The following is a 259,859-nucleotide window of genomic DNA, read 5'->3' as shown; positions in this document are numbered from 1 at the left end:
AGCTTGGAGGACTTCTCCAGCCTCGGGGATTCTAGGATTCTGGATTCTGGGATTCTGGGGTTCTGAGACTGCAGGATTCTGGGATTTTGGGATTTTGGTATTCTGGGATTCTGGGGTTCTGAGATTCCAGGATTCTGAATTTTGGGATTTTGGGATTCTGGGATTCTGGGGTTCTGAGATTGCAGGATTCTGGAATTTTGGGAGTTTGGTATTCTGGGGTTCTGGGATTCTGGGTTCTGAGATTCCAGGATTCTGGAATTTTGGGAGTTTGGGATTCTGGAGTTTTGGGTTCTGGGTTCTGGGATTCCAGGATTCTGGGGTTCTGGGATTCTGGGATTCCAAGATTCTGGGGTTCTGGGATTCTGGGGTTCTGGGATTCCAAGATTCTGGGGTTCTGGGGTTCTAGGGTACTGGGATTCCAGGATTCTGGGATTCCAGGATTCTGGGTTCTGGGATACTGGGATTCTGGGATTCTGAGGTTCTAGGATTCTGGGATTCTGGGGTACTGGGATTCCAGGATTCTGGGATTCTGAGGTTCTAGGATTCTGGGATTCCTGGATTCCAGGATTCCAGGATTCTGGGATTCTGAGGTTCTAGGATTCTGGGATTCCTGATTCTGGGGTTCTGGGATTCTGAGGTTCTAGGATTCTGGATTCTGGGGTACTGGGATTCCAAGATTCTGGGATTCTGAGGTTCTAGGATTCTGGGATTCCTGGATTCCAGGATTCTGGGATTCTGGGATTCTAGGGTACTGGGATTCCAGGATTCTGGGATTCTGGGATTCTGAGGTTCTAGGATTCTGGGATTCCTGGATTCTGGGGTACTGGGATTCCAGGATTCTGGGATTCTGAGGTTCTAGGATTCTGGGATTCCTGGATTCTGGGGTACTGGGATTCCAGATTCTGGGATTCTGGATTCTGAGGTTCTAGGATTCTGGGATTCTGGGATTCTGGGGTACTGGGATTCCAGGATTCTGGGATTCTGAGGTTCTAGGATTCTGGGATTCTGGGATTCTGGGGTACTGGGATTCCAGATTCTGGGATTCTGGGATTCTGAGGTTCTAGGATTCTGGGATTCTGGGATTCTGGGGTACTGGGATTCCAGGTTCCGGGGTTCTGGGGTTCTGGGATTCTGGGATTCTGTCAGCCCATGGCCACGTATCTCCTTTCCCTGCAGCACTGTTAAAGCAAATCTCGTTGCCTTTACTCCTTTTCTTCGTAACACTTCCTTTATTATTAAAAGAAATTTAAAATAATAGGCAGTGAGATGAATGTTTACTTAATTACTGGTCAGGAGTTGGCTCCTGTGGAAATGTTGGCTGCAGGCACTGCTGTACAATGCAGCCCCTTCCAGGAGTGCCAGAAAACCCAGGGGCAGGTGGCAGCCCTTGAACAATGGTTAATTAGACTTTTTAGGCAAATATTTGCTCACGTGTCCAGACAATAATGTCTTGTGGAAATGTGTTTGCACAATGTCCTTGACAAAGGCTCGTCTATGAACCTGCACACAATCACTGCAGCCCTGGAACAGCATTTTAGCACATGAGCTCCTCAGCTCAAGCAACAACAAAACGTCACAGGGTCCAGCCCTGAGCAAAATAATCAGCCCAAATCACCTTCTTATGGGGGAAAAAATATCTCCTGAAGATTATTTACTTTTAACCTATAAAAGCATCCAAAATGTGCTGGGATCTGTGACTCAGTTCCCATAATTTCATGTTCTTCCAGGATAGCCTTGGCCAGGTTGCTCATGAATGGAGTTTCCAGAGCCTCTGCAGGGCACCTGTGCTGTGCTGTGGTACCATAAAGGGATTTTTGGGTGGTCTGTGGGGTTCTACAGAATATGATGCTCATAGGACTAAACAAACAATATTTCAGCCCAACAGTGCCCAGATTTGGAGTGTGGACTGCTCAGGAGTCCAGACTAGAGTTAGATAAAACCATATATATATATTATATTATTTCTCTGGGTTTGGGGGCACACAAAATGAACAGTGACAGCCAGAAGCATTTGGGAATTGTCAGCTTAGCCCTTTGGGTTACAAACAACCCCTCAGAGCTGCTGCTCTCCCTGAATTCCCAAATTTCAGCAGTGTTTTGGCCAAAAGCCTGGCAGCCTCTGCCTTGCACACCACATGTTCCCCTCATCCCAGTGGTGATTCAGGACCCACGAGGTGTGTGAGTCACCTCGGGGATGTGGATTGTTTCTTATTCCCTGACTGACGTGTGGGCACTTTTACAGGGCAGAGCACATCTCTTGTGGCAGACAGAAAACAAACAACCCAACCAAGCAGCAACAAAGGCAGCAGTGCTGAACTTTGGCAGGAATACATGTTTGGGCTAAAACTGATGAAGGTGACAGAATTCCTGTAGGGTTTTTTTTGTTGTTTTTTATTCAGGATATCAATGAAGAAGTATGAACCTGTTCCATAGTTCATTGCATCCATGGCTGGGTTAATTGGTGGGGTTTGTGTTGTTGAAGGAGGTCAGGCAAGGTAAGGAATTGTTGACCTCAAAGCTCAATCCAGGAGTCACAGCAAGCTCAGCTTGCCTTGTTTGTACCTAAAAAATATTCCTGACCCAATTGTTTAGGCTTTGTCCCTCTTGCTGAATGATAAAAATAAAAAAAATCTCAAATTCTTACTGCAGCATTCCTGATAGTGAAATCACATTTACAACCATTTTATTGTGATCATTATCTTATCCCTCTTTCCCTCCCAAGGTTATTATTTTCCTGTATTTTTTCATTGCTTATTTTTCCATAAGCTCAAGCTTCCAAAAGCTCCTTCATGTGCTAAAAGTAACTTTGTTCTTCTGGGAAGGTAAGCTCAGGTTAACATTGTGGGTACTACAGAGACAGACACTTAATGAACAGCAGTTATGATGGATTCAGTTCTTAAAATGCATCAATTTTTATTTTTTTTTTTTCAGTTCTTTGTGAGTTTTAAAGCAATGCCTTGACTGGAGGCACATTTGGGTCTCGTGTGGTGCCCCAGTTTTGACCACTAATTCATATAATTGGAGAGGATCTAAGCAGATAAGTATCAAACACTAGGACTGGTTCAAGTTGCACTCAGAATATTTCTTGGGGTTGTGGGAGAGTGGTGAAAACTGCTGAAGTGGCCCAAAAACTGGAGTCAGGAGGGGTGCAGGCTGGTAGGATTTCATGTGCCTAATTCGTGGTGGCAGGAGGGAAATTCCCCAGGGAGCCCCCCCAAACTCCCCAGGAGTTGTTCTGCTGCTGCTCTCTCTCAAAAGAGGAAAAAAATCATGCTTTGAACAACCACAATTAATGGCTTATCACAGAATCCCAAATCCCTGGGGCTGGAAAATCCCTCCCAGCCCAGGGAGTCCCAGCTGTGCCCATCCCCACCTTGTCACCCCAAGTGCCACCTCCAGGTGACACCTGCAGGGATGGGCACTGCAAACCTCCCTGGGCAGCCCCTGCCAAGGCCTGAGCTCCCTTTTAGTGAAGAAATTCCTGCTGGTGTCCAACCTGAGCCTCCCCTGGTGCTCCTTGTCCTGTCCAGAGCCCGACCTGGCTGCACCCTCCTGGCAGAGAGTTGTAGTGAGCAGTAAGATCTTTCCTGAGCCTCCTTTTCTCCAGGATGAGCCCCTCTCCAGCTCCCCCAGCCACTCCCTACATTATTTACTCCCTAGACCCTTCCCCAGCTCTGCTGCCCTTCTCTGGACCCACCCAGCACCTCAATGTCTTTCCTGAATTCTTTCTTGGATTTCAATCCCCCAGTTCTTGAGGTGGCACAATCACTTCCCTGCTGCTGCTGGCCACACTATCCTCAGTACAGATTTCCAAAAAAAGCAGCCAAAACAGATCCTAAAAAATTCCCTAAAATTTCTGGAGCTAAAATATCTGTTAATTACTGCTCTGCAGAAGATGTGTTTCACACCAGGGCAACAAAACACAGGGCACACATAAAGGAAAAAAACCCCATCCATCCCCCTGGGCCAAAAGCTGCTCTCAGTTACACCCAAAAAACCACATGAAAGGCTCCTGCAAACGAGGTGCCAAGGCATCCCAGCTGCCACCAGCTCAGCACTTGCCAGATGTTGCTGCAGCACCCAGGAATGGACCCAGATGTGGAATTCTGCTCCCTGGCTGGGATGGTGCGAGCTGGAGTCACCTGGTGGCACCTGGAGGTGGCACTCAGAGCTCTGGGCTGGGGACAAGGTGGGGATGGGCACAGCTGGGACTGCCTGGGCTGGGAGGGATTTTCCAGCCTCAGGGATTTGGGGATTCTGTGATAAGCCATTAATTGTGGTTATTCAAAGCAAGATTTTTTTCCTCTTTTGAAGAGATTATTTTCTTTCATCACGTGCCAGCAGCAGAACAACTCCTGGGGAGTTTGGGGGCAGAACAGCTCCTTGGAGGCTGCAGGAAAACAACCCCCATGGCAGAGCCAGACTCAACCCAGGGCCTGTTTTGGCACTGGAGGCTGGCTCCTGTCCTCTGGGGATGATTAATTTTGGTAATTAGCACGGCTTTTTCTGCAGTTTCTGGGCAGGGATGCTGCTGATGGAAGCAGAGGAGCGGAGCTGGGCTGGGACCAGGCTGGCCAAGGCACTGAGCACCTCTCTGAGCCCTGACCTGAGAGCACAGAGCTCCTCCAGAGCCTGGAGCCTCTGCAGAGGACAGACAGACCTGCTCCATCCTGCCAGAGCCAGGACAGGCTGGAATGTGCTTCCAGCAGGATCTGCACTGACCCATCGCTCCATCTAGTGCCAGCTCCTCTCACAGCACCCAAAACATCCAAACTGCTGCTCCTTCCACCCCAGCCCCTTTGGGAAGCAGTTTGTTGCTGTTGCTTGTTGGAGGTTCTTTTTGGGGTTGGTTTGTTTTGTCAGGGGCCTCCTGAGTTTGTAAAAGGCAGCAAAGTGCTGCTAAGGAAGGGTTGTGGGTGAATCCTGCCCTGCTGGAGGGATTTGGATGAATCCTGCCATCCAAAAAGGGTGAATCCAGCCCCACACAAGGGATCCTGCCCTCCAGAATATCTGTGGGTGAATCCAGCCCTCCAAAATGTCCTGGGTGAATCCAGCCCTCCAAAATGTCCTGGGTGAATCCTGTCCCCTGGAAGGGCCATGAGTGAATCCTGGCCCCCAGAAAGGGTAAATCCAGTCCCACAGAAGGGTTATGAGTGAATCCTGCCCTCCAGAATATCTGTGGGTGAATCCATCCCTCCAGAATGTCCTGGGTGAATCCACCTCTTAAGAATGGCCATGGGTGACTTCACAACATCCATGGGTAAATCCTGCCCTCCAAAATGTCCTAGGTGAATCCATCCCTCCAGAAATTCCATGGGTGAATCCAGCCCTTCAAAAAGTCCATGTGTAAATCCAACCCTCCAGAATATCCTGGGTGAATCCAACCCTCCAGAAAGTCCATGGATAAATCCATTTCTCCAGAATATCCTGGGTGAATCCAACCCTCCAGAAAGTCCATGGATAAATCCATCCCTCCAGAATGTCCTGGGTAAATCCAGCTCTCCTGAATGTCCTGAATGAATCCAGCCCTCGGGAATATCCTGGCTAAATCCAGCCCTCCAAAAAGTCCATGTGTAAATCCATCCCTCCAGAATATCCTGGGTGAATCCAACCCTCCAGAAAGTCTTGGGTAAATCCAGCCCTCCAGAAATTCCATGTTTAAATCCAGCCCTCCAGAATATCCTGAGTGAATCCAGCCCTCCAAAAAGTCCATGTGTAAATCCATCCCTCTAAAATGTCCTGGGTGAATCCAACCCTTCAAAATGTCCTGGGTAAATCCCACCCTCCAGAAAATCCTGAGTGAATCCAGCCCTGCAGAAATTCCATGTTTAAATCCATCCCTCCAGAATATCCTGGGTGAATCCAGCCCTGCAGAAATTCCATGTGTAAATCCATCCCTCCTGAATACCCTGGGTGAATCCAGCCCTCCAGAAGGGTACAAGTGATTCCACCCTGGAGCAGTCCCTCCCTCCAAATGTCTGCTACCCCTTTACTGCTTAGTTAGTTGTGCTGCAATGGGGAGTGGCAATTTGGGAATCTCTGAACAGCCCCAAAGACACCAGCAGCAAAAATGGACTGCAAAGCACAAAAGTGCTTGAGTGGGATGTGCAGGTCACTGTTAAAATAGGAGAATGGACTGGGACAGAAAAGTGCTGGACAGATGGTGAAAAATCCCAGCTTTACAGGGATGGGACAACTGAGAGGTATTTTTTAAAAGGTTTTACTCCATTTTCAGTCTCTTTGAAGGGTAAATGATAAGAGATGCAAAACTCTGCACCATTCTATCAGAAGCCAACTTACTTCCTGGTTAAAATACCTTATAAATATTTTTCAGCTATTAGCTTTTGCCACACAATGGTGTTAATACTTCTAACACCAATCACCCATCATTTTACCCCACGTGGTCTTGCCACAATGCATTTTTCACAGTTCTAATTCTCCAAAATATTTGGTCTTTTTGCAAAGCCATCATTTGAAACTTGTTTCTAGTTTCACATCAGGGCTCAGTGGAGTCTTCAGCTGCCTCTCACACTCGTGGTTTTAATCACTCTTTAGTGCTGGTAGCACACAGAGGGGAAAAAAAAGGAACTTTTCTGGCTACATCCTAAATTTTGGTCCCACAAAACACTGGAAACACATGGGAATCAGGCACCATCTTTCAGGAGACAAAAACATTTGCAAAGCCAAAGAGCAAAAAGTGTCCCTGCTGAAGTTGTCATTGGTAATGAGCAGGATTTTAGAGCAGGTGCAGGACTCTGTGGTCCCTGGTGGTGCTGAGCAGCTCAGGCAGGTGAATTACTTGGACAAGGTGCTCCCTTCATTATTAAATGTACTGAGACAGCTCTCAGCATGGAATTCTGCTGTCTTTGGAAATCCTTCCTCTGCACACTTTAACTTCTTTTCATTTATAGAGCTGTGATCTTATAATTTTCTTTAATGAAAACTTCCACCTCTTCAGGTGATAGCTCCATCAGAGATGTTAATGAATACAAAAAGTCCATTATCTTGGAGTGGGGAGTGTTTCTCAGGAATAGAAATGATTGCTTCACTGAAAAATAAAAAGCTCTCTTCAATGGGTTATAGAAATTGCAAGGAAAAATAATCTCACCAGAAGTTGCTTTCATTAGTTTTAATCATGGAAATATTTCTATAATTATCTTTATGTAGAAACATTTGCATTAAAAAATAAAAACAAAACTCAAAATGTGGTCTAAATTACCAGGCAGATTCTCTATTCATAAGCTTATGGGCTATGTTGTTCAAATGAAAAAAAAAAATTAACTTCTGAGTAAAACCCTTAATGCTGTCAATTTTGCTATGGCAGATAATGTCAGCGTGCAGGAAGATTAATTCCAATGTTGTGGATTTTTTTTCATAAATAAAACACAGGATGTAAAGGGAGAGAGCAGGGGAGGAATATTTGCATCCTAGGAAAAGACATCCTCCTGCTGCACTCTGTGAGCAGGTGATAACTCGATTTTCCCTCTCTGTTGTGTCCCATAACTCTGAGTCCAGTCGGGATGTGCCCAGGGGAGGATGCTGAGAGGGTTGTGGAAGTGAGGGATGGACATGCTGGGGGTCCTGGTGGGATTTCCCCAGACACTGGGATATCCAGGGTGCAGCAGCTCGGTTTTGGTGAATCCTAGTGCCATCTTTTGGGAGAAATGGGAATATGCTTGTGTGACACAGAGGAGCTGTGGCTCTGGTGAGCACCACAGGGACCAGCTGAGGGCACAGCAGGAGGGCAGAAAATCCTCAGAAACTCAGGTGGTGCCTGCAGTGACTGCAGCAGCAGCACAGCCCCAGCCCAGGGCACTGACTGTGGCACTTCCAGCCCTTGCTGTCCCTGTGTCCCACTCCCAGGCACCTCTGGGGGCCAGGCTCAGCACCACAGCCTGCTCCAGGCTGGGAAAAGGGCACAGAGCCCTGTCCACAGAGCCCTTCAGACAGACACTGCATGGAGCATCCCAAAATGTCCTGTGCAGCCACCTCCCACCAGCCATAGCACTGTAGGAGCAAAGAGGAGAGGGTCTGAATAAGGGCTGTGCTGAAAAACAGCCCCCAAAACACCTCCTAAAAAGCACTTGGCAAAACCCTGCAGGGTGCTGAGGAGTGAGGAGATGATGGGGGACTTCACCAGGGAGCACTGGGGCTGTGGGAGCCCCACATGTGTGTGGTGTTGTTTTCCAGACCCTTCCCCAGCCCCACTCCCTTCTCTGGACATGCTCCAGCCCCTCAGTCTCCCTTTGGAAGTGAGGAGTCCCAGACTGGGCTGGTGTGACCTCAGCAGTGCCAGCACAGAGGGACAATCCTGCAATCCTCCTCTCCTTGGCCACCCAGGCACACAGCCTTTACAATACCACTCCTCTGCTTTCTAAAATAGATTTTGTTGTTGTTGTTGTTGTTGAAGAGAAAAGCTCTTGGTGCCTTGCACAGGCACAGCTCCATGAGAAACAGGGATTGATCCATCAGGAGCTGACTGATCCATGGACAGGACAAGAGGACAGAGCCTCAGGCTGTACCAGGGGAAGTTTAGGCTGGACATTTGTCTGAGTTCAAGAAGCATTTGGACAATACTCTCTGGAGTGCCCTGTGCACTTGGACTGGATGATCCTGGTGGGTCCCTTCCAACTCAGCCAATTCTATGATTTTTTTTTTCACAGTGGCATTTTCCCCCCAGCCCCACTGCAGCCTTTGCTGGAGGCAGGGTCACCCCAGGGCTGTGCACTCAGCTTCAAGCCCTTCCAAAGGAATGTGACTTTCTTAAATGACAAAGCACCAGGCAGGGATTTCTGGAATGTGTCAGGGACATAAATCCCATCAGTCCATCAGATCTGAGAGTTGCTTTTGGTCTTTTGGAAACTTTATCATCAGTCAGCTCACATTCACTTTGCTACATTTTGCCAGGTATTCTGACTAAATACAGCTGCTTTACTTCTTCCAACTTCTCTCCTTTTACTTTGTGCCAAAACATGGGGGGAAATGCATGGTACAAGCAATGACTCTGTGGAGCAAGTACAGAAATTCTGTCCCTGTGCCCCCTCAGGTGTGACCCCACCTGCAGAGCTGCCCCAGCCCTGCCCCAGCCCAGGGAGGAGCTGGAGCTGCTGCAGAGCCCAGAGGAGCAGCAGGATGAGCAGAGGGATGGAGCAGCTCTGCTGGGAGGAAAGGCTGGCACAGCTGGGATTGTTCACCTGCACAGGAGAAGCTTTGGGCTGAGCTCAGGGTGGCCTTGCAGGGCCTGAAGGAGCTGCAGGAAACATGGAGAGAGACAATTGCCAAGGGCTGGAGGGACAGGACACAGGGAATGGAGGGACAGACACAGGGAATGGAGGGACAGGACACAGGGAATGGAGGGACAGACACAGGGAATGGAGGGACAGGACACAGGGAATGGAGGGACAGACACAGGGAATGGAGGGACAGACACAGGGAATGGCTTCAGAGTAGGGTTTGATGGGATATTGGGAATTAGGAATTGTTCCCTGGGAGGGGCTGGGATGGAATTCCCAGAGCAGCTGTGGCTGCCCCTGGATCCCTGGAATGTTCAGTTCCAGGTTGGACACTGGGGCTGGCAGCCTGGGGCAGTGGGAGGTGTCCCTGCCATGGCTGTGGGGTAGAACAAGATGAACTTTAAGGTCCTTTCCCACCCAAACCATCCCATGACCCCATTCTGAGTAAAGCCCACAGACATTTTTGAGAAATAGATGACTGAGTCACAAACCAAACACCTGAGCTTTTGTCCAAAGCAGAGAAATAAAAACCCAGCAGTAACTGGGAGCACCAACCATGTCTCAGCTCAAGAGCTGTTCCAGTAGTGACAGGGGAACATCAAAAATACTAAAGCAGTGACTGGTTTCCCACCTCAAAGCCTGCTGTGCTAAAACCTTCCTCTGTGATCTGCACTGAGTAGGAAAAGGAGAGAATATCAGATTTGGCACAGAGCAGGAGACACACACAGAGAGTATGAATGAAACTTTCCCGGTTTTTGGTGTACAATTAAAGTAACAAGAGTGAACAAAGCCCTTTGCAGAGTGCTAAGCCAGCATTTTGTACAGCTCATGACAAAACAACAGAGATGTATGGTCTGATGCTTTCATACAGTCTGCAGTGACTGATTATATACTACCCATTTAGCACTGCAATACATTTAATTGTTGAGGTAAGTGGTTAAAGAAATGAAAATGCTGGTTAGCTCATTTTGCACAGCGACTGGAGCTGAATATTACATTCCCAGTGCAAATTACCAGCATTGGCAGGGCTATTTTACAGCTGTTCCATCTGCAGCCTGCATTGTAATGAAGCCGTGACATGAAATGTTTGTGGAAATTGTAATGAAATGTTAGCTGAAAATATATTAAAGTGGTGAGTGTAGAAAGAAAAATGAAGTACAACATTTACCCTCTCCAACATCTCCTCAGCTCAGGCTTCTGCTTCAGCCCAGATGTGCTGACCTGCCTCCTCCTACCCAACTGCACATCACAGCTGCCCTGCAGCCCATCCCCTGGGCTCAGTTTAGGAGCTAAGCCTGACCTTATCTTCCTTTTAATCCTCCTTTTTCTTCTGCTGAACCTCTTAACTTCCCTCGGGCTCACAGTCATCTTTTCTTCCTCTTCCACCTCTCTTTCTGCAGACCTCTAGACATCCTGTCCTGGGTTTCCATACAGGATGTGCCCAGCAATGTGAATTCTGTCCCATCTGCTGCAGCCGGGTGGGGCAGTGCCCCTGATCTCCTGGCACACATTATCTGCTCATGGGCCATCTTTAAACCAGCTGGGCAATCATCTTTATCTTCCCACAGCCCATCCTCCCTCCAGGAGATATCTCCTGTTCATGGCCACTGAGTCCCAGGGCATGACTGATAAAATTCCATCATCCCATGGGAGATGCTCCAGCCAGGGGAGGAGCCAAGCCTTTCCTACCCAGATCAAAACTGACATTTGGGACACCAAGGAACCTTCTTCCCACTGGATTCCAGAGGAAAACCAGACCTTTGCACATCATCCCTGGAGCTTCAGAGGAAACTGCACCTTCTCCAGGAGCACTGCTCCAGCTGAACCACATCTGCCCCTGCAGGAGGATGCAGCCACCATTGAATGGGACTGTGCCAACACCCTGACTGACTGACGGGTGTCAGCTTGGATTCTGACTCTGGCAGGGCTGGGATTGTTCTGTGTAATACTGCATTGCTAGTTTAATTTTCCTAGTAAAGAACTGTTATTCCTAATTCCCATCTCTTTGCCTGAGAGTCCCTTAATTTCAAAATTCTAGTAATAATTTGGAGGGAGGGGATTTACATTCTCCATCTCAAAGAGAAGCTTCTGCCTTTCTTGGCAGACACCTGTCCTTAAACCAGGACACATCCAGCTGCTGTTTCCTCCCCCACATCCCTCAGATCCATCCCACTTTCCATGGTGAGACAGGAGAATGAGCTGCTTGGGTTTCCCTGGCCATTGGAGCTTCCCTGGCCCATGGAATTCCCATTTCCTAAGGGTGAGGGAGCTGAGCTAAGCCAACCTCTTTGGCTGCTGCCCTGGTGTTCTCAGCCCATGTCTGGATGCTCTGGCTGTGTCCCTGTCTGCTGACAGCTCAGAGCTGACCTCGTGTCACCAGCATCAGATCAGGTCCAACAGCACCAAATAACCCCTGCAGGGATGCCTTAAACTCCACCTCCAGAAATTGTTGATGAGGGTGTCAGTGTCACAGCCTTTTGCTCCTCTGACAGCACTTCAGAACTCTTCTCCTCTTCCTCCTTCTTCTCCTTCTTCTCTTCTCCTTCTTCTCCTTCTCCTTCTCCTTCTCCTTCTCCTTCTCCTTCTCCTTCTCCTTCTCCTTCTCCTTCTCCTCTCCTTCTCCTTCTCCTTCTCCTTCTCCTTCTCCTTCTCCTTCTCCTTCTCCTTCTCCTTCTCCTTCTCCTTCTCTTCTCCTTCTCCTCTCCTTCTCCTTCTCCTTCTCCTTCTCCTTCTCCTTCTCCTTCTCCTCCTTCTCCTCCTCTCCATTTTTGCCTCTTTCTCCCATTTTCCTTCATTTTCCAAGCCCTGCTGATAAAAAGTCTTTCATTTCTCTGCATCCTTGGCTGGATGTCCCATCCCCTGTCACCTCCTGGAACAGCCAAAGTAATTTTCACCTTTTTTTTGAGACTCAAACCCTCCTCCAAAGGCTGTGTGCCACTTGCTGTAGTCCTGATTTTCTGTCTTTCCCTTGGGAACCTGTGCTGGGAGGTTTCCAGCTTGCTTACAGCCATGCAGAGGTACTTGGAATTTTTCCATATTTGTAACCAGCAGCCATTCAGACACTCCAGCCCCTTGGGGAGCCAGGCCATGAGCTGTGCCTCTGTGCCAGGATATGATCCCATCACAACATCCAAGGACCTTCCACATATTTCCTGGATTTATCCTCAGCATATGCTGGAAGAAATAAAAAAAAAAATTCCATTCCCTCTCCCCTTTTGAAGAAAGAGTGGAAAATGTTCAGCCTAGTCTTGGTAGAAAATACAGAATTTTCCAGCATTTATTAGCCTTGTGTATTTAAAGATAGGAGCACTTCAAAGCAACATCTGTTAGTCATGATCTGTATTTACCCTCTGCAGCACAATGGGATCCAACTCATGCCTGGGTCATCTGAATTCATTCCCATCCCAGCAAACTGAAATGTGTGGAAGTACCAGACCAATTGCTGGGAACTAGGCAGCATGAGGGCATTTTTAAACCATAAAATAAATGAATATTTTGATTTTTCCCCCACTTCTTTCCCTTTGTATTTTGAATACACTAATGCAGGTGAACATACCCTCCCCAGGTAGAGCAGAAAAGAGATATTATTTCCAAAATTGACCATTTCAGTGGTCAGTGTGGCTGCAGAAACACTGGAGAACTTCACAGGTCCTCCAGCTCTTCTCCATGAGAGTGAGGAAAAGTGATCTTTGAAGCCCTGACTCACCCCTGGCAGTCCTGTGCCCATCTCTCAGGTGCCCAAGGGATCTACGTGGCTGTTTTGTGACATAAACTGAGAATTTTGCAAAAATACATTAATGAATTGAGTAAAAGACATGCCTAAAACTTAAAGATTGCCTTTCACATCCTCTTAGAACTGTTTGGAACCCAGAAGTACCATGGCAATAATTTAATCCAAGTTCTTGTGCCTCTTTTAGAAGCCTGTATCAAATTTGGCATCTGGATATGGAATTTGGGGACATCTGGATATGGGTTTTGGGGTGCTGGCAGTGCTGGGATGTCAGTGGGACTGGATCAGCTTAAGGTTTCTTCCAACCTTGATGATTCTGAAATCCTGTGATTCTCTGCAGAGCAGATTTTAATTTTTTTTTCTTTTAAGAGAAAAATTGCCCTTCAGCACAAAGAAAATTGGAAATGAACAGGCACTCTTTTTGGGGCAGATGAGCTGATGGAACCAGTGCAGCAATTTCACTCCAAGAATTTGGAAAATCCCAGGGGTCTGCTGGTGGAGACAGCTGAGGAAAGGAGGCTTTTCAGCTCATAAGAAGGAAACTCCACAGAAAGAACATGGAAATCCATATTTTAGCTGCTCAAGGTAGGACTTTAATCCAGGTGGGACTAAAAGTGCATCAGTTGACTGGGAAGAACAGACTCCAGTGGGATGGAGGTGCAGTCAAAAAAATCCCAGATGGGAATGGTTTAGCCAGGAGGAGACACCAGGCAATGTGCAGGGGAGACAGGGGGGAAAAAGGGGAAAATAACAAATGAAAAAGAAGAAGGGCACATTAACAATTGTCAGAGAAGAATTGGGATAGGTTTGTGAAGTGGAATGTGTCTAAGCTTGGCAAACACCCAGTCAAAGGGAGTGTGATAACAAACCACAAATATTTGGAAAGCTGTAAACACTGAGGCAGGCAAAGAACTGCAGAGGGTGATGCATGGGGAGTGCAATCACATGGAATTGCAGAACACAGAAATGTGAGGAAAACAAAAATAAAACACCTCCCTTTGACAATGAGACGTGTTGGGCTCTGTGTAGCAGGAATGGGGGAAATACCCTGAACTGAGACCTTCTCAAAGGAGGTTAGGAAACATCAGTAAATGAACAGTAGAAAATAGGTTTGTTATAATGAGATGGATGGACAGAGTTTCCCAAGCAGAATTCCTCACTGCTTCTAGGACTGGGCACAGAAAATTATTCTGCCCCTCAGGTTTTTATGTAATATATATGGACCAATATTCTGGAACCAAACTCCAAAACTTCCTGAGCCTGGTTTTGAGGAGTCCTCAATCTGGTGATTTAAAGGGACATCTTGGGGCAATTCCTGGTCTGAGAACTCTGGGTGTTTTGTTAGTTTTTTTTGAAAATATGTGCCCTTTTAAAAAAGTGCTGGGGAGGGAGCCAACAAGAAAGATGGAGAGAGACCTTTTACAAGAGCTTGGAGCCAGGACAAGAAAAATGGCTTCAAACTGACAGAATAAGGTTTAAGTGGAAGATTGGGCAGGAATTGTTCCCTGGGAGGGGCTGGGATGGAATTCCCAGAGCAGCTGTGGCTGCCCCTGGATCCCTGGCAGTGCCCAAGGCCAGGCTGGACACTGGGGCTGGAGCAGCCTGGGACAGTGGGAGGTGTCCCTGTTGGAACTTTTATTTCTCTTCCAACCCAAACCATTCTGTGATGCTATAAAATTAAATTTTGAAATTATTTTCTGCATTCCAGGTGTCCCCAATATCCTCATTAACCATCTCAAAGTATTCTCATTAACCTTTCCTCAAGCAGAGCTCATGCTGGGTTGTGCTCTGATGTCCTTCCAGCCACCAGTGCCACCAAGGAGAGTCACAGCACCCAGGGGACAGCAGCAGAGCCAGGACACTTTGGGGGATGCAGGCAAGGTCTGCTGTGAAGATATCCAAGTGCTCCCACCACAGCCAGAGAGGGAATGAAGAATTTGTGTTGCACCAGAAGGTAAAATTCAGTCAGGAACTGAACCCTCTGACCCTGTGCCCTTCTGACTAACCAACAGTTTAATCTCACCAGAGACTGTTTTCCTAATGTGACCAAAGCTTGAGAAAAGCACAGAAAAAGATCATGGGATGACAAATATGATATAGATAAAATGGTTTATTTTACCTTCAGTACACATGTAATGAGAAATTTGTTTTAAAATTATATTTTAGCTGGGGCGAGAAGGAAAGTCAAAATCCCTGGTGATCCCTGTGTTTCTGTGGGCAGTTTAAAAGGCTTGTGGAATTTGAGTTTCCAAGTGTGGACTCTTTGGAATCTGGGTAAGGTTTGCAGCTTGGCTGACAACTGCCTGTAAAAAAACTCTAGTTTAAATAAAGGGCTAAAGTTATTAATATTACCCATTTCTGCAAAGGTGGGCACATCAGGGCTGTGCTGTGCAGGTGCTAAATGGCAAAGAGAAGAGCCAAGGTCTTGGGGTCTGTCTGAGCTTCACTGAACATCTCTCTTGGTATGGACAGAGTTCCTCAGCTCTGCCTGGGCTGGGCTCATCCCTGTAGGGTCACAGGGAGACCCCACAAACAATCCCAATGCTGCAGCAGTAGGGTCTCTCCATCCTTCACTCCACTCTTGCAAATCCATGTTTTCCAAGGTTCCTGGGAGGCAGGGAGCAGGTCCTGGAGAAGGTGCAGCTCTACAATGCTGACCAGTGAGCTCCCCATGGGCAGCTGGAGGATTTTACTCTTCACACAAGGGACTCCATCAGGCCACAGCTCTGGCTCCATCCCTGTCCCAGGATCTGGAGCCCAAAGCCAGGATGTTGTTCCCATTGAACAGGACAAGCTGGAAATCCTGCAGGCAGCCCCATGAGCACTGGGGATGCTCTGGAGGCCTCCAGCCATGTCCTTGCCCATCTAGACAAAGACCTTATTTAAATCTGGATTTTTAGTGTTTAATTAAAAGCTGCTTCAAAAGTACACTTACCATTTCGGGTTGGAAGTACACGTGGAGCAGACAGTGAGGATCTGTAGATTTATTTCCACTGAAAGGCAAATTATTATCCTTATATATCCATAACTTTCTAAAATAGTGAATGACCTTTTCAGAGGGAGTTCTTTTTTTTCTTTTTTTTTTTTTTTTTTAGAAGTACAGACTTACAGTGCTTATTTCCTTGCTCAGGTCTCACATATTGCTAACACAATCTTGTGCCACCAAGACACTCCTAACACGAAGCCTAGTGAGTTTGGTCCCATTGCTACCCAAAAAAAATGGATATGCAGAATATTTCCTATAAAACCTGCAACCACACCCATTTTGTCTGGGAAAAAGGACACAGAAGAACAGCAAGAAGGAGGGAAACAGAGGGCTGAGCTGTCTGGGATTCCTGCAGCAAACACTGTGGAGAGCCACTCATAAATGTCAGGGCTCATTTCCAGACCAGTTCTCCAGATGGGAAAGAATGGAATTATGGCAGTAGGCACCAGAGTTTGGGGCCCAGGGTACAGAGTGGGAAGCCTCTGAAGCTAGAAGAGAAAAATAAAAATCCCTGCCCATTGTAAACAGCCAGGATGAGATGCAATGCCAAATGAGCAAGGCTGCCACACATTCCATTCTAAAGTGGGGAATAATGGAAATTGTTCATTACTCTCTTTATTTGCTAATAATGATACAGAATGTATTAAGGGCAAGGGGGCAAAGTAATTCAACACATGAGTCAGGAGGAAGATACATCTCAGGCTGAGATTCTGCAGCATAACTTCATGGCAACAAAAGATAATTTCTGAGTATGAATACTCTTCCTTAAAGGCCTCCCTTAGGCTTCATTTCCAGTCTTGGGCATGGAGCTGTCGATGAATTAATTTGGGATGGTTGCAATCTCTGGGCCAGAGGAGCTCAGCACAGGGATGGCAAGGCTCAGTTAAAGAAGGGCTGGAAGTGTTTCAGCAGAACTGTCTGGAAAAGAAGACACACAGCACCTGTGCACTTTACACTCAGGCTGTTTGCTCCTACATTTTCACAGCCCAAAAAAGCCAGGCCTGTTTTAACCTGGTGAGTAGCAGATCTGGCACGGGTGCGACACACAAAAAATGCAAACACAAATGCAAACCACAGTGTCAATCTGAAATTGCCATGCTAGGCCAAGCTTATTTTATTACATACATTCTGCAATCTAAGGACTAATATGTTCATAATGTAAACATTAAGCATACAGAGTTAAAATTCAAGGCCACAATAGTTTTTTTGGATTGTCCCTTTTTTTTTTTTTTTTTTGGTTTTTTTTGTGTGTGTGTGTCTTTGGTTGGCCGAGATCAACTCGTAGTGTATAAATGCATAAGTTATATAATAATTATATAAAAAGGAAAAAAAAAATAACATTGAACTTGTATACTTCATTCTGACAAACGCACAGCGTTCGCGACTCGTAAGAAAAACTGGCGCCCGCCTAACAAAAATACTCAGGTGATTTCTGATTCTGGCAGTCAGGGGTTGTCTCTTGCTCTAACCAATAGGAAACAAACTCCCTTAGTAATGATGAGGTTCTAACTGGTAACTTTTAAATATCAAAGACAATTCCAGTTTTGCTTTTTTTTTTCCCTCCTAAAAAAAAAAAAAAAAAAAAAAAAAGAGAGAGATGCATATTCTGATTTCTCGCTTCTTCTTGCTTTTCCCTTTTCCCACTTTTTATTACTACTGAATCAAGTCTGTTCCTCCTGAAATACTGGGAATGGTATAATACTGAGCAATATGTTTCACAAGTCCAAACAAGTGTTTCTTCATAGTCCCAAACTACAAAGTTTTCAGTCTTTTCAGTCTCTATTGGTCAAGAAGTTTCTTTCCTCCCCTTCTCACCACCTTCATCCTCCTCTTTCTCCTTCCCTGCTTCCTCTGTCAGGTGCAGGCCTCTGATCTACAATCATACACTTGCCCTCCAGCACATTCTCATTGCCCACATTTGGCTCAGGGTTCCTGTAAAACTGTCAAGGAATCTGGAAGTTTGGGTTGTCTTCACAGTTTGAGTAGCTGATTCGCTCTGATGAATGGATCTGGTTTGATTTTAACTACAACACTGCTGTTCTACTCCAAATCAGCTTCCACAGTAACCAGTCTCTTCTGCTGATATGTTTCTATTTTTTAAATACAGATAGGATTTTTTCCCTTTTTTTTTCCCTTTTACCTCTCTTTTGTAACGATCCATATACTGTATGTTAGGTCACTATAGACTTATCCTTATATTGCTGTAGTATAGTCCCAGTTTTGCACTAGCATGATATCAAACTTTACACACAAGCTTATCAACTTTTTAAGACCACCAGCTTCCGTAGGTTTTCCTTATCATTTCATGCTTCTACCTACAATAGTCTATTGTTGTTTGGTCCACAGAGTCGATGCCCATATACATTACATTTTAGTATCTTAATACTTCTTGGATATTTCCTTGAAATCCCTACTACAAAAAAGTCTTTTTGACACCTATTTTTTAAACGTGGTTTTGGGTTTCTTTTTTTCCCAGCCAAACCTTCACTTGGTCTCTTTAGGCACTTTTAATAGGAGTACTCCAACAGAGTTCATTGCGACTCCTCAGCGACCGAACCCCCAGCGAGAAGCGCCTTTGCTTTCTGCCTGGTGTTTCTTCCCCCACCCCACTTAGTAGTAGGTGCCAAGATGAGAAGGCATGTGAGCAGCTGGCAGCCTGGTGTTGGGGTAGATCCCTCCGGTGGGCGAATTCCAGTAGGGATTGGGGGCGGCGAAGAAGCTGGAGGACGTCACGGGCAAGGCAGGGGGGTGGGGAGCCACAAAGTTCATCTTCTGGGGGTGCGCGTGGTAGGAGCTCATGTAGGGCAGGTCCGACGGGTATTTGTACATGGAGGACTCCGGGGGGTGCGGCTGCAGCGCCTGGGCGATGCCGTGGAAGTCGAACTTGTAGGCGTAGCGCTTGCCGTGCACCTTGGTCATGATGTTCTTGTCGTAGTAGTAGCGCAGGGCGCGGCTCAGCTTGTCGTAGTTCATGTTGGGCTTGCTCTTCCTCTCGCCCCAGCGCCGCGCCACCTCGTCGGGGTCCGTCATCTTGAACTCGCCGTTGGTGCCCTCCCAGGTGATGCAGTTGGAGTTGGAGCTGTCGGACAGCAGCTCCAGCAGGAACTGCCACAGCTGGATCTGCCCGCTGCCTGCGGGGAGAGCAGAGCGGGAATGTCAGCGCAGCTGGCCCTGGAAAAGCCCTTGGGATCTTGTGCCCTGAGACAATGAAACCTTTAATGAGAGATGACCTTCTCCCTGCCAAAACCCTGGAACACTGATCTTAGAAAATTAGGATTTTAGTCACCTTGCCGAAAGTAATTAAAAGTTAGAAATTAGAAGGAAGTAGTTATCTGAAACTTAAATAATTGATTGTCTGTCGTTTCGTGTTTGCTCAGCTGCGCTTACAATGGGAAAAAACTAAACTAGTGAGCAGATCCAAAGGAACATGGACAATGCAACCAGAACCCATTCTCTGAAAAAATTGGACTATCCCCAGAAATCATTTGTATTGTCATTGATAGAAAAGGTCAAGAGTTTAGGGTGAGGAAGACTCACCTTACTTCCTCCTTCTAAGGCTCCTCCCCACGAAAACGACCCCAGACTCAACTGAAGGAGTCAATCAATGCTTAACAGCTTTTCAAGCTAATTACCACAGGAAGGGGAGGATAGGAGGGGCTGTTATTATGAATACATATTTGTTTGAATCCTTTGTCAATAAATAGACTCTGTGATCACCAGTGACTTTGCAGTGTGTATTGGAGGATTACCTCACTGAATAAACACACACTTTCTAACTTTAAATTGTTAGAGAGTCTTTTGTCTGTCACAGTTGAGTATCAGTATTAGACCAATACTCATATTTTGGTAAATCAACCCCTGTTATCATTTAGGATTTCTATTGGTCTTTAACTTTACGAGATGATTGGTCTTTTCTCACCTAGAATCCTAAAGTAATTGGATAGTTCTCAACTTATAATTTTACTGGTTAGAAATTCAATCCTCCTGAAACCTATAAAGACCCCTTGCTATGCTATGTAACCAGATTTTGATGGTAGAACCCTTCGAAGAAACAAAGCTACTTTTGGAACCTCTACAGCAATTCCCCAAGTCTCGTTCCTGGCTGGTTGAGAAGCTGAATTCTGCCTCGGGGGCTCCTGGAGCTATCCAAACCCCACAGCAGCCCAAAGCTAGAACCACCCTAGCCCAGGCAGCTACAAATAATGGCAAGGCATCAACCCTGCTGGCTCTCCCCGAGGACCCCATTAGGAAATGTTGTGATGTTGGCTCCTAATCCTTTCTATTAACCAGTCCCCCCTTCTCCCAGGACTGTCTCACGAAGGGATAATTGCAATGTGTCGTGTTTTCCCTCATGTGAGTGGCAGAATGCCATTCCATGGAGATTTAATTGTTACCTAATGTCATTCAGCGCAGACAATTGATGGGGAAATAATACAGCGCTCATTTAGGAAACTAATCTCTAAAGTTCAGCACAAACAGCTTTCACTTGCGTAACACTCGGCTTGTTCTCACAGCATTATGTTGCAACTAAGTGTTCCCTGCTATGGAATGAGCCCACACAAAATGGAGAAGTTTAGAGTGAGCTGGGCCTGTGCCAAACCATATCATCCCTTTGCAGCATTTGGGGAAATGCAGAACGGAAACTTATTAGCTTGCTGTTGCACTGCATACAACCAGAGGGCAAAACAATTGCAAGAACAGTGAAAAGGTCCATAAAATACATCCTTGTCATCATTCTGCTCCAAATGAGTTAAAATTATTATTTTGCATTAAGACATAAAATGTTGCTGTTGTATTTTTCTCACTCTCTGCCAATTCCACCGCAAAAAGAAAATAGTCTGCTGTAAACTTTGTAAAAGTGAGGTAGGGCAACAAAATGTGTCCATTTTAGACAAGTGAAAGAAGATTTCAAAGGGCCTTGCCACTGACAGTCATGTTAGAAGCTTAGCATTTCTTAACAAAGCAACACTGAAATGATGCAAAATGCAGCTGAAGCAGCTTGCGATGCAATCTGTTTCACAAGCACGGTGTCAGCAGAATTTGCCAACCAGCCTGGATGTGCTAACTCTGAACTGCATCTCTGACCAGGAATCAGTTGAGTTTCTTTCTTTTTTTTTATCCAAGCCAGCTATGTGGGTACAATAAACAAGCTTTTCTTTAGAAAGCTTATAGTAGCAATTACAATATCGAGCTGGAGCAGCATCTGAAACCCATTAGCAGTTTATACTTCAGTGCAACTGAAACCCACATTCATTTAAATTGTATTTATCCAAACTGGCCTTAATGAATTTCTTCTGTTCCATTAACATGCATTAAATAAACAAACAAACAAAAGAATCCATGGTATGAGCAAGGCATGCAAGTTTTAATACACGAAACATAACAAGAGGATTAGGCTTTGAAAATCAATAAACAGTTCAGCACTGGACAAAACACAAATTTTTGAATAAGCAATCCAACATATGTTCTAACATAAACACTTGCCTTCCAAATGTAATATATAGTCCTATGAAAATAAATGGTTGCTGTCAATTTCCTTTTAATGAGAGAATAATTCCACTGATTTATAAACACAGAAAACATGTTAAAGCACAGGAATGATGGTGTGGAGGAATTCCATATCCAAATGTTAAAAAAGCATCCCAATCCAGATCGTGTTAGTGTCATCCACAGTGATGAAGTCAACCAAATGGACACTTGATAAAATTTGGCAAGCCATGATTTATGACCAAATTAAAGGGATGTAGGCCCCCACTTCCAGTCAAGACCAGTGTTGCCTGGAAACCCCCTTCACCTCAGGCCATTTGGAAAATCCTATTCTTAACACTTGCTTAAATACTTTCCTCTGCCACACAAAACTGTTTAGAGAGTCAGCTAATCTAGAACTGTCACTTGGGAGAAAGAAAAGGAAACTGAGCAGCATTTTGGCAGTTGCAGGCCTTGAAAATCCCTAAGATTGTTGTAAAAAGAAAAAAAGAACCACTGTCACTGGGGGCTGGGGAGATCTGTGTGGAACTTGGAATGCTGTGACTGTCCAGGCAAGGGACACAAGTGGCACACACAGTGTCACTCCACTGTGGTGGGCTGTGGTGCTGATCACGGTGCTCTGCAGCCCCATGGACCTGGAGCAGTGGGATCTGCACAATTCCCAATCAGAGCCACCAAATCCCCCAGAACATCCCTTGTCTTTAGCAAAAACATGCTGGTCCAAGGTCCCACTTGATGATCCTTGAGGTGTTTTCCAACCTGTGAGTCTGGAATTGTCTTCCAAGCGACACATCCCTATCCACAATGCATCCCATTGCCTTCCTGAGGTGGGAGGACATTCTCAAAGTGTTTAACCCAGTTATTATCTGCAAACAGATTACACTTTCCTGGTTTTTTGTTTTCTGTTTCCTATGTATTTCTGCTGGGTTACTCATCCCAAAGTTGTGTAGTCATCAAGGCCAGTATGATACTGTGTTGTGGATTAACAGAATCTGGGACACAGCTGATGAAGAGTGGTAAGAGATTTGTGCCCTTCTGGATTTGTACCAGAGGGGGTCTCTTACACCCCTTAACCAAATCCTGACTTTCAGGCAACTGAAATGAACTCCAGCTTCAAAGGCTGGACTCTTTGGAGGTCCTTTCCAACTTTAATAATTCCTCAGTCCCACCCTTGTGTAATTCAGAAATTCTGCAACACACTGGGTACCATCAGCTCCCCCTGAGCCATGCTGAAGAGTGGGAAAATCAGGGACACCCCCTTCCAGGTCTGGTCTTAAAGATGAAGTGGGGACACTCAGCAGTGAAAGAAAGGAAAACCTCCTAAATCAGGAAAATCCCTTCTCACCTGGATTTGCAAGTCGGCTGCTGGTCGGTCCAAGAATCTGATATGGATCTACAAAATTGTGACAGAAAGATTAAAAATCCTGCAAAAGCAATGTCAAATATTTTAGGTGCTATTTCTGAGCCTTGCAAGGGGCAGTGTGCACTGCCTGATGGGGCAGCAGGTCCAACACCCAAGCAATTTTCTCCCTCTGCATGGCAATATTTGCATGTTTTCCTTTCAAACTCGGTGTGCAAGGATACACATTTGCTTTTTGTACTGCATTAATGTGCAGATGGATATATTCAGAATGTAAATTCTGCTGTGAAGCATTCTGGTGGTGGAATCCCCATCCCTGGAGGTGTCACCTGGAGGTGTCACTCAGAGCTCTGGGCTGGGGACAAGGTGGGGATGGGTCACAGGTTGGACTCAGGTTGTTTTTCCAACCTCAGTGATTCTGTGATGGCATCCCATGGATTAACTCTGCAACTGGGGTTTTCAGAAGAGCTTCTGTCCCTTACAATGCCTGTAGCATCTCAGTATTTCCCTCTAGGAATTCCCTCTGGAAATGAAAACTTACTTTGGCCTGAAATCCAGCAGGGAAAAAGGGAGGGCTGTGACAGCAGCCAAAGCAATGGGCTGCAAGCTCTGAGTGACCCTGTGGCTTTTATAGCCAAGAACACAATCAGGTTACATTCCTCACACATTTAAATAATCTGTGAAGCTCACACACAGCCTCTAAAAGGTCCTCAGGACTTACATAAATCATTGGTATATTTCTAGGAAGTTTCTCATGGTTGGAAGGCCAGATTAGATAAAACACTGTTTGGGCAAAAAATCAGTGTAATACTTCCCAGGCAGTCTGTGCATGAGTTAATAAGATCTAGTCATGCACAGTCTTGTTTAGCTGTAACAAAAACCAGAATAATGATTTAAAATCCACGTGATAAAAACTGGCTCAGAGTCTTCTGATCTAAGAATATCCTCTAAATCTCTTTTATTTCCTCCTTCTAACCTTTTGCTGTTAACAAAAGCCATGAGTGAGTCAGGACCTTTGTAGTGCTCTCCAGCTACCTGCCCAAAATACAGCTGAACTTGCAGTCAGGGATTAGGTCCCACCCCATGGATTTGCTGCTCTGAAAACACAAAAGGCACCCATTTTGCTAAACCACTGGTCTACAAACCCCTAAACTTCTGCTTTCTTTTCAGTTTTCCAACAGACTGAGAATCCCTCTAATATTCCTGTGTGTTTTCAGGAGCAAAATTCAAATGGTTTCTGTAGGCTGCAATCCATTCTGTTTTTTTGGTTTTTTTTTTTTTTTTTTTGGCTCATTCACATTTTCCTCACATTTTCCAGCTGCTGGTATCTCAATTGCTGAGGTCTTTTCACATTTCTACCTTCCACCTTTGTACCCAAAAATGTAGATAGATTTTTATTTTTTTTAAATGGCATTTTTATTCTGGAAGGTTGTCACTGCCTTTAAACATTGCGTTCATCCCAAATCCAGCTGCAGACAAACCCTGTTCTATCTGGGGTTTTGGTGGTCTCCAGCTGGAGTGCTCTGAACCACATTCTGCAGTTTGACTGTTCATCTCATCATATTCAACAAACCCAGGCAGAATTCAAACCAAATGACACCCACCTAACTGAGGACGCTGGTCTTCTGTTTTGGGAACTGTTGAGGATGATGGCTGAGTAGCTGAAAATGGAAAAAAAAAACCCCATGTAGTTATTTTTCCAGTTATGGACCTGCTCACCAAATCTATGAGAGATCCCCAGGTGTGGAACTCCTGCTGCCCTCTGCTCCAGGATGGACACAACAGGATTTAAAGCTCATAAAAAGCTTTTTAAGGCTCTGTGGTGATGGACTTGATGAGTTCAAGGAAGGATGTGGCTGCCCAGTGACCCCTCCCCTATTGCCTATACAATTGGCTTTCCAAAAATGCATGGATAAAACCCCTCCAGAGCTCCTGCAATTCCCTTTGGAGTTAACCCACTTTTACCTTTTGACTGAGGGCTGGGGTGGCTGTGACTCGTCCATGCTGATCTCCTGGCTTGCTCATATGGCAAATCTGTGAAGGAGAAACACACTTATTCATGCAGATGTGGCCTAAAGTGGTTATGTCCAGAAAGGGAACATTTGAGGGGACTCAGGGTTTGGAGAATTATTGAAATAGGCAGGGGATTCTTTGTTAAAACCTTGATCATTATTGTCTCTAAAAACAACAATTGTGCTCTGCACTGCTCTGCAGATGCACCTGCTGCTGGCAGAGGTTTGAGCTGCACTGAAATAGAATCTTTAGAGCAAAGAATCTTTAGAGACAGCACAGAGTTCATCATTTCCAAAGGTTCAGGGTACTCCCTCCAGTCCCCTTCCTCAGCCCAGGACACCAAGGACTGGCACACACTGACATCATGAATAATCTGTGCTAGCATCTTGCAGGTAAAGTCCCCCAAGAGCTCATTTTATGCATAAACCCTCCCAAATTCAGCATCTAACAGGATTTCCTTTTAAGAAGACAGGTTTAGTTGATTTATTCCTTTCTGCTTCTTAGGACAAGCTCCTTAAATTTACACATCTAAATTTGCATTTACCTTTCTCTCATTTACTCATTACTTCTATTTTATTTCAGTGCTTTAGCATATTTAAAATAATGAAAAAATGAAACCATAAAAGCTTTCTTCAAAAAGCAAATGTAGGAAATTCAAATGTTTGGTTTACCCTTAGAAATCTTTGGCAGTTTCCTGTGCTTTTCCACGGCTGCCTTTAACACATTAGCTAAAATTACTGCCAAAATCAGAGACTTATTTAACTTCTAGAATCTCAGGAAGGTAGCAGTGCCCACCTGGTGGAACTAAGACTTTCAACACTGCTTGTGCTTTATTTCAGAATTCATGTTTGGAAATGAAATGAGTTAGAAAGCAAATAAACAGTCCCAGACAGGCTCTGTGTCTGCCCATTTCCAAGCACTGGGAAAAACAGCACTGCATGGAAATAAAGTGTAATGCAAAATGCACAACCAAACTGCCATTAATTTATTTAATCTGTTTGGCACTGCCACCTCCCAGAATCCTACACTTCAAAACCTTTGCTTTTGCTGAGATTTGCAACTGATTTTTGTACTTCATTTTCATAATGGATAACCTTGTATCCCTGATTTCTTGAGAACTATTCCACAGCTTCAGAGAAAATAATGTGAATTTTACAGGAGCTCATCTCTGAGCAGAACATGAGTCACTGTGACCTGCACATGTCCTGCCCAGGCTGAGATCAACACTGCTGTTTAGTTAGAGATTTTACCACCTGCCAAAAAGCATCCAGAATTACTCTGGTCATAATCCCAGTGGTTTGTGAGTTCTGTCTGTACAGAGGGGGCTCAGCTGGGGGGTTTGAAGGTATCTGCAGTCCTGCCTTGCCTGGCCAGTTCCCTACTCCATGGCAGGTTCTCCATCTCCTCTCTACATTCCCTTGCCAGGCAGATTCTGGTGACATAAGGAACATATTCTTTCCCTCCAATTTTTCCACTCCCTGCCCAGAAAGATGCTGTCCCAACCACAATTCCACCCACAATCTCTTCTCCTTTCTTTCTCCTTTCTCCTATTTTCTTTTTTCTCTCTTTTTCTTTTCTCTTTTCTTTTCTTTTCTTTTCTTTTCTTTTCTTTTCTTTTCTTTTCTTTTCTTTTCTTTTCTTTTCTTTTCTTTCTTTTCTTTTCTTTTCTTTTCTTTTCTTTTCTTTTCTTTTCTTTTCTTTCTTTTCTTCTTTTCTTTTTTCTTCTTTTCCTTTCCTTCCTTTTTTTTCTTTCTCTCTTTCTCTTTCATACTCTCTTCTTTTTTCTTTTTCTTTCACTCTGTCTTTCTCTCTTTCACTCTCTTTTTCTTTCTTTCAATTTCTCTGTCTCTGTCTCTCTCTCTCTCTTCCTCTCTCTCTCTCTCATCCTCTCTCTCATCCTCTCTTCCTCTTCCTCTCCTCTCCTCTCCTCTCCTCTCCTCTCCTCTCCTCTCCTCTCCTCTCCTCTCCTCTCCTCTCCTCTCCTCTCCTCTCCTCTCCTCTCCTCTCCTCTCCTCTCCTCTCCTCTCCTCTCCTCTCCTCTCCTCTCCTCTCCTCTCCTCTCCTCTCCTCTCCTCTCCTCTCCTCTCCTCTCCTCTCCTCTCCTCTCCTCTCCTCTCCTCTCCTCTCCTCTCCTATTTTTGGATCCCAAACTCATCAGACACCTGTGCCCTGAGAGCACTGGGAGATGCTGTGTGTGCTTGTACTTGTGGCACTTGAAACATACTTGGAACAAATTCACTACTGTGACAAAAATGTTTTGCTTTTTAACTCATCACATCACAAGAGGATCTTTTGACTACACCCTCTCCATGAAGAGAAAAATCACCTTATCAGCTTTTCTGGAAATAGAGCAAAGTTCCAGCTTCATGCTTGGTTCAGCATCAGCCTTGATAAACACATTGTTATCCCAGATAAGCAGATCTGTTCTTGTCCATGAGAAATCAGCACAACATGTCCTGATCTCAGATCCCTGATGGGAATGCTCCTGTTTGGTGAGACAAACCCCAGCCAGGTGTCCCTGAGCCCCTGAGAGCCTCACTGCCACTGCCACCTCATGTTCTGTGTGAAGGTGACTGCAGAAACCCTCCCTTGCACTGCCAGCCCTGCTCATTTCCCATTTTCTATTGTAGTGCCTTAACAATGGCACTGCTTAATTACTCTCTCCAGAACTGCACCCCAGGATTTGGCTGATTCCCACTGAACATTATTTATTCCCCCTCATTTTTGACCTTTTTCAAGTCATCAAGTGGCTGTCCCCAGGGTCTGCTTTTGCTCTCACATGAACTGTGCTTTGTTATGGGAAAACTTCTTTGCAGTCTGGTTGAAATGTGACATTTAACTCAAAGGAAAGCCACAGAATAAGCCAACAAAACAGTTTCCTGTAAGAAAACTGAATTTCTGTGAAAACCCCTTTTTTCTCTGAATAAAAATTCTGACTTTGAAGACTTCCATCAACTTTCAATTGTAAAAGATAAAATAAAACAGTATTTCCAAAATCACTACAGTTCTTTGTAGAAAATGTTTAGCTCTGCACAGAAGAACACAGACACCCTAAAACTAAACTGCAAGTCCACAAGCAATTGTGTGAGTGCAAAAAGATGTTGACACAAAGCATTTTGTTCTCTAAGTGTCATTTGAAATGTGAGTTAGATAAAAATGCTGAAATGAAGGAACTTACTATGTCTGATATGTGGTCTAGGATCTTTTCCTCTAGAGAAAAGTAACATTTTATTTTTCCATCACAGATAGGATGAAACAAATACAGAAATCATAGACCTTGTCTGGGAACAAAAAAATTCTGATTTTCATTTGAGTCCAGTGGAGAGCAGACTCATTCCAGCCTTTTCCTGAAATCCTCCATTGGAATAGCTTTTCCTGCAGGACACCAGGTCCCTCTGCTCTTATGTTACATGTTCACTTCTGCTGGGAATTACTGAGAGTTTGGGGTCTCTGGATTTATGTTTGTGATTGTTTCTACAGTTCTGCTTTGTCTTCTCATCCCTATTTGTGTTGACATTCCCCAGTGTCCCTGAGAGCTCCTGGGTACCCCAGTCTGCTTTAATTCTCCATGAAAATGTTTAATTTATTTGCAATATCCCTTCTTCTTCCACTGACACTAAGCAGGTGCTCTGTGACACTCTTTAATTTGATAATTATATCACGTTTCCTCAACCCCAGACTGTGATTTGAACAATTTCAAACCTCTGTATCTCTCAACATGCTCCAAAGATTTTTCCATACTCCCATGGCTTTCCCAGGGTTTCTAAGCACCTCCAAACTCTGCAAAGAGCTTTTTTTGATAAGGGATGATTGACACAGCTTTCCATGCAGGGGGTGTTTAATGGCACAGCCACATTTCCCATGGGATTCTCCACCATGGTTCTTCATTTGTTCACATTTTTCACTTTGGCCCTGAGCAGAGCAGAGGCTGTCACTGTGCCATAAATAAAGATGACTGTGTTAAGTTGTTCCTTCATGAGTGAAGGGGGCTAATTTGGAATCAGTAAGATATGCAAATAACTTGTGCCTTGTGCTGCATTTATCAACTTGAATTTTCTGTTGTTAATATATTGCCAAGTTGTTTCTCCTTAATGAACTTCCTGGGTACCTGGACAGGAATCCTGTAGAGGAATCTCTGGGTTTAAATAACTGCAAAATCATAAAATCATAGAGTGGTTTGGGTTGGAAGGGACCTTAAATCCCATCCAGCTCCACCCCATGCATGGCAGGGACACCTCCCACTGTCCCAGGCTGCTCCAGCCTCAGTGTCCAACCTGGAACTGAACATTCCAGGGATCCAGGGGCAGCCACAGCTGCTCTGGGAATTCCATCCCAGCCCTTGCCCACCCTCCCAGGGAACAATTCCTGCCCAAAATCCCACTCAGCCCTGCCCTCTGACAGTGGGAGCCATTCCCTGTGTCTGTCCCTCCATTCCCTGTGTCCTGTCCCTCCATCCCTTGGCAATTGTCTCTCTCCATGTTTCCTGCAGCTCCTTCAGGCCACAATTTGATCACCCCAGGCTGAACAATCCCAACTTCACTTAAGATGTCCATTACTGGTGACAGGCTAATTAGCCAGTTCTTCATTTGTTTCTTACGACACACTGATTTAAATTCTATTGTTGTAGGGTGTTTTGGTGACTGCATTATGAAAGCCAAATGTATGTATTGGATCAGCAGTTCCCTTTTTAGCCATTAATATAAACAAACAAATCTAGCAGAGTTTGATTTCTAAGGATCCAAACAAGTTGAATTTGTTGATGTAATAGTGTGGTAGCTGTTTGCTTTCCTCTCTTTTCTAATCATCAATTTCCACATCTACAGACATGCATTAATACATGCATACAAGGCTGTATAAAATAGTATCTGTATATCTCTTCCTGGACTCTACCCTAAAGCACAAATAAAATAACTGCTGTCCAAACCCCCTCTTTTTAATATGCCAATGTATCTTTTCACCAGAGCCCAGCCAATTCCAGTGCATGTCCCTTCAGAGCACTTGCATTTTTGTCTCTGGCTCAGTAATGGATTTTCTTTAAATTCAGCATTTGCTGCAGCTCTTCTTGATGTCTTCATGTCCCTTCTCTGCACTCATTATTGGAAAAGCAAATGTCCAGATTAGGCATTTTTACAGCATTTTTATGGTGAAGGGTGATAAAAAGAAAATCTTTGGCTTCACAGCCACGTCCTCACCTTCTTTAATTATTCCCATTAGCCTTTCACAAATCAGCACATCCACAAAACTTTCACAGGTTTCAAAACTTTGAGCATTAAGAACTTCTTTATGGTTTGATTTTACTTAAGACTCTTAAACTCATCATCAGATTGCTGTGGGTTCTGCTTGCCTCAAACATAAATAAAATGTAGAGAGCAGGAGAAGCACATATCCTGCATTTTCCACAACAGATTTCAAATAAAAGGGAATTTTAGTCTCATTTTACAAACAGAGAGCTGAAGGGCAAGTGACTGTGCTGGGACAGTGCAACAGAACCAGTGAACAGAGCTCAAGTTTCTGATTCCCTGGTGCTTTAAAAAGTTCATACAATTACTTCAAAGACAGAAATTTGTGGAAGAAATGGACTTATTAAACTGCTCTATTTAATTATTTCACTCTACACAATTATATAGACACAAATATATGTGATATAAGCATATAATGTGTGTGCTCAAAATAGAGCTTCATATTTATGAAAAGGGAGTTGCAGGAGAAAAAGAATGAGATATTTCAAGAGATGAAATGAGTAAGATCACAGCACACAAAAAGTGGTGATTGTTCATACCTGGCCTGGTTGCAATTCTTTGTGTTGCTTCTGGATAAACTGATGTGTTTGGAAAAATAAAAGTGGCACCTCCTGAAGAGAAAGAAGAGGACATAACACCTAAAGATTCATTTCCACAGTCCCTAAATCCATCAGTATTTCCCCTCCTGTAGAGTGAATGAATGAAGACTGAATAACTAATTTCTGCTTTTGGACTGTTATATATAAAAGTTCATCCCAATAATCTTTGCATCTACATCAATCCATTCAAATTACTGCATAAAAATCTGTGCAAAATCTGTTTTAAGAAGGAGGCAATCAAGCTCAGGAAATCCCTTCTACCACAACCACCTCCACCTGGGAAGGTGGCTTTGCATCCTCTGAAATAAAACCTCTTTGCCTCCATTAGAGCAGTCCCAGAAAAGTTCACATTTTCAACAGAGGCTTTTGGGTCAGACTCTCAGATATCTCATTAATCTTCCTCAGAGTGAAAAAAACCAAAGTATTGAGCTTGATGTAGGAAATGGACTCTCCCTTTTCTCAGGCACTGAAATTGCTCTGACTACACCAATGGGCTTCTAGTGACCCTCTCCAGGAACATCAAAAAGGTCAATTACTGCTGACTTCAAGAACTTTTTTCTAATTCTTTTGTGGTCCACTGAAAATTGAACAACTAATTTCCCATATGCTGATGATCAGCATGACATTATTCACACTCCCCAACGACAGATAATCTCATTTTGGTGAAATTAATTTCAGAATACCATTGTCAGTGCACACTTAGAGAAAAAGATAACACACAGAACTGCTGAACAACACTTGGATATCTGTAAGTGGAAGCTGCTTGGCAAATTAGAATCTCTAAAGCCAGAGATGGAAAAGACCAAGTCCATCTATTTTTAAAAAGGACTTAAATCTTATTCCAAACCACATCAAAGTAAATGGAAAAAAATTTTGTTGCCTTTGGTGGGGTTTGCAGCAAGCCTGGAGCCCACAGCAGGACTTTGCCACTATGACCAGTGGCAAACCTCTAATCTCAGGGAAAGATCTTCTAATCCAGTGAATTGTGCTGTGAAACTCACTCAGAGTGAAAAACAAAATAAAATATGAAGGAAGAATTGCAATCCAAGTTTTGTTTTCTTTTTCTTTTGCATTATCCTTTGTATTATCTTTTTCCTTTCTCATAGAGAGTTGTTATTTCTGGTCACTGTAGGTAACTAACACCCTCAGGCATGATCATGCAAAATTCCAAACGTCTTTTGTAGGGATAAAAACCACATTATTTGTACAATTCCATGCCATCCTCTGTTGCACAACTGTTAGAGCAAGTTAAAATAGACTCTGAATTATTTTCATAAATATTTTAATTTGCATACTGAAAGACAGATGAGGCATATGTCATCCTCCTGCCTACACTTATCACTTTCCTGGGCCAAATTCACAGAAGGGTGAATATCAACAAAAATAATTTTGAATTCAGATCAGGCTTTGTGGTGATTACAACATCAGACTTAGTGGAATTCCCAGCTCAAGTCCCACAGCAGGTAGAAAATGAGAAGAGCTAACTGCCTAAAGAGCAATTTTATTGGTTTCCACCACATTTAGCTCATGGGAAGGGAGACACCCCCACTCCCCAGAGCCCAAAGCACTTCTGAGCTCCAAGAAGCTTCTAGGGATCCATGGAGTAGATCTGACAGTAAAATGGATAAAAAAATCCTCAGGTAAAAGGCCCCAAACCTGCAGTTTGATGCTGTGTCAGGGACCCCATTCTCCTGCAGGACACAAGGAATTTTTGCACCATTTTTGCACCACCTGGCCCTGGGGGATCTCACCTTTTCTCTGGGTGTCTGTGCAGAAAACACACAGACAGCAGGGAGGGGATTCTCTTGCCTCCCTCCTGATTTACCACTTCCATTTTTTTAGCAAGCAGCCCATGGGAAGGAATCCTGTGCTTTTAGAAGATGACCTACAGCAGTGGGAGCAGTGCCAGCATTACCTGTGTTTCTAGCATGCATTAACCGTGGAGAGTTTTGTAAGGCTTTATCAACATCATCTGAAGTCAAATGTGGAAGAGGAGCTACAAAACAAAACAAAAAGCAACACCAAAATGTAAAAAAAATCGTGAATTATCTCTTTAAACCATATTTTCCCCTCACAGGATTGCCTGAATGTGAATCTACCAACAGCCTGCAGTTTGGAGGGAGGTGTGTGGGCTACAGGGTAAATTAGGGCATTCATTTATCCAATATCATAATTTATTGTTATGAATGCACAAAATTTCTGGCTGGTTATTGGCAGTGTGCGTGTGGAGGAGACTGCACCGCACTGGTGTTGCAATGCTTGGTGGTTTTTTTTCTCTAAAAACCATGTTCATTTTAACTTCTTTCAACTGAGGCAAATTTTCCTCAAGCTTAGGTGAAAGCCCTCAATCCAGGTAATCCCTTTTTTCCCACTGAAATTTTAGCCATGCACTACAACTAATTTGCATTTGGACTTCAGGGACTGTTCTTTTTTTCCCATGAATTTACAGAATTTTTTTTATTCAGTTCAGCTGAATCTTCCTGATCCTACCCAGAGAACAGCAAACTGCTGCCAGTCCTTAGAATCATGCCTGGAATTCACTTTATGAATCAATGTTTGCACTCTCCTTTAGTTAAAATGGAAAGAAATGAGTATGTGACCAGAAAAAACATGAGCACTGAACCCCATGTGATTTTTCCTCCTGCTGAATACTCTGAGCTCCAACTCGATTTTTCTCTGAGATGGATACACAGAAAGAACCCTAATTCTCCTCTTTGATAAACATGAGTGAAATTAATGGGAATCTTTCCCAGCTCAACAGGATTTGGGTTGTTATATCCTTAGGAACGACAACATTACAACAGACATTTGTAAACCCAATTGCTGACAGCAGGACCGGGTGCAGGCACGACTGCAGGCTTACTCTCTCTGAGGTAGTGTAGGTGTGACAGGAGGATGTCTGCATTGTAGCTGGGGGTGAGCCTCTGGAAGTCATCCTTGGTCATTTTGCAGAGCTCCTTGCCGTCGATGTTCTGGAAGAGCAGGATGTCCACGTCCGGCAGCCCGTACTCCTTGACCGCCCACTCCAGCCACTGGCGCACGTGGTCAGTGCTCCACAGCGTGGGGTCTGCAGGGCCACACGGCACAGAGTCAGCCAGGGAAGGGGGGCTGCTGACCACCACACCACTGGAAAATAATCCCCCCTTTGCTGACTGCTGGAGGAATTAATTTGGTGTGCTGAGTGCGAGGGAGAACAAGCTCTGAGTGCTGGAAACGAACCCTGCGCTGCTGAGTGAGCTCCCCCTCCCTTGAAAAAAAAACTATGATGCCTTAAGCTTTAAGGTTTTTTTTAGTTTTATATTAAGGGTTACTAGGATCTTTTCACAGGCTGGTGAAGACAAAACATATTAGGAAAAAGTTTTTTATGGAAGGAGTGATAAAGTACTGGAATTTTCCCTGGGGAGGTGGTGGAGCCACCATCCCTGGATGGGTTTAAAAAAACACTGGATGTGGCACTTGGTGCCATGGTCTAGTTGAGGTGTTAGGGCAGGGGTTGGACTTGATGATCTTGAAGGTCTCTTCCAACCTAGTCATTCAGTGAATTCTGTGAAAACAATTCTATTCCAGCTGGGGACTCAAGGACAATCTCTTCAAACTTCCAGCTCTAAGCATGAGCAACGTGAAAAGAGGAGGGTGAGCAAGCAAGGAGGGTGAAACTCATGATTTGAGGCTGTTAATTGGACAGTTGACTCCTGCATGCAAATGGACTAAAACCTATAAAAATGTTTTTTCCACCTTGGAGCCATCCTGGCACCTGGACTGTGGCACTGGTACTGCCAGGGTGTGACCTTTGAAGGTCTCTCAATAAATATCCATGTTATTCCTCTTAACTCTGTCTAGCCTCTATTCCAGCTCCTCTAGGCATCACTTACACTAAGCAAAGAACCTTTAAAAGCTGTAACTCTCTTCACTACTGAATCTAGCAAAACCCACAAATCAGTAATAACATAACTAAACAAACAAAAACATAAAAATCAAAAATTCAAACAGTAAAAAGTTCCCCTCAAATTACTAAATTAGCCACAATAGTCAAAGCTTTTCAGCTTTTTTCTAAGCCTTTCAATTTAATTATAAATTCTACTTATGTTACCAATATAACTAAAAAAATAAAGACTCAATCTTACAAAACATTAGCAATATGTTAACTATTCCCACTCAGCTCTTCTGCCTCTTTGTTTTCAGGCCTTTTTAGCCACAGATTGACAGAGCTTCTGGCCCACTGACAGCACTGCAAGCTGTAGCTGAACAATTTCCAAAACTCTCTCTTCAATCCTTATCTCTATTCAAGTGAAATTTCCACTCATGCCTGAAAGAATCTTTCTTGGGTGCAGACTAAATAAGCACTCACAGACTTAGGCAGATTTTTCCACAAACTAGGGTAGGTCTCTATTAGAGTATTAAAATATTCTGCATTATTTTCCCCAGACTGCTGTATTGTACATTGCTACACCTGTGTGGGTTTATACTCAATACTTGAAGTATTGGCAAAAGCATCTGGGGAAAAAGAGTCCCAAACAATCCAGATTTCCAGCAAAATGTTTTTAATGAATCCTTAATTTTAATTTAAGCTTTATTTTTTCCCCCCTCTAAACTCTTCATTTTCTATTTCTCTCCCATTCTACTTTTCCTTGTTCTTGAGTAAGGAACCAACAACATGAAGGTGCCTCAGGTCATATCATGAAGAATTTGTACTTTTTGCAGAGAAAATATTAAAGCCAAGAGGAAAAAAATTCTTCAAGACTTTCTTCCTTATCACCTTAATGACTCTGTGATTTTGTGATATCCTCAAGGCTGAGAATGGAGCATGTGGATATCAACTGGCTGTTGTGCATCCTGTGAAAATCTGGGACATGGATGGCAGCCTAAATAGCTTTTTTATGGCTTAACTTCAGTGCCATTCCCTCTATTCTCACTGTTGTTCAGGCTGGTCTGAAAGAGCTGGAGATCTCCTGAATTCCACCAAAAAACACTTAAAATAATGCCTCATCTGGGATGAAATTAAGCAGGAATCTAGAGGGATGAAGTCTGGTGGTAAAATTTAGGTCTGGATGAGATTGCCCACACCTACAGCAGAGAACTCTGGAAACTTCAGCTTGCTCTGAAGAAAACAACCAAACACCAGGAAATCTACCAGAATATTTTCATTATGTCTATAATTTTTAAACACCCCTTAATTACGACAAATAGAAAATTACCACAGCTGAAAATCTGAATTTTACTTCTAACTTTACCACATGACCTGTACACTGCCTATGTAGTAATCAAAACCAGCTGATTTTTACCCAATAATTTCTTCAATTGACCTCAAAACATCAAGGCTGTGACTGTGACCATCTTCTTCCTTGGAAGTCACTCAGATCCACCTCAAAACATACCTCCAAGACTACACTAAAAAAAAAAAATCTTCTGCTGAGCTAACCATGCTAAGGATTACTAAAACACTTTTTTTAAAAAGTGCCAAACACCAGGAAGGGAAATATTTTAGAATAACATTCAAAAGCTGTGTATTTCAGTGTTGGCAGGACACTCTTTATTCAGAGCATCACCCTCCTGTCTCCAGAACAGAATTGACAACATCATTGCAGGGGACACTGCAACAGATGTGCCCACACCTTTCTTGACAAATAACTGAAATAATCACAACTTGCAAAATTGGCCACACTCAGTACTCTTGCATGTCTAAGCAACTGAAAAACTGTAAGAATATTAAGCAACATGGCAGAGGCAGAAATGTTTCAGGCAGGCACCTCTCTGCTGGAGAGGAACCAGCAGCAGAACATTCACTCCTGGCTGCAGGTGTTGAGTTTACCCTGTGGTTCAGTAACACCCACAGATGCTGTGATGCTGTGACTTGGAAATGGGCACACAAAATACCCCAGGTTTGTTTGCAGGACAAGGCAGCCAGAAGTGACAAGAAGGCAGCAGCTTTCTTGTCCCATCAACTGTTGAATCCCACAGCCAAGCCTGCCAAGGCTGACCAAGAATTTCTCAATTGTGCTCTTACATTGCAGTGGAGTTGCCAGTTTGCTTATTAAAATGTTTTATGCTGCCCAGACTCAGGGGATAACTCACATAAAGGCTTTTCATGCCCTGTTTAATCCCACAGAAGCTACTTTTTGGTGTTTTCAAAGATAATCTGCGCTGCAGTGATCCTTTCTCTCTCTCTCTCCCACACATCCTGCACCAAGCTAATCCAAAGGATAAGAAATAGAGGTGCTTCTTCCTTTTGCCCACTTTAGAGTGAAATCCCCCAAAAGGAGCTACAGGAGTCAGATAAGATCTGAGTGCCTGTTATCAGCCTGTTCTGCTGCTGAAATGAGAAGAACAGATTGAGGACATGTCCTCACTGTGATCCTCCTCTGCTCATTCTCTCCATAACCCCTAAAAATTACTGCTCTTTTCCTCCTCATCACCCCCATCACTACTTTTTCCAAACCCTCTTAAATAATCTTAGTGGGCTTGAGGGAAATGCAGTTTTTCAGCCTGTAGTTTTGGGGTGGAGGGTCTAACCTGCTGGCACAATGACTCTCCGCTCGTTGGTCGTCATGTTTGGGGGTGGGACGTGCTTCTCCTCCATGTAGTTGCCATAGTTCATCCCAACACTGTCTGAGCTGCTGACCATCTTCCCTCCTTTTGCCACGCTGCAGTCATCTGGAGAATTCCTAGGCAGACAAGAAAGGTGGGTTTCCATTATTATCTCAGTCCTTATTAATATCACCTGGAATGAAATGGAAAACTGGGAGTTGAACACCTGGAAAACTCAGTACCCCCCATCCTGTGACTCTGCAGATTCCTCCAGTTGTCTAAAAACACCAAGCAGGTTCAATGACCATAGATTTATTTCTGTTATCAAAGGATCAGGCTCTCAGTCTCTCCAGAAATTATAAATACTAATAATTTAATTCCAGACATGGAATGGAGTTTCACTCATGAGCTTGCTCAGCCTGGTGGCTGCAAGGAGCTGCATTTCCCTCTCCAAACATCTCACAGACAACTGAGAAACACAGAAATGCACTTATTGCATATTTTCCTGGGGAAAACTATTCTTAGCTGCTGTTGTCCAAGCAGTCCAAGGCTTGGAGAGCTGCCCACCTCCACTGCCATCTCTGCTCCACACTCAGCTGCACCTCATGTCATGAAATGTGTCCACATTCCTATGGAAGGCTCACAAAAAAAAGGAAACATTTGCCAAAGCCATGATTCAAAATGCCACACGCATGACTGGAAAAACCTTTCAGCTCCTGACTAGCTCAGTCTCCATGGTACTGCAGTCAAGACAGGGAAATCTGCAGAGGATCTGCAACCAGACACCTCTTTAATTTTGGCTTTGCTTTCTGAATAGAGTCTTTAGGTTTAACATCCCACTGGGGGTTCCCTAATGGCATTTTAATTGCATCACAGTTTTCTTTCTGGCAGACAGAGACATATTTGTCCCTTAATTTAATGTCTACAACGTGTTTCATCAGAGGGAGAAAAATTGTTACAAAAATCAAAATAAAGAACTCAGCCATGGGGAATACCTTTAAATGTAAAGAGGTTGTTTGGCAAGGGAAGAAGGGTGTTAGCTGGAGTTTGGTTTCTTTAGCAATACCTCATTACTAGCAAGCTTTCCTTTAGTCCTGCCATTTAACTCCTGAAATTGTGCTGTGCTCTCACTAAACAACAGGCAAGTCACAGATTCATGGAATCACAGAATGGGTTGGCTTGGAAGGGAATTTAAAGATCACTCAGATCCACTCCCTGCCATGTCCAGCCTGGCCTTGGGCACTGCCAGGGATCCAGGGGCAGCCACAGCTGCTCTGGGAATTCCATCCCAGCCCTCCCAACCTTCCCAGGGAACAATTTTTTTCCTAATATCCAGCTAACTCTTCAATTTAAGGCCTTTCTCTCTTTTCCTGTCTCTCCAGGCCCTCTCCAGCTCTCCTGGAGCCCCTTTTAAGCCCTGTGACTCAGTTGTGTTGACTGCTCAGCACTGCCATGGTTCAGGAACTAATCCAGTTATAATTTTCACATGAGTGTTTTAAAAACAGAACCAGCACTGGGAAAGCTGAAAAATTAGTGTACATGTTAAATACTGAAACAAAATATAAAGTATAACATTTTTATTTTTTTTTCTATGCAGTGTTTCTACTAATTTTACCCTTCTGTGTTAAGGTAGATATTAAAGAAAAAAACCAACTGCTGCTGACTTTCAGTTTAAAAATAAAATATATCACAGAGATCATTCAATGGCTGACAACACCATCTTTAGGAGAAGGAAGAGGGCCCTGAATGCTGCCTGGAAAACACTGGCTTCACACACTTTTTCCAGGATGCCTCCAAACACACCACACACCAATTCTGCCCTGGTAAAAACCCTGCACCTGCTCTGCCAGCCCCAGGACTGACAAACAACCAGGAGGGGAAACACAGCCAGCACCTGCCCTGGGTGCTGGTGAATTCAGCCCTTCCTCTCACAGCCAGAGCACTTGGGCAATATTTGCTCAGGTTTAGTTTTGCTCTCCTACCACACACCACTAAATATAACTCTGGGATGCAGCCTACTTCTGTCCAAACAGAGCACAGCAAAACAAAGCTGCTTTTTGTTTCAGACATAAATGCTGAAGGAGAGCTTTTGTGATGATTCCTTGGGAGTGAAATGTTGGCTTTTTCTGCTTGCCTTTCACAAATAAGAATGGCATAAATGCATGTGTGAGCCTGCACTTTAAATTATGGATATTGGGAAAGATCCTCCACCACCTGCCCTTACACCTGTGCAGATGTGGACCCTGACTCCCAAAAGCAATTCTGTTACAAAGAACTATTTGGCCCATTCACTGAATTTTTAGGAAACAGAAAGCTAGCAACATCCTTTAGTTTAACTGGCACAGTTATTTAATTTTTTATTTTTTTTTTTTCCTGGGGAAAGAAACTTGGGATAAAGGGACTCCAAAGTGAAATATCCCATCAGTAGCAGCCTACAGCACTTCTACAAGCAATGGTGCATTAAAAACACTCTTGTAAACACAGAGCAGTAAATGATGTGAAAGATCCAGTAGCACACAGCTTTTGGCAACCTGACAGGGCTTCTGAGATGGTTTTCTGATCTGAATATAAACAGACAGGGGTGGGGAAGAAGATCATAAATAAGTCATAACTTTTCATTAAAATCCAGAAGCAGATGGTCAAGAGCTTTGTCCATTTAGCTCAGTGGGTGGACAAGCAAACCCTCCATCCATCAAATCTCCTAAGACCACGCTTAATTTCAGGCATGGAATCAGCTCCATGGGCTTTAACAGGACTGCTCTGGTACTTGAAATTGAGTGTGTGCCCTAAACCACTGAGCCAGGGCTAAACTCAACTGCCTGGAACAAACTCCTACAGTACAGAAAGCAAAACTGAAAATGCAAACAGACTCCAGAAAATGGTGTTTCTAGTGCCCAGAACAACAAGAGAGTGATTGTCTACAAAGGGGATTTTTTTTTTAGGGCTTTCTGTAAGTCTGCTTTATTTCTGAAGCACCAGGGGAGCAGGCTGGAAAAGCAGCTTTTGGAAAGTGTGCCCAGAATGAAGGGTGCAGCTCTGCAGTGATTCATCCCCAGCTCCAGGTCTGAAATGAAACCAGAGATGTTTTTCTTCACAGCTGCCTGTTATTTTTGCCCTTTGTAAATATACTGTGTTACACCTGGAACTTACAAAAAAAAAAAAAATTAGAAAGATGTAAGACTACACACAATCATGGTACCCAAGAACACTTTGTCCAGTCTTGAGCTGATAAATGTCTGATGAGAAAGTATTTTCTCCTTGGACCTGAAAGCCTCATCTTTATGCAGTGTTACTTAAAATCAAGCTGATTTGATAGTTAAATTTATCCCCCATTCCTACCCAAGCTGATTGGAGTTTTGCCAGCCATGGACTCTGATGAAAGCAGATGTAAGTTCATAAATAAGTGTATGAAACATATTTTTTCCTTTTCACTATGCTACTATTTTCCCCAGGTGACATAAAACACCTGTGTTGTGCTGAAGTGCAAGGTGTCAGAGAAATTCAGATCAGGAATCAGCAAAACCCTACATATGTCATTCCTGGGATATATTTCTGAGTTTCAGAGGGGAATACATGAGAAAAAATGGATTCTCCAAATATCTACATGTCTAAAGTTTATTTAATAAGCACATTTTGGATTACAGAGGCTGCTACAAGGTCAGCTCATACTGAGGGCATTGCAAAGCTTGTTCAGCCTCATCCTCATTCACTGCAGGCTGCAGTGAATTTGGTATCAGTGCTGCTTCCCCAAGGAGTTTGTCACAGAAAAAGTGGCCCATGAAGAAAAAGACTGAGAATTTATTATTTTGAAAAAAGTGGGGACAGACAGATGCTCCCAGGTAAGAAGGAGCCAGTGCTGAGACTCTGAGAACACTTCCAGGGGTGATTTTGGAGCCCTCAGTACTTTTCAGAGAATCACAGAATTCCAAAATGGTTTGGGTTGGAAGGGAACTTGAAGATCACCCAGTGCCACCCCTGCCATGGGGACACCTCCCACTGTCCCAGGCTGCTCCAGCCCCAGTGTCCAACCTGGAACTGAACATTGCAGGGATCCAGGGGCAGCCACAGCTCTCTGGGAATTCCATCCCAGCCCCTCCCCACCCTCATAATAAAGAATTTCTTCTTAATATTTAATCTAATCCTACTCTCTTTCCCTTTCTCTCATTCCCCCTTGTCCTGTCACTCCATCCCTTGGAAATATTCTCTTTCTATCTTTTTTTGTCAGCTCCTTCAGGCCCTGCAAGGCCACCCTGAGCTCAGCCCAAAGCTTCTCCTGTGCAGGTGAACAATCCCAGCTGTGCCAGCCTTTCCTCCCAGCAGAGCTGCTCCATCCCTCTGCTCCATCCTGGTCCCTCCCTGGACGCCCTTCCAAGATTTCTTGTGGAAGCAAAATTTCCCACAGAGAACTCCAGCACAACAGAGGCATGAAAATGGAGGAAAACTCTCACTGGTTGAAATATCCCTGGGGTGCTCCCACAGCCAAAGTGCTCAGTGACCTGGGGAGCTGTACACAAATAAGTAAATAAATGGGTGGGTGAGTAACTGGAAAAGGGTGGGAAGGAGCTGCCAGGTCTGTGGGAGGCAGGGAAATCCTTCAGAAACACATCTCTGGCTAAAGCTGCTTGAAGTGGTGATGAAGCCATGGGTAGTCTTTGCTATAAGGTATCAAAAGTAGTCCTAAGAAAAGAAAGAGAGAAAGAGAGAAAAACAGAGAGAGAGAGAGAAAGAAAGAAAGAAAGAAAGAAAGAAAGAAAGAAAGAAAGAAAGAAAGAAAGAAAGAAAGAAAGAAAGAAAGAAAGGCTCCTTTCAGAAAGCTGCTGGCTTTCTGTCACACAACACAAGGTGCACACAGCAACCATTCACCTCCAATCAAACAATAACTTTGGCTAGCTCAATCTTTTCATGTTCTTTATTTCCTTCCCCTTAGCCTTCCCCAGCTATCCTGCAACCCACAGCTGGTCTGAGCCTCAAGGCCATGGTGGCAAATGCAGGCAGTCAGTGTCTGGCTCACTAGAGGCCAGTCAAGCTATAAATATTCCCAGCCTGGCTCTTTGTGCTCCCAGAGTGGGGAAACAGCTGGTTTAAGTTTGACTGCACGTTGTCATTTCTCCATTAGTGCAAACACTTCAATATTTCTTACGTGTCAGGTTGGAGTGAAGAAAGGGAAAGCAGGGAAGGGGGTCACGAAAAGCCAGAGCTAAGAAATGATGTTCTGTATATACATAATTTACAATTAGATTGCTGCCTGGGACAAGGCTGAGGTTTGACATGCTGATAGCTAGGCCAAAGCCACAACGACTTCCCAGTTGGCCTATAACTTTCAGGACCTATTTTCTCTTGTTTTACTTTTATTATTTTTATAGAAATTCTATTATGATGGTAATGGATTACATTTCTCAAATTGTATTTCATTTCAAGAGCTTGTAAGGCTGTTGTATTTGTGGTTTGGTAAAATATGAAATAGGAGATAGGGCCCTTCCCAAACCACACGTGCCTTCTTTTGTGGGCAGGGATCACATAGAAAATTAGGAAAATAGAGCATGCCAGGCATAAACAGAAGTGACATCTTGTATGGAAACCATAATCCCCCTTGTCTGTGGAATGTCTGCTGATTTTCATGATTAGCATCAAGGGGCTGTGAGGGTGCAAAATGCTTCAGCTCATGATTAGCCACTTTTCCTTACCTTCTGTTTTGTCTTAAAAAGCTATTCCTAAACTTTAAATGCTGAACACCCCCACTGATGGTGCCCTGATCAAAATGAAACACCCACTAATGACAGGGCAGAGGAAAAAACTCAACACCAGCTCTGAGTGCTCTGGACACAGTAAACCCTCTACAGGAAATGAAAAAGCAAAGATGTCAATAGTCCTAAATAATGACAACTACCACAACTCTTGTGGGGCCCTATGTCATTATTTGAAGATTATTTTTATGTTTCACTGCCCACCTGAAAGCCTTTGGTTGCTGTGAATTCAGTGGTCAATCCCAAATGTTGCCATGATAATTATGAATGAGCCCATTACCCCAGACTGGAAAGCTTCTTTTTTTAGCACCAGCCCAGCACCCCCCAAAAAGCTTCCAAAAAAATAAAATAGTTGTAGTATTAGTGAGCTGAGTTTGTTTTTCTGCTTGGCAACATGTTTGCCTCAAGAACAGAGCCAAACCATGCCCCCACACACAGGCAAGTGCTCGTGTTAAGCTGGGGGATTTTCAGAGCAAAGAGGAGCTCCTTGAAGCACTCACACATCCTGGCTTTGCCATTTCTCCAGCTTGGTTGGCAGCCACTCCACCAACCACCCAGTCACTGGGAAAAAGGATTGCCAGTCTGAGATAATCAATGTCTTCTCACCCAAAATTAATAATGCTTTACACAGGCAGCTCCAATAAGGAAAATCATCTTCTTAGGACACATTTCCCAACTCTGCCCTGGGCTGCAGTGGGGCTGACTCTGCTGGTGATGCCTTTTCTTTGGTTTTAGGCATTCTTAGGGATAAGGAGTTTTTATTTTGGTATTTAACAAGGGTTTTTATGGTGTAATAATTTGTTAAGGTGGAATATGTTGAAATGTGCAAATATATCATAGATTGCATATAGAATTTAATGCATTTTGTAAATCAGCACATTGAACAAAGATGTTTTAATGAGAGGCTTAAATGAATAGTGTGACATCTTTCTATTTTAAAGCTGTCTTTTTAGATAGTTTAATTTTAGTTTATAGGATATGTTTTAGAGAGGACTTTGGTTTTTTTCAGACAGTGAAAGGCTTTTTAATGTTTGGGATTTTTCGCTTAGTAGAATATTAGGATTATGTCGAGATACCAGGTTTGAAGAATTACAAGCATGTATGCTAAAGGTATTGAGGATACATAAAAGGTATATAAAAAGAAAAGGCAAAAAGGATCATCATGGCATCACTGGAGACAGAATTCCATGGGCTGTTGGGGGTTTGGGCCAGGCTTGTTTAGTCTGAGCTGAGGTTTCCCAGGAATGCCAGTGGTGTGCCACCAGATGTGGAAGGATGTGGCACCGTGCCCCCACCCTGGGGTTGTGTTCCAGGGCTGGAAAAAGCTGTGCCTTGGGAAAACAGGTGATGTCAGGGTGGTGGATGCACATCAGCCCTGCCCCTCCACGTGCTGGACGCTCACCAGGTGGGGTCAAGGGGATGGGGACAGAATTTTCAGGGACAGGATGAGGATATACAGCTGTAAACTGGACCATGAGAAGCTCCACCTCAACAGGGGGAAGGATTTCTTTGCTTTGTGGGCGGCAGAGCTGTGGAACAGCTGCCCAGGCATTCCAAAGCCACCTGGATGTGTTCCTGTGTCACCTGCTCCAGGTGACCTTGCCTTCAGGATGGGGATGATCTCCAGAGGTGCCTTCCAACCCCAACAATTCCATGATCCAGTGATTCTGTGATTATCTGGAGCTGCTTAAAAGCTCTAATTAGATCCACCAGTGCTGGAGTTTGTGAGTTTGGAGTTTGGGGATCTCTGAATTTTTCAGAGAGAGATCAGAGTGCAGGGATTGAATTAAAGCCTGTGGATGGATTGAAGTATATTAAGCCACTTGCACATAAAGCAGAGGTGTAAGTTTAAGTTTTAATATAAGTAAGTAAGTTTTAGTATGAACTCTAGTGCTTTTAGTAAGTAAAAGGTTTAGATACCAATGTAGAAGCGTGAGTTCTAGTGAAGGTTGAAAAACCTACTGATGTTTTCAGTAGAAGCTCCAGGGCCATGGCTGTAGACAGTGCTTAGACATAACAGAGCTACAGTAAGAATATTGCTGACATTTTGCAGATTAAACAAGGTAGGTGTATGTGTAGTTCTATACATAACCTGGTGTGCTAAGAAACTGGAATTCTAATGGTTAAGGAGTGGTGGTCTGAGTTTGTGTCTTAGCTTGTTGGGAAGATTCTATATTTGTATTGGGGAGAGTTGGGGCTTTTTCTGCTTTTCCTGCCATTGCTTTTCTTTTTGTTTTTGCTCACCATCATCAGTCAACACCCAGAAGAAAACAGGAGCTGCTGCAGCAACATCAGCTTCCAGGGACCTTTAACAAGAGCAGCTTCTAATTCTGTTTGGGACTTTACACCAAAACTTACCCTGGACTTTGATGTCTGTGGCTGTGCCTTTGAGACTGATGTGCTTCAGCAATAAATAACCTTTTGGCAACTATCAGCTGCTTTGCTCGTTTTAGAAGATAACCAGATAAAGTTGGTGCCCTGAGCACTGGAGGTTGTAACCTCACACACCAGTATCACACCATGATGCAGGCTTTAATGATGGGATGGATCTGTTTAATTTAAGGATGGATCTGTTGGAATACAGAGCTCCCCATGGGTGAATTCTCTCTCCCCAGTGCCTGGGCACAGCAGCTGTCACACATTTTGACAGCACAAGCACCTCAAGGGCTCCCCATCCCAGTTTGCTGGCATGTATGGCACAAAGAATCTACTCCTTAGGAGACTTTACATCAAGGGAAAAAGAAAAAAAAAAAACCACCAGCAAAGAAACTCAAGTTCACCCTGGGTTCTGAAAAGTCCTCCTGTGTGTCAGACATTCTGAACCCAGAGAGTACAGAGGCTCTTTGATGAAAATTCAGGCAGTTACATGCAAAGAAAAATGGTATTTCCCAAGAGAGCCAGCACAAAAGATGTATTAAGTGATAATTTCATTCTCAAATGGTTTTCAAGCAACAACTGGTAGCACTTAAATCAACATTTTGCACATGATTAAATCCTAAGGACAACTAATTATTTCTGGCATTTCTTTAAAACTTCTCTATCAGCCAAGCTGATGTTGGAAAGCTTCTGCTGTGCTTTCAGTGCAGTTAACTTTCAAAATACTTCTTCAATGAAATCATCAGGCTGCTCATGGCAAGAGAAATTTATCTGTGGCCTGAATAAGACTCTGTGTTCCACTTCAGCCTGGCTAAAAAGATGGATTACCTACAGTAAATGTCATTACTCCAAGCTACCTTTGTGTAGTCCCACCCATGGGTGAGTATTCCAAGACCACTGGGAAATCCATGGATTTAAATGTTGTTTAAGCAGTACCCAGAGCCTCAGGAGAACATTTCCACAGAATGACTTTCTCTCTAAATGTATGACATGAATTGCCCTCATTGTGGTAGAATTGCTCATGCCTAATTTGATAAAATATAAAAGAACTATAAACAGCAAAATAACATTGTGGCATATATAACCTCCAGATTTATCCTACAGGGTGAATCTTTTGACCTGACCCAGGAGCAATAAATAGCAGGAAGCAGGATTGTTACATTCAGGTGAAAAGATTGACTGTAGGGTACACAAAAGGTCTCATTAGATTTATGTACCTGGAAAGAACAGAATTAATGTACTTAAAGAAACTCAATTTGATACCACCTGTGACAACCTGAATTATATATGCAACTACAGCCAGGTAAATGACAGCTTTAATTTCAACTTTTCTTGCTTTATTTAATTTAAGGTAAGCCCCCAGGCTGTATTTTGTGGTGCTGGGCTGCAGGGTTTATCTTGAAAAATACTGTTATTGTTAAAGAAAAGTGGGTAGCTAATCCCTGTGCAGCACACTGAAAATAACCCTTTAATTTCATTCTAATGGCATTTCTCTGATATTCACAGGAATGCCAGCTCTGAGACTGTTAAGTTTTGGAATTTAATGTGGGGCAATTACATTAAATTACAATTCAATTACATGGGGAAAGTCCTAGCAGAGGGGGCACATTCCTTCTCTGAGTGGGTGCTTAACTGGGGATGTCTGAGGGGTTCAACATGCTCCCAAAATTTTATACCCTCCTCCAAAGGACAGAAAATATAGCATTTTAAGTACTGAAGAAATATTATCATTTAATAATATTGTTTCAGTAAATAGGTTTAAGGACTGCAAAAGAGAAGGTTCTGCAGAAAGGAAAATGCAAACTAACTTACAGAAAAGCAGGATAGCACAATCTGATACACATTTTGTTTTCCCTAAAACTGGCAGGAATACCACATTTCAATTCCCAGAGTGTAATAACACTACATATTACATACACACATGTCTGTGAGTTTTAGAAATGCCAAAACATATTTATTTTTGTTGATTGGCAGTGTTAGTTCTACATTAAAAGTGTAGTATTAAGATCTATTTTTTTCAGGCATGAGTTATAAAATAAAACTCTGATGCAATAAACTATGATTTTTAATGACAATAAATTTTGAAAAATATTTTTGTGTGTGCTATGAACATGCAATATTTTTTATTCTGCTAATATTTTTTTCCTAGCTTGTAAGGATTTTCTTTTTTTTTTTCCTTTTTCATCAAGTCATGCCTTAGGAACTGTAGGAAAGTATGAATTTTCCTTGTCTCCACTTAGGAACTCTGCACTGATCTTTCAACAGGGAAGGCTGTAAAAAGTTTCAAGACTGATTTGGAATCAATACATAATTTGTGATTATACCTGTGCATTTGCTTAGCACAAATAAATAAAATTAAAAAGACACTGAAACAGATTAAAGACACCTGAACTTCTGAATAATCAGCCTTACAAGAAGACTTCCTCTAATTCTTTGTAACTTCAGCTCACCATTTATTTCCAGGTATCTCAAATCTTTGACTACTGACTGGAAATTCTGATTTGACTTCATCCTCACCACAGAACACAGGAGGTGTGATAAGCTGGCAAACCACTTCACCCTGCTTGTGGTGCTCATCACATCAGCACAGCAACTGTGAACAGCAACCACAGAGCCCAGAGCTGAGGTTTTCCTGAACAACTGATCCTGGGAGATGAGATTAAAGCCCAGGTGTTTGTGACACGGAGATGTGAAGCACAGGCTCCACTGTACATCACCAACAATTGTCAGCAACTGACTCTTCTGGACCTTTGCCCTTCAGCAACACCAAAGGAAAACTGTTTTGACAGTCAGGCATTTCAAACAGGAAAGCACTTGTTTGGATAGTTTCCTTGGAAAAAAAATCTCTTTGTGTTTTTTCAGATGTTCCACAAGGTGCTCCAAAGTTTGGGAGAGCCACCAGTCAATATCCAAAAATCCACTGCAATACCTTTGCAGTCTAATTGATGCAAGTCTCCTTTATAGTGACATTCCCCAAAAAAATGTCCTGAAACTACAGTTAATACATGGACACTCTGTGGCCACTGCCTGTTGAGCTGAAGAAAAGAAATTTCTGTTCCTTTCTACTCCCCTGCCTGCCTCCTCATTTATGCTGTTTTTTCAGCATGAATTCTTAAATCCAGCTCCACTTTTTGGCATTATGTTTACAGTAAATGCAAAAGGAAAGATCAATAGTTCACTCCCTCTGCCATTACAAGATTTTATTTCCAGTGTTTCCCACCCTGTCTGGTTATCTTTGGAGCAAAGGCAACTGCCCAAATTGCTGGATTTGAAAACTTCCATGGAGTGCTAGATCACACACACCACACCCTTCAATGGATCAAGGTGCTGCTCCAGGCTACAGCAAATCCCCATTTTATTAACTTTAATATGTGCTCTTTCATCTGGTGTGCAAAGCAAGCTCACATGCAAAAACTATCTGCAGTCAGAGGAAAGGTATTGCACAAGCTCATGAGAAGTCTGTGCTGCAGCAGCACTTCAGAGCCTCTGTAACACCTGAACATGGCTGGCAGGCCAAGGTAGGGCAACCTGGAGCCTTCAGCAGTGGCCAGGTGGGACATCCTGAGGCACCTAAAATAGTGCTAAATACACAGATTTGGACAACTGAGCCACACCCATCACAAAAATCCCTGAGCCACCACCACTCATTACCTTGACCCGTTAACCTGGTTGGGGTTACACTCCATCTTGATGGTGACTCTGGCTGGGGGCTGTGACAACCAGTCCTGCTGGGGGACACGTGGGCTCATCTTGGAGGTCTGGCCATATTCACTGGAGGAGGAGGCTGTCATCTCTGTCTTGGTGAGGTGGGGGGATCCGTAGGCACACTCGAACAGGGACTGGTCCTCGCTCACCACCGACAGCGCTTCCTGCAAAGCACAGACAGTCAGGGCAGCCTGCACACAGCCAGGGCACCACAGCCTTCCCCAGGGAAAAACGGCTTGGCCACCTCACTGGGAGGTGAGCAGCCTGTGCATCAGGGAGAATTCAGGTTGGATGTTAGGAAAGAGGTTTTTTTACAGAAAGAGTGGTAAGTACTGGAATGGTCTGCCCAGGGAGGTGGTGGAGTCAACATCCCTGGATGTGTTTATTAAAAAAAGGACTGGATGTGGCACTTAGTGCCATGGTTTAGTTGAGGTTTTAGGGCATGGGTTGGACTCCATGCTCTTGAAGATCTTTTCCAACCCAGTGATTCTGTTCTGTTCTATTAGTTTTTAGGCACAGCACTGTTGTCACTGAAGGTGAGGACCCATGGGGACAGATGTCAGCAGATGACAGGAGGACAGGGGAACCTTCCCTGGGGAGACCCTCCCAGAGCAGCTGAGCAGATGCACAAACACACACCACCAAACACCTGGGAACAGAGGAGGGGGCAGGGTGTGCAGCCAGGCTCGGGTCTGTGGGGTCTCAGGAGTGATGCACAGGATGAGAGCTGCTGGATGCAACACAGATTGAGAGGAACAACCAAAAGCCAAGCCCTGCTGACCCTCTGGGATCCCTCTTTCCTTCCTCAGGCACCCAGGCCAAATCCTTTCTGGACCAGGAGCCAAGAGATCTGGGCACAGCCTCAAATCCAGGGACGCCATGCCCACCAGGCACCTCCCTCCCTCTCATGGCAGCTCTTGCTGGTGGAAATCCCACTCTGGAGCTGTGGGAAGGGCACAGACAGACAGACACCAGAGGGAGGGACAGTGCCCCTCTGTCCCACTGCCCAAGGTTCCTGCTGGCACCAGTTCTCCTTCCCTGAGCTACTGGAGCTGAGTCTCGTGAGCAAAGCAGTGCCTGGGCCACCCAGGGATGCTGCTGTGGCCACCACATCCATCAGGAGGTGTGGGAAGAGCTGAAGCTCCTGCAGGGGCACATCCCACCTGGGATGAGGCTCCCCAGCCACCAGAGCAGGTCTAGGCTGCCACACTCCTGCACAGGCTCGGGGGACACCTCCAAAAGCAGAATTCTGAGGAAATCCACCTTCCCCAGGGGTGGGCAAGGTGCACAAGGCTGAAAATTCAAGCACTGGCAGGGGCTGCCCAGGGAGGTTTGTGTTGCAATATGTGGAGAGTCGTGTGTAATAACATGAGCATGAGAAGCTAAAGAAGAACTTTATTAAAAAACTGAACTATATTTACAGTGTGGTTCCCAAGTCTCAGGACAGTAATTCATTGGACAACAGGAGAAAACATCTCCTGTCATGTACAACACAAAACTGTCTCTCAGTCAACACCAGGTGTTAATCTTTGTTTAATTCCTTTCTGTTTAGCAGAAAGTTATCATCCTGGGAAAGGCTCAGCCAGAGCTGAGAAGTTCTCTCAGCCTGGGAAAAAGCTTCCCAGCCTGAGAAAAAGAGCTCAGAACCTGAAAAAGACCTGGCAAACTCTGCCTGGGCCTTCAGTGGTGCCCACAGGTTTGGAGTCCATCCCTGGGGGTGTCCAGGGAGAGCCTGGGTGTGGCACTCAGGGACTGTCACTGTCTGTGGGCTCTCCTGAGCCTGAGTTCCCCACAGCAGGACATGGAGCTGGTTTGGAGTTCAGGTTTTCCCAGCCTGATCACTGGAGAAGAGTCAGGAGGCTGTTTTCAGGAGTTTCCAAGGTTATTTGTTGTTTCTTATCTGAGAAATTCTTTCTCTAGCTAACAGCAGTCTGTTCAGCATGGAGATCCAAGGCACACTGACTGCCAGAGGGCAGGTCTTATCTTTTATACTACAAATTACATACCTAATATTTGCAATTACTTTCCAATACATGACAATTTTATTACACTGTCCAACTTTGTCCCAGACCAATCCAGTGGTGCCATCCTGGCACAAACATGGATGACATGAAGAAGAAGAAAGAAAAGACATACCACGCCCAAAATCCTCCATACTAGCTCCAAATCCCCTAATACAAACATTTCTAAAAATTCACTTTTCTACCTTCTAATAACCTAATTTACACTCTACTTATTTTTTTCTGACTTGAAATTCTTCCTGCAATGACAGTAATTTTTCCCAGGGGCTTAAATCCAGCCCCCAGGGGTCCTGGGTACCTGCCCAGGAGGTCTGAAGGCATCCAGGGAAGGCAGAGGAACACCCTGGACACCCACAGGTGACAAGGTGAGGCTGGGAGGGCTTTTCCAACCTCAGTGACTCTGTGAGAGGACACCAGCCCAGTGTGTGACTCCATCCCGTTTAACAGAATGGAGCAGGGGTGCAGCAACACCTCCTCCCTGCCCCTCTGAGCCCAATCCCCAGCTCTGGGCTGGTGAGGGGACAATCCCCAGCTCTGGGCTGGTGAGAGGCTCCTCTGAGCCCAGTCCCCAGCTCTGGGCTGGTGAGAGGTTCCTGTGAGCCCAATCCCCAGCTCTGGGCTGGTGAGGGGTTCCTGTGAGCCCAGTCCCCAGCTCTGGGCTGGTGAGAGGTTCCTGTGAGCCCAATCCCCAGCTCTGGGCTGGTGAGGGGACAATCCCCAGCTCTGGGCTGGTGAGAGGCTCCTGTGAGCCCAATCCCCAGCTCTGGGCTGGTGAGAGGTTCCTGTGAGCCCAATCCCCAGCTCTGGGCTGGTGAGGGGTTCCTGTGAGCCCAATCCCCAGCTCTGGGCTGGTGAGAGGTTCCTGTGAGCCCAATCCCCAGCTCTGGGCTGGTGAGGGGACAATCCCCAGCTCTGGGCTGGTGAGAGGCTCCTCTGAGCCCAGTCCCCAGCTCTGGGCTGGTGAGAGGTTCCTGTGAGCCCAATCCCCAGCTCTGGGCTGGTGAGGGGTTCCTGTGAGCCCAGTCCCCAGCTCTGGGCTGGTGAGAGGTTCCTGTGAGCCCAATCCCCAGCTCTGGGCTGGTGAGAGGCTCCTGTGAGCCCAATCCCCAGCTCTGGGCTGGTGAGGGGTTCCTGTGAGCCCAGTCCCCAGCTCTGGGCTGGTGAGAGGTTCCTGTGAGCCCAATCCCCAGCTCTGGGCTGGTGAGGGGACAATCCCCAGCTCTGGGCTGGTGAGAGGTTCCTGTGAGCCCAGTCCCCAGCTCTGGGCTGGTGAGGGGACAATCCCCAGCTCTGGGCTGGTGAGGGGCTCCTGTGAGCCCAGGGCTGACAGCAGCTGGGGGAGCTGGGCCAGCTGGCCATGGCTGCCAGTGTGGGGGCCAAGGATGAGGGAGAGGGGGATGCTGAGCCAGGCTCGGGGCAGGGAGCTCCAGGAGCAGCCTGGGTGGGCTGTGCTCCTGCCAGATCTGCTGCTGACGGCCAGAAATGCTCCTGTCAGCAGAGAAGGGAGAGAGAAGGGATAGGAGCTCCCCATCCATGGAGGTGGGTGGCTGTCTGCAGGCTCCCACCCTCCCTGGAACAGGCTTTGCCAAGCTGCAGCAGTCACACACTGCTCTAAAAATCACTGTTTGTTCGTTTCCAGACCCATGGTGTGACTCTTCTGTTGGTAAGAGCTGGACTTCATCCTTGTGGGTTTATTTCTATCCTGGATACTCTGTGATTCTACATCCCTCCTTCTTGTTATCCACCTGGTTTGTGAGCCCTTGGGGTGCACTCTGCTAATATTCACAGCTTGCTCTGCAGCTACAAAGGTGGGGACATCACTTCCAGCTTCTTACTGCTTGTGAAAACTGAGATCACCCCTTAATCCCCAGGTTTGGGGAGGGGGATCTCAGGCCCTTCAAGCATCCTGAGACTCATGATTGAATTACTGACACTAACACAGAGTTCAGGCAGTGCTCTGCACCTTTTACTGATGGTTTTTAGATGTCATCTGAAAAGATCACCACTAGGCTGCCACCAGTTCCTTCCTTCTGTGCTCTGCTCCCACCAACCTGCAAACAGCTTCCTCTGCCTCTTTGGTTCTGAGACAAAAAGGATGCCAGAATAACCTCTCCTTTCTGTCCTGCCTCTCATGCCAGAAACCTTTGCTCTTGGTGGTCTGAAGCCTTTCTGAAGAGCCTGTTCTGAGGAAACCTGCAGACAAGGAGGTGTGGGGGGACATGGCCACTGGTCCTTTGGTCCCCAAGGATTCTTCCCTGGCTGCACTGAGAGACAGCAGGGAACCTGATGTGCTGGGGAAATAAAGCAGCAGGGATCCTGTAACAAGAACTAAAGAAAGAAGGTATTACAATGGAAGGACAAGTAGTCCATGAGATTTTTTCATGAACTAACTCCTCAAAATTAAATATATATATGTGCAAAAACACAACCTGGCCAGATGATCACAATGCATCCCATGCCTGACACTACTGAATGCACAGTTCCCTCTTTTCTGCCCCAACCCATGAGATGAAAACCACGTAATAAATTGTTAATTTTGGAAGAGTTAGCTCCAGTAAGTACATTGAAGTACTGATACAGATTGCAAATAAAACATTGTTTAACTCTGTAAACCATTTACCATGGACCTTTTCAAAACAGGCATCAAGTACTAGATAATGGATTTATTTCTCATCCTTCCCCACACAAGAGAAACAAAGCAAATTTTTCTGGTTCCTATTAAAAATGACTCCATCTAATGTAAGTTAATTTATGGATATTTAGGGTAAGTATAAATGTAAAGAACAACAAGAAAAAAAGGTTTGTCTATTTATTGGCATTACTAATGACAACAAACACTGCTTGTACTATGGGTGCTTATGTTCCCTTGAAGAGGGAAAGTGCAAACATTTAAACTTCCTGACAAGCACAGTAAATGCTGGAAATATGAACCCAATTACCTAGGGCTGTGTGAATATCTACAACTACAGATACAAAACAAGACAAACATAAATGAGCCCAAGAGACAGAGTTAAACTTCACGTTTCAGAGCTAAATTCATGGAGAGAGCAGGCTGAGCCTGAGTGTGGCTGTGGTTTCATAGCACTCATCTGCACTCCATCCTGCTGGTTATCAGCTAGAGCTCGCTGACAGCTCTGGGAAGGCTCTGCAGGAATAACTGAGCTCCTGCCAGCTTTGTGTGCTGGGGTCAGGCCCTTTGTGGAGGCTCATTAATGTGCTCTCAGCCTCTGACATCCACCCTCCTGTCCTGGCTGGCCTGTCTGGAAGGACAGAAGGACAGCAGGACACAGATCTGCCCTCCCTGGGTGACAAAAGCTGCACCAGCCATCGAAGCCTCTGCAAGATGTTGAGGAGTCAGCACAACTAAAGAATGTGGCCCATGCTGGAATCAGCCTCATGCCCTCTTCAGCCTCTTCCTCCTCTCAGAGATCTTAAATCTGAGAATCAAAGAATGGTTTGGGTGGAAGGGAACTAAAATATCACCTCATCCTGATGCCTTAAGTTTTAGCTTTCATACTTTTCAGATTCTGTACTGCATTGGTGTAACTCTGAACTCCATACAGAGTGTTAGTAAGTTCTCCTCCCAGCTCAGTCACACAAAACAATCCTTGTCCAGCCCAGAACCAAGGACACGCTGCAGCTTCAGCCCCAAAAAGTGCAAACAGAGAGAATGGAGGAGAGACTCTCAGAGAGTGGGACTGCAGAACCTGGAGCTGAGACTGGACAGTGAATCCCAACGTGGGAATGGACCAAAACTGATAAAAGTGGGAAAACTCAGGACTCTGGGGTTCATCCTGGGTAGAGCCTTGGCCAGGCTCTTGCACTGCCCAAGGTGAATCCTTTGAAGGCTTTTAAATAAGTCCCTGCTTTATTCCTTTAACTCTGTCCAGCCTCTGTTCCAGGGAGCCTCTTTAGGCATCAGTGCCACCCCTGCCATGGGGACACCTCCCACTGTCCCAGGCTGCTCCTGCTCCAATGTCCAACCTGGAACTGAACATTCCAAGGACCCAGGGGCAGCCACAGCTGCTCTGGCAATTCCATCCCAGCCCCTGCCCACCCTTAAAGAACAATTCCTAATTCCCAATATCCCATCAAACCCTACTCTGCAGCCATTCCCTGTGTCCTGTCCCTCCCTGCCTTGTTCCCAGTCCCTCTCCAGCTCTCCTGGAGCCCTCCAGGCCCTGCCAGGGGCTCTGAGCTCTCCTTGGATCCTTCTCCTCCCCAGGTGAGCATCCCCAGCTCTCCCAGCCTGGCTCCAGAGGGGCTCCAGCCCTGGGATCAATATTTCTGGCCCAGGCTTTTGTGAATGCACTGACCTTATGAGACCCAGGGATGCTGAATAACCAGAACTCAACCAACCTGACAGAGCCACTCCTGAAGCTCATCCTGGGGAAAAACATGGGAACAGCACCCAGCAATCCAGGAATGTCTGATAATGGCCTTAACTTGGTGTCCCCAACCTCTGAGCTGTGAAAGGAAGGCTCCAACAGCAAACTGCTGTCCTGGCACAGCTAACAGAAAGCAGTGTGGGTCCTTTCTTCCCTGAATACAGGGACTTTAGAATCTGTTTTGTGTTATAATTGCAAATGCAAGCTCCTGGACCAAATCTAATACAAGAATTGTCAGAACTCACCATCATGAAAAAACAGCATCAGGGTCTGGCCACATACAAATGTAAACAAAGCTATTAATGCTGACACTGTTTGGCAAGGTTTTATTACATATGGATGCCAGTTCTGTTCCTAGTAAATGCTTTTCATTACTCATTTACATGTTAATCTCTTTTTCTCATCCATATTAATGCTGTCTCTGGAAAAGTTTGGCAACATCAAATCATAAGTGGGTTAAAGAAATGTAAACATTAATAATTATTACAAAATAGATGAAGCACAGGCTTCTTTCAGTTTTGCAAAGGTTTGTACTTTTTTGACAATAATTTTAGCAGTGAATGGATCATCTTCCTGGATTTTACATGATGCAACATATTCTCATGACATCTCAGAAATGAAGCCTTTAATTTCTAGTAATTAATGTCTGGAGTAAAGGGATATGAAGAAAAGAACACATGGAGCTTAAAAGAGAAGGTGGGCAGGGTCTTTCATACAAGTCTGTGAAGCAGAGCTGTTTGTATTTGAGGCCAATACTGAACATAAATTTTCTTTATTTCATCTTCCTTTCTCCACATATTTCCTCTCATGACATCACAGCAAAAAATCCCCCCACAAAATCCAAACAAACCCACGTTCCTTCATTATATTCCTTTCATATTATAATTGCTTGTCCTATGCCAAACCTGGCTTCTCCCTTGGACTTTCTGTACTGATGATAAAAGAACAAAACCATTTCTCTATTTGGTTTTGACTTACACTTCACTGATAAGTTTAAAAAAAGAAAAAGAATAACAGACTGACAAATCTGGAGAACAATAGGTACAGCAACGCCTTTAAAGTAGGCATAAAGTCATTAGGACAAAGGTGTTTACTTAATCAAATGCTGGATTACTTGGCCTAGAAACATGAAGTTACAGGAAATGTGATTGAAGTAGTTCCCATCATGAGAAGCACATGCAAGCTGCCCTCTCCTTTAAATGCAATGTCAGGAACTAAGGACAAAGACTTTTTTTTTTTTCTTCTTCTTCTTCTCTAAAGTTTAGTCAAACTTAAGAAATGGCTACACAAGACAATAAGTTGTGTGGTTGTGCAGCAGAATTTGCTTGGGATGGGGGATATTGGGGAATAAACACAGCAGCAGGATTTTAAAGTGCTCTGGAGGCCACTGTTAGAATGGACAATGGTTTTAAATTGTGAATTGGGTTGTTTGTTTTTTAATGGTTTTAAACTGAAGGAGGACAGATTTATATTATATTTTAGGAAGAAATCCTTGGATGTGAGGGTGGTGAGGCCCTGGCACAGGTTGCCCAGATAAATTGTAGCTTCCCCATCCCTGAAGTGTCCAAGGCCAGGTTGGACAAGAACGGCACTCAAGGAGGAGGATGAATGAAAAAACACAAACACAACAAAGCCCCTCATTGTACACTGAGATGCTACAGAAATAAAATGCATTTTTTGATTCTTCAAGCAGCATTTCCAGACTCCCAAAATGACTTGTTACCCTTGGCTCACAACAATACTGGAATGAAGAACTTTTAATTAACTTTGCCATATGCATTGCATTTATACAATCGATTTTTGACATCAGTTTTACAATATTTCTCCTCATGGGTGTAAACACATTTTACTTTTCTAAACTGATTTCATGATAATACATAGGTAGGCACAAGCTTTGACCTCCCCACAGCCACAATCCATTCAGACATGGGCTGTTTCTTATCACTTCTCAGATGTCTACAGTTGGTCAGAAAAAACCTCTCTGTTCTAAAAAGAATTCTGAAATACTACAACTTATTTTCATTCTAAATTAGAGCAAAAGCTGTTACACGAAAACTTTCACCAAAGTGTTTATTATGAGGATTAATTGTAACACACCAGCGTGTGTTCTGCAGATGTTACAACTTTCTAATAAACAGTCACATTTGGAGAGGACCTGCCTTTTCTAAGGGAAGATGGTTCTCATTAAGGCCATGCAATTAGCTGCTTAAGTGTTTCCATGCTTTAGTGCTCTTGGTATCCCTTGTATACCTGCTAACATTTGTAAATTGAATTACAGCTGAAAGAAAGGGCAGGTGAGAGTGTGGAGGAGAGTACACAGGGCACAAGATTTGACCAAGTGACTCTTCCTGCCCTAGGAAGCTGCTCATCTGGAGTGAAAAGCTAATTCCAAACAGGCCAGGAATGTCATTTCCAGGCTGGAACAGAGAGCAGAGGGAGGCTGGACAGCAGAACCTCCCCGAGCAGTGGGAGCTCCTCCAGGCTGAGACTCTGCTCATGTCTGCAAGGCACCACTGCAGCAGGAAACAAGCTGGGGTTGAAATGCTTGAAGAGCCTCAATTTGCTGCCCTGCTCCAAAGCCAAGCCTTTGAGCCTGGGGTTCATTGCATCCAGCAGCAATCGGGTGAAACAAAAGGCAAATGATTGATGTTTCAGCCTTGCTGGTGCTTATTAATCATGATGCTTGTACAAGTCTCTCCTGACCGTTTGCAGGAGGAGGATATTCAATATGGTGTGGGGAACATGCTGGAAAAGGTTACTGCTTAAAATGCAGTCACCTGAGTCAGGAATTGCAACACACATCTGGAATATGTTTTCCTTCTAAATCTCCGAGTCCTGGATTCATTAGATCAGACAAAAACCCACATATTATATTCATGAGGAGAGTTCAGGAACAACAAAAAGCCTTGGCAAGTACAAGATAGGAAAGACAGATGTTGTCCTCACCTCCACCCATGAGAATCTGATTGCCAGCTCAGCCAACATCCCCCAGTCCTTTCAGGGAGCGCTGGGAGGCTCCGTGTTAATCCAAACACAGACCCGGTGCTGCCACTTATCAGCTCTCCTCACCTCTTGCTGAGAAAAATACGAGGATGTTTGGAGCCCCACTTGAAAAAAGGAATAATCAAGCATCCATCAAGCTGATGTTATGAAATTGCAGGCTAGGTTCAATTCTGGGAAAAGGCAGCAGATGTTTGAGGCTGATCCTGCAGCTCTCTTTGCGTAACTGACTTCACCAAGCAGAGCCCTCGTGGCTAAGCCCAAAGGCTCAATATTTTGTGTCTTAATGAACAAATTCTGAAACACTATAAATTCAAATGCAGGCCCTGGTGCCTTATCCCAATTTCTAATAAACTGTCATTCCTGAAATGTCAGCAAACAGCAAGGTAATATTTGCAGCATGAGCCATTCAACTCCACGTCTGCGAGGGCTTCAGAAAATGAAAAATCCCTATTCTGTTATTGCAGATGGTGAAACTTTGGTCAGAATTCCTAAAAAATGTATCTCCCTCATTCCAAGCTGTGTGCTGTGTTGGGGATCACCCTGCATTTCACACATTAAAAATATCACACTGATAGAGGAACTTCCAGAGCAAGCAACAGCACCTGATTTAAAGAGTGGCCATTTCACAATCAATTATTTCACCTGCAGTTTTTATCTGCCAGCAAAGTGCAAATGAATAGTTTAACAGCAAGCCAAGATTTAATAAATGGAACTAGGAAACTCTTTTATAGATGTAACAGAGATGAAAACTTCCACCCTGCACCTGTTTCAACTTTCTCAACACCTGAGTGGGCTCAAGCTGCTTGAAAGTGGACCTCAAAAATCTCCTCCTGCAAGAGGAAAATTACTTAAAGACTGAGACAACAGCAGGTTTTAGCAGCTGTACCATGAGCTGAACGAAGAGGGTGCAGGGTTGGAGCAGCACAGTGATCAGAATACATATGCCTGAATGATTATGTCAACCTTAAATCACCAGGGCTGGAAACAATACAAATATATCCTGCAGATTGTATATTGCATACAATATATTGCATTTTAAATGAAACTGGAGCTTTGTATGCTTATTTTAGCACTTCCATCCATGGAAAGAGCTCGAGAAGTGAAGTTTGAATGACTTTTTTTTCAGTCAATACAATAGACTTTTCTTCCTTTTCATCTTGAAAGTATTGTCAATTATAAACTTTGAAAGGTTCAAGTTTCTTTAGCTCCTTCATGCTTGGCTGTTAACTTCAAAATGCCTAGAAAATTAGGAAAACCTGGATGTACAACCCTTTAATTTCTATCTCAGCTTCTACTTTTCAGTCCCAAGTCTGTATCAATCTGAAGAAGCAATATTCTACTTTGTAAAAAAATATAAACATCTTGAGTGTTTTTTCAGCAACCTTTCCAGCAAAAATTTGTTTCTCAAAGCAGGATGCAGGTTTTTTAAATGTCCCAGAGCCTAAAAGGAAGGGAACTGAGATTGCACATACCTGCTAGGAGCTAACAGATGAAAATTATATTGGGAAAGAACCTTGAGAGAAGGTCTTGAGACCAAAAAGCGCCCAAAACAAGGCACAGATCCCACTCTAGAGCACCAATCCTATCCATTTTGTGTTTCTTCTTAAAATTCTTTGCATCCCCATCAGTTCAGCTGGGGTTTCTTCAAGAATTACTGTGTGTTAATCAATTATTCTCTGTCCAGAATTAAAGCTTTTTCTTGTACACAATAACTACCTTCAATAAAGTCTGGAAACTTCACTGAGAAAATTTTTAGCATAATTTTTTAGCCTTGTTCAAAAGATCTGTCCAGTGTTATGGTAACATTTGCAACTCTTCCCTACCATCTAAGGAAAACTGCAAGATTATACATTACATTTATAATTTGTTCTGCTACATTTAGTATTTGTTGGGTTGGGTTGGGTTGGTTTGGGTTGACCCACCATAGATCTATTTTATATATAATTATACACTCCTATTTTATACATGTAATATATGCATATATATGTGTGTATGTATATATATACTTATATTTATGCATATATATGTATAAATATACATACATATATATGTATATATACATATATATACACATACATATACATGTATATATACACATATATAGAAATACATATACATATATATATATATATACACATATTTATATACACACACTCTTAAGTATATGTACATATGCACATTTTTAGAGAATCCCACCCTCAATTTCTAAGCAAATTTTAAAGTAAAAATAACCCAGGTGTTAAAATACCTTTCCCTAAAGCACAGCATGTACCAAGGACAAACCCATCAGCAGAGCACTAGAAATGTATGGGAAGGAATGAAGAGATCTTTACAGCCACTGCATTGAGGAAACCTGAAAAAAAAGCATCCAAATGAGCTTCCTTTCCAGCAAAGCCTGGTTTTTTAGGAATGCCTGAGAGCATTAGGGAAATAACACTTGGATGGAGGCCATGCACTGAGCTGCCCCTGAGGCATCACTTCCCTGCAGGGTCTGTGCGTGGTGTCTGTGCACGTGCACACACCAGGGTGAGCGTGGCTGTGTCAGGAAAGGGTCACTCATCTTCCTGCTGGAAAAAAAAACCTGCACACACAGGGCAGTCTCAGCTCCAAATGCCCCCCACCCCAAGGAAATCACAGGAAAACAAAGGGGTGTCTGCTGGACCAAATCTCAGGTGGGTCTCTGTGCTCATCTTTCTATGTGTTTAAAACTCTCACTTCATTTTAGAGAGCACTGACCACATTCAACTCTTATGGATCTCCTTGCCTGAAAGCTCCTGCAAATGCTGCCCAAGCCCTCTTTACCTGTATGATTTTTTTTTTAATTTAATTCCAAGTGTATTTTGTCCTGATGTAATTGTTCCTGGGATGGAATTCCCAGAGCAGCTGTGGGTGCCCCTGGATCCCTGGAATGTTCAGTTCCAGGTTGGACATTGGGGCTGGAGCAGCCTGGGACAGTGGGAGGTGTCCCTGCCATGGCAGAGAGTGGAAACAAGAAGATTTTTAAGGTCCCTTCTAACCCAAACCATCCCCTGATTCTCTAATTCTATATATTTTACTCACTTCTCCACATCAGGCAATAGGAATTAAATCACAAATTCATATTTCTTTGTAAAAATTTACTCTGTTAACAGTGCTCTCCATTTTTGCACAGGACTGGAGCAGAAAATCTTTTGTTTACATTATTCTCCCTTCCTTTTCCTCAGACACCTTTTATTCTGGAGTTTCCATGTATACACTGGATATATACATATGTAGTACTGCATGCCTCTCATGGTATTCCTCATTCCAGGAGCATATGGAATATTGCTCAGATGGGTAATCCTTCTAAATTCAGAATGAACTTTCCAAATATGCCCACTGTGTATGTAAAATATGACTTCCTGTCACGATAACCTTTGCAGTGTATAGCCCAGCATACTTTCCTATAATTGTTTATAATGAATATCTTGATTCATACTTCTGAACACATTATTTTAGTTGTCTGCCACAAAACATGACTAATGAAATTAAGACAGGGTTGAATGTCACAGCATTAAGTCATTTCTTTGTGTGCAAAGACTCACACAAGAGAGGGTTTGGTGAAACAGCAATAAAGTGAAGTGCCTGCTTTTCTTTAAGGATATTTAACAGGCTCTGCTGAACTAGTGTGAAATAAAGATATTTGTTTTAGCTCATCAATATTAACTACAATCAGTCCAAGAGACTGGTATTGGTTTTGATTTATTGCATTTAGAGGAGTAGCCAAACCAATGGGTAAGAAGAAAATTTGCTTTGTACCTGTTGAAGACAAAGTGAACATTCTTTGTTTGTCCTCAAATAAATCAAAACAGAAAATCCCAGAAAAGCAACTCTCACATACACACAAAACAAATTGCTTTCTGACAGTATATTAAAAAATCTAATTCTATTTACACCTGTGTTTTTGCTTTTAAACTAAGTTCTTATTACTTTATTTAAGCAATGTCTTTCTAAATAAAATCATCAAAATCACAAAATAGAAACAATTACTTCAGAAAATTTTCAACTGTTTCATTCTTTTCCCTTTTATTAGAGGTCTGCCTCACAAGTTTAACCTTTATCTTCCAGCTCAAACCATTTTATGATGGTAGGAGCTCTCTGCTGGATCTCATGTGCAGTAGAAACAGGTTGTGGTCCATTTTTAATTTGACACATGAAGAAGAGAAGGAAAAAATACAGGTGGCAATAGCTTTGATGTGGTGGCAAGAAAATTCCTGCAGCTTTTCCCTGTGGCAATATTTCTTCCAAACTTGTGATTACCAAAGTGATCAGTCAAAAACCAGACCCTGCAGCTTTGACATTGACTGGTTTTTTGCAACAGCACCAACATCAGCTCCAGAAAAAAAAGAAAAAAAGATCAGCTGCTGCCATTGATGAAAAGTGAACTGAGAATACCAATGGAAATGAAGAGAACTGAGAGATCTGCACTTACCACAGCAATAGAAACCTTTAAGATGGTTTTCCCCACACCCCACTAACAAGTGTTTAATACACACTGCTACAAGAAATGAAGCTGGGTGGATGCAAAGCTTAGGATATGCTAAAAGAAAATATTTTTATTTGCTTTTCGTTGGGTTGTACTGAAAAATGACCCCAAAAATATCTTTCCATACTGTAATCCAGGCCTTCCAGGAGAGGCAGAGAGGTATGCAGGCTGTTTCTCTTTTATTGTTTCCCCAAACAAACCCATTTCCTACAAGCTGTTCCCATATCTTTCGTGCCACGTCCAGCTTCCCAGAAAAACAGCAGGAAAACAAAGTGTGAACTCCAAACAACCCATTTCCCCAGAACAATGTGCCATACTAAGGAGAGAGAGAGATAAAGGGGAGGAGGGCTGGGGGAAGGCAGAGGAGCTGTGATGCTGCCCAGGGACCTAGAGAAAAAAAAAAAAAAAAAGAAAAAAAAAGGAAGGAGGAACTTTTAGAAGTCACAGAGGGGAAGAGTTGTGAGTTGTGTAACTGTAAATATGAAACAGGCAGGTTGCCAACTATTTCAAAGGATTTGAGGTTTCAAAATTGTTGAGGAGGCTTAACTGATTTGTGCTCTGGGCCTGGAGCTTCCAGGAACACCTTTACATGTCTGAGAGCCAGAAACTTCCCCCTCTTTATTTTATAGACTCCTTAAGCTGTACTTGGTCAGCACTTCGAGCTGAATCAGTAAGGAATGTAAACAGACAGCATTCATGCTTCTCTGCAATCTAATAAAATGAAAGTATGGACTAAATAAAGTGAAGTGATAGATGTTGTTCAGTTAGAAGGGAAAACCAGAGGAGCTTGTTCATGGCTGACCTGAGCAATCTCCAGTGCTCCTGCTATTCAGCAGACCCAAAAAACCCATGCACTGAGCTCCCACAGGAATAAAAACCACTCACTGAGGCACGTGTGATACAAGGAAATGATAAATGTAACCATGACATTTTAAAATCCTGTTTCTGAATCTGAAGGAATAAAAGTAAGGAAGGAACAAATCACTTCAGCCTTGCTGTCCATGAGGGTTATTCAAGTAAGAAAAAAAATAACTAATGTAGAATCAACACAGCTAGAATGTTCTTCCCTAAACTGTGGCCTGGGCAGCAGGAAAGGAGGAATTCTGTCCCTGTGCCCTGCTCAGCTGCTGCAGAGAGCCCAGAGGTCACGGAGTTGATCCCAGGGCTGGAGCCCCTCTGGTCTGGAACCAGCCTGGGAGAGCTGGGGTGTGGATCCTGGAGAAGAGAAGCTGCAGGGAGAGCTCAGAGTCCCTGCCAGGACCTGAAGGGGCTCCAGGAGAGCTGGAAGATGAAGTAATGTACTGGTAGAACAAGGGAGAATGGCTTCAGACTGAAAGAGGGTGAAGTTAGGTTAGACTGGGCAGGAATTGTTCCCTGGCAGGGGCTGGGATGGAATTCCCAGAGCAGCTGTGGCTGCCCCTGGATCCCTGGAATGTTCAGTTCCAGGCTGGACACTGGGGCTGGAGCAGCCTGGGACAGTGGGAGGTGTCCCTGCCCATGGCAGGGTTTGGAACTGGATGATCTTTAAGGTCCCTTCCACCCCAAACTATCCTATGAATCCATGAAATCAAGAATCTGACCAGCTTTGAAATCTTTTGGTAGGGAGACACAGCCTCTGTAATAGAAGAGAAAAATGTGGTTCCTTTCTTTTTTTTTTTTTTTCTGCTGATAAAAGATGCAAACCCACAGCTGCTGCAGTGGGTGCAGTGAAAACCCAAACACAAACATTTGTCAGTGAGACCTGGCATGACCATGAAAGGAGCACTCTGCAGAGAGGAGATGTGGGGCAACACTCATGTCACAATGTCACTTCCTACTGTGCACTTTTAACTAAACTGCTGTAATTCTGCAGCAAAAAGGACCCTTCCAGTGCCTCTAAAGTATTCACTAATGAATTTCATGCAAGAAATAAATGGGTTTTGCTGTCTTGGGCACAGAACTAAGGCACAGGATTAGATAGACCTTGTCAGAAAATGTTTATAGCTAATACAGAAGATACACAAACTGAAGGGAAATAGATACAAAGCACAAGCTGAATGCAGAGTGTGAGCAGTGTGACTGTCACAGCTGGGCCAGAGGTTATTCTTTCAATTTGAATGACCAGAAAATAATAAATAATGAAAGGCTACTACACAGGTAAGATATGGAATGAAGATAAAGAGAAAAGCCAGATGAAAGGGGAAGGAAAAGCAAAGTTTCAGGTTGGAAGGGATCTTAAAGATCATCTGATTCCTGCCCAACATCCCATCTAACCCCACTTTCTGTCACTCTGAAGCCATTCCCTCTGTCCTGTCACTCCAGACCTTTGCTGAGTCCCTCTCCATCTTTCTTCTTGGTATCCATGTCTGAGCTGGGCATCTGTTCAAGGCATCAATTCCCCAAAACTGTGAATTTTCATCCAGCCAAACACAGATTGTTGAGGATTTCACACGCCAATTTTACCAAAACAATTAGCAAATTCATTTTGCTCCATCAGAGTTAACAGGAACACTTAACTGGTGTGATCAGGGGAACTCTGACTCTTCAGAATATCTTTTAAGTATATAAAAACTTTCTTATAAGAAACTTCCAGTGAGACTTAAATCTAAAACAGATCTTTAGAAACCAACTCTTTTGTAAGAATATGGAAAACAGATCTAAAGCTTCAGTACAATTTTTTGCTTCCTCATGTTGAGTATTTCATCACTGACCAGGCGTGTTTTAAAGCTGTTTATGACCCTCTGAAGCTTCAGGCTTCAGACACAAATGTGGAGAAAACATTTGCTAGAAACATTTAAAATTCCTGACACATCTTATATTCTACTTTTTCTACAGATAGGTTTTGTATGCTGAGTACATTAAATATTACATTGTTGACATGTACAAAGAATATTTTTAATTAAGTTAAATTAGTCCTTATTTATATCAAAGTCCAGAGCTCCTGGTTCTGTATTTCTAAGAACATTTCTCAGGATATTTTTCTAAATTTTACAGAATTATTGAAGTGACAGTGAAATCATCAATCCTTGCAATGAAAACCACACTGCTCATTTTAAAACTTGGTAGCTTAAAAAAATCTGCATTCCAAATTTATCTTTTCTATTATCATTTTCATTGCCATAAATAGAACTATTTGCAAGTAAGAGCTAAGAGCATCTAATGAATAAATATTTCTCAAAGCACTAGAACAGCTTCAGAATTATCTGAGCTTGGTGACAGCCCATGCAATTTTAGCAGCTGAGCAGAATAATGTCCCATTTCAAGTCAGATGAAAAGCTCTTAAAGGCTATTAATGAAAATTCTGTGGGAAACAGAAAAGCTCTGAAAATCACAATCAAAGTGTCTCAAACGGGAAGGTGAAAACAAACCAGCTGTTTCTGAAAATAGAGTGATTGTTTCACGTCACTGTGAGGATCTGTGCAAGTAACTGAGAATTCTCTCTCCCAGAGTCAGCACCCATCACATGGAATTAAAAAAACCCAAAATGTCCCATCCAGCAGCAACAGGAGTAAACAAGAAGCTGCTGATGATACCTTGGGGACTGTTTCCCCCCTGTTTTCATTATTCAGAGGGAAAGATTTCCCACATGAGCAAACTACTGTCAGAAACATTTCAACAAGACTTGAATTTGCTGAGTTGGGTGAATTGTGTCTCTGCTGGAAAGGAGTGTAAGATGTTGTGGAAGATCACAGAATTATGGAATGGTTTGGGTTGGAAGGGACCTTAAATCCCACCCAGTGCCACCCCTGCCATGGGAACACCTCCCACTGTCCCAGGCTGCTCCAGCCCCAGTGTCCAACCTGGAACTGAACATTCCAGGGATCCAGGGGCAGCCACAGCTGCTCTGGGAATCCATCCCAGCCCCTCCCAGGAACAATTCCTAATTCCCAATATCCCATCCAGCCCTGCCCTCTGGCAGTTTGAAGCCATTCCCTGTGTCCTGTCCCTCCATCCCTTGGGAAAAGTCCTTCTCCAAAAAGACAAACAGTGTAAAACCAGCTCTTGGCCACATTCTCATCCATTTAAACAGGCCTGGAGATTGTAAATGGTCCCTGAACACTGGAGATTACAGGTTTTACTCCCTGCCATGAAAATTCACAGTACAATGGCTTTGTTTTTCTTTTCTGACAGTGTATCTCCAATACAAACCTGACACCTCCAAAAATTGAAAATTCTGTACTCCTTAGGACACTTCATGATTCAAATAATTTCCCCAACAGATTTTGCTTTCCCACCTTTCACTCTTTTGGTTTTTTTAACAGCACTGACTGGCACTGATCATTATTGCTTCAGTTGTTCATGGAGTAGTGGGAAAAATTATTTTAAATCCAATTTTAAATCAAGTTCCTTCTTCTGAGAGTCTAGTTTAGTGTCTTTACCAAAGCTTAGAAATTTCATTTTCAGCATCATCCCAATTCTGTTTAATAAGGATGTCAAAAGAGTTAATCCTGAGGATTTATCAAGCTTCCTTTTTAAAAATGGTGGCTGCCAACTTTCATGATCTTACTGAACCTTAGGTTCCTCTGAACCTAAATTCTAGAGTCAGCTAAAAAGACTGTTGGTTTTCATTTTCAGTAAAGTATTTTTGAATTAGAAGGCAGATAAGACAAGCAGTATATATATATAGATATATATTATTTCCTGAAATTCCATTATTTTTAAGGTCATGTCATTGTGAATTCTGAGTATTTTTACTGACAGAAAATTTAACATTTTTTCTTGTCACCTTAATTTCAGTATCACATGCCACTGCTTTCTACCTCTACCATGAGACTTTCATATAAAACTTTTTGCAACATTTAAACTCAACTTCTTATTCAACTTTCTGAAATTCTTTTCTTGCAGTATTTGTAGGGAAACATTTCTACAAATATATATATAGAAATGCATTTTCTTTATTTGTGATTATATAATCACAAATTTGTGATGCAAAATTTGAATATTTTTAATTTTTAAGAAATATGAGCTGAAGCTTTTGGCAGTTACTACACAGCAAATCCATTTCTCCAAGAGGCTGAACTGCCAGCTTTATCTCTTGACACCTGCAGGATTAAGATTTAACCTGATGACAAGAAAACATCTGAATCCCACCTTACAAACCAGAAACATGACCAGAAAGTTTTAGATCAGGCCTTGGGAAAAAAAAAGCACTTAAACCCAATGTGTTTTGGGTCTGCATCTTGGATTTTAAGGTAGAATTTTTAGAACTAGAGCCTTTTGTCATTGAATGCTGAAGATTTCAAATGTTCACATAATTCAAGAAATTGACCCTTAATTGCTAAATATCACAAGATTCCCAATAAAATTGGTGAGAGCTGGTGGGAATTGCATCCTCCAAGAAGATGGTGAGATGGACAGAGGCTGAATAAAAATTCTACAAAAGAGGAAAACAGTTTTATGAAGACCCAAGCTCAGAAGAGAAACATGTTTGAAATGGAATTTGGGCTGGTCTGGGTCCTAAAGGGTTACATGAAGGATGTGATGAAGGTGTGGAGAAAAAGAAATAAATCTGAAGACAGCAAATAAGGGAAACCCTGTGGCTCTGCACAACTCCCTGACAGGAGGGGCAGGGAGGGGGGTCGGGCTCTGCTCCAGGAACAGGGACAGGAGGAGAGGGAACGGCCTCAGGCTGGGCAGGGCAGGCTCAGGGTGACAGCAGCAGGAATTTCCCCATGGAAAGGGAGCTCAGGGGTTGGAACTGCCCAGGGAGGTTTGCAGTGCCCATCCCTGCAGGTGGCACCTGGAGGTGGCACTCAGAGCTCTGGGCTGGGACAAGGTGGGGATGGGCACAGCTGGGACTTGGCTGATTTGGAGATCCTGTCCAACCTCAGTGATTCAGTCATTCTCTAAGATTTCACATTCATGCAGATTGAAAAGGATCTGGGTACCTTTGCAGAGAGAAAATTCACACAGAATGAGCTGAATTTACATGTACATTTCACAGATTGTGCTTTAGCTCAAAATATTTCCAACATCTATGTAAATGATGATTTTTTTAAAATTTTTTTTAAGATGTTGCAGTTGTCAAATCTGCAACCCACTTGCCCACCAAACAGCTTTGGAATTCATTGCTCATTTTGAATGTCTTGATCTAAAGCTTCCCATTCTAAGTGAGCAAACCAAACCATCACAGAACCATGGAATGGTTTGAGTTGGAAGGAACATTAAAGCTCATCCCATGGCAGGGACACCTCCCACTGTCCCAGGCTGCTCCAGCCCCAGTGTCCAACCTGGAACTGAACATTCCAGGGATCCAGGGGCAGCCACAGCTGCTCTGGGAATTCTGTGCCACAGCCTCACCAACCCCACATTAAAGATTCCATTATTTTGCTAAACAAAGACCTTTCATTGGAAAAAGAAGATGTAATAACCTTCAATTTCCTTTTTCTGGAAAGGTGGTTTGACAAGGAGAGGTTTTCTCACATCAGGTGAGTGGCATAACAACAATTCCTAATTGTGTGTAAGCTTCCCTCTCCAAAAACCTGAATTCTCACTGAATTCTCACTGAGCACAGACAGCAGGAACTCTCAACTCGATCAGCATCTTGAAAAACAAGATCCTCCTTCAAGGCTCTAAGCAGAGATTTAACAACCTCTTAAGGACTCTCTTCTTTTAAAAATAATTCAACCTGGCCCATTTAAAAACTTTCTATAAACTTGCCTCCTTTGGCATAAAGCAGCAGTGATTTAGTTGGCATTGTAAAGATTTACTATGCACTTTTCCTATCTTATTAGAACCAGTAATGGAATTCACTCTCTTGAATTGCTTTGGCTCTGAATGCACAGTGCTGAGAAGAGGATGACATCCAGAGGTTACATTCCTGTCTACCTTTCATTTCAGCTTTGTAACTGGAGCAAGCAAATTTCCTTAAACCCTGTGGATTCTGAATCAAAGGAAAATGCATTTTTAATCTAGCTAGTATGAGAAACCCTAAGAATTCAGCAGTAAGGTGATAAAACTACTTGATGATTAAAAGAAAACTTAAAAAAGAAAATTAAGAAATTGTCAGAAATTTGTAGATTAATTTATTTTTAGCAAAACTTTTTTAAAATGTAATTTATTAGTTTTGTTGCATGCTTATAAAACAAATTAAAAATAAATCACCCAGTGAATGCTGTGCAGCCCACGACCCTCCACAGAGCTGGATTTCTTGGCTGGGACAGCACAGCCCAACTCAAAGTTCACAGAAGCCAATGAAGAGACTCAGCACCATCAACAGGATGGAGCTGATCCCAGGCCAGCACAGGAAACTCAAAGGAAACATCAGAGCTACCCTGTTTGTTGCCTTGAATATTTGTTTAGTGTTTTGGAATTTACTGACTGAAGCTGCGTGGCAGAGACCTGGCAGGCAGAGCCTTCTGCCAAGCTGTGTTATTTTGGTTGTATCAGAACTCCTGAAATAAACCCAAAATCTCCAGTGAGACTCTTGTGTGCGTGCTGCAGCCTCCTGGAACTGAGTCCATGCAAATGCTCAGGATGAGCCTGGGCTGGCAGAGCTGCTGCAGCCCTGGCTGGAAAGGCAATATTGGGCTAAGAACATGATGTGCCTGGTTCTCCTCACACTTCACATCCATCTCATCCCTCTGCAGCCCAGTGGATCCATCTCTGAACGACTCCAGCTTGGAAAAAGAGGAACATTCAACAGGTTTGCTTAGAGCACCAGACAGAACTTGCAAAATTTGAATTTCTTTGAGTGTTCACCATGATTTACTGCCTCTCATTTAGGCCTTGTCCATCAATCAACTGGATAGAAGCATCTTGAGTTCCACATTTCACCAAGGGTGCTTTGTTGGCTAAAACTTTCACCAAAAATACACCTTTGGACCCCAAAAAACAGGTCTAAAGAGATGAGGAGGGACACAAAAAATGAGCCTAGGAGCTTGTGTCCACCAGGAGGGTTAACACAAACACTGCTGATTGTTTCTGTTGTTTATGAATCTCGACCTTCAGAAGAGCTCTGAAATGTGCTGTCTCCCAAAGATGTTCCCCGCCGATATGACACACGCTCTGCATTGTTCCTCTGCTCACAGGCATTAATATCCCAGAGGTAACCCACCCTTCTCTCAACGGCTGCTGACAGGTCCAATGGCTGAGCAAAAATCAGTTGGAGGAAAGGGAAGTCTTGTCGGAAACGAGATTAATCTTGTAACGAGTGTTCAGCCCTGATAACCCATCTGTGCAGAGAACTGCTTTAACTGGAGAGCAATTAACCTTCACCTGACAAGCTCTGTCCAACCGTTATAAACAACATTAAAGGCACAGGATCCCCCTCGCCTTCCCCCCTTCACACAGACTAAACAATCGGATTCTGAATTCCATGAAAACAGCAGAGGTAACGATGCCTCGATGACAAATCGCAGGGAAATTTTTTAAAAGGTGATGCCTGCATGGAAATAATGTGAAAAACGTCTCTGGTCACCACTTTAGTGAGCTGATCTGATTAGCAAAAAGCAACAGTTTTGAGCACTTCCAAGGGAATACCTGACGCATGAGGAAAGCTGCTGTGAGTACGCCAAAGATCAGCAATAATAAAAGTTTATGTGAGCAGATAAGAGCTGACTGCACCACCTCTGAGGAACATTGCTTTCAGGACAAAGTGTGCATTTTCCCTGTGAGCCCAAAGCCAAGGGGCAACTTCCTAAAGCTTCTTCACCTGTGGCCTTGGGAAAGCCACTTGTCATAATCAACCTCCAGCCTGCAGAACCCTCTAATATCTGAGGATTTGGGTGAGCTGCCCACAGGAGCTGTCCCACAGCCAAGGAATCTCCAAGGGATGTGATCACCATGGTCTCTGGAAGGGCCTGTGGATCCAGCCTCAGATTCCCAGCCTGTAAATCCAGCCTCAGATTCCCAATCTGTAAATCCAGCCTCAGATTCCCAACATGTAAATCCAGCCTCAGATTCCCAATCTGTAAATCCAGCCTGATTCCCAGCATGTAAATCCAGCCTCAGATTCCCAATCTGTAAATCCAGCCTCAGATTCCCAGCCTGTAAATCCAGCCTCAGATTCCCAATCTGTAAATCCAGCCTCAGATTCCCAATCTGTAAATCCAGTCTCAGATTCCCAGCCTGTAAATCCAGCCTCAGATTCCCAGCCTGTGAATCCAGCCTCAGATTCCCAATCTGTAAATCCAGCCTCAGATTCCCAACCAGGTTCTCAGATCCCAGATGCAGAGCACGACACAAATTTAGCAATCTGAGGAGGTAACTGAATGTGGGACTGCTCATCCCAGATAAAAAGGTGGGAAATAAATGAAGCCCCAACAGCAAAGAACTTCTCAATTCTGCAGGGAAAGGCCAAAATACCCATCTCAGTCACAGTGGCAGAAACCTGGAATGACTCCAGTGGAATCACTGGCAAAACAACACAGAAATTTTGGGCTGAACTCCTGAATAACTTGGGTGAAAGCCTGGCCCCAGTCAAGCCATACTGTTGACTTCATTTTGGCCAGTTTCACTCCAGGTTTCATAAATCCTCATTCATCCTGTTCATGTGCCTGAAACAAATTACCCTGAAGTTACGATTAGCAATGGAGGTTTTCTGTCTTGGTTCCTTTCCCTTTGCTCTGAGTTTCTCTTTTCCTTAGCAGGGATTCAAACACACAGGTTAGTCATGGTTTTATTTCCCAGCACAGTGAGGCACAATTTCTGTCTCAGTAATTTTGGATGAATATGTGTGAATTGCAAAAAAATGGCCATGGATCTTCAAGATCTCCAGAACATGCTCTGAATTATTTGTTAAAGTCCACCTCAAGTGCTACTGAAATGTGTATTTTACTTGGAGATGTACAGAAATGAGGAAAGGATTCAGGCAACAAGGAGTTGGAGGGAGGATGTTTGTTTTTCATCTGACAGAATGACAGTGGATTTTGAAGCACCCTGATTCCCAATATTACAAAATGCAGAAGCACTTTTCCTACCACTGCAGAGAAAAATGCTGATATTTCATAGTCCAGGATAACAGCATTGAAATTTATTACAGCAACAGATGCACTTTACTGGGGCTTGAGTGTTTAAACAGAATCAGGTAGAGCATTACCTTTATATGAAACAAGAAGGACTTAGATCTTTTCAGTGAATTAGATATTAGCAGATAGGAAGTTCCTATTGAAAGCATTTCCTGTATTGGTAGTCCCTGATTTTGGCAGCTTATCTGGGTAGGAAATGAACGCAGGAAGTATCTGTCTACAAACCCTTTATCATCAAGGTAATTGCTGTGGCAGCATTTTGCTGTTTATCAAGGTAATAAACAGAGTCTAAAAAAAGATGTTTTTCAGCTCTGAAGAATGAGGTTTAAAAAAAAAACTCCTGCAGTTATGCAAACCCTTCCACGTAGAATTAACGTGCTGCTCCTTGCTTTAATGAGGGATTTGTCAAACAAAGCATTTCCAGTCTCCTGGGGTTTTTTTTTCTGCACTTGCGGGGCTGTGTCTTTGCCTGCCACTCTGTCACCCCTGTTAAATCAGGCAGGTAGCTTTAAAGAGCCCTGCCACTTCCCAAAATCAGGGATCCACCCCTTCCTGCAGGTATTTGCATACAGCCAGTCCCTGTCATCTGTTGGCAGCACACACCTTTGACTAAGCAAGTCAGCTCCTGTCCCCGGGTGACAAGGTCACGCCAGCCTGGTGACACCACTTCCCAGCCAGGGCTGGAGACACACTCTGCAAATAAACAGCATTGCAAGGGGAACACATCACATCCTAGGCATTCCTTCCACTCACTGCTCCCAAAACACCATTTCCCTCGTCCACTCTGAGTCCCTGAGCGCAGCCCTTAAAAAAAATCCACTATTACTCATAGTTCTTTTTTAACTTTTAATGTTCGATGACATTCTTATGACAAATAATTGCCAATTCATTCGTTTTACTTTGAAACAAATTTGGTAATGATAATTACCAGAAGAGACAATTGCTGGTTCACACATAGCAGTTATTAAAAACCAACATGAATTTTATTTATTAACCACTAACATCCCTTTCCTGAAAGAAATGTCCAATCTTTCTCTGTGCATAGTAAAAATTGCTAACCCAGTGCCTAAAGATTCATTTCCAGGAGAAAGGTAACACTTACAATCCAAATCTCACCAGATTTCCTAAAACTTCTCCCTCTGTTCATCAATATAAATTATTTACAGGATTGTAGAGTCCTAAGGGAGCAGGAATAAATTGAGGGACACAGCCTCCAACCTCAGGCAGGCTTGGTTACAACATTTAAAACAACCCCTCCAACCACAGACACATCCATTCTTTAAGGAAAGGACTGCTGCCTTTTTCATGTAAGTGCTTCAAAGTTTTCCTATTTTTGATGATGTTTTCAATGCAAAAATTTATCCTGTAATATACAAATATATTTCAAATATATGCATATATATATATATATATGTATATCAAGGACAGCAGGGTGGCTGTATAATTATTTATCCAAAGAAATTAATTTTTCTCAGATGGATCTGATAAAATTCACATTGGAGCAATGAATTAGATACCCTGACAAGGTTTGGCACTGTGTGATATTTTCTACTGTGTCACCCTTATTTTGCTAAAATTCATAATATAAGTAATACAAAATCAAATTTTCTTTTTTTATCTCTTTTTTTTTTCTGATTTTCTTAGCAATTCTCTTGGCTTGATTTAGAAACTTGCATTATGAAGGCTGCTCCTTCCTGAGTAAACAGCATTATATATTTTTTTTTAATTATAAAGTGTCACTTGGAAAATAAATATCTTTTTTTTGGCATTCATATTTTGCAAAACTGCTTCTGTGTTTATCTTTCAGCAAGTCATTCTCCAAGAGCACTTGTTTCTTTGAACATTATTTCTGAAAGGCCTTTTGTAACACGGGGAACTTGCTGAAAAACATTTTGCTAAGGGATAATGTAGTTCTTGTTCAGGAAAAACAAACAAACCAACAAACTCAGACAGTCAAACATATGCATTTTCCAGCTGTTGTTCCTTGCCTGGGGACTTAATTCTAGAAAGCAAAATCCTTATATTTCACTTCGTTTTGGCATATGAAGACACAAACCAAATTGAGTTAAATGGCTTCTGATTAAAAGCAAAAGAAAACAACACAAAAATGCCCCCAAAATAATTTCTGCTCATTTCTGCCTTGAAATTGCACATTCGTATTTGAGTCAGAAATACTGCTTTACATGGAAATAATTATAACTCTGATTCTGCTGCCGGTATTGGGACAAAACCTTCATGGAATTGGTGGGAAGTTTGGATTAAGGAGTGGAGGATCAAGGAAAGTGCTCTAAGGTTCTGCTGCTGTTGTTGCCTCTGGCTCACCAGAGCACTCAGGTGTGGGCTCAGCTTTAAATGTGCAACAGCACCAAAGTCCATGGAAAGAAAGTTAAACACGCCAATGGATCAGCTGCTAACTGAGAGGAAGGAAAAAAAAATTATAATTGTTCTAATGCAAGGAACAAACGTACAAATTACTGTGTCAGCTCTGCTGGACTCAGTGCAGATGCAATCCTCTAAACAAAGCCTTAAACATTTCCATACGCCAAGAACAGATTGATTTCTTAATTGTCTCCAGCTCTCAGAAGCATTTGAGTGACTAGTTGGAGTTTCTAAAAGAAAGTGAGAGAAAAGCAATACTATAGAGACAAGCACAGAATAAGATTTCTCAAAAAAAATTAATCTTGCCCCCTATTTTCTGCCTTAATCAGTGCATCCACACCCTCAAGCCTCAGAAACCACAAAGATTCTCCTCCTGTCCTTTATCAAATACACAGACTTTTTCTCCCTGAAATCACAGACTCCACATGAACATCACTTCAGAAAATAATAATGAAGAGTGGATGTGAGCACATTTAGGTGTAAGTAAAATAAATATCCACAAGTATAACCAATAAACTTGCTGAAGGGTTTTTCTAAGAATAATGGCACTGGCAGGCAAAGAAAGAAACAGAGCAAGGCTTGATCATGGCAAGGAATTAGAATTCTAGCTGTACTTTTCTGTTTTGTGTTCTTTCCTCCACTTTGGGATGGATAATGGGAAAAAACACCAAAATGACCTCCAGGATAACTATTTTTACTTCACCCCAAGGTAACACTTAAATAATTTTTGCTCCATTCTGTTAAAAAAAAAAAAAAAAAAAGCCAAAACACAAACAAAAGACTGATGCCTAATTCAGACATGTTCTAAAATTGTATTTACAGCAGTGTGACTAATAAATATAAATAACTGCATTTATTTGATAATGTTCAGCTTCAGTGCTGTGCCACTGCAGAATTGTCAGACACCACCTGAGCCAGAGGGAAACCTGTCAGCGCTGAAAGCTTCACTCTAAGGAGACTTTTTCCACTTGAAAAACCACATTTTATCCTTCAAAATGCCAAAACCCAGAGAGCTCAGCTGAGTGTGCACCAGGATATGGAATACAAACCCAAAATCTTGGCTGGGGAGGCACCTTCTTCTAAACAGCTTCTTGTGCTGACCTCTCCCCATCCAAGGGAGAGACCCCTGGCCTGGACAAGGATGGTCAATGGGGAAATCAGGATTAATATTATCCATCCATGTCAGAGCCTGGGAAAAAGGAGCTGCTGCCTCATCCTCCTCCTCCTCTTCAGGAGAAACTTCCCACCACCAGTGAAGAAGGAGCAGGGGGCAGCAGAAGGAGGGCACAGGGTGAGGAGAGTGATTCCCAGGGAAAACCACGCTCAGGACACCAAACCCAGCACCCCAAAACTCCCAGCAGGGTTTGCCTTGGAGCCCCCAGTGACTCCCAGTGACACCAGCCCAGAGTCCCATGGTGGGAGGGAAGGGATGAATCAGACACCTGCCTGCAAGGTCCCCTTTGCACAGCTGCAGGTTCTGAGAAGTCTCTGCCCAGTTGTGAACAAATACAGGACCATTCACATCCTAATTCTGAAATTTAGTGACTCCACAGCTTCCCTGAAGAGCTCAGTGGATTCCCAGGTTAAGGCTCTCCACCTTCCTCAAGAGCACTGGGATTGATGGGTTACCCACTGCCAGCAGACAGCACAAGCCATCATATTAAATATTTATATTATTAAATATATATGTGTGCAACAGTTTAGCAAAAGCTAAACAAACACCTGCCTGGCCTTCAAATGGAATTTCTTTATTTCAGAAACCTTTCAGTTAAAAGGCTTCTTTATCCTCTCCCCATAGAAGGGGAATTGAAAAATCTTTGGACAGTCTCAGCCTCATGCCAGAGCACATTTCCTGCACCTCGAGTACAAAGCACCTGTCATTTCTCTCCAGTCATTTCACATTTTGCATTCACATAAATAAAATTTTAATTCTTGCTACAGCATGTAAGGTCTTCCCAGCACGCTGGGCAGCAAAACCCTCAACATTTTGGGTTGCTTGAGACCTCCTGCAAGATTCACACTCCAGATGAGGAGAGAGAATTGGACATTATTCCATTTTGCTGAGTACACTGCATTTATACCTGGCTGTATAAAACAGTTCTCTAAGGGCAAGGTGGAGGTCAAATAATAACAATTAGGTATCATTTAACAATCTTCTTTCCCATTAAAATTCAGTAAATATGAAACATAAAGGAAATAAATAACAGGAGTTACCTAAAATGCAAACAGCATCCGATCTCGTGGGTGCCAATATTTTTGAAAATAAATTTCATATCAATATTCTGATTAAAAGAAGCAAACCCAGCATTAAAACCTCAGTACACAGCCCTTCTTTTAGCCAAAACTTGACTCCCTGAAACTCAAGATTTTCATTAAGTGCCTGTCATGTCCTGTGTGCTCTGAAATGCACAGCAAAACCAAAGGGAATTCAGTTTCAGGAGCTACTTAGCATTTAACAGATGCTGGCCAGCAATGCAGAGCAGAGTCAGATCCATGTCTCTATTGATAGCCCCATGGAAACATCAGTGATCACAAAAACAAAAGGTTCATTAGACTTTTTAATCACGCTGCCCTCGGGCAAGACCGTCAGAATCCCAAAACCGTAACAAAAAGCATCAAATGATCTCTAAAATGTAAAAACTGGAGCAGAATTTACTGAAAAATCCAACTGCAGCACTATTTATCCAACGGCCAGGCTATTCCATAGCCCTCATTAAATCTGAAATAATTAGAAAAGTACAGAAACAGACGATGCCACGAAGAAAACAAATACCTCAGTCCTGAATCTGATAATACCTTGATCCCAAACCTGATAAAACAACACCACAGAGTCCTCCCTGTCCACGCTCTTTATGTAAAATTAGTTTCACTACCACAAAGCTTAATTACTGTTACATTCTGCAATTAATCACAGCTATTGCTCTATTGATAACAGAGAAAAAAACACTAGACAGACAGACAGATATATTCAACTTTCTAAGTGACACAGCCCAAAAAAACTCAGCAAAGCCACTCTTAAAAAAAACCAAAAAAAACCAAAACCAACCAAAACCAACAAACCATGCACCGAGATCAAGTTATGCACCAAGAAGAGATTTTTATTGTCCAAAAAATTAAAACATAAAAAAGAACACACCCAGGAGATCTTCCCACCACCATGAAAATAACATTCAGAAAGGTCCCGAGTTTAAAGTTAAGAGTTCCTAGAAAAGCACATAATTAACACCTGCATGAGAGAGAGAGAAACAAGAGCTGGTGCCTCTCCTTCCCGCTGGCTAAAATTTGTGTCCCCATCCGCAAGAGAAACATTTCAAAGTATCCAAAAGTTTAGCGCCCTTAGGAACCCGTTTTTTCCTTCCAGCGCACACCCTCTCCCCTCCTGGCAGTCCACAAACACATCCAAGTTGTCCGAGGGATACCTACAAGAAATTTCAGAAGCTCTCACAAAAGGGCTTCGCCTATGCAATCCACACCACTGAACAGTTGAATTTAAAAAACCCAATTTTTTTTCCGAGTTTGAAGTTTTTAAGCCTTGCGGATGGTTGGAGTAGGAAAAAGGAAATTTACTAGGCAGTACAAAGGAAATCTTGTTGTCCTCTATTGTGGCAGTGGGGGTGTTGCCCAATTCTAACTTATCTAGGTTGATAAAGGAAACCAAAGAACACGCCAGTGAGAAAAAAATTCCAGCAAAAAAAGGTACCCCCTCCTTACCTTAATAGTGCTTGCCATAATGTGAGCAAGATTATTGATCGCTAATAATTGCTAATAATAATTATTGCTTCGCTCTGACCAGAAAGAAGTTTTGATGAGGTTGTTTAGAGCGGATGAGATTGTGCTAACTCTGGGAAATGAAGTCAGCCAATGGCAGGAAGAGGTTTCTATTGGTCCTGGCCACCGCAGCTCGAAGAAACAGGATATTTGGGAGTGAAGAGATAAGAGCCCTAAAACAATGTTGTTTTTCTTGATGATATGTGACTGAATTTTTTTTTTTTTTAATTTTTTTGTTGTTTTTTTTGTTGGGGTTTTTTGTTGTTCTTTTTTTTTTAAACAAGAAAGTCAATAGGCCGTGGCGGCGCGGGCAGGTGTGACCTGATGTGCAGCAAGTGTGACAGGCCACTCCGAGGCAGGATGCAGATGTCAGATGGAATGGGCCAAATTCTGCAGTGGTTTGATGCAGCCTGTGCACTGGGGAATTGCTGATCCAGGGCCAAAGCCAGGCTGGGTATAAATGGGTGTAACTCCAAATATGTTAATGAGATCTGGCCCTGCTTACACCATGTCTATATTTGTCCATTAACCTCATTCCTGCATTCCTGAGCTATTGACACTTTCCAGCCTATCTGATTTAGCTTTTTTTTTTTTTCCTTAGAGAAGAAGCAGATAGGTTGATTATTTTTGATGTCTCTTTCTTACTGAGGAGGGGAAGTCACAAAACGACATAAAACTTCAAAAGCAGATGCCTGAATGCCATAAACAGTCTTAAATCTTCCATGTTCTTCCCTTAATTCACAGCTCTGTCCATGAATGGAATGAGATGGTTTCACTGGCAGTTCCCTTCCTGGTTAGCATGAGATGGCCATTTTTTATTCAGTGTTATATTTTTATTTGTCCTTTTGGAGCACTTGGCAGTCATGGGGCACCCCAGAATTCCCAGCTGTGCAAACAAAACACTGTCCCTGTCCCAGGCCTTTGTATAAGAGACCTGAACTTTAAAAACAATATATATAAAATAAAAGGCAAAGTGCTTCCACAGTGCCAGCCAGGGTCCACTCAGGAACCAGTGCTGGCACAATCCTTTCACACTTAGAAGCCTCATAGTTCTCTTTATTTTCATAAAAGACTAAACTCAAGAAAGTCTGAGCTTTCAACCTGCAGAGTTTGAAAATACAACCCATAAAAATGGAAGAAAAAAAATAGAACAAATGATAATTTCTTAATTTTTTTAAAAGTTGGTCCTACTCTAACAGGTTTTTAATTTCTCACTGCTCCCTATGACAACACCCAACCACAGAGAGGTTGCCTGGAAGGTAATTCCAGCTGTGGTATGGTCCTGCCCTCTGACCAGGGACTCTGGTGCAATAAAAAGAACAAGAAATAGTGAATGGCTCATTGCAGCATTATTTGGTGGAAGCAGATGACCTCACCCTCTCCCAACACCGCCTTCTCCTGCTCCTTAGGAAAAAAAAAAGAAAGGAAATGGGAGCGTTGTTCTGTAGCTGGTGATGGCTGCTGGCATTCAACACAGTTTTTCCACACAAAGGCAGCAGAAAGTCCCAGTTCACTGACCCAAGAAAGGTGAAATGCATTTTTCCTGAGTCCCTCACTCATTTTTCCTGCAGGTGCTGCTCCATCTCCTCCAAAGCAAGGCAGAGCAAAGGCTCATCCACCCTGCCCTGCTCATGGGAATGGCCCTGCCAGATCCAGGGAATTCTCATTTCCAGGTGTCCCATGGGGACCACAGCCCTGGCAATCCCTGGATGCAACAGTGACAAACAGAGTAACTGAAGTGGGGAAGAACTCAAAGTTCACTGAATCCATTTTTTGGGACACAGGATCAACTCCCTGCACAAGATCAGCTTGGTTTTAGAGCTCACTTTAAGGAGCTCTGCTTTGTTCCACCATAAAGATGATTTCTCATGGCTTCAGAGCAATCTGCAGTCAGCATTGCTATACAATATTTTATATTCTCCATTAGTTGGTCCATATAGAAATGCAGTATTGCTGAATGTGCTCTTGCTGTCTACATCCACCAAATTACAGTGCTCCTGCAGAATAGGTAACTTTCCTATTTTCATTATGAACAGTATGAAAAGAAAGCAATTTATAGTAATTGTATTTCATGGGGATGTTGATTTCCTCCCTTTTCATCTCCAAACAATGAGCAAGACAGCCAAAAGATTAGAACCTTTCTCTTGAAATTTCAAAGCATTGTATAATGTTTCAGTTGGGTGACTTCCACTCCACTTAAGCCCCTGATATTTTGGTTTTTCCTCCAATATATCAAGAGGTTGCAAATATCAGTTCCAGCTCCCCAGTGGAGAGGATCTAACAAATTCATTCATAAGCAGTTTTTAGTAATGATTCTCCTCCATCCCACCTCCATATACACAAACCTCCTCTTGGTTTACACAGGGATTTTGGAAGCATAAGGCACTGCTGAGCTCTATTATTATTATGTAAGTTTTACAGAGCCCACAGCCCAGTAAGGATTTTGCCATTTTAAACTGGCACACATTCTGTGCCAAAGAATCCAGTGAAGTTTATTTGACTTTTAAACTAATACCCACAGGCAGATTTCTGAGTGCTTATGCTGAGGCCCTCCAATTGCAAGCAGAGCCCTGGTATTGTGAGGCAAGGAAAATATTGGGTTATCAAATCACCATCATCCAGTTGCAAAAGAAAAAGAGCACAAACACTTCTACTATTTTTCTCTTTTCTGATTTTTAAGGTTAAATAGAAAGAAAAAAATGTTTTTGTTATGTTAGGCAACTCTGTTATTGTCTGATACAATGCTCTATGAGTTTGAAAAACTTGGTCAACAAAGAGAGTAACATGAAAAAAAACCACACAAGTCATCTAATGCTCCCCTCTAATTTCTTTCTGAAGCTTGTCCCCCTAATTTGTCCTGGCTCCAGCTGGAATATTCTCCTACCTTCAGCCTGCATCTGGGAACTACAGAGCAGCAAAATTCCCCAGCATGTGTTAACTCTGAACATGTGCTTGAGTGTCTTGATCAAAGCAGGGGAGTTGCACATGCTTTAGAGTTACAGCTGTGCTTAAACTCCTTCCTGAACACTCCTAAACTCTGCTGGAAGTGCTTTCTACCTCTAGGACTCAAGAGTTCCCTCTTTAGAGAAGACCTTTCCAAATTGGAGATGCAGGATCTGATCTCTGCTGATCTAAGCCTGATTAAACCAGCAGGGCCCTGGACAGACCTAAAGATTTGGTTTTATCATGCAAAGAAAGTGATCAGACTGAATCCTAAATGAGGAAGATGAAATTCCAAATGAAAATTTTGCTTTGCTTGTTGCATCCTTTCTAGGATGCACTAGAGATATGCTCAGTTTTTGTGCACACACCAAAACACCTCAAATGTGTTTTACATGGCTTCAGGTGAGAAGGACTTGCCCCATGGGCATGGAGGGACAGGACAAAGAGGGATGGCTTCAAACTGAGAGTAGGTTTAGATGGGATTTTGGGCAGGAATTGTTCCCTGGCAGGGTGGGAGGGGCTGGGATGGAATTGCCAGAGCAGCTGTGGCTGCCCCTGGATCCCTGGCAGTGCCCAAGGCCAGGCTGGACATTGGGGCTGGAGCAGCCTGGGACAGTGGGAGGTGTCCCTGCCATGGCAGGGGACTGGAATTAGCAGATCTTTAACATCCCTTCCAACCCAAACCATTCCACAATTCTATGAAATACAAAGGAAATACATTGCAACATTCCCATGTAAATAGATCTGTGATCCTTCTTGGTGCCTGGGAGGAAAAGCAAGAACTCTGCCCTGGGCTGACCAAGAGATTAGAGACACACTCTGCTATGGGGATAAGGTGACCTGCATCCCTTGAACTGTGCAAAAATCTTTGGGTAAATAGCTGGAAAACTGGAGACACATTCATCTTTATGCTTGGAATGGGTGCCTACAGATGTGAGTATTAAAAGACAAGACAATACAGAAAAGAAGAGAGTTTTGTTCCTCTTGCCAACCTTCCAGGTAATAAGGAAGCTCTCCTCTAGGTAGAATCAGGCTACAAATAAAAAAAACTGGAGCATAATAAAAGAATTTGCACTGCATTTTTTGGAAGCAGATTTTAAGAAGTCCAAGCAAATTACTGCTAATTCATGGCACATGAAGATACATTTGCAAAGGTCTTGATCCTCTCAAAAAAAGTCAGCATCTTCCTAAATGCAGCTCCCAACATGAGTTTGGCCATACCAAATTTGGTGTGTGAGGGTCAAGTACACTCTTACCAAGCCATTCAGTTGGACTATCTCCCTTTAATTTCCAATTTTCCATGGGCTCTGATGAAAATATCAGTGAATCTGCTCACCCCCAGCACACAGAAAGGTCTCACAATGAGGGTTTTAACAGTGATGCAAACCAGGAAAGGAATTCCAGGATGTGCCCAAGGGGGCTGCAGGGTCAGCAGCTCAGGGATGGTGGGCTCTGCCCCCCAGACCCCCTGACCCCTCACTCAGCCTGGGAATGTTGTGCCTTTGGGGCTGCTGCAGGGATCTCTTCCATGCCTGAGTGGTTTGATGCAGCCCCAGTCTGAGGGCACAGGACAAACCCCATCCTGGGAAAAACAGGATCCAGCTCTGGGATGGGCTCACACCACTGACCATGGCTGGAAACGTGGAGAAAGGCACAGTGGGGGGAATCAGGCATTCCCCAAAATCCAAACACCAGCAGCCCATAAAGCCACAAAATTAAAACAATTATCACTACCTGATCACACAATTTGCATCCCACAATAAGCATCCTCTCCTCCAGCACTGTTCCAAACCTTCTGTGCCTGTCCATTCCCCCCCCTGCAGCACAGAGGAGGAGCAGGGAATGTCCCCAGCCTCTCCCTGCTCCTGCCCTGTGGTCACTAGATGGTGCTCCCTGCCCCTGGAAAGGAGCATCCTCCACACCAGCAGCCACCAGCTCTTTCCCAAGTCAGCACTGACACCTTTCAGTGAAGAGAATAATTGAAAAAAGGATTTTTTCCTGCTGCCCTGGGCACCCCCCATCACTCTGCACCCTGCACTCAGGGCTGGTTGTTCCTTCCTGCATTCCCACTTTTGCTTCCCTTCAGCTGCTCCAAACCATTTGGACCATCAATCCCTTCAGGATTTTCCCCCATCCCCACCTTCCTTCCTCTCACAATGAATTCACTCTGGCAGAACCGAAAACATGAGAGAGAACCTGATTTGGGGACACCTTTTTTATTTAACATTACTTCATGAAATAACAGCTGTCAAGAATGGATTGTTTTCTTGTGGAAAAAGCTTTACAGAAAAGAAACACTGGAAGTTTTCAAATTGAAAATCAAAGTACTTCATTTACCAACTCTTACCTGTGACCCAGCTACTCAAGATTTTACCAAAACATTTTTGGTGGCAACACCACCGTTTGCCCACCTTTTCTGGAGACCAGCTATACTGGCTACATTAAAAAAAAAAAACAAAAAACCAACAGAGCTGGGAAATGAAACAGAAGTTCTGTTTAGATGACACTGGAGTTATTTTCAACAATCAATGCATGTCCTTCATAAGAGGGAAGTGCTGGCACTCTTTGGGAGATGGGAAATTGAATTCCTCTCTGCTGAAGTGGGATTCACTTCATCAGACTTCAAGGATTTTACATGTAGGTGTCAGAACTACCCTAGTTCTCCAAGATTTCTGCAATTCCCAACATAAGCACCTTTATAATTTTGTTCAATCTCACCTACAACTGCTACTTGAAAAAGATGAGATGAATTTCACCTTTAAAGTATTCCCTCTTTCCTTCCCCTTCTACTACTCCCAATTTTTTTACATTTCTGTTTATATGAGATGAATCTCACCTTAACTTTCCTTCCACTCTCCTTTAATTTCCCACCTCTGAAATATCAACTTTTGTACCACCAAATGCCAAAGGGGCACTGTGTGGATTGATTAATTAATTGATGAATTAAAGTGCACTGAAATTTTCAGCCACTGATATGAAAATATATTTGTTTTATGTTTGATACTAACTTAAAGCTGGTTAAGTGACAATGATAATGCAGGAAACAAAAATTAGAAAAAAAGCCAAACCCAAAGCAAAACACAACACCAAACAAAAATACTTCCAAAAATGCAATTTCTCTGCAAGGAAAAAAGATGCAACCTCGAGGGCAAAGGCCAACATTTCTCCTGACTTTCTTCCAAATGTTTTAGGTAATTTTAAGTGAACTACACAATGGTTTGAAGTGGTTATGGGGCAGTGTCCTTCAAAGTCCTCCCAGCCCTGGATTGATGGGCACTGCACACAGCAAGTATGTCTGGAATATTGGATTTCTACCCTGTATTAGTGAGGCTGCTCCAAGATTTTCATCAAGAATGGAACCTATTAAAGTGTCTCTCACACTCTGCTGTTTGGGACCCCCTCAATATTGTACTCCTTTGTTAGTGGCTGTGAACAAGAAACAGATGTGGAATATCTGTGTTTGAAACTCAGTGACCCTGACAGACCAGGGCTGACCCAGATCATTCCTAAAAACTGAAATCTGCCACTCTTGGAGCACCTTGGGGTCCATGCCCCATCCCCACTCACAGGAACCCTCAGGACTGTGAAACACCTTTATGCTCATTATGAACTCAGGTGTAGTTTCAAATTTAAAAAACTGCAAAAGAAATCTTTTTCCTCAGTATCAATCAGCCTTTTTCCACTTAGCTGCCCTCCACCAAAGGGAAATTTTCTGTTTTGTCATAAGATTCAAGAAACTCATTAGAAATTAAGCATTTGGGAAGTGTCATGTTACATCTTCTAGGAATATTCCCAAGACCAGGCTGTGTGATCCAAAAAGGATAAAATTCACATATTTCTGTAACTGTCTGATATTTCTGTCTCTTTTGAAGACTCACTAATACCATATGAGGTTATAAAAAAAAAAAAGGAAAAAAAATCAGTTAGCTGACACTGTTTAGCTACATGGTTTTATAACAGTAAGAAAATTAAATTTAAAAATATTAATCACATTAGATCTGTAAGGCCTGGTGTCAAATACCAACTATTCCAAACACACATGAAATTCCACATTAAGTCCTACCTGATCTGATTTCTGGATTTTCAAACCTCAGTATGTCTAGAGAAAGACATTTCCAACAGCATATAAAAAATGAGATTATTATCTATAAAGTACAACAGTGAAATCAAAGGACTTGGCAACGATAAACCAAAATATTTTCTCCTGGGGACTATTCATTTACTTTAATGGATAAAAAACTGTGGGCATTTAGAAAAAGAACACTGAATATAGTTAATTGCCAAATTAAATCTAACTCAGAGCTTTTACAGACCTGGGATTTATCATGATCATCACAACCTTTTTACCCATATCTAAAGCACTTTGTAGGTCACAGAGTGTTTTAAGAAATAAATATAGAATAATAGTATCAAGAAATAAATATATAAAAATGAAAATAAAGACAATGTCCTGCTTCCACCAACATGAATGGCAAAAGTGCTTTTGCTTCAATGGGAGTAAAGTTTCAACCCACTGGGAATTCAACACAATGACACAATATCAGAGTTTTCTGCAAACTGGAGATTCTGAGTTTCAGAGAGCTCTAAGTTAATCATGTACAAGGCACAAGAAGTGCTGCCCAACAACAAAACATGAGCAGAAATGGAAACAGGGAGGGAACCAATAATTGATAGGATTTAATGCACGATTTAAGGCTGGGGAAAGAATCCCTAAAGCCTCCTCCTACTGTGAGGGGCTTGCCAGGCATGTGTGAAAAGCTTGCTACAACATGTGTGTTGAATTACCTTGGTGGCCTGTGACTTTCCCAACAACCACTCACAATTAACTGGGATCCAGTAGAACAGGAATGAAATTCTGTATGCAGCATCATTCCATGGAATAATTCCATAGGGCACTTATTCTGACAGGATCTGTGTTTTAAGCCTGGCCCTAGAAAATGCCAAACTCTTCATGGCAATCACCTGCATGGTGTCTCTGCATCTCTATTTTCAACTGAAAGGTGGATTTTTAAATTACCCTGTCTGGATCTGACTTTGAATCACCTGATTTCACTCTCTCCAGAATTACCCCAGAATTTCTCACACTGCAGGATGGTGACTGGTCTACAGAGGAGACTCCTGGTTAAAATACTTGGATCTAAATTCCTACTGCATTTCCCCAGAAAGAGCAGTGGGGATCTGGACAGGATGTCCTTTAGGAAAGCCTGTCCCAGACTGTCCCTCCAGTCAGATCTGAGGATCTTGATGGAGGGGAGATCCTCTTTTCCCCCATGAAGTTGCAAACCAGCATCCCATAAAATTCTATTCTAACAACCAAGACATGAGGAAAAGGTGAATTTAGATTGTTCACCTGCACAGGAGAAGCTTTGGGCTGAGCTCAGGGTGGCCTTGCAGGGCCTGAAGGAGCTGCAGGAAACATGGAGAGAGACAATTGCCAAGGGCTGGAGGGACAGACACAGGGAATGGAGGGACAGACACAGGGAATGGAGGGACAGACACAGGGAATGGAGGGACAGGACACAGGGAATGGAGGGACAGGACACAGGGAATGGAGGGACAGACACAGGGAATGGAGGGACAGGACACAGGGAATGGAAGGACAGACACAGGGAATGGAGGGACAGACACAGGGAATGGAGGGACAGACACAGGGAATGGCTTCAAACAGACATAAATAGATTTTGTTTGGATATTGGAAGAAATTCATCCCTGGAAGGATGGGAAGGAGCTGGGATGGAATTCCCAGAGCAGCTGTGGCTGCCCCTGGATCCCTGGAATGTTCAGTTCCAGGTTGGACACTGGGGCTGGAGCAGCCTGGGACAGTGGGAGGTGTCCCTGCCATGGCAGGGGTGGCACTGGGATGGGATTTATTGTCCCTTCCAACCCAAAGCATTTTGGTTTGTAAGTGGCAAACAGGTTATGATGGGAGGGCCAAAAAAATGTTGTTCATGCCACCATCATTTTATTTTTATGATCTGGCATTTGAAAAAAGGAAAAAGGAAAAGAGAACAGGAAAGAAAAAGTAGAAATATTTTCCTTTAAGTAACCAAGATTTATGTTTTAGTTAACTGGTAATATTTCATAGCATTTCAGCTCCTAGGTTCAACAAAGGACACTGCTGGTACCTGTGATGTGTCATTGGTGACTGTAACTGCTGGATTTCTTACTAATGATCTCATTTAGTGTTTGAAAATAACATCACAGACATGAACTCCAGTTCTGCAAAGACTCACAGCTGACTTATCTTCACCCAACTCTCCATTCTCACTGAGCTCAGTGAAGACTACATAAAATAAAAGGAACAAATTTATGGATGTGGTTTCACAGGTTGGGGGCGTTATTTTTTTTTAAATTTCACTTTTTATGAGATGTTTCATTGTAGCTGTTAGTAAGCCTGGGTATGTTCCTTCACACCTCAAAGGAACAAATGATTGAAGTTTGAGTCAGTCACCTGTGAGATTTATCACTGTCATCAGAACTTCAGGTGATTTAAACAGCAGGTGAAAAAAAATGCAGAAAAATTTCAGAAAACCTGGACTTTCCTGCCTGATGTGGAATATTGACCTTCCACCCTGAGCTGCTGACACTCCTGATAGAGCCAGGACTGCCTCAGGAGTTTCTCAGCAGATCAGCCAATTTTGCCAACTAAACACAAATATTTAGGGTGGCCCAAATTCAGGTGGTTTAACACCTGAACACTAAAACACAGAGCTCCTTCCCCCCCAGGGTTCCAGACTTTCCAGGACCTCTCACCATAATACATCTCTTCCATCACAGCTCAGTGAAACCATATTTACTTATGGGCAATGCAGTTATTTGCTAAAAATGTGGTTTTGGGGACAGCTGAAGACATTTGTTAGCTCAGGACAAACCTGCTGGGTCGTTTTGGCCTGAATAAAAAAAAACAAAACAGGAGGCTTTGAAAACATCAGGCATTCCCTTGAGCTGGTGTTTTTAAGCAGTTTCCACACTTGGTTTTCAGAGGAAACCAAGGAAAGAGGATGATTCTCCAAGTTTTCAAGAAGGGACTCCCCAGTCCTTTGCCCACAGCAGCCCAGGACAGGCTCAGGCTCAGCACTGGGACCATCTCCATCCCTGAATTTCCAACACAGCAGTGCCAGGAGAAGATTCACCACTCAGTACCTCCCTCCAGAGCTCAACCTCCCACCTTGCTCCTCAGCTGTCCTGGGAGAATGAGGGGCAGAAGGAACTGCAAACAGCAGAACTGCAATGTGACACTTCCTCAGACACTTTCCTGAACCAGAACCTTCAACCCCAAACTCACCCCAGCTCTGGGGGTCAGGGAAGCTTTATTTGCCATTAGAATATCACACAGAAATCAAGTCATAAAGGAGTGAGTGCATTTTTCTCCAAGCTGTGCCTGTGCAGGCTTTGCTCAAGCCAAGCATGAGCAGGACCAAAGCATCTGCCAACATCACAAGCAGGATCCAAGCAAGTCCATGGGGACACTGCCAGCCACACAGCTCTCTCCACGAGGAAAGAATTTGGAATGCCTAATTTGACACAGAACCATAGGACTGCAGAGTCAAAAATCAGAGTCAGTGGTTCTCATCAACTGCCAAAAATTGGGGTATTTTTCTGGCTTGAGCTTCTAATAGGAATGCAGAAAAACGCAAAAAAAAGTTACAGCAAGGCTGGTGTTACTCAGCTGTCATTCCAGAAATTGTCCTTTAAAAAAGAAACTGCAGGGGATAACAAATAAGATGAAATGAGTTAGTTCAAGTAAGGTTGGAAAACATTGCTTTCCAAGCTTCCTATACCAAATCACAGAACTTTGTGCACCATGAATATCCACAATCATATGTAGTGATTTATGTTATTAATTTAAAGACTGTACAAAAGAACTGAAAACAACTGGCTCTTCTATTACAAAGATAATTTTTGTGTGTTTGGCTCTTAACAAAAAGTTCGGCTGCTACAGGTGAAGGTTCACTGGAGGGATTTTCTCCCTCATGTTAATTTTGTTATTGAGTGGGGTGCCTTTTTCCTACACTTTAAAAAAACTATTTATTTATTTGTTTGTTTGTTTGTTTATTTATTTATTTATTTTTAAGTTACTAAATATCTTTTTAATTGGAACACCTCCAGATTAAAATTAATCTCATGCATTAAAGTACCTTATGGAGATGAAACACATAAATTCATGCTTTAATCATCATGTTATTTCAGGCTTTAATCACACTGAGATTCCCTGAGCAAGACATGGGAAGAGCCTCCTTCCCCAAATATTTAAAATATCCAGGAAAGGAAATGCAGAGGATACAGCAGGGGGACAAAAATCTTTATGCAGTGGGTAAATCAGGCTGCATGAAACAGATCATTAGGGATGGGGGATGGTTTTTGAGGAGAACTGCTGACCAACCATATCAAAGCAGCAGACCGAAAGTGAAGGAAACTTGTGGTTTCTTTATGACTCGGAGATGAATTCTTTCATCAGATGAACCACTTCTGAGAGCATCCGGAGTGTCTGACACACTCGAGGGACAGCCAGCCCTGTTCTGAGGCACTGCAGGCAGGGCTGACTCAGGAGAACATCCTTATTCAGGAAGGGCATTTAATTTTAGATTTCACCCCAAGCAGATGCTCAGACCCCATTACACTCGGTGAATTTTAAGCTCAAAGTCAAGCACGTGCTTTGGCTACTTCCAGAAGCCAAGGATTGGTAAGTAAATGAAGATAAAAATATGTGGAACTGCAGGAATCAGTGGAAGAAACAAAAATCTCAGATGGGGAGCTAATAAAATGTTAATTATTACACAGAATATTTCCAGAAAACGAGGACCAGGACTAGCAGGTCAAGATCCTGGAGAACCACCCCCTTCCAAGTCCAGAGAATTATGCCATGGATAAAAGAAAAATCCATCTCTGTTTCGTAAGAGCTAGGCTTATAAATTACAACTTTTTTCTGGGAAATGCTCAAATTTAATGCAGGCTTGGACATGGAATCAAAGAATCATTAAGGCTGGGAAAAAAAACCTCCAAGATCAAGTCCAACCTTTGATTGAACACCACCTTGTCAGCTGAACCATAGCACTGAGTCCTCCAAAACCCTGAACTTGTAATCAGGTGCATGTATTCAGAAGAAAAACCCTAAACACTCCAATGGTAAAGTTAGAAATTCAGACAAACATTCAGGTAAGTAAACAAATTCATCAAAAATTGGATATGAAAACAGGAAATAGTAGATTAGAGAATAGCCTGAAGAGGAAGGAGGGCAGGGTTAGATGGGATATTGGGAATTAGGAATTGTTCCCTGGGAGGGGCTGGGATGGAATTGCCAGAGCAGCTGTGGCTGCCCCTGGATCCCTGGAATGTTCATTTCCAGGTTGGACACTGGGGCTGGAGCAGCCTGGGACAGTGGGAGGTGTCCCTGCCATGGCAGGGGTGGCACTGGGTGGGATTTATTGTCCCTTCCAACCCAAACCATTCTGAGATTCTGTGATTTATGGTACATCAAACACCAACAAGAAAAAAAAAAAAAAGAAAAAGAAAAAAAAAAAGAAAAAAAAAACCTCGAACAAAAAAACCCAAAAAAAAAACAACAACAACCCAAAAAAAACGAAAACAACAAACAAAAAACCAAAACAGAAGTGTGCTCCCTAAAAGGGTCACTCCAGATTTCTTTTGCTCTCGAAGACAACTTGTGCTGCAGAGAGCCAATACCCACCCCTGACAGTGTGAGAAAAGAGAAATACCAAGAGAAATACCTCCAAACCATGCCAGGGGTGACTGTGGGATGTCCCAGCCCAAGAGAGAATGAAGTCACTCAGGTGAGCACAAAAGCAAAGTTTACCCTTCACCAGCTTCACACAGCAGCTGTTATTGAGCCTCTGTCTTTTGGTGATATTTGTGATGGCTTTGTAATTTAATCTAATAATAGGCAACCTGATTTTCTACAAGGTGTTGGTCTCCTTGTGAGACATGGGCATCAGCCACTGGGGAAAGATGTTCCACGTTGTTCTCAGCCTCAGTGGCTTCCCAGAGCTTTGCTTCATGGAATAATTACAAAGGGCAAAGATATTTGTCAGGATAAGCTGATGCTATTTTTTATCAAGTGAAATCAGTTCAGAAAAAATTAAGAAATGATCACACTTTTCTTCTGCAAGCAGGAAAATGTCTCTAGTCTGCCAAGGGATCCAATTAGCTGAGGGAAACCAGTTTTGCTAAGTTTTGGAGAAACACAACAGGATTCTCTGGCAAAGAATGGCAACGGGTGGTCAGCAAATTATTCAAGGAAATAATAATGGAAATGACTACAATTTATTTTAAAGGATTTGCTGGTGGGAAAGAATATTTCTGTGCTTGCACAAGGATACAAACATTAGTGAAAAACTTAGGGCAGAGTTAATGGAGGAGAGCTCAGAGTAAATGTTTTGAAGAAAACACTGTTGGAAGAGGCAGCTTTTTGTATTACAATCTCCATTGCATTCAACCTCCAGGAAAGGTCATTGATTTAATCAAAAGCTTTTTTCTTCCCTTTGGTCAGACTCCCAAATGCACATACCATCAAGATCTGGTGCACAGAAATAATTTGAAGCAAATCTTCTAAAAAAGGTTTTGAAGACGCCTGCCAGTAGAACATTGTGCCTCACAGCTATAATATCAGAAAAAGCCATTCAATTTAAATTAATATATTTGGCCAGACAGCTATATTAAAATTCTTGTTGTTTTTTCAGTTATAATGGTAGCCTGTGGTATGACTAGCCCTCCTCAAAAATCTGTGTAGTTATTGCCTTTCTCTTGCCTAGGGTGCATCAGATGTTTTTGATTTGGACAATCTGCATTGCACTACCTCATTAAAACAAACATTTATGCAAAACAAAGGCCGTGTACCACAGGGCAGGGCTGGGGAGGCAGCTTTGAAGGCTGCAGCCTCCCAAGAGCATCTTCCAAAGCAGAGCTTCCTGCTCCACTTGTGCTGAACATTTGTGGGTGATGCCTCGGATGATGGCAGTGCCCCCCAGAACTGGGAGCTCCAGAACAAATTCTGGGAGCAGCTGTGGAGCAGGGAAAAAACATTTTGCTGGGAATGGTGAGGGTTTCTCCTGTCCCCTCTGGAGCTGGAGGTGCTGGACAGCTCCACTTCTCCAAAGCCACTGCCCTGGGACAGCCCTGCCCTGATCCCAAAGGTCTCCCATCCCTGCAGGTGGGAAAAACCCAGGGGAAAAACACCCCCAGAGCTTCTGTGCAGGGTGTGCTCTGTAGGAATTGTGTTCCCTGGGTCGTTTGCAGCAACTGATTTCAGATGAGGTTATTTTTGCCCTTAAAAATGTTGGGTTCCTTCTCACAGGAGGAGAAAATTCCATCACTTAAAAAAAAAAAAAAAAAAAGGGCATTGACTCCCTTACTTAAAAAAAAAAGGACATTGAGGGGTTGGAGTAGGTCCAGAGAAGAGAATGGAGCTGGGGAAGGGTTTGGAATATGTGAGTTATGAGGAATGGCTGATGGAGCTGGGAAGGGGCTCAGGCTGGAGAAAAGGAGGCTCAGGGGGGACCTTGTGGCTCTGCACAACTCCCTGACAGGAGGGGCAGGGAAAGGAGGAGAGGAAATGGCCTCAAATGGCACCAGGGCAGGCTCAGGGTGGAGATTGGGAAAGAAAATGTCCCTGGCAGAGTGGTCAGGATTGGGATGAGCTGCCCAGGGAGGTTTGCAGTCACTGTCTGGGGCAGTGCTCAGGACAGGCTGGATGTGGCCCTTGGGGACAGGCTTGGGGTGATGCTGGTGGCACTGGGGTGGCACTGGGGGATCCTGAGGGGCTCTGCCCACCTCAATAATTCTGTGATTCTCCAAAAAGAGCTTCAGATAAATAGTTTAAATGCAGACATTACAGATGGCTGAAGGCAGGTGAAATGAAAAACCTAACAAAAAACTCCTATGATATATGAATCTGTGTATACATTTTCCTAAAAAAAGCAAACAAAAAACCCCAAAAATAAACAAAACCCTCAAGTGCCAAGGTTAATGCTGTTCATCCAAACCATTTATATGTCAAACTACATCACTACTGATTCAACAAAGTTTACACATGCTGGATTTTGGAAGGTCATAAAGATGTTCCAGAACCTTGGTGATTATGGTGATTTTGTATAATATATTCCTTACATTAATGCTTTATCATTATGTGTCAAAATACAATAATTAATGCAGGCAAATATTTGCATATTTTAAAAAATATTTACTCTTTGGCATTTCTGGCACTTCAAAAGCTCATTTTTAATCACTTATCTCCAAGAGTCAATAACACTGCAAGTAAAAATACAGGAGAATTTTTCTACAAACTCCCTTAAAATGTAGCACAATTAGTGACTGTATTTGTAACTCCATACAGAAAAGGAATTACCAGCCTGTGTGCTACCTCAACCTTCCAAAATAAGTATGGCCAACCCATATATTCTACAGCTGTAAAAAAAGTAAATATTTTGAGTTTTTGATGTGGTACATTTTGAAGTGACTGACATGAAATTATGGCAAGGCTGTGATGCTTTGGAGGCTGAGGATACAAGTGACTTTTCACTGAGTATTTATTTGTGGGAGTTCTGCACAGAATGATTTCAGTGGAAAATGAGCCCTGCTGGATTTGTTTCTGTCCTGTAGCTCGGACAATTTCAATCATCCATCAACAAAATCTACTACAGGAAGTCCTAGAGTTTTGAGTACAGGTTTTTAAATCAACTTAGTGAATTCAGGCTGGGGCTTGCTCAAGCTGTGAATGGATTGATGCAATGTATGACTTACTTCAAAATACAAATACAAAAATCAAAATACAGAATACAAAGTACAAATATCTGTACACATCTGTACAAATATGCAGAAAATAACTCCTTGTTCATGGATAACTATGGAAAAAAAGGTAGTATTTAGAACTTACACATTAAACTTCAACTTATTATTTGTTAAAATATATTCAAACACTTGGCCTTAAGAGTTCATCAGTTTATCTTGTCATCTCCCTCTGGATCACTCTTATCTCTTTTTTTTTTTTTTTTAATTGACTAATTATGCTTAGAAGTGAGTATTTAATTTCCTTTTACAAAGCTAGCAACTTGACTTTTAAAAATACATGCTATTATGTTACTCTGAAGCCTGCCAAAATAAAATACCAAGTAATGATACAGTTCATCACCAACAGAATTATATACAGAGAGCTAAAAAACAGAGGATGAGGGTTAAATCCTGTCTCTGTTAAAGCCAGGAGAGTTTATCACTGTCTTCCTCAGAGCCTGCACTTCATCCCAGCTACTCATAGCACTTTTCATATTTGATAGGGGACAATTTAAAGTGATAAATAACCTTCACTCAGAAAATGAAGTTATTTCTATTAATGCATCTATGTATCAGCTTAAGATCTAGTTTCAGGCAGAAAAAAGCCTAAAAAAATGATGCATTTTCCTCATTTCCTGTTGGTAAACCTTTATTGCAAAGTCCTGAACCAGAGTCACATTCACAATGTCTGTAGCTCTGTCCATCTGCAACATGATGAAAAATTTCACCTTTGAGATCTGGTACCCATTGATGCTGAACCAACCACCATCATCATCATCATCATCATCATCATCATCATCATCATCATCATCATCATCATCATCATGGTGAGGCTTTCAGAATCATCCACTCCCAGCTTTCAAGGTAATTCTCCTACATTTCTTCAAATTTATTCCATTCAGAGAGCAGAACTCTTCAAAGCAGGGAAGTTTAATATCTTACATTGCTTCCCTGGCATTGGGTTCATTAACATCTACCTTTGGAATAGCAATTTCATATCCTCAGTCTCTTTGTAGGATTTATGATTTTTTTTTTTGCTTATTGGAAAACAAAAACAAAACAAAACCCAAAAAACCACCAAAACAAAACAAAACAAAACAAAAACAAAAACAAAAACTTTAAAGATATTTCTTAGAGAGTTTTGCTCTCAAACATAAATATACAAATTGGATAAGAAAATATGTTTATGCTTTGGGGTAAAGCAGCCAACAGTCCATTTGTGGATGGGCTCCTACTGATTTGCTACCTGAAAATCAAAGTCATTAAAATGCAGGCTGACAGCAATGTAAGTTATGTAATTACAGATTCCTTCCTTTCTTTAAAGCACCTCTCCCTTCAAAAAATGTTTCCTCTGCTGTCAAGTGAAATATTTCAGGAAACTCCCTCACAGCTTATCTCTGGAAGAGGGAGGAATATGATGTGTGGGTTCTGCCCACATGTGTGAAACTGATCCTTGTCTCCCACATCCAAGGCAATTTTTAGCCAAAACTGTTTGCTGGCCCAGAGGGAATAATGGTTTCAAGTTAAAGCCACATGCAGAGCAAGACAGAGAGAAGAGATGCTACCCCCTGTCAAGCCTCTCAGATGTCTGGCTCTAAAAATACTTTTCTCGTGTCTGCCATGCCAAAAACAGTAATATTAACAGTGCTGCTATTACAGCCAGCACTTCCAAAACTGCCTTCCCATTAAAGTCTCTCATCCAAAACAATTTAAATGCTCTGTATCTAAACCACATGAAGGTCTGTAACAGTGGGGACAGGAGTTATCTGAGCCTCTCCCAGCCTGGTTTGCTCATCAGGAACCAGTAAAACATCTGAAATCATGGACCCACTGTCCAGTTTCCTGGAAAAATGCTGTCAGCCACACACTGTCTCTCACACAGCTCCACCCAGGCTCTCACAGCCCTCATTTTTATCAGATTTTTTTCAAAAAAGACCAGCTGACACTGTGGGAAGTCCTGCAGTACCAGATCCCAGAGCTCCCATTAAACCTGTCTTGGAGAGCCTCTATTTAAGGCATGTACTTACAAGATCAGGAGAATTTGCACCCTTTGAAGAAAAAACCCATCATTTTGGAGCTGTTGATTCATTTCTTCAGTTTGAGATTTCCCTCTGCAGTGAAGGGCAATGGGTGCCAGGCAATGGGAGCCTTCTGACTCAAACATCCCACAGATTTTAAGAGGGGCATGAGAAGAGAAATTCCTTTCAGAAACTTTCACAAAGGAAAGTTATGAATTTGATTAATCTTAAATGATGTCGGGAAGCTTTGATCTCTAGCACTGGGCAGCCAACAGGGTGTCAAGAGGATGCACCAGTGTCTTAGGTTACAATGTAAAGATGTGCCCAAAAGTCTGTATTCTGTCACCATCTGCTGAAACCAGATGGGGCAGTGATCCTTATCTCTGTGTGGAGATATCTCCTGCTAATGGGCCAGCTGTGAAAAGCCAAATGGGACAATGCTCTTTATCTTTCCCACAGCCCATCCTCCCTCCAGGAGATATCTCCTGTTAATGGCCAGTGAGTCCCAGGGCATGACTGATAAAATTCCATCATCCCACTGGGAGATGCTCCAGCCAGGGGAGGAGCCAAGCCTTTCCTACCCAGATAAAAACTGAGATTTGGAACACCAAAGCAGCCTTTTTCCACTGTTTTTCAGAGGACAAGAGCTACCAGGATCACTCCAGGATTTCTACAGGATCACTGCTTCAACAAGAGCACTTCATCTGGACTGCTACCCCCACCCTGACTAGTAGGTGTCAGGTTGTATTCTGACTCTGTCAGTGTTTTTTTTTTTTTTCTTTTGTGCCATTGCATGTATTTTATTTTTCTCTTTTTTTTTTTTTTCCTATTAAATTGTATTTCTGACTTGGAGTCTCTCACTGGTTTTGCATTCAAAACCATTACAACCAGCTCTCTTAGTGCTGCCAAGCAATGGGAGAAGAGGAATGGGCAGGGGCTGAGCCCAGCAATTCCCCCTGCACAGGAGGCACAACTTCTGCCCTGGGCAGGGACCAGCCCTGAGCAGAGCCCAGAGAAGGGCTGGAGTCTCCTCCCTGGGGATATTCCAGAATATTCCACCTGGACACAGCCCTGTGCCCTGTGCTCCCTGCTGGAGCAGGCACCACTGACCCTCTGTGGACCTTTCCAACCTCTCCCATCCAGTGATTTTGTATTGTTTGCTTCAGAAATTTTTCTGGTGCTTCTTTGTTTTTAACTTCTGCATCTATGTGGCAGCTCTTTCCCTGATCAATTCTTCCTCCTAAAGGATGCATGAAGTGTCCAGGTGTCATCTCCCCACTGCACAGCAGGTGACTGAAGCAGAAACCTCGGGATGGAACAGGCAGCTGGCAGAGATGTGTATCTGTCTGAAGATCAACAGCTGAGGAGAGCAGAGAGGCTGAGCTCCCTTGGTGTGTCCAGCTGGAGCAGAGGACACTGAGGTCAGAGCTCCCTGGGGCTGCAGCTCCTCAGAGGGACAGCTCTGATCTCTGCTCTGGGACAGGGACAGCACCCAGGGAGAGGCTGGAGCTGTGCCAGGAGGGATTTAGGGTGGATTTTAGGGCAAGGTTCTTCCCCTAGAGGGTGCAGGGCACTGCCCAGGCTCTCCAGGGAATGGGCACAGCCTCGAGGCTGCTGGAGCTGCAGGAGCTGCCAGGGATGCCCAGAGTGAGATTTTGGGGAGGCTGGGCAGGGACAGGGGTGGGACAATTCCAACTCAGAATATTCTGTATTCCTATGGAACAGAGACCACATGGGTTGTTACCTCCACCTGGTGCTGGCTGTAAGGATAAACCCAAACCTGTTCTGTTTTCCCCTCATCCTGAAGTGGGAAGGTGAGGAGCCTGCCCAGGCTGCAGTTTATTCATACCTTGTTTATTCATATCTTGTTGATCCACACAGGGGGCCTGGCCTCCCGTGGCCAGTGTCATCACAATTACCAACAATCTGCAGAGTGGTCCCAGTTTTTCAGAAGTGCTGCAGACTTTTCCAGAGGCTGCAGGGACATGGCAACCATTTCCTCTGAGTGCTTGCCACATCTTCCCCCAGCACTGGCTCCACTTCAGTGATGAGTGAAGAGACTCCTATAAAAATTGTCTGAAAGCACTCAGGGATTGCTTCAGGATAAAAGCTGCAGTTCCTCACCATATGGTGCAAGTGGCCAGGAATAAAGTGCCTCCTTGTCAGGAAAAGCTAAAATCTGCCAGAGGCACAGGGATCCTAGCTAGAAATGATACCATCAGCCTTGGTTGGAGGGTTGTGCATTTGGACATATTTTGAAGGACATTTTCTGTCACAGAGGAAAAAATAAAGATAAAATTATTTAATATTTAGGGAAATCCAAGCAGACACGAAGTGTTAAAGCAAAACATTTCACTGAGTTCCTAGAGATAGGATTAAATATTTTTTTTTACTTATACGTAGTTCTACAAGTACTGGTGAAGGGAAAATTAACATAAAGAAGGGAATTATGAAACTCCAAAATATCACAGTCCTATGAGAATCTTTTGCCCTCCTATCTCACACAGAAAATATGTTTTTTTAAAGTAGTAATTTGTAATCCAAATTGCTAATCCCTGTACCTCTGACACCTTTAACTAGGTGCTAAAACCACCCAAGACAGACATTTGAAATGTATTTGATATAACTTTTATTTCATGATCCATGGTTATAAAGTTGGCATGAGAATTTTATTTTAAGTTGAAGGGAACTTTTCAAGGCTGTGAATGCACCTTTCCACTATAGAATCAAGAAGCAGCAATGTATGCAAATCCTTTAGAAAGATTACCTTACCTTAGCTGCCTAAAAATTCAACATCTAGATTAAAATTGTTGCTTAGGCTCATTAGAAATCTATTTTAAAATGGGATTAAATACCCTCAGTATATGCCAGTATTTCCATGAGCTCTGAAGACTGGTTTATCTCTCAGAGTTAGGGGAGCTGGATCTTCATCCTAAAGACATAAAGTGTCATTTCAGGGGTGCCCAGTGACAGGGTGAAGAGCACTGACCATGAACCAAAATTCAAGAAGTTCCGTCTCAGCATGAGGAAGAATTTCTTTCCATGGAGGGGGCAGAACCCTGAGCAGCTGCTCAGGGAGGTGATGGAGTCTCCCTCTGGAGACATTTCAAACCCACCTGGACACGTTCCTGTGTCACCTGCCCCAGGTGACCCTGCCTTGGCAGGGGGTTGGAGTGGATGACCCCCAGAGATCCCTTCCAACCTCAGGTAATTTGGGATTCTGTGACAGCATGGAATTCAGAGCAGGGCTTCATAAGCCTCATCCACAGGACACCAGGAAGCAGAAATAACTGGAGATGGGAAGGCAGAAAACACATCCTAGAAAGCACAGGGCCCCGGGCAGCCACTGCAGCTCCTGATCCCAGGGAACTCAGAGCTCACTGGGATCTCACTGACATCACTGACAAATCCACCTGGCTCCCTCTGCTCCAGCTGATACTGATGGCAACTCTGAATGAAGAATGTGGCTGCTGCCTCTTGCAGCTCCCCAAGTGCTGATGTATCTGAGAGCTGAGGAAGCTCTAAACAGGAATTGGGTCATCCACATCACCAGTTTAAACCCAGCTCAGCAGACAGGTGCTTATTTAGCAGTGGGTTTAGGCCACAAGATGCTGTCCACACCTCGGGTCACAGCCTTGGCACTCTCCTCTGGAAAGGAAAAAGCTTCCTCAAGGGACAGAGACCAAACTATGCTCATCCTGCAGGGAATGGCTGAGGCTGTGCCTGAAGGCACCCATGTGATGGAAATGTTCACACAGATTCCTCCTGCTCCACACTGTTCTCCCAGGCAAAAGGGCTCCCAGTCCACAAGCAAACACAGGAACGGAACCTGAGAGGAAATTTCACTGCCTAATACAACACCTGGCAGAACTGACCCCAAGGCCCCCTCTAAGCATTTTTCCAAGAACACACTTGATGGTATGGCCAGAGACCTTTACTGTCACAGTCACTGGACAAGTGAATATCCTTGACCAGGAGAGACTTATAAAATGGATTTCTAATACATCAGTGACTACCTGCTCTTTTGTGTTTCATTTTTACATTTCATTTCTTTCTTTCTTTCTTTCTGAAATCACTCAGCTGGGGCTGCTCAACCTGAGTGTCCCTGTCTGTCCCTATCTGTCTGTCTGTCTGTCTGTCTGTCCCTGTGCAGGGAGGGCAGAGCAGTCCCAGGCTCTGCTCCAGGCCCCAGCAATGGCCCCAGAGCCAGGGGCAGGGGCTGAGCCCAGCAATTCCCCCTGCACAGGAGGCACAACTTCTGCCCTGGGCAGGGACCAGAGAGGGGCTGGAGTCTCCTCCCTGGGGATATTCCAGAATATTCCACCTGTGCCCTGTGCTCTGGGATGGCCCTGCTGGAGCAGGGAGGTGGCACCAGTGACCCTCTGTGGTCCCTTTACCCATTCTGTGATTCTCTGTGATTCTAATACAAATCAAACCCCAAGCATTTTTACTCCATCACAGCATTTCCAAAAGCTGATTATGGTATTAATTACCATCCCAGCCATTTGTCAGCCACTGCACCACATGGATCACTGCCTGGCCCAGACAGAATACAAGTGTACCACAAGCTTAGGACTTTGTGCAGAAAAACTTTTAAGAAGGTTATCAAAGAGAAATGATTGTCTTAGGATGCAGGTTCATATTTCACTATAAATTAGAACCTGATAAGCAAAGAGCCAGAGACCAGTTTTCAGGATGGGAAAAGATTAATGCAGTGTCTCAAAAGTGCTTTTCAGTGTATTTAATTGCAGTGATAGTTATTCAATGGCACAGATTTTTTTTACATTACTTTCCCAGATGGATTTGTCAGAGCGCAGCGCTTTCTGCTTGGCTTGGTGAAACATTCTGTATTTCCTTCAGTTTGTCTGAATAACCTAAAAAATACATGACCATGGATATAATCCTCAATCTGTTTGGGGTCATGCTTCCTGTTTTCCAGCTCATTACCAAATGGATTGAACAACGCCAGATTTGGGATGCGATTTGAGACACCCTGCTACTGATCTTGAGTGCCAGCCTGAAAAATTAGTTTTGACTATTTTTTTCATGCTTTTTCCTTGCAATTTTTTCTTGTTTCTTTCCTATCCATTTTTAATGGCTGACCAAATGTCACTTTTTCTTTCAACAAGAAAGCTTTTTAAGCTGTTTTTTAAAAAAATAAACTCGTTCTTTCAAATCTGGTTGGTTTTTTTATTTTTGGTTTTTGGTTTTTTTTTGGTGCGACCTAAAAAATGCACTAAAACAAAGACTTCCAATTTTCCTTTGGAAAATACATCCCACTTCATACAGTTGATGGAGGAGGTGTATTTATAACTTGGCCATTGTTTATTATTGGGACTGGTTAGGTGTTATTTTTGCCCTGCAGTAAGGCTTGGAGGTGCTTCCCAGCTCTGCCCTCGTGTTTGTTTTTAGAAGTAAGTACAAAGACTGTCACTCTTAAGTTCCCCACTTCCCCTGAGTCCATACATTTGTGTTGTGAGCAGCTCAGGCACTTCATTCTTCAGGCCTTTCAAAACTCCTGGATTAATACCATTAGGTCTGGGTAACTTGTTGCTATTTAATTTATCAGTTTGTTCCAGCACCTCGTCTGTTGATCCTGGCAACAGAAGCAAAATGCTTTAAGGGCGCCTCTGGAGCAGATATCTAAAGAAAGTCACACACACATCCCTAGAAAAAAAAATCCTCCCTCCAGCAGCCAGAATTGGAGATTAGAGCCTGGTTCATGGATGTCAGCCACACCAAACCAAACGGGGGATCCAAGCAACTCAGGTCTTTCTGCTGCTGAATGTTTGGTACCACGTCAAGGCTCTTTATAATTAGCACAATCCATAACAGATTTGTTTTTTCTCCCAAGTAGTAAACACTCTCATGCTTCACTCAGCTGAGGTGGCTGCTGCTCTGCTCCCAGCTGTGTGTGTGTGCAGGCACACGTATCCCAGAGCACAGTGTGCTGCAGCTGAGAGACAAACCTGGTCCACAGTGTGGGATCATGGAATCACAGAATCATTCACCTCCAAAATCATCAAGCCCAATCTGTGACTGATCCCCTCCTTGGCAAATAGAGCACTGGGTACCATGTTCAGGTGTTCCTGGGTCTGCACCACCTCCCTGGGCAGTTCCAACCCCTGAGCTCCCTTTCCATGGGGAAATTCCTGCTGCTGTCACCCTGAGCCTGCCCTGCCCAGCCTGAGGTTCCCTCTCCTCCTGTCCCTGTTCCTGGAGCAGAGCCCGACCCCCCTCCCTGCCCCTCCTGTCAGGGAGTTGTGCAGAGCCACAAGGTCCCCCCTGAGCCTCCTTTTCTCCAGGCTGAGCCCCTTCCCAGCTCCCTCAGCCCCTTCCCCAGCTCTGTCCCTGCCCTGGACACCTCCAGCCCCTCCAGGGCTCTCCTGCAGGAGCCACAGCTGGACACAGCCCTCGAGGGGCTCTCAGTGCCAGCACAGAGGGACAATCCCTGCCCTGCTCCTGCTGGACACACAATTCCTGAGCCAGCCCAGCTGCCAGGGGCCTCCTGCCCACCTGGGCACCCCCAGGTCCAAACCCTGCTCCAGAAGAACTCTTGGTGACACACTCCATCATTAAGGGAGGTATCATCCCAAAAGCACCTACACTCATTAACTCAACCTCAAATAGTGGGCTCAGTGCTGCTGGCCACATCTTGCCCCAAAGCTGTGGCAATAAGAGCAAACTGAGGAACTGGCCCTGCCTGGACACCTCTGTTCACACAAAGCAAACAGATGAATGAAGGGGGGATCTGCCCTGGCAGCCCCTCAGCCCTCTCCCCCACCCCAGCACTATTAGGGCTGCAATGGGATCCATGTGTGACCACCCCACATGTGCAGGGCACTTCCTGCGCTCCCAGCCCTGCTGAAATGACAGCATTTTATTTATAAATCTGCTGCCAGAGGGCTGCAAAGGCTGGGCTGACTCTGGACACCTGCAGGGTCCATTCAGGGAGCAGCCAGTCAGGAAAAGAAGCAGGAAAAGCATTGGGAAGAGAGAAGACCAGCACCAGTCCCAAAGATGGGTGTGCTGGCAGCAAGGAGAGCTGCTCCCTACATTAGATTTAGAGCTTGTTGTTTGAGACCAGACAAAAACCCCATTAAATTTGGGGTTTGTTTGAGCTGTATGAGCACATCCCATGGTGGAGGGTGGCAGGTCACACTGTCTAGGTGTGATACACTGACCAACTCTCAGGCTCCACAGAAACTCTGGGATTTGGTTCCTTTCTACCTTGAGCACATTAAACCAAGCACAGCCAAAAATAAAAGTGAGGGAGGATCAAATCCATGCTACAGCAAACCAACAGAAATACCTTCTCCAAAGCTTGCCTGGTAGATTTAATAGGACTCGTTTTTGGAGGCCATCTATCATTTCTGTTTGGCATGAATATAAATCCAAAAATCCCTTGATCCCAAGAAGGCACTGAGGAGACTCAGTCAAGATTTCAGAGGGGATGTGCTCCTTAACTTGGAAAGTTGGCAGATGATTTAATTTTGTGAGCAAATTTGACAGTGCCGTAGGAATTTTCCAAAATCAAAGAGCCCTTTCATGGGCTTCCCTACCCAATACTCAATCCAGTGTCTAAGAATAACACTGAGCCCTCATTAATTAATGATATCAGCCCGAATAATGTCAGATTGCCTCAGAGGCCTCGCTGGGAGGGATGAATCACCCCTGGCCGGCTCCAAGCTCTCCCTCTGACAAACTCCAGGGTGTGATGACGGAAAGCTCAGCCTGGAAAACTCTCACCCACGGAGCCCCAGCAGCCCTCACCCCGTCTGAGGTGTGTGGGGCACACTTGGAGATCTCTCCTGGCTGTATCAGGAAGGAAAATAATATTTTCACCCTGGTTAAACGGTGCTGTACGTCCCCATGCACTCTGCGGTGGATGCAAGAAAGGACTGCAGAGTTCCACTCATTTTTGGGATTCCCAGCTGAGTCAAGATCGTATCCAACAGCAAAATCTCTATCTGTGATTCTGGCTTTTACCAAAACTACCAACTGAGATTTCTCCCAAGCCCTACTCAGCTGATCCTATTCCAACTCAAGGCACACCAGCTGTCTCCATAAATGCACAATTTTACTGAAGCCGTGATTATGTATGAAAACATCCAGACTGCCTCCAGAGTGCTCTGTCCTAATATTGACATAAAATTGCCTCATTTCTATTTGCAACATGATTTTCACGTATCCACACTCCTGCGACAGCTGAAGGCAGTGACTCTGTATCAGTCATGAAAGTGAAATTTGGTAATATTTGTGTATCACCATCTTTTCACGTCAGTGATGCATTCCTGGGACTCAAGAAAGAACAACCACATTGTTTAATGCATTCACATAAATATTTATCCCTTTTGCTTCACAGTGGCCACGGCTGGCCAGGCACCAATGTCCCATGGAACACCCCGCAAGGACCAGCCCAGGGCTGAGCCCGGCTCAACCTAAACACGAGCTCAGCAGAAAAGCACATGTGGCCCTGGTTGTGGGATCCTGGTCACAGAGGTGAAGTGTCAGGCAGACAAAGCTGGGACTTGTCTTTTTCTTTTTTTTTTTTTTTGGTGTGCAGTGTTTGTTTATCTGCCGCACACGTCGTGCCCGGTAACACGAAGCCACCAGTCTCGGATTACAAATATACCATAAATGCCGTAAGTGATTTATTTTTCTGCCTGGGAAAGCAAATTCAGTGTTTTTTTTTTTAAAAAAAAAATCTTAACTTGACGCTGATGTATTCTAATTGCCACTGCAAATATAGATGTTTTTGTTATGCACGAGCACCGTTTTGATGTGATGGCCAAAGCTCTCAGAAGGTTTGATTCAGAGAGATGGAGCCTTGAGAAAGATCCATCAGATTTTGGGAACTCTCGCCACAAACAATTTTCAGTTCAGTAGGACTGGTCTGAGAACAACTCTAATGTGCCTTTTACTCTGAGGCATGTTGGTTCTAAAAGCCACTGACAAGTTTCACACACAAACATTTGTGTTTGGAGGAGGCGCTGCCAAGCAAGGCTGTAAAAACCATTAAATCTAGAATCTGTTATTTCATTAAAGCATTCTGATAAATCACACTGAGTGACTGCCTTCTGAAAAACCCAGAGACTTAATTTCACCCCTGAAATGTGATTTCTTTTAAAATCCTCTTTTCCTCCCTTCTCCCTGCCATAGGATCCACCCCAACATCTGGAGAGCAGAATCCAGGCTGACAGACTAATGCACATGTGGAGCAGTGTGTCTGCTCCTTTGCTGCTTCTCAGGACAGACACATTGTCTCCCTCTCCTTCTGCCTGTCCCCTCCTTTTCTTTTCCTTCTTTTTTTTTTATTTTTTTCTCCTTCCTTTAATAAGACTCCACATGTCTTGCAGCTCTCTGCTGCGAATGTGACCAGGATGTGATATTGCCTTGCACCAGCACACAACGTCTGGCTTAGGTGATACCCAGTTACTGCCCTGGCTTTGAATGCCTGCAAGGTTATTAACCAGCACATCTGGCTCTCTCCCTAGGAGGGTGAGTTCTGCAGTGCCCCAGGAATTTCTTTCATACACCACTTTTATTAGCTTTTCAAAAGAATACGGATTACCACTGGAAGGGAAGACTTAGGTCGTTTGCAAACATATTGGTCGCCAACCTGCTTGCCATGTTTGAAAAGCAACAGTAACCAAAACTCGTTATTTGGTTTTCAGAAGTAATCTTCCTTTGTTTTAGCACACTCTTATTGCTCTTGGTCTGCATTAATGAAAAAATGGCTGGCGATTTGTGATAAATAGAATTTTTAAAAAATGACATTAGAGAAAGCCACAAAGATAACTTATTTGGAAATACAGCCTTCAAAACATTAACTTCTAATCCTATTTTTCCTGCAGACCTCACTCCATGATCACAGAAAGGGAAGAGAAATGTGTTTCAGGCTTAATCAAAAGAGAGAAGTGCACGTGTAGCTCCAGAGAGCAAATTTATCTCCTTTGCCCACACATGGAAGTTGCACAGGACGTGAAGTTTGAATGCACAAGTGATATTACTGTGATTTCCCATCTGGACATCCCTATTTCAGCAATGCCAGAGAGGCCTTTTCTGGTTTCATTTATTTCACTTCCGAAGCAGTTTAAGACAAACGGGAAAACTATGGAAAAAAAAAAAAAAATCCATGTGGGGTTGTTACAGAGGGAGCTCCCCAGGGCTCTCCTTCTACCTGCCCAGCAAAGTTCAACATCCCTGGCCAAACCTCTCCTGAAAAAAACTTGGGAAACACCTGCCTGCCTCCCAACCCACCTGGAACTCCACCTTCCCAGGAGAAACCTCCACCACCTGCCACTGCTGAGCACATTCAAGTGCAATATTCTCCATGCAGAGAAAAAAAACAAATATATTTTGAAGGAGAGGGTAGATTTTTGGAAGCTGCTGGCACTCAGCAGCTCCCATTGTTCCACGTGGGAGTTGTTTGGCACTCCCAGCTTCTCAAGGGCTGCTCCTTCTCGTAGGTGTTTAAATGGGAGCTCTGCTCTCCACTAACCTTTCGCAATTGCTTTTGGCCAGGCTGATCCTCCAGAAATATCCCGTTGCAAAGAGCAATGCAAGCACTCACAGAAAAGTCTATTTTAAAACTCAGCATAAATAGCCCATACTCCTCCAGCCAGGGAAAAGAAACAACATTCTGTGATTTCCCCAACCAAGGGAGACAGCCAGGCAAAAAGTTCACAAACTCCAGTAAATTCATACAATGAAAACAAAACAAAGATTCCTAATTATGCAAATGAAAACAGTGAATGTTTTCAAGAATGTCACAACCTTACGTGGGGATTTCTGCCAAACCGAGCAAGAATTTAAATCCATCAGATAAAATCCTGATTGCTTTAGATTAATATCCAAACAAAAGGGATGCCTGGTTGAAACTCTAACCAGAAGTTCAAGTATCAGATAAATTACAGCCAACAGAACATAAAGATCTCTCACCTCCTCAGGTCTGAATCTTCTGAAAAGCCCACCTTGGCAGCCTTAGACTTGGCATTATTCAGTCAGCTCCAGCCTTCAAAAGAACCACGACTCATTTGGTCCACTAAGGCTCATGGAAATCCTTACAGGGTTTTTTGTTGAGCCTGCCTATAAATTGCATTGTCTTCTTAAGGCTTCCTGTCCTGCAAACAGAGGCACCAGCACAGAGATTCAACTGAGATTGTTTTCCCCCTCTTCTGCTGCTTTTATTTAACACACACACAAAAAAAAAAAAAAAAAGGGGGGGGGGGGAGAGAGAGAACTGGTAGAAGTTCCTTACAGGAGTTGGAAGAGGACATCTGCAGGCAATTTAACATGAGGGTTTGTTTCTGTGTCAGCTGGCAACCCCTGGATAACTCTGTCATGTAACTTATATGCTAAAACATGATGTAGGACAACCAGTGAGACTGGGTAAATATGGCAGCACATCAGTTTTATTTGATTAAGATTTATACTTTTTCGAAAGGAGCAACCCTGCCATAAACTCTGAAAACAAATAAAACCCTGGAGCTGTGAGAGTGTCCCACCCTGATCTCCAAACCCACCTTCTGCTGCAGCCCAGGAACAGAAAGCAGATTTTTTTCAGGTGAAGATGGGAATTTTTCCATTTCCTCTGAGCTCAGGAATGATCCAGCTCATCCTCCTCTGCAGGTGACAGCAGCAGAATGTGGAAGGGCTCAGGCCCACAGTTTGTGCCTCAGCTCACTGCTCCCTGCCATCCCAAAAGGCAGCTCAGAGCACACCCAGGATCCAAAGGGAGCTCTGGAGACAACCCAGCCCCCCAAGTTCCCCCTCCCCATGTGTTTAACTTCCTCCAGCCAGAAGAATCTGCTCAAGTGAGGAAAGCTCATCCATCCTGGTTCCACTTCTGCTCTTGCCTCAGACCTTATGTATTCTGACATTTACAGCCACGCATCTGAACTGAGGCCCTGATTAGATTCAATTGGCAAAATTACCTTCCTCCCCTTCCTCTTTGTGTGTGTGCACACTTTGGTTTAGATTATTAGTAATTTAAAAATCAATCCTGCAGTTAAATGTTTAATGGCATAATTGCTCTTGTTGCCTAAATTTGTTTAGTTTGTGCTTTATTAGCATGTAATAACTGAAAGTATATTTTCCTGTGTCTCAGTTAATAACATCTCTGCCATGGCTGATGGCTGGCTGCAGTTCTGGGACAGAACTGGAGAGATTTTCTGAAACTTTCACTCAGGGGTCGGTGGCTCCCCCTAACTGAATCTCAGTTGGCCTCCTCTTGGGTTTAATTTTTTTTTTTTTTCATTACAAGTTCATTTTGGAGGCCTTTTAGTCCAGCTGTTGGGCAGGAATTGCTGGGCTTAGTCCCTGCCCGTGGCTCTGGGGCCATTGGACACCCAAGGACAGACAGGGACACCCAGGGACAGACAGACAGGGACACCCAGGGACACCCTGGGACAGACAGACAGACAGGGACACCCAGGGCTGAGGGCCCCTCTCACCTGGGGCTCCTCTCCAGACTGAACATTCCACCTAACAAAGAGCTAAACACAAGCTCCCCTGTGCTCAATGTAACTTCACCAAATCCCCATGGAAAAAGTGGAAAGACAGAGGTGCTTCCCAAGGAAAATAAACCCCTTCCTAAGACAGGTCTCCCTTTTCTTTAAAAAGGGAACCCAGATACTGCTTAAAGTAATTGAATGGTTTGGGAAGGAAGGGACCTTGAAGAACATCCAGCTCCAACCACCTCTGCCATGGGCAGGGACACATTCCACTATCCCAGGTTGCTCCAAGCCCCAGTGTCCAACCTGGCCTTAAATATTCCCAAGAATTGGGCAGCCACAGCTTCTCTGGGCACCCTGTGCCAAGATTTCTCCCATATTATTCACAGTCTTGACATGACAGCTTTCTGGGATCTTGGAAAATCTCTTTATGTGACCAAGTGAGTATGGACAGAAACCTGTGTCAGCCCAGCCTGCAACGCTCACAACACACCTCATATCACCTCCCTCCTTCCCAGTGTAATTTGAATTTGCAATAGCAGGTTACAGTGTCCCAGCAAACATTTACTGCTGTTCAAGGAGGTGATAATGACTGCCAGCAAGTTTATCTCTTTGATCCACGGCAATCACAGATGATATGGAATACACAACACACGTGCCAAACACTCTTTTAAGCCTCAGCAGCAGGAGAAATTGATCATTTCCATGTCACAAAACAAACCCAAAATACTGGGAGCAACAGAACGATGGGACTAGAGATGTAGGAGAGTAGGGTTAGGGGGGATATTAGGAAGAAATCCTTTCCTGGGAGGGTGGTGAGGCCCTGGCACAGAATTGCCAGAGCAGCTGTGGCTGCCCCTGGATCCCTGGAATGTTCAGTTCCAGGTTGGACACTGGGGCTGGAGCAGCCTGGGACAGTGGGAGGTGTCCCTGCCATGGCAGGGAGTGAAACTGGATGGGCTTTAAGGTCCTTTCCAATCCAAACAATTCTGGGATTTTATATATTAAAGTAAAAGTCACCCATATTAGTTGAATTTAAACATGCTGTAAATCTGGAGGGCAACATTTGGGATTTACAGGTTCTTAGGGAACAAAAAGCTGAATTTCTGAGGAGGATGTGGTAGTGAAGAAAGCACTGTAGAGCCTCTTGGGAGCAGAACTCACTGGCCACACAGACATGGGATTTTAGGGGCACAGCAGTTATTCTTTCTGCTCTTCTAGGTGAAGACAAGATACACTTTTTTGCTAAATAAACAAAATTGCACCAGGAAGCACATATTGCATAGAATCACTTCCTAATTCAACATGTATGGAAAAACCCAACTACTGACTTGAGCCAAGGAAGATTTTCCACAATGAGAATTTGAATTGTTTTGGGAAAGAACACTGGAAGTTAGAAAACATCCTACAGAACAACAGGGAAAGACTTAATGGCAAATGATGAAAGAGAAAGTTGGTGAAAGGTATCTAATCAAATGCCCATAACTGTTGATGAGGTAATGTCTGTATTAACAATCTAAAGAAGGGGATAAAACAACACATCAGCCAAAGATACTGCACCCCAAAGTCAACTTTGGGACACCAAGGATTGGTGAAATAATCCAAAAGGGTCTTGAGGAGATAAGAACATGGGTAAGAAATAATGAAGTAAAAATTCAGATTTAAAGAGGATGGGGTTTGGAACAAGTTGAAATATGAGATTTTCTTAAAAGGGAGGGAAGACAGAGAGGAGGAGCAGGGAGAGGGAGAGAGAGGAGAGATTCATTTTTGAACAGATGAAGCACATCACCAAGTCCAAGAGAATCATTTATCCCTGTCCAGGCTGCTGGAGCAGCAGCTCCTAGAAAATGCCTTTCAGCCCTACAAGGCATTACCAGAAGTGTTAAAGTGGTCACTTATGACCACATTTGTGACCAAACAACCAGGACAGCCAAAAGCAGGGCTGGGTGCAGAGCTGAGGGTTGAAGCTGCCTGATCCCCACCACCCAAACTGGACCCTGAGCAGAACTCACCTGCACATGCTGTGGGTGCTTGGCAACCTCCCCTATAAATCTCCCTCTTAAAGAAGGTGAGGAGGAGCAAAGTCAGTGTGAAATTAAGGAGTCTGAATCCACACAGAGCAGCTGAATATGAGGAAATGCTTCACAATAACAAGTCATGGGGTATCATCCCTCAGGAAAGGTGAAAAATGACCCATTGCTTGGGATATTTGTGGCTAGATGAAAGCAAAACACAAACCCAGTGTGCATTAATCAGTAATCTCTGGCTTGTTCAGAGATAATCAGACATCTCCAGCACTTGCTCAGCAGATCTGTGCAAGGACAGTCCAGGCAGGTGGTTTCTGTAACCAGTTTCCAAGGAAGAAGGACACAGTTCTTTAGAGAAGGCTGCTCCAGAGCCAGACTTTGTTTCACCCCTTCCCTTCAGTGATCTCAGTGAAGGCACACACAAAAATTACAGCCTTGGAGGCACAAAACACCATTGGACACTTGTGCTCATGGATTTGCTGATCTCACATGCCAAGGTGGGCACGACCTAAGGAAGAGGGGACAAATATTTTGGCAGAGGGTCTGAAAGACTTTACAGGCTGAGATTTGGGAGCCCTCAGTCCCACTCCAGGCTCTAGAGCAGAGCAATAGAACAGGATGAATCTTCCTTCTCAGTGTCCCCAGTGTATGACTGGTTTTGTTCCTGTTCCAGTTTGTCTCATCCCTCTTTCCCAAATTCTTCTTGCACCTTCTCCCCACCCTCAGCTTCCCACTCTGGCTCTGCTTTCCAAGACCAATCCATTTTATGATTTCTACCCATCACCAGTGGAAATGTCCAGATTTTAACTGTCTGGCAGACTGCAGAAATGAGATTTAAACACATCTGACTCTGTGTAACAAAGGGCTCATGTAAAGCACATCTATCAGCCAGAGCTCTGAAAATGCATTTGGTACTCTACAGTTTGCTCTTTCCTGCTTATGAAGAAGATAATTTTTGTTTAAAAATGGCCCCACTTAAGGAATTATCCATGCCATTAGTCCCTATAACAATAGAGATTAAAGTCTCTAGACCATCTCCTATCAAAATAACATACTCTTCTTTGAACATGTCATTAACACTATTTTCCATCTGGTTGTTGGCAGCAATCTTGGATTTGCTCCGAATTGCTGAAAGTTCATCAATTATAGCACACAGAAGCCATTATCTCTCTTTTCCTTTAGCAAGGAGGTATTTGCTCAGGCAGACAGAAGAGGTAGAGTTCAAGAGCAAAGAAAAAAAACATGAAAAGAAGGAAGAATTTACTCACTGGAACTCTATAGCAATCATTTGGTTACCATCCAGAATTTTAAGCTGCTGAGAAGTGAATCACAATTTCTGCCTAGGAGGGGATTCTAGAGTTCAAATCCAGTAGTGATTCTGGCATTATTACAGGTAACTGATGTGTGCTGACACAGGAGGGAAATGGAACAGCAAATCTGAATCCTGGCAGTGTGGGAGCTCTGAATGAGCACGAGGGGAGAAGTGCCACCCACATCCACAGTAAACTCTGTTTATAAACTCATCCATGGTAAACTCTATTTTCTGAGGACACAGAGTAAGCTGTGGTGATCACTCAAACAAGATTTAGGGGCTGTAATCCAGCACAGTTAGAAAGAACAGCAAAACTCCAACTGTGGTTTTACCCTGTCATTACTAAAACAGGGGAAGAGCTTTTAAAGCTTCACCAGAATAATGAATGAAGTCCACAGTGAGAGGCAAGAAAAGGGGATGGAGCTACAACTGCTCAGCTTTGGGGGCTGCTGATACTAAAACCTTTTCACATCTATCATGAAGCAGGCAGCAGCTCTCCCTGTTTGCAGCCCAGGAACATCCTGGAGCTCGTTCCCCTCTGTGTTTTGGAGGCACCTTTTCCCAGCAAGAGCACAGCAGGACTTTTGCCCATGGGGTCGTCACTGACTCACTCCTGCAGCAGGGTTGGCTCACTGGCCAGCAGCTTTCAGGAGCAGATATTCCCTATTTTCTGGAAGGGACATAGTGTGTTATCACCTGGTGGCAGGCTGTGATTCCACACAGAATCAGAACTCCACGTGGATCCCCTCCCCATCCAGGCTGCAGTGGGTCTCAGTTTGCTCCACGTGGGGCTCTGGGCCAAGCTCTCTGTATCCTTGGCTGGGATTTCCATGCTCTCACTCCCAGCTGAGCTGCCCAAACATCACTTCATAAGCAATGAAAGAAGTGCTTTAGCCATGCAAAGAATCCACAAGGACTAGGCTTCTGGCTCAGGCTTGCCTTGAAAAGAGGTGGGGGTAAAAGCCTGGCTTTATCCTCCTTATCCTGGAGGATAATAATAACAATAATAATTCTGTTGTCCTTCCCTTCTTGTCCCCCTGCCTGCTCAGGCAAAGACTGTATTGTGCATACAAAACTCCCAGCATAACAAAATCTTGGATCCTATTTAGAGGCTCTACAATTCCAGGAAAAATAACAGATTTTATCAGACCCAGAATATACTCCTTAACAAATAAACCACTTCAAAAAAAAAAAAAAAAATCAGATTTAAACATACCACAACAGATTAGGTACATCCAGAGCATCTCTACACTGCCACAATTTGAAATCCAATATATTCTTTGCCCAGCAAAGGAGTTCTGAGGTCAGGCTTTGTGATACTTCCAGTAACAATATGGGATGCTGTGCATGGAAATGTGGATTTGCCACCACAACCCAGGCAGAGAAGTGCTAAATTCAGGAGTGGATTTCAGAAACTGCTATGGAATAATTCCTTTATTTCTTCTAAGAAACCAGGTTTTCATTCACTGTAATATCAGGAACAGCTTCCAGATTTGATAACCCAAAAGTGACAGACTGAGAGGCAACAACCTCAGTTACATCCACAGAACAAATGAGGCTGTACAGACACAGACCAGCTGAGCTTGGCTTGAAGTGTTTGATGCCCTTGGAGAATTTTTTATCAAGAATGTCCTCTTTGATTAAGCTGTATGGGGTGTAAATTGTTCCCATTCTTCACCTTCTGCAATGAAAAACCAGGGTGTGCCACCCACAAGCTGCTGCCATTCACCCACCTCTTCAGCCATCCCACATCTCAAAATCATCAGCAAGGAAAAGAAAAATCAGATCAACTAAATGTGAACAGACCAAATCTTCCACCAGCCTTGAGTCAATGAAAATCACACCCACTATCCCAGGACAGACATCAATACTGATAAATACAGTCATTATTTTTTAACTACACCATTCTCCTTTCCAAGGGAGGCCCAAAGGAACAGCAGTAACTTGTTTTTTTGAGAATTAGTTCCACAAAATCCCCTCACAGTGATGGCACAAGCTAACTAAAGTCAAATAAACATTTGACCTATTCTGAAACCAGAATTTAACCCTTAAAAAAACACAAGGTTTATTTAAAGGTCAGTATTTACAAAGCATAAATCCCTAAAAACAAAATATGCAAATCTCAGGCAGCATTTCAGAGTTGTAAGAACTGGAGTTTAACGACAACAGAACAACAAAAATATCACATTAAAGTGTGTGTAAATGACAGCCTTGCCTATATAAAGCACAATTTTATTGATGTGAGGAGACTTATTTATTTCAGTTCTTTTACAGGCACTCAATGTGTGAAGCTGCTCAGAGTCAGAATTCCCCATATTTTGCTGAACTGGAATTAAAATCCAAAAAAAAATTCATCCTTTTTCTTGTCCACACCAAATGTTTCTTTCCTTTGTGCATGGACAAAACTCAAGGTCGTGACTCAGGTGAAATCACACATTAGGGAGCCACAGGGTCACAGATCAATGTCAGATGCTTCATTCAAGCTGAAAAATGTAAAGCTTAATCTTTAGTATTTCTGGAATGAAGCTGCTCAAACAGAAGGAGGACACACACTTTGAGGCTTTCCAAACATTCCCAAAATTGGACAGGATCTGCCTGGGTGCAGAATGGGTAATTCTGGGTAAGAATCCAGCTCTTATCCCCTTCAGGGATGGAGCACAAGAACAGTGAGATTTGTCACATTTTCCTTCTGGTACAGAAAAGGCTGATTTCAAAACAGTACCCACAAAACTCACATGATGAACATGAAATCCCCCTTTCTGAAAAAAAGACATCTCTGAGTACTCATCTTGCATATATTGCAATATTTTTCTCCACATGTTCAGGCAGAAAATTTAGATCTTGAAATCTGCCAAATCTTAATAATCCAGACACTTCTCAGAAGGGGAATTTTCAAAGTTCCAGCTCTAAATGAGCATGGATGGGGCTGTGTCTGTTTATTGAAGGATATAAAGAAACATCACTGTGTGATAATACACTGTGTGATATTACACTGTGTGTAATACATGTAATTAATGTAATTACACATGATGTGTATAATACAGTTAATTAAACAAAACCTTATCAAGGATGATTGTAGTGAACCCAGTCTGTTTCTTCTGCATCATAACAGCAATGAGAGATCACAGAATCATAAAATCATGGAATAGTTTGGATTGGAAGAGATCTTAAAGTTCATCCAGTGCCACCCCTGCCATGGCAGGGACACCTTCCACTGTCCCAGGCTGCTCCAACCCCAATGTCCAATTCCAGGGATCCAGGGCCAGCCACAGCCACTCTGGGAATTCTGTTCCAGGACCTGCCCACCCTCCCAGGAATTAATTTTTTTCCTAAAATTTTAACATGAATTTCTCCTGGTCCAGTTTGAAGCCATGCCCCTTGTCCTGTCACTCCAGCTCCTGATGAATTGTCCCTCTCCAAATTCCCTGTAGCCCCTTCAGGCACTGGAAGGTGCAGTGAAGGCTCCCCAGACCTTCTCCAGGCTGAACAATCCCAACCTCCTCATCCTGTCTGCACAGGGGAAGTGTTCCAGTCTCTGACCAACTCTGTGGCCTCCTCTGCCCTTGTTTCCATGTCCTTGCCATGCTGGGGGCACCAGAGCTGAGATCAGGGCAGACAGAACAAACCCAGCACCCCAAAGAGGCTCCCCCACATCCCCTGCACTTCATCCTGGCTGATTTTTAACCATGTCCACTTTTAAAGCCCAAGTGACCCGAGCATCCACGGCTGCTTTCCAAAGAATGTGTTTAGACCACAGCAGGCCCTAATGCCATAAACAGAAATCAGAAGGGTTTGAAGTGCAGTTGGCCAGCTTTCCTACCCCAAACACAGCATTAAAGTAATTGCCTTCCTCACACCCTTTTTCAATAAAACACAACTTTGGGGTGATGCTCTGCTGAGAACAGGCTCCTACAATCCCCTTGAACACACCATTACAGACCTTTTTATGCAGCTCTCTTGCTGTAATAAGATACTTTCATACCCAGCCTTGCCCTGTCCCACTAACTCCTGTGGTTACAAAAACCTTCTTTGGGCACCAGTTTTGGCAGAAAGCATGAAACTGAGTCATTCTATATGTTATTTCTGCTGCTGTGGGCATTTAGACAGCATGAAGAGGTACTAAATCCCCTTCAGTGTTTGTAAGTCTTACTGGCTGAAACCCATGTTGAGGCAAAAACTCAGTTTTTTGAGGGGAGGAGGATTTGTTTTTCTGCTCTTTCCATAAAAACAACTGTGGACCAGAGGGCTGTGGAAGTGCTGGGTTTGGAAAACCTGGAGAGGGGGAAAGAACGAGCTCTCCCACTACTGCAACTCATCCTAGTAACTAAACACAGCCCAAAAACAACACAGAGAGGTAGAGAGAGAGAGATTCTTTCATTCACTGAGTTTTACAGAAAAAGGGAGTTGCTTAAAATAATATTTCATTTTTATTCTATGCTTCAGTTAAAAATAAGTTGTAAAGTGGAGCTTTTTCTAGAGAGAGCTGCTGACTGGTAGATGGCAGCCAGCTGAGGAGAAACTCCATGAAAGAAGCTGCAGAAAATGTAACTTCAAAGAAAAACAGGCAGCAAGGCAGTCAGAAAAAATGAAAGAGTCCTTAAAAGTCACCCAGTGCCACCCCTGCCATAGCAGGGACACTTCCACTGTCCCAGGCTGCTCCAGCTCCAATGTCCTGCCTGGAACTGAACATCCCAGGGATCCAGGGGCAGCCACAGCTGCTCTGGGAATTCCATCCCAGCCTTCTCCACCCTCCCAGGGAGGAATTTCTTCCTCATATCCAACCTGAATTTCCCCTCTTTCAGTCTGAACCCATTACTATTTGTCCTATTACTCCAGTTCCTGATGAAATTTCTGTGCAATACCCCAAAATTTCTTCTCTGCAACAGCTGCATCTGCCAGGTCTCACAGGTTCCAAGTCTTTCATAAAGAAGGGCAAGAAAACCACAACAGTAAGAGTAATAGTAATAATAACAATAATCATAATCATAATATAGTAAAACAAACACTTTCTTCTGAAATGCAGCAAACCAATGCTGGTTTTAAACTGTTTTAAACACTTCAGTTTTATTGCACTGATATATGTAATGGATGCTTGCTCATATCTGAATTTTCGCATTATGCTCATTCTCCTTCTGCAGTTGAATTTAATGTTTGCCACTGGATGTCAGGGAACAGAATCAAGGATATAGAAATCCAGCATTTTTCAAGGATGTATATTTTATCAAACACACCAAATATTAAAGGATGATCAAGGTGGGTTAACTTTAGAAAAAGTTATTTTTAAAATATCCACGTGCTTCAGAGCAGATCACACAGGTGTCAGCAATGAAGACTGCAGGGCTGACTCAGACAGCAGCACGTAAATACTGAGGAATAAAAAAGCCCATGTTGGGCAGTAGCACAATTTATAAACATGCAAGAAAAGCTGTGCTGTGTGTACATATTCTTTAATTTCATGGCTCTCCAAACATCTGAGGACTCACAATAAACAGGAAACTAACCTTGATGTGAGCTGCTGGATCGGGGACAGTCTGAATCATGTCCTTTAACAGGCCAGAGTGTTTACCAGGAGCTCAGATCCCAAGGCAGCTGCATAACCAGAGAAACAAAAGTCAGACTATTATACTTTAAATGTTTATTTTCAATAGAAATCTCTTTTTAAAGACTGATAAGCATCTTTCCTTCCCCAGACCTCCTCAGGACTCAGCCCAGCTGAAGCTCTAAGACACTTCTGCCTCCATAGGGTCTGTTGAGGATTTATTTCATGCAAGAGAAAACACTCAGCCCTGAAATTTTCATGGAAAAATGGTCTTTATATGCAATGTACGGTTTCCCCAAAATAAGAACTTGGGACATGCTCTGCCCTGCCCAGCCCCATTATTCACCCAAGATATCAGAGATTTCCACAAGCCATTCTTCCCAATTTAGAAACCCACAGCAGGACTGGGACAGATCTGCAGCTGATATAAAAAAAGACCATTTCACTGAAGCTGTGCCCCTTTACAAGAGCTGCAAATCTGGTCCAGACCCTCAATTAACAGCACTTCAGAGCAGGGATGTTCTGGAATCCCTTATCCATGTCCAGTAATGGAGTGCAGAGGGGCTGGGGCAGGTGGGCTGCATTTGTCTGCATGTGCAGGGGGTGGAAAACCATTAAAGCTCTTTAAAATAACAACAGTATTTAATGCAAATAATGTGGGGTACTGCTCAGTAACTTGAAGATTAAAAAACTGCTAATAAATTGGGATAAAAAAATAAAAAAATTAGAAGGTGGGGAACATCATTTAAAGTAATCTTGTCTTTTTCTCCCTTAAAGACTGGAAATTCTCATTTTTTACACCAGAGGTTTCCTTCTCCTCATCATCTTGAACTCAACTTTTAAAGCAGCAAGGCACTATCAGGGAAAGAGTAATTTTCCTCAGCATCAGCTTTTTTTTTTATTATTTCATTATCTGCTCTCACATTTATACTAACTTCAAAATCAAATTGCATTTTACCTATTGATTTAGGAGAAATACTGCCTGGCTAACACTGAGCTGCAGCTTGCCCCAGAGATAGTGAAGTGAGGGGACTATCTATGAACTATTCAAGTCTAATTTGCATAAATTCCATTAAACAGTGAAATTAAAGGCATCACTATTTATATCTTTGTACACTTCCCCCTTACTACTTAAAACAGCCAACTTTTCCCCCTTCAAATCCATGAAAACAAAGTAGTTCATTTGAAGGCCTATTAAAAATCCCTAAACAAGCCAAATTCCCATTTTGAACACCTTTCCCAACTATCTGTGGATGATCAAATGGGATACTGACATCATGGTTTTAAATAAAGATTTTTCTTTCCACAGAACTTGAAAAGCAAGAGATGCTTTTTCAGTAAAAGCAGAATTTCACCAGCAATGCTGCTCAGATTGAAGTCAGACAGAAACACCAACAGCACTGACGTGTTTTTAATTCCCTCCCTCCCTTCCCCAGTAAATCCACGCCTGCCACATCCTCACTGGATTTATGGGATTCATATTTTAAGCTTTTGAAACATCACAGGATCTGGGAACTGCTAAACTTCACATAAACTGGTCAGAGAAGTATTTTGAATCCAGTGTTAGATCATGTTTGCAGTGTTTTCATCCTCCCAGCACTGTGATGCCACCACTGCACCTCGCCCCCAGCTAAAGAAGCCCACCCAGGAAAGGGCATTTGTGCCACACACAGATTTATTTTGGTCTCTCTGAAGCCTTTCCTCAACTTCCAACAACACCTAAGCTTAGAAAATAAGTGTTGGGAACTCCATCCCAAAAATGCCCTGTGTCACTCAAACCAGATCTTCCTCCCAGAGCTCAGTCTTGAAGGTCTCAGGGTTAAAGAAAAGTTGTTTGAGCTTTTCCAGGCCACTCATTTCACATCTTTTCCTCCAAAAGATGGATCCTTTATGGAAGAGAAGATAGCTGAGAATATTTGCAAACCAGTTGCCAACTCTGCACCACGAAGAACAGGAATCAAAGACAAGCAAAAGTTGTCCAGTATGAGTTGGGAAAATGAGTATGTAACTGTTCTGGACATCTGACTTTTCCCTTGTACTGTTATGAATTTTAAAGTGGGAATTCTGCTTTTAACTCAACCATTGGCAGTGAATTATTGTTCTTTCTCACCTCAACATTCCAATCTTTCTACTCTAAAGTGGGACAAGTCCTTGTCTGAAAAACACACAATTTTTATCTTATCACCTCCAGAAATCATGGCCAAAAAAAAAAAAGCTGTGACAATTTTCCTTGCTCGTTCCCAACAGAAATACAATTTTCATTATTTCAACTCCATCTTTACAGGCTGGAATTGGAAGCTTCCAGACATTTGGCACTAACTTGCTGAGGCAGATGGTGTCTATTGCCAGACCCTCTTCCACCCTCACCCCAAATTTCATGCTGGTCATGTCTGTGCTTGATGGCCTGTGACAGGGTCTGCTTGTGGCTATAGGGTTTGCCCTGCATCCCCTAAAACAGCAGGACTCTAAGGCAAGAGCCAAACCTGACACTAAAGCCTGGCTTAGGGAGACATCTCTTTCCAGGAAACTGAAACAAGGCTAAACACCTGTTAACAGCCTTCCTGATTTAGGGTTATCCTAAAGGATATCCTGGATAGGACTCTGAGCAAGCTGGGATAGTGGAAGGTGTCCCTGCACATGGCAGGGGGTGGAAGGAGATGATCCCTTCCAACCCAAACCATTCTCTGATTCTGTGATTCTATAGAAGAATGAATTTGTAGCCACAGAAGAGGTTTTCTTACACTTCCTGGCATCCTGAGTGAAAACTAGCATTTACTAATCCAGCTTCAGCAGTCCAGGTTTTTGGGACTGGTTTCCATCCTCTGTCACATCTGAAGTGTCACACAGAAGGATGGCACTAGTGAGAAGTAGCAATACTTGAGACAGGAGATGTAAATTCCCCTCTGATGCTCAGGACAGATTAAACTATGAAGACAGAAACAAGTTATTGTACAAAACCAGCCAGAGCTGCATGTGCCAGTGCTACCCCATGTAGGAGGAGACAGGTAAGCTCTGGAACCTGTTGTCTTTCTGTGCACACATTTGAGGAGTGATGTAAATACATCAAAGGGTTGAAAATGCATCAAATCATGTACAGATCTAGAGCTCACCAGATGTGACTGCACTGTTCTTTCTTTTCTATAGATGTACCAAGAGGATCAAACTATTTAATGGACACATACATTGCCAAATTACTGGGGCTGAACATCCCCTTTATACAGGGGCTGAATACAAACCTCTCTCGTGCATTTTCTCACCTTGTAGACAGATTTTCAGTATCTTGGCATGCTGTGCTCACCTAAAACCCCCAGCAGGTTCCTCTTGTTGTGTTCCAAACCCTGTGCTGCAATGAAGCATGACTGGGCAGGGAGCAGGGCTGACAGAGAAGGGCTCCAGGCCAAACTCCGGACACGCGACACCCACGTGGAGCAGAGCGGGGCTCCAGCACAGGAACAGCCTGTGCTGCTCTCTGCCAGCAATGAACGGCCCAAATCACAAACAACACCATCACTGAGGCTGGAAAAGCCCTGCAGTGTCGTGGAGTCCCACCTGTGCCCATCCCCACCTTGTCCCCAGCCTAGAGCTCTGAGTGCCACCTCCCGGTGCCACCTGTGGGGATGGGCACTGCAAACCTCCCTGGGCAGTTCCAACCCCTGAGCTCCCTTTCCATGGGGAAATTCCTGCTGCTGTCACCCTGAGCCTGCCCTGGAGCAGCCAGAAGCTTTTTCTCTCCTGTCCCTGTTCCCTGGAGCAGAGCCTGACCCTGCTCTGGCTGCACTCTCCTGTCAGGGAGCTGTAGAGGCTCCTAGGAGCCTTTTTTTTACCCTCTTTAGCCCTTTTCTTCCAGGCTAAAAGTACTTGAATATTATTCCTGGAATAATGTTCAGAACACAGCCCCAGTTTAGCTAACTCTGGCTGATGAGGGGTGTTTAATCAACAGCCAGAATGGCTGGTGCACTGCAAGCAAGGCCATTATTAATTAAATGGTGATCCAAGCACAGGCTGCCTGCAGGCTCTCTCCAAGGAATCCTGTGTCCCTGCTGCCTGAGATGTGAGTATCAGACAGGAGAACAGCTCTGAATGGCACTGACAGAATAATCAGACACAGAGGGCTCCAGGAAAGCCCACTTGACCCAGCACTGGGACTGGCACACACAGACAAGGGTGCACACTGTGCTGGGATGAACAACCACGCTGGCATCACACCAAATTTCTACCAGCATGACTCAGGATGTTTACCATTACTCACAGGAGGTGAATCCCTGAGCAGCTATGCAGAATATCCCAAGTCAGTGCCAGCAGGACTTTCAGATCCCCTCACACTGTCATGCAACTGGACTGGTCACATATTTTAAAAGAACTGATGTTTTACAGCTGTTGGAAAAGTTTTGAGACATCCCTTGCTGGATTGTTTTGCCAGGAAATCTCTTTTTGTGTGCCTGGGTCCCACCAGCTCTAGTCAAACTGTGTACCAGAGAGAAAGGCTGAGATATTCAACATGCAGAGCACTATAAACCTGCTCTCAGTGATGTGCAGAAACAGCATCAACTCCTGTTGCTGCAGGTTACAGCTGCACTTCTTAGGGACACAAATATGCTACATGTGATTTTCAGCTTTCTAGACACCTAATATAATTCCAATTATGATGGGAGCCCTTGTGTAGAAAATTTAAACCATATCTAGGCTTGCTGCAACCTACACATCCAAAGATGCACTAAGAGAAAATCAGAGTGCAGTTATTCCTCTGTGTTTTATTCATACCATAGGGCTTTACTGAAATCATTACATTGTTGTTAATTTCTTTTAATCAAAAGAAGTTCATAAAAACAGGAATAAGAAGAGGAGAAATCTTCATTCTGAAGATTCTTCATTCTTCTTTACTGAAGTAAACAGAACCAGCCCCTTGTCTTTGCCTTCACTGAAGTGGGCAAAACCCAGGAGCAGAAGATCCTTACAAGCCTGCAATTTGGGAACTGCCAAGCAAACAAAATCACTTTCCTGCCCAGCATGGTAAGTTTATGCCTTCCCTTCTCTATTTCCAGGTTTAGAAGGAGGTGCTGCAGCTCCTGCTGGCTCCTGGGGTTTGCCAAGAAATGCCCCAGGAGGAGCTGAGCCCCTCTGTGCCTGCAGACATGGATTTCTGGGGAAAATGGCTCCAAGTGCAAACTCCAGCAGTGACCAGTGAGGAAAGGCCACAGAAATGTTTGTAATTCACATTTGTAAAGCAGGTAAGTGTGAAACACCCCAACTCTTCCACTGGCAGGGAGCTGTGATACAGCAGAGCTGCATGACATGAGCTCAAAGCTTTTATGTTCAACTTGTGGTTGGGTAAAACCACTTCAATTTTTGGTTGGTGTGGGTTTTTTTTATTTCTTCTTTCACTGTAACCTCTCAATGTGTTAACAGCCTCAACAATAAAACCTTGAGGAAAGATCTGCACCCTCAAGAAAAGCTATTGCCAAGGCTGTTCATGAGCAGCCAGTATTTGCTGTTAGGGTAAGATCTGGTTGCAGGTGAATACCACAAATAAAACAACTGTAAAGGACAAGAAAACCAAAATATAGAAAGATGTGCCAAGCCAGGAGGTTTCTTCAACTTTCCATTCTCAGTGATAACTTTTTGAAGTCACCCTGACCTTGCAGGACAGAACCCAGTGCTGTGTTGTGCACTGTTTGATGTGCTCAGATCTTTCAGAGCAATTTAAATAGAAGTGTAACTCACTGGCAATTTTTGAATGACCTCACTTGATAGTTTGGATGAGGGATTTTTTTTTTTTTATTATGTGGCATTATTTGTTTTAAAAAATCAGCGGGAGAAGTAAAAGCTGGTCTCAATTCTGGCAGAAAAAAAAAAAAAAAATTGCCAGATTTTTCACTTTCAAGAAATACCACCAGAAGTTAATCATGGACTCATAGAACAGTTTGGGGTAGAAAGGACCCTAAAGATCATCCAGTGCCACCCCTGCCATGGGGACACCTCCCACTGTCCCAGGCTGCTCCAGCCCCAGTGTCCAGCCTGGCCTTGGGCACTGCCAGGGATCCAGGGGCAGCCACAGCTGCTCTGGGAATTCCATCCCAGCCCCTGCCCACCCTGCCAGGGAAGAATTTTTTCCTGATATCCCATCTAACCCCACTCTCTGGCAGTTTGAAGCCATTCCCTGTGTCCTGTCCCCCAGTGCCCTTGTGAAAAGTCCCTCTGCAGCTCTCCTGGAGCTCCTTTAGGCACTGGAAGATGCTCTAAGGTCACCAAGGAGTCTTCTCTCCTCCAGGCTGAACAGCCCCAACTTTCTCAGTGTGTCTTCATAGGAGAGGTGCTAAATCTCCTTTTTCTTTCTTTAAAAAAAAATTTTTTTAGAATTTTTTTCTGGAAATAAGGAAAACTCCCCCACCCAGCCCTCCTACTAAAAAGCCTCCTGAGGATTTGGTTTCACAGCCATGCTGACAAATTCTCTCCCTCACACAAGGTTAACACTATTTCTGTCACTCAGATCAAGAATACTGGTCTGCAAATCCCCTTTCTGAGTGGATTCCTTTCCAGCAGCACCAGCTGGAGTGCAGGGTGGCCCTGGAGACCCCAGGACTAGGCAGGACAGCAGTCCCAGCTCCGGTAAGACCTGCCCCTGCTGAAGCAGCTGTGGGTTCAAGCTGACCATGACACCACAACTGGAATATCACCCTAAACCTGGGGGACAAGCCACTGTCACCACCTGTCTGAAAAGCACAGATGGCCAGAGTTTAACTAACAGCAGCACCCCAAGTCCCTGAAGTCTGTGGGGACAAAAGGATGCAGCAATCTGAGAACGTTTCTCTGCCATCTGTGTCTGGCCCTCCTGGAGTTCATAAACACTGAACATGGATTTTCTTCTGAGTACATTTTTCTTGGAAGGGTCAGGTCTCCTACAGAAACTCCCTCTCCTCCCTTCTGCAGGATGGAGAAGGCACATTTCTGTGCTACCACCCAAAAGTGTCTGTGCAGCTACTGCTTATCTCATGTTCCAGCCCATGATCTCAGGGGAGGATACAGCCCTAAATTAGCTCATTTACAGTAGGAACTTTAAACTACAGCCAAAAATATTTGGTTTTATTAGTACTCCCTATATAGTACGCCTCTGACCAATAACTTGTTTTATTTATTTTTCTGGCGAATTACCATGTTCTTATTCAAAGCCATAATGAGGATTATGTATCAATGTGGAATGCAGAGCAGCCATTCCTGAAACTCCCAACTGCATATAAAAGAGTTTGGAATTCCCCAAACACTATCTCTTCAGCCCAGGCCACTTACAAATGTGCTTAACATGAATGAAGTAATATCTTCAGAAAGGAAGGAGACTTTTGAGTCACGTCTGACACATTTAACTGCACCAACCACCTTCCAGAGCTCAAGAATTTGACTGTGTGTCTTAATACCAGGCAGGAGTGTTTGATAATGATTATTCCCTGATGCTTATCCTGTTGCAGGATACTGGGACACACACATGGGATGCCAAGGGCAGAGCTAAGGCAGGAATTCCAGACTTTGTGCCCTTCCAAGTGCAAAACCACAGAGGTCACCAGCAAAGTTCTGAGATCCAGTCAGATTTCCCACCTTTCTGTCCCATGCCAGAGCTGCCCTGGCAGATTTCTGTGTTTAATTATTCCAACTCAGCTCAAGTCCCAGCTTAGCTGAAGGTGTGCACCAGCCAGCCCTAAAGACCATGGAGCAACCACCACGTTATTCCTGACTGCAGGTTGTAATTATGGACCTTAGCTCTCTACAGAAATACAACTTTCCAAAGAAAAATATCGCTTTGTGGAAAAGCAGGATGACATCAGGAGAGATATATAGTGACAAAGAGTGGTTTCTACTTTACATTCATTCCACTGGTTAAAGGCCAAGCCTGTTTCAAACATTTTAACTGGTGCTGCACTTAAAATTAGATCTCAGGAAAGATACACAGTTTGCAAAATAATGAATGACCAACTACCTCAGAATGGAAAATTCATACCTCCTTTTGAAAGTGAAGGCAAAAAAAAATGTTTTAGAAAGTGAAACAAGAAGATCTACTTCAGTAATAATGAATTACATACAGACTCATGGAATCACAGAATGGTTTGGGTTGGAAGGGACCTTAAAAATCATCCAGTTCCAACTCCTGCCATGGCAGGGACACCTCCCACTGCCCCAGGCTGCTCCAGCCCCAGTGTCCAGCCTGGCCTTGGGCACTGCCAGGGATCCAGGGGCAGCCACAGCTGCTCCGGGAATTCCACCCCAGCCCCTCCCAGGGAACAATTCCTAATTCCCAATATCCCACCCAGCCCTGCCCTCTGGCAGTGGGAGCCATTCCCTGTGTCCTGTCCCTCCATTCCCTGTGTCCTGTCCCTCCATTCCCTGTGTCCTGTCCCTCCATTCCCTGTGTCTGTCCCTCCATTCCCTGTGTCTGTCCCTCCAGCCCTTGGCAATTGTCTCTCTCCATGTTTCCTGCAGCTCCTTCAGGCCCTGCAAGGCCACCCTGAGCTCAGCCCAAAGCTTCTCCTGTGCAGGTGAACAATCCCAGCTGTGCCAGCCTTTCCTCCCAGCAGAGCTGCTCCATCCCTCTGCTCATCCTGCTGCTCCTCTGGGCTCTGCAGCAGCTCCAGCTCCTCCCTGGGCTGGGACAGGGCTGGGGCAGCTCTGCAGGTGAGATCTCTTATCACCTCACACCATGGTGGGTGTTATCATCTCCTTCAGCCTTCCTTGGCTTCCTGTACTTCTTGGACTTTAGAACCCTTTTTTAAGGAAAGATTGCTGGATTGGCCAATGCAGGCATCCTGCACCCACTTCTGATTTCTGAATTTTCCAGAGCAGGAAGGCTCCTCTATGAACCTGAATCACAGCTGATGTGCAGGAGATTGGAACAGATCCTCTGGCTGCTCTCTAGCTGTCAGATACTTCTGCCTCTAGTTTTAATTCTGCTCACAGAAGATCTGTTTCCAATAATCTGATGGAAAATGGGAGTACAGAGTCAGGACAACTTTTGCAGCACACACAGCTATTCCTATTTTCAACCACATCTAAGCATGGAGTACAAATTGATGACATAGACTTAATAAACAAACACTAGTAATTATAAAAAGTCATTAATAATTGTGTGAACACCTCACAGTTTCTTCAAGGATAATTACTTGATTAAATTTCCACAATCAGAAATTACATACACCATGCACTTCCAGTAATTACTGAGTGCATTAGACCTGTGTATTATTTACTGCAGGTTATCCAACAGTTCTGTCAAACCCAGAAGGATCCTGAATTGTTACAATGAAAAACAATATCTAAAAACTGGAGAATCTTCAATTTATTTCAGGGAGATCTAAAGTATAATGACAGTTTAGAAATACATGAGCAAGAAAAAAATAATAGCTAACATTTTCTCTGCTTTCAATAAATTTCTCCTTCAGTTGTCATATTCAAAAAACGTATATGTTGTTCAGGAACAGAATGTACTGGCACTGAATCTGTTGCATGCAAGCACTCACTTTTGGGGATGCAACAAATGTTTCTGTAATCTGCCCTGGAAAGTTGTCCTGCTTTTTCTCCCCCCTGGTTTCTGGGGATGCTGCTTATTCTAATGGGGAAAATCACTCTTTTAATGAACAAAACCTATATATTTATATAAATATAAAAATCTTTAAATAAATAAATAAATAGGTGTGTGTTTTGTTTTTTTTTTAACTGTGCTATTTGAGTTGCTTTTGATGGTCCAGGGGCTGCAAAGAGCAGAGCCTGTCCTGGGGGAGTCACCCATGAGGCAGCTTCAGTGAACAACTTGGAATCTATTCCAAGAAACTGGAATTGAAACTTCCAGAAACATTTCTGGAGAAAAGCTTGGAGAAATCTGGTCTATAAAGTGTCCCTGTCTGTGGCAGGGGATTGGAACAGGGAGATTTTAAGGTCCCTTCCAACCCACACCTTTCCAAGATTATCATTTATCACAATAAAATGATGTAGATTCCCAGCCTCGACCTGCACACCCCAATCATGACCTAAAAGAAACTAAGCTGGACTTAAGGTGCTGCAGGGACTGTGAAAAGTTGTCCCATATGAGGAAACCTTCCCAAAAAGGAGCCTGGCCCAGCCAAGGACACTCAGTGAAACACTCAGCTGAGGCTGTTTCCAAACAAAGGCGTTTGTGGCACCTGCTTCCCCTCTCCAGGCAGGTCTGGGATGGTTTGTGGGTATCAGGAGGATGAAAACTCCTCTGGGGAAGGACAAACAAGGCAGGGAATCCTTCACTATCCCTCTGCAGGGCTCTTCTGTTGTTTTGCAGCTCCACCCTTCACAGGGAACACAAACGTGACTGGCAACACCTTTTTTTTTTTTTCCTTAAAGTATTCTTAAGACAAAGTGTAAATACTTGGGGTGATCCTTCTTGGGAATATTAGTAAATACAGCCAGCTTCCAGTGGAAATTATCATCTGACCACAGAACAAAACTAAACACCCTCTGAAGTTCTTCAGACTAATCCTCCTTTCTGTTACTAAAAGCTTTTTTACTCCTTTTGTACGTCTTTGGCACTAAATACTTTTTTTTTTTTTTTTTTTTTATTTTTCTTTTAGTTGTGGCACTTTCAGTTCTGATGTTGGAAAGCAGAAGAAAAAAAAAAACAGAACAGCTGTATAAACACAAGGTATTTCAGAAATAAGTGACTCCCATTAAGTGTTGACCTGCACTGCAAAAACTGTTCAAATATACAGATCAGAAAGACTGGCACCTCCATGGCAGCCTGCATCTCACTTTATCAATAAAAAATGTTAATGCATTACAAAAATAGAAATATACCATATCCTTAGCAAGAAAGTACCTTGGAAGGATATAAATCATCTCCAATAATGCTTTGATTTGTGACCTTCACGGATTTGTTTTCATTTTTTAATTTCAAATGCATTTGAAGAATGTCTATAAATAGCTTATACTGACTGAATGCATAATTTTAGGCTCATTCTTTCAGCATCTGGATTTGGAAGTACTTTGCTAGATGAAACATGGACCTGTCATCCATGAAACTGTAAAGTCCAATGTTTAGAAAAGTACTATTTTAAGGATCTAAATGTATTTGCTTATAGTGAGTGTAAAGCAGTAGTATTAAATTTATAATACATTACTGATCCTGCAAAGCAAGGTTCAAAAGCATTGTTAAGCAAAAATTCATGTTTAATTTAGAAATTCAAAGAAACAAATTTCACATGGAAAAAAAAACCCTCATTATTTCCATATATATGGCAAAGGAAATGCCTGTGTTCCTCCTCACACTCTAAAAACAGAAGGAAGAGGAATGTATTTAGTCCACCAAACCTGAATTTGCAGCAGGCAAAAAAACTGCAGCAAAAACAGCACAGAGGGTTTTGCATGTGGATAAGTGAAAAAGAAATATTAACTATTTTATTAACTATAATTACTCTGTGTTTGATTTCCAGCTGGAGGAGAAAAGTGATTCCAGGGTTAAGGCAGATTTCAGTTCCCCTTTTCCAGCAGAACCTGGGAAGGCCCCAGCAGGGAAAAGAGATGCAGATTCAACCTTTGGAAGCAATTCCCCCAAAATAAATGGGAATAGTTGTGATTTTAAATACATGGAATCATCACAGAATCCCAGAATGGTTTGGGTTGAAGGACTTTAAAGCTCATCCCATCCCACCCCTGCCACGGCAGGGACACCTCCCACTGTCCCAGGCTGCTCCAGCCCCAATGTCCAACCTGGCCTTGGACATTCCAGGAATGGAATATCCACAGCTCCTCCAAATTCTCTGTGCAAGAAGGAACAGAACTTCATAAGGAAAAGGCTGCAGTTTCCTTCTTGCTTAGCTTAAATTCAAAATCAGGGTTTAACAGAACAAATACTACCCAGGCTTTGTGTAGATGTAATAGGAAGCTCAGGAATGGGATACAGGAGGGTTTTCTTAAGCAGTGGGGCCTTTTATATTTAGTTATTCTGTAATTAGTTGTTTTTATTGACATACGGCCTACAGATGGGCTGATCCCTGCTCAGGAACAGGGCCAGAGTTTATGATCTTGCTCCATTTATTGTCTTGCCTTCCATGAACAGAAACACCCAACAAGCACAGGGCTCCATCCCACCGCTGCCAAAAAGCAAAACTTGCACAGATTTCAGTCACCAAGGATCAAACTCCAACCACTGCATGGGCACACACACATTTCACCCACTTCTGAAGGGGTTCATGTCTGGAAGGAAGCAGCAATTCTTCCAGCCAGGAGTTCTGGACCAGGACCAGGACCAGCAGAAACAGAGGGGTGTTTTAGAGGCAGGAATAATTCCACTTGTTCCTTTAGCAGGGGAAACCCAAACAATGCCTTGCCCCATGAAACTGGTGTATTTGGGATGGTATTTGAGGGCTGGGAAATGCATGGGAATTCTGCCACAGGAATACAAGACACTGCACCCCAAGCTGCCACCCACCCTTTCTGTCAGTCCACCCATATACTGGAGTCCTTGTCACAACCTGAAATTGTTTGCATTCTTCCAGTACTTTCATAATCAACATGTTTCCTTTGTTCTCTCCCTCCAAAGCAACAGATCCCATCTCAAATTCTCCTGCTAAAAAATTGAGACATAGACACAGAATAATTTTGAGATTTAATGGTGGTTCTAAACCTGATTGCAGAATTTAGAATAAATTTTTATGTCCTTCCAAGCATTTTTTTTGTTGTGTTTCAGCCCCTCTTCCCCAAAGATGCAACTGTAAGCAAGATCAATCAGAATGTTTTAATATTACAAATAATTCCCATTCTTTATTCCTGCTGCCCTCACTTGGATATTTCCCCAGCTCTCACTATACCTAGGAAGGACATTTCCCCAGTTCCCATTATTACCTAGGAACTGCTCACATTTTTTTTTTACTTTTGATGTCTAAAACATTCTCAGTTCCTCATTCTCAGATCTCACTCCCATTCCTATACTCCACAAGAGCTGAAAAATGTTTCAACCAAAAATGATTCTGCATTTTTTTCATTCCAATACCCTTTTGTTCATTCTGTTCATTCTCTGCTCATTCTGACCAGCTCCAACACCAGCAGTGACAGAACAAGTGGGGATGACTTCATGCTGACAGACAGAGGGGTTAGATGGGATATTGGGAATTAGGAATTGTTCCCTGGCAGGGTGGGGAGGGGCTGGGATGGAATTGCCAGAGCAGCTGTGGCTGCCCCTGGATCCCTGGAATGTTCAGTTCCAGGTTGGACATTGGGGCTGGAGCAGCCTGGGACAGTGGGAGGTGTCCCCATGGCAGGGGTGGGATGGGATGGGATGATTTTTAAGTTCTCTCCCAACCCAAACCACTCCATGATTCCATGATGATTCTGTGAATTACACCACTGCTCTGGCCACCTGTCCCAGCTGTAGCCACCCTCAGAGCAACCTGGTTTTTATTTTTATATCTATTCACAGTTTCCACTGTGCCAAGTTAAACTGCAACCCTCTGGACTTTGCTGCACTCCTCTGAGAGAAGTGCAGCTCTGTCTTTTCTACATCTCCCCATTACATAGCCAATTATGGTAATAACAGGGGGTTTTTTTGTCTGTTCTGCAGACTTTGGAGTTTTTTCATTCATGCTTTTGACCTCTTTCCACAGTGCTACACTGGCTACTACCTGGCTGTTATAGTAATTCAGTACAGCCAAAAAGGAGATTTAATGTCCCTCTCTGTGGGTACCTCTGCCTGTGTGTGGTGTTACAAGTGAAGGCATCATTTCAAGAGCATATGAACCACTAAAATAGGTAATTAGGCTATATTCCATTTCTGAGGGCCAAACAGGCATCACAGGTATCCTGTACTGACTACATGTTAAAATATCTTTTTGCCATCCACCAGTACATTAAAAACAAGTTGGCATGTGGCTGTGGCACCCTCATCAATTCTTCAAATCACTGACTTGACATGTCAGAACTAATGTATGATCACAGCTCTAGCAGGATTCAAAGCCCTGGTGCAGCTCTAAAACTTCATTCTGTGTTCCCTGAAGTTATCAACTATTAGAAAAACTCAGGTGTGTAAACTTTTATTAGGCATGTTAGCATGTGGATGAAGATTTATGTTTTCTGTAATATCAGGCTTGCTGTTCCTTAAACAAATGTACCCCTAAAAGAAGAGAAGGAATAAAGCAAGCTCCAAGTTCAAAGAATTTAACTCAGTGATATAAAATATTTCCTTTAAATGTAGATCCAATTTCTTCCACTTTTTTATGCTCCAGGTGCTTATAAATGTCAATTCCCAATCTCTAACTGCAGTGACTGTCTTTTTAGTAGAAATAAAAAAGTAAATTACTGTCCTCACCACTCCAAGCTTTGACTTATCCTTGTGCTAATGAATAGAGTTGGGATGATAAAAACAAATCATTGTTCTCACTTCCACTCACTGTCTGATGACTGCAGTTGCAATGTGGCATAATTCTGTAACAAAGCAACTTGGAAGTTCACTTGTGGAGTGTTTCCACAATGGGTTGTGTGTAATTCATAACTCACTCCTCACAGAACTCCTTGATACTACAGATCCTCCATGAATTCCACCCAGCTGCTCCCAACATCCTTCTCCCCCCTCTCCTCACAGAAAAGCAGGAGGAGAGGAGCTGGTGTTTCCAGAATTGCACAAAGCACCATGGTTTGAAAATCTTCATCCCACTTCTGAGGCCTGGAGGGCAGCTGGGGACCCAAAAAATCCCCCCTTGGGCACACCATGCTCACACCATCAATGGGCAAATAACATCTTCCAAATACCTCCCCTTTCCCACTGGCTGCAGGGGGAGTTTAATGGAGACAGAACAGTAAGCAGGGCATGGAGTCAGGGTAAGGAACAATTAGGCCTCGTTTATATTTGTGAAACAATTAGTCACTAATTAGGCAGGCTTCACATTTGGAAAAGGGGAATAGCTTTAATTAGAGTGGAATTACATCCCTCTGACAGACTTCAGAGGGAACTCTAATGGCAGGATGCAAACTATAAAGTCTGCCAGGCTTTTACAGACTTTAATGGCTTATGGAGCATATTGGAAGTGTACAGTCCTTTCAGTGTGTATAACAACCATCTGCCACAAAACCCCACGTCCCTGCCAGGATCACAGCTACTAAATGGGGAGAAAAAGCATTTTAAAACAGTAACCAAATCCCCAGCTTGGATCAAGCATCCTCATAGCTGCATTTGGGCAGCTTCTCTCCCTCATGTAGAAACCTCTCTCCCCATGGAATTCTTGCCACTGAATATAAAGAAAAGAATTAAGTGGTATTTAAGGAGATAAATATTTCATGTATAGCTCCAAAGTACACTTTCTCCTCTCCAGTCATGCTGTTAACTAGAGGAAGGGTCTGCACATGGACTTTGAGCCCCAACTAAGTAAAATTAATTTAATTGATGCCTTCTGTTCCTCACACTGGGGCTGAAAATGGGCATTGGCCTCAACATAAAAATTTCTTGGGAGCTGCAACTGTTCTGCAGCTTAGTTTGCACTGCCTTAGCTCTAAACCCCTTCCACAGGGATAAACAGCAAATCTTCAATTGCAAGCTGAGGGATCACTCCTGCAGAGTCCAAGGAATTTTTTCTGGAGTTTGGCTTTGAGGCAGGACAATCCAAGCAAAGATATTTACCTAAAAAAACACAAGCACACTCCCATCCTCTGAAATCAAAAGTGAGCAAGATGGAAGCAGATGATGTTAAAATCCTAGCAGGGACTAGCATGGATGTATCCCATTCCTCAGGTATTTCCTGGGACTTTTCCACCCTATGATTAAAGGTTTTATTAAAAAAAAAAAAAAAAAAAAAAAAAAAAAAAAAATTAAAAACCTACTACTCTAAGTGTTTCAAAGCACAATTGTGGACGCCCACAGTGTCTGTGAAACAAATGAAAGGGATTTAAAATTAATAATTTGGGCTTAGGAGCAAGAAATCTTTACAAAGAATTTCCTACACTTGTAAATACTCCCTCTTCTCATCTCAGCTATGGAAAAATGAGACACTTGTGGTAACTGAGCATCAAAGTATTCAGAACAACAGGTTTAAAGCAACACCTGGGGTACCACAAGCTTGTTAGAAACCTGCATAGGTGATGTCCCACCAGCCAAAAAGCTCTTCCTGCACACACTCATACAAATTAACAGGCAAAGATGTTATTTTCTGTAATCACTAGGAAAAAAAAAATCACTCTGGGAGTAATTTCAGAGTCAGATTCCCTGCTCATCTAATATTCCCTCAGGACACAGGCTACCTATAACACAGTGTTCAGGTAAAAAGCAAATAAAAGAAACAAGCATAATGTATATCAGGGAATGGACACAGCTTGTTTCTGAGAAGATGTTGCTTTCCACAGGAAAGAAAAGCAGATAATGGCAGAATAAAACATTGTCTGTTATGTCAAAAGATCAAGGAGGATAACTAATATCCTGCTTTGGGTCAATCTTCACTTTACTGCAGCCTTGGGGATAAAAAACACAGCAGCACACACAGTCTGGGATGCCCAGGCTGCCCAAAGGTTATTATGACCACTACAACCTTTAAATCCTCTCTTATCTTGGAGTATTTTATAGCAGGACCAGGTCAGTTGATCATTTTAACCCAAAATATTTTTAATGCAATTTTTTTTTCCACTGTCATTGCATTTTGCACTTTTATGGTACAATTCTCCTCCACTTTATCACCATCACCTGCATGTCATGATGTACCACCTTCACTTCTGGAAAATGAAACCACAACATATCATTTTGTTGAGAACACTCTGTTACAGCCATTCAATTATTGAGAATGTTCTGAATTCTATTTTTTATTACTGTTGAAGGAAATAAAATAGAGGCATTCTCTAGTCACCTTTAGTTTCCAAGAAAACAATATTCCATTTCAGCAATGGTGAGGCAGCAAGGAAAGACAAAGATAATATCAGTATTCACTGATTTTTTCAAGATCTGGTTGCATGAGGCTCTGAGCAGCCTGATCTAATGGAAGGTGTCCCTGGCCCTGGCAGAGGGGTGGAACTGGATGATCTTTAAGGTCCTTCCAACCCAAACCATTCCATAATTCCATGATTTACCAGCAGGGCAGAGGCTCCATGAGGCACTGTCTGGAGCTGGCTCCTGTGTACACTGAACTCTTGCATTGCTGAGACCTGTCTGGACAATTTCTCCATGGTACAAACCCAGAGGGTTGTCACAAAGTCCAGACAAATTTATGCTGGGAGAGTGAATTTCCTCCCTTGAAATTCCTCTCCTCACATTTCCCTCTGCCCAAGACTTTATCTCTTCTGCTCGTCTTGGGGAAGCCACAGGAATGAAAAAAAATGGGAGATGCTGTCAGGAGCAGGACTGGACTGTTAATCAGGAAAATAAATGAACCTATAAAACTCATATAACCTCGCAGAATATAAAGTAAAATTGGCCTGGTGGTGACAGTTTAATTCTAACCACTCTCTGCCAAAATTTTGCTCTGGGTATGAATACACAGGTTGTCCCAAAGAGCAGCAAATGCCCCTTCTTTCCTAATTCTGAGACACTTCTTTCAATGCACACAGTTGAAGATAAATCAGATGTTAAAGGAGATATTTATGATTTCCAGGACTCAATAAACTGCATTTACACTTACAGCACATCAACTCTTTTGGGGCTGAAAAGACCATAAGACCTCATGGATAGTTGTATAAATAAATGAATATATGAAATTTAGTAACAGGAACTCTTCTGACTCATAGGAGTCTTTAGGAAAAATCCCCACTAATCTATTAATAATAAAGAATCTGTAATGCTAAAATTGCAAACCCCAGCATGTCCCCTGTTCTTAGCATACCAGAGAGACTTTTTCTGGTAACAGTAGCACATTCAAGACAGCACAGGCTTGACACAAGCCTTGTTTAAATTCTGAAGCAGGATACCTGGAATTAAGAGCATTCCCGTGCAAGATATTGGATATTCAGCAAAATTCTCAGCTCAGTGTAAAAAGCAAATATTTTGGAATGAGATAAGTACAAAAGTGCCCAGTGCAATCAATCAGTGTAGACCTCTCACTGGGTATCAAATTGTGTTCATTTTTTCCATGGCTTTCATTAGAAGGGTCATTCTTATATCCTTCAGAAAAAAAGGAAATGTTGGAGCAAGTTCCAAGATGGGCCATGAGGTTGATAAGAGGTTGATAAGGAGCAGCTTCCCTGTGGAGACAAGATGGGAAAGTTCAGGCTGCTCAGCCTGGACAAGAGAAGGTTTTGTGGAGACCTCAGAGAAACTTCCAGAGCCTGAAGGGGCTACAGGGAATTCAGGGAGGGACAACTGATCAGGAACTGGAGTGACAGGACAAGGGGAATGGGCTCCAACCGACAGAGGGGGAATTTGGGTTAGATATGAGGAAGGAATTGTTCCCTGCGAACACAGGGTGCCCAGAGCAGCTGTGGCTGCCCCTGGATCCCTGGCAGTGCCCAAGGCCAGGCTGGGCACTGGGGCTGGAGCAGTTTGGGACAGTGGGAGGTGTCCCTGCCACGGCAGGAGGTTGGAAACTGGATGATCTTTAAGGTCCTTTTCAACCCAAACCACTCTGGGAGCTGGACACTTCCACGTACATCATAATTAACTCCTTGCCTTGCAGTGTATCAATCACTCACAACTACAGAAGCCTCACTACCTGTGAGGTGTTCCAGGTGAGCTGAGTGATGTAGTAACACAAGACTAAGACTTTTCTTGGTCAAAGTCCAATCTCCAGGCTGCCAAGCTCTCAGAGGGAAAATAAAACACACAAAGCTCACCTTTCTGCTGTCATGTCAAGAGAGCACAGGGTGCCCAGAGCAGCTGTGGCTGCCCCTGGATCCCTGGGAGTGTCCAAGCCAGGTTGGACACTGGGACAGTGGAAGGTGTCCCTGCCCATGGCAGAGGGTGGAATGAGATGATCTTTGATGTCCTTTCCAACCCAAACCATTCTATGATCCTACAATTCTTGCTGTGTCTAAATTAGAAATTTAGAGTACAACAAACATGCATTGAAGTCCCCAGGATTACATTTCAAGGCTTCTTTCATAGGCACTGTCTTTGGGGATCTGAAATTTTGATTATTCAGCACAATTCTGCTGATTCCTAAAGTCAACTACATCCAAGTAACTCAGCAGCATTTCCCAGAGCTCTGTACCCCACAGTCCTGCCTGTCACTCTTGCACTTAACTTGTACAGAAAACATAGATTATTTCTTCCTTTCTGCCTGTCCTCTATCCTGAGCACTGATGTGATCATTCCTCATATTTCCAAGTTCCTAAAGTGGACAAATAATACAACTGAAAACATGTATATAATATTTCATCAGCCATTAAAGGCACAGTGCTATGTCTGGGAGGCCTAAATTCCTTTCTTCCATTCTTTGTTAGTTTTGTGTATGCTTTATTTTTTATACAGTGCTTCAGGCACCACTCAAGAAATGATAATCCCCCCACACTGAGACACAGTACAGTAAACAAAGCGAGGTGGAGAGGATCCCTTTAGCAAGGAGACCACAAGGGTTCCATTTTTAGCCTCATTCTACAAAGAATGAGACTTGAGATACAATGCTGTGTGCACAAAGAAGTGCTCCTTGACCTTTTCTTCCATTAGCTTAGGAATCATTGCCTGGTTTTGCCCAAATTTAACAGGGTTTAACAGACTTGAAAATATTATATTGCATCAAGACTGTGGGTAGCAAACAGCTGGGTGAAGAAGGAAATAGAGTTGGTGAGCTACTGAGGAAAAGCTAAAAAGGAAAAGCCCTACAGAGGAAAGCTAAAAAGCAGCACATCAGAGAATCCACACAGGACAGCACTGCTGAAAAGGGGCTGATTCCTTTTGCAGCTCACAAATTACAGGTTGGGATTCCAAAAAACATGGATCTGCCCATCTGAACAAAACCCTTTCTGTACCCACAGTCCTGCCCATCAGCAAGGACAGACATTTCCTAAGTGACAAGTTCCTGCCACCCCCACCACGTGCTGGGGCTGTCACCAGCAGGTTCAGCTGAAGTTCACCTGGGCAAGGCAAGGATTTCAGCAGGACAAGAGGAAAAGGCCTCAAGTTGCACCAGCAAAGGTTTAGACTGGATATTAGGAAGTAAAATTCTTCACTGAAAAGGTGGTCAGGGTGGGAACAGGATGGTGGAACAACCATCCCTGGAAGTGTTCAGTGGATGTGGCACTTGGTTTAGTGGTGCTGGGCTGGACTTGACCTTGGAGGGCTTATCCAGCCTTAATTATCCCATGATTTTAAGGCTGACAGATCAATAAAGCTGGATCTGCAGCAAATTCTTGGTCCAGCCTCTGTGTTACTTTAGTGTGAGATGATATTGATGGTTTTAAACTGACAGAGTGGGGTAGTTTGGATATTAGGAAAAAATTGTTCCCTGTGCTGCCCCTGGATCCCTGGAATGTTCAGTTCCAGGTTGGACACTGGGGCTGGAGCAGCCTGGGACAGTGGGAGGTGTCCCTGCCATGGCAGGGCTGGCACTGGATGATTTTTAAGGTCCTTTCCAACCCAACCCATTCCATTACTCCAGAGAAGCAGCGTTTATTCCTTCAATGTGATGTCTCTTAGCAGTTCTTTTCTCTTTTGCAAATAACTCTAAGATTATACACACCCAGTATCTTGAATTAATCTTCCTGTCACCATACTCTGGAGATGGAAAAGTCCCTTCCCAACTGTCACACACCTTCCTGGTTCAACACAAGTTGTTAAAACATCACCAATTTCTATAAGCAGGAAATACAGGCTGTGCTTTGTAGAGGTACAAGATATCCACAGGTGCCTCCACAGTATCCAAATCTGTGATTTGGCCAATTTAACCACAATAAGTCTAGCAAAGAAACAAAAAAAGGGTTTCTCATAGTGTTTTAGGCTCCAGTTTTCCTCACAGATTCTTGAATCTATTTCAATCTCAGTGACAAAGGGATATTCAAACACAAATATCTCTCTGTCCAAAGACCAAGGCACCTACACCTTATTCACAAGATAAATCCACTTTTTGTAACAAATGTATCTATTAGTTGCCCTTAGGAAGAAAAATACCAAGCAAAGAGGTCATTTATACTCAGAATAAAACAGGAAGTTTTAGTAAGACTGTATTTAAAATAAATGCTCTTTTATAAGAATATGATTAACAGAAGTTGCCCTCAAGAAAATCAGCACTGCAGCTAAATAATACATTTGTATTTGAACAATAATGAAAGAATATTCAGATAATGTGAGACATTTTCAGCTTACACAGAAGTGTTTCAGCTCTATTAATAAAGTGCTTTTAAAACGAATTATATAAAAACTGATTTCAAACTATTAATGTTTTAGTGGTGAAGTCAGAATAACATTGTTCCTTATCCACAGCATAGCAAGCCTTTCTCTCACAAACATTCTGACAAAAGAATAAATTGCAGATGTCTATTTCTCAACCCAAAAAAACAAAAAAAAAATAACAACTCAACAAAAAAAACCTCCAACATTTGAGCTACTAAAAGGTAGAAAACAACCAGGGAGAATTATGACCAAATGCCAGATATTAAAAAGTTCTCCACATGTGGCACAGAGAGAAACAGCCAATTCACTGCAATTGTCTGCTGAACAGGTTGAGCCTCTCTCCAACTGGTAGCAATCAGGCAGGACACTAGAGCGGGCAGGAAATCTAAAATTAGGTTTTACTACCTATAATGGAGGATTTATGGGATAATTTAATTGGCAGTCTTGGGACTGAAACCCATGGTGGGGGAACAAAAACATCTTTCTGGATATACTCCCTGAACCCTTCCTGTAGTGGGCTGAACAATAAAAGTACTGGGGAAATAACCTGGAGATGTAATATCCCCTTTCTCGTGCAGAATAAGTGTGCATGACAACATTTTGGGTGTGGGGGGTTCAGCAGGAGGCAGAGGTGCATTGATGCAAATTGACTTTTCTTCTTTTTAGAAGAATTGAATTGCTTCTTGTAGTGAGATGTACCTGTAAGGACATGAGAGATGATGAAGAGCCCCAAATAAAGAGCAGGCTGGAAATCAAGGCTGTAAGGGCACAAAAGCACAGCCCCAACACTTCAGTGCCCATGGCAGATTGATCCCAGCCCTGTCCTCACCACCCTGGGCAACACCAAAACCTGCTGAGCCACCTGGGCTTCACTGTGGCCCTTCTGTGCTGACACAGACCTTTCACAGCCAAACCTCTGGGATGCCAGAAGCACTTTCTTGCTTTTCCCTGCTCACCAGGAGAGCTCTGAAAGGGTTAACATCCGTTCTCTGCTGGCTGCAAGGCTGAACAGGGGTAACAGGATCCCTGCTCCATCCCCAAGGGTGTTCCACCCGTGTCAGCACTTGCTACTGATGCCTCTGCCTGGCTTATTGCATTTATTAGATGGGTTTGGGGGTTCACAGAGAGAAGCAAGGATATGTCCCACTGTCCACAAGGAGGGGGATGAGCTCCCAGATGCTGGCAGGGCATTCCCAGGCATTTCACTGTAAATTCCTCAAAAACTGTGGATCCCCAACCTAAAGCTGACTGGGATGCAGGGAACAGACTGACATCAGAATGGGGGAGCAACAGCCCCACCAACCCCTTACAGAGCCCTGACTCTGCAGTGCCACCACCAAATCCACTCACAATCCACTCACCCCTGCTGAGATTCCTTCTCTGTTTGTTTTTCCCATTTTCAAATCCTGCAGTTAAAGAATGGCTGTCGCTCATCTCTACTCTCAACTCCTAGAGCCAGCCCATCCCAAAGTTTTCCTTGTAATGGGATCTCCACTGCAGACCTTTATGAAGCCATTATGGCATTTGACAAATGCCTTCAGCTTTCAAACACATGCACAGTCATCTTCTACTCCGTGGTGACAAGTTTTGAGAGGATGACAGAGGAGTATGTTTAGTGTTATTACCTCTGGCTTACCACTGGCAGTGCCAAAAGGAAATGTAAACATCAAGTCAGTACAACAATCCTTGATTATTATTCTTACAACAGCTCTGACACCAAGTTATAAGCCATCATAAATTAAAAAATACATTCCCATTTATTTCAGCAAGCAACACGCAGGAAAAGGCTGAAAGAAGTTTCAAGGCTGTCTCAAGAACTTCTCTCTCAGCACATTTCAAACTTGATTGGTATGACATGAAAGTCCCAGAACAGTGGAAAATTAACTAATTTCAAAAATCACCTTTTGGAGAAGCTCTGCTGACAGCCACTAAGTCTGCAGTGAAATCATGCAGTTTAGAAACCTACTGAGAAGGCTACAACAACTCCAAAAAAAGGTGTTTAAGTAAATCCAAGTGTGGCAGTTTCAAGACTGGGCTCAGGTTTTTCCCCCTCTCTCACCTTTTGAATATCAACCGTCCTTTATTTCTTGCTTTTTATACAACTCCTCTCATCTTTTTTTCTGGTGATGTGAATAGGAAAAGTGCCATTGCCATCAACAGTTTTTGCAGTTTTTAAGTTTCTTCATGCTCCTCCACTAAAAGGACCACCACACCCCCTGACAAAGACCTATCATTGCTATCTCTAGGATGCTGTTGAAATGTCAAATTATGATCTTTCCATGATGCTGAAAAGTGTCCTTTCTGATAGATCAATTTACTTTCTATTTCAAATTATATTTGACCTTTACTTTATATTTGAAATGTTTCTTCTACAAACTTCCCTTTTTATTTTCCCCTGGCTTACATTTTCTTCCTTTGGGGATAACATAATTACATTGACATAAAGAAGAAAACCTTTGTGTCTTAAATATTGCCTCTCTGTTGCCTGAACTTAAAATATGTGAAAAGTTTATAGACCTTGACAGATTCAGGGTGTGGTACAACACACTCTCCTTCATGCAATGCAGCCTCCATCTGCAAGTAAGTTGCCTTTTCATGGAAATACTATTCAGAGAGCATTTCCATAAAAATTCACCCTGGCAGGGCTCTGTTTCTCTTGTCATTCGCCCAGCTGTGTTCCTGCCTTGATGGAGTTCTCATTTTGAATAAGGCACAGCAGTTATTTTCACGGGGGGAGCTGGGGGAACTTTCCATCTTTACGTAAGAGCAAAGCCTGTGGTCCCTGCAGCAGGGCTGCAGGAGGCATCAGTAAAACCCAGGGCAGCTGGATTTACAACCAGACAGTCTGAGGGCACATTGCAACCTCCTCCTGCCCTCCTTGGGACTTTTTTGCTTGGATGAAACACCAGGTTTTCTCGGGGGACGGCACAAGATGATCTTTAGGGTCCCTTCCAACTCAACTCTTTCATTCTGTGATTGCCAAAGTCCTGGCTGAGGTCAACACACTGAGCAGGAGACAGGCCCCAGAGGAAGAAGAGGTGCAGAAGAAGAAGAAGGAACCATCCTTAAAGAAGAGATGACCTGTCCCAGGTGGGTCAAGTTAAACAAGGTCACACCACTGCTGCTGCCAGGGCTGCCAGCCACCAAACCCCAGCAGAGCCGAGTGCCTCCCACACCCAGCACCTTTTATTCCCTCCAGCAGCAAGCCAAGCTGGCACTGAAACTCCACCATTGCCAAAAGCCTTCCCCACTCCTGCAGCAGGAAACAGCAAGGCCAGTGCAGGAAGGATCCCAACATGACTTCAAGTTCCTACAGAACTTCTTATCCTCTTTTTGCTTGGGTCAGAATTAAATGCTTGAGATGGTATTTCTTGTTCGGACTCAGATGTTTATTAGTTTTCATCTAAATGACAGTCTCACAAATCATGAGTTCTACAGCACTTCAAGCTAACAAACTAGAAATGGAGCCCTATCTCTCTCTCTACAAGGCCTTTTAAAGGTAAATTGTCCAATTAAGAAATGCCATCTAATTTTTTTTTTTTTACTTTTTACCCAATAACCAACTACCCATGGCCCACAATGTGGATTTTTCTATTCAATTAAACAAGATCACCCAAATCCATGAAGAAGGTGGTGAAGAAGGACAAGCCTCCACTCTAAAACCTCTTTCTTGCTTTCTATATTTTACTATATTCTAAACCCTTAAACTCTAAGTTTCCCACCCTGTGATATCACACACTTCTATTCAAGCTGCACACCCATGATCCCAGTTCTACCATTCCATTTTGGAAGCTTCTCCACAGCCTCAGGTCAAATGCAGAGTTCTCCTGGGGGTCAGTGCCTGTCAGCACAGAAAGTCTCAAATTCTCAGTGACCAGGCATCCAACACTGAAAATGTTCCACTACCTAGAAATTGAAATTCAGCTTTCCTCATGCAGATGGGGATACCAAAGAAAGTCCTGAGCTCCTGCACTGCTCCCAGCAGGTGGATGAGCCAATGTCCCATCACGGCACCAAGGACACCCAGCTGGGGCTCACACATCACCACACTGTCCTGTGCTCTAAAGGCATTCCTAGCACACTTCCCAAACACAAATACTAAATGATTATTCTAAATTATGGGGTTTGTATTTTTCCTGAAGCGTTTGCCCTGCACTGAGGCTGAAAATGGACAGTCTGCGGTCTCTTTTACGAAGCTGTTTTTATCCTCTCGGAACCAAAGTGGTAAACCACTAATGGCATGAGTATTTTTCTCATTATCAGTTGCAATGTTAATGACTCTTATTTAAGCAAGCAGTATTTTAAAACCTTTCAGCCTTGCTTGTTCACTTATTAGACCTCAGACTGTTTATTGTGTCTTCTCTTAAGAAAGTTCTTTTATGATGTTAAAGGGAGGAGGCCATTTCAAGACCAGCAGCAATTTGCATCAGTAAACACTTTAAGGAACAAGCTGCTCCAGTGTCTTAAAACTGACTAATTTTCAAAATCCCTTGCTGAAGGATCAGTGCACTCTGGTGCTCAGGTTTAACTGTAAATAGCTACATGTTCAAATAAAATCAGGGTCTAGCAACCAAAGCAAAGGCAGGTTTTAACCCTGGTGTTGGGATCAAACTCTGCCTTGTAATCTTGTGCAAAATACTCAGCCCACTCTTAGAAAACATAGACAAAGTGTTTCAAATTTGTTTGCCTGAATCCTCCATCTCCAGGAATCCAGAGTCACCACACAGACCAGCACAGGCCATAGAGGTTATTTTCACACAAGGACTTTTGTTGGCTTTCCTTTTTTTTCAAGCCCCATCACAACAGCAACGTGGAGAAAAACAGAGACATCATCACAAGGGCACTCATGGAGAAGTATCCAGGGTTGGAATGGGAATGGGCAACTTTAGGAAGGGTAGAAAGCCAAGCACAAAGGCTTTGGCAGCCAAGAAATCAGAGCACATTCATAAAACAACAGCCCAACGTTTTGAAAAGTATCGAACAAAGCGGTTGCCAAAGGGTTGCTGTCATCTCCAGGAAAAGCAAGCATGCCACAGATATTTCCTGTGCACACTGATCCTGGGGGAACAGTAAAAGTGGGTTATTACACAGACCTACTCTCAGTGTTCTTACTTTCATAATACACACGAGTGTTTCCTCACTGCATCCATTCTTGCTCGAAGCCATTGGTGGGCAGCATACCTAACTCAGCTTTTGTTTAAGTTCTTATGTTCTTCCCAGGTAATTGGCCCTACGGGACTTTAATCTAAATGGAGTGTGTCTTTGTAGGGACCTAGCAGAGGTATTTCCAATGTTTAATGGTCTCCTGAATTACTACTTTCCTCCCACTGTGAAGGAAATGGGCTCACCGCCGTCCGCTTCCCCGCAGCACTCATTACCACTGGAAACACGGATGTGGAAACAGCATCCCTCAGCCCATCCCAAGCTGCACAAGCACATGGACAAAGAGGCAAATATTCATCCTCCTGAAGAGTAAAGGACTTGCTCCAAGTGAATGTGACCAAGAGTTCCCCTCACAGGCAATTACTCACAACTCACCTCTCAGGACTCACCCCAGGAGGGTGAGGGAACTGGATCCCAGCACAGCTCCTGGCTCAGGGTGACACGGGCACGTACCTGGCAGCAGTGTGGGGATGGGGATCTGGCTCTCTGGGGTTATTTGTTGCCTTTCCTGCGCAGCCCTTTCTCAGACCTTGTCTTAATGTCTTCCAGACCCCCAGCAGCCCTCACACCATATGTGGAGTAAGAGCACCATGGAGTGAGTAACTGGTTAATGAGTTATTCTCACAGCCTGCTCCCCGTAGGAGCTGGTGCACATCTCAGTGCCTGCCAGCAGCACAGTGGAGAACCAGCTCTCAACTGCTGTCAATACCTAATTTAAAACCCTTGTAATTACAGCACTACAGTAGTAACATTTAGTTCACCTAGAAGCCAAGTGCCTCATTCATTCCCTCTGTCCCTGGATGAGGAATTGTGTGTCCAGCAGGAGCAGGGCAGGGACTGTCCCTCTGTGTCCAGCTGTGGCTCCTGCAGGAGAGCCCTGGAGGGGCTGGAGGTGTCCAGGGCAGGGACAGAGCTGGGGAAGGAGCTGAGGGAGCTGGGAAGGGGCTCAGGCTGGAGAAAAGGAGGCTCAGGGGGGACCTTGTGGCTCTGCACAACTCCCTGACAGGAGGGGCAGGGAGGAGGGTCGGGCTCTGCTCCAGGAACAGGGACAGGAGGAGAGGGAACGGCCTCAGGCTGCTCCAGGGCAGGCTCAGGGTGACAGCAGCAGGAATTTCCCCATGGAAAGGGAGCTCAGGGGTTGGAACTGCCCAGGGAGGTTTGCAGTGCCCATCCCTGCAGGTGGCACCTGGAGGTGGCACTCAGAGCTCTGGGTTGGGGACAAGGTGGGCATCAGTCAGTTTGGGCTTGATGACTTTGGAGGTTTCCAACCTTAATGATTCTGTGTTTCTGTAGCACAGAAAACTTCTAAACCAGCTGTACTCAAACACTGGAGTTGAAAGTTTCCCTTCAGACAACACAGGTGGGGCTGAGAAGGGAGGAGCATCCCCAGGGCCATTCAGTGCTGGGTTAGTGACAATCCTGTGTGTCCCACAACCCTGCCGAGCTTTTCCTCCCTTTTCTTGCCTGTTGAGATCACCTGATTTGCTTCAGGGGAAGGAGACAATATTAGAGGTGATGTGCTTTGGCTGTAAATGTCATCATATCCAAAACACCTCTCAAATTTAAACCAGAAAATATAGGATTCCCCAGCAAGAGGAAGCTACTGGGTCCGGAGAGGAATTAAAACAGGAGACCTTGACAGCAAATCTTCACTGACTCCTGCCTGCCAAGGGACTGGGAGGAGGCCAGAGATGGAGCAGGAGGGAGTTGTGAGATCTGCAGGCGTATGACCCATGTCTCCTCCTCTATGAAAGATGAGCCCACACAGAGAAAGTGGAAATTCTCTGAGCTCATACAAGGGAAATTTTATCAAGAGAAAAAGCAGTGGTTGTTTCCTGTGCGAAAAAGACAGTGCCTTTAAATGCTGTAGTAACTGGGGGGAATTAAGGCTTTAAGAAATCAGTAGTGAGAACACTTCCAGGGCTTTCCAGCCACAGCAGAATCGTGAGGAAGAAACTTCAGCTGAAGTTGCCCCTTTGAAAACGATCAGAGAAGCTTCAGCCACTTCAGCAAGGACAAGACTTCATCCACTGAACAGAAATTCAGAGTTTTCAAGCTCTGATTATTCTGGAACTGAGGAGGAAGAGGAATTTATGGCTTGGTGTTCTTTTTCCATGTAAAACCAACTGAAAGTGGTAAATACGTTAAGACGGGCTTGTTATTTTTCCTTTCAAGAGAGCAATGCTCCAAAGGAGAACAACAGGACTGTCAAACACCCAGGAGCATATGTGGCGTGCTTACACCACTGGTTTTGAGTTTCCTTGCACCAGCCAGGCTCCAGCTTCCTACCAAACCATTAAAAACGAGCAAGAGACGAGAAGAGTTCAAAAATCCAGTATCACCTACTTAGGCGGGAGTGACTTTTCGTGAAATGATTTGCCTTGCTAATCCTTTCCACGGAATGCAAATGAGAGCTGACAGGGATGGGGATCTGGCTGAAATGGGCTCCATCAGCCTCCCCAGGAGCTGGAGGGGCCCTGGGCTCACCAGAGCAGGGAGAACTCACCCCTCATGTGAGGGACAACCAGCCTGGGGCTCGGCTTGCCAGCGATGATTCGTTCCCTCGCAGGTCCAGAAACACGGATTACGTCAGTGTGGTTTCAGGCTCGTTTTTAGCCAAGGCCACTCAGCCCAAGAGGAACCAGAGGCAGTGGTCAGAAGGAGCCTCTCCACGCTCCAGACGAGCCCACTGACCCGAACCTGCTCCTGCAGGGACACGGGGATGCCAGAAACAGGCGCAGAGCGCTGGCCAGGATTCATCCAACCGTAACAGGCATCACGCTTCTCCACCGCAAATGGAGAAACTAGCCAAGCCCAAATCCCCTCCCCACGAATTTCAAATGCCTTCTTTCTGCTCTTCCTGGTGTTAAACACATGTTACACTCGCCTCACAAAACGTGCACAGTTTGTCTGGTTCTGAAGCAGCGGCTGGAGCGCAGCGAACGTCCTCGCTCTCACTCCCGCTCCTGCCTTCCAAGAGAAGTGCCAGAGAAAGGATTCTATTTTTGTAAGAGTTTAAAGGGCACGGTCAGAAAAGTGACTCTATAAAAATGGCACCTTTTCATCCAGCAGATCTGTTCCCAGTGAGTATTCTGAGTCATGTCTGCTTACTTTAGTGACCAAAATAGATTTTTAGTACTTCTCACTCCTCTCTAGTCCTGCAGAACCAACACAGCAAAGAGGGAGTTTCATAAATCCTATCTTGGACCAAAACCTGTCGAGATGAGCCCCAGGGGCAGAAGGGAGGGCTGGATGTGCCCTGTGGGTGGCTGAGGGGGCAGTGCCACAAACACCAAATCACACAGGGAGTTGTTAGCCCAGAGCCACAGGAGTGCAGGACAGCCCAAATTCCCTTCACCTTGGCTCCTGCACCTTCAACAACCTGATCCTGACCCCCATCCCACATTCCTGCTCTGCAGACGGACCACAGGCCGAGCTCCCTGGGCTCACATTTGGTTCCAGCTCTGTCTCCTGTAAACCACCATGGAAATCACAAGCAAATAACAAACACAGCGCTCGCCCCTCCTTCCCCGCTGGCTCTGCAGCTCTGCAGCTCAGCTGTGCTCCTTGCACCTAAAAACTGCCCCTGACAGGCCAAAGGCTCATGGCCTGTCCAAAATGAGCCTCCCATAGCTGTGCTTCGAGAGATTTAAGCAAAGTATAGACCCAAGGCTGTCATCTGTACAGCTGGACCAGCCTAAAAAAAAATCACTTTAAATGGTTGTTACTATTTCCTTCATCAGCAGAACAGACTGCTGAGAGAAAGGCAGCAGCATTAATCCATTCCTATCTTACTCTGAAGCTGAAAGAAATGATGGCTGATGTTTTCATACTCAGTTTTTCAAAGAAGTTAAGAGAGTAGTGCAGAATGCATAAAGGGGTTTTCTGTTGCTATTTCTAATGTTCCTGTTTCTAAACAAAAAGGAAGTAAAAATTAAGCTGTTATGTTTACTTAAAATTAAACTTTAAAATTAAAATTATAAATAAGTAATAATAATTTCTACTCAGACTGTATTATTCATCTGGTCTCTCTGCTATGTTTTACTTAACACTTTTTCCTTCTGTCTCCCTAAGATCAGCTGCTGGAAGGCCTGAATTTGTTTCAGGATGCAGAATTCAGGGCACTCCATGCCAGCCATGTAAAAGCCAAAATACCCAGTCCTGCAACCCCAATTCCTTCCCAAACTGCTGGACCACCTTCTGCATCTTCAGTGCCTTTCCCAAACGAGCATCACTGTCTCAGGCTGGAAAGATTAACCTTCCTCTGGCCAGGCTGGAATTTACACAACTGCTGTCAGCCAGATCCTTGGTTTTTGGATGGCTACAGCGAGGTGAGGTGAATCTCACCCTCCTAAAGCCATTTTTCAGTCTCATCACTTAGAACTGACTTCTCTGCAAGGAAGAAGGAAGAGGCCAGGTTCAGGTTTCTTCAAGCTCTTCATTTCAGGAGGGTGATGAATTGCTCTGCTGAAATGAAGCCTTGGAGGTGCCTACAAAAGAAGGTGCCCTCATGGTGTCAGGATGTTGACACACATATTGGTGACAGATGATTTGGCTTGTCTTGGTTGCAGGAGATACAGAGACTGCTACAGACTGTTTGCCATAAATACATAAAAATACCAGAGAACTTATAAATACAGCAAAGGAATGAAAAGCACCAGCCCAAATTCCCAGCTTCACATTCTGGGCAAATGCAATGAAATTTAAGAAAAGGCACAAGATATCGACCAGGACTAAGTTATGTCTTCATTTGATATTAAATCCTTTATCTTATCTTAATGTGGTAATAAAACCTTTGTTTTTTCTGTTTCCAAATCTGTTTTTCTGTGTTAAAAAAAAAAACAACAAAAAGTATTTGAAGAGCCAACTACAATCAGAACAATCAATGAAACTGCAACAGCAGTTCTTTAGAGAAAGGATGGAGAACTTTGCCCATGTCTGCTTTGCAAGTCCTGCAGATCAGCTGCTTTCCCAAGCAGATTTTTCAGCTTAGTCTCAGCGCATGTGGCAATGCAACATCTTTATGTTACTTTAGTAGTTAATCCTTTGTGTATAATTTGTGAACTCTATAGAAAGCAGTCCGTTTTATAAACAGAATTTCAAACCACCAGGTTTAAATTTATTGCAGGGTTTATTCAGAACTGACAAAGCCTCCTTAGAAAACGGAATTTTGCTAAGAAGCCTTTCCTTCTGCATAACTACAAGACTTCCTTCTGTATAAAACCCTTTTCTACTTACGCAGAAAAATACAAACCATAAAATTGTTTGATTGCCATTTTTTTGTTTAATTTACAGAAAGAGGTATTGTGTAATTTTCTAAATCCCTGCTTTTTGCATGTACATTTAATTGCATTAAAATCACACACTTCATGCATTACGAATATTAAGTATTAAAATATAAGTGATTTCCTGGAAGATTTTTTTCTGCATTCAAATTAGGTCAAATATATCATGTATATCCATACTTGAGAAGCTAAAAAAAAAGTAATCAACTCAATGCAAAAAATATAGAAGTGAAATCCTGAATGCCTTAAAAATTAGAAGAAATCAATCAGATCTCACAAAACATTTTGTTGTAAGTCATCAACAGGGCAGCAAAAGCTGCTCCTCCTACGCCAGCCAGAAGCAGAAAAATGAAATGACGTGAAGAGCTGATAAATCAATGCGTGTTTTAACAGCATAATAGTAGCAAAAAAAAAAAAGAAAACAAACCCTTACCGACCACTTGTAGCAGAGAGTAAAAAGCAGGAGGAAGAGATGCTAATTCAGCAGGCAGTGCATTTGGGATGATGGGAGAGAAACCTTCCCCTGAGCCACTCACACCTGCACAGCCAGCCAGGGTGTCCCAGCCAGGGCTGTGAGCTGCTCTGCTGTCCTTGGGGCAGGAGCTGAGTGCTGGCCACAGGCAGCATCCCCAGTTCCCAATTCCCAGTTCCCAATTCCCAGTTCCCAGTTCCCAGTCCCCAATTCCCAGACCCTGCAGCTCCAGCACCCTGGCGCTGCCCCGTCCAGCCCAGCACCGCCGCAGCCGGTGCGAGCTCAATCAGGGCTTTGCTGCCGCTGCTGTGCCTTTGTGAGGTGAAAAGAAAACAAATCTGTTTCATTAGGGACCTCCTGGAGGAAGCTCAGAACCTGGGTGTCTGAGCAGAGCTGATTGAAACCACATTTGAGGTGGTTTTCGCTGGACTGGCCTCGCGCGGGGGCCGCCGGGCTCATCATCCCCTACGAGCCAGCCTTGCCCTCCCCAATCAGCAGCTAATTAGGCTGTGTGGGGTTCCCAGCTAAATTCAGGAGGCCTGAAACACAACTGAAGGTGATATGTGCCGGCAGGAGCAGCACCTGGAAGAGGCAGCAGCTTTGGAATATCCCACCAATGCTGCCGAGTGCCCAGGCAGGAGCACGGCATCTTTCTGAACGCTGCTGCCACGACCCTTCAATAAACACCTGGGTGTTGTACCATGTATTAAATATTAAAATGAACCAACACAGAAAGCCTCAAAGCAAAACCAAACCCTCACCTGTGCACAGCAACCACTCCCCAACCCACTGTGGTCAGCCAGAGTCGTGTGGCTACAGCTCAAGGCCCTGGGGTTTTAACCATGCCCTAAAAAAGCTGGTTGTATCTCCAGCTAAAATGAAAACACGTGTTTATTGTTTTTTTTCTTTGGGCAGACAATTAATATTTATGTGATGCATTATCAAACAGAAATAACTATGTATTTTGTTCCTGGAATAATGTTTTTTTATTCTTGTTGGAATGAAGCTGTGCCAAGGAGGGATTGCAGCTGATGCAAGCAGCATGCAAGGACAATCCACTTAGCAGGGCAGCTTTCTAAATGAAAAAGGGGCATTTCTGAACAGGGATAAGTTGAGGAAAATAATTGCTGTGGTGGAATCTCACACTCCACACCAGGAAAATGCCACCCAAGGCAGCAGGAGATCCTCCTGCCACAGCAGGGTGGGAAAAGCAGGCGTGTTGCAAATCCATTCATGCTTATTTTAGATCTCATTTTTGCTCTCAAACAACACAAAAAATACCTCACTGCATACATTTTACTTAAATCACTGATTAACGAGGACGTGTATGGTGTCCACAGCAGAATAAACTCTTTGGGTTTCATTGTGAAATTGCTGTTTCTTGAATTCAATTAACCCCTCCAGATTACACACAGACCACTAAATATAAATAGAAGAGGTTAAAATGCAGTTTAAATATAACAGATACGGCCACAACTCCATATTTAGATATACCCTTTAATTTTTTCCTATTGCCTGCTTTTTACTTACATTTAAATTTAGCAAAGTAATTTTAGATTGCCAGTTTTCTACCTACACTAGTTAACTACACTGTGAAGGGAATATATTAGATTAGATACCACTATCTTCCAAAATGACAAATTGGTACAAATTTTTTGGACTCACACCTTCAGCCAAAAGGACAAAATGCTTAATTTTCCTGGGAAACTTGAGTGTCAAAAAGGGCATGGCCAGAACCACCCTGGGAAGTAAAAAATATTCCAGTGGCTGTGAGAGCAGCCAGTTGTGGGTATAATGAAAACCAGTGTGGCGTTATCACACAAAAGGTAATTCTTCCAACCCAAGACAAACAACATTATAATTCAGGCTGAAAATATCTTTGCCCCGTGTGAACTTTTTTTTTTCAACAAAAGCATTTAGAATCAACTGTACAGGAGAAGTGCCACAGAAAGCACACACTAATCCCTGGCATCCCTTCCCAGCTGCACAGAAAAGCAGCGGGCAGCTTTAGGCACTCAGGGCTAAGCCTGCCCCGCTGACCTCAGCTGATATGGATCAGGCCCAAAGGGCCCTTTCCAACCTTACCCCCTGTCAACAACTTCCACCTCCAGCTCGGGACACAGATTTCCACAGAGCTGCTCACATGATTCAAAGAAGTACAGTTTTGCCCTTATGGCTGCCTTTTCCTGAAAAAAAAATATAACAACTATTCACCTGAAAGAAAATTGCAAGCTTCCTGATAGTGGAACACAACTCCAGTGAAATGAATATTCAAAAGAATGGGTTTGTTCTGACCTAACTAATTTAAATTATTTTGTTGTTACCTGGTTGTAGCTCCTGGAGCATTTGGTAAAGCACAGGCTAGGAAAGGAAATGTAACGTGTAATGTTTTGGGGCTACCAGATGCCATCAGCACCGCAAAAGCTTCTCATGTGCTGTTTGATCCTCACGGGAGGAGGAACTGCTGTGTTCAGGGATCAAAATTAAACACTCTGCAGAGGGAGAGCAGAGCCACGAGCCTCACGCTGGGATAGCAAAGCACGGGGGGTTTGGGAAAGGATCTGCCTCATCAGGAGCCAGGTATGCTGCTCACGGGGTGCTGTTCAAACCAACGGCACTGCCACCGTCCTCCCAGGGTTTGCTGTTTGTTTGCACAGAAAATAAACTTCTCACAGCAGAGCAGGTAGCAAAGGCACTTTCACAGGGCAGGCTCCTAGGCAGAACTGTCATTTGAACACCAACAACAGCGGGATCCAAACTGGTGCTCCAGACAGAAAAGGACAAACAAACGAGCATCCTTGTGATGAGAGACACAACTCCCGAGTCTGGAACAATCCGGGATTTAAGCTCATTGTGAGTCCTCATCGGACTTACACCCCCAGATTCCTTTAGTGCCTTACAAAGAGCTCAAATTCATTTAAAAGTAATTAGCCCCACAGGCACTACTGCTTAAAAATCATCAGAAGGAAAACATGCATAATATATACATGTCTATTAGAATCTATCTCTAAGAACCAAATGCTGCAGAAATGACAATCCAAAGGGAGCAACACCTCAGGAGCAAGAAGTCCAACTAATCACACCTAGGACTTACCCTGACAGATCATTTATAAAATTCCTGTAACATGTAACTCTATCCAGTACTATATGATTTGTTTAACTTTGAGACTAAATTGTGGGAGGTGGGGACAGATGCTGTTCAAAGCTCTAAACCTAGAAATGTTTTCTGAGCTGGTGGATTTTTTTCTTGTAAACTTTTTCAAAGAATTTGCCATTGTTTGCCCACATATGCATATGAAAGAGAAAATAAGGATTGGTGTTGCTATTCTGTATCTTTGTTTTTAGAAATGTCCTTTAAGAAATAGATCAGGCAATTGACATAAAAATATATTTGTCCCATATGAGGTATGGCTTGGTCTGTTCATGCCTTTACTTATTTACTTCTAATTGTGAAACTATCAAATATTCTATTTCTCTTCCTTGACTTTCCTATTACTTCAGGTGTGCCTGAAATCACATACCTGACATATGTATCCTGACAAAAGTTTACATTTCATTCCCCAGTGAGAAGCTCTCTTTGCCTGCTTCACTTGTTTCACTGAAACCAGGGAAGTGCTCAAAGGGTTAAACCAAAGGAATGTGACATTTCTCCATGTGCAGTTCATAGACCTATCCTGGTTTTCCTAATGGACTCAAAATTACATGGGCAGAACGGGGCAGAATGTAATTTCCCAACTCTTACTTCAGAACAGAGCTAATTCACAGAACGACACTTAGAATACAAATAAAAATCTTCATTAAAGAACGAGCCATTTCCTCGCACCGTGGGCTCTTAGCAAAGGCAGCAATGAATGGAAGTTTATGTTAGCCAGAACTTGCAACTCCAGCTTTTGTAAATACAATTACGTGCACTCCAAACTCCTCAGCGAAGTCATCTGGTCACCAAAACAGAGCCCCGCATATCCCTTACTCTGAAAAGTACCGAACCCAACCACGGCTCCCTCCAGCAGGTAATTGAAGGTTTTCCTACAAGAGCTGCTCAGCTTTAGAAAAGCCACACAGCTATTAGGTAATCGAATGATGAATTGCTGAAAGAATTACAGAGGCACCAACGCCGCTATTACGATCCAGAGAGAGGGAAAGTGATGGCGAGGGGGAAGGCGATCTCATTTCTGCCCGAAAAGCTTTCAGAACTTAAAGAAACTCGCGCAGAGGATGCGCGGCTGCGGCGGCCGAGCCCTCGGGGCTGCCACGCTCCGACGGCCAAGGGACAAACTGTGCCACCCTGGGGACACCCTGTGCCACCCTGGGGGTCACCGAGCCCCGCCCGGCCGCTGTCCCCGGCTGGCCACTCGCCCGATGGGTCACTGGCCCGATGGGTCACTGGCCCGGCCGCTCCCGCCCCGACGGCCCCGGCGCTCCGCCGGCCGCTCCCGCCGCATCGCAGCCCCGGAGGGAAAGCACTTACCGGGCTGGGGCTGGGGTCAGCCCGGGCTCCTGGGGACGGGGACAGGACGGGGCGGGACGGGACGGGACGGGGGAAGGCAGCGGCCGCCAGCGGCGGGAGCTCGGGAGGGAGTGAGGAGTGAGGAGTGAGGAGTGAGGGAGTGAGGAGTGAGGAGTGAGGAGTGAGGAGTGAGGGAGTGAGGAGCGAGGAGCGAGGAGTGAGGCAGCGGGCAGGGACGGCGGCGTTGCCGACTGCGGTGAGTCACTTCAGTCGGGACGGGCTCAGCCCATCGCGCTGGCCCCCGGCTCCGGGCGCCTCTTCCTCTCTCCAATCGCCGAGCGCGGCCGCCGCCGCTGCCGGCGCTGCCCGGCTCCCCCGCCGCCGTCGGGCCGGCCCCGCGCCCGCGCCGCTGCGGGACCCCCGCCCCCGGTGCCCGCGGCCTGCCCGGGGGGCGGGAGGGGCCGGGCGGAGCTGGAGGTGAGCGGGACCCGCGGGGGGAGGACGCGGAGCTCGGCCCGGGGGACGAGAGCGCGGTTGCGGCGGGGACCCGACGTGAATGCAGCGGGAGGAATAACGGGCTGCTGGGGAATAAAAGGGGAGCGAGGCGGGGGGGGGGGGGAGGAAGGCAGAGGAGGCTGGTGCGGTGAGTGCAGCCCCATCTCCCAGGGGGATGGATGGAGAGGGGACCCTCAGCGCTCACCTCGCTCTGGCAGCAAACCCAGCCGGTGCGCCCCGTCCTGTCCCCGTCTCTTGTCCCTGTCCCTTGCCCCTGTCCCTCCCTCCGGGCTCCTTACCGGGGCTCCGCTTGTCCCCGACCTTCCCCGGCCATCGCTCTCCGCCAGCGCTCAGCGCCCGGCGCCGCACAAAACCCAGTAGTCCCTTAATCAAAAATAATAATTTTAAAAAATTTTTTTTACAAAAAAAAAAAAAAATTATTATAAGTGTCTCAGTTTTTAAAGCAGAACTACATAATGTATTAATTGGTTGCTATTAGCATGCAGTTTTATTGAGCGTAGCACACAGAAGTCTGATTGTAAGCGAGGAGTGTTTTCAATGAAAGTGGAGTTATTTTAGCTGCAGACATGTTTACATTTCTGTGGTTTAGTCTATAACTTTCTCTTTTTCTTGCTTCAGAATTCTGCTCCATGAAGCAAAGCCCTTAGCTCCCAGACATTCCAAAAAGTCTGCCAAAATAATAGGGGAAAAAAAAAAAAGGGAGAAGGAATAAAAAAAACACACACAGAGACCCCCAGGTCTGGGTCAGGCTCAGGGCTGGGTATGGGCAGAGTGAGTAAACCCCCTCCTCACTCTCCCTCTCCAGTTAAAAAGCCTTCAGGGCTCCATTTCCTGTTTTTAAGGAAAAAATAAAGCGGGTCTAGGACTGATTTTAGACACTGCCTAGACCAGGGCTGGTGGGTGCCGAGCACCTTTAACTCTCTCGATGCCAAAGAGTACCTGGTACCCACACACCTCCCTGCCTTGGAGCAGCCCCAGCAGGAAGATGGGCTTTTTACCCCAATGTGCGTTTTTTTGGGTGACTAAGAACCCAGAGATCCCAAGCGACCACCTTGTGTTTGAATGAGCAGAGATAAAATACCCCGAAAGTAGCGCTGGGTGCTCTGTGCTACGGAGATCTCCTGGTGAGCTGGTGGGGTCCCTTCTCGATTTGGGGACAGTGTTGTCACCCACCCCACCTCCCCTGCTTGTGGATGGGCAGCATCACCCGTGTGTCCCTCAGCGAGTGGGTGTGAAAACAGCCCGAGCTGCGGGACGTTAAATCCGCAGCTTTGGAAAATGCAAACGGAGCAGCCCGGCTAAAATTAGGAACACGCAGTAGTGAATGAAGCACGAAAGTCGTGGACGCCTCCCCACAGAACTCCCGAGTCAAGTTTTCCACTCCAAGGCTCGGCAGGGTGTGATGGGAATAGAAACAGGAGTGTTCAGAATGCAGCACCCCTGCAAGGAAGGGCTGTGTCTCCAGGGAAGGGACGAGGAGAGGTGGCAGGACGGAGGATGCTGTCCTGTCCCAGTCCTGCCCCTCTGCCCTGGGAGGGAAAATCCTTGTCTCTGCAAGCAGCAATGCAAAGCCCCAGGTGAGTCAGGGCAGGAAAATTCACAGTGGTGTTTCTTGGCCTCAACATTTGCCTCCCAACCTCATCCAAAGCATTTTTATGTTCGTGTCCCCTCCCCAGACTTTTTATTTTTACATGCCAGATGACTCCTGTATATTTGGACCTCTCGCTTTTGAAGAAGCCAGAAAGCATTATGATTTCCCAATGCTTAAAAAAGAAAAGAAAACACCTTTCCCCCAAGATGTTTTATATTAATTTAAGTATCGGTTCCTGGTTCATGTCAGCTCCTTTCACAATGAAATGTCCTGCGTGGGCTGTCACACCTGCTAAATATAATCCCCTCATTCTTTTGATATTCTGCAAAGGGCCTTTAAAGGTTCACATCCTCCAGTCTGGAGGTTTAATTGCTTCATCTCGGATTTTTAAGAAGCCTTATAAATTTCTGATTTTTGTGGATTTCAAAGGGGCAGGGGGAGGGATGGGATAGTGCTGAGAGCACTGCACTGACACTGCAGGTCTTGTAAAAGCTCTGACCTTCCAGCCCATCCCACAGCTTCTGCTCTTTGGGGCAGACAACCTGAGCTGGTTTTATGAGTTACCAATGAGTTAAATATGAAAATAGTAGCCTATTTCACTATGGTAAATGCTCACCAGGGAGGAAATCATAGATTCAGTTTTATAGAAGGTAATGGAGTGAGATTACCCACACTAATGTACTTAACTCTTCAGAGAACATAAATCCAGCAGGAGACAGCCCCAAAACCAGTTGATCCCCAAAACAAACTGCAGCCAGCAGCAGTTTCATCCTTACGAGGTGCTGGTGGCACCAGGTTTGCCCAGTGGAGGTGTGGTTAGAAACTCCTGGTCCAGAGGAGTGTGGTGGTTACAGACTCCAGCAAGGCCAGCAAATGCCTGGCAGGATGGGAACAGGAGGGCTGGGGGGAAATCCTGCCCCCCAAATCTTTGTACACTGCACACAGCAGCTCTTGGTAACACGATGGCCACAAATTCTCTGGAAGTGATGCATAATTCCTGTTAAATAACATAAAACAGCAGAGAGGGGGACACTGAGTGTGCTGTCAGCTTTGTGCTACACCCAGATGTGGCTGCAGGAGCAGGACCCATGGCAGAGCCCCCAAAATGCTGTGTTTTCATGGAGGAGCTGCAGCACAGCCAGCAGGGATGGTGTCCAGCTCTCGGTGAGTCCCTGTGGCTCCAACTCCTGCATCACCTTCAGAGCTCAGGCACTCCCAGGAGCAGGGGACAGGCTGGCAGCCCCACCAGTGACCAGAGCACAGCTGAGCTGCTGGGCTTCCAAAAAACTGCTCCATTGTCTCTCCAAAAACCCAATCTTCGGACCTTTCAAGCCCTACCTGTGTGACTAAAGTGCTCCTGCAGAGGTAGGGAAGGGAGGAAGGGGCAGCCAGGTGGAGGCTGGAGCATCCCTTGCTGTGCCACCTTCCTGCCACCAGCCCCCATGGCCCTGCAGCTCCTTGCTCACAGCCAGGTGCTCTGTCACAGCAGCTGTCCCCAAAGCTGACCCTGGTGTCCTGTGCAAGATCCACCCCGAGGCTCATTCCTGGAGCTTTCTCTCAGGAGGAAGGAGGAAATTTCAGAGCAGATGGGTCTTGCTGGCTGCCTCTTGCTCAGGAGTGTCGTGGGGAAAAGTGGTCACAGCATTTTCCATTTCCTTAAACACAGTTTTCAAAATGCAAGTTCAAAGCAAGTGATAACAATTAACAAATTGTCACATCTGGATCAAAAAAATCCCATAATCAGCACTTTTGCCTTATTTCTTCCAGAGCAGTGGGCCTATGAAAATACATTTTCCAAGTGGCACAGCCTCAGGTAATTTTGAGTGTGGATGGCAGGACGAGGGACTGAAGCAGTTAAAGAATGCAGAACTTGCTGTGGTTTAGGCTGCTGCTGTGTCCACCACTAAACCATGTCCCCAAGTGCCACATCCTCGTGTTTATTGCAGATTTCCATGGACAGCAATTCCACTTCTTGCCTTGTTCCAGTGCTTGACCACCCTTGCAGTGAAGAAATTTCTCCTAATTTCACCCTGAGCCTCGCATGGTGCAACCTGAGGCTGTTTCCTCTTGTCCTGTCACTTGTCACCTGGGATTGAAGATCAAGCCCCACCTGGCTACAACTTTTCAGGTGATTTTAGAGAGCAGTATGGTCCTCCCTGAGCCTCCTTTCCCCAGGTTAAACTATCAATTCATTCCAAAAAACTGCAAAAAGGATAATAATGCAAACTTCACAGCATTAATCATCGTAGTTATTATCAATGAAATGAGATAAATGAATGATATTTATTTCTTTTGATATGAAACAACAGGAGTGGAGCACAGATTATTTATTTTTTCCCCCCACTGGCGAAATGCAATTCCAGCACCTGATTTTCTCATTAGAATCAGAAAGGATTAACATTTCACCTATGGAAATATCATTTAGGATGAACAAGTCAGGCAACAATAGGGGGACACCTTTATAAATATTACCTCTCACAGGTGTGGGTGACATTCACTAATAAAGGCTCCCTCATGTAAAAATGACATTTAATTCAGGAGAGATAGGCAGTTATATAGACACATCCTGTTGCCTGGGTATTAAAAAAAAAAGGAGCAGAAATTAAGGATTTTACAGCACTCATGGATTTGTTTTAGTTACAGACTGGACACCTCAATATCATTTTGGCAACCTCTGAAAAGACTCTGGTGTCCCTCCAATGAGAGAACCTATGAGGGAAGGAAAGATCATATCTATTTAAAAGCTTTGAAGTGGCAAAAGAAAGGATTTAATTTGGAATTTACCTGTGTAAGTATCTGGTTAGATAATGTGGTTGGGTGAAGGGGATATTGATCACCAGGATATTCAGCATCAGTGATTATTCAGGATTGCTGTATCAATCTGAAACAATTCACACTCTTTCCCAAGCCATGGGCTAAAAGGAAAGTGAGATAATTTGTTTATTTTCATTTTTAGGCTTTTTTTTTTTTTTTTTTTTTTCTGCTTACACTGATAGCTGAGTTCAAAAAAGAATATGTTGGCAGGGAAGGTCCAGGGAACACATGAAATTCCCATGAATTCAGGAGGGGTTTTATCAGGCTACAAGAAATGATGGGAAAAAAAAATTAAGAATTCCAAAAGTCTGATCTGAGTGATGGGAGAGTGGAGGTGCTTGCCTGAATCCCTCCTAAACATCCTGAATCTCCAAAATAAAGTCAAACTCTCCACTTTTTTCCCCTGTATTTTGAGAAATAAGTCCCAAAAGAGACAAAGTTGAATATCAGTCCAAAAGCAAACTGGAATAATGGTGAAATAACTCTCTGTGCAAATTTCTGTGACCAGAACTGAACTCCTCAGTTTGGGACTGGGGGGCAGAATTTGTTCTTTTTCCTATTTTAACCAAAGCATTTCCCTTCCTCTCTCTAAAGGGGCATTTCTTGGCATCACTGCTGAGATTCAAGGAATAACTCACCCAGTAAATCAATGCAGAAAGGCTGAGTGGAGCATCTTTATAAGAACTGCAAAGTTCTCCAGCCACATGGCAAGAATTACAAATAAGAAAGCTAAAGGTTGAAATATTTTTTTTAAAAAAAAAAAGGAAGTCAAAGTTAGGGTAGATGGCAAAATATTGTAATTTAAAAAATATGTACTGGTGAATAATAAATAAATAAATAAATAAATAAATAAAAAAATAATAATAATAATAATAATAATAATAATAATAATAATAAACAACGAGTATATAGAAATTACCTGTGTCACAATGGGTGTTTGAACATAAAAAATAGCTGATGAATAATGGGTGAAGACAAGCCTGACCAAAAATAAAATGTTTACACTCCAATAAAAGAAATTAATAAGTGCAAATACATAAAGTTACTTGCTCATTATTTTCATATATATTTACATTTTTGCATTCCCTTGGACTCCTGGGTGCATGGTGATCCCTGAGGAGGCCATAGCTCAATGCAAATGTAATCCAAGGGACAATTAATATCCAGATATTAATATCCAGATAAGCATCCTTTTTATGGGATTGAGACTTGTGAACTATCATCCCTTTCTTCTTTCCATTACTCTGCTTCTCTGCTTTCTCTATTTGTCATGGTACCTGGAAAAAACTTAAATTTTGCAATCAGGCTCACACACAAGTGCCTGTAGTGCTGTAAATCCAGCTTTTTTTTAATAGATCTTCATGAACTCACAGCTCTAAGAAAGGTGATATTTCTCTAGATAAATCATTTTTTCAGTTATTCCCATATATAATCACACTGTTTTATGATTTATTTGGCTAATTCTCACAAGTTTTTCACAGAATTCCTTCACTGCCTGTGTCATGCAACAGAGAAACACCTGAAATTATAGCCAGAGGCAGAAAATCAGCTTCCCCCAGGCACCAGAAGCTCCAAAAAACTGTGATACACGAATGGGAGAATCTTGATTTTGCACAGCTGCAACTCTGCACACACCAATGCAGCCACAGCCACACCAGCACACGTCTGTTTTCACACCTGTCTGGTGGCAGAGGTCACAGAGATGCCCCAAAATGCCATTTCTGTGTCTGCAGAGGTCACAGAGATGCCCCAAAATTCCATTTGTGCATCTGTAGGCAGGGCAGATGTCACAGAGGTGCCCCCAATGCCATCTGTGTGCCTGCAGATGTCACAGAGGTGTCCCCAATGCCATCTTTGTATCTGCAGAGGTCACAGAGATGTCCCCAAATGCCATCTGTGTGCCTGCAGAGGTCACAGAGATGCCCCCAAATGCCATTTGTGTGTCTGCACAGGTCACAGAGATGTCACAGAGGTGCCCCCAAATGCCATTTGTGTATCTGTAGGCAGGGCAGATGTCACAGAGATGCCCCCAAATGCCATCTGTGTGCCTGCAGAGGTCACAGAGGTGTCCCCAATGCCATCTTTGTATCTGCAGAGGTCACAGGTGTCCCCAATGCCATCTGTGTGCCTGCAGAGGTCACAGAGGTGTCCCCAAATCCATCTGTGTGCCTGCAGATGTCACAGGTGTCCCCAATGCCATCTGTGTGCCTGCAGAGGTCACAGAGATGTCCCCAATCCATCTGTGTGCCTGCAGAGGTCACAGAGATGTCACAGAGGTGTCCCAAAATTCCATTTGTGTATCTGTAGGCAGGGCAGAGGTCACAGAGGTGTCCCCAAATGCCATCTGTGTGCCTGCAGAGGTCACAGAGATGCCCCCAGTTCCATCTGTGTGCCTGCAGAGGTCACAGGTGTCCCCAAATGCCATCTGTGTGCCTGCAGAGGTCACAGAGATGTCCCCAAATGCCATCTGTGTGCCTGCAGAGGTCACAGAGGTGTCCCCAGTTCCATCTGTGTGCCTGCAGAGGTCACAGAGGTGTCCCCAATGCCATCTGCGTGCCTGCAGATGTCACAGAGGTGTCCCCAATGTCATCTGTGTGCCTGCAGAGGTCACAGAGGTGTCCCCAAATGCCATTTGTGTGTCTGCAGAGGTCACAGAGATGTCCCCAGTTCCATCTGTGTGCCTGCAGAGGTCACAGAGGTGTCCCCAGTTCCATCTCTGTGCCTGCAGAGGTCACAGAGGTGTCCCCAATGCCATCTGTGTGCCTGCAGATGTCACAGAGGTGTCCCCAAATGCCATCTGTGTGCCTGCAGAGGTCACAGAGGTGTCCCCAGTTCCATCTCTGTGCCTGCAGAGGTCACAGAGGTGTCCCCAGTTCCATCTCTGTGCCTGCAGATGTCACAGAGGTGTCCCCAATGCCATCTGTGTGCCTGCAGATGTCACAGAGGTGTCCCCAATGCCATCTGTGCCTGCAGGAGCTGTGCAGGTGCCTGAGCACAGGAGCTCTTGCTGGCTGGGCAGGAAGGGAGAGGCGGCTGCAGAGGTGACTCAGCTGGGGATGTGACACTGAGTCACCCTCTGCATGAGCCACCCCTGCTCCCAGCTGCTGAGTCCACAGCCTGAGGCAGAGGGTGGCAGCTCTGGGCTGGAGGTGTGAGGGGACAGAGGTGCCCACAGCTGCCTGGCTGGTGGCACATGTCCTGCATGTCTCAGCTTGAACAGCTGGATGTGGCACTCAGTGCCCTGGGCTGGGTGACAAGGTGGGCATCAGGCACAGCTTGCACTCAAGATCTTGGATGGTTTTTCCAGCCTTAATCATTCTGTGTTTCACATTTCTTTTAGAGCTGATAAAAAATGAAGGTGTTTTGTACAGGACATCCCTTTGGACTGGATGAACTGAAGTCTGATTGTTGTGTCACAGATTAAAAATTGCATGCTGAACCCCACTGTTTTTTGACTCACAGCCCCAGCACACTTTGGATTATCCCATGAAGAAATGTAGTTTCCTTGATTTTGTATCTGGGCCCTTGAACTAACTGGAGAATGCTGAGGGGTGCTGGTAGGTCAAGGCAGGACCAGGCTCACATGCACCATTTTATTGCAGAAAGCAAAATATTCAAAAGCATATCTTACCCTGAAATCAGCTTCTGACACTGTGGTTTACAGCAAAATAAAATCATAGACAGGTTTTTGTTGGAAGGGACATTAAAGATCATCCAGGTCCAGCTCCCTGCCATGGCAGGGACACTTCCACTGTCCCAGGCTGCTCCAGCCCCAGTGTCCAACCTGGAACTGAACATTCCAGGGGTCCAGGGGCAGCCACAGCTGCTCTGGGCACCCTGTGTTCACAGGGAACAATTCCTGCCCAATATCTAACCCAAATTTCCACTCTGTCAGTTGGAACCCACTGCCCTTGTCCTCTCACTACCATTCCTGATGACTTGTCCCTCTCTGGATTCCCTGTAGCCCCTTCAGACCCTGGAAGCTGCTCTGAGGTCTCCACAAAACCTTCTCCAGGCTGAACATCCACAATTTTCCCATCCTGTCTCCATGGGAAGCTGCTCCTTATCAGCCCCTTATCAACCTCCTGGCTGTTCTTGGGACTGCCTCCAACATTTCCATGCCCTTCAAAACATGAGGATCAGTTATTCAAACCAAGATCTGATTTATTTGGTCAAACTCCACAGGTAGCAGAGCTGGGCATGGGGATCTGCTGTGATGTGGCTTCTGGAGGATGATGGATTCCCAAGGTTGGCTTTGCAGGAAGGCTGAAGAAAGATTTTGAGGTGATCTTGCTCATACATCACCTCATACATTAGAGGTGATCTTGCTCTTGGTGACACTCATGAGTGGGATCAAGATCAGGGCAAGGCCTTCCACATTCTTGAAAATACCAAGAGGAATGTCAAGAAAAGGGCAGCAGATGATGCTAAGACAGTGACACAAAACAACTGTAAGAAATCTTTGCTACAATTCAGCAGAATAGATTATGATAATTGCTCCCATCTGCTTTAAAGATTTAGGAGATCAATAGATTCTTGGATAGACACTCTGTGAAATAGCTGTTAGTGGTGATGTGAAGCTTGCAAACACTCACTGTGTCAAAATTCTGACCTGATTTACAGCTCAGAAAATCCCGATTTTAGTGAAATGAGTCCTCACCGTTAGGGTGGACTCAGTGATTTCAGAGATGTTTTTCAATCTAACTGATTATGTGATTCTGTGAAGCAGGAGCAAAACCACTTCCTGTGAGCAGTTTAGATATCAGAACAAGATAATTTTTTAAAATTTTACTTAAATGTAAAAAAAAAAAAAAAATACTATTACTTTCATTTTACTTTAAATGTAATTACAAAAATTTAACAATCACCAAGAGAACATTGAATGGGCAACCTGGGATAGTGGAAGTGTCCCACCCATGGCAGAGGAGTTGGAACAAAATGATCTTTGAAATCCCTTCCAACTCAAACCATTTTGTGATTCTGTGATCAAATTATTTCCCTGTCTGCTGTCATCATTCGGAATTTCAAGGAGAGCCCCATTTTCATCAAGCAGCTTTTTGGGTTAGTTTCCCTTTTTCAAATTTGTGAAAATTTTTGTTTGCACCTTTATTCCAAACATTTCAACCATTTCAAAGTTTACCATAATGAAAAATTGGGCCAACGTATTGAAAACCTTGCTCAAGTAGGTGGATGGTTTTTTTAATGGAAAGAACAGTTGGTTCTGCAGAAGCATGGGAATTTTTAGCAAGCACTGCATGCTTCCCTTCAGAAAGGAGTGAAAGTGTTCCTGTTTTTCCAACCAATCTGCCATTTGCACAAAAGCAGGCAGAAGGACGTGTTCTCAGTGGGACAATAGCCATTTTCTGGAGAGAAAAAGGAAAACATAAAGCATGGTGTTAGAGCAGGAGAGATGAAAAGATAAGAGTTACAAAAAAAGAATGAAAAAAGGAAAGTGGAGGGAAATTTGCTCAACTGTTTCTGGACTAAAACAAGAGCTTTTTCTGTAGAAAAAAAATGCAAACTGCAAATCCCAGGACAAGGGGGTGGAATTGCAAGGCTGGGAAAGCCTTGCTTTTTTTTTTGCCTTTTTTTTTTTTTTCTTGTTTATATTCCACAAAAGCATCTTTCTGTGGAAAAGAGCCCTCTCTGATCTTTTTCATTCTCTTGACGCAGAAATAAAACAACTTAAGAGTCAAATAAAAAGCTGGGAACAGAATAAGCAGTCTGAAACTATATCACACCAGATAAAATTCCCTGGAATTATCTGTGAATTCATTGGAACTGTATTTTATGTTTTGCTTCAAGACAACTGCTTTGTTGAGGAGGTAATGTATAGATTAAGACAGGACACTTAAACTCCAAAGTCCCCTCGGAGAGTTCTTTCTGGTATAAATCTGCTTTAACTTGGATTATAAACAAACTCCATGATATGCACCTGGTTCTGGCAGGGTCTCTATTATTTCTCTCCCAAAAGCAGCTTTATAAAGAGAACACACTGCATTTCAACAGCAATATAAATAATGTTGCAGTTGGGGATCTCTCGCGCCGCTTTCATTTTTCTTTCTTCCCTTTTCATCTGAACTGAACCACACCTCTCTAAAAATACTCACTTTCCTAATGAAAACCATATTTTTGGGCATTTTTTTCCCCCCCCTCGTGTGCATGACCTGTTGAAATGCCTGCACAATCTTTAATGTCAGATTCAGACGACACATGTCTTATGAAAAAGTCTGGGACTCAGCTCTCGGCGGGGCCTCCCAGATCTGTCCCACGTCTTTATGAGAAAGAGGGACAAAACCTTCTGGTTTTGGCATTTTATATTGGAGTCTGCTTTAAGCTAGGCAAGAGAAAAAAAAAAAAAAAAAAAAAAAAAAAAAAGAAAGAAGGAAAAAAAATAGCAACGTAGAGTCTAGACAGAAGAGATTGGGTTGAAATCTGGAAGCTATTCAGTGAGGCTACGGCACATGGCAGCTTGACTGCAGAAAGAGATCACATTACGCTGCCTAATTACACATGAAAAATGTACACATCACTTTTTTTAAATGCTTGGAAAAATAGATGTTCAGATGGCAACTGTGAGCCAGTAACTGAGCCAGTCGTACATAGCTGGAACGCCTCACAAATGGCATTTCTAAAGCCCACGTTTTTTATTTTTTTTATTTTTTTTTTTTTACAATGTAATTATTGTGTGTGTGTGTGTGTGTGTTCATAAAACAACTTCTAAAAAGGGCTTTCTAAATTTAGCAGTTGGTTGTGCTGCAGGAGCATGAAAGGTGAAAATGCAGCGTGTAAGCAGGAGGAAGGAGGGTCTAATCCTGACTCCTCATGACACAGTTCAGCCAGGTTTCCTTGGAATTTTGGGTTGATCCACAGCCTCATCTGCTTGTGTGCTGGGAGAAAATTTAGACCTCCAGTGGGAACATCCCATGGGAGCAAAGACAAGCAGATGCCTGGGTATTTGCAGCACCTATGGCCCTGAGGTTGTGTGTTTATATCCTGCCTAGGAAGTGTTTAAAAGAGAAGTTTCTCCTTTCTCACGGACAAAGGAGAGGGGGAAAAAAAAAAAAAATCTCCTTTAGTGTGTTGTTTGAGCATGGAGCTCTCCCGTCATCGCCTCCTCCTGACCTCGTGGCTCAGGGCTGCTGGCTCCTGTTCTGCCCCACTCCTGCCATGCTCCTGCCAGTGATGGGCTAAAAGAACCCAGAGATAAGTTTGATGGAGTTATGCTTTTGTTTCCATCTGTTTGGATGGCATCTGCTCTTCCTTTTAACTTAAACACAAGTGCTCAAAGATGAGATACAAATAAGGCTTGGACTAGATTGTCTCCAGAGGTCCTTTCAACCCTAAGTATTCTGTAATTCTGTGATTCTGTGGTTCTGTGACTTCGTGATTCTGCAGCTGCTCCAAGGGAGAAAACAATTTTCCAAGCTATTTCCAAAGATTTGCCATTTCCATCCTGCTAACGAGACCCGTGGAAGCGGATTTTCCAGGGGGAGATGTCGATATGTCCATCTACCTCCCAGACTTTACTTTTCCTAGAAGACTCATCAGAACAAGCTCCTCCAAGAGCAGGAGTGCCCAGTCCTGCCCTCGGTGCCATTCTGGGTGGGCACAGAATGAAAATCCATCCCCAAAGCCCTCTCTGGTAGCCAGGCTCTCCATGTGACTACTCCCTTGGAGTGCTTTGAGTCCTTCCCTCCTGGAGCCAGCGTCCAGTCAGACCTTGGCTGAACTGTTAATCCTTCCAGACAAAGAGGAAAGAACATCTTGTAAAGTTTTGTTGCTGTTGTTATTGTTAAAACGGGCTGAGCACGGAGCAACTGGCCAAGCTTATCTGGCAAAAGTGACCCACAGAAAAGGCTTTCAGAAGAAAAAAAATGATCTTTTCTGGATATGGGACTAAGCTTCAGGGGGAAGAGCTGCACTAATCCAGCTACTTCCAGTTGGAATATGGGTTGTTGTGCTGATTATTTCATCACTGTGCTCTGCAGGACCTTCCTCGGCTTCTCTCTTTTATGTCTGGAAAAAGAAAAAAAAAGGTGCTTTGCTGTTTGCACAGCCTGGGCCTGCTGGAGTCCTGCATGAGAAATATCAGTCATTCCATTAAAAAGGGGCAGAATTTGGGTTGGAAACCGCCCAGGGGCAGCTCTTCTGCAGGATGAGGGCTCTGCCAGGGAGGCAGGTTTGCCGTGGAGGAGCTGGAAAGTGGGATCCACGACCACAAAAAAGCTGTTCCCCTTTAGAACAGGCAGGAACCATTGTGGGCAAGGGCTTCCTTGCCAGGCTGAGGCTCTGCAGAGGCTTGGAGGGGATGGATGGATGGGCAGAGCCAGGCTGGCCTCTGCTCCTCCGGGTATTTCCCCGCGGTGTGTTCCGCGTCCCGCTGCGGTCGGAGGCAGCAGCACCAAACCCTGAGAGTCCTTCAGCAAAGCAGAAGGGTCAGCCTTGGGTGTAATTTATGAGGGTTGTGGTAGCCCTGCTACCCTCTGGCTGCTTGGGATGAATTTTAAACCGAGTGAATATTTTGTGCTCGCTGGTGAAAGGGGGGGAGGAATGATCTCAGGAAACAAATCGCTTCCTCTGGTCATTCCTCTCGCCGCAGCCACGCTATTCTTAACAAATCTTATTAAAAAAATTATACAACCCTGTGTTTTTCTGGAATCTGTTTTACTGAGCAAGTACAAAACAAACCAAGAGGGGGGAAAAATGCACCGTTTGGAGCAGCTCCTTTTGCTGCAACTGATTTAGTAAAACAAGCCACAGGGGAACGCAAACGGCTTTCTAGAGCTGCTTCCTGTGGCCATCCCTCCCTCTCCATGTGGAACAGAGGAATATTTTACCAGCTGCATCACTTCATGCAATAGTAAATTATTCCAAGTGTTCTGGTCACCACAAAATACGCTGTCTTGGAGGTTATTCCCATTATCAGAGTTATTTGTTTAATTTCTTGCTGCAGCCAGCTTTAAACAGCGTCTTTTCCAAAAATATCGTCCAACCCGTGGGTGTCTGCTTAGCAGAAGGGGCTAAAACTGAAAATGGATCCTCCAGATTTGGGCATTTCCTAGGTTGGGGTCAGCTGGGACAAGATTTTGATGGAGGGAAGTTCTTCTGACAAATAACTTTCAAGATTCCTGGTCTCTAGTGTTTACTGTGTCACCGTCTAGAAATTATTAATAAATTTAGAATTCTTACAGGCAAATGTGAAAAATTGCCTGGTCTGCAGCTGTGTCTGGTAGCAAGAGGTGAGGCTGATGATTAGATAATCTTAATTTAATATTAGTGCCAACTTTCTGCTCATTCAGGTGTCTGAGTGAGTACCAGCCTCTCCTCACTTGCAAAGACTGAATTTTGCACTGAAAGGTTTTGTGTAAATGCAGAAGACATCAGAGTTGCAAACAAATGTAAATTTGGGCCCTGACCATTCCAAATATTTACATGCTCAACTTGAAATTATTTCAACTGGGTTTAGGTGCCAAAAGACCTTGATGAAGCTTTTCTGGATCAGAAATGAAACTGCAAGGTCACGTTATCACAGGCAAAGAATTGCTATTTACCATGATATCCTTGGCACAAGAAAGGGGATCTTCTTTTGAATTTGGTGTCCCCACCCATAAAATTTTTGTCTCCATTTGTGAAAGCACACTTCAGTGAGTTTGACTTGGAGGAATCTCATTAAAGGTTTGGGAGAAGGGGCAGGAAATTTTCTGTATTTCATCTCTTATGTTTTATCACTAGCAATAAGAGCAATAATGTTCATTGTGATGTTGGGTTAAGTACTTAAGTACCTACTCATTTTTTTAGGCTTCAAAAATTTTTAACAAGCATGTCTATTACTGATCTGGATCAGATATAATTATTATATAATATAATTAGAAACAACAGATTCTATATTCTTTGAGATCCATCAGCATGTATCTTGGTGTGTTCCTCCTGTTACTCCTAAAATTAATACCTTAAACCAGATATTTTGTGAGATTTTAGACAAATATCACTATAATAATAAATTTATTTATTTATAGATATTTTATTAGATAGTAGAATAGCTTCAATCTCTTGATAAATAAAACATTTAGAACACCTTGCTCTTCCATCTCTGAAGAAGTACCTCAGAAGTTCACCATGACACCTGAGCATTTTCAGCCCTGAGTAACAAATCTAAAGTAGAAGTTGTCCCATATTTCTTTCCTTGTGAGAATCATCATGTGGCTTTTACTGGTTAGGACTCATTTATTTTTATTTTTAGGGATCAGAGGATGAAGACACCTTAGATATTCAACCATGTACTTTATCCAGAATGTTTTTCCACTGGTTCCCTTTCCTACAGATCGTTCCAGATTTGTACCTCAATGTGAAACAGGTTATTCCTCTCTCAGAGATGTTTGCAATTTTCAGTGACTTCAAGAGATAACAAAGCTGCTGGGGTTTTTATAGGATATCAAGCTTAATTATCATCCTTGTTGCTTTCAGGTCACATCTCAGGGGGTCACCTCTCCCTGGAGGTTGCTCCAACACCTGTGACAGCAGCAAACAGGGATGTCCTGCACTGGTGGTCAGTGATTCCAGTGATTCCCTGGAATTGTGCCTACAGGCTGCAAGACCCTGTGGATTAATCCTGAAGGAAATCCTGGAGGTCTTAAAATAAATAGCTCCTGTATGAAGACTTGCCCAAAATCTGAGATGCATTTAATGGTAAGAGGCCCAACATCTGCCGGGAGAGATTCATCCAAAGAACAAGGAAATTCTTGAATCCAGATGATCTCAAGCCCAGGCTGAGCTTAAATGGAACTCCTGGCCAGTGAGGGTGTTTTGGGCAACTGAGGCCTCTCTGCTAACAAGGTGCTGACACTGATCTAACTGCAGGCTGGAGGAAATAAAAAAAAATAAAAACCCAATCAAACAAACAAACAAACAAACAAACAAACAAAAAAACAAAATATAGAAGAAATAGCAACATATAGAGCTTCAAGCATGAAGGGAAAAGTGGTGAGCATTTCAACAGGAAAACTGGTTTAATCTCCACTTAAAGGCTTGTTCAGGAGACCTGAGGGTTAGGAAGGAGCACTGGTGTTTGCAGTTTGGGATCAAATTGCCCACCAGCCCAGTGAAGTGCAGGTTCACAGTGAGCAGAGGACACCCCTACTCAAATTCTTGTCCCACTATTCTTTCAGCCCCAAAGCATGGAACATTTTTTGGTAATGCTTTCGGGAACCAAAGGCTTTTCTGCCTTTTTTGCATTTGGGATATCCCAGGAGGGCTCCACACCTCACAGATGGAGTTCCCAACAGGACGCAGCAAAGGTAAACAGACAGAAAATGAGGAATAGCTTATTTAGCTGAAACTGAAGAAGTGCTGTAGGTCAGGAGGAAAGATCACACAAGCTGGAATACAGCCAGGACACCAAAGACAGACCTTTAAAACCTGAGGGGGAAAACCCCAAACCTTTAAAACCTGAGAGGAAAAACACCAAACCTTTAAGAGCTTCACTGAATGCAGCTGGGAGACATGGACACACTCAGTTTCTCCTTTCTCCCTGCCCTATGGCAACTCCACAGCCAAAGAAAAGAAAGTGAATCTTCTGAACGTGATCCAAACTGCCCAGACTCTACAGAAATTCCATTTGTGCATCTCCCATGAGAGGGGACAGCACTGAGATGTGAGGCAGGCTGGGGGTTCAGACAAACAGAGTCCTTTTCATGAATCCTTTCCAAAACCTCCATATGGATATGCCCTGAAGGAACATCCAATTTCTCCCTGGCAGTGGCTACTTATAAAAGCCTGATACATTTAATTCTGGAAAGAAGGTGTCTTTGGGTTCTATAAAATAAAATAAAAACAGCCCACCTCAAAATCCTAGTTCCATGGTATATAGAAAACTGTGGGAACCCTGTTAAAAAGTGTCACTGTATTAGGTTGTGCAGTTGGGTTTCCTTCTAATTCCTGTGTTCTTTTGTCACAATTTAAAGTGAGGACAAGAATGTTTCTCAAACCAGCACTGTGCAGACATTCGACAGTTCGGGGTATACGTCCTCGGAATTTTTATAAAGTGCAATTCTTAAATATTATTTTTCCAAAATACTGCCCAGAGGACCCATTCTGGCTGATCAAACAGCCCCTGGAACTGCAGTAAATGCTCAGACAGCATTTCTGCAAACAGAGCCTCGTATGAAAAGGAAACACGGCAGGGGCACCGTGAAACACCAGTTAGCACCTTTATAAAACCCTGCTCCTGAGTTAACTGCACTGCAGCCCTGGCAGATCACAGAGCTGGGAGCCTGGACAGCACAGGGTGGAATTGTGTTAATTTGTCTCAGAGGGTGCGACTGCCATGCTCCTTTCTTGTCTGCAGAGGAATCCAGCTCGGACGCTGCGCACCAGGAGGGATTTTACTGGAACCTGCTTCTGCAGGGGGGTGCTCTGGCTTTCACACAGCTGCTCTTATGTCCTTCCATCTGCACCAGTCTGTCTGAAGAGGAAATGCAAAGGTCTGCACTGAAATTTGCTCTGTGATCAAGTGATCTGAGTGATGTTTCATCCTTGTGATACCGTGTCGGGTCTTTGGCACGGCGAGATGTCTTTGCCAGTTTGGGAAAAGACAAGGCAAACAGTAGAAGGGCTGAAATCCACTCTGCTCCCTTCCTTTCTTGTACTTTCTTTTGCCAGCTACACAATATTCTCTCAGAGAAACCTGCAAGCCATCAAGTGCAGCAGGCAGCACTGGAGCTGAGCTGTGCATTCAGCAGGGACCCCCATCCCCAGAGGGGCTGGGACCACTGAAGTTTCTGCAGGACAGGCTAACACAAGGCTCAGACTAATCCAGCACCTCGAGGCTGTCAAAAGGTGTGATCCCCTTCCCAGATCTACCCTGGAATGGGGCCTCAGTGCTGCTTTGGAGAGCAAGATTCTTGTCTTTAAACAGGACAGCCGTGTGTGCTGGAGCCCAGAAACCAACCCTGCCCTGGGCTGCTCCCACAGGCTGGGCAGCAGGAAAGGGATTGGGATTGGGATTGGGATTGGGATTGGGATTGGGATTGGGATTGGGATTGGGACTGGGACTGGGACTGGGACTGGGACTGGGATTGGGATTGGGACTGGGACTGGGATTGGGATTGGGACTGGGACTGGGACTGGGACTGGGATTGGGATTGGGAATGGGACTGGGACTGGGACTGGGACTGGGATTGGGATTGGGAATGGGATTGGGACTGGGACTGGGATTGGGATTGAGATTGGGATTGGGATTGGGACTGGGATTGGGATTGGGATTGGGAATGGGAATGGGAATAGGACTGGGATTGGGATTGGGACTGGGATTGAGATTGGCATTGGCATTGGCATTGTGTCCCTGTGCCTGCTCAGGTGTGACCCCACCTGCAGAGCTGCCCCAGCCCTGCCCCAGCCCAGGGAGGAGCTGGAGCTGCTGCAGAGCCCAGAGGAGCAGCAGGATGAGCAGAGGGATGGAGCAGCTCTGCTGGGAGGAAAGGCTGGCACAGCTGGGATTGTTCACCTGCACAGGAGAAGCTTTGGGCTGAGCTCAGGGTGGCCTTGCAGGGCCTGAAGGAGCTGTCAAAAAAGATAGAGAATATTTCCAAGAGATGGAGTGACAGGACACAGAAGGGATGAAAGAAAGGGAAAGAGACTAGGATTATATTAAATATTAGGAAGAAATTCTTTACTATGAGGGTGGGCAGGGCTGGCACAGGGTGCCCAGAGCAGCTGTGGCTGCCCCTGGATCCCTGGCAGTGCCCATTGGGTTGGATATTGGGGCTGGAGCAGCCTGGGACAGTGGGAGGTGTCCCTGCTATAACAGGGAGGTGAAACCAGCTGATCTTTAATGTCCCTTTCAACCTTGTGTGATTCTATAATTCTCTGATTCTGTGATTCTATGATTCAGGGCAGCAGTATGACCTTCTGCCCTGTGGTCACAGCCAAGGATGGTCTCACATTGCCTTTGCTCCAAAATTCCCTCATTCCTTGTGATCAGTGATCAGGTCCCCTGGCACAGAGGTGGTCACACCCCAGCAATGAGGTACCCACAGAGTGCAGCAAGGCTGAGGCAAAACCCCAATTTCCATAGTCCAAGCCATGTATCCCAACCCCTGGAACATTATTCCACTGAAGAACAAAACTCTTTACCTCACCTGATCCTCCTCCTTTTGCCTTTATGGTCCCTCATCCTTCAGGCTTCTGGAATTTTCAGTTCAAATGGGAACTTTGGAGTAATTCCCTTAGTAAATAACACACAAGCTGATAAACTGCTAAAAAAACAGCGAGGCCTTGCCAAGAGGCTTCGGCGAGACATTTTTGTTTTTTGGGAAACCCTCTGCTCAGCACAGGCCACGTGCACACTTAATCACACAGAGAAACATTTACTGCAGGAAATATTTCTAGGCAGTTTTTCAAGTGGCAAATTTCCACGGGGGCACAGCACACTTGTCCTGTGGTAATTAAGAGTACAGAAAATATCAGCCTGGAGCTGGGCTGGCTGCTGGTGGAGGGAATGTTAGGCCCAGGTTCAGGAGAGGAGTGGGGTCTCTCTCTGTGTGGGCTGCACTGCACTGAGCACATTTCACACATTTTTGGCCACCAGCAGCAGGAAGGGCAGAGCTCCCCTCGCACTGTGCAGGGAGATGGATGCTTTCAGCTGGGCAGGGATGCTGCTTGGCTGCTCCCAGAGAGGGAGAAAACATGCAGGAGTCAGTCACAGGCTGGGTTTGAAAAGGATTTGTGTGTGACAGCCAGGGATGTGAGGGGTGGTGAGAAATCTGATGGGTCCCTGAGCTCCTGTGCAGCCAAGTGCACGGATTGGAGTGTGACACTAATTACAGTGTGACACAGATTGGAGTGTGACAGACTGGAGTGTGACACAGATTGGAGTGTGACACAGACTGCAGTGTGACACTAATTACAGTGTGACACAGATTGGAGTGTGACAGACTGCAGTGTGACACAGATTGGAGTGTGACACAGACTGCAGAGTGACACAGACTGGAGTGAGTGTGACACTGATTGGAGTCAGTGTGACACAGACTGGAGTGTGACACAGATTACAGTGTGACACAGATTGGAGTGTGACATAGATTGGAGTGTGACACAGATTGGAGTGTGACACAGACTGGGGTGTGACACAGATTACAGTGTGACACAGACTGGAGTGTGACACAGATTGGAGTGTGACACAGATTGGAGTGTGACACAGACTGGAGTGAGTGTGACACAGATTGGAGTGTGACACAGACTGGGGTGTGACACAGATTACAGTGTGACACAGACTGGAGTGTGACACAGATTACAGTGTGACACAGACTGGGGTGTGACACAGATTGGAGTGTGACACAGATTGGAGTGTGACACAGATTGGAGTCAGTGTGACACAGACTGGGGTGTGACACAGATTACAGTGTGACACAGATTGGAGTGTGACACAGATTGGAGTGTGACACAGACTAGGGTGTGACACAGATTGGAGTGTGACACAGACTGGGGTGTGACACAGATTGGAGACAGTGTGACACAGATTAGAGTGTGACACAGACTGGAGTGTGACACATCCCCCAGCTTGTATCTCCAGTGACTCCAGGGCTGGGGGCTGTCCCTCCATCCATGAGGAACCAGCCCAGGGCAGCCTCCACCTCCTCCTTTTGCTTTGAGTGTTTGTGGTGTTTTGGAACAAGCCAAGGGTGGTGTCTCAGGTGATTCCTCCAGCAGGGATCCTCTGTCCCTCCCACTGTCCTCTCCCTGGCCTCGTGGATGGGCAGCCTGAGCATCCCAAAAATACAGGCAGGGCTGGTGCCTTGCTCCTTAAAGCACATTTTGGAGTCACCAGGGATGGATTTCAGCAGGCACCAGAGGGCTTTGCTGAGTGAGAGGCTCACAGAACAGGGTGGGAAGTCATCCACAGCAAAGCTGCCTGGGTTTTGTTGGGTGCTTTTTAACATTTGGGGGAATGTTGTTGGCTTGGAAAAATCCTTCCCACACATCCTCAACACAGGGAAGATTTGGAGTAGGTGTTTTAAAGGCAAACCAAGTGAAACTCAGCCTTTAAAAGTCATAATTCCTTGAAGAATTTTTCCCATTTTTTTCAGTTCTCTGGGCTAGCAAAGGGCCAGATGCAGCTTTAGCATTCCAGGGGCTTTGCTGAGCACTGGCTGTCCCACACACCAAACATCACCAGATCTGCTGTGTCCCCTGCACAGGGACAATCCATGGACTGCAACAGGATGGTGAGGGATGTTTTCATCATGACCAAATTCAGTAATTTTACAGGAGTGTTCATGGGCTCAGTGATGGCGAGAGCTGCTGAAACTTCCACCTTGTCCTGTCAGACACTTTCACTTTCTCTGGCTTTATTGGTCACAAGTCATGTAGATTTATCTGGGTGCATGTCCACAAAATGTGAGGTAGACCAGGAGCCAGAAACCCATTTATGAAATTGGGTAATATTTTGAAATTGAGTGCTATTTTTAAACTGTGAAATTCTCCCACCAAGTTGGGAAACTCCCCATCCCTGGAAATGCTCAAGGCCAGGCTGGGTAGGGTTTTGAGAAGCCTGGTCTAGAGGAAAGTCTAGAGGAAGGCAGAGGGTGAAATGAGATGATCTTTAAGGTCCTTTCCAGCCCCAACTATTCTGTGATTCCATGATTGTCACTTCATTTATATTTCTCCTCCTCAGACAAATATTGTTTGGGATTAAGTCTTTTCTTTCCTTATGCTTTACAGTCTTTTGTTCACTGATAATTTTTCTTTTTTCTTTTAACTAACTGAGTCTTTAAACACATTTTACCAAGAAGTTGAGAATATAATTTATCATTTATCACATCTGAGTCTCATTTACTCCACTCTGCTTCAGTTTCATGATACACAGAACATTTATCCAATTGACAGCTCTTCAGGTGAAATATGCCTGTCAAAACCAGCAAAAAACTCTTTTCATTTCTAATTTCCAAATTCCATTTTCAGTATTTTAAACACACACTGCTAGAATGGTACTTTAAAAAAATATAAATTAAAAACCAGCCTATAACAATTTGCATAAACAGAGGATGTTTTCTAATTTCTTTAAGTTACATTGTTCAAAATCATGAGGCTGAGCTGTGAATAAATATTTTAATGTATCCAAAAATGAAAATGAATTCTACACAGGCAGCATATAAAGGATTATCTTCTCTAGCTGCTGCTGATGACTCCACTGGGAAGTTGTATGGGGCCTTTACTGTAGTCCTGAGTTTTAAATGGCAAAACACTATCCCACTGCAAAGTATTCCCATAAAATTATTTGATAGATAGTAACATAAAAATGAAATTCAGCCTGTTACAACCTCATGTATAAAACCATCAGGACGAAATGAAGAGATCAGTGTTTGTTCTTCAGTTCCAGCCCTCAGGAATGATGCCACATCCTCAGCCCAGCTGCTGGGGGACTATTCTGTTACTGAAAATGTCCAACATGCTGAAGAGACCAAGGAGGGCAAACCTCCAGTTCCTGCTCTGCAGATTGATCAGGGCAGAGGGAGAATGAAGCCTAGAACAGAACTGCAGAAAGTACCTCTGCCCTCCGTGCCCTGCCAGGAGGATTTTTGTGCCCCGCTGCTGTCACTGCCCCCCTTCCCAGAACTGCCATTCCAACACCTGGGGGACCCCTGGATGGTTCTGGCAGAGCTGCTGCAGGGAAGGATTGAGGAGAAATCCAGGGAAGGTGGAATCCAGGGGGAATCCTGTGCTGCTGTGCAGCCTCTGCCCCCGTGTGCTGCGTCCTGCGGTCACTGCAGCCACGCCGGCTCTGACACCAGTTTGCATCCCAGCCTGGCTCCCCTGAAATCTTGGCAGAGCCAGGAGGCTTCCAGCCTTTCCAGGGCCAGACATCTATCCCATGCTGTTTCTTGTTTCAGTTCATTTTTTTTCTTTGCTTTGCTTACACCATTAAACTGCTGAGGGATCCCTTATCGGCGGGATTATTCCCCCGACAGGAGTGCAGGACATCAGCAGTGATTCTGTGTCTGACATTCTCCTCTCTCACATTTACAGGGAGATTATAACCATTTTATGCTGCCTCCTTTTTTTTTTTTTTTTTTTTTTTTTTTTTTTTGTGCTGAAGCTGATTTATTTTGCTTACATTTCTCCCTGATAAATTTTCCTCTCAGTTTCCAGTGGGGATAGGTAAGATTTGCTTTTGCCACCATTGCTCCTACACTCTCCACTCCTGTGTCACACCCAGTCAAGGCTCCACCTGATTTATGTCAGCCTTCAGCAGCTACAGGAGCTGATCTTTTGGGGCAGAACCATGACTGTGTCACCATTAGTTAAAGCTCTGGACTCCTAAGGATAAGCATTCCAACAACAACCGTGACAAATAAAGTGGCCAAGAATGTCTAAAAGGCCTTTTAAAATAACAGTTCTGAGCTCTGTCACTTCAATGACAGTGTTTAAAAGCTAAGATAGTTCATAAAAATTATGCCCATAATTGCTGAGCTGTTTTGAAATACCCAACTGAATCCATGGCTGCAGAGGATTATGAAGAGCTAAGGATTCACAAATTGGCTTCAAACTTGATCCTACTTGGCTTTTCTTATGTTAAATATAAGGGTCTCTCCAAACTCAGCTTGGCTCCAAAAGAGATCACAATATAGGGAACCAGAAGTCCCACATTTTCCCAGTCCTCTCAAATATCCACAGAACTGGCATGAATGTGGAGCAGCTCCCAGCTGAAAATGAGAGGGAAGAAAGAAAATTAAATTCCCCAAAACCCAACGTTGTGCTACAGCTCAGGAACAGACAAATGCAAACAGAAGGTCCTGCCAGCATGGAGTGAATATTAATGCCCCCATGCTTGTATTAAGGTCTTGATATTGCAAGTGTTCCTGCAAAACATCCAAACGGGAGCAGATGTGGAGAATGGCCACTAAGATGGCAAAAAAAGAGACTTTTCACCCAAGAAACTGGGAGAGTTTGGTTTGTTTACTCCAATAAAATTAGATCTAGGGAGAAAAGTGCCTTCTACAAGTAAATTAGGAGGTATTTGAGCTCCTGAAGCAAAGAATGGACTTGTCAAAAGAGGAAACAAACACAAACTGGCCACAAGTAAATTTAACCAGGGAATGAGATTGCCAACCATCAGAGTGAAGCTCTTATTCAGCTCTGGGATGGAAGCTGGGCTGGAAATGGAGTTTTTAGGTGGCTCTCAATCTTTCTGCAACTTCAGGCAAAACCTGGTGACTCAGAGAGTCTCTTTGGGCTCTGTTTCATGCAATCAGGCAAATAGAAAGAGGAAAGAAAATAAGATGTGGGGCAGACTAGAGAGCCCCACACATTTTGAGCAGATATTTTGCTGAAGTGAAAGCATGGCATCTAAAAAAGCAAGACCCTGTGGTGTGGGCTAAGGCTGCTCCTGGCAGGTGGGAGGGGAAGAAAAGGTTTCCAGTTTTGTCAGTGAGAAGATCTTGACTGAGAAGAGGAGAGAGGCTCAGGGAGCAGGACTGAGGACATGGAAACTGCTCTGCCTTAATAACAAAGAAGTCTTTAAGAATTCTTCTGCATGAATTAAAATCTCTGCACAAAATATGCCACATGCTTAAACAAACACTCTTTTTTTTCTGGTTTTTTTTTTTGTTTTTTTTTGGTTTGTTTTTTTTTTTACTACACCTTAAAATAAGCAGTGGAGGAGTGGGCTCTACTCTGGATTGAATGAGAGGGTTGCATTAGGGAAAATACTGAATATCCCCATTCTTGAGGCTGAGATTATTCATAGATGGAGGTAACAAGGAAAAGGGAATTAATGCAGATGCTTTGGGACTGGAAATTCTGGACCAGAAAATATCAAGCACAGAGAAATGCCATCTAGAGTGCAAGCAGAGGCTGCCTGGTGTCTGAAGAAAGCAGAAGTGCAGAGTGTGTCCCAGGGCAGTGATCCCAGGTGTGTGCCAGGAATCTGCTCACAGGGACAGAATATGGAAAACACAATTCAAACCCCAAAAGCTTCTAATTACCAGTTAAAAGTGAGCAAAATGAAGGCGAATTTAGTTAGTTACAAGGTCCTTTAAAGCTAAACAGTCCAATAAAGAACTAACACCTATATTATTTATACTTTTGATCTATAACCAAACTCCTGTGACCCTCAGTGCAGCACTGACTGTCCAACCAAAAACTATTACCTGAAACATGAAAAAGAAGGAACAAAAAGGAAGAAAGAACCTCCATCTTGTCCCATATCTATTACTGTATTCTAAAACCCCAAATTCCAAACCCTTCACCATGTGAAATCACACACTTCTATTTAACTACACACCAATGATTTTAATTCCATCACTCAAATTTGGAAGCTTCTCCAAGGCCCCAGGTCCAAAGCAGAGTTCTCCAGGGGGTCAGTGCCAGAAAACACAGAAAGCTCAGAAATCCCAGGTTTGAGGGTTCCCACACCCCTGGGATTTCCCTCTCCAGGCTGAGCAGTCCCAGCTCTCCCAGCCTCTCCTGGAATGTCAGATGCTCCAAGCCCATACCCATCCCAGTGGCCCTAAAGAACAAATAGGTTTGTTCCCCTATTTAGAGCAGCTTTTTAAATGGTATCTTAGGGGTAACATTAATTTAATTCAGAAGATGATGTGTCTTTTAATCCACTTTGTAATGAATGTTTGAGATTACACAGAGATTTTGGGCTTTGAAGACACAACATGTATTTATGATTAAATGTTTCCTGTGTGTTAACCTGTCATTGAAGGAATAAATGTTCTCACAGGCATTTGAGTGAATCAAAACAGAAAGAAACACTATATTCAAACTATTGTTTTCCAGAGCAATTTGCCCCTCCACAACCCAGTGGAGGGACCCATTTCTTCTAAGAAATAGTGGATTTTCAATGAAAAGGTGTTAATAAATCTCTGCTCAGTGTAGTCTATGAGGAAACATTGCTCTCATTCTTTGAAGGGTTAAGAGCACTTGTGCAGAGACCACAGGTAATACAAAATTCATTTATAGAATGTAGGACAATTTCTGCCTTCTGTAGGAATGCACATTAAAGAGACAAAGATCACACCCTTTGTATTTCTTACATAATTCTGCAGATATATGAGGAAATACAGGACAAAGCACAGTGGTTTTGAGAGACCACAATGACCAGATTTCAGGGCATCCTGAGCAGCTTCTGAGAAAAACAGCTGGTGGATTTCTCAGAGTTGTGAAGTTTAACTCCAGTAATCAAAGGTTATTAAATTTAAAAAAAATAGGGGGGTTGAGAATCACATTCATTTTGGATAATGAGCTTTAGATGGCATCATTGGAGACATCACTTTGTATTTAAGAATATTGTAGATTAAGAACTTAAAAATTTATTGAGGTGGCTTGAGTCTGTACTGCTGTGCTGGTATAGAGAGAAGCAAAGCCTGGCTGGACTCCCAGTGCTTCTCTCAAGCCCCTCACAATCTCTCATGGATTAGGATCCCAGGTCTGAGTGTTCCAGCATTAAAAAAATTAAAAATAAAAATAAAAAAATAAAAATAAAAATAAAAATAAAAATAAAAATAAATTTTAAAAAAGAAGAATTAAGAAGAAAAAAAAGAGACATGGAAATCAAGCTCACCTTTAGGGGAAACTTGTTTGAAATCAATGGGGCAGCCTAAAAGAGAAATGATTAGTAAATCTGAAAACTCCCTGATTAGTCAGAAGAGGCAACAGACATTCGTGTTCAGGAGAATTCTGAAGGCCTTCCCTCTGTCACATACTGAGAAACCTGATGGAGCAAAACCAAGCAGGGTCCTGTTAGAAGGTGGGAAGCCCCTCCTGTCCAGAAAGCAGTTGATGAAAAAAGAAACAATGGTTTGGGTTTTTTTTTTCTTTCACTGCATGTTACACATCTGAAAATCTGATCAATCATCATCACCTTATTTCTGAGGAGCAGAAGCTCCTTTGCATCTTTCATGAGTGACAGTCACAGCAATAAGGCAATTATTGCTATGATTATAAAATGCACTCAGATTTAGCCCTTTTGAATTTATTTATGGTGGGCTAATAGACAGTCCAATTCAGAATTTTACAGGGTGGCATCTGATTTCATTAAAAGAAACCAGACTAAATTACTTTGGAAAATCAACTGCAGAGTTTCTCTTACACACTCAGATTCACTGTGACATTGTAGAATCATATATTTAAGCAAGACCACAGCTTCATCTCCATGCACAGTCAGGTATCATATTTTTCTCTAAACTTGCCATTGGATATTTTAAGAACTGTCAAATAATATTGTTCTTCCTGTGAAGAGCTGCTGGCTGCCCAGTGATAGTTAAAACAAGACTAGCACCTTATCACAGTTAGACAGAACACTGGAGTGAGTCAAAATACCCAGCCTGGGTTTTTTCCCCCTTTTTCTGACACTAAATATCTGATCTGCAGTTTACTGGGGTTTGTGCTGCTGTATTCCCAGTTATAACTGGGAAAACTCTTTTCCCACATCTATAAGGGACTTTCTGCACAACAGATGGAAGCTGTGACCAGAGGTTTTATTCCACAGAGTATTTCATTCCACAATATGTATGAACAAAATAATAATTAAATACTTAATAATTAAACTACTGCTAAGTCTATAACTGGTGGGCAGATGGAAGATTAATTTCCAATCCACAAAAAGATTATTAAGTAAATTATAACTGGTGGTTACTGTACTGAAAGTTTAAACTGTTAACAATTTCTGACTTGACCTATCTTGATTTTTACTTCTCCCTTTTAACTTGTTCCTTTTGAGGGTGTTGAGGCCCTGGCACAGGGTGCCCAGAGAAGCTGTGGCTGCCCCTGGATCCCTGTAAATGCCCAAAGCCAGGATGGATGCAGCTCTGAGCAGCCTGGGACTGTGGGAGGTGTCCCTGCCATGGCAGGGGTGGCACTGGATGATTTTTAAGATCCCTTCCAACCCAAACCAGTGTATGATTATTTTACTGCCATTCTGTACTTTAGAGAGAAGTGATTTATACTTCACAGTTCTTGCTACCTGCCCAGAGCACTCACACCTTGGTGCTGCATCCCTGTACAATACTGTGCCCTGTCAGCACTCTGAGTTCAGCTCTTCCTGGGGGAGATAAAAGAAATCTGACATTAGCCCAGAAATCACACAATAAATCATAGAGTTGCCCCTTATATCTCAGTCTTCTTTTTCCTCTGGTTTCCCCACCAGGAACAACAGGAAGGAATGAGAATGAAACAGAAAATATTTAATCATGGATATGAAGTGGATTGAGCCTTTCCCCACAAACACATGTTCTACCTTTTTGTTGCAGTACCCTCACATTTAATTTATCCAATATTTAGCAAACACACTCCTTTTTATTTCCTCTTTCTGCTTTGATCACAGAACATCTTCAGAGAATCTCCCAGGTGCTCTGCTCACACGAGTGCCTTCATTCAATTGCTCAGGTGACTCCCCACATCTGCCTGGGGGAGCTTTTCTGCCATGAATCTGCTCATGGGGAAGGAAAACCACTGGGAAGTGGTAAATGAAACCTTTTCTCCTGAGTTTGTACAACCAAGGACATCCTGGGCACAGCAGTCACAGAACCACTGAGGCTGGGAAAACCTCCCAAGGTTATTGTCCCCAGCCCAGAGCACTGAGTGCCACCTCCAGGAATTCCTGGGACACCTCCAGGGATGGGCACTCCCTGGGCAGCTCTTTCCAATGCTTGCCAGCCCTTTCCATGCAGAAATTCCCCCTGGGATGATGATAATGTGACACTGTAAAGGAGCACAACCTGCAGGAGCAGAGCTTCATGCCTGGACCAGTCTCCAAAGTGCCACTGCTCTTGATAAGGTTGTGACAGGCACTCTACAAATAGCCCAGGATTTATGGGCTCACAGTTCACATCCCTCATGCTGGAAACCAGCAAACAGCAGCAGCAGCCCCAAATAACCATCCTGGCCCCAAGGCATGAGCCAGGCTCTCTCAGCCTCGCTCAGCTCTGGCCCTGCAGCAAAAAAAGTCTGATTAAGTGTTTTCCAGCAGCAGATTTGGGAAAGGGAAAAAAGCTGTAGGCTCTTCTAATGGTTTTTTAAGAATTCCTGGCTCTGGTGTTTTAAAAATAAACATTTCAGGGGGTTCAGGATTTTTTTCCCCCATCCTTCTCAAGATCAACAACATTTGTCTTAAGGAATTATAAAGACAGCAGTGCTAAAGTTAAGAATATTGCCTTATCAGCCAGCCCCATACAAGCAATAGAGGAGTTGTCAGGACAATGTTAAAGGTTTTAATGATATGCCAAAGCCCCTTTGGGAGGACACAGGCTCTCTAAATCTTTTTCTGCATGTGATACCAAGTTACAAATTGCCCAAATCTCGTTCCTGTGTTCCCCTTTATCTCTTCCTCCACTCTTCCTCTATGGTGGCTGTAGTTTTTGTGTTTTTATTTTCTTTGTGGAGTTAAGCTCTGATCATACTTGATCCTAGACATATGAGCTTCTTTCTGTGAAAGGGGAACACTTTTATAACCACAACAACAAACTTCTTTGCAGCAGGATTTATCTCATTCTTTTTTATGGTGGTGAGGCTTTTTCCCCCTTTAATCACCCAACAGAAGCAAAGTCTCTCATCCTCTCCCCATCTTTATGTGCTTTGCTTTCAACCATTTCCAGATGACAGCATGAACAAAGTTTTCCAGCTTCATGCAGCCACCTTCACTTTTGTATTTGGCCTGACCTGTGCTACAGAGAACAGGAGTTTGTACTGACCACCCATAGAAGTGTCTTCTGCAGACAGAAGAATAATAATTATTACAGAATTATTATTTTCCCCCTGTTAAATTAGCTCTTCACAGAATCTGTGGGAACCTCAAACCTTCAAGACCTTAACTGTGGAGTGAGTTCTCAGATCTCATCTGTTCATTCCCACTGGGGCAGAGGGGCAGGAAAATCCCTGGGGGTGCTGGTGCCAGGGCTGGACACGAGCCCAGGGGTGCCCAGGTGGGCAGGAGGCCCCTGGCAGCTGGGCTGGCTCAGGAATTGTGTGTCCAGCAGGAGCAGGGCAGGGATTGTCCCTCTGTGCTGGCACTGAGAGCCCCTCGAGGGCTGTGTCCAGCTGTGGCTCCTGCAGGAGAGCCCTGGAGGGGCTGGAGGTGTCCAGGGCAGGGCCAGAGCTGGGGAAGGGGCTCAGGCTGGAGCTGCTTTCTGTCCTCCCCAAACCTGCTCTGCCACCCCCCTGCACCCCTGTGGGAACCCAGGGAGACACCCACTTTCTGCTCCACTCACAATCATGGAACCCCAGGGTCCCTGAGGCTGGAAAATCCCTCCCAGCCCATGGAGCCCCAGCTGTGCCCATCCCCACCTTGTCACCCTGAGTGCCACCTCCAGGTGCCACCTGCAGGGATGGGCACTGCAAACCTCCCTGGGCAGTTCCAACCCCTGAGCTCCCTTTCCATGGGGAAATTCCTGCTGCTGCCACCCTGAGCCAAGTGCAGGACCTGGCACTTGGCCTTATTGATCCTCACACAGCTGGGCTCAGCCCATGGACCCACATCTCTCTGCAGAGCCTTCCTGCCCACATCATCCATGAGTTTACTGAGGCTGTACCTGATCTCCTCATCCAGGTCATCAGTGAAGGCTCTAAACCCAGGGAATCCCACTGGTGGCTGTCCCCCAGCTGGATGTGGCACATTCACCCCCAGCCACCTCCTGTGGCTCCCTGTGTAAGCCCTGCCTGGGACTGGCTGTGTCTGCAGAGCTCTCAGCCATGCTCTGGAGCTCCATTTCCCTTTTATTTCCTGAGCAATCACAACCAGGGAATCCCAGACAGCCCAAAATCTCCTGACAAGCTGGAAAGGCTGTGGCTGATCCACTGTAACCCCTGGCAGGTTCTGGTTCCCAGCCCTTGGCATCTCTGGGCTGAAGGAGGAGACACAGCCCAGGGGCTGCAGCCTGGGGAAAATATTTCTGGGATGAAGAACTGACTGGCACTTAGCAGTGCAAGGCCTTTTGTGCAGCGGGGGAAATGTCACGAGGAATTTTCTTTCCAGGGGCAAGTGTGGGCTGCACTTTGCAAACACATCCTGCAGAACAGAGGGGACCCCAGGGAAGGGATCTTTGCTTTTTTGCAGCAAACAGAAGCAGAACTCCACATTTTAGGGGAAGGTAAGTAAGTCAAAGTGCTGACATCAGAGGGGGAGCTCCCTCCCTCTGTGCCGTCTTCACCTGGCCTGCATTGCTGCAGCAGAGCCAGAGGCTGCAGGAAAACACATGGGATGAAAAATAAAATAGGCAATAACTCTGCAACAATCAGGAGGCAGTTTTAGCTCATTCCTCATCCCCTTCACGTGCTGTGTTGAAATATGAGGCCAAGAAGGAGGCCAAAAGACTTAGAACGCCTATCATGAGGTAATTCAGCCACAAGCCCCGAGCAGGGGAACACAATGATGGCAGTGTGCTGGCTGTTTGCACAGAACTTGAAATATCAGAGCCCCACAGACCCTAAAACACACAATTAAAAATGGAACAACTCCTCGGGGCCCAGAGATTACCCACATCTCCCCCTCTGAAAATGTTTCACTCAAGTATCCCATAAAATTGGTAATTGCTCGTGGCACCTGCACAGGGCAGCTGTGGAAAGGAGCCCATGCAGGACTGTGGGTCACATCCCTGGGTTTGTGTCCTCCAGTGGCCACCTGTCCTGGTTTGGAGGACAGGTATCTGACAAGAAAGGCAGAAGCTTCTCTTTGAAATGGAGAATGTAAACCCCCTCCCTCCAAATTATTATAATTTTGAAATTAAGAGGCTGTCAGGCAAAGAGATGGGAATTAGGAATAACAGTTCTTTACTAGGAAAATTAAAATAGAAATGCAGTATTACACAGAACAATCCCAGCCCTGCCAGAGTCAGAATCCAAGCTGACACCCGTCAGTCAGTCAGGGTGTTGGCACAGTCCCATTCAATGGTGGCTGCATCCTCCTGCAGGGGCAGATGTGGTTCAGCTGGAGCAGTGCTCCTGGAGAAGGTGCAGTTTCCTCTGAAGCTCCAGGGATGATGTGCAAAGGTCTGGTTTTCCTCTGGAATCCAGTGGGAAGAAGGTTCCTTGGTGTCCCAAATGTCAGTTTTTATCTGGGTAGGAAAGGCTTGGCTCCTCCCCTGGCTGGAGCATCTCCCAGTGGGATGATGGAATTTTATCAGTCATGCCCTGGGACTCAGTGGCCATGAACAGGAGATATCTCCTGGAGGGAGGATGGGCTGTGGGAAGATAAAGATGATTGCCCAGCTGGTTTAAAGTTGGCCCATGAGCAGATAATGTGTGCCAGGAGATCAGGGGCACTGCCCCACCAGGATTTAACAGATGGGGACAGAATTCACATTTCTGTAATGCAACCCAAGACACCTCACAGGCCTGGGCTCTGCCCAAAGCACAGAAGGTTCAGCAACTCCAAAATGCTTTTTCCAGCTTTGGGAGAAGCAGCAGAACATTGCCAGCCTGTCCCTTAGAAGAACCAAATTGTCCAGCAGGACCCTACGAGGGAATTCTTCACAAAGCAAAGGGGGTTAAAGAATGGACTGAAGGTTATGCAAGCATTTGCTCCTGCATTTGTCTCCTCCTTGAGGCTCACCAAAGGTGAAGGCAGAGCCCAGAAAAGCAGCAGGCAGGGTTTTGCCTCCTGCCCACAGGGTAAAGTTGGGTTTAAGTCACTTTTGTACCCCCACAACTTCCCTGAGCATTATGGACCAACCACCCCCATCTGCTGGAGGGGTTCTGGGTGACTTCAGGCATCTGAAGATGAAATTGAGGTAATTCCAGCAGGGAAGAGGCAGTGAAATCCTCAAATCCAGCTGAGCACTGGGAAATCCCTGCTGGCAGCAGTGGATTCCAAGGTGGGCAGGCACAGCCTGGCCTTTACCCATTGCTCCCTGTTTGTGGCACCCACAGGATGGCAAATGTGGCCAAAAAATAAATGGGATTACAAAGCAGCCCAGCCTGACACTCACTTGCCAATAGGGCTACCTGCCCCTCAGTCATCTTCCCTGCTCTGTCAGACCCATCTGACAAAATGGGGTCACAAACACCATTTTCTTATTTTGCAGCCTTGGTCCCACAATCATCATAAATGTGGCTTTGACAGCTGCAGGATCAGACTGGAACGTCAAAAATAAAATTTAAAAATCATCTGCAGTAATTTTATTGCCCTGTTCAACTTGATCAGTGAAGCACAGGGAAAAATAGGAATGGCTAAATGCACACAGAAGAATTTTATATCACAGAATCATCAAGGTTGGAAAAGATCTGCAAGATCATCCAGTCCCACCATCATCATCCCTAAACCATATCCCCAGGATATTAAATAAAGATCAAAACACAGACCAATTTAAAAACTGGGACCTGTATCCTAAATTATTATCATAGATGAATAATCACAGTTTTCAAAGTGGAGAAATTAAATTATTCATGCCCCATGATGGTGATATAAATCCTTCTCAAGTGCCAGTCATTTGGGGCTGCTGCCTTCAAATTTCTGCTCTCAACAGGTGAAAAGGAGAGAAAGGGGTGTTAGGAATAGCACAAGATAGGCTTGGATTTTCTTGTAATAATAGGAAAAAGTTCATTTAAAGATAAAATCTAAGAATGGAGACAGCAACAGGCTCAACCAGATGGTGGCACTATAAGCACTTGCTATCATGAGGGTGGTATAAATAGGAAAAAATATTATAAAATAAATGAATAAAGAATTAAAAGAAAACAAACCAGGGTAACAACGTTTTACACCACTGCATCTTTTAATTTATAAGAGATCTTTGCATTAGTGATGGTTAAATATAAATGAATTGCCTGTGTTGCCCAAACCTTTAGCTGGATAAATGGTGTGTGAGTAGAAAAGGAGTAAGAGTGTCCTGTGGCATCTTTTAAAGAGCTTTCAAACCAAAAGCCAAACCCTCAAATAGAAGGGAAGGATCCCAGTGGGCTGCCAGATGACCTCACTCATCACACCAGAACCACCAGCACATGGATCTCAAAATGCACCAAAATGCATCAAAATACCTCAAAATATCAGGCACAAGGCACTGAGCTCCACATTAACTAAAGCACAAATGTCACAAATTCAGAAGGAAAGTCTGACTGCCCTTTGTGGCCAAGATTTCCCCTTGAAGGTCACATCAAAAAGTTCAGGTCTGACTTTTCACAGGAGTGTGAATCTGTCTGCAGGGGCAGAACCACTCCTGGTTTACAGGAAAACCAACCCAAAAATGTGTCTGAAGGCACAGGGGGGGCTCTGCCTGTTGGAGGGAAAATGAAGCATGAAGCCCTCTGGACATCACCCTACCCAAATTCCCTGGCTAATAACAGAGTTAATCTGCTGGTTTTGTATTAATTGAGTTTTGGTGAGGAGGGAATAAGTTTCTTAACAATTTTTTTTCCTCCTTTAATTGCATTTTCCACTCTTTCTCTATGGTGGTTTTTTTTTTTTCTTTCCTTCTTGCAGCACTTTTTAGGATTATTCCTTTTTAAGAATTATTTCTCTCTTTCCCAGGTTAATCTCTGAAATGTTCAATTTTATCATTCTTGTGGAAAATGGAAAATACCAATTGTTGGTCTAGATTCCTCCTCTTCCCTGACATCAACAAATGACAAATTCATAAATACTGCTTTAAATTAATTGATTTCTGAGTGTTTTCCAAATGAATCCTGCACCATTGCTGCTTTACAGATGGGGCAACATGAGAGAACTCAGAAGCAGAACAATGATCCTGCAAACACTTGTTCATATAAAGAACTTTATGAGACCTTTTGATGTGGCTGCTTAGATATCTCAAGCTGCTTGTGTGCAAAAATGTTGGAGGACCAAGTCCTCATCCCCTCACAGCAGCTGCAAGGGGCTGCTCTTCTCCTTCTTCAACCCTGGTAAAAATTGTCATTTTCAGGCAAAACATTGTTCTTAGCAATAGCTCCTCAGAATGGGAAGAAGGGGGAGAGAAGTAGTAAAATCCAAAATTGCAGTAAAAATAAACCATTCTGATTTGAAATATTTTTTTCTTTCTTTCTTTCTTTCTTTCTTTCTTTCTTTCTTTCTTTCTTTCTTTCTCCCTTCCTTTCCTTCCTTCTTTCCTTCCTTCCTTCCTTCCTTCCTTCCTTCCTTCCTTCCTTCCTTCCTTCCTTCCTTCCTTCCTTCCTTCCTTCCTTCCTTCCTTCCTTCCTTCTTTCTTTCTTTCTTTCTTTCTTTCTTTCTTTCTTTCTTTCTTTCTTTCTTTCTTTCTTTCTTTCTTTCTCCTTCTCTCTTTCTCTCTTTCTCTCTTTCTCCCTTTCTTCTTTTCTTCCCTTCTTCCTTCCTTTCTTTCTCTTTTTTTTTTTTGTAAATCATGAAGAAAGCCATACAGTCAAAATTTCCATGGTCTCTTTCATGTTGCAATGTCCAAAACTGGGTTGCCAAACACAATTTGCAGTTTGGTAACAACACCAGCCTGTTTGGGGTTACACAGGTTTCAACACAGGACATTTCAGCTGCTGAGATATGAGACCAATGTCAGGCTAATACCAATATATAAATATATCCTTTTATATATAAATATATCATTTTTCTCAATTACATAAAGTTACTTTTGTTTTCATTGCAGAATCACCATTATTCTCTGCTTTGAAAATACCTTTCTTTTTTTCTTTTTTTTTTTTTTTTAAATCCTGGACTAATGCACACTAATGCCTTAGATTTACAGGTGGTAAAATTATTGCTGTTTTCAGTTCCCTCTCTGAAATGAAAATGCTGTGAACCAAGATGAGGGAAAGCCCACAAATTTGAAAAAAAAAAAAAACATTATATATAGATATGTGTATGTCTTTGTATGTACATGAACACACAAACACTTTATTTATTTCTTTGCTAGATTTTCCTTCCTAGAATGCAAAGAAAGCTGAGGATATGTCTCACAGTGAATAATCAGACTGACTAAGTGCTTCCTTGAGGAAACAAAAAGGAGGAAATGTAACCATGATTTGCTTCTTGCTTTTCTCAGAAAAAAAAAAATTATTTTTACTTCTGGTTTCCCAGTGAAGCAAAAAAACCAAACAGAGACAATAACACCATCCTCATGGGGATGAGCTCACTTTTGCACACTTCAACAGGTTACTCATTCCCACTTGGTTCCTCTTGTTTGATGGCTTCTCAACTTAAAAATAAAAATAAATTCAGTGAGGCTTTCTCAGGCTCTCAGAGCAGGAGGGAAGGAGATTCCACTTCTCTGATTTTGTTCTGCTCCTTGAGCCAGAGCACCCAACAGGATCAGAAATCCCACAGGAGCTGCTCCATCACCACCCTGGGGCAAAGTGAGGAGTTCACATCCTCAGGATTCCCTCTGATTTAACACACAGGTTGAACCTTTTTTGTGCCAGACCCATTTCACAGAATCCCAGAATCATTTAGGTTGCAAAAAGCCTCCAAGTTTATTAAGTCCAACCTCTGACCTATTTTCTCCATCTCAATTTCTCTGCCACATTTTTTCTCTTTCCCAGCAGATCTGATGCAAACAGGAGCCCATAAGGAAGAATTACCCAGGGCTCTGGTCCCTCCCATAGAATCACAGAATTCTTAAAGTTGGGAAAAGCTTTTAATGATCAAGTCCAAGCAGCACCACCACATTCACCAGTAAACCACATCCTCAGGTGCCACATCCACACATTTTTTAACAATTCCAGGGATGGTGGTTTCCACTTGCTGGGACTGCAATGATATTTAAGGACATAAGGATATATATATAAGTATATAAGGATATAATGATATAAGGATGTCAATGATATAAGGATATCAATGATACAAGTATCTAATTATATAATGATATAAGGATATATTGATATAAGGATATCAATGATATAAGGATATAAGGATATAGTGATATAAGGATATCAATGATATAAGGATATATGGATACAATGATATAAGGATATTTAAGGATATAAGGATAACAATGATATATCAATGAAATGATGCAATGATTATATTTGCAATGATATATAAGGATATTTAAGAGCATGTGGTCCCTTCCAAGCTGTGATTCTGTCATCACAGCACCAAAGCAAGGTTTGCTCTGTCAGCCAAGCCTGCTCACCTGTCTGATCTTCCCTGAAGGATCCTGTGCTCTCACTGCTGGCAGGAGCAGGTGAGATCACTGCCAGGCTTCTCCTCTAGGTGCTGACAACGGGAGCACCACATCTCTCTTTTTCAGACACACTATCACTTGCTAATTTTGGCTTATCAACAATACAAAAAAAAATATTTTCCCAGATTTGGTAATTGCCTTCCTCCTCTTACCACAGTTTATAGCTCAGGATAATCTACGTGCTGTGATATAAAATGGAATAACAACCTCAACAGAGTTTCCCCTTAAAACACTTGAGTGCTGCTTCCTCTGAGTTAAGTTTTCCTCTCTGCCCAGGCCAAGCTCCCTCCCCACGCAGAGGGGATGAGGCAAGCTCTGGTTAAGTGCCCAGTAAATGATCCTGAGGAGCACCAGGCTCCCCCTGTGCCAGGCAGGGAGCAGCATCCATCCCAGCTGCAGAGAGCCCTGGGAAGGGCTGGGACAGCCCAGGACAGCAGGGTCACCTGCCTGGAGCCAAAATGAGCTGTGATCATCCCTGAAAGAGCTGTTGCAATGGACTCACCCACAGGACCACTTGTGAAACAGAGCCTGCACAGCCCCCAGGCAGCCCCTGGAGCTGCATTCCAGCACAGAGAGCACACCCAGCATGGAACTGCCCCAAAATCAGCAGATTCAGAGGTCTGGGGAGCTCACAACGTGAGGAGCTTCAAGGCAAAAATTTCTTCAGGCTTTATTTCACCACATCTGTCTGGAGTGCAGTCTTAGCACAGAATTGCATCCCCAAGCAGGGCCCAGTTCACCCTCAGGGTTCCAGAGAAAGGAATGTGGAGAGACCCTCAGGAAATCCTGGTTTGCTCAGCCTGAAACACCGAGTTCACTCAGCCTCTGGTTCAAAGGGTTTCCATCAGCATCACAATTCCTGCCCTGTCCTCCTTGGAGTCAGGATTCTTTAAAATCTCAGAGCTCCATGGCCAGGGGGAACAAGGATTCTTGGATGGCTGATGGCTCCCTGGAGTCCTGGCAATGCTGAGCAGCTTTGCCAAAGTGCCATCCTTGCACATGGCACCTTTTTCACTGATTTACCAGAGATTTCAGAGAGGGACAGGAATCAGTCCTGCCCACTCTAGGTGCAAATCCAACTTCAGAATGATTTTTTTGTGAATTAGAACAGAAGACTGGTTTTTGGCTGGCTTTGTACATAAATACTAAAATACTAAAACTCCCTAAGCAACAGCTCTAAAACAGAGCTGGGATAATTCACTGAAGTCATCAACACTCAGGAAATCGTACAATTCTTTTAGTGGCACCTCAGACACAAAACCAAACTCTCCCTGGTGCTGTAAAACATAGAAACCAAATCTAGATTAAAAATACATGCTGCTATTATGTACCATCATTGCCAGGCTTCAGCAGAACTAAATCATCTTCCAGCTAACACAGAAAGCAACCTCAGCTAAAAGCAGTGAGAATTCAGCAGAAATCAAAAGTGGGGCTACAGCAGGGGGACAAAAGCCACTGGCAAGAACAAGCCAGGTTGTGACACAGCTTTTCATGAGCTGCCTCATTACAGGAAAGGCTGCCAAAGGCAGGCAGGCTCTGAGTGTTGATAAATGAGAAGCAAAAATGGAAAGATAAAGCTCTGTGTGAAACCAAAGTGGAACAAGTAGGTGGCTGTGCTGAGGGAGCAGAGGCTGCTCCAGGAGCTGCTTTCTGGCTCAGCTCTGAAACTGTGAAGGAGGCCAAGACAAAGTCATTCAAGATGTCTGGGGGGGGGGGGGGAAAAAATAAAATGACAGACCTCTAATTAAAAAGTTTGTGTGTGGGAAAGCTGCATGTGGTTCTGGGCAGTGGGGAAGGCAGCAAACTTCTTTCTGGATCAGCAGCCTGATGCCAAGTGGAGACTCAGGGGCTGGCAGAGGATGCAACCCAGTGGGACTGGATGAGCTGGACCCCTGACATGAACCTGGCAGCTGTTTGGGGGTTGTTGCCTTTCCCATTTTGGCAGCACAGTGGAACTGAACCCAGCTGAGCCCCTCACACCAGTGTGGGTGTGCACAGCCTGGGGCACAGCCCTGCCTCCCCTGACACTCAGCTCAGCCCCCTTGGCCCAAAGGGTTATTTAATGACATCATTATGATCCCTTTTCATTCCAGATATAGGTCACTAATCCCAGAGGAGGGCTCTAAGCAAGCCTAGATTTGACAATCTTGATCCTACATCAGTTTTCACAGAATTCACAGAATTTACAGAATTCACAGATTGTTCACTCTGGTGCTCCTGCTGGCAGCCAGGACAGAGGTGAGACATTCCCAAAGTGCCCTCATGGCCATGGTGTCTCTCTAGGAAGCCCACAGAAGCTGTAGATGCCCCTGGATCCCTGGACTGGGAACAACCTGGGACAGTGGAAGGTGTCCTGGCCATGGCAGGGGGTGGAATGAGATGATCTTCACAGTCCCTTCCAACCCAAAGAATTCCATAATTCCATTAAACCCTTCCCACTATGAAGAGGGCACTAAAGGCTCACACTGATCTCACCCCACTCTTGGAATTATCAGGAAAGGTTCCCATGTCAGCTGAGGACATCTCAGGAAAGCCTTGGAAAAAAACTTACTGGAGGCAATCTAGACAGAGAGAGGCAGGGGAAAATTCAAAGGTGTTTCCTTTTTTGAAAAGGGTGAATAGAATGGTGACAATTCTTACTGTTCTTCAAAGGGATCCTCCCTCCAGGGGTAGAAACCTGAAAGATTAAGAAAGAATGAGATTCACCTAAGGCAGAGTCAGGAGTGGAAAGAGAAGTGATCATTTTATTCTGTTCCTTTTTGACTGATTTTTTAAACAGGTATGAAAAAAATTCTTCATTTCAAAACTGGCAGGAGCCACACCTTCCATCACAGATAAACTCTCCCAGTTAATCCCATCAAAGCCAGATACTGCTGAGCTTGTTTGCCATACAGAGACCAGAGACTGATTCCAAACCACCATTTCCCTCTTCAATCCATCACCTTCAGGAAGGAAACACTCTTCTGGAAGGCACATGCATTATTATCCCCACACAAATTCATTTAAAAGGCATAAAAGTGCCCCCAAGCTTGCCCTTGAGTCACATATGACAGTGATTAAAACCTCTTTTAATGCAATAGCAACATTAAATATTTGCAATAAGAATCTGACAGTAACCAGCAGAAGCTCCAATCAAGATAAGAGGCTGTGGTGTGATTTATTGACTGTCAGGAAGCTCTTGGTAGCTGGACTGAGCTGGAAAACCTCTCTGCATGTGGAGGAGGCACAAGTTAACAGGCAAAGGTCAGAGGAGCTGGAGCTTTCTTGCCTCTCCCACAGACTCATAACTGCTCATATAAAGAGGGGGAGAGAAAATCAAATGGAGCTGCTGGGAACAGCTCAGAGCTATTCCAAAAGTGTTATCCTCCCTAGGTCCTTCCTAAAAGCCAGGAGGCAGAGGAGGCAACATTAAATTTTTAGGATTATGCATTAAAGGAAAATGTATTAAGGCATATGAGGTCTAAAATAAAATGGGAATGGGACAGTGTAGCCCCCTCTCAGGGGACCTGTACCAAAAAAAAAGATGTGGACATCGTGTCTGGGGGCTTGTGACTGTCACACACACTGCAGGGAGCAGGACAAAGCCAGATTTGATGAGACAGGATGGCTGGGAAATGTGATGGTTGTGGTCAGAAAATCACACAGTAAGAGGGGGAGGAGATCAGAGAATTTACACCTGGGAATGTCACACCAGAGTTTGTTTATTTGGCCCTACCAGTGTGTTGTACATTTCCTCAGTGACTGGGGAGCCAAAACAAAGGCAGGGATTTCCTGTGACCTCCCTGTGTGTGCCAGCAGGTGAGACCTGCCCAGAGAGCATCAGTGCCAGGGGCAGCAGGAGCATCTGCCTGGTCCCTACCTGCAGCAGGAGTGAATCACCTCCCCTGGGTGTCTGAGCCTCCCCTGGGTGCAGGTGGGGCCTGGGTGACTAACTCTGACACAGATATCCAGGACACTGCTTTTGGTGGCACTAATCCCTTCCCACTCCTGTCCATCCCTCTGTGTTGTCCAGGCATCCTTGTGCCTCAGCTCAGCTGTGCTGGCTGCTCCAATTCCTTTCCAGAGTACAAACCACACTTGCTGGCTCAATCCAGGAGTTCAATCCCACCTGGAAGGACTTTTGGGGCTCTAAATCATAAAAGTATAGAAGCACAGAATGGTTTGGGTTGGGAGAGATCTTAAAAATCATCCAATTCTGCCCCAGCCATGGCAGGGACACCTCCCACTGTCCCAGGCTGCTCCAGCCCCAATGTCCAGCCTGGAACTGAACATTCCAGGGATCTGGGAATTCCATCCCATCCCCTCCCACCCTCCCAGGAAAGGATTTGTTCCTAATATCCAACCTAACCCTGTTTTCTGTCAGCTTGAATGCATTGCCCTCTTATCCTGTGTCTAGAGGCTCGTGCAAATCAAGGCTTTCATTTGTCTTCAGCTCCCAGAAATCAGTCTGTCTGGCCATGCCATGTGACAAGGGACATGGCCCTGTCATGCAGGACATGTCACCCTCCCTGCTCCCAGCCCCAGCCAAACTCTCTCACCTGAAACTCCCCAAAGAAGGGAGGCCCAGCAGGAAGCTGCTCCTTCTACGGGAAGTGTCAAGAGAGGTAAGTTCAGTTAAAATAATTTTTTTTTTTTTTTTTTTTTTTTTTTCAAAAAAACCCGAACCCCAAAATAAAGAAAAAAAATCCTTGTTGTAGCTTAGAAATTCAAACTTTTCCAAAGTGTCAGACTAATCATCAACTCCAGGTTCAGTGGAGCAGAGAAGTGCAGGCTTGGTTTCAAGCAGACATTGGCCAGGGAGGACTCAAAGAAGCAATTTTGCTGACAGGAGACTGCACAGAGCATCAGAGCCCTGAGCTGCAAACACCTGCCCCAGAGCCAGCAGCAAAGCTGCCACTTCTCCCAGTGCCACCAGAACTTCACCCTGGTATCATCTCTTTGTTTGTGTACAGGCAAATATTACAGCTTGAAGGCAGAAACTTTATTATCCTGTAAACAACTTTTTGATAAGCCATCCCTTGCCCTTCCCTGTTCTGAGTTGAAAGAATAACTTTCTTTTACAGCCCAAACAACCCTCCCGTATCAGGCTCAGTTTCTTTCCTACCACTTCATCAGAATGTTTGCTCTTCTTTATCACCCAGATCAATATTTATCCTTGTGGGTGGAACTGCTCTCCCTGCTCACCACGCTCTTATCACGTTAAAGTTTAACGTCACCAACGAGGCAGTAAATGACAGCTGAGCCTGCAGAGCCATAAAGGCTTTATTTATTTCATTAAAGAATGCATTTTACTGAGAGAGCCGACCATATCATTCCCAGACAGGATCCTAAACACATTTTTCACAGTAATGAGCCTCCTCTGGCTGCCTGTGTTTTGATAATGTGACTCCACCTTAACAAGTGTCCAGCACAGTCTGATCCCATTCTGGCTCCACAGGTAACTCCAGAGTTATGCTGTTGACTTACAAAGGGCTGGAATCACACCTGGCACCTCCATGTTTATCAAATCCTCTTTATTGTTTTGTTTTGTTGTGTTGTTTTGGTTTTGTTTTGTTTTTTTTTCCCCCCACAGTTTTTAAAGCAGAGGAGAATTTGTAATACTTCGGGGTTTTTTAAAGGTTTTTCTTGACTGTCTGCTGAGAGAAATCTCTGCTCCAAACTCCTGAGGCAGCACAGTTAAAATGAGGGGATTTGTTTATGTCCTTTTGTGGATTAATTCATCATTGAGATTACTTTCCAATTTTAACAAGCTTTCTAGTAATTATTAGCCACTGCTGGGCAAACCCTGAAGTGGCTTGGGGTTCGAGTTCAGTTCAGATAAACACACAAAAGTTCAGATGCTTATCCAGCTGCTTGCACTTCTGTCTGCAGAACATGTCTGGGAGCCTATCAAGCTCCCCATCTCCCTGCTCCCACATGCCAAGTCATGCCAAGAATGCTCCAGTTGCATTTTTTTCACGCTGCTTTTGCGTGTCTGGTTGTGGTGCTGTGCAGAACCAAAGGTTCCTGAAAGGGGAGATGATGGGTTCCTTCCCTCAGAGCACTGCCAGAAGATGTGGAGTGACCCAGTCCTTGCCAAATTTAAATTAATCACAAAGAATTCAAACTCACCTAAACCCCGTGGGTAATAATTACCTTCCTCCACACCGCTTCAGACAGGATTCCCCCAAATGGATTTAAAATTTCTGCCTCTCTCTTTGCCTTGATCCCCCTCTTAGACACCAGTGGTGTCCAGACACTGAGCTGGAATCCCCTGGATTCAGGATTTTCCTTGGATTCAGGAGCTCCTGACAAGGATGCAGCACATCTCAAACTGCCCCAGGTTCCTCACCAAAGGTACCCAGGAAGATTTAATTTTAAATAATGCCACAGCACATCCATACCTGCTAAGGAAATAAAGGGCTGGAAACAGCACCCTGTGGAGAGTCCAAAGAAGTACTGTGATATCTAGAGATTAATAAGAAAATAATATTCAACCTGCAGTAGTACTGGAGAATTTTCCAAAATGCTCTAATTAGGCTTTCTTTACATGTTTGGGTTTTTTTGGTTATGGTTTTTTTTTTTGTTTTTTTTTTTGTTTTTTTGTTTTTTTTTGTTGTTGTTGTTGTTTTTGTTGTTGTTTTTTTTTTTTTTCATAAAATCCAAGAGTCATGGAATGGTTTGGGTTGGAAGGAACCTTAAAGATCATTTTTTCCCACCCCTGCCATGCCAGGGACACCTCCCACTGTCCCAGGCTGCTCCAAGCCCCAATGTCCAACCTGGCCTTGGGCACTGCCAGGGATCCAGGGGCAGCCACAGCTGCTCTGGGAATTCCATCCCAGCCCCTCCCCACGCTCCCAGGGAACAATTCCTTCCAAATCTTACATTTAAATCTTCTTCCTTCATCTTACAGTCCTGCCACTCCAGGCCATTATAAATATTCCCTCTCCAAGTTCTTGTAGGGTCCCTTCAAGGCCAGCTCTCCTGGTTTCAAGGAATAGCTTGAACAGATAAAGCAAATTCATCTCACACATTTTGAAAACAAGCAGAAGAGCCCTTAGCTTACATAAGCCAAAAAAAAAAAATCAAAAAAAACCCACCAACTCAAAATAATTTTAAGGCCACCTGTACTTCTGAGCAGCTCTGCACTGTTTTCTCTCTCCTCTAACATAACACATGGCCACTTTGTACTAATGAATTATCACATTCACCTCTGCAAAATATGTTGAAATATTTCCTGAGAGCTGCTAAGTGAAATCTGTTCTTTTGTTACAGCTCTTTGCTAGCCACAACTCCATATGGAAACTGAAGGCTTTAAAGTTTTGTTTGTTACAGATTTGTTCATGTCAGATGGTCCCTCCTTTACCCATGGGATGGAGAGAACAGACTGTTCATGTTTTGCACCAGGGAGGGCTGGACATGAGCAGGAATTTCCCCATGGAAAGGGAGCTCAGGGGTTGGAACTGCCCAGGGAGGTTTGCAGTGCCCATCCCTGCAGGTGGCACCTGGAGGTGGCACTCAGAGCTCTGGGCTGGGGACAAGGTGGGGATGGGACTCAACCAAGCTCTTTTCCAATTCTGGTGTTCTCTCTGTGAGGAACAAGACAATGAAACCAGGAAAAAAAAAATAATAAAAAAAAAGGAGGTGGGGGAATATGAGAGATTTAATCCCATTGCATTACAACTTTTCTTATTTAGTGGAAAGGAAATACAATTAGGAGGAATGTATTAAACACACCTACACAGATATCTAAATATCTCCCTGGTGCACTCACACTCCTGCCTGGGGAGGAAACAGGCAGGCGCCGCTTCCTTAATCAAATTAGAAAACTAAACTTAAAATTATCCCCCTCCAGAGAGATATTTACACCTCCAAACATATTCAGCAAAGCAGAATATGAAGCTGAAAGGAAATCACTGAATTATTTATTATAGTTTTCTAATGTTCCAGGCTTACAATTTCAGAGAGTAAAATGTACAGTGGAAAATGACTGATTACAGTGCACACCGGAAATTTTGGGGAATTAAAAGATAGCTGCTTTGCATAATAATTGCACACTTCCACTTCTGGTGGAAAATTAAAAAGCCATTGCTCCTTGCTAAAAAAGAGTGTAATTGCAAATAAGGGAGTTTGGGGATGGGGGAGGGAGAGACAAAGGAGAAGGGGAGAGAAAGAACGATGGAAAGATTCATGTGGAGAGAACAGTGAATTAGGTGATGCTCCATTAAAACAGCTTGGTGGCTCCCAAATCCCACCCAGTGAGGAAATGAGGTTTGCACCTTTTAGGTGAATGCACTGCCCACACAATCGTGGCATTGGTGTGCTGAGGTGTCCAGCAGCACAGTGGACTTGGAACTGAAGCCAATATTCCCAAGGAATAGGTAAATTTATAGCCTGGGGATAGTCCCACACAATAATTCCCACTGAAATTATTCTCCCAGTCTTCTGCCATAACGATTTTTAAATTAAAAAAATAATGATTTTACTTGCAGTTGTGACATAAGTCTTCACTTGCACAGACCAAAAGCTTTCGGTGTGTTTGTACAAAAATCACACAGTGCCAGACTTGGGTGGCCCTTTGAGGGAGTTCACTGAGGAGCTGCTGAGGGCAGCTCATGAGCAAGGAGGAGGTTCCTGCATCCCACCTCCTCTGGAAGGGAGAAAAGCTGGGAAATCTGTGCTGGTGTCCTGTAGGGTGCAGTTATCCTGCCCCCCCCACACAATCCAGACATGGCCAGAAGCTCAGGAAGCTGCTGGCACATCACAGTGTACACAGAAGACCAAGATTATGACTTAGAACATGTATCCTGGAAAGTTCCTCAAGACTGTTAGGCAGGAGCTAAAAATAAAAATAAATAAATGAATAAATGCCAGCAAAGCCAAGCAAAGCTCCTCCAAAACAAAGGCAGAGCAAAACTGGGGTGGAGGGAAGGAAGGAACAGAGGGAAGGAAGCAGAACAAGTCTGTGGAGAGCTGGGAAAAGGTGTTTGGGGATGTAAGACATTCCTCTGGTGCATGGCACAAAGTTCTGGGTTTCCCTAGAACTAGAACTAGAACTAGAACTAGAACTAGAACTAGAACTAGAACTAGAACTAGAACTAGAACTGGAACTGGAATTAGAACTAGAACTAGAACTGGAACTAGAACTGGAACTGGAACTAGAACTAGAACTAGAACTAGAACTAGAACTAGAACTAGAACTAGAACTAGAACTAGAGGAACATGGAACTGATGGAACAATTCCAAAGGGAACTGGAACACCTGATGGGAGAGCTGGGGATGTTCAGCCTGGGGAAGAAAAGGTTTTGTGGAGATCTCAGAGCAACTTGCAGAGCCTGAAGGGGCTGCAGGGAATCCAGAGAGGGACAATTCCTCAGGAGCTGGAGTGACAGGACAAGGGGCAATGGCTTCAAACTGAAATTGGAGAAATTTTGGTCAGATACATGAAGGAATTGTTCCCTGGGAGGGGCTGGGATGGAATTCCCAGAGCAGCTGTGGCTGCCCCTGGATCCCTGGCAGTGCCCAAGGCCAGGTTGGACACTGGGGCTGGAGCAGCCTGGGACAGTGGGAGGTGTCCCAGGGGTGGCTCTGGATGGGATTTAAGGTCCTTTCCAACCCAACCCATCCCATGATGTTAAATATCCATTTCCAGAGAGAGCTGTGACATTGATGCATCTCCCACAAGAAAACCCATGTGGAAATGCCTGACAGTTACACAAAGATAATCTCAGTGTGAGCACTCTGTACAAAACCAAATCACACACTGGGTGTGCAGTAAGTGCCAACCTAATGGGAGGTTTTTGTTTTGGGGTCGGCTGGGAAATTTCGATGTTTTTCTCTTTGTTCAACTTCCAGTCACCCAAAAACATGCCAGCCCAGCTTTCTGACCATAGATTATGTAAGTGGCTTCACTCATCACTCAACAAAAGCTGTTTCTTAACTGTGAGAAAGGGACAGGAGAGACTTCTTCCCCTCTGAGCAAAGCACTTTGCTCCCAGAGCTTTCCTGTCTTGGCTGGAGAGGAGCAAACTCAGCACATAAAAGAGAGACTCCCTTCAAGCCTGCCTTGAATTTTCTGAGCTGTATTCCAAGGTGGTTCTTAAAAGAGCAGAAAAAATTTACATTATTAGGGGAAAAAATGGCACAGACCAAAAAAAAGCACAGCTCCATTGAGAAGTAGCATGGCTACTGTGGTAATACAAAACAGGGCATGATAATGTAAATAATTAATATCAGAAATGTTCATTGATATATCATATCATATCATATCATATCATATCATATCATATCATATCATATCATATATTATATTATATTATATTATATTATATTATATTATATTATATTATATTATATTATATTATATTATATTATATTATATTATATTTTCTGTATTTTATATATTACATGCCATATATATTACATACACTGTGGTATACATTACATATTAATATATTATTTTAATATATTATATTAATTAATGTTGTATATATAAATATATTCTATATGGTAGCCAAATACGTATGTTAGTTAATTTTATATATGTCAATGTAAATAATATAAATATAAATATAAATATAAATATAAATATAAATATAAATATAAATATAAATGCACCCACAACTTTGGTTTTGCAACAGGAGAACTGGAGAAGTTCAGTTTTTATGCAAATAAAATAGCTCTGAGGAGATGGGAAGCCCTTGGTTTGCACAAGACAAACACGAGTAACTGGAGTGTGACAGCTGACCCGAGTGATGGGGAAAAAGCAGAACCAGGATGTTTCTTGGTTTGTCTCTCACTCTGCAAGATGTGGAGAGAAGAGGAAATAGGTTAAAACACACACACACTTTCACAGAGCACACAGCCACACTGTATCTCTGTACTTACTTCAGAAATTTCTGCATTTATTTCAGAAATACAACTGGAAAGCTCAGCCCAGCCGGTGGAAGAGAAGCCCACGGTGAGCTGTAAAACACAGAAACACAAATCCAGCCTCTGGCCAGGAAGTCCCCGAGCAGGGACTGCCAGGAGTGGGGAGGATGTGCTGCAGGAAACGTGAGGATGTGCCTGTCCCTCCTTGCAGCCTGCTCTGGCTGTCCCTGCACAGATTTGGGACAGACAAGTGGCTGATTTTTGTCCCCCTGCAGGGGAGATTTTCTTTTACAAGGCACCAAATGCTTTGGTCAAAACATTCAGCACTCAGGGATTCGAGTCATAAAAATCCTTTGGTCGCCTCAGTGAAAAATTTCTGTGAGGCAGTTTCCAATTCTTTAACCTTTACCAAGGATCTTGGGTTTGCTGCATCTGAGGGTAAAGAAATAAGTGGCAAAAACCTCCCAAAGTGAGTGCAGTGCCCTAAGGAAGATGGTCAGGCTGGAACAGTGGCACCCCCATCTCCACCCACCCATCCTGTGATCAGGTCTGGCCAGCCCAAATTCTGAAATATCCACATACATCCAGAAATACAAGATCTGTGCATGTCAGGAGTGTTTGGGGGGACTTCCAGGTGGATTGCTCCCAAAAGTTACAGTACAGATCTGCCTCAGCCTGGAAAGAATTAATAATATTCATCCTTCCACTTTTCCTACTAACTTAATGCTTTCTGTAGCCACATTTTGCAACTAAATATTTAAAGATACAAATTTTGAAATCTCCAGGAATGCAAATATGTGGGATTACCCAGAAGATTAAACAACTGAAGCCAGCCTCTCACCATCCCACACGTAACCAGTTCCGTTTCTGAAGAGGCCATGGGAATTGATTTTGTTAGCAGTTTTTATGGAATGCTCCAAATATCATTTGTTAAGTGGAAGCAGCCATTGCTCAAGAAGGAAAAGAGATATGTGCCTGTTATGTAACTCACTGAAATCTCTTTTTCTCTTGTTTTTGCCAAGATCCTTTTGATAATGGTGTGAATTGTTTAGGCAAGCTCATGCAGCCTACAGACATATGTACATACAATCTCTGAAAGAACTTTCTGTTCCTTCTTCCCAGGTACACACCACACCATGCTGCATATTTTAAAAACCTGCTATAGCCTGTTAATAGAGTGTGGAAATAACCCTGGAGGATAAGGCACAGAGAGTTTATTACATAACTTTAGAAATTTTGGCCAGGAAAAAATGTCAATCCTATTAAATAGGTTTTAATGAAGTCAAGATTTAGTGATTTTTATGATAATATCTTCATTCCAGTGGCTGTTCCAGCATGCCAGGTCCTGTGTCCCATTAGCCCCTTACCAAATAACAAACTGTTATTGGTGGACTTTATTTTTAATTTTTATTTGCAAAGGACAGATGGGAAATTTTTATGTTGGCTTTTTCTCAGTACTATTATTCCCCTAAAATCTGATTATAAAGGGAATTCCAGTGAAACAATTAATAAATAAAACAAAAATAAGTAGTTTGGAAAGAAATACCCAGGGATTGTCCTTGCTACAGAACATGGAGCCTGAGTGGTGCCTTTTGGTTGAGACCCATTGAGATATAAAAATCTTCACTTGCATTTTAAACCAAACTTAGCCAAAAGAAACACAGGCTGAAGTTTTAGTTCATACAATCTCAATTGCTCACAGGACAATTTCTTCTTGTTTTTGGTGGCAACTGGTCATGGAGCTGCTGCAGAGCCCAGAGGAGCAGCAGGATGAGCAGAGGGATGGAGCAGCTCTGCTGGGAGGAAAGGCTGGCACAGCTGGGATTGTTCACCTGCACAGGAGAAGCTTTGGGCTGAGCTCAGGGTGGCCTTGCAGGGCCTGAAGGAGCTGCAGGAAACATGGAGAGAGACAATTGCCAAGGGCTGGAGGGACAGGACACAGGGAATGGAGGGACAGACACAGGGAATGGAGGGACAGACACAGGGAATGGAGGGACAGGACACAGGGAATGGAGGGACAGGACACAGGGAATGGAGGGACAGACACAGGGAATGGAGGGACAGGACACTGGGAATGGATCCCACTGCCAGAGGGCAAGGCTGGGTGGGATATTGGGAATTAGGAATTGTTCCCTGGGAGGGGCTGGGATGGAATTCCCAGAGCAGCTGTGGCTGCCCCTGGATCCCTGGCAGTGCCCAAGGCCAGATTGGACATTGGGATGGAGCAGCCTGGGACAGTGGGACATGTTCCTGCCATGGCACGGGTGGCACTGGATGATGTTTAACATCCATTCCAGCCCCTTCTGTAACTCTATGATTATTGACTTCCCCCAGCTCCCTGTGTGCTGAGGTAATACAACTGTAAAAATTCAGAGAATGAATCAAATTCCTGCAGAGACCCCCAGGATGAGCCCCTCAACATCCACAGCACAGCCAGCCTCGAGTTCAGGACCAGCCTGTACTGAACTGCCCACATTTTATTCCAAGGAGGGGCTGCTTTATCCACACTATTTATCCACATTAACATACATTGGGAGGGGAGAATACCAAACCAAACGAAACTTTAGTTAATTGCAGTGCATTTAATCAGCAATGAAGACATATCCTTTCTTTGACAGCAAACTGGAAAAGCCCTTAAGCGTGTCATCAGTGGTAGGACGAAAAAATTTGCATTTTTATCCTGGAGGGATTTTGTTGCTTCATAGCAGAAGTTCTGGACTATTTTGTGTCTTGGTTTGGAGAAGCAAACTGAGCTGCATGTTCTCTGCTGCAATTGACTTTGAGGAAGTGTTAAAATGGAAATGTTAAATGAATTGCTTTGAAAGCCTTGATTTTCCATTGAAAGTAGTTCACTGTATAGCATGGCTGAAAACTCAGAGTATTTATGTGTCATCTAAATGTCTTCATCCTTTTCACAGTGTTTGATGAGGTATTACTTCAGTTGTGATGTTTATGCTATTTACTGAATGTGCTTAACTGTAAGAAAAATGAAACCGTCTCATATTCCTGGAGGGAAGAAAATCCCCTCTTCCTCTGTGTGCACCCACCCTAAACCATCAGCAAAGTGGATTCTATTTTTCCACAGATTGTCTGCTACAGATCCCACCCACCTCCTCAGGTTTTCTATGGGTCCTGGACTCCCAAGGACCAGGATGGGACCCACAGCAGAGCTCCTCAGTGAGCACCAAGACATCTCCCAGTGCCTCCACCCCACAGTCTCTCATCTGGAGAGAATTTCCATGGGCCACATTAGCATAATCCATCAAGGGCTTCTGGAAATAAGAGGCTGAACTACTGGATGCTTGAAGTTTTTGACTTGTAAATCAGCCATCTGCTACCAGCATCACTAGAAAAGAAGAAATACATAAAAATCCTACTCAGTCTGCTAAGTTCACAAACAAACACAGACTGCAGTTCTTCCTTAATATTTTTCCCCTTTTTTTTTAACTTCTTTGCCTTGGGCTGTTCTGATCCTCACACCTTGTGAGGATCAAAAAAACTCTAGAAAAGCAGCCCCTATACAAATAAAGAAAGTATATGGGGGTGGATATTGCGTAGATGTCCCGAGATGGGCACGTAGCAGTGTTGGAAAAGAACCACAATGAATGTTCTAATGAGCATGTTGGAAGCTGGGCAAGATCAATTACACCCTCAACAGTAAAACTGATGTCACAGAAGGTTGCAAGAGCTCCAGGTAAATGTTGTGGTGCAGGATGCCAAGAGCTGTGAGTTCTTTAGCTGAAGAAATTCTAAGCCACATCAGCATCAAGATAACAAAAAAAAAAAAAGAGGCATTAAATGAGCTGCAGCTCACAGCAGCCATGACATCACTAATCTGCCTGGAGTACAGTGCAAAGACACATTTGCTTGTTGTTGCAAGTTCCACTTCTGATTTTACTTATACTGGGAAACCACTCTGCCAAGGTCACTGAAACCACAGATGTGCAAACACCCGTCCCTCCGAGCCCAGCCTTGCGTAAGGCTCGGCTTAATGATAATCTCTCCAGGGGGGCCTTTAAAACTCATCCTTCCACATGACAGTTGGGGTGATTTCACATGTGGTGATTTCTTCCAGGCCTCAAAGGGTTACATTTTTAGTGTGAGATTAGCTTCATTCAGAATGAAACTTCCTTTGGTGCAGTGAGTGTGTCAGGATATTGCTGCTGCAGCAACAGAGCCTCCTCCTGTGTTTTAATGTAGAAAAAGAAACACTTCCCGAGCAACAAACCCATCCATTGTGTCCCAGGTCTGGTTTTTTGAAGCAGGGGGACGTGCCATAGGCACAACTGCTTTCACAAAAGGGAACAGTGGGTAATGACAGGCTCCAGAATGGGCTCTGCCAACCCCAGTGCTGTGGGTTTCCTATCACCCCATCGGGCTGGCTCACCCTCCTGCTGGAGATGGCCCTGCTTTCCCAGGAAAGGAGTGATGTGAAGGTTGTGGAGCAGGGCATGATCCCACATTCCCTTCTGCTGGCACCATTTGGGGAGCAGGAGGTGGTGGGAGAGGCAGGGCCCTCTCAGGGAGCATGGCTTTATTGCAGCCTGTGTGACTTGTCATTACACTTTGGTTTCACCCTGGTCCTGCTGAAAACCAGAAAAACCCTTGGAGCTGCCTCCAGATGGAGGAACCACAGGGGAAAGGACACTAAAACTATGGACTTGGTGCTGTTTTCCCTGCTTTCTTTTCCCACAGCTAAACAGAAGCCCCCTTCATGCTTGCCAGTGATCCTGAAACGAGTAGCAGTGACCAGGGTGAGCTTAGAAAGGCTTTAAGGCCAGCTTTGGAATGTCTGGTGAGCACACACTTCAGCAGGAACAGCAGCCAGCTGGTTCTGGGCTCCCCTAATCTGGAATTTGCAGCCTTTCCTCGCTGCCAGATGACATTTTAGGCCTTGGATGGTTTCACTCCTTTTGCTTGGTTTGGTTTCAAGTTTACACATAAACAGCCACTACACGAGAGGCCAACAAACCTCGACTCAATTCCTCATCAGAAAACAATTTTGTACTCCCACACCAATCCCACAAATGCCTCTGACTCTCTAATAAAGCAGCATTAAAAAATGTGCTCCCTGGTATGACTTAGGGCTAAAATATGGTCAGGGCTGGAGGATCCCTCTGAAAGGAGAGGGTGAAAAAGGACCCTGAACCCTGTGCCTCCTGCTGCTGCTGCTCTCTTCTCTTGGGACATCACCTTTGAGGAGCTTTATGGGGCAGGTGAAACCTCAGTGTCAGCTGCTGTGCAACACCTGCCATTCCACCTTTTCCAAGCCCACAAATTAATCCTTACACTCCAGGACTACTCAGAGACCCGTGAGCGTTGCCACATGCTTGATTGGTACAAGTGTAATTATGGCTGAGGTGGTGGTGATGATCTAAAAATAAAGACATGACTTAAAACTACAGGAGATTTTGGACCAGGAAATAACTGGTCCTGAGTGTTGGGGAGCAGTTCAGGGATTTGAGCATTTTCAGAGTAGGGGTGGCAGTGATGGAGGCTCCTGTAGGGTACAGGAAGGAGGTTCAGGCTCATTCCTCACCCTCTTGGCCTCAGTTTCTCATCTAGACACAACACAAGTCATGACCTTTCTCTGCCTTCATTATTTACAGATCTTCTGGGCAGGCTCTGTTTGTCCCCATGTGTTTATGTGGTACACAGGACACAAGGACAGAAATTTCCATTGGGACTCTCTGGGTGACAATACCCCACAAAAACAACGTGTGCCCAAACAGGCCCAGCAGGACAGCCCTGTAGGGAGGTATGGGGAGGCTGAGGGTGCAAATCCACCCAGCACAGCCAGCAAGGGGCTGGCCACAGCACTGATCATGGAATATTCTGAGTTGGGAAGGACCCACCAGGATTATCCAGGGCAACTCCTGGGCATCCCTGGCAGCTCCTGGAGCTCTGGCAGCCTTGGGGCTGTGCCCATCCCTGGGGAGCTTGGGCAGTGCCCAGCACCCTCTGGGGGAAAAACCTTCCCCTAAAACCCAGCCTGAGCCTGCCCTGAAACAGCTTCAGTCTGCCTTTCAGGGTTCATCTGCAAGGCAAGAAATTGTCAGGTCACCAAACTCAAGGTGGCATTGTTGAAGTTCTTGGAGGGGGAGGCAGACCTTCCTTGAGGAATTCATGGCTCCAGTCAGCACAGACCTCCTTGTGTTGTGTTGTGCAAGGTGAGCTGCTCATTTTGACTAAAACTGGTTTTAGCCCTCCCATCCCCATCCCTGCCCAAGGAACATGTCCTGCAGGAGATGCAGTGAGGGATAATTTTGGATGGAGAAAGAACTGATGATTGGCAGAGCTGCAGCCAGGACAAGGAGTGCATCCACAGCCCAGGCTTCAGCCAGGGGTTTAGGATTCCTATTTTCCCCACAGAAATTAAAATCCCTCACATCACCCTGAACCAATCTCATTTGGAGAGTTTGTTTGGCTCTGGCTTTGTCTCAGCAGCTTCAGCAAACCAGTCTCTCCTCCCACCCCTTTGAGTTTTCCTGCTGCAAAGAAGCAACCCAGGCAAAACCAGCAGCTGAACTGGGAAAGGAGGAGTGGGGACTGGAACTGGCTTCTCCCAGAATCCACAGAAACCATCAGCATGATTTCCATGACCTGACTCCTCTACCCAGGGGGAGGTGGAACACTGATATTTCCAAAACCTAATCCTCATTCCAGCAGCACAGATTGCTGGTTGAGAACTGAGTCTGTGATTCCCAGAAACACCAGGAATATTGATTCCCTTTCCCTCTTCCAACTCCCAATTCCCTGCTAGCTCAGAGAAATGTCCTGGATGCTGTCTCTGCTCCTGGAGGGGCAGCACTGAAACAGAAGCTTTGGGGCAGATCAGCTGCTAAATCCTCCAGGATGAGCAGGGAGATGGAGGCATTCAGGGAATGCCACCAACAACAAACACCGGGAGCTTTCCAGGCTGCCTTTGCACATTTGGAAAACAAACAAACAAGAAAGGCATTCAGACATCCCCTCTGTGTTTGACAGAGCACTTTAACGCCAACACTAATAACTCCCAGGGGCTGTCAGAGGACAGAAAAAGCACGAGTTTTGTCTGTGATCTGAACATCAAACTGCAGCTCACACTACATCTGTGCAGCTCAATAGCTGAAGTCTTTCCAGCCCAGGAAGCTGAAGAGCTGACCCCATCCAGATGTTTCCACAGGAACATTATCGGTCGTTCACAGAGAGAAGCTGAAAAAACACCTGATAAAGTTGAGAGTTGCACCCACCCTGTGCCAGGCAGCATTCCCTGGCCTGAGAAGCAATCATCCCAGCAGATTAACACCTTGGCTTAGGGAACAAAGGAGAATAGCAGGCTGAACTGAAATGGAAGGAAGCTAGGCAGAAAACAATTATCAAAACTGGAATTTGGCCAGCATGAATAGTCCAACATAAAAACCACCGTGGGCTGGTGATGGAGGCTGAGCAGGGAAAATCTCAGTTTTCCAGAAGAGTCCTAGCAGGGCTTTGATGGGACAGAGTTTCACGGATGGTTGAGAGCAAGAGTGTCAGCTCTTTAATCACCAAACTGCTTCCGGCAGCACCCACTGCCCGTGATGAAACCTCACCAATTATTGATCAGACTCAGCCCTTCTGAACACGCAAGATCAGATAAGGTCACAGCCCCGAGTGATTCACCGCTAACCTGGAAAAAAGGGCTGCATTACAAACAGCAGCACTCGTTAGCCACACTGCTCAATGGAAAATATGCATTTTACAGGGGAAGAAAAGCCATTGCCAAGATTACTGTTCTAAATCCTAAGCTAAGTGTTAGTGGGTGCTTACACACGGCTTTAAAATTGTTTACAATTTGAAAAAAAAAAATAAATAAATAAATAAAACAAAACAACCAAGTATGCCAAAATCTCTACCTGGAAGATCTGAAAGATGTATTCCTCTAGAACTGTGGCACTGAAAGAGGGTTTCCAAAGATTTCTTAGGCTTTTAATTAGTATTTTTAAAAATCGATTTATCATGAATACATATAGAAAATTTCATCAGATCACTCAAGTGTTTATATAAGGAGTTTTTCCTTCAGAGCATCAGACACCACTCACACTGACTCACCCATCTCCATTGTCTTCTTCATCCAGATTGCAAACAGCAAAGAACAGTGACTTTGATTAGAAAATTTCCACTTCAGCTTTTATTTTCCCCCCAACACAATATTCACCAGCCATCACAGCAACAGAAAAACTGCCTTGCTGAAAGCTCTCTGGTGACAATCAAAACAAGTGAAATGCAGAAAAAGTGTGATGGACTGCAGGAGCAGAACAGCATTTGAGTAAAGTGCAGCTTGGATGGATTCCAAAGAAGAGATGTGCTGGGATTGTTTACAAATACAGAGATGGGAGGGCTCAGGCTGGAGTTTATTGGTACCAGGAGGAATTCTCCTGCCCTTCACTGCATCACTGGTAAAAAAAAGGGAAAGCTGCAAGAAATGTGAAAGTCTCTCTCAAAACAGGGAACCTTCTCCCAGCCTTTATTCCCAGTCTGTGTTTTCCTGTTGATCCTGAAGGAGAACTGAGGCAGCCACACTGCTCTGCTGGGATGCTGGGCCTCTCCTAGTTTTGGGGTGATTCCTTAATTTAAGTCAGAGTCCTTCTTCTGCCACTGCTGCAGCAATTTTACACTCCTTGGAGAGCACAGAGGGCCCACAGAAGTGACCACTCTGCTCCCTGGAAATTCTTCTGCCCTACCTGGGATCTTTTTAGGGTGGCATACCTGCTCCATTGGGTTTGTAACCCCAGGATATCTCTGTTTCTTCAGGATGGATGTGTGGGTGAGGGAAGCTGCATCCAGGTAAATTCTCTGAGCTGTCTTGCAGGTCACATTCCCAGGAGTTGAATTCCCTCTCTGAGCAAGCTGCTTACACAGGAATATCATCCTTGCACTTTTATCCTTTCTGCTGAGGCTCCATGGAGCTCTGGGGATGAGAGTGGAGCTCCCTGACTGAGCAGAACCTCAGAGCATCCCTTCCAGGGTCAATGGGAAGGGAAAAAAAACTTCTGGATTTATCCAAGCTCCTTTCCACACTGGAAACCCCACATCCTAAAGAGAATCTGCTGAGGATCACAATCTCTCCCCATGGTGACCTGCAACAAGGAACATCAGGGAATATCATATTTTGTTGGACTTCTCAGCAAGTTTAATTCATGAAAAAGCAAAAGTTTCAGCTGAAAGAATTTTAAATCTTTCCTTTCTTTGTGATTTTAAGTGATGTCAAAAAAATCTGAGCTAACACTGATCTAAGATACCTTTAACTGAAGGGCTGAATGGGTTCTGTCTTGGGCCATATTAAAATGAAATTAAAAAAATAAATAAATAAAAGAGCAATAAATTTAGGCTTCATCCACAGGGTCAGAATTTTAATTGGTGTGGACTGGCAAAATTCAGTGGAGGCACCAATTCAGGATAGGCAGACTCAGCTGTTTTGAGTATTCAGTGTAGAAGATGATGAAATCTTGCTTTAATTTTACACCTGTGCCTTTCTGTGGATTTCAATAGCCCAATACCCCAAATCCTATTCCCATTTGCACTGATTTATTTCCACAAAATTTGACTTCTGCTTTGCCTTGAGAAAAGTGTTACTTTAGGAGCAGAGGTCTCTCCTCCCTTCCCAGCTCAACATACAGATATTTATGGATCAATACCATAAACTGGAATATTTCAGTCCCAGAAAGACAAAATTTCAGTGGATTCCATGAGGAGAATGCAGGTTTCCAATCTTTCCTTGGACACCTGCAGGGATGGGCACTGCAAACCTCCCTGGGCAGTTCCAACCCCTGAGCTCCCTTTCCATGGGGAAATTCCTGCTGCTGTCACCCTGAGCCTGCCCTGGCTGTTCCCTCTCCTCCTGTCCCTGTTCTGGAGCAGACACAACTGCCAGGGCAGCTGTGTGGCCCAGAACACCATCCCCAAGGCTGGCCACAGCTGTAAATGGCAACTCAGGAGCAAAAGCTGTGCCTCTGAGCCATAAAATGACCACATTACATGGGAAGGAAGTTAAACAATTATTCCCGTTGCTTAAGGTATGGGCTGACAACATCAAAAGGGCTGATAATTAAAAATACAGTAATGTTTTCCCAAAGTCTCTCCACTCTTATTTCCTCTTTGGAGCTGCCTGATCGGTGTTTTATGAAGTGTCATTTTATCAGGTTCTAAAAATACCTCCAGACTTGTTAGGAGCTGTCCCTGTCACACACAGGACATTGAATCACTCCTGTTCTTTAAAGGCACAAACCCTGCTTGGGCAGAGCCCTGGGGCAGGGAGATGCCTTTGCTGCATGTGCCCAGAGTTAACCATGCAAAAATTCCACACAAGCCACAGCCTTGGAGTGCCTCATTCAAATGGGATTTGAGAAAAAAAACAAAAAAAAACAAAAAAAAAAACAAAAAAAAAAAAACAAAACCAAAACAAACAAACAAATCCCAGACATAGGAAAAACATAGAGAGCAATTATCCAAGTACTGGAAAATGTGTGTGTGTTCCTTTGAGGAAAATTTGGCAATATTCTCTTAACATTCTTGGGGTATGAACAAAAAAGCTAAAAAAATTTTAAAGGCTATAAATTATTTAACTGTGTTTTCAATGAAATAGTTGAACCAACTTGTCTCATAGCACTGCTCCTGACTAGAGGCCTTGGAGAAAGCTTCCAAAATTAAGTGACAGAGTTAGGATCACTGGTGTATAGTTGAATAAAAGTGTGTAATATCACATGGTAAAAAGTTTGGAATTTAAGGTTTTAGAATATAGTAATGAGACAAGATGGAAATTTTTGAGTGTTGTCTTTTTCTTCCTTCTTATTCCTTCTTCTCCTTGGTTTTAGGTAGTAGTTTTTAGTTAGATAAAAAGCACTGCACTGCAGGTCACAAGTGTTTGGTCATTAGCTCAAAAGTATAAATAATACAGATGTTAGTTTTTCATTGAATAGTTAGGCCTTAAAAGACCTTGTAACTAGCAAGAGCAACCAACATTTTCTTGCTTTTAACCTGTTAGCTAGAAGTACTGTAAAACTCACTACAAATTTTAGAACGTGCATTTAGAGCGTTTTAAATTTTGAAACGTACTGCAAACAAGAATTAACAAACCAAAAAAATCCTGTCTCGTGCTTTAAAAAAAATAATTAAAAATTTAAAACATAAAATTAAATAAATAAATAAATAAATAAAACCAGCCACTATTAGTGCCCCATTGATACTGGTGGGTACCATGACACATTTTCCCGGCTCCTGGATTGGGAAAGACTCTGATAGCATCACCCAGCAGCACCTGCTGATGGCACTGAGCCAGCTCCAGGCCAGCTCTGCCCTGCCAGCCTGCCTTGGACACCTTCCCACCGAGCCCTGAGTCACCTGGCTGCCTTTCCCCAGGCACAGGCACAGCAGGCTGGGGCTGCTGGCAGCTCCCAGCTCCTGCAGGCTGCCCTGTCCACATCTCCCTGCCAGTGGAATGCTGCCAGGCAGGGCTGGGAATGCTGGCTCTGGTTTCTCCACGCTCTGGCTGATTTCTCCCACACGTGGCTGCCTGCTCTGCTGGTGACAGAGGGCTGAGTTTGCCCAGCGTGGGTGTCCCATCCCCTCAGCCTTCCTGGGGTAAATAACCCACAGGGGAGCCTGGAGCTCCCACCCATCCATAGGGACAAGCTCTGGCAGCACAGCGGGGTGAGGAACGAGGACTGTTACTCTCCCGACCACACAAATTAAGGATTATAAATAAAAATTATGAAAGCCAAGAGAAGGGAATTTTTTAATAGCTTGAGGATTCATCTGGACACCCTGAACTTACCGTGCCCTGAAATAATCCGCTGGGATGTGTGTCAGTCGCCCAGTTTATGACCTCTTGGAAATTTGGACCAAAAAAGAGGAATTCCATACTTGCACCACCTCACCTAATTTGTGTTTACAGAATTAAATACCAGGCTGGTGTTCTGTCCATCTCTGCCTAGAAGATTAGCAGTTATTCCACATTTTCAAGAAGCCATATTGCAAACAGTCAGTTCTCCTAATTGCCTTAATTATTCAACCCCTGATTTAAATGCAAGTTTTTCAGCATACTGCTGGCGACTTAATTAATTATAATTAGGTACAGGTCACGTTTCAGATATATAATCTTTATAAATGATAGACAGGTGAGTAAGGACAGGAATCCAGATCTCCAAACACAAGTTCAGCCCCCAATTAAAGAACCGTGCGCATCCCGAATTTAAATGCTGCATAATTATTTCTATAAATAATAGTATCTAGAGAAGGAGCTGATGACAGAGCTGTATCCCAACAATTAGGAATGACTCCAACTTTGTTTACTATTCCCTAGAGATGCATGCCTCTTGATTTTGTTTTTAAATGACCAGTTCAACCAAACACCTCGGTGTGTGCTATCAAATATTCAAACTGTCTCTTCAGCCACCTGCTCTGCAGAATTAACTCCATCTCCCAGAAAAGCCATTCCTGGGGTGGAAATAGTTTGTTGTCCCAGTAAGGAAACCAAAATATCAGCCAACAGTATGATACATTTATTCTCAGAGATTTCCAAACTTTTCTCTCAGTTTTTAGTTCACCAAAACCAAGTTGTGGAACGTTTTGAGCTAAAAAAAAAATAAATTTAAATGTGTATATGCTGTATTTTTAAATGAAACATACAGCATGTAACTCACTAAGGTGCATTCAACAGATGTTTAAAAGCTCTTGAGCTGAATCAGATATTTTGCTATTTTAATCACATTTTCATAAGGAAATATGTGATCATGCTGTATCTCACATGATTGGCTGTTTTCCTATAATACCTTTTGATCCCTTACCCAACTGCAGATTTGGCAGATGACAGGAGGCCAGGAATGAATTATGTTCCTACCTCTCCTGAAAATGAGCAACTGGGTAGAGGAGAGAGACCTTGTCAGAGAAAGAGAAATTTGAATGAACCAGGAATCCAGCAGGGTGGACACAGGGAAACAGGCTGCCAGTAACTGTTGCTGGGCTTTAAACAGGCATCCCACAGAGGAAGGAGACATAATTTTCCAAATTTCTCTTCCCTTTGGAGTGTTCCAGTCTTCCCTCTGTCTCTCCCACCTTCAACCTTCTCTCAGAGCTGAGCTGAAAATGCCTGAAGAAAGAAAGGGGTCAGACAGCAGGCTGATGTTCTGTACTAATTAATTCTCCTCTCCTCTAACCCTTGCCTCAAAACCTGCCACTTGCATGTTACCAAGTACAAGCCATTCCTTCACTCCCCTGACTTTTTAAACTCCATCAGGCAGGACTTTGGAAAAGGAAGGGATTGATTTCCTTGTGTAAAACCCGAGCTCAGAGCCTCACAGAGTCCCCAGCAGCAAAAGCAAGCATGAAAATTGAGACCCAGAGGACAAAAACAAACACAGGGCATAATTGGTAATTCGACCTTTGGAGCTTATAGGGAAGATTAGGGTTAAGAGCTTTACAAAGTTTGCTCTTGAATTCACTGTTTACAAAAGATGTCAGAAAGATAAGCAGGGAAGATTTATTTTTGGAAAGCCAGAGACAAAAGATGTGCAGGTCCCAAGTTCAACATTGCTAAGCTCAGGCTTGAGATCATCACCTGCATGAAGAGTGTCCCAAACATCACAAAACTGAATGTATCTCCTAATGTACACCACTAAGGGCATGGGAAATATTCTTTATAAATGTGTGATTGACCATCTATACTGAAATTCCAGAAACATGGGAAACTGGAAGGGTTTAGGCACTGAAATCAAGCAGACTGTCACTTTTCCCACTGGGATGTCAAGCATGAGGTCCCCACATTACTTACAGACCTAGAATATATATTAAAAAAAAATATAAAAATAAATAAATAAATAAAGTAAAAGAAGGTACTGATGCCATTCCTGAAATGAGGTGTGTGGTGTGACTCACTCTCCAGGGATGGATGGGTGCCCATTTTCCAGGCCTGATCACTCATTCCTGGTAAGATCTGGCAAACCTAAGTATCGATAGCAGTGGCCATTTGCCAGTCAGGCTCCCAAGTGAAACTGCCACTCATTACTTATCTCCTTTGGGGAAGGGCTTTTCATCAGGGCTTGTAGTGACAGGAAAAGGGGGAATGGGCTCAAGATAAAGGAGGGCAGAGTTGGAATAGGTGTTAGGAAAAAAATCTGTATGGTAAGATTGGGGAGGCCCTGGCACAGAGGAGTTGGGGACTCCCCATCCCTGGAAGTGCCCAAGGCCAGGCTGGACAGCCTGGGACAGTGGAAGGTGTCCCTGCCCATGGCAGGATGACAACTAAAGACCCTTTCAACCCAAGCCATTCCATAATTCCCCACTTCTGTGATTCTAGGAATGTTCCCATTTGGCATCTCCTCGTGAAGCCTGGGATCACCCACCCCTTGTAGGTTTGGAGTGGATTTCAGGCTGTTCCTCACGATTGTGCTTTTCTGGCAACACTGAGACAGCAACACAGGTCTCTGACACCTCCCCAAACATCCCCACAGGAGAACTGGCTCAGGCAGAGCCCAGGGAGGGGTAAGCAACCCCTGAACTGAGGTAAATATTGCACTTCATCACACTTCTGCCAGCAGGAGAACAAATGATGCTGTTCTGCCATGTTTTGTGTCTTGGAGGGCCTTATCTCATCTCTAATAACAGAAATCCTTATCTCAGGCCTGGTAAGATGTGAGCCCTGATCAAAGGTTCCTCTTAATAGCATTTATTTCTTGTGTGATTCTCTGGAAACAAATACAGTCAGGCCCACGTTTCTCTCCTTTATCTCTGTGGGGGCACAAGGTCTGGTGTCTTTTATCTGCTCTGCTGTTCTTATTTCTGAGACATGTAAGAACTTTATTTCCCTCAACTCAGGAGATCCTTCCCCACTTTGGTTAAAGTTGACCAAATGGTTCAAAAGTTGTTTGGGGGAAACAGGAAGCCAGAAGAAAAAAAACAAGGCTGAGTGACTCCGTGACTCCCATTTCCTTAAGCTCAATCCAAGCTCAAACACATCTTTGCAGAGAAAGCAAGAATCTCTGGAATAATCACTTGGTAAACAAACTTTTTCCTTGGGGACGTGCTCCTTCCAAGGGAACACATGCAGAGGTGGGAGAAGGGAATATCCTAGAAAAACTAAATTCCTTTAGGTGTTTTCAATGTGCCTTAGCACAGCAAAAGGAGTGGAGTGTGATTGTTTGAAATCCCTTCACCTCTTCCTCAGTAACTAAACTCTCCACTGGAGCATGTAACGACACAGGATGCAGAGACCTAAGGAAAGTGAGGGAAGGTTTTAATGGCAAAATATCAGATGTGGGAAGCCAATGCATTACTAAGGATTGATGGAATATTTTTTATGGAATCCTGTTGTTTTTTTTTTAATTTTTTTTTTTTTTTTTTTTTTTTACATCAGGATGGTGTTACTATATAAATTCTGGTCTTTATGGGTTAGAGCCCAGCAAGTCCCACTCTGGAAGCACCATTTGTCCCTCTGTGCTGGGCACTGGGCTCCTGCAGGGAAGCTCTGGAGGGGCTGAGGGAGCTGGGAAGGGGCTCAGGCTGGAGAAAAGGAGGCTCAGGGGGGACCTTGTGGCTCTGCACAACTCCCTGACAGGAGGGGCAGGGAGGGGGGTCGGGCTCTGCTCCAGGAACAGGGACAGGAGGAGAGGGAACGGCCTCAGGCTGGGCAGGGCAGGCTCAGGGTGACAGCAGCAGGAATTTCCCCATGGAAAGGGAGCTCAGGGGTTGGAACTGCCCAGGGAGGTTTGCAGTGCCCATCCCTGCAGGTGGCACCTGGAGGTGGCTCTCAGAGCTCTGGGCTGGGACAAGGTGGGGATGGGCACAGCTGGGACTGCACGGGCTGCCTCAGGGATTTGGGAATTCTGGGATTCACAACTTTGCCCCAAATGTGTTTGGTGTTTGGGAGATGCAGCAAAAGCTCACCCAGCCTGAGGCAGGGCTGCAAACTGCAAAAACACTGGAGAGACAGAGGGCCCAAGTCCAGGGATTGGGTATTTAGAGATGATTGCTGACCATAAACCCTGGCACACGCTGGGTGTGGGTTCCCAGAAATGCCAGGTTATTGGGAAAGCACAGCAGGAATTTAAAGGAGGTGAGATCAAAATCCCTATCTTTCAAAATGTGTTCAGTTTCTTTCCTGCCTGGCCAAAGTGTGTGCTCCCCTGAGATAAGAGCTCCACACAACTCCATTTCTCCTGGGTTTACTCAGGAACACTAAAACAATACAGGCTCTGCTTAAAGAAATCCAATGGGAATGAGCAGAGCTCACCTGCACAGGACCTGAGATTGTATTGCTTCCAAAGTTCAACTTTCATACAGAGTGAAAGCTGGGATGTGAGGGGCAATCACTTATCACATTGATAAAAAAGAAACCGAATTATTACCATAAAGATCATAGTAAAATCTATATTCTCATTCAAAGACTTCTGGGCAGCCCTCAGCTTACTTTCTGAATCAGTCACGTTAAGAAAAGCAGATTGCACTGAGACAAAGGAAAGAGACTGCACTACAGGAAAGAAAGAAACAATGTGGACAGTTTATTTCTCTCCTAATTAAAAGATTTCCAATGCTGGGAGAAGCAGCAACAAAATCCTGTGGCTGCTTATCTGCCCCAGGCTGGAGAGCAATCCACTTCACACCTGGGAGTGAGCAGTGACTCCAGAAATCTCAGTGCTGTCAGCAGGACAGCTCAGCCATGGAAACACTCATCTCCTGTGAGCAGAAAAGCACATCTGGCCCACAGAGGGGAATTCATGCCAGTGGGGGAAAAATCTACATGGAGATGTGTGTGGAGAGGAACTGCTCACAGCACTCCCTCCCTCTGCTTGGTGTGTCCAGGGCTCCACCAAACCCTGCTGTTTGTAAAAATGACAATTCAAAGTAAAAACATGCTTTTAAAAAAAAATTAAAATAAGATTTTAAAAGAGCAAAAAGAATACAAGGGTTTGATCAATGACAGCTTGGGTTTACTTTGTTTTTTGGGGTGTTTTTTAAAAAACAATTCACAAAGGGGTTTTTTTTTTTTTTGAAACTGACTTGGCTGTTCCTAGGGAAGGAAAAAGCCCTAATGCCTAAGGTCCAGCATATTCCCATGGGCTAAGGAAATGATTTCTCTTGTTTTATGCCAGCCTGGCACAGCCTGTCCCCCTCAGAGTGTTTGCTGGCCAGTGCCACCAGCCCTGTGTGTCACTCAGCCCCAGCTGAGTGCTTGCAGCCCCTGGGCTTCACAGTGGACAGGACAGGGACCTGTGGCCACAGGAGTGGCCATGTCCCATCCTGCAGGAATGCCTGTTTTGCTGGGAACATGAGCAAGGCAAGGGGACCACAGTGCTCCAGGCTGCTGCACACGGGTGGGACAAGGCTCATGGGTTGGCCCCAGCTGGACACTGGTGGGGGATATCACACCCTATAACCCAGGTCTCCTCAAAAAAGTGAATTATTTCACACCCCAAATACAGAATTTGCTTCCTAGGGTTGATCAACACAACTTTTTGCTCTGCTAATAATAGTCTGTGAAACCAGGATTGTTCCCAAGATCCCTGGAACACAGCATATGTCTTATGTTCTCCACAAATATTAAACATACCCCTGCCCATCCCTTCCATACTTCTCTCTCATTTGCTGCTGTGACAAAGATATTCTTTAATGAATCTTAATGACTCATCCCAAATGTTGTTTTTAAGAATTGTGATAAGCACTAGACGGGGTGACTAATGGACTGTGTGCAACACCTAGACAACGTGAGCAATTCCTTGTTTGCTCAAACCATATTAGATACTGATAACAGATACAGGCATTGCACCTGCTCCATTGTAAAAAAGGAAAAAGCCACCAGGACAGATACAGCAACTGCTGCTTGTATTTGTATAGAGTGAATTTTTCTTGTCAGGGTTTCAGAGAACATATGCTGGGGCTGCTATAAAGCTCCCTGCTCTTGTAAAAATGACTAATTTGACTTTGTGCCCCTGGGGAAGTAGAAGCACAAAGACAGCCACCTTGGCTGGGATGGAACAGAGCTTCCCAGAGATGGCTGTGAATGAAACACAGGCAGTTTCCCAAGCCTACCAAAGTATGCACCTGTGGACACAACCATCTACTCATCCACTCACAGTTCAACCTGGCATGGCCTTTGCTTTTCCTACTTCTAGGAGTGGGGTTGGATTCCTTGATGGAAAGGCCTGAACAGCCTTCCAGTAGGAAAACAGGTCAATAAAACTGGATGTAGATCTTACATATGGGGGTTTTTAGTCAAGCTCACTCAATAGATGAATTTTTGCTCTGGACACTTCAGGCTGAGATTCTCAACACAGAGAGGGGGAATGCTCCTGACTACAGTGCTCTACTCCTGAATTTCTGCTTAGGTCAGGAGAGAAGCCATCAACTTCTCCCTCACTCTCAGAACTGAAAAACCTGTCCCAGTAGAATCCCAGAATCACTAAGTTTGAAGACCTCCAAGGTCATTGACCCATCCCCACTTTGTCCCCAGCCCAGAGCACTGAGTGCCACACCCAGGCCATCCTTGGACACCTCCAGGGATGGGGACACCAAATCTCCAAAGCTTAACAGCCCTTAACAGCCCTTCAGTGCAGAAACTCCTCCTGATGTCCAACCTGAGCGTCCCCAGGGACAGCCTGAGGCCATTTCCTTTTCTTCTGTCCCTGTTCCATGGGAGCAGAGCCTGATTCCCCCTCCCTGCCCCTCCTGTCAGGGAGTTGTGCAGAGCCACAAGGTCCCCCTGAGCCTCCTTTTCTCCAGGTTAAACAGTCCTAGCTCCTTCACAGACAAACAAACAGCACCTGCCTGGAATTAATTACAAAATATTGTGTAAACAGAGATATTCTTATTCACTGACCACAATGAGAGTCACTGCTGCACTTTTTGTAAGGATGTGTCTATGCACTGAACATGCAGCAAGAGGGATCCATGGATGAAATCATGGCATTCACTTGCCAAAAGGAATCAAGTGATTAGAAATTACTCCCTTCTCACTTTCAGTGCCACGAGTTCTGCCACTACCCAGCATTTGGCTGGCACAGCTCAGCCTACAGACAAAAGTCAACATGGTGAAAAAGAGAACTGGGAGTTTGCTATGAGAGGTGAGGGATTAATCACAGAATATCTTGAGTTGGAAAGGACCCACAAGGTGAAGGAATATTCAAGTCCAGCTTCTAGCCCTGCATGGATACCCCAACAATCCCAGCCTGGGCATCCCTGGCAGCTCCTGCAGCTCCAGCAGCCTTGGGGCTATGCCCATTCCCTGGGGAGCCTGGGCAGTGCCCTGCACCCTCTGGGGGAAGAACCTTGCCCTAAAATCCACCCTAAATCCCTCCTGGCACAGCTTCAGCCATTCCCTGGGTGCTGTCCCTGTCCCAGAGCAGAGATCAGAGCTGTCCCTCTGAGGAGCTGCAGCCCCAGGGAGCTCTGACCTCAGTGTCCTCTGCTCCAGCTGAAAGAGAATGAAGTCAGTTGAGATAATAAAGAAGGTAAAAGAAAACATAAAATATGAACAAATTCTGTGATGCCAAGGCCTGAGCCCTGACACAACAGTATAATATGTCAGCATGAAAATAATAATCTGAAATCATTGTTCCAAAAATATCCCCAGTGCTTACATGGACAGTTCCCACTTAGAGAAGCACAAGAGCAGCAGTGACAGAGCTCCAAGCCATGAGCTCTCTCACTCTGTGCTGTGAACATCATTATCTGCACACCTTGGGCTAAGGCAAAGTTTTTAAACAGCTGTCACCTCTCACCAAAGTGCCAGCACACAACTTTTACAGCCTCAGAACAACGATGCCAAGCTCCTCTACTTTTTGGTGAGGGGGAAGAAAACAGGGGCCCATACCCAGCAGAATGAATTCCTGCCCTCACTGCACTGAAGGGCACTCACAGTGATTAGTGAGCTGACCAGGAGAATCACAAGCTTGTGCACAAGCAAAGTAATTCTTAAATGAAACCAGGAGGGAATAAGAGAAAAAGCTCTGCTGCTAAAGGAAGCTCAAACATACTTTCTTGAACCCAGTCATCCAAGAGCAATTATTAAGCTCTGTTGTTTCTGAACACACTTGGCCTTAAAATATTAACATGTGCTTTTTGTTTTATGCCTCAGACCGCATGAAATGAATTAAATACACCCAAAATGGTATGAGCAATCTCTCAAGCACTAGCTAGTTTAACAACTAACCTTCTGCTTTAGTATGAAAGGTAAAGGTTTGGGTTTTTCAATCATATGGGGCATCATCCTACAGTTCATGTGTTAGGCATCTCTCTTGTCCACTGGCAACATTATTTGAGGCATGCCTGCAACATTTTCACTTAATACAATAAAAAAAATCATATGTATAACCACTTCAAATTTTTATGCCTTGTGCAGCTGGGAATTTACCTGACTTCTTCGAGGTTTGGAAGGTGAAATGTAGCATTTTACAGGTGAAATGTAGCATTTTACATGTAAAATGTAGTGATATCTGCTGCTGCTCCAACTTTGACACAGTATTTTTTTTTTTTCTGGGCATTAATTAGCCTTGTTGGTTTGCATGTGCTCAGAGTAATGACACACACACACACACACACACACACACACACAAATAACTCACTGCACTTTGTGACTCACTGGGATGCCTTCACAGAAATTACCTTGCTCACACTCTGTGAGCTCTCCAGTGGGGACAGTCAGCTGTGTTTTATTTTAGCTGTGAACAATCCAAGTCTGAGTGAAGAGCCATTCCAAACCCCCCTTTCCCCCCAAACCTGTATAAATATTTTGTTTCAGTCGCGTTTGAATGGCAGAGTAAATGAGTTTCATCCTTTGTTTCAACCATAACAGCGCCTTGTTTGAAGTTGCTATTTCAAGCTGGGAGAGCTGGGCCTTTATTTTTCAAAGATGTTATTTCCTGAGACCCTTTACTCTGTGAACTTACAGCCGGCCACTGGAGCTTCATTGTTAATTGTCTTTTTAGGGGCACAAATATCCAGCCTTGCCTTTCAAATTCAGGATGGCTCTGTTTATTTAGGCTGCTGAATGCAAACTCGCTTTGGAGGAGGCATGGCTGGTGCTGCAGGGATGCCAGGAGCAGTGGGAGGAGGTGCAGGGACCCTGAGAGCCCACCAGACATTTTTGGGGCTCCAGCCCAACCCTGCCTACAGCAGCAGGAGGAGGAGGAGGAGGAGGAGGAGGAGGAGGGACACGTGCACCCCAAAGCTCCCCAGCCAGAGGAGCTGAGCCAACATGCAGATGAGGGTGCCACGCACACCAGGACAGCACGCCAGGGATTTTCACTCCTGTGTGTGTCCCCTGCCCCTGTGGTGCAAGAGGAATTCTGGAGGAGTAAGTCACAGCTGCAATGCAGCCCTGCCACATACCTGCCTCCTCACATTCCCTCTCCACGCTCCAAACCTCGGCATTTTTAGGATCTTATTCCCCCTCTTTGTTGTCCCCAGGGAGGATATGGTGTGCAGGCAGCGAGTGAAGCCCTTCCCTGGGATGCCCTGACCATCAGCTGCTGCCCTTCTCCCCCTCCAGGGAGATCACAATTCAGCCCTGCAGCTGCTCAGATCAGAAATATGGGGCCGAATAATCCCCTTGGACAGCATCCATTGCCAGGTACTTCACAAAAAATCTAACTGGTTCCTTTAATTCACTACAAGAGAGTAACTCTTCTGCTTGTTCCTGAGGCACTGTTGCAGAGAAAAGCAGTTTAAAAAATAGAAATAATTCCTTAGCACTCACTTTCAGCACAGGTCCTCATTCAAACAAAAAAATTACAATCAAGAAGAACTGAAAAAAAGTCTTACCTATCTGGACTACCACAGAAAAGAGAACTTTGCAATGCTTTTTTTCTTTATTCTTTACCAGTTTTCTTTAATTTTCCCTTTCTAGCTACTTCACTCTTGAGCACCACAGCTAGTTTTCCCTCACTCCTACAAAAAAAAAAAAAAAAGAAAAAAAGAAAAAAATCAGGAAGAAATATTTCAGAAGTTTGCAGCTAGATGCTGATTCAATTATTCTTAAATTGATGCACAACTCCCCCTTTTGTCTCTGGCTCATGGAGTGCCAACACACACAGGAATAAAACAATAAAACCACAGAAAATTGTGAGGAGGACGCACAATTCCTAAAATAGAACCAAACACACAGGCACATTACAAAAACCAAACCAAACCTATTTTTCCTTTGACTCTCTGAGTTCCTGATGTGACATTTTGAAAATGAGCCATGCAGAGGGGACAGAGAATTAAAGAGGAACTTGGACTGGAAAGTTTCAGGTCTCTGCTCTGGGTTTTGGCCACTCCACTCTGGATCAGAGACTCCCCCAGATGAAGCTTTCACTCACACTGGGAACATTCATTCCCCAATATTGAATTGGCATTTTCCCTGCTGCCACTGAGCACCTCTGGAGGAGTCTGGCTCTCCCTTTGCTCCAACCTCCCATTAAGGAGTTGAAATTAGCAATGAGATTCCCCATTAGCCTGCTTTTCTCCAAACTAATGAAACCCAGCTCCCCCAGCCCCTCCTCATACATCATCCAGCCCACTAAGCACAAACCACTTCTAATGAAGGCCATTTCTATACTAACAATAAGTAAAATTTAATGAACTTAAATACTCTTACATAAGAAGAACTGCTCTAAAAATAAGACCTTTCAATAGAGCAAAATATGGCCAGGTTAATAATTTTGCTCTGGGTCCCAGATTGTTAATTTAGCAAGAAATAAATAACTCCCAGCCTTTCATCTTATCTTTCTGACAGATGTTTCCCCTATAAAAAGGGTGTCATAATTGTTTTTGTCAGTGTTATAATTAAAATTGCTATGCAGCTGACATACAGTTTTTAATGGTTTCCCCTAGGATTATAGCAGATGTTGCCTTATTAGATCAGGGCTCTCCTGGAGTAAGAAATGTCATTGCCATAATCAAGACACTTCTTTAAGCCTCTCAAAGTAGACTGTCACAATTTTCTCAGTAACATTTGACCCTAAGGGATGAAATATATCCTGCTTTTCTAAGGAGAAAGTTTTCTGAGGAATTTGAAAGAAATACTAAAAGAAATCTAGTTTTTTTTGCTACAGGCAGAAATAGCTGGAGGGAGCCCTGACAACTGCACCAGCAAGGCCAAAGGAGCTGTGGCTTTTTAATGGCAAAAATATTCACAGGTAAAGGTAGAGAATTGCCTGAAATGTGGTGAGGAGCTGAGAAACAGCAGTTAGTGGGCTCTTATTATATAATAAGAAAAGTTACAACCCTATGGCACAAGTGTTAATTTGAAATGGGAGTTAAATAAAGCAAGCACTTCTCTCCAAGTGCAGTTTGGATCCCTGGTGTTCACTGAAAATCCAGGGAAGTCAAGGGGGAAGCAAGAAGAAAGGGTGGCTCCAATGGTCAGCTGGGAAGGGCACATGGATCCCTTGTCTGAATGCACACAAAGTGTTTAATATCATTATAAATCATTTGTAGGTGATTTTAGCAAGGGAATCAGACAAATTAGGTGGTTCCAACCTAGGAAAAGGCACCCAGGCCCTTGTCCACAAAATCTCTCCAACCCCTCAGGGGGAAACTCACTCCCACAAAATAAATTCAGCAGAAAGTAACTTTATATTTTGGTGTCACTGAGCTCCTTGCAACTTTCCAAGGGCCACCAAATTTTTTTTTTTTCCCCCCAAGGTGTGAGGAACGCCAACTCTGTTTCGCAGAGTTTTGTCAGGATCCGCAGGCTGCAGCTTTTCCACGTCCTGTTTTATATTAAGAACTCCCCAAAATAATCGTGGAAGGTGCGACATGACATAATCACTGAAGTTCCACAGCACCAAAGTGTCGCAGTTTACTTATGAAAATCACAGAATTGGGTGGGGAAAGATCTCCTGAGTCCAACTTTTGACAGACCACCAGTGGCACTGATGCTCTTTGAACACCTCCAGGGATGGTGACTCCACCATCACCCTGGCAGTTTTAATCAGCCTTTTTGTGAAGAAATGCTTTTTGATGTCCAAACAGATTGTTTCCACTTGGAATTTCAGGGGTTAACTCTCCTAATCTCACCCATCTCGGCGAGAGGCATTAATTAAAAAACAAGCATGGAAAACGTCCAGCATTATCTCAGGTATAACCGGTGGTGGGTGGGAAGAAATCAAATAAAAAAAAAAATTTTAAAAAAATTTAAAAAATGAAATGAAGTGAAATGAAATGAAATGAAGTGAAATGAAATGAAATAAAATAAAATACATATTAATAAAATAAAATAAAATAAAATAAAATAAAATAAAATAAAATAAAATAAAATAAAATAAAATAAAATAAAATAATTTAAAAATTTAAAAAATTAAAATAAAATAAAATAAAATAAAATAAAATAAAATAAAATAAAATAAAATAAAATAAAATAAAATAAAATAAAATAAAATAAAATAAAATAAAATAAAATAAAACAAAACAAAACAAAACAAAAACAACATCTGTCTCTCGGAAGGACACAAACCGGCTTTCTTGCCCCGTTTTCCTCCCCGGCATCCCCGGCCCTGGGCCGGTACCAGCGACGACAACAAGCGGAGGGGCCGGGCTTGAGGGAGGCGGGTCCGGCCGCCTCCCCCCGCCCGCTGAAGAGCGCCTGCGAGGGCGGGCGGGCGGCACAGCACGGAGAGGAGCCCAGGGGCGGCGGAGCCAGCGGGGAACGAGCTCGGAACCGGCGCGGAACCGGCGCGGAACCGGCGCGGCAGCACCGCGGGCCGCCCTCAGCCGCGGCCCGGCCGGCAGCGCCCACACACCGCGGGCACCCGGCTGCCTTCCGAGCCGCATCCCGCCCCTTGTGTGCCCCCTCCTTTGGCCGGGACTCTCCGCCGGGATCTGCGCTGTTGTTGTTGGTTTTGGCCGGCGCGGCAGCATCGAGGATATTTTGGCAGCGGCGCCTCGATCGCTTGGACGCCGCGTGAGGGGCCGGGGCGGCAGCGCGGGAGCGCCGGGGGCCAGGTGAGGCGGGGGCGGCGGGGAGATGGAGGGATGGGAAAGGAAAGGGAAGGAAGGAAAGGAGAAAGGGCTCCTCGGTGCTCCGGGACCCCTCCTCGCTGGTGCTGCCCCCGATTCTCCCCGGGGATGCCGCTCACAGCCCCCAGATCCCCGCTCAGCCTCGCTCCCCCGCGGTTCTCATTCCCCGGGGGATGGATACCGCGGCCCCGGCTGGAAGGGGTTAATGGGCAGCGCGCTCTGCATTTGGTTAGGACTTTAAAGGGACTTTAAAAAAAAAAAAAAAAAAAGACCACGTTGGGCTGTGTGATCTGCCCACCGAAGTTTTTTTTTTTTGTTGTTTTTTACGTGGGCGAAGCGTGTGTCATGTGTGAGAAGCCGGGCAGGCTCCCGGGGCTGGACGGGGCACGCCGTTCTCTCCTACCCTATTCCTAAAAGAAGCTTGTTTTTCCCTTGAAAAAAAAAAAATCCCTTAAAAGAAAAAAACAACAACCAGGCATCGTATTCCCCCTGCCCGCTCTAACCCTTAAAAAAATAGCCCTAAAAAACCCAGGGAGAATAAGTGGAGGTGCATCAGATCCGTGGGGAGCAGCAGCGCGCTCGCTTCTCCATGTGGATGCTGCCCAGCTGCGCCCAGCTGTGCGCAGGCACCTGGCTGAGGAGAAGGCGATCAGAATTCAGGAGTATTAGTTAATAAGTGCCTGATCCTGTTGACCCTGTTCTGGTTCACCCACTCAGCTATGCGGGGGTGTTGAGGAAGGTGTCCTGCCAGTTAAACCAATTATAGCTGGCAAGTCGCAGTCATCAGCATTAGTGGAGGAGTTGGAGGTGAGGCCCAGTCTCACCAGTGTTGGGCCGTCGTGGCTTTTCCGAACTTAAAACAGCCGCTTTCCAAAGCCGGGTTTAACCCTCTGTGCCACGGAAATCCGCCTTGCTTTTCCAGCTCTTGTGGTATCTCTGTAAGGGCTTTTTGTCTCAGGGCTAGAAATTTGTGCTGCTGATGTGGGATGAGCAAAGGATATAGAAAATTTCCTCTGATTGAGGTACTCGGTTGGAGGAAGAAAGCTGTAGCTTGCAAAACATGCTGAGGATCTCCATGTGCTTTTCAGCCAGAGCCCAGTGTCTCATTTTTCCAAAGCATTTCCTTCAGAACAAACCCAGCATGGAAAAAACAGGGGCTTGGGTTAATGAGCAATGCCGTGTAATCAACACTTGGTATAAACCTTTTGTCTCAGGGCCCTAAACATCTCTAAAGAAACCAAAAAAAAAGACAGGAAGGAGAGAATCCCAGTCCTTTTAGTGGATGGGGAAGTGCCTAACAGGATTTGTGGAGAGGTCAGAATTGCACACGAGTGCCAGGAATCTTATTTGTACTCCTAACCAGGGATCAAACCTCAACTTACAGAATATACATGCAGTATTTTCACAAACACATAAATCCCTCAGCCACTTATCCCTGGACACCAGAGCAGAATTCAAAGGCAAAACAAAGGGTGTTGGAAATTGCCATATACTTTTTAAAAAGCCCAGCCAAATGCAAGGATAAACAGTTGTTTAAACTGTGGCAAATTTAATGAACAGATTAGGATGCTTGCTGAGTGAGACTCATGCTGTGTGAAATTCTTTGCTGCTCAATGAGATGTGTAATTTAGATCAAATATTTGTATGTGCTGTTTGAGGTAAAAAACATCATTCAGTAGATTGCACTTTTTGAGTAACATTAATGAATATTCTTTTCAGTATCAGTTGATTTATTTTGTTTCAATTATAAGGCCCAGTCAAGTTGAAAGAGGCCTTTCATGTTAAGGACTCTTGCTATTTTTTTTAATTTTAAGTGATCAGCTATTTAGGAGGATGAAAGAGTTCCTTGTCTTTGGCTGTTGGATGTTTTTATTTTCCTCTCTGTTTATATGGATGGCTTTTGAATGTGTTGCCTTTTTTAACAAGCTGGGCTTATTTTGTTAAGATCCTAATTTATTATTTTTTTCTGAATTTTAAAGTGGTTTTGTTGGGGTTTTTTTTTCCCTTTTTTAACATGATGAGTGATAGATTTGGCTTGTAATAAGTGATTGCAGTTTTGTGGAAATCTTGATAGTGTCCTCTGTGGCTATGTAAGTACAAGTGCATGTTTTCAGGCAGTTGCTGTAGAGCAAGGAAATTCAGCCCAATGCTGTGGAAAAAGATGAAGGAAAATTAAGAGTGTAGCTTGATAAGGTATCATTCACTGACACCTGAATTGCAGCATCATGATAAACCTGAACAATGGCAATAAAACTGGCTTTATTCCTTATGTTTGATCTTTACCATAGGATATGAATCTTATCACTCTTCTTCTTAAGTGATATATAGGAGAGAAGTTACACAGGCCTCACACAACTCTGTTCCTGGTAGTAAAGGCAATATGATAAAGGTTTGACTTCAGTGGAGTGATCATATTAACAGTGGTCCCATTATCAGCCCTTTGAAAAGGGTATTTTGCTGCATAAACCCCCTTTTCAATTAAAACTTATAAATGTGTTAATCCTGTGTTTAGAAAATGCACAAGACAATGTGGTTTGGAGTAAAGCAGTAAAGGCAGGATTGGTTTCCCTGTTTATTCATGAAGGGGTGAATGCAGGAGGTGAAGGTGTATCACTGTGTCACTCTGTCACTCCTCTTCCTCTGAAAGCCAAAGTCTGAAGTGAATCATGGCCTGTGACAGGGCATGGAGTAAGCAAAAACAACACAAAACTGATTAGCTGAGATAAAGGGTGAAAAGTTGGAAAATACCCCAGAGACAGGTAAAAGGTTTCTGTGGGTTTTCCAGGCAAACACAAATTTTGTGAAAGCTCTCCCAGTTGAAAAGCAGGATGGGAGCTGCCCTGTGTGGCTGGGAGGTTGGAAAAGGTTTCCCTGTATCTCAATGCCAGAGCTGCTCCACATCTGTTACCATCTGCTTCCCCTGCTTTGGCAGTGTTTGTAATGTGTCCCCTCTCGTGTTTCAGATGGGTGACTTTGGGATCAGGAACATGGATCAGGTGGCTCCTGTCTCCAACGTGTACAGAGGAATGCTCAAGGTGAGTCCCAAACCCAGCTGGGCCATCTCCCAGCCACTGCTTTTGTTGTGTTCCTGCAGTGCTAGAGCAGGAGTTGGATAAGCCAAGTGAACACAGGTTTAATTGCTCCCCTGTCATCTTCTGCCAGAGTATTCCCACTGAGTTCCACAGAGATGTGAAAAGCAGAACTGGAATAGGAATCCTGCACCCTCAACCCTCTCCTCCAACAGTCTCCCTCTCTCCATTCCCTAAATCCTAAGAATTTAAAAGAGGTAGACAAGAGCTGAGCTCAAATTTGCTGCCAAAATAGAGGTTAAAGGATGGGCAGCAGGAGAGGGTTTGTGTCTTTAGTTTGGCAAGACTGGCAGAGGCCTGTCCTGATAGGACAGGTCAGGTTTGGTACCTTGCTGTGGAATAAAAGTAGGTTATTCACTTACAACTGTTAGTAATTGAAACCAAGTACATTGTAATAACTCCAAAATAATTAATTTTATTTTATGTTTAGGTAGACTGAGTTTGTTACTTTGCTTTGAAAGCAATTTACAAACAGAGGTTAACAGACTATCAAGGCTCTGTCTTAAAGGGCTTCCCCCCCTCCCCATTCATGCAAGTTGCTTTTTAATCCCAGTATCAATTTTTTACACAGCACTGATTAATGTTCACCAATTAAAGGTTAGGGAGACCCTTCCTACTCTCATTAGCTTTAAGGAATGGTTATAGTTTGAACAATCAGGCTCTGGGATGCTGACGACTCTGAAGCTTTATGTCCCGTCTTAAACTTTTTTCCTCCCCACAAAAAAATCCAAGAGATCCCCCAACTTAAATCTGTGTGCTCTTAACACAGTGGTTGCTCTAAGCAGTTATTCAGTGTTCAGTAAAATTAAGTCAGACTTGTGTTCTGCTGTGCTGTAGCTGTTCACATTCCATTTCTTTTCGTTCTGCAATAATTACATGTACTGAAAAGCCAAACAAAGTAGTTGTGTAACTGATAGGACAAGCAGAATTCAGCCTGCATTGTGTTTTTCCTCTTTTACTACTATGAAATGAAGAACGTGCTTACACATTAATTTGCTCCCTTTTGAAATATGAAACCAGCACGGTATGGATTTTACTCATTCACATGCCACAGCATTTTTTCCAGTGACTCAGGATAAGGGTCAGCCATTTACACAAAATGCAGGAGTTTCCAGATTGTGTTGAAAGAACTTGTCCTTTCTTTTAGGTGCTAGAGATGAGTCAGAGCTTTTATCTAGTAATGTATAAAGAATCTTTAACCAGCAGATTTGGCAGCTGTTATTAACTTGTTTTATTCAGACATGAGCTTTTCCAAGGGCTGCCTTTGACTTGAGTTAGGGAGTACCTGAACCAGAGGTCCACAATTTGTCCCTCCTGGCCAGGAGATTTTTGAAGCCACTAAATGAGGCATGATACTATTTGTGGTGACATGAAAAGTTGGGGAATGTGAGGGGAAATGAATCCTAAACTGCTCTTCCAGGAGCATAGTTTAGGTTGTTTTTTGTATTGCATGTGCATACTGCCCTGAAAAATCCTTGCCTTGTCCTCAGCTAAATCCACCCCTTTGGTACAAGCTGGCAAATCAGTGTTTGCCTAAACCAAATAAACATTTGTAAGTTGCCTTTGTCTCCAGCTCCCTGAAGGGCAGGAGCTGCCATGAGCCAGCTGCAGCTTTCCAGAGCAATGTTCTGTCCTCAGGTGCCTTGAAAAAAAAATATCAGTGGCAACTTTTATCCATCTTTGCTCGAGATACTGCAGATATGGTTTCCCTGTGACTAACAAGCAAGTTTCATAAGTTGTTTTTCAAGTTATTTCCTCCTCTGCTCACATTCCTTCTGCCCCCCGAAGACTGCAGTGGTTGGGGAGAATTTAGTAAATTCATACCAGTATTTCTGGCATACACAGTTGGCACAAGTCAAGTTTGAAAGGAGTTAGGTTTTCAAAATACAACAATATTTCTTGAATGTCAGTATATCAGTAGAATCCACTTTTATCTGGAACATTTTTATCAGTCTTGTTTATCCCTTGCTGCAAAATGAAAGTAGGAGTGTTTCACTGAGCATCTGAGCACTTGAAAGACTTCAAAATGTGGTTGCTGGCAAATGCAGTAAGGCAGAAGTGTAAAAGTTGCTGCAACATCCTTCCTCCTGTAAAGCTGGCTGTGTAGCTTCAAGTGATGTGGTTCAGATGAGTTTTATCCTTTAGAGGAGAAAAAAAGAAACTACTTCATAAATCTACTGTAGGTTTTGCACTGGCAGTTTTCCCATAATTTACCGATTTGCCATCAAACCCTTATCAAGTGAATAATCAATTTAAAGGGCTAAGGAAATGAGGATTTCTTTTAAATGTACCTGGAAATAAATATGTATACACACATGTACTTTCTCTATTGTTACAAGCCTCAATTACAGGAAAAAACTAAGAATATCTTGATTTGGCTTTACTGTAAGCTGCAGAACATCCCCCACCTCGCCCTTGGCCGTGGGTTTTATTCACAGCAGCAGAAGCTGTGCCCTCGTTGTGGTTACATTTCAAAGCTGGCTCATTCAAGACAGTGGTTGTGCATGATCTCCAGATCTAGGAAACCAAACCCAGACACTTCCTAGCAGTGGAGTTCACAGCTCTCCAGCAAAATGCTGACGTGGTTCTGTGTTTGTTCTGCTCCTTTGCAGCGTCAGCCGGCGTTTGACACCTTTGACAGCTCAAACTCCCTTTTTGCTGGGTATTTTTTCTCACTCAGTGAAGACCAAACGCTTCAGGAGGTGCCAACAGGATTTGACTCCACTTCTTATGGTAAATCTTCTCTTTTCTCCATAGTCCACTCAGCAGATCAGAAATTTTTAGGGTCTAACATTGCCTGGGTATGCAACATGGATTTCCCTAACTGTGGACATGCTTGGTTTTATTCATGTGAGTTTCTTTGTGGATAATTCTTGTTTTCTGTACTGAAAAGAAATAGGAACTGGGATGCAGTAGCCTAATAGACTGATTTTTCATGGTAGAAGCCTTAGTAGGAGTTTAGGCAGAGCTAAAAATCTTTAAAAAAGGGTTTTGTGTATTTAAATTTGCAACATCTCAACTATAAAGTGCATATATTCTGGAAGCTATTTTAATTCTCTGGTGTTAAATCTTAGTATGCTTTATTCCATACCTTAAAAAACAGAGTGGGAATGTTTTAAGACTATTTTTCATTTTGTTTGTGTGTGTGTGTGTGTAGGCCAATATCCCACCAAGAGTGCCCGACAAATCCTTGCCTAAAATACCTGATAAAATGTAGATATTTTACATGATGCTGCTTTTATCTTCCCTTAGGGAAAGGAAAAAAAAAAATCTCCAGCCCTCAAACCCAGAAAACCACAGCTCCTTTGTTCTAATGTGATTCTAATCAGTCAGCTGCTCTGGTCAGCAAAGCAAGTCCTTGCAGATATTAGGAAGGGTGTGGTAAAAACAGAACTTAAGCACAAGTGGAGCCTGTAGATAGTCTGGGAGAGCAAGAAGAGCTGCACAGCTCTCAACTGGCTTGGAATCTGCCAAGAGCAACTGGGACAGTGGGAGGTATCCCTGCCCATGGCAGGAGGTGGCACTGGATGGGCTTCAAGGTCCCTTCCAGCCCTGTGACATCATTCTATGATAAAATGAGGCATCTTCTGGTAAAAATTGACCAATAAGAAAAGCTGAGTGGGAGCTGAATTTATCCTTAAAATAGAATCTTCTTGTGAATTTGAAAGACAGTGAAATAGATCAGTGATTTATACTGACATACAATGGTGCCAGCTCTGTGGTTTGATGCATTATTCACCCCCAGCTTGTTACCAGTCACACTTGTTTGGTCCAGATGATGGAATAATCCATTGCACCATGTGCTTGGGTGATGAGATATGATAAGGTCTGAAATGCAGTGTTGAATGGTGTAAGCTGGCTCTTCACAACCCTGCTGTCAGTTACTTAGCTCTTAAATTAAATAAAGATTGTCTGGAGTTGCAAAGAAGTCTCAGGGCAAATTAGAGGTGGTAAAATAGGAATAAGCAGTCTCATTTCCCTTAGAAAAAAATAATAAAGTTTCCCTGCAACAAAGGCACTTTATGTAACTACTGAGAGTAAATAAGGCTCTATGCATGGAAAGCTGCAAAGCTGTAATTAGTGATGCAATCTTACCAAGTGAGTAGCACAGAGATTTTAGAGGATGGTGATCTCTGTTTTTAAAATACCAGCTTTCATCCTTTTTTTTTCTTGGGTTATTTTTCTTTTTTTTTAAATTCTTCAAATTGCAAAACTTAATCACTCCTTTCAGTGGCCTGAAGTTAATGTGTCTTTTTCCTCCCCTCCACCCCTTTTCTTTTCTTGCAGAGTCGAACAACTGTGAATTGCCTCTGTTAACCCCGTGCAGCAAGGCTGTGATGAGTCAGGCCCTGAAAGATACTTTCAGTGGTTTCACAAAGGAACAGTGTCGGCTGGGTATCCCAAATAGTAAGTGTTTGCTATTTATAAGCTTTTTTTTTTTTTTTTTTTTTTTTTTTTTAATGCTAAGGAGGAGGCTGAATAGCGGCTCTTTGAGACGGAAAGAATGATGTCAGTAGGAAATACAAGAATGGATCCTATGTGAATCTGGCACAGCTTGCCTTGGAGAGGCCAGACTTGCTGGTGTTAAAAATGGGTGCATGGAGAGCTCGTGCTTTGGCAGCATGAGAGAGAATCGAGCAAGCTGAGGACATCTCTGGTTGCAAGTGAATGCAGAAAGAAAAGAGAGGACTGGGTTGTTCTTGTTTTTTTTTTTTAAAAATTCAAGAATGCATTCATTCTGAATTCATTCAGAACTCAGTAACTTGACTAAACTTTTTTTTTTTTTTAATTCACTGCTTTCTAAGGAAGATTATTTGACAAGGGTGAGGAGTTACCTCTAAATGCTGGATCCTTCCTGTCTTGCAGATCCCTGGCTGTGGACTGAACAGCAAGTTTGCCAGTGGCTTTCATGGGCTACCAATGAGTTCAGCTTGGCAAATGTGAACTTCCATCAGTTTCTTATGAGTGGCCAAGACCTGTGCAACCTGGGCAAGGAACGTTTCCTGGAACTGGCACCTGACTATGTGGGTGATATTCTGTGGGAACACCTGGAACAGATGATAAAAGGTAGTTAGAGAGCCAGAAAAAGCTTTTGGTTTAGGGCTCTCCTAACAGAAACAGAAATGGGATTCTATTTCACTAGTGGTTTCACTATGAAGGGCTTTATTGCATATGAAAACTCAAAATGAACTTTAAAACCTGGTTAATAAAAGCATTATCAGCACTGTCAGTACATCCTTGGTGTGCAAAGCACAGATGCAGATAGCTGCAGACATCCTGTGGGCAGATTTTATTTGGGAAGATCACTGGAATAAATGAGATTGCCCACTAAATGCCCCATAAATAAAACAGTTAACTCCAGAAGTACAAAATGAACCAACAGTTGGACCTTAAAGCACACTGCAGTTATTGCTGGTTTTGAATTTTATGTGAAAATTCAGTTGGTGTGATGGTTTTAAAGCCTGTTGGAAGTTAGTTGGGTTTTTTGGTGGGATTCCTATCATGAGAGAGAATGTAATACAAATAGAGTGTGATACTAAAATTTTTGTGAGTGGTGACCCTAAAATATTCCCAAGAGTCAGAAGCTTTCCATGGCATACAGGTTGGATCTTTAAAACCATAAACCCAAATTTTCTCTTTTTCTTCTCTCCTCAGACAGCCAAGAGAAGACACAGGATCAATATGTGGAGAACTCTCACCTCACATCAGTTCCTCACTGGGTCAATAATAATTCCTTAAGTAAGTATTTTTAAAAATTCATACTTTGCATCTTTCAGTTTATTCTAAGCATGTCACAGATTCCAGGGTAGAAACAACAAGCACCAAAATAGTTCCTGTGCTTGAGGAGAACATTTGACTTCAGCTGCTCCAGCCTTCTTTCCTTGTATTGTTCAATTGTCACCTAATTTATATCGGAAATCGTTTGAAGAGCAAAGGCTTTGAGAAAATAAATTTCCTCTTGCTGTGCCAAACCCTCCATCTGTGGAGCAGAATGACCACTCCCATCTAGCAAACCAAGGCAAAAACTGGGAAGCAGCAAGAGTTCTGTTTAGGCCTTTTGAAAGGCTCTGGAAGAGTGCTGGAGCTGTTGGAAGTGTGTGGGATGCAGTGCTGGCTCCCTCAGATTGTTTGATTGATGCTGTGTTTTATTCTACCACAGTCAGGCTTCAGCTCAGCCTGATTACACCACTTAATGGGGAGAGCCTTGCTCAAAACCACTTAAACTTCCCCAGTTTTTTCTGTAGTTTCCTTGAGGAGTGAACAATGGGCATTTGTGGCTGGCAAGTTACAGAGGGGGATTTGCAGAATCTGATTTGGTGTATTTAGTGTATTAGTTTGTTTAAGGGTCTCCAGGGAAAAATCATCTAATTCTTTGGTTGCTTTTTTCAGCTGTTAACGTAGATCAGAATTCCTATGGAATGCAAATGCCTGGATACCCTAAACCCCTGAGCTATCCCAAACCCAGTCTCCTGACTGACGTCTGTCAGACTTCCACGGCCCCCAATCTCCTCAACCCAGAACAAGACTTCCCATTGTTCCCTAAAACCCAAGCAGATGCTGTTGGTGTGAACTACTGTGCAGTAAACCAAGATTTCCCAAGGAACAATCTCAATCTGCTGATGGAGAACTCTGGTGAGTCGTTATCTGTGTGATAAACACGAGGCCAAGGCCATGTTCTGAATGCCTCTTCCTCCTTTGCATGATTTATGTGGACAGGATTGAGAAGGAGATGAAAAAAACCCCACTAACTTTCTATCTTATTAATTCTGTTGTTCTGTGTGATAAAGGCAAGCTGAGAGAGCATGAATCCAGTGACAGTGGTGCTGAGAGCTATGAGAGCTCAGATTCCATGCTGCAGTCCTGGAACAGCCAGTCCTCCCTGGTGGATTTGCAGCGTGTGCCATCCTATGAGAGCTTTGAGGATGACTGCAGCCAGTCCCTGTGCCTGAGCAAACCTACCATGTCCTTCAAAGACTACATTCAGGAACGCAGTGATCCTGTGGAGCAAGGGAAACCAGTTATACCAGCAGCCATCCTGGCTGGCTTTACTGGTAAGTAGTGAGGCAAAAGGGTCACTCCTCTTATTTATGTAACGTCAGTGTTTGAAATTATTTGTGACTAGTGGTCTGTGGCACACACTTACAGCAATTTTTTATGTCACTAAACAAAGTCTCAGGGATTATCCACCCAAAGCAAGAACAGGCAGGCATGTCAGATCACGTGAAAATCAAATGCACTTTTTGATCTGTTTGAAAAAGAGGGGAACTTGGACAAAATCTCCCAGATTTGGGAATTCCCACAGGTGCTGTTAAGGCCTTGTTGCTGTAGTCCTTGCTGAAATTGTTTTTTTCCTGTAGGATGTTTGCCAAGCCAAAGACTTCAGGAGCTCAAAGACCCTGGAGCTTGAAATACAGCTGTTTGGGAGGTGGGAGTGAGGGTTAAAGGATCCATATGAGAGGGGAAGCCATAACTTTTGTTAAATCCTTTGTTTCCATGAAAAACCTGACTTCATTTTTACATGGATAACAGCACATTTGTGCTGTAGAGTAAAACCTTAGGTTTCTTTCTGATCTCTAAAGAAGATAAATCAGATTAATTACCAGGTCTGTGATATGAGTCTGCACATGTGTGTTGGTTGTGGTTAGAGCTGGCAGAAGTATTAATTTGTGGTTTTTGTGTCTCCTCTTTCCCAACAGGCAGTGGACCTATCCAGCTGTGGCAATTCCTTCTGGAGCTACTGACTGACAAGTCCTGTCAGTCCTTCATTAGTTGGACAGGAGATGGATGGGAATTTAAACTTGCTGACCCAGATGAGGTATGTGGCTAACTGGGGTGAAAACAAAGATTTTGGGGGCTGATCTGACATTTGTGGGCCCAGTCTTGGATATAGATGTGTGTTTAGCTGCACATTAAATACAGTTGTGCTGCTTTTGAAGTATTTTTGAAACTTCACTCACTAGAAGTGATGCATTTTCATTTTCTGATACTGTGTCCATTAGGAAAATTACTGTATTGAGAAATAGGATAAGAAGTCCAGTGAAACTTTTTTGATTTAAAAAAAAAGAAAAAAGAGAAATCAAACTCCAAGGGACTTCATAACATTGAACTTGCAGTAAAGAGTTGCCAGATAGCAACTCTCTCCTCCATTTGCTGCTGTTTGCACTTTTTGGGGCTGAAGCTGCAGCGTGTCCTTGGTTCTGGGGCTGGACAAGGATTGTTTTGTGTGACTGAGCTGGGAGGAGAACTTGTAACTCTATATGGAGTTCAGAATTATATACTAATGCAGTGCAGAATCTGAAAAATAAGAAAGGTAAAACTTAAGGCACCGCCTTGCGAGGTTGCACAGTCACCAGCTCCTCTCTTGTGAGGTTGGGCCATCCAAAGCAAACAGAGCTCTCTGACCACAGAAAGGTTTTACTTGCTGAAGAGGAGGAGTTGGCTAAGCCCATCTCTTGCTCCCTGGCAGGTGGCACGGCGGTGGGGCAGGAGGAAGAACAAGCCCAAGATGAACTACGAGAAGCTGAGCCGGGGGCTGCGCTATTACTACGACAAGAACATCATCCACAAGACGTCGGGCAAGCGCTACGTGTATCGCTTCGTCTGCGACCTGCACAACCTGCTGGGCTACACCCCCGAGGAGCTGCACGCCATGCTGGGGGTGCAGCCCGACACCGAGGACTGAGCCCAGCCTGGGGACAGTGCCCCGGAGCCGCCGTGGGGACAGTGCTCCCGGTGCCACCCTGGGGACAGTGCTCCCGGTGCCACCCTGGGGACAGTGCTCCCGGTGCCACCCTGGGGACAGTGCCCCGTGGGGACAGTGCCCCGGAGCCGCCGTGGGGACAGTGCCCCGTGGGGACAGTGCCCCTGGAGCCGCCATGGGGACAGTGCCCTGTGGGGACAGTGCCCTGTGGGGACAGTGCCTGGCAGCCACCATGGGCACAGTGCCCCAGAGTCACTGTGGGGACAGTGCCCAGCAGCCGCCGTGGGGACAGTGCCCCGTGGGGACAGTGCCCCAGAGCCACCCTGGAGACAGTGCCCCACTTCCACACTGCCCTGGAAGGATGGGGTTGGCTTTGAAACCCTTGGAAACCAAAGGTTGGCTGTGAGAAACCAGCAGAACTCTTGGCTGGGATGTTGTCAAACACCACCGTCCTCATGCTGTTTATTTAAAAACTAATTTATTTGAAATGAGCAGTAAGGAGAACTGGTATTACTTTTGTTTTAAAGCACGTTTTGTTACTGTTGTTGTTATTGTTACTACTCCAGAAATGTGCTGCATAGGTACACAAACACTCTTGTGTCCAAAACCAGATGTAGCAGCAACTGTTAACAAAAAAAAAAAAACCACCCCACCCTTTAAAAGGAGGGAAGGAAAATCATACCATTTCAATATTCAGTTTGTATATATTCTGTGATTCCTTTGGAAACTCTGATGTTCCTATTTAACAGAAACTGTATAGTGTAAATTAAACTAATTGTATGTGTGTTTTGAAATAGGATGAATGTAAACTTATCAAATGTGGGGTATTTTTTTTTCATGTTTGTCTAGGATATACAACCTTCTGCAAATATTTAATTGGCCTGAGAGACAGCAGAAGTTCTATGCTCAGTGTGCATGCATTTGGGGGGGCAGGGAGGGAGGCCGGGCTCAGGATTTTGCCAAGACTGAAGCTGGCAATTCTTTGTGCATTTTGGCATTTTTACAGGAAACTAATGTTGTATTCTGGGACATAAAAGGGCCTGTTCGTGGTTTCTTCTGTAACTGAAAAATGAAAATATTAATATTGGTAAAATTACCTTTTTTTCTTTATAAATGGCATATGTTTTTCAACTTCTATGCATGTACTTTTAAGAAAAATTTATATACAAGCCTTATTTTTTCAGTTCACATGTCTCTTCCTGCAGTTTATTCTGTATGATTAAAATACGAATTCTATTTTTGGAAAAACTGTGACTCCTTTTCAAAGATCAGGAGAGTTTTATGTAGCAGCTATTTTTACTGCAAAAAAAAAAAAAAAAAAAAAAGGAAAAAAAAATCACTGGAAAAATGTACTTTGTAAGAAAGCTTTATTTTTTATCTGAGCTTGATGTACAGTTAAATGTGTTGTACAGTGTGAGAGGTTTAAAAATATGACTTCATTAAAACCTCTTGAAAAGAAAATTTTGTGTGTGCTTTTCAATCTGGGAAGTTTTAGAGGAGTTCCTTTCTTGTTTGTTGGTTCAATCCTTGTCCATCCTTCTACCACCACCCTCAACAGCTGCAGGATGAAAAAAATAACCCAAAAAGAAAATAACCAGCCAGGCTTAGGGCTCATTGGAGAAAATACAGGATGATGGTCTGGAGCTGAGCTAGGTGGATTCAACCACTCTCTCTGGATAGAAATTCAAGTTAACACCTTTGTGTTGTGCCTCTGAAGGAAATGTGACAGTTCTGTGGTGTGAAAGGGCGTGTAAAGTGTGGGGAAAAATACAGAAAAATAGAGGTGGGAAGACAACTTTAGCTTGAACTGTTCCTACCCTCCTGTCTCCACCATCCTCCTCTTCATCCCTCCACCTTCCAGAGAAGCAGGAAATACAGAAACATTTCCACACGTTTAAAAAGGAGAAAATGCAGATATTAAATGATGCTGGCCTAAGCTTCTTGATCTTTCTACCAAACTGTTGCTGCTGTTTTTTGGGCTTGGGGTTTTTTGGGAATGTGCTTTTCTAAATAGAGGAGTTGAGAGGGAGAGTGTGTGCATTAGTTCTCCTTGTCCCTGTGAAGGAAAAGAATCATAGCCTGGTCTGGATTGGAAGGGACTTAAAGATCATCCCCTTCCATCCTCTTTCCATGGACAGGGTAGTGCTGCATTGTGGTCCTGATCCTGAGGAAATTACTTATTTTGTGTCAAAATAAAGTATGAGCTGTCACGATGAATGTGGGATTTATTTTTTTTTCCTTTCTCACACCGTGGCTGCAGAGCACTAATTGTCCTCTCAACCTGTACAGGTCTCATTTGCAGCTTTTTTTTTTGTTCCCCTGAACAGAGAACTGTTTCTCCATTTAGACAGAAAATGTGTTTGTCTCTTGCGTGGGTGCTCAGTGATGGCTCCAAATTACAGGCTAAAGCAAAGTTGTTTATTTTCCTCCCCCAGCAGAAAAAAAAATGGAATTTCATGGTAGTAGAAGTATCCTGATCCATGCAACCCACACTAGAGTGTTTTCCAAAAGTAAAAAATATTCAAGCAAAAACACAGGAAGGGGCTGCCCAGGGAGGTGGTGGAGTTCCAATCCCTGGATGTGGCAAGGTGGGGATTGGTCACAGCTTGGATTCTGATTTTGGAGATCTTTCCCAACCCCAGTGACTGTGTGTGATCTATTCCATGAAAACCTGGATTGGGTCCACACAGGGGTTCAAACTCTAGCCTAGGGTGACCTAGAAGACAATCCTTAAAGGATTTTTGTCACACACAGCAGGCCCCACAGCATCAAAGAGGCTGTTGAAAGCAGCCTGGCTGAGCTCTTCACCTTCTTCAGGACATGCCTCCCTGTGCTCCCAGCTGCCAGCTGTCCTCATGAGACAGCAGTCAAAATAAAGTTTTGCTCTTGGCACCTACTCTTGCCTGGCATATCACCTCTAATAACAGAGCTTGAGTTCAAAGTATTTTTTTTTTTATTAAAACAAATAAAAAATATATATTAAAAAGGTAGAATTCCATCCCAAGTAAAACATCACTTCTGGGCTGGGAAATATGTGAGTTACAAATGCTCAGTGTCCAGGGGACTTTTCTGGGAAACATCTCTCAGCTGCTCCTTATTCTCAGGTGAGGAGTGAGGATGGGGCAGATGCTGGATCACTTATCCCAGTGTTTTGTCCTTTATCCCCACTAGCGGCAGGAGGATTGAGTAAACCTGGCCACTCTCTGCTGGTGGTCCCCATCCCCTCATGGTGCTCAGGCTCTTGGAAGGGACACCCTGCCTGTTTCTTTTCCTTCTTACTTTGGAATTTCTTGCCTTTTCCAGCCTAAAAGGAAGGAGCCCCCTTGGCCCTCCTCTACAGACTTGTCCTCAAGCACTGGGACCAGCACCTCTGAGATGGGGGCACCCCAATGCTGTGCTCAGCAGCAAAACAAAGCTGTTTTATCTGTACTCTTCATCCTTTTTCTGGCTTTTTGGCAGTCCCTGCACACTGAGCTGATGATTTCAGAGAGTTGTCAGCAATCCATTTCCTGGTTTTCCAAGTTTAGCATCACATACACCCAGGTTGGGTTATTTTTCCTTGGGTGGATTTCTTTAAATCAACCTACACTAATGCTCATCTGCCACCTTTTTGTGTGTTGTGAGATCCTCCTGGAGCTCCTCACCAGCACTCTGGCATTTGGCTACTTAAACTACTCAGCATCATCTGAAAACCTGGAGGTTTCTCAGCCCTGAATTTCTGGCCCTGCTGGCTGTAAATTTGCCAAGGACCAAAGGGATGGATGCAGGATTCAGCCCTTCTTCTGTTTCTAGTTCCCATCTCTTCCACTGCTTTTTTGATGCCCTTTCCAAGGATGGCTCAAATTCTGAAGGGATAAAGAATTGCCAGACCTTGGCCATGTGAGTTTATCTTGTGTCTCGTGTTTCTCTTTTTTTTTTTCTGTGTGAAGTGGAGCACAAGTTGAGCTCCCTGTGCTCACAGCACCATGTGACAGCAGCAATGTTCATATGCCAGACACGTGAATGCTCAAAAGGCTAAAGAGGGAATCAAAGGTGTCCCTGTAAGCCAGAAGGATGAAAAAGTCACCCTGGGGGTCACAACCTTTGGAAAAGAAAGCCAGGATCTCATGTCCAGTGTGTGCCATGTGATGTGCACTCTGCAGCCACACAATAAGGGAAGTTATTTAAAATAAATGAGATATGCTGGTCACTAACAGCATAATTTGCTCCATGCAAATTGAGATTTTTCAAGTGATAAGTTTCTGGGTATGATTTAAAGAGTTACTGAGTAATTTTGTGCTTTGGGGAAGAAGCATCACAGCATGACATTTTTCCTCCTTCTGCCTCTACCTCTCTTGGCATTTACAACGAGGTGAATGATGAATTCAACAAAATATGAGTAGCAAGTATAACAAATGTAATGAAACCTCTGCACATGCAAAATGTGGGGGAGTTGGAAGATATTTTTCCCAGCTGCTGTGTAGATAGCTAGAAAAATTGTTCAAAATCCCATATATAGAATGTATACCATGGTTTTCTGCATCATGACCTGAGAGAAGTCCTGATATTATTTCTCTAAAGCCTGCACACCCAAAACCTGGTTGCTCTTTATTGCCTTTCACTATGAGCAGAGCCATAAGGGAAAACAGGTTTTCCTTGGGCTGTGGAGGGAAATGCAGAGCTCAGAGGGAGGTGGGCAAGCTGAGCCAAAATGAAAATGGAAAAGGAGGGAGACCCCATCCCAAGTGTGTACTGGGGCTGGATCTCCTAATCTCATCCCAGGGGCCAGAGGAACACACAGGGGTAAAACCTGCAATCCCTCTGGAAAGCTGAGATCCTTCCTTGCTGGAAAACATCCTTCCTTTTTGGAAAACCAGAGCTGGACTCACCCTCCTGAGGCCAAGGGGCCAGTGATGGAGTGACAGCTCCTGACCTGCTCTGTGTGCAGCTCACTCTCCTGGGGTGGGACTGCTCTGCCACAGGAGGGATTGCAGAGCCCATCTCCCCCTTCACCACCTGAGTGAAAAAAGTGTTTTCTATCAAATAATTGCAGGTTAAAAATCAGTGCAGTGAGCATAATTCCCCTTCTCCTTCATCTGGATGTCTGGACCCGGGACAGTGGAAGGTGCCCCTGCCCACACAGGGGTTGGAACTGGATGAGCTTTAAGGTCCCTCCACACCCAAATCATTCTATCTTTAATTCTAGGCTAAAGAAACCCATTCCTGCTTGACTACCTGTCTTTGGCCTGCTGTATCTTGAATCAAACTTCATTTCTTTGTCTAACTTTTTTTTTTTTTTTTTCCCCTGACAGAAGGCAAAGAACAATCCAGCAGATGCAGCTCTCCCATTTAGTTCCTGCCATTCTCAGGGAACTCTCCTTCTCCTGCAGGGTGCTTTTTTTGTGCCCTGTGGAAAAAGAGGAGCTCTTCCAAGAGAAATATCATTCCTCCTACATGCCTTTGAACAGACCTGTTTGTTTGTTTTCCCCATCCTGAGTGCCAGCCCTGGGAGATGCCAAGAACACACATCTTGCTGAAGGCAGGAGTGAGTCCCAAATCCCCGTGTCCCACAGTGCCCATCCCACAGCCTGGAGCCTCTGCTGAGGCAGCAGGGACATCTCTGCCTGAGGATGGATGGCTCTGGAGCAGCTTCCCAATGTCCTGTGCACAATGCTCCTTTTCTTCCTCATCAGGCCTCTATGACTGCTGCCTTCCCAATTTTATTTATTTTTTTTTTCTTTTATTTTTAAACACATACAACCATTGTTCATGTAGGGAAAATTCCACTTTCTCCTCAAGGGTTCCAAAGGTTTGGGGTGTATCTTTTCCACAGGCAGTGCCTTCCAGAATTTCTCTCCTTCTCTTTTTCGTGCACATGAACACTTTTCACTCTGTGTTTTTAAGCAATCTGTAAAATCCCCAGCTCAGCCCAGTGCTGTGACTGAGTCCTCATCCCATGACTCTGCCAGGGAAGGAGATCCCTGCTGGTGAGGAGTGGACAGTGAGGCTGCACAGCTCTCCCTGATTCCCTTCCCACATTTGAATATCTCCAGCCTGCAGCAGCCCGTGAATGGGGGATTTTCCATTCCCCCTGCAGGATCCCTGTGCAGACCTCACCCAGGTGCTCTGCCAGTGCTGCTGGGTCTCTTCTGTGAGGTCACTTCTCCAGGGGTCACTTCTCACTGGTGGCCTTGCTCTCAGCTGGATGTTTTCCCAACCTGTCCCAAATTTTAGGCTGAGGGAGCTGATTCTCCCCCTCTGCTCTGCTCTTGTGAGACCCCACCAGCAATTCTGCATCCTGGTCTCGGCTCCAATGCAAGAAAGGTGTGGACCTGCTGGAATGAGAGTGGAGGAGGCCACAAAGTTGATCCCAGGCTGGGAGAGCTGGGGGTGCTCACCTGGAGAGGAGAAGCTCCAGGGAGAGCTCAGAGCCCCTGGCAGAGCCTAAAGGGGCTCCAGGAGAGCTGGAGAGGGATTTGGGACAAAGGGATGGAGGACAGGGCAAGGGAGAAGGGCCTTAAGCTGAAGGAGGATAGGGTTGGATGGGATATTAGGGAAAAAATTGTTCCTTGGGAGGGTGGACAGGGGCTGGGATGGAATTCCCAGAGCAGCTGTGGCTGCCCCTGGATCCCTGGAATGTTCAGTTCCAGGTTGGACACTGGGGCTGGAGCAGCCTGGGACAGTGGGAGGTGTCCTTGCCATGGCAGGGGTGGCACTGGGTGGATTTAATGTCCCTTCACACCCAAACCATTCTGGGATTCTGTGAAATGCCCCTGCCAGTGGTAACTCCAGCACCTGGGCAATTCTCACCATCACCCTGTGCCTTCACCCAGCTCAGCCATGCACAGTGACTCATCCCAAAAAATAAAAAACCCATCAGTGGAGACCACAGAGATCCATCTCTGCTCCACCTTCCCATCCTAAGTGAGCAAAGCTTTCCACCAGCAGGAGAAAGACGTTTATGGGGAGCAGGATGGAGCTGCCAGCTCTCTGCAGAGCACAGCAACCGGAAAAGCCAGCACAGAACAGCCTCTCTGGGAAGAGCTTTCCACTGCTCTGAGATCTTCATGTTTTATTACATCCATTTTTCTCCAAGAAATATTAAAATGCTCTCACTCCTTGAAGGGAGGGGGGAAATAAAGCACAGGAGGTGCAAGAGCTGTCCCTAAGCAACGTATCCAATAAAACAATAAACTGTTTGCAGGCAGAATGGCTTTAAAAGGACCCACAGCACTTCCAGGCTGTCAGGGGAAGAATAGGAATGGAAATGATTCTGAAAATTATTAGTAGTACCTTAACAGCAGCCCCTTAATAACTCCCACAATATTTTCTGTCACCAGCAGAGATGAGCTCTGCTCCATGCCAGTTACTGTCCCTGCATTTCCCTCTGCTTGGGGGGATTTGCAGAGGGTGCAGCTGAGATTTGTTTGAGATTCTGGGGCTGGTGCAAGTCCCCACTGCAGCAGCAGAGGAGGTGCTGGGTGGAAGTTCCCCAGAAATGGATTTTGAGAGTGGCTCAGAAAAGGAACTGGGCCCTGCAGCTGAATTCCTGACTGACTTCCCTTGCAGGAGCATGGAGTGGGGACAGAGGGGGATGGATTCAAACTGGCAGAAAGCAGGGTTAGATTGACTATTAGGGAAAAAATCTTCCCTGTGAGGGAGGGCAGGCCCTGGCACAGAGCAGCTGTGGCTGCCCCTGGATCCCTGGCAGTGCCCAGGGCCAGGCCGGACATTGGGACAGTGGGAGGTGGCCCTGCCATGGCACTTTTAAAGCACCTTCCAACCCCAACCATCATAATTCTATGAGTCTCACATTCCTCACAGAGGCTCTTTTTGCTCTGGTTTTAAGGAGAACGTGGCTCCCACCTTGTCACTGCAGCCTGGCAAAGCCTTCCCTGCCCTGCTGCCACCACTTGACTCCTCATTTCCTACAATGTTTTTTCCTCCCGTTTCTGGGCAGCACGGGAGGGGCCAGGAATGTGAGTGGAAGGAGGGTCGTGATCTTTATTGTTCCTTGTTCCTGTGTGTGGGAGGCAGGAGAAATGAAGGGAGCTGGTCCTCAGCAGCCCCTTTGGCCTGGCTATAAATCAGAGCAGCTCCATCCAGGAAGCACCCAGAGCATGTTATCAGCCCCTGACAGGCAGCCCAGCTCCCTCCAGCCCTTCCTGGCCAGAGCAGGGGACAAGAGGGGACAGGGACTGGCTTTGGCTGCTCTGAGCTCCCAGAGCAGGCAGGGAAGCAGCCAGATCCTAAAGCAGGGCTTGGGCATCAATGGGACCTGCATCCTGGAGCAACCCTGCTCCCAGGATGGGATAAACAAAGGGCACAGGGAATATTGCACTGCTGCTTTTCTGGTTCGTTCTCCCAAAGCTAAAATAGCTCCAGCTTTCCTTTGGGGAATGGGAGGGAAGGAGGAGCATGAGCTGGCACATAAAGTGTCCTTGGGGATGCTTTTCCCTGCTCTGCCCCTGTGGGAAATGAGGTTTTGTCTGTGACGGGACAATCTTTCATCCCCTTGGATTTCAAACCACCATTCCCTGCAAATGGAGAGGAGCAGTGCTGGTCAGCCCTGTCCCCAAAAATAAATAGAGGAACAGAAAGTGGTCCCTGGTGAAGTCATGGGTGATAGCTGTGGACACAAAGTTCTCCACTGGGTTATGAAATCCCAGCTGAGCTGCTCAGAAAGGGGTTTAAGGTTGCAGCATAGCCTCTACACACTCAACACTGCTGCTTTACTATTAAAAAACAAGGAAGTTTGCAACAGAAAACCACATTTACAAAATGTGGGGGAAGATTACATCACTGTATTGTAAATGTCCTCACTATCCTGGCTTGGCAGGCCTGCATGTCAGGAACAAGTGCTCAGCTCTTGAGCAACCATGTGTGTCAGCACACAGAAAACCTGGCTAGGCATCCAACAGTGCCACAAGGAGAAGCTGCTTATAACATTTTAAGGGTTTTTTTGTTTGTTTTAGGGCTGTTTTTTTCTTACCTGTAGTGTCAGGCTCTTAAGTTTAGGGAAACACTCCCAGGGAAGATGCTCTGTGAGCAGGAGACCTTTCTTGGTTGAATATTTATCTGTCAAAAAATGCATGTAAAGCCAGTTTAGATGATTCTGATTCGTGCCAGACTTGTCCCTGTTTCAGCTGGGGGGAAAAAAAAAAAAAAAGTAGAGGATGTATTTGTAGTCTTCTGTTTCAAAATGTTCTGCTGAAAGATCTGCTTTTTCATCTCAACATTTGTGTCTCTCCTTGACTTTGCCCAAAAAGAGAACTGAAAACAGAACATGCCACACTTTATGAATGAAAGGTTTTATTTGGTCAAAAGGAAACTGTTTGTTTGGGGGTGGGGGAAAAAGCCATCAAAACAACACCAAAAAAAAAAAAAAAAAAAAAAAAAAAAAAAGAGTTTTAATTCTTGTGTTTTAAACTAAGAACGCTTGATGTTTATCAGCCTCTCATTTGAATCACATAGGAGAGCATGAAAACCAAGATAAGGTGGTTTACATGTTTCCCTTGCTGGAGATGGGCTGTTTGTGCTTGCAATGCACCAAGCAGTTTAAACTTTACATTTTAATGTGACATATTTATGGGAAATAAAGAGACAAACTGCTTGAATCCTCATGTCTCCACTTCTAATGCAAATTGGCTTTCCTGCTGCTGGAAAAGGCAAATAAAACCAAGGCAGTGGCTCAACACATGGAAGTCCTGACAGCATCTCCTTTCCTTGGCTGTGTTCATCTTTCTCCTCTCTCAAGATAGAAAATCAATCCTTGTTACAAGTCCCAAGTCTGGACAAAGCCTGAATTTCTATGGAGAAAGACAAACAAACACTGAAAAATTTCATTTAGGGAAGTAGTCTGTTCTTTGTGGTTTGCTGGTTTAAGAGGAAATAAACAATGTGTAGCAGCAATGCACAAGAAACTCTCAGCAGATAGCAGGAGGATTTTAATTGGGTTTCTCCTTAGATCTGCAGAGTGCTAAATCTGCTTTTTAGCTTTGTGAGTCAGGTTTGTGATTATTTTATTATTGGTGTCTTCCTATTTGAAGCTTCAGGTAGAATCATAAAAAAATCCTATTATTATCCACAAATTCAATCCCATTACACAAAGCATTACCAACAGGAAAATTATCTGGATTTGGATTCAAAGTAAAGGGCAAACTCACAATTACAATCATTTTTAGAGTTTTCCAGGTTTGGAAAGTTTATCAGCTTGGAAAACATCCCATTCCTGAAATGAAACACACTGTGACCAAACAGAAATATTGGTGAAATTTGTTCTGGATGTGGCAGGAGAGGCCACCTGAGGGAGTCACAAAGCTCAGAGACATCCAAGTATTCCCTGGGGAACATTTGAACCTCCAGGGATGGGGACTCCAACACCCCTTCCAATGCTTGACCAGCCTTTTCTGTGAAGAAATTCTCCCTGAAATTTCTCTCCTCAGGGAGAGGGAAACGAGCCTGGTGCAGAAATCTCAGCCTTGTGGATTGTTTCTGAGAGCTGCTAATGATCAGGGAGAGGACAGAGAGGAGAGATTCCTGATACAGGCACAGCTGAGCTCCATAAACTCAAGAAAAATGAGTGTAAAACCATAAAGCTTGGGGGGAAAAAACAGGCATGGGAAGAAGAAACTTTGACCACAAAGATGTTTCTTTCTGGAATAGTTGTAATAATAATAATAGAATATAGTTGTAATAGTTGTAATAATCATGGAATGGTTGGGGCTGGAAAGGACCCCAGAAATCATCCAGTTCCATCTTCAGGAGCCCAGGCTGCTCTGGCTCATCCATCCTGTCCTTGGACAATTCCAGGGAATTGTTCACCCTGTGCCAGGGCCTGCCCACCCTCCCAGGGAACAATTCTTTCCCAAAATCCCATCTCACCCTGCTCTCTCTCAGCTTGAAGCCATTCCCCCTCATCCTGTCACTCCAGGCTCTTGGAAATAGTCTCTGTTCTCAGGATGAACTCCCCACAAACACTCCTGAGCCATATGGTGAAAAGTGGATCTCAGGAAAATGCAAATCTGATGATAGAGAAGCTGATAAAGATTCAACAAAACTCAGTGTCTAAAAATTAAAGCCAGATATGAATGTTCTGTGGAAAATAAGCTCATTTTTCACAGTGAAGGGAACTAACCAATGGAAACAACACTTCATGTTGTGTCCTGGACTCTTCACCTCTAGAAATGCCATCACCAAGACAGGAAGGGGTTTTTTCAGCTGATGTGCTCAGGCTCAGATGAGAATCAGTTCAAGAAAAATTCAGTTCAAGAAAAATTCAGTTCAAGGAAATCCAAGAGATGACATGGTAGGTCTGACATCAGACTGTGAGACCAGGCTGGCCCCGTTTCTCTTTGGGCAGGAAAGGCCCAGCCAGCCCTGGGACTGTCTGAGCTTTGGCTTTTTTGGGGTGACAGTGGCACAACCTACAGCCCTTCACCTGAGTTTATGGAGCACCACAATAAAAAGTGAGGCAGAAACACCCCCTCACCCTTCCTTTTGCTGTTCTCACAGCTTCCCTGATCCCCCTAAATTCTCCCTGCTTTTCTCACCAAGCAGAGGCTCCAGCTTGGAGTGGAAATGCCTGGGAAGTCCTTCCATAACAGTTTTACCAAAATCCAGAGCAGTGCCCCAACACGCAGCTCTCACTGTTGCTCAAGATTGTTTGTGTCAGTAAAGAGACACTGCTGCTCAATCCTCATTCTTTCCATGCCTTGAAAAGCAAAGCCATTTCAAGAAAAAGGGGGCAGGTTTTGTTTCTGGAAGTGTCTGTGCTCCCTGAGTTTCCTGTTGGGTTTCACAGCTGCCTCGCCCTCCATGGGTGCAATTTTGGGGCTGTGCAATTCTGCCTGCAGGGCTGGATTTCTGTGTTTGGGTGTGTGCCACACAATTCCAGCACAGCACTGGACAGGGGAGTGCTGCTGACACTGTGCCAGCCTCAGACCAACGTGCAGAGGCTCCTCTGCCAGGATCCAGTGCCTGATCAGCTGGGGAACGAGCTGCAGGGGTTGTGGACAAAATTATAAGTGGGATAAGGCAAACCCCTGGCTCCAAACCAAAATCAGCTTCCAGCAAGTCAGCACTTGGTGCTGGATGGAAATTAGGAGCTGGTTTTGGTGCTCCAGCCTGCAGGGATGGATGGAGTTTTCCTGGGAGCAGTGGGGTTGTCAGGGGATCAAAGCTGCCACAGAGGATGATCAGGGGCAGTCACCAACCATGGGAAAATGCCAGATTCTGCACAAACTGGGGAGTGAGCTGCTGAGCAGCAGGGCCATGAAAGGGACCTGGGGTCCTGGTTGGAGCTGAGCCAGCAGTGCCCTGGAAGCCAGGAGGGACATCCCTGACCTGAGCAGGCTCAGCATCCCTGGCTGGGACAGGGAGGGATGTCCCACTCTGCCCTGGGCTGGGATGGCCTCACTGGGTACTGGCAGCAGTTCTGGGCACCAAAATGTAAGAAAGGCATGAAATGATTAAAGAGGTCCAAAGAAGGGGAAGCTCAGTGAAGAGCACTGGGTCTGTTCAGGCTGGAGAGGAGGAGCTGCGGGGAGAGCTCACTGCAGCCACAGCTTCCCTGGGAGGGGCAGGCACTGATCTCTGCTCTGTGCACTGACAGCACCAAGGGAATGGCCTGAGGTCAGGGCAGGTTTATGTTGGATATCAGGAAAAACCACCCCGAGGGTGTCTGGGCTCTGGAACAGCTCCCCAGGGAAGTGTTCCCAGCAGCAGGGCTGGCAGAGCTCAGGTTTGGACACGGCTGTGGCTGCTGGGGACGGTCCTGAGAAGGACCAGGAGCTGGGCTCGATCCCTGTGGGTCCTTCCATCTCAGTTCTGTGATTCTGTAACGTGTGGAAACCCCCATCCCCACCCAGCCCTGGGAATTGCTCACCCTCCAGACACTCAGGGAATTTGCAGCCTGGCAGCCCCAGACACTTGGGCATGGCAGCACTGCCCAGCCCAAGAGCAGCCTCCCCTGAACGGGCAGTGTGAGCACAGCTGAGATATCTCAGCACAGACCAAGCCCTCTGCTTTGCTGGTAGTGGGGACAAGAGGAGGAATCCCAGCACTCCCAGGTGGGCACAGTTTGCACTTTCCTTCTGCTGGGGTCCCCAGGACAGGGCAGGGCAGCAGCAGCCACAGCACACATGGCACAAGTGCTCCTTGCTTTCATTCTTGCACTGATTTCCAAACCTGGGGCAGCAGCACAAACAGCAGGAGCACCTGCACTGTGAATCCCAGCCCTGTGTCAGTAGCTGCTGGATCATTTCTGTCACAAGACCGAAGGGTGCAGCAAGCTAACAGGAGTCCATGTCCCACGAAAAGCTGCTTTTCTCAGAAATGAGCCCTGTGTGTCAGCATCTTTCTCTGAACCAGGCTGGACAGCCCCTGTGATCCATCATGCACAGAGCCCTGCCAGCCAGGGATTCCAGAGGCTGACAAATCCCCCACCATAAGGGGATAAATGATAATCAGCTGCTGCTGTGGAGATTGGACACACATTTACTGCAGATGCATCTGCTGGGGCAGCTCACCACGTGCCACGAGCTCTTCTGGAGGTGAAGCTGTGTTCTCTCAAAGAAAAATGGAGAGGACAAGGAAATAAAATTTTTTTTTAAAAAAGCAGCTTTGTGGATTGCATGGTCTGTTTCATTCCAGTTAAGGATCACAAATCAAATGGATTCTTGAGTCACCAACATTTCCTACAAAGCAAAGCAAAGCAAAGGAAAGCAAAGCAAAGCAAAGCACAGCCAGATTTGCCCATGCATTGAATCTCATTTCAGAGCTTTGTCACTGAAATTTGCTTTTTCTGCCACTGTTGGAGGGGGACACTCCTTTTATCTTTTTCTTGGCTGCAGAGCTGAGTGGCTCAGCACAAGGAACTGGACTGAGATACTGCTGAAGACAAGCAACAGGTCATTCCAATCCCTGTGTGTAAAAACATTGAGAAACAGGAGTACTTCACTGTGAAAGGCAAAGAAACTGCCAGGGCTGGGCCATGAATGTGATGCCTCAAGGAAAGTTACACAAGGAAAGCAGCTTGAACTTCACAAAGGAAAAAGCACCAAACCACACACAAACTCTTTAGGAAATACACCTTTTTCCTGTCTCCATGTCCCTCCTGAAGAGCACTAATCCTCTTTTACACCCACAGGACACACTCTTTAACCCGTGGGGGATTGTGGTGGCTTTCTTTGTCTAATTTATGTCTCACTGTGATACCCAAGAGCAACAAAAAACCTCCACACATGGAAGACTTTTCTTTGAAACCTGCCCTCAGGTGGAACTGTGACTCACCTCTCAGACAGTCAGCTCAGGTGGAAGCCAAGGACATCTGAGGTGTCAGCCAGAGGTGACCACAAACCCAGGCCATAAAAATACCAGAAACTTCTTTTTGTCATGGAAATTTAACTAAAGATCGAGCCTTTCAAAAGCTACCTGTGATCTGCTTCCCAAAAGGATTCCTGGCAGGAACGAGTCCAGCTTCAGCCCAGCTGGATCAGCCCCTCTGAGCCTGGAAAAGCTCCTGGCACTTTCCCCCAAGCACCTCCCTCTGATGGGCACAGTGGAGGACAAAGCTGAAACCCTTCCCAGACTGCCTGAGAGAAGAACCACTCAGTCAAGAAAAGCCATTAACAAATGTCAAGCTGTGGGGAGTGCAGGCAAGGGGCACAGCAACAATAAGAGCCAAGGCTTTTAAAGGTTGTTTTTTTTTTTCCCTGCATGTAATTTGTGTGAATTGATCTTACTAGGAGCTGCTTCCACGTAGTGTGATGTGACCTTACAGAAATGTATCATTTCAGGAGGCAAATGGTGTTTTGGTTTGTTTTTTTCCTTTTTTTTTTTTTTTTTTTTTTTTTTTTTTTTTTTTTTTTTTTTTTTCCCATCAAGTGGTTACTCCAGAAGTAAAAGAATCTTGCATAACTTAAAAAAAAAAAAAAATCAGTGAAAATAATGAAATCTAAAGCAAAAGAGGCAGACTTCTTTCTTCTTCAAGCAGAAGTGAAGAAAAATGTTCTTGCATTTTTAGCACTCAGTGGATCCTGTTGACACAGGAGTTGGGGTAAAATGTGCTGTGCAGTTCAGCTGCAGAAGTTTGCTGCAGATGTGATACCAAACTATCCCAGGGCAGAGTTGAATTCCCGGTCAGGACATCCTATTTTGCTTTTGATTAACTTCTGGGTTTGCTGTTCATGTGATGCCCATTAAACTGCTTGGTTTGCTGACTGAAGCTGCTGAGTCCTTCCAGCAGCTATTTAGTAAAACCCCTGACATTCCCAGTTGAATTATCCTGATGCCAAGAAATCCAGAAAACAGTTCAGGGACAGATTTCCAAGCCTTTCATCTCTGGGTTGCCAGTAGGAATGCATGACTTGAGATCTGTGGGCTGCTTGGTGTACGCTCCCTTACTAGAATTTCAAATAATATCACTTAGAAACAATAATAAACTCAACTCAGAAACCATGCAGGGTGGGAGAGAAGCTGTCCCAGTACTCCTGCTGAAAAGTGTCTGTGGATCTCACTGTTTTGATGGAGCAGAAGTGCATTGTTTCCTGGCTAAATGAAATAAAGGCAAGTTTGTGCATTCATTGCTGTGCCCACACTCCCTTCCCTCCAGTCCCTCATTCCCTCAGGGGATGAGGTGAGTTCTGCTGTCTGCTCCAAATTATTCTCTCCAAAGCCATGCAGAGCCCACTGTGTCCTTGCAGTGACCCCTGTGTTTATGATTGTGCAGTGTGATGGAGGAGCAAAGCAGAAGCACATCACTTGAGAGTCTCTTTTGCACTCCTTCCACAAATACATCACAGAGATAAAACTTCTGGAGATAAACTTCTGGCTGTGAGGAAGTGGATAGCACAGAACAGCAATTTTTTTTTTTTTTTTTTTTTCCTTCAGGGGCCAGGGGAAATGTGTTGTTTCATAACTCCAGTAATGCCAATTATTCCCACTGCAGCTCACCCTGAGTGCAGCTCCTGGAGATACAACAACTTTGTAAATTCCATGTATTTCAGCTTTCCAGATGGAAAGGCACCACCTAACCAGGAAGAGATTTTTGTGTGCCCGTGCTGGCAGCACCCCAGGCAGCACCAGCTCCCTGCACAGTGCACTGCCAGGAGTCTGGGTGTAGAAAATGGGGTTAAATCCCCCACATGCTGCCCATCAGCTGAAGATTTAAGCCCTGCACTGGTCACAGGATGCAAGATTATGACAATGCCCTCAGGCATTATCAAGCCCTGCAATGTTATTTTACCCTTAGGTTGGTGAAATAAAGAGAGACTTCCTGACCTGAATTTGGTGCTGCTGCCAGCACTAACCCTAAATAATTTTGGGGCACGATTTGGCAGTTAGAGCATTTCAGGGACTGTTCCCAAAGGGTGAATTGCACAAATCCACCTTGTTTTGGGTGGTGAGGCAGCTCAGCAGCACAGACAGGGGCTGGTCTGTGCCTGTGTCAGTGCCTGGAATATCCCTGGTCAGGTTTAATTCTCCAGCCCAGCCCAGTCTGTGCTGCTCCTGTGTTAAAACAGGTTTAGGAGTGAGTTCAGTTCTTCCACCCATTGGGTGCCAGCGTGGATCACTGAGCACCCTGTGGTCCTGGAGGGAGAAGAGATAAATGTTTGTGGCAACTGAGTTGGCACAGTTAATTCCTCAAGCAAAATCTCAGCCAACCCACTGGAAAAAAGTTTCCATGTTGGCTTAAAAAAAAGTAATTTGGCACTGAAAACCAAGCAGCTTACAAGGTCCTACAGTACAGGGATAACTTCTTCCTCTTTTTTTTTTTTTTTTTTTTTTTTTAATTGAAATCAGATTTTTTTCATTTAACTGCTTCAGAAGTGTGTAGGGGCGAGTCAACACAGACTGAATATTTAATAAGCTGAAAATTAATAAACATGCTTTGACAAAAATAGAGGGAGTATGTATGAGAATACATATATATGAACAACTTGTAAATTTATGTATGGCTAATTGTGGCCATTCAGTACCTGAAGGGGGACTGCCAGAAAGATGCAGAGAGACAATTCCCAAGGGATGGAGGGACAGACACAGGGAATGGAGGGACAGACACAGGAGATGGAGGGACAGACACAGGGAATGGAGGGACAGACACAGGGAATGGCTCCCACTGCCAGAGGGCAGGGCTGGATGGGATATTGGGAATTAGGAATTGTTCCTGGGAGGGGCTGGGATGGAATTCCCAGAGCAGCTGTGGCTGCCCCTGGATCCCTGGAATGTTCAGTTCCAGGTTGGACATTGGGGCTGGAGCAGCCTGGGACAGTGGGAGGTGTCCCTGCCATGGCACAGGAGTGGGATGAGATTATTTTTAATTTCTTTTCCACCCCAAACCCACCCTCCTTTGCAAAGAAAGGCACCCCAGGATGTGGGAGCCCCCACCCCACGGGAGCAAAGGGCTGCCAGCTGCACACCTGGGCCAGGTGAGGGTCCCCCAAGGCCAGAGGCACCGTGGCAGCCCCAGGGAGGCAGGAGAGGTGCAGCCCTGGAGTTTGAACCCTGCTGCTCCTGTGCCCTGCTCTGCAGCAGGTAGATAATGTTTAGGACTTAATAGCTGCCAATAACCTTTTATTGTCTGCAAAGTGTGTTTCAGAAGAAGCTGGTTTTGAGGGAGTAGAATCTTTCTGAGGAAAGCCAGCCTGTTGCAGTAATTATCTTTGACAGTTAAATCAACCTTTTTTGAAAGGGATGAGGGAGGAACAATCCTTTGCAAGCTGGAGCCTCTCTGGAGCATGAAGCCTCTTTTCTTGCCCTGTAAGAATAACATCCATCCCTCCCAGTCAGCATTCCCTGGAGACTCAGAGCATGCAGAGAGACCTGCAGGAGCAGTGTGTGTGCTTGTGCACCTGTGCCAGCCTCTCTGCCCAGTTTTTGTCATCAAAACCTGACAAAACATGGTACAGGCTGCTTATAATGTCCAGAAATGCCCAGAAAGTTTTGGGGTTTTTTTTTTAATTTGCAGTGGGGAATGGGAGGCAGGTGCTCAGCAGGAAGATGTCCAAGCCTAAGCTTCTGCAGTGACCCAAAACTGGCCAAAACTGACCCCTTGGGCACCAGGGGTGGTTTCCTCCCTGCTGCTGCCCCCATGGCCTGGGGGCTGAGCATCAGCATTGCCTCCAGCTGCTGCTCTGCAGGCATTGTCCCCCTGCCCTGCAGTGCCAGAAAACAGGGTGGAGGGGCACAAAGCTGAGAAAACTTCCCCTGCCCACTGCAAACCCTCCCTGCCAGCCAGCAGAGCAGGATCCCTGCCCTCTGAGCATCTGCTGAGATAAACAACACCCACAGATCATACACTGCAAAGAGGTCAGCAGGAATGAAGGCACCCAGATGAACCTTGCCTTCACCTCCGCTTTTGGAGGCTGAGATCTGCCTGGAAAAGTCTGGGCTGGCCAGATTTGAGGGGACTGACATCACAGTTACTCCATCTGAGCTGCTCCCTCAGATTTTCCAAAACAGCCCAGAGCAGGTGGCTAAGCCTGTGCTGCTTTGAGGAGAACAATTAGAGACTCTTGGTCTTGTTGGCCTTGCTGCTTTGACACCCATCTCGTGTTAGAGGCCACCTGTGCTCCCCAGGGCTTGCTGGGGGTCTCTGCAGGGCACCCAGGGGATGCTCAGAGGGCAGCAGGCACAGGCAGAGCCCAGATCCCTTTACAGCTCCCCAGGCATCCTTGCAGGTGCAGAAAGTGGAGGCCAAGGGTGTGCCAGCTTTCCCAGCGCTCCCATCAATCATAAATTCATCAATCTGCTTTATGAGCCACCTCAGCAGTGAGGAAAGCCAGGACAGGACAGCCCTGTCCTCAGAGCTGCAGGGAGCACAGCCCAGCTTTCCATCCCTGTGTCTGAAGGAGCAAAGGTTGGGCAGAGGGAGAGGCAGCACCTTCATCCATCACCTGAGTCACTGTCTGGGCTTTACCTGTGCACGGCCAGCTCGCTGCCTCTGGGAGCTCCAGCAGCTGGGACCCCCCAAAATGTCCTCATATCCTCACTTGGGATCCCAAAATCTCCCAAATTCACCCCAAAAATCCACCTGGGACCCCCAAATCCCACCTGGGACCCTCCAAAATCCCTCAAAACTCACCCAGAACCCCCCAAATCCTCATCTCACCTCCAAAATCACCCAAATTCCCCCCAAAATCCACCTGGAACCCCCCAAAATTCCACAAATTTAGCCCTTAATTCACTTGGGACCCCCAAATTTCACCTGGGACCCCCAGAGTTCCCTCAAATCCTCACCTGGGACCTCAGAATCTCCCAAATTCACCCCAAATTCCCATCTGGGACCCCCAGAATTCCCCCTTGGATGTCTGAGACTCCTGCATTGCTCCTGATGGGAAGAATTATCCCTCACAGCAATGTGTGCAGCTCATAAGGGACTCTCTCTTATTTATCTGCATTTTTTTAAAGAAAACTGGTTTTCTGAAGAGCCCACAAACCTTTTCTGCAAAGGTCTTCACTCAGATATATTGGAGCAAAATAGCTGTTTCTTCATGTTCTTCTCCCACATTCCCAACAGCAGGAGATATGCAGGAATTCAGTATTTGCAGTTAAAAATGGGGCTTGTGCTTCTAAATTAGGGGAAGTACTGGTGAGTGTGTGGATTTTCAGATGTGCCAGACAGAGCAAAATTCCAGCCATCTCCTCCCATCCAGTGCTGAGCTCCCAAATCCTTAAGCAGCAGATCATCAGCCCTGATTTTCAAAATGTCCATGAAAGGCAAGCCTGACATCTTCCTTTAGCTTCCTTTAGCTTAACAGAAAGGCTCCATTTCAAAATTAAAAATAAAAGTGCTGGCCTCCAAAACCTCCACTGCTCCAAGAGTTTGCCAGCTGCATTCCTGGGAACATTTAATGACAGTTTGCTCTGCCCTACATGCATGGGTAATGTATAATCCTTGGGCCACCACTTGCTTTCAGTGTTCTTCATGACTGGAGGCTTTTTTTTTTTTTTTTTTTTTTTTTTTTTTTTTCCCCTTCTTGCTTTTGATCTCAGGGAGACTGTTATTCCTGTAGTAGCAAAGCTATTTGTCCTTTTAAGTAAGCATGTGGTAATCCACAAAATCCATGATTCATGATGAAATTGGCTTCAGTCTGCAGGAGTTTAATGGTTGTCTCAACCCAGGACAACTGGAAATTTTGGCAGGGAGCACTGCAGCCCTTCCTTGAAGTAATAACATCCAAAGTGTTGGACAAACTGGGCAGCTGATGATAACCAGTATAAAACATGATATATGGCATAGCTCTGGCTAAATTAGAGAGTGCTTTAATTTGAGCTTGTGCAACCGAGTTTAGCAGCAATGCTTGTTTTGACTGTGTTAGTTGTAAGATTAATATTACAATTGGGCCTGACTCTTAAAGGTCTTTGAAGACCACCAGCCATGCTCTGCTCTCCACTAGGCCATGGCATATGGAAAAAATCAGTGTATTTATGGAGATGCTCCTCAATTACAGAGCTAAAGGTGTTCACACCAAGGCTGCACAGGGAGCTGTTACATTTTTAAACCATCTTTAGGGTTTTTTCTAAAGTGATATGTATATTCCTGTTGCATTATATACTTGCCATGCAATATATTTATGTCTTTGTATATAAATAAAAAGCCATGC

At 44.2% G+C, this 259,859-nt stretch overlaps 2 protein-coding genes and 1 non-coding gene across 12 annotated transcripts; 2 read left to right on the top strand and 1 right to left on the bottom strand.

The window, feature by feature from the left end:
- Positions 1–17,027: 17,027 nt before the first annotated feature.
- ERG (ETS transcription factor ERG) lies at positions 17,028–155,458 on the bottom strand. 7 transcript variants are annotated; one of them, XM_056492177.1, is made up of 11 exons: positions 155,387–155,458; positions 118,050–118,137; positions 48,944–49,161; positions 37,158–37,309; positions 33,511–33,714; positions 32,563–32,643; positions 30,588–30,659; positions 24,761–24,829; positions 24,400–24,456; positions 22,781–22,828; positions 17,028–19,079 (listed from the first exon to the last, which is right to left on the bottom strand). In XM_056492177.1, the coding sequence occupies exons 2-11, from the start codon at positions 118,086–118,088 to the stop codon at positions 18,559–18,561; spliced, it is 1,461 nt and encodes a 486-aa protein (XP_056348152.1). In that variant the 5' UTR covers positions 118,089–118,137; positions 155,387–155,458; the 3' UTR covers positions 17,028–18,558. The 7 variants fall into 7 exon arrangements, with proteins under 7 accessions (XP_056348152.1, XP_056348144.1, XP_056348178.1 ...); XM_056492169.1 differs by lacking the exon at positions 155,387–155,458 and adding an exon at positions 154,708–155,063; XM_056492203.1 differs by lacking the exon at positions 32,563–32,643 and having other exon boundaries at positions 155,387–155,447.
- A 7,029-nt stretch (positions 155,459–162,487) lies between these two features.
- On the top strand, positions 162,488–162,611 carry LOC130260920 (small nucleolar RNA SNORA17). Its single transcript, XR_008841875.1, has one exon. It is a non-coding gene; the product is annotated as a small nucleolar RNA SNORA17 (small nucleolar RNA).
- A 64,488-nt stretch (positions 162,612–227,099) lies between these two features.
- On the top strand, positions 227,100–240,735 carry ETS2 (ETS proto-oncogene 2, transcription factor). Of its 4 annotated transcripts, XR_008840962.1 has the most exons (12): positions 227,134–227,469; positions 230,448–230,519; positions 233,186–233,306; positions 234,861–234,980; positions 235,440–235,640; positions 236,229–236,312; positions 236,964–237,206; positions 237,362–237,625; positions 238,271–238,389; positions 239,041–239,272; positions 239,325–239,416; positions 239,591–240,735. XR_008840962.1 is itself a non-coding variant. In XM_056496554.1 (11 exons), the coding sequence occupies exons 2-10, from the start codon at positions 230,448–230,450 to the stop codon at positions 239,254–239,256; spliced, it is 1,440 nt and encodes a 479-aa protein (XP_056352529.1). In that variant the 5' UTR covers positions 227,134–227,469; the 3' UTR covers positions 239,257–239,272; positions 239,325–239,436. The 4 variants fall into 4 exon arrangements, 1 of the variants encoding a protein (XP_056352529.1); XR_008840956.1 differs by having other exon boundaries at positions 227,100–227,469; positions 239,041–239,458; XR_008840959.1 differs by lacking the exon at positions 239,325–239,416 and having other exon boundaries at positions 239,041–239,306; positions 239,549–240,735.
- The last annotated feature ends 19,124 nt before the right edge of the window (positions 240,736–259,859 follow it).

The sequence above is a fragment of the Oenanthe melanoleuca genome, chromosome 1 (assembly GCF_029582105.1).
Source record: "Oenanthe melanoleuca isolate GR-GAL-2019-014 chromosome 1, OMel1.0, whole genome shotgun sequence".
Lineage (NCBI taxonomy): Eukaryota > Metazoa > Chordata > Aves > Passeriformes > Muscicapidae > Oenanthe > Oenanthe melanoleuca.
The sequence above is the reverse complement of the archived record's forward strand: the minus strand, read 5'-3'. Positions and strand labels throughout refer to the sequence as shown.

Excerpts from the sequence above, each read along its gene's own strand:
- ERG (XM_056492177.1), bottom strand. The coding sequence starts at position 118,088 with ATGATTCAGACTGTCCCCGATCCAGCAGCTCACATCAAG. Across the intron at positions 37,310-48,943 it reads AACCAGGTTAACGGGTCAAG|GAATTCTCCAGATGACTGCA; the intron begins GTAATGAGTGGT and ends TTGTCTGCCTAG. Across the intron at positions 33,715-37,157 it reads GAGAGTCATTGTGCCAGCAG|ACCCCACGCTGTGGAGCACT; the intron begins GTTAGACCCTCC and ends GTGGCCCTGCAG.
- ETS2 (XM_056496554.1), top strand. The coding sequence starts at position 230,448 with ATGGGTGACTTTGGGATCAGGAACATGGATCAGGTGGCTCCTGTCTCC. Across the intron at positions 236,313-236,963 it reads GGTCAATAATAATTCCTTAA|CTGTTAACGTAGATCAGAAT; the intron begins GTAAGTATTTTT and ends TGCTTTTTTCAG. Across the intron at positions 238,390-239,040 it reads AACTTGCTGACCCAGATGAG|GTGGCACGGCGGTGGGGCAG; the intron begins GTATGTGGCTAA and ends GCTCCCTGGCAG.